This window comes from Saccoglossus kowalevskii, chromosome 13, assembly GCF_978046115.1.
Source record: "Saccoglossus kowalevskii chromosome 13, keSacKowa6.1, whole genome shotgun sequence".
Classification (NCBI taxonomy): domain Eukaryota; kingdom Metazoa; phylum Hemichordata; class Enteropneusta; family Harrimaniidae; genus Saccoglossus; species Saccoglossus kowalevskii.
The window spans coordinates 26,099,445-26,311,058 of record NC_140653.1 but is presented as its reverse complement, the minus strand read 5'-3'; the positions used below and the strand labels follow the sequence as shown (position 1 = coordinate 26,311,058).

The 211,614-nt window shown below is 34.2% G+C and overlaps 7 protein-coding genes across 8 annotated transcripts; 4 read left to right on the top strand and 3 right to left on the bottom strand.

The window, feature by feature from the left end:
- Positions 1 to 16,595: 16,595 nt before the first annotated feature.
- On the bottom strand, positions 16,596 to 28,196 carry LOC102810388 (mortality factor 4-like protein 1). 2 transcript variants are annotated; one of them, XM_085506773.1, is made up of 12 exons: positions 28,096 to 28,196; positions 26,945 to 26,991; positions 26,113 to 26,180; positions 25,818 to 25,904; positions 24,817 to 24,885; positions 23,533 to 23,699; positions 23,146 to 23,228; positions 22,709 to 22,810; positions 22,442 to 22,533; positions 21,812 to 21,914; positions 17,731 to 17,800; positions 16,596 to 16,823 (listed from the first exon to the last, which is right to left on the bottom strand). In XM_085506773.1, the coding sequence occupies exons 1-12, from the start codon at positions 28,157 to 28,159 to the stop codon at positions 16,654 to 16,656; spliced, it is 1,122 nt and encodes a 373-aa protein (XP_085362899.1). In that variant the 5' UTR covers positions 28,160 to 28,196; the 3' UTR covers positions 16,596 to 16,653. The 2 variants fall into 2 exon arrangements, with proteins under 2 accessions (XP_085362899.1, XP_085362900.1); XM_085506774.1 differs by lacking the exon at positions 24,817 to 24,885.
- Positions 28,197 to 28,388: 192 nt separating this feature from the next.
- Positions 28,389 to 39,959, top strand: LOC100375694 (alpha-methylacyl-CoA racemase-like). The gene is made up of 6 exons (XM_085506772.1): positions 28,389 to 28,448; positions 31,013 to 31,281; positions 35,152 to 35,295; positions 36,214 to 36,374; positions 37,175 to 37,367; positions 39,017 to 39,959. Exons 2-6 carry the CDS (start codon positions 31,035 to 31,037, stop codon positions 39,415 to 39,417), a joined length of 1,146 nt encoding a protein of 381 aa, XP_085362898.1. The 5' UTR covers positions 28,389 to 28,448; positions 31,013 to 31,034; the 3' UTR covers positions 39,418 to 39,959.
- Positions 39,960 to 44,251: 4,292 nt separating this feature from the next.
- On the bottom strand, positions 44,252 to 48,227 carry LOC146735111 (follistatin-related protein 4-like). The gene is made up of 3 exons (XM_085506771.1): positions 47,935 to 48,227; positions 46,706 to 47,011; positions 44,252 to 45,484 (listed from the first exon to the last, which is right to left on the bottom strand). The coding sequence occupies exons 1-3, from the start codon at positions 48,167 to 48,169 to the stop codon at positions 45,087 to 45,089; spliced, it is 939 nt and encodes a 312-aa protein (XP_085362897.1). The 5' UTR covers positions 48,170 to 48,227; the 3' UTR covers positions 44,252 to 45,086.
- An 8,683-nt stretch (positions 48,228 to 56,910) lies between these two features.
- LOC100375842 (death-associated protein kinase 1-like) lies at positions 56,911 to 145,329 on the top strand. Its single transcript, XM_085507144.1, has 23 exons — positions 56,911 to 57,198; positions 64,762 to 64,983; positions 82,300 to 82,438; positions 104,653 to 104,776; positions 104,958 to 105,006; positions 106,178 to 106,204; positions 106,420 to 106,572; positions 107,207 to 107,252; positions 107,631 to 107,720; positions 108,261 to 108,359; positions 128,661 to 128,801; positions 129,214 to 129,312; positions 132,040 to 132,138; positions 132,553 to 132,750; positions 134,315 to 134,512; positions 135,609 to 135,707; positions 135,934 to 136,032; positions 136,180 to 136,257; positions 136,392 to 136,707; positions 137,128 to 137,322; positions 137,556 to 137,815; positions 138,721 to 138,909; positions 139,680 to 145,329. Exons 1-23 carry the CDS (start codon positions 57,134 to 57,136, stop codon positions 140,901 to 140,903), a joined length of 4,209 nt encoding a protein of 1,402 aa, XP_085363270.1. The 5' UTR covers positions 56,911 to 57,133; the 3' UTR covers positions 140,904 to 145,329.
- Positions 145,330 to 147,723: 2,394 nt separating this feature from the next.
- On the top strand, positions 147,724 to 157,662 carry LOC100376136 (very-long-chain (3R)-3-hydroxyacyl-CoA dehydratase 3-like). Its single transcript, XM_006823332.3, has 11 exons — positions 147,724 to 147,826; positions 150,080 to 150,122; positions 151,025 to 151,098; positions 152,291 to 152,449; positions 152,666 to 152,747; positions 153,369 to 153,479; positions 154,345 to 154,472; positions 155,190 to 155,302; positions 156,095 to 156,201; positions 156,840 to 156,974; positions 157,338 to 157,662. The coding sequence occupies exons 1-11, from the start codon at positions 147,743 to 147,745 to the stop codon at positions 157,415 to 157,417; spliced, it is 1,116 nt and encodes a 371-aa protein (XP_006823395.1). The 5' UTR covers positions 147,724 to 147,742; the 3' UTR covers positions 157,418 to 157,662.
- A 3,118-nt stretch (positions 157,663 to 160,780) lies between these two features.
- On the top strand, positions 160,781 to 178,932 carry LOC144362808 (uncharacterized). The gene is made up of 4 exons (XM_078013860.2): positions 160,781 to 160,951; positions 172,175 to 173,038; positions 175,217 to 175,302; positions 177,145 to 178,932. The coding sequence occupies exons 2-4, from the start codon at positions 172,614 to 172,616 to the stop codon at positions 177,420 to 177,422; spliced, it is 789 nt and encodes a 262-aa protein (XP_077869986.1). The 5' UTR covers positions 160,781 to 160,951; positions 172,175 to 172,613; the 3' UTR covers positions 177,423 to 178,932.
- A 755-nt stretch (positions 178,933 to 179,687) lies between these two features.
- LOC102801884 (BLOC-1-related complex subunit 8-like) lies at positions 179,688 to 186,392 on the bottom strand. The gene is made up of 6 exons (XM_085507143.1): positions 186,269 to 186,392; positions 185,147 to 185,185; positions 183,863 to 183,975; positions 182,962 to 183,026; positions 181,179 to 181,286; positions 179,688 to 180,473 (listed from the first exon to the last, which is right to left on the bottom strand). The coding sequence occupies exons 1-6, from the start codon at positions 186,318 to 186,320 to the stop codon at positions 180,323 to 180,325; spliced, it is 528 nt and encodes a 175-aa protein (XP_085363269.1). The 5' UTR covers positions 186,321 to 186,392; the 3' UTR covers positions 179,688 to 180,322.
- Positions 186,393 to 211,614: the final 25,222 nt, after the last annotated feature.

Here is a 211,614-nt window from a genome sequence, read left to right as displayed (position 1 = left end):
TACAGCGCTTCCTGTGACGACACAACGGGAAATACATGGTTCAGTCACAGGGAGTTGAACAAACTTATGTATTTTAATAAATTATTAAATAATAAATTGTTATATAACTTTTATTTTACCCCCTTCCTGGTATCGATTTCAAGTAATCACTGATCCTTTTGTAGTACGTTTTCAGATGTAACAACTGCAGGGAAGTGGCCGTGCGTAGTGAGGTGATTGACCACAAAATTGAAGGCTGTCTGTGGCGTTGTGTCATCACAGGAAGCGCCGTCCCAGCACAGACCTGTGTCATATGACGCCAATCTCCTTCCCAGAGGCCTTTGCGCTCTACGCAATAGTAAGTAACGCGTATCGAACTGTGCGGAGTTCGATATGACGCCTTACTAGCCGATTTTGGCTAAAATAGCGCAAATGTCTCTGGGAAGGAGATTGGGTACAGTGGTGCGCGTCTTAGCAACGTGGAACATCTTGTGACGTAGCTCCGCCTCGAAGATATTGTGAAATAAACATTCCAAATTAGATCTCCACAAAATGACATCAATTTCTATTCAATGGCCGCCATTTTGATATGCCGGGCTTCGGCCTTGTTTTGATATTGATATTTAATTATCGTTCTAATGATGATACAAAGCATCCGACTTGAATTACATTTGATCTAAATTTCACACGTATTATTACAATGGTGAAATCACAGTCACTTGGGGGCTGAAAATCAATAAATACTAATTTTCAAAAAAAATCATCCGCTATACGTTTATTTATATACCTCCCGCCACGATAATCGTGGTGAGCTGTACATAAAGAGCGCCCGCACACAGATATATATAAAACACTCCGATAAACACTTTTCATTTTCCGATAACAAGAGTGTTTAAGTAATTTTATCAAGTAAATATGCATCTATAAAAAAGAATCCCAAGATTTGCATTTATTATATATAAATTATAGTATTCACTGGTTACATGAATGTCACCATTTTTTTTTCGTACTTATAATCACTATCTAGGAAGTGCAAGCAAGTTTTGATAAAAAAATCCTGAAGTTATATAGTATTTTCAACAACTGACAAGAAATTGAAGGTATTCTTGTTTTTCCACGATTGTTGGGGGGATTGAAGGCATTCCAGTAACCGACAATTGTCGAGAATTGAAGGCATTCCAGAATTCGACAATTGTCGAGAATTGAAGGCATTCCAGTAACCGACAATTGTCGAGAATTGAAGGCATTCCAGTAACCGACAATTGTCTAGAATTGAAGGCATTCCAGTAACCGACAATTGTCGAGAATTGAAGGCATTCCAGTAACCGACAATTGTCCAGAACTGAAGGCATTCCAGTAACCGACAAATGTCCAGAACTGAAGGCATTCCAGTAACCGACAATTGTCAAGTATTGAAGGCATTCCAGTAACAGACAATTGTCGAGAATTGAAGGCATTCCAGTAACCGACAATTGTCGAGAATTGAAGGCATTCCAGTAACCGACAAATGTCGAGTATTGAAGGCATTCCAGTATTCGACAATTGTCGGGAAATTGAAGGTTTTCTTATTTATTTTATACACTAGTAGCTTCATGGTTTTCGCTGTGAGTAGGGTTTTGTTGAAGTAACTGGTCCTTTCATTGGAGTTGCAAATCAACGAGTTTCTTTAAGAGCTGTTAACTTGTCCTTATGATGTGTGCAGTTCCTAAATAATAACTCATTCTTAGCCATGGAATAAAAAAATGTATATGTACCAGTATATATATATATATTTTAATTATTACTAATGTATTACATAACAAAAAATGAAAATGTGTTTCTATTCTAAATATTTAAAGTAAATTTAGTTCACTCCCAGCATCAATCTTGCAATGAAACAATTACATCATCATATTTTTCATGTAGGATGATCTGAGTTTCTTTACTCAGCATGTTCCTGCCATTTAAAGAAAACCCCCAATATATTGCTGCTTCCACTGGCTCTTCATCCTGGTAAGGTACCCTTTTTCGGCCCTGGAATAGGTAAAATGGCTTCCATGCTGTCCTCCATGAGCCTTTGTACCAGTGTATAATAAACTTGTCATCGTCTCGACTCAACACTTTACCAATTTGTGGTATTTCATCATATTCTGGACAGTAAACAGCAATCATGTCATTAACTGCAATGGAGTTGTAATTATCGACATGATCTGCCATCACTGGCATGCCACCAGTTACAGTTACCTTTGAAGATAATGAGAAAAATGTGTAAGTAAGTAAGATATGATGAATATATGATGTTTAACAAACAATATGTAATTATTTTTTTAAAGTTATACTAAGTACTGCAGTTGTCCAGGTAAGCACCCTTGCCGGGCAGCTGCCCCAATTTAGATACAAGAAATTGAGGTCATGTCCGGGCATATGCCCTAGTGGTCTTTTTATACACTTTTAATAGAAAAAATAACAAAAACCTATTTATTGTTTTAACAGTTGACCTCCTTGCAGTTTGTTGTGATTCTGATAAAAATTCTTGAAAAATAAATGTCAATTGCGTAAAACTAAGGCTGAACGAGAAATAGCTAATTTACATTCTGCCTTCAGGGGAGCGCGTTCTCCACCGTTTATGTCATTTATTTTTTATCAAAATCATAACAGTCAGCATGTTTACAAAAATGTATATTAAATTTAAAACGGTAGTTCTCTTTTTGTAATATGTCGTGTTTCTTTAGAAATGATCTTGCAGTATCAAGAGCCTTGAAGCAAGTGTCACACTCGCTTTAGCGTCATTGACAATGAAACCAATGTTGCAATACTGTAGTAACTCGTACATGGGAGAGTGGCATGTTGTTTTGGCTTTATAAAATATTCAGGGATGAGAATGAGAATTTTCAGCTGAAAGTAAAGTAGCCGGGGTCCAAGCTGACATTGATAACGACTTCCGAGTCTTTGTCCAAGACATTGGCTCTAGGCAACAGGGCAGCTCACTCAGAGCAAACCCAGCCAATCATGTTAATCGTTACATATTACTTCAAACACTTGGAAACCACTTCAGATTTTACGATTGCACTGAAAAGAGTCACGAACACGCCGCATTGGAGACACCGCGAGTTGTCTCCCTTCGACCGTACACTGATACAGACTTCTTGCAGCTGACACAATGACCCGACAGCATGTTTACTTCCAGTGAATAAAGACGATTTGTATTCTGACCCCCCTCCCCTAAAATTTTCTCCTCGAATTTAGATGTTTCAGAAAATCGACCCCTGGGGCTTAGAAATCCGCGGAAAATGTTCATCCCTGAATCTGTTGTATTACTAGTCTGAGATGAAATATAGTGCTATTAGTACTCAGAAACTGCACACAACTTACCGGTAACAATTTTGTGATCAGAAACAGTGGTGAGAAAATGGTTAACTACAAACAACATTACTGGTGCATAACTTTACCGGTGTATTGTTTGATTCATGCTCACCCGTTTTGTTCAGAATAAAAAAAAGTCAAATATAGTCATATAATTTCTCGCTTTGGTAAAATTTTGTCAATAGGCAATATTTTAATGACAGCCCTGAAGCGTGTGATGAATGATAGAAATCATTTATCACATTCATTCATTCAACTACATGCTACATTTTAAAATTTAGTAGTACCTCATTTAGAATAAGACCACAGGAAGCCTTCCATCGAAACTTGTCTTCATCTGGTACATCTCCTCTATGCCGTCTACAAACATCAACCTGTAGATCATGAAAATCAGAGAGAAAGACAAAAGTACATTATCGTAAAAATAAGAAATTTATAGGTGATGGATGATTGGTAAAACTATCAACTTTGTATTTGATGTATTGTCAATTTGTTTAAAATTTCCACACTGGTAAGAAAGTACATTTACAATGGTTAAAATAAATGTTGTGGCATTGCAAAACATGTCTTGTCATTGGCAAACCAAAAGTGTTTCTGAATTAGTAAACATACCTTGTCTTTTAATGTGATGGCATGTCTGAATTCACCTGTTGAATTGTGTTTCACAGCAAGCCATCTTTGCTGCTCAGTAGTCAAGCCAGCATATACTACACAGTTTCGGCTTTTGAATCTTTCGTCAGCCAGGTACTTGGCAGTTTTAGCTATCTCCTTGGTAGCTAACAAGCAGTGCTGACCACCAATTACATGATAGTTGTATCCATTCACCTACAAAAAAATCAAATGATATACTGTAAAATACTTTATTTTAGCTGGAATTAATTTTTGCTGGCTGAAAAGACTTTTTTGATGATTTGTATGGAGTTTATTTTCACTGATTTTTTTTATCAGAAAATAAAGTATATTTGCTGGATTTTATTTTCACTGAATCATTCCTTCAGTGAAAATAGCGAATTAGTTGCAAGCAAAAATTAAATATTTTACAGTAATTTGTTTTGATAGGAGTATAGCACACATCTTCTAATATAACACTTGTTATCACTGCAACTTTTTTATATAATATTTGGAAAATAACACTGAAAATACACATAACACATTGCATTGCGGCGTTGTTTGTAATGTGTGCCATGTTTGTTTAGGTTATCAGTTCTTATCGTACCAAGATTTTCGTTAGATCTCACAATATAATACGAGATAAATTCATATTACAATCAACTATCGCGATGCATCGCAAGACATAAAGACAGAAAGTGGCATAGATGACAGTAATTGTCAGTGAACTTTGAAAATGGCATTTACAGAGAAATTTAGCGAATCTGAGTACGATAATTACGAGTGGGAAGTTATTTTAGGAGAGCATTTTGACGTACATAATGGCAATTTCTAGATCGGCAACCCCTGAGCGATCTCGTGTTTTTCATTTCTTAAAATTAGGAATAAATAGAATTATACTGGCCTATTTTTATACAAAACTATGACGGAAACAAAATCAGTGAAACTCAAAATAGCAACAATACTGACACACAACAGACCATTGAAACAGTCACTGCACAATGCGTAGATCGCGCACTACGAAGTCGAATGTGACAAAAATAACACACCTCCAGTTTTTACCATTACCGGATTACGCTGATACGCTGAGAGATATCATGTACATGACACTAGCTATCCCATGTTTCAGCATCCCGGAACACGAAAACTAAACAGGTAACACACAAAGAGGTATGATCATTCAAAACGCAGCGATATGCTCTCTCTCAAAAAATATTGGAAACCTTCCGCAAAATCCGCAACAGCGAGAAATATCGTTTCAAAGTTGCTCATCATATATTCAAAAACTATTTGAGGTGAACACTAAGACATTCAGTTACTTGTAACTCACCTGATTCTTGATAGATTCTTAAAATTCTTACACAGCTGCAAAGGTCAAAATGTCCAGAAGCATCTCCCGCTTTTTTTTTAAAATGTCCGAATCCGTTTTACGAAAAAATACACAATTTCCGAAGAAGCGCGAATATGCAGAATATGCAGTGTTTGGTAAACTTCAACGGTGTCTATGCAAATGCTACAGAGCGTGGCACACATAGCATATACAATTAAGCCGATTAACACCTTAAACAATAGGCATTGCGAGTCTGTTGTGTTACTAGTTTTTTTTCATCAATATCCTTTATATTCTTGGCACCATGTTTACTGTATTTTTTTTATTTTTTTTTTTAGAAAAAAGGAAGCCAGAACCTTGAGGTTGTATGTTATCTGGCATCTCTTAATCCAGAAAGTTATGGAATATTAAAGGAAATTTTTGAAATGTATGAAGAGGGATCTCTAAAGAAACAAAAGCGTAAAAATGAAAATAAGTCAAATCCTGACATACCACCATATGTGTTTAGACCATTAAGATCATTGGACAATGAAACTGTGACATTATTACTAAAAGATGTAAAAGAAAAAAAATTATCAATTCAAGAATTAAAAGAAGAGTCACAATCATTGTACAAAATGTCACATGTGCAGAAGGCATTTGTACAATTAATGGATTTAAACTCATGGGATGAAGCTGTGGCAAAGTTCCCAACAGAAACAACGAGAGATGCCCTGGTTAGGTTTTCTACTGAAAAATTTCGCCCAACCATCCCAGACATCTTTGTAAACCATTGCCAAAGACTCCGTATTGAGAATCTGTCAGACAGCAGAGAGAAAACACCTGCCATTATTCATGGCAGAAATTCTGTCAAAGCGTTTATTGTAAATGGAAACTCAATGGAGATAGTTCCTGAAGAACTCACTAAAATTACAGGGCATGTTACTGGTTTTGACCTTGTAATTTTAGACACACCACAGGTGAGATGTTTTTTTTTTATTCAAAATAGTTGTACATTGCTCTTCTATATTAAAAGTCACATTAGTTCACAGGTCACAAGACGTGTTCTGATCGCAGTAAAACCTTTAAATGTAAGCAATAGCTAATAGTTGATATTTTACTGATTCAAATTAATAAATTTTGGTTGCATTAGGTTTTTTGTTAAAGTTTCTTGTGAAATGTTTGTAAGCCTAAAGTGTTTTGATGCATACCCAAAATGTGGCCATATCTGCAATAATAGAGCTTTCATGCAATTTAATATAAATGTTATTTTTTTTAATTGCAGAATTGGCAAGAGAAAGACATGCAATCCTTTTTAGTAACAGTTAAAAATGTCAATATAACCGCACGTCTGCCTAATTACTGTATGACCGTGTTATGCGAAATGGAAAATCTGCCCACTATAAAGCTACAGCTAACTGCAGCTGGATGTACCAAAGTTGACACAGCATTCTACTATGTGGAAGATGCAATATCAGGTAAGATTGTAGTTCTAAAAATCATTCATTACACAGTTGTGTATAGTTATGTAATTGAAAATTGAATATTTATCTAATTAGCACTTATTAACCTGACTTTTAGTGCATGTTATTATGGCAATTTGATACTCCGATGTGAAAAAATATGTGCACATACAAAGAGACAAAAAGATGCATTTTGACACATGCTTTTAAAAAAAAAGGAGGCCCCAGCTGTTAAGTATCTTCTGGCATTACTGGAATTGGCAGCGATAAATATGTACAAAAAAACGATGCGCAAAACTACGTGTGAAAATTACTGATCTTAAAATTAGACTAGGTGTGGGAGGTCTTATTCACTACATTTTGTTCTTATATAGTTTTCACTCCTGGTGGTGCTGTGAACACAATTTTTCATAACACCTACATCGTACACTGATTCTGTACGAAAATATCATTGTTGTGTAACTCTTGAGAAAAACAATACAGCCAATAAACTTTGACTTTGTGTTTATTTTTTCTCTCATAGATTCTGTTACACTGACAAACTCCGTCCATCCAGTGGTTGTAGGGTATTGGGCAAGTGATGGGAAGATTAAAAGAACTAGCCTTAACATCACAGATGAGTTACCAAGTAACAGGCACAACTTTTGGAAAACGGTAAAGCCTGTCTTGGATAAAGATGGAGATGGTGTCATTGTCAACAGCACCCAGAAGAATGTAGCACTATTTGAAAAAATGATTGAAGTGTTTACATACCCAAACCAATGGGTGCTTGATGCATGTTGTGGAACAGGTTAGTTAATGCACTACAGTTACACCTGTTTGATAAAAGATTTTTGTTCATTTGCAATAGTTGAGATATTATAATTTTATTATACATTTACAATGGTTAAAATAAATGTTGTGGCATTGCAAAACATGTCTTGTCATAAGTTGTTCTGAGTTGATCAAGTAGAGCTGAAAAATCAAAAATCAAACATTTCTGGCATTTCGGATCCATATCTCAGCTGTAATGGATTTTGTTCTAACTTCGTACATACATTGGACATTATGGGGCCATGATGCTTGTCATTTTGTTTTCCAGATGTGATTCAAAATGGTTGGAAGGTGGCCATTTAATAAATGCGGTTCTAGTGTCATATCTCTGGCATGCTTTGAGTCATTATTTTCAAATTTCATATATTCATTATGTCATAGATATGCAGATGCATTGGTTTGACTACGCAATTCAAAATGACCAACCGGTGGCCATTTTGTTTTTATTAATGCTGTTATAGAGCAATATCTCTCAACATGGACAAGTACTCGTTTGACGATCAGTTACAAGGTGACTGAATGTCGGTCAATTTAATGTTAAAAAAAATCATAATCAAGCATCAGCTTCATAGCTCTGACATGTTTATGTGTCATGAATGGCTGTTCATTTGTGTCATTTTAGCAACTCGGTTCATCCGGTGTACTTATATTCCTTTTTTCTTGCTAGGATCTGCCATTATTGCTGCAATGAAATGTGGAAGAAACTGCATAGGATTTGATATTGATGAAAAACAAGTTCAACATGCGCTGATAAAATGTGATTCTCTCATTATTAGTGATGCAGAGGATAGTGAAGCAGAAGATTTATAAAATTTAGTCATATTGACTCTGTCATAACATTTTGTCTTCTTGTTATTATACAAGAAACATGAACATTAATTAATTTTCCATGTAATTGTGATGACTTTTTATTTATTCTTCTACGTATAATACTTTATGTAATATTTTATTGCTTTATTCCAAAATTGTATACTCACATTGGCCATAAAAAGAAAAATTGTTGCATTGTTTGTGTCCATGCATGCATTTGTTTTAGCAAGATTCTCAGTGGAGAGATGTTGTATTAGTTATGCTATGTTTTTTATCATTTGAAGCTTTGTTTTTTAATAAAACATCTGACATCAAATAGTGTTTTGTGGTATCATTTTGGTTACTTAATCAAAGCCTGCTTTTGCTTTTCATAATTTTCATGTCCTTTTCCATACTTGACAATTGTTGATTTTTCAGGTTCCTCCCAATACTTACAATTGTCAATATTTATAATCAGTTTTTGTTGAGTTTCAAAGATGACCCTAAAGTCAAAATTTGTCAAGTGTTGTTGAGCACCTGAAAAATATCAATACTTGACAACTGTCTGCCTTTTAAGTCCTTTTTGATATTAGACAATTGTTGAATTTTTCTTAGATACAAGACGGATGCTGACCTTTCGGGTCAACTTTTCAGGGTTTTTTTATGTTCGGTAATTGCCAATTTTCCCTGTCATTTTTAATATTCAACAATTGTCAACCTTTCCGGCCCTTACTGATACTCGACAATTGTTGACTTTTTGGGTCCTTCCCAATACTCGACAATTGTCGACTTTTTGGGTCCTTCTCAATACTCGACAATTGTCGACTTCTTGGGTCCTTCCCAATACTCGACAATTGTCGACTTCTTGGGTCCTTCCCAATACTCGACGATTGTCGACTTTTTGGGTCCTTCCCAACACTTGACAATTGTCAATTTTTTTTTATTCTTCCCAATGCTCAACAATTGTCGACTTCTTGGGTCCTTCCCAATACTCGACAATTGTCGACTTCTTAGGTCCTTCCCAATACTCGACAATTGTCGACTTCTTGGGTCCTTCCCAATACTCGACAATTGTCGACTTCTTGGGTCCTTCCCAATACTCGACAATTGTCGACTTTGCAGGTCCTTCCCAATACTCGACAATTGTCGACATTTTAAATTTGACTAAGTAGCTGGTAATTAGGTGACTTTAGGTTCTTACTGATGCTTCGGAATTGTCTAATTTTTGGGTCCTTTCTGATACTCGTCTGTGCGAAGCTTTTCCACATGAAAAATCCACCACTTTGCTTTTTTAGATGCAGAATGTGATATTCAGCAAGAATGTTCTACTTACTTTAACATCTTTTTATGTTTTGTAGTTATTCGTATTAAAAGTGGGTGTAATGCCAAGATGATTGTATGGTTATTGCAAAAAAACGTTGTTTCATTTATATATAGGTTATTTAACTTTACATATTGGGAATTTTTCAATGTTATTCGGGTTCACATCTAATGTATCATATCTCAAGATGTTAACTATGAAAAAATGAGGAGAATAGTGAAACTATAGATTTTCAAATGTTCACATGTGATCAAAAATTAATATACAAATTACTGGTTTCAATATGCAATACATTCAATCGTATTTTTTTCCTAGCACATTTCAAAAAGTTTTAGCCGAAATGGGGTAATTTTATTTTTTTCTTTCAAAAAAGTAAAGAATTCCACAATGTCGGAAAAGGTAAAGTGTTTATCGTAGTGTTATATATACCATGAAACTGACATCTGATTTTTTTTATTTCACTGATACCTTTATTTGACCTTTGTGTTTTTATGTCTTCTTTGAAAATACTGTTACTACCCTTATATAAAATATTTTTAAATATTTAGAGCAGTAACAATTTTCATATACCACGAATATTTATTTTTGAGATATAGTTGTTGGAATGTGTTTGTTCTCGGATATTTCAGCTTAGTGGTCATGTACTTTAGTTTAGTAATTCGGACTTCCCAGATTGCGTCAAAACGGATAGTTTCGCTATTTTGACACGGAAATGTCTGGGCTAAATCATTTGCTGAGTGATGGCCGCTTTGGTATGTGTACTCACAGTCTCTATAGAGGGACTGTGGTGTACTCTGACTTGCAGCACATTGACCTAAAGGCGTCGAGCAAAGCAAAACAATGCCTTTGCGCAAAAATACGTTCGATGACTTCACTTTTTGATAACATAATCACGGTTTTCACCCTCGCTTATTATGACATCATCAGAAGCGAGTAATTCGAGCCCCCATCAGGGGTAAACAATGGTTGAGTCATTCAATCGTCGGCGACTGTTTACTACGATTTGAGTTAGTTTTGTATGCTCCACTTAAAGGGCGGTAGTCGTCGCGCCACGCATGGGCAAGATATATAGGTCTCTTATAAACAAAGATGACGACTTTGACTGTTGCGCAGATCAACGAGTGCAACTGAGACGTTACCAAGCTTTAATTAGGTGTTTTTTAGGTGATTGGATTGTGGAAAAATCAATGTTTATCTAACACAAATGTTGCACATGCGCAACGCGACGACTGTCGCCCTTTAAATTGCGTTTTGGGGTCGTCACTGTCGTCTCTGGAGCCTTGTTGATAACGATTTGGTCACAATTTCCGTAGCTATCTCCGTCATGGCGAAGAAGTAATTAGGATAACAATTGTTTTTTGTCCTTTGTTGCCATGTTTATTTATCCTTGACTTTTCTCTCACCAGAGTGAATCACATCGCGAATATTTGAGCGTTTATTTTAAGGATAGTGGGAATAGATGGAAACACCGATTCGATTGCTGGCAAGGGTAGCTGTATTTAGTCTTCATTTCGATGTAATGTGTATAGTCATGCGATTCTTAATTTGTATGTGTAAAATAATATCGCTTCTGTGGCCGGCGATGGCTGACAGATTGGTGTGGTTCTGACATTTAGCTTTCTTTTTTGTTGTTGTTGTTGCTATTTTGACGTTTTCTTGGTCGCATTTTGTATATACCAGTCAGACACTGACAGTAAGAAGTAACTGAAGTAAGTAAACGGGTCGGGGCATAGACAAGATAGGACCCTGAATCACAGGTAGAACCGGAAGTCGACTATTTGTAATTATAGTGTCTGCCTGATGATTTGTTTTAAAAAAATGCGTTTGGTTTGGCCTCAGACTAGTAATACAACTAGGTTTGGCTCAGTATAGCATGGATTAAAATATACGAAAAGAAATGTCAACAAACGCAGCTGACGCCCTCTATAAACCGTTCAAATATCTCAATACAAATAAATTCTCTGGAAGACCACGGGTTGAAATCCTTTGTGAGTTTGTAATCCTTTGTGCATTTTTAGCCTATCTGTAAATCGCTGGCTTCCAAAATAAAAAAAAAAATATTTGAAAAAAGCCGACGGTTTAGAGTGGTGTACAATATACAGCTTATACTATACAGAATAGCTACCGGTGAACTCGTGACAAGTATACATGTCCCAGTGAACTCAGCCATTGTTTATTTCACAAGAATAATACCGATTCTCGGTGTAACCAGGCAGGTTTATCTACAGTTATTGCAATACTTATAGCGTGTCCATATAACTGTGTACTGAATTCAGCTAACGGCGTCCATAGAGGGCAAAGACAGTAGAATATGCCTTGACAGCAGAATCCACAAAGATATAGTTAAGGTCCCTCATCGGCATGCTCCATCTCTTCTATGACGTCATATATGTGCTGACATGTGACTCCACCCACACAACATTGACGTGAATCTGATGATGCATACTCTTGTGACGCACAAGCCTTAATACCAATACTCTAATACCGAGCAAAAGCATTAACCAATTACATAACAATAGACACTTCCGCTGACATTTTTAATTGCCTGTGACATCATAGCCAAATTAGACGTACTGGGATGATAAATTCGCGTGTTGTATCGTATCGAACCAACGACAAACCCGAGAGATGAATTTCCGAATTACATATATGCCACATATATTTATGGTAACCTGTTGCCCAAATGCGTTCGCCTGGAGTTAATTTACCGACTCGAGCTTTCTAATGAGCTCGTTAACGGATTTGTTCTATATATGTACAGACCGGCATACTGTCACTTAATAGGTGAGAGCAAGTGCTGCCCTTATTGACAGAAAAGGAAAGTTTCTTTTCGGATACCATTTTGTTCGGCTTTTACTTCAACTAAAACAAGGTGGCCAAATTACAAATGTTTGCGACGACTGATATATCAGACTAAGAAAACACATAAACCATGATGACGATGATGATGATCTTTATTGTATGGCCCAATATGCTGTAATGTAAAATATGGTGTAAAGTCACTCAATGTTTTTGTAAATTTCATATCTTAGTTTTAAGGAATGATACAAATAAGCTGCCATGGATTGTAATATGTTACTATCGAACGTCTTCACCAATTCCACAAACTTATTATATGAATGCAATGTAAAATAGTATCTTGGAATGTATTTTTCCCTAATAACTTAATAAAAAATGAACAAATTACTAGTAATAGTAAATGGTGTTCGTCCTCCATTTCAGAATAATTGCATAAAGGACAGACTCGGTCACTTCTTTCAATGCCGCATAAACATATAAAATCAAAGAACCAAACTGTTTATATAACATACCAGGTCAAAGAAGATCTAAACAGTAGATCATGTACTGTGTTGGTAGACACTCGTGTTCTTGTGTTCATTAGTTTAATCACAGTCCCGCGATAGAAGGACTGTAGTCTCATCATATATCTATGATATCACAATTGAGTTTTGGGTTATGTCAAACTTTAGTTAGTAATAGCCTGGAATCCAGCCAGTCAAACTATCATTCCCAGTGCACTCAAAAATGACCTGGTAAATCGCTACGTAAATACGGTACAGTCTTCTGTGTTGTCACTGATTGACTGTCTCCAAAACTTCAGTACATCACGATAGACACTCGCATGCGCAGACTGATCCGTAATCAAGGCCTGCCCACAGAACTCCAGACCGATTTACTATTATTCGTATATGTTAAATAATGGAAGGCATCTATTCTTCCTTAGCAGCTGAGTTTAGACATCTTTTAATTTAAAACTGTTCGCTCTTGAACTTGACACAAATCCTCAACATTTTACCAGACATTTGGCATCTCATCTGGGGCCTTTCATTTACACAAGCGTCATTGAACATTTTAAAATAGTGACAACTGTTACCAGTCTATCAAATTTATTTTGCCGGATTTCGCCGTATAACCAGTGTTCTAACCCCCTGACGACACATTTCTACAATAGAATTTCTACCAACTCTTTCAAGTGATTTTAGAAATGTTTTTCGTTCATGGGGAAAAAGTACGCAAGCAATTTTTATTTTTAATATTTACCTATTTTAATATTTAGAACTTGAAGGCCTATACACTGTTTTCCGTGTGTTCAACGTTCGGTTAGCTGTTAAAGTTCAGGTCACTAAATGTGGACGTTCAAAGAAAAACAAAACTGTATTTTGCCAGTAACTTGAAGTTTTGTTAACTGTTAATTGAATATCTAGTAACAATTTAGACGTGGTTTTGGAAAAGTGAAAATGTAACCAGGTGTTTTCGTAACTCGAACAATTCAGAATCTCATTCACAGCCAACAGCAACTTTTTTCACTCGCCGTAGGTTATTTTGTAACATTGCCTGCAAAAATAGGGCCACGAGGGAGTGTACACTTCATCAGAACCTCAGAGGGCAACTTTTCAGAAGCGCAAAACTAAGTGCGCCCTCTATCACCGTAAGTTGTTAAATGAGTTACATTTGTTTCCATAAAAAATGTCCAAATTGACTTCAACATTTTCAATACGTTGTAAATGAGTAACAATAATATTGTTAAAACATATATATTATATTATTCCTTCCTCCATACTTCTATATTAAAATTGTGAAATGCCAGGAAATGGTCCAGCGACGTAATGTAAGGTCATCTAAGCAGCCTGTCATAAAGACGCTTAATTCTGACCCTATAAATTCAAAGATCTGATTGACTAATTCTGCTAATTAGATTTAAATACAAATCATTCCTACTTATCATGCGTATTATTTTCAGAGATTTATTCTTGACAGAATGAGTGATTTGTGTATGCATTTATTCACCGTTCAGTGTACTTTTAATTATATTAAAATAAAAAATAAATGTTATTTCATGGTAAGACTGTGGGCCTTGCATGTTGTGTATAACTGTGAATTGCCCAAGAAAAATCATTTAGTTAAAAATATGTTTTTTGGTAATAAATTGGCTGTTATTGATGTGATTTGTAATTGTATGGGAGTACAATAAGTGATCAGAAAATAGTTTCAACGTTTTGTGATGGTTTTTGAATCATGGTTAACAAAATGTTTTCCCAAATACCGGTAAATAAATGTTCAAACAAGCAGCCTATCAGCTGAAATAGCTCCGCTGTTAGCAATGCACATTTCAATTAAAGAACAGAAGATATTAGAAAATGAACAATGTATAGTATCAAAGCAATGGGACTTGCTGTTTTCAACAAGAAGTCAAAAATATCACTTTTTACCATTACAAAATATTCACTAAAATTAGAGAATTAAAGATATCATGAATTGAACAAACCTAAGAGAGGTCTACCAAAGGTACATACACACAAAGTATGAAAACATTCAGGCTTGTAGTTTTCAAGAACAAGTCAAAAAGTTAAACATTGACACGGAAAACGACGGACAATCACTCATATGATAAGACAAAGTCGACAGTGGAGCTAAAAAATCACTCTTTGACAGATTTGCTTACTTGATGGCTAAACAGAAATGCAATATTGACTTTTCTTTTGATATTTACGAGTTAAATTAATAATCACAGTAGTTTGTGATGAGAGAGAATCTGATTGTAAATATTTCTGCAAATTTGCTTATCAACAAAAATGTGCATCTTGTCAGCCGCACTCCAATCTCCTTGAATCCACTAGGAATGAGAGCAAGCAGCCACGGCCGTTCACTTGATGAAACTGGAGAAGGCATACTGATCATGAAAACTTAAAATAAATATATTGTAATTGACTAGTCACTGTAGGGCAATGTACGCTATTTGGACATGGTTACTGTAGTGTAGCAAGGTACGAGTCTGCTTACTAGCTGTGGTCACGAATATTAATAGCGTGTTGCAGGTTTAAATATTTGTAATGCGCAACTCTAAATGCAATACATAGACAAGGCATGTTGTTACTTTTCATTTTATATAGCGTACATCAAACTTTTTTTGTCTTGAAAGATGCATTTTGAAAGAACGGGTCATTCTGGCAGTTATATATACTGATACATTACTGTACAATGCCAGGTTCAATTGTAGATGTAGTAACTTTATGATCTAGGTTGGGGTGGAGAATATCGTCACATCTTGCCTTGGGATGATTGTATCGGCTCAGGTTCCATGTATGGGATTTAATTCTTTACGATTGCAAGGGACAGACTATGGTATATAATGGCCTCAGACACAAATCGCAGTTTGAACACATTTGAAGCCTTTTTTTTTTACTGGTGCGTAGGTGTCAACTCTACAGTTTAAGTAAGTTAGATGGACCAGATTAAACAAATCTTTCAGAGCAGATATTCAGTTTTGCACATATGAATCTCCACACTGGCGTATGGAGCTTCAGGAATTCTACGTGTACATAGCTTGTGTAATGCAGCAGTTCTGGAAAACGAGTGTCCACATAAGAAACAAATACAAAGTTTACGAAAACTCGTTGTTTATTTGGTAAATTGTGCTTTCTGCACAGATAAAACACAGAATTGTGTTTCTTAGTTTTATAGCAGAAATCTAGTAGCATCAGATAGTGAGGAAATATGTAACAAACACCGCTTGATGAAACGTCAGTCTTGGGTTTCAGGCTACCAAGCAAATAGGTATAAATAAATGTAAAATATGATGTCACAGTCCTTGAATACATTTTTGTTATTTGTATAGTATGCTAATATAAAATTCACTCTGCTTAAATCAACTGAAATGTGTTATTAAATAAAAGTGCTAACTTGTATGTATTTTGTTTTTTGTTCACTGTCAACATAATCTACGTAAGACTCGTAACTTTTTTTTACGCCAATAAAAATTACATCTCCACTGACTATAAACTAAATATCAGAGGCAGAAATTTGGTGATGAGTTTGTTCTTGATGTTATAGAACTAAACAGTCTTGGCAGATATTATCAGAGATACCATTTCTCATATCTACATGATCACATGATCACTCCAAGTTAGATTTGAAACCATTTTTCCCTGCATCATCGTCACAAGCGAGTCAGAAATACATTTTTACTGTATTTTCAAAGACAGGAAGAAATATGAAAAAAATAATATCATATTAATATTGGTAGTGCTTCAGACAGCTTTTCGGTGATACTCCGGCGGCGCAACTTCATACTCGCTAATACTGAATAAAGTAGAGGAGTTTTTCAGTAAATATTTTAAAAAGTCATGAATGTGAGTCAATAAGAGCTGTATACTCTTTTCATCCAGCGGTGTGTACGCCAACATACTGCCAAGTTTTACTGCAAATAAAAAGATACACATGTGTGATAATGAAGAAAGTTTTGTTTTTGTTAGGACCAGCTTTCGGGTGAGGTGCACTGATTATGATTACTATGACAACGCATCAGTTTCAATTATAAATTGTAACAAATACTGGAGAAAAATATTTTTAATTCCTGACAAAACAAATAAATATTCAATTAATATAAATTCATATGTATTTATGATTTGATATTTCAGGGCGGTGGTGGTGACTCCCTAAACCAATAAATTTAATTTTTTACAAGAATGTGTCTCACGTGAAATTAACGCTTTGAGAACTGCAATTATCCCACTGCAATTTTGTTGAAACATTTTTTATCTATTTTCTGGACCAAACAGACATAAAATCCTACTGGCTACAGATTTTTATAAAAATTTGGGAATAAACATTTATATATAAACAGTTCATGCAAGTTTTAATTTGTAAATGATGAAAAAAGTGGACTTTGGCACATAAATACTTAAAGCAGTTTAACAAACTACTCACACAAACAGGTTGAAAAATAGGCACAAATCCTTGTGTAAAAACCAAATTTTTTTTTACTTTCATTTTCAATCAATCTTGCTACCTGTAAACTTTTAAATTTGACCAAGAAATCTGTCTAAACTGAAACATCCAATGGAATGAAAAAATCTGTTTAAAATTTAGTGTCAAATACACTTTTTATACTTTTTCACTGAAGCCATTTAAAAAAAAAATGTTTAAATATGTTTGCAAATTGAATCTCCAACCAACTTTCTAATCAACATTTAAATTTTTTGCATGTAAATATTTAGTTTATTACTCCAGCATTCAAGTATTTGTATCGAAAAAAAATTTCTACAATAACACAAATTTGCAATACAGCATTAACTTAGGGACGAATATAACAAAATGATTGTTACCAAAAAGTCGTAATAAGTGTGGTGCTCCATACATCTGAGACATTGGTGCATCAGGATGGGACGCTAAGATCTGCAGAGACAATAACGAAACTAAGATTTAGTAATAGACAAGGGAAAACAAGGCAGTATATAAAAAGACCTTGAATGCATATCGATGTCGAGATATTGTTGACAACGAGAGAGCTACAAGATTATGTTTGTCCCTCCAGAAAGCCCCCCCCCCCAAGTCATTGCATCCACTGTTCCAATGAATTATGAAACCATGGTATTTGGATCAGCCCATGTTACGACAGGGGTGAATGAATCACTATTTGAGGGGAAAAAACTAAAATCCTGAGTGGCAAAATCAGCTTAGATTATACATTTGTGCATATTGTGACCAATTAATTGGCAAACTGCATTGATAACACTGAATGGATAACTGAACTATAATCCTAGATAGTATAAAACATGCTGACTAAATTTGTACAGCCGGATAGCTGTGCTGGACCAATGTCAGATCAGTAGGCCAGAGTTCAAATCCTATCTGGGGCTGAACACTAAAAAGGGAGAGACAGGGAAAAGACACAGGGTAAAAGAGAGACTTGGGGGAGAAAAAGAGAGGAGAGAAAGATACAAAAAAAGAGACATGGAAAGAGAACTGATCTATGGAGATCCACAAGGTTCAAAAACTGTAAATTTTCAATAACTAAGTTGCACCATTGTATTTTTGGCAAAATCAATATTTATACAAGTCATTGTCAATGACACGTCCCGTTCCGTTCATATTTGAGTGACATATACATTCAAAGCAGATCATGACCGAAATCTCAGACCACTTTCAGTGGTCTGATCTGAAATGCATCTGCATATGTACAACACATTGTATGTGTGTGGTCTTGATCGGTTCAGGCATGCCTGAGATATGGATGCTGAACTGTATTCAGTTAAAACCCGATTTGGAAAACAAAACAACGTGATTCAAGGTACCATAATGTACAATGTATGCATGAAGTGTGAACTAAATTCACCCATGATGAATATGTACAATTTTGACGAATGTTTGACCTTTGATGGATGTCATACACCCATCTTAAATCAGATCTTGACCCACCTAACATGCATATATGTGTGTACAACATGTATGATGTATGTATGACACTTGAACTTGATCAGTCCAGGCATGCCTGAGATCCGGTTCCGGAATTGTGAAAATATGTGATTTTGATGCATTTTCGGCCTTAAAATGGCCATCATTCAGCTATTGTTAAGCGGATCATGAAACAAATGCACATATCTATTTGTGACATGATGTACTATGTGTGTGTGAAGTTTGAACTTGATCAATCCAGACATGTCTCGGAAACGGAACCAGAACTGAATTCTTTAAAACAAAATGGCCGCCAGTCGGCCATTTCAAACTTGATCCGAAAAAAAAAAAAATGACGTGCATCAAGGTCCTATTATGTTTAATGTATGTACCAAATTTGAACAAAATCCGTCCATGCATAACTGAGATCTGGGTCCGGAATGGTGAAAATGTGCGATTTCAATGCATTTTCGGCCTTAAAGCGGCTGCCATTTGGCTATCGTTAATGAGATCATGAAACAAATGCACATACATATTTGTGACATGATGTACCTTGTGTGTGTGAAGTTTGAACTCGATCAATCCAGGCACGTCTCAGATACGGATCCAGAACTGAATTCTTTAAAACAAAATGACCGCCAGTCAACCATTTCAAACCCGATCCAAACAAAATCAAAGAAAGCTTAGAAAGAACTCCCGTGTGCTGAGAGTATTGAAGACACATTAAAAATTAATTCAAAATTACTTGTACATGAGATATTGATAGAAAAGCTGAAAACTAATTATGTACATCAGGTAACTAATATGAACAGAACAGAACAAAAAAATTATGAATTATTATGCTAATTAGAGAATTAATATGAACAAATTTTAACCCAAAATTAATCAGGCCTGTCTATTGTCCTAGAGCATTTATGTACCAAATTTTATTCAAATGTGATGATCAGTAATTGAGATATCAGTGTTAATTAATTATGTTAATTAGGAGATTAATAAGCATAATTATTTACCAAAAACTAATTGGGTTTCTGCATAGTTCTCTTTAAAAGTTTCATTAAAATCCAATTTGTGGTTCTTTATATATCAGTGGAACATTATGCAAATTAGGTAATTAATATCCAATTAAAACTAATTAGGTCTCTGCATAATCCTAGAAGATCTATGTAGCAAGTCTCATTGAAATATGATGATTACTACTTGATATATCAAAAGCTGAAAATTAATTAATTATGCAAATTAGATAATTAATATGTACTCATATTACCCTAAAAACTATCAGGTTTGTGCAGTGTCCTATGACATCTATGTACCAAGTGTCATTGAAATGTGATGATTACTACTTGAAATATCAAAAGCTGAAAATTAATTAATTATGCAAATTAGCTAATTAATATATACTGATATTAGCCTAAAACTATCAGGTCTGTGCAGTGTCCTATGATGTCTATGTACCAAATTTCATTGAAATGTGATGATTACTACTTGAAATATCAGAAGCTGAAATATAATTAATTATGCAAATTAGGTAATTAATATGTACTCGTATTACCTTAAAAACTATCAGGTCTGTGCAGTGTCCTATGACATCTATGTACCAAGTGTCATTGAAATGTGATGATTACTACTTGAAATATCAAATGCTGAAAATTAATTAATTATGCAAATTAGGTAATTAATATGTACTCATATTACCTTAAAAACTATCAGGTCTGTGCAGTGTCCTATGACATCTATGTACCAAGTTTCATTGAAATGTGATGATTACTACTTGAAATATCAAAAGCTGAAAATTAATTAATTATGCTAATTAGGTAATTAATATCTACTGATATTACCCAAAAAACTATCAGGTCTGTGCAGTGTCCTATGACATCTATGTACCAAATTTCATTGAAATGTGATGATTACTACTTGAAATATCAAAAGCTGAAATATAATTAATTATGCTAATTAGGTAATTAATATGTACTCGTATTACCCTAAAAACTATCAGGTCTGTGCAGTGTCCTATGACATCTATGTACCAAGTTTCATTGAAATGTGACAATTACTACTTGAAATATCAAAAGCTGAAAATTAATTAATTATGCTAATTAGGTAATTAATATCTACTGATATTACCCTAAAAACTTTCAGGTTTGTGCAGTGTCCTATGACATCTATGTACCAAGTTTTATTGAAATGTGATGATTAGTACTTGAGATATCAGTGGAAAAGCCGAAAATTGATTAATCATTATGCAAATCAGGTAATTAATATTGCACAGATTTTTACCCAAAACTAATCAAATCTGCGCATTAGTTTGGAGCATCTGTGTGCCAAGTTTCATCAAAATCCAATGAGTGGTTCTTTAGATATCAGTGGAACAGTCATGAAACAGCCAAAAATCAGCTAATTATCATGCAAATTAGGTAATTAATATGCATGGATTTTTACCAAAACCTAATCAAATCTGCGCATTGGCCCAGAGCATCTATGCACCAAGTTTCATCAAAAACTGTAGTATGGTTCTTGAGATATCAGTGGAACAGACGGACACACATACACACACACACACACACACATATACAGACACACTAACTGCAAAGACTCCCTTTTTGTGCTTCGCACACGGGAGTCAAAAATGACGTGCATCAAGGTCCTATTATGTTTAATGTATGTACCAAATTTGAACAAAATCCGTCCATGCATAACTGAGATCCGGGTCCGGAATGGTGAAAATGTGCGATTTTGATGCATTTTCGGCCTTAAAATGGCCGCTATTCGGCTATCGTTAATCGGATCATGAAAAAATGCATGTGCATATGTCCCATATAATGTGTGATGTATGAGTGAAATTTGAAATTAATCGGTCCATGCATGTTCGAGATACAGGTGATCACGGACGCACACAGGGCAAACCATAAGTCCCTGTTTTCGGACTAGGTCCGAACAGGGACTAATAAGGTAAAACCCTTCACATATCATGAATGCAACGGTACCCCTACATCTATTAGTATATTTATTTCTTACCTCTGCATACTGAGGTCTTTCAAATTTATACAATAATTGTGTTCCTAACATGACATTGAAGTACTCTTTGATTCCTTGGGACACTTCTATAATAGCACTCTCTCTGTGGGAAGATAAAGGGAAAGGTTTCAATCCCTGGAAATGCTATCATGGAATACTATTAGGAAGGTTCACGTCAAATTGAAAATTACATGTCATCTTTGTCATACTTTTGTTTTTATGGGGGTCACCAGATTTTTCGAAAAACAAGAGCAAGAAATGCCATAGAAATGGTAAAAATGAGATTATTTATTCACGCCTCAAAATTTTGCTCTGTGACATTGGATGGAAAAGTCATTTGTGTTTATTGATATGGTCTAATATTGTGAAAACATTTCAAAGAATTGACAAATAATTTCGCTCGTTTCCAGTGTGATACTAGTTTTCCATTATATGCAATGGGAAGTTTGTTTTCCCAAAATGCATTGCACATATATGCAGTTACATGATCAGTAGTGAACAATTTGAATTTGGCTCAAACAGCCGTATTGTCTCTTGTAAATATAAATGCAATCATTGCAAACATGCATTTATCGGACAAAGTAAATTGATGCGAGACAATGCAATGCAATAAAAGTACAATCATCTTACTTATTGGCTGGTGTCTGTCCTCGAGAGGTTTTGTACTTGAGGTAATCGTCTAATATCTGATCCACACTAGTTTTCGCAGGAAGGTGGACCAGCTTGTTATAAAAAAAAATTATGTATATTTAGTCAAAAATTAAATGATGCCAAAAATGAGCACAAGTTTAAGATTCTCGTGGCGTTAAATTTCAGCAGTGGTCATTTTTAATTCAGTTAATTAGATTAGATAGAGTATCAAAATAATCTTAAACATGACAGATGGGCAATACATACTTGTTTTTGTCTCGTAATAAGATCCCAGTCATCTACCAAGACAGGCTTCAATTCTGTGGGAATTTTAACTTTTATTTCAACTCGGTTCAAAAAAGATTCTTCCTACAAATGCAAATCACAACAGATAATCAAATCATTGTTATATATATACCGATATATATATTCCTGATGATATGCCCAGAGTAATTAAGAAAAAAATAATGATCTAATTAATTTCATTATTTTTAAGTGGAACTTGTTGAATTAAATCCATCTGAATTGCAATACATGTAAATTGTTTCTTTGACAATTTAAAATCCAGCGAATATTTGCAAATATAAAACATTTCAAAGAACAACATCTGGTCCCCTGAAACTGAAAAAAAATGTAAAAAAAAAAAAAAATCATGCAAGCATTGGAAATAAAAACAAAATAAAGGTATCCACAATTTTACTCACACTCTCAATGGAGGCATCCATTCGGGCACGCTTTCTCTTTGGGGGATCCGACGTTGTGGATGATGTATCGCTTGATGCACTAGCTATTAATGAAATGCATCAAAAAGTGTTCATTATTAAACAGGTAAGGCTAAACAAAATGATCATCACGTCCAAAATATAGTTAAAATGAAAGAAAAAACAGCAAACTAACAAAAGAAACATTATTTTTTGCATTTTGTACAATCGGTATATAATATAATAATATATATCAATTATCATTGATCATTTGTTGTAGCAACTGTACTTCACATGAACTGAGTAACACTTAAAGATGGTGAAAACTAAAACTAATCATTAAATAATATGTACTGCAGATTACAGTCATTTGGTGTCACTCCTATATACCTTTCTTTTGCTGTTGTGATGGCAGTGGTTGTTGTTGCTGTGGGGATAGCAGTGGTGGTGGTGGCGGTGGTGGTTGCTTATCAACAGTCGGTGTGGATGATCTTTCCCTTTCTTTTTCTTTCTCCGGCTTTTTGGTGAATCCACCAAGTTTAGGTCGCCTGCCTTTCCTGTGAGAATGGAAAATAACAAGGGTAAGTATCTATTATACTATTTCGTTTCCCATTGCCGGGTTTATGTAGAGATATTTTAAACAGGGTTTAAACTACACTCATATATTTCTTATACCGGTGAGTGAAAGAGCTTATTAGTAATTTACCTTTTCACCACCAGTTCCCTCTTATCAAAAATTCCCAAATTCCCAAAATAGTCCCATTTATAGTCTGCACTTTCCTTCAGCAGATTTGGACAAAAATAGCCAAAGTGTTTGATTAAAAACCAAAATTGACTCAAATGTTGTCTGTTGGCTCCAAAATTAAGGTTCATTTCCAGAAATATTGAAGAATAAAAGAAAAAAAATAGAGAAATATTCTGAAAAGTTTGGTGGTGAAAAGCTTAAACAAAAACTGCTTTCAAAAGTGACCATACAGCATACATGTATCAGTAATGGTATTTCAACAGAAAACCCCACCATCATAAAATGAAAATACAAGGAGTCTATCGCTATCTTATTTCACCATACAACCTTTTCACCACCAGTTTCCTAATTTCATCACAAATTCACAAAATAGTCCCCGTTTATAGTTGGCACTTTTCTTCAGAAGATTGGGACAAAAATAGACAAATGTTTTGAGTTGTTGGCTCCAAAATTAGGGTTCATTTCCAGAAATTTACTAGTAGAAGAATATGAGAAAACAGTGCAGAATAATTTGGGCAAGAAAGTCTGGTGGTGAAAAAGTTAAACCACATGGATACAACAGAATTTGCCAATGAGCATGATTCATTAAAAATGGCGTTCCTGTTTCAAAAGAAGTGTTGGTACATTTATACACAAGTCCTTTTCGAAAATATTCGGCCGGGGCTCATTATCTGAAGACTTTTGTGCGTTAATTATCACTAATATCCCAGTTGGTAAAAAGTGATCAAGCTGTGTTTCTGAATTTTAAAATGAGAATCAATCATGTCAGTTCATCAGCTGCTATTGTTGTAAGGATGTGGCTCACTAAAACTATTCAGTTAGTCCATTAAAGGCACACTGCCATAACATCAGTGATATACAAAATAATCCTATCAAGGCCCTGCCAGTCACCCCAGGGACAATCCCTATTGCTTATACTAGGTACCTACTTATCAGTCCTTTCATTGTTCTTGTTTAACTCCAGTTTAATCTTATCAGCCTGGGCCTTTAATTTGGAACTAGGATGAGATAACCATCACACAAAGTTTTATTATTTTTAGATAGAATATACTTAGTGAATAAAATATTGGAATATTAACAAGTGTGAATAAGTATTTTTATGTGTTACTGTAGAACACGTTGAAATAGCTACATGTCATTTTAGCAAATTTGACTCCATGCATGAATCACAATGTAATAGATTCTTAATTTAGCTAAAGTGCCAACAATCTCATTGTGCGTATTTAGTTCACCAATATTTTAAATTAGCCACATCTTGAGTTAGCAAAATTGTGGATTAGCTAAAATAACATGGTAGCTAAAAAGACATGTTTTACAATATGACACACAGTATAAAATGTTATCATTGTGCTCACTATTTTGGGTGAAGTAAACAATGGAGACAGTACATGATGGAATACACAGACATATCAATAAGTTTGAATATATAGCCAGCAATGCCTGGCCAGTGAGTGCAGCTGTGCAGTTTACTGATTTACTAAAAATAGAAGTGAAGTGACCTAAGAATATCTAAACACGTAAAATCACAAGCTTTGAGTTGTTATTTTAAACGTTGACTGGGATTCAAGATGGTGCCACAAACGATTTCACAGCAGCTCAAGATGACTCAAAACATCATTTAAATAAATTTTTAATTGGTTGTCAGAAAACAATTGGCTTATTATTGAGCTGTTTGACTTTGCATAATTTGCGAAAAAACAATCAAAATGACATCACCCATAGACCAGAAGTGCCCAATTTTCAAACCTTTGGGGTATACAGATTTCTTCCATACTTTTGCTGTTATTTAAAAAGGTTAATGTTACTCAACTGCTATCACTGCACTCACTATGATTAAGTTCAACAACTGAGGACCATTTTCATTTCAAACTCTAATATCGATGTGCGTAGAAAACAAGCACATGTTAAAACGTATTTTGATTTCACTTACGAGTGGTGTCCTTGAAGTTCTTTCTGTTTTTGTAAATTTGCCTCATTAAACTTGAGTACTCTGCTTTCTGGTACCCACTCATCCCAACTGTAAATCAAGATAAACATTACTTCATTGAATTGTCACAGCCGATAGTTGCTTTGTGATTTGATAATTCATTCAAATGCTTTCAAGAAGAGTAAATTTAACAAAAAGTTGACAACGGAATCTCAGAGAAAAATTCATTTGAGATTTGCAACTCATTGATAAAATGCATTATCGATTGACACAAAATTTAAACGACATTTCCACTCACTTTTTGTTCCAACCATTGTAATGTATCAGATATCTCACATGTTTTTCTTTTACTTGTGACCGCACACTCTGTAAAAACACACCAAATAAAGAGATCACAGTGAAATTCGCACGACAAAATAAAATAGACTTTTTGAATATGACAACAAAAATTGTGATGAAACAGTGCAGTGCTTGAACTGTAAATCCTACAAAATTGTGACCACCTAATTAATTTTCAGATTTTGGTCAATTATTGCTTTTGTTTTAGGTTTTCAAAAATTGTGTTTGTCACAGATTTTTTTTGACACTAATTTAGGTATCAATCAAATACAGTTACAGGATAGTACAGAGACAATGAAAGTAGAAGTACACACAAAAATTACTCAAGTTTCTAACTATTTTATTCAGTCAATAAGGAGTTTTATTGTAATTGTGTTTTATTGTAAGTATTAAATTGTACTTGACCTGCCCCAGTGAACTTTGACCTAATTGGTCTCAAAAATGCCTTTAACCAATCAGAATACCACATGGTATTACAAAGAGTTTCCAGCATGTCCTGAATATTCGTGATCGCAAAGAAAGTATTGTGGAAGTAAATATTGAGTATGAATTCCGATCCATTGGCATTCATTTTGCTGCATAATGTTCAAAGAAACTTTCAGTGCTTTTTAATATTAAAGGTAGAACAAGTTTTGAAAAGCTTTTAACAGCTAACAGAATGTTAACAGCTGAAATTGTCTAATCAAGCTATAAACTGTAGATTTGCCAAATGTACAGCTACTTATAGAAAATTAGGCAAATTTTTGTAGATCAGCTTCAGCCATGACTTTTTCTATTACATGTAAGTTTACCTTTGCTTCGTACAACAGAGGTCCATGAAAACAGAGAACACGTTCACCTGAAAAAAATTAAAAATATTAAGTTTAAACTACAATTACACGTATTCATGTATGAAAAATCACTAGTGAAGGTAAACCGGTATATACAGGAAGTTGTAATTAGTAATCATAGTACAAATGAACTTATTCAATAAAACTGAGCCTTTATTTCTTGCATCGCTGTACAATAATGTACGTCACTACTTTCTGTTTCCACAAACAAGTATTTTCGTGGTTACCTCATCCTGTTATTCTATTGGACAGAACAAGTTTGGGTGGCGCACAGGCAGAACTTGATCTGACAGCAGCTTTATTGTGTGCATAGATACAACAGATGTACCGGTATATGATTATTTATATATAGGAATATCAATTAAACAAATATCAGCCCTGTGTTTTGTATTGTTATCCTTTGTGTAGGTTAGGGTAGCGTCCCGAGAATTATATGTCCCTCCCGAGAAAACCTACGATGAGAGTTAGGACATTGGAAAGTCTATCCATAATTTATGTTTAAACACATCTCCAGACAGTGTTAAAATTTGCAAAATAACCACTATTTCAACATAAAAAACAGTTTTACAAGCTTCCCAAACAGTCACGCACACGGTATAAGTCACGATTTTTATGGATTTACATCAGTGTCGTATATTTCCAGCACATGTTCGAAACATAACAGTGATAAAAAGGTTTAGTTTCTGGGTATAAGCTACAAACAGATATTATTTTGAAAGCCAAGACGATGATTGCAATATTTTTGCACAGATCTGTCATTGGTGGGGGGAGACGCTCACGAACGAAGTCAATGCTTATTCTCCCGACACTAACTCAAAACTCTTGACATTGGATTCGTTACACGACTATGTTGCATACATGTCCATCGTTTTGATGGCATTAGAGAAGGAGTCACTGCTCAATAATCCGTTGCGAATGTATTTCCAATGCAACGCTAAGCTTGTAAACAGACGCCGCCATTGTCCCAAATCTGTTGTGAAACCGAAATGTAAGCTAATTTGAGATCACCTTGGAAAGGAAAAGTGGAACCATTGAGATAAGTAAATATGAATATCTCTAAAAGGAATCGTTAGGTCGAAAGTAGTACGTTTTTAACACTCTAGAATACAAACCTTCAGCAAACTTAGGAACCCGTGGCTCGCTCGTGGATTTTGGCTGTGCCTTGGGAGGCGCCATTTTTTACATATAGAGGAAAGAAAACTCGAACATCTAAACACTCAATTGACCCAGCCCGTCGCAAAAAGCGAAAACATGGAAATGGTTCCATCTTTTCGCTTTTTAAATTTAAAAATGATTGTATCTAATAAAATGTATTAAAAAATCGATGCGTTGATAATATCTGGGTTTGATTACTAACTGAGATATTTGTTTCATGTGACCTTTAGGGTCAAAGTTTATCGGAGACAGCTGGGTGGCGCTTGATTAAGTTGAATTGGTTTTGAGGCAGACGCTTTTTGTTCTTGAGGTAAATTTAATAATATTACGATTATTTGTCTCCGCGAAATTTACTGTTGTATGATTCAATTTTAGATGAACAAATTAAGGCATTAGAAAATAATGAAACAAATAAAGAATTAAATAGGGAAATTACTGTTGATGAGATAACTAAAGCAATTAAACAATTAAAAAAAAGAAATCTCCCGGTGATGACAGAATCACCAATGAAATGATTATATATGGGCAATCTGCCATAGTTAAACCAATTATGAAACTTTTTAATACCATTATAACACTTAAACAATTTCCAGATAGTTGGTGTACAAGTTGCATTAAATCATTGCACAAATCGGGTGATAAAAATATTCCGAATAATTATTGAGGGATATAGCCCTCTCAAGTTGTCTGGCTAAGCTGTTTACATCTGTACTCAATAATAGATTTCATAACTATGTTGAGTGCAATAAGATCTTAAACCCATGCCAGGCTGGTTTCAGACCAGGTTGTAGAACAACAAATAACTTACTTATTCTAAAAACAATTATAGATAAATACATCAATAATAATGAAACGCACAAGAAAATAAAAAAGTTGATTTTAAAAAAGCATTTGACAGTGTCTGGTGTAAAGGGATGTATTATAAATTATTAAGAAACAATATCAATGGCAATTTCTATCATGTAATCAAAAGCATGTATGAAGATGTAAACTACAGTATAAAATTAAAAGGAGGATTAACTAGACCTTTTAAGTCACTCAGGGGTGTAAAACAAGGATGTAACATCAGTCCCACCCTATTTAATCTTTTTTTAAATGATTTACCCCATATGTTAGATAAATCATGTAATCCAGTAAAGTTGGGAAAGAAAGAACTAAACTGTTTACTGTATGCAGATGATTTAGTGTTAGTATTTAGAAACTGAGGAGGGATTACAACAATGTTTTAATAAATTAAATGTATATTCCAATGAATGGAATTTAGACGTAAACACTGCCAAAACAAAAATAATGATATTTAATAAAAATGCCAGATTGTTATATAGTAATTACAATTTTTATTACAATAATGAAGAAATAGATATAGTTAGAAATTACAAATATCTAGGCCTGGAATTCGAATTTAAACCAAGTGGGAAGTTTGATTTAGCAAAGGTAAATTTGTACAAAAAAGCTGTTAAAGCATTCTTCTATATTAGAAAAATTATTACCACATCTACTAACATTAATGTGAACACATGGATCAATAATTTTGACCATGTCATTAGACCAATACTAACATATGGGTGTGAAATTTGGGGAATTGAAAAATATACTGACAAAACACCAGTGGAAAAATTAAATCCAAAATTATGTAAGTTATTATTACAGATAAATCATCATAAATCATCCACCAATCTAGCAGTAAGAGGAGAATTAGGTAGATACCCAATGTCAATATTTATTAAAAAAATGTTATTGAAATTTTGGTTAAGAACAAGCACAAAAAAAACAAATACTTTAGTCCATGAGGCAATGATGAGTACGTTGGAAAATCGAAGGTTAAAGTTGAAAACAGGATCTGTACAAGATGCAACACAAATTCAATTGAGGATGAATTCCATTATGTTATGAAATGCCCACAACATATTACAATTAGGAGCAAATTGTTTGACTCAATTAAAAATAAAACTGTTAATTTCCATTTGATGGATGAAGATTCAAAATTTAAATACATTATGGGCAACACTTCCACATTAATACAGCTTGGCATTTTTATAAAAGAAAGTATGATAATGTGATACAGTAATTATCAATTCCCTGATTCTTCCAAGCCCTTTTGTTAAACTGTTTTAGTATGCTTTGTTTATGTATTTAGGAATTGTTATCTAGTTATAGATTGGACTATGTTCTATTCAAAATGAATAATGTCAATAAAGTTAAAGTTATGACTTTCTAAGCAGCGGTATCAGTGTTTTCCTGATATATTCACTGATGATGACATTTTCAATCCACACCCAGCATTAACTGTTGACACTGGTGTTAACATCAGCGACAGAAGTATGCAACTCCAAATCCACAGATAATTGCAACCAGTAATTTGCGACCCAGAAAACCTAACCCACCCCAAGCCTGCACTTTGCAGGGATATATATATATACCGTATACTAGTAGATATATAGTACACAAAACTTGGAAATGTTCTAACTACATTACATTCCCTGCTTTTCGATGAGTTAAAAAAAAAACAGATGTATATAGATGGCAAATAATAAAACAACTGGCCATCAATTTTATTTTTATATTCCACAATTTGCCCAATGACCATTTCTGATTACAACCTTAAAACAGCCACTGCCCATGTTTTCTTCAGTTACAGGTATGGGGTGTGCGTAGGGGGAATTGCAAATGACTGGCGCACAACATCCCTTTTCTGATGATTTTCTTTTGATTATTCTCTAATTTTCACCAAATTACCAATGAAAGCGGAGTAGACGTGATGCAGTGTCATGTCACTTATTTCTTTTCATATTTCTCCTGTCATTATCATCATTCCATTCCTCACAGATAGGAACCAGTATTATGATGACTGATGGCTATACTTTTTTTTTGCAGATTATATTTTTTTTTTACAAATATGTCACTGGCTGGTATTAGAGTTTTAGAAATGGCCGGGTTGGCCCCGGCTCCAATGGCAGGCATGATGCTGTCTGATTTTGGTGCTAAAGTGATCAGAGTTGATAGAACAAAGCAATTAATGACAGTGGATCGACTAGCTAGAGGCAAACAGTCCATCGCCGTAGATATGAAGTCTGCAGATGGACTGGATATTGTTAAACGACTAAGCATGAAATCAGATGTTTTGATTGATTCTTATAGACCAGGTAACGTATATCTTGTATTAACACGGTCATCGTAACTGCACATGCGCTTTCAGGATGCTTATAAAACAATTGATGGATGGTTGAACAATGACCAGTTTTAAAAGTACTTAAGGTAGCGGGATAGTTTTTTGGCATCTCGGCAAAGGAAGCTATCGTAGTGTGGCTCCCCAACAGCAAGTACATTGCGGATAACTTTTTTTTCTCATGATGATAACAGTGATCAATCACTGTCAACAGACTGTAATATTTGTTTCAATTAATGACACTTTCTACGTTATTCGACCAATGAAAATGTGGTGTTCTAAAATATTGACAGACACTAAACAACCCCACGTGGTTTCTTGTTATGGCTATGACGGGGCTTTAAAGTGTCTTTTTGTCGTCTTTTTGTTGCTTTGACCGGACTTTTCCGGTCTGTTTATAATTCACACTTCCGCATTGAATATGTCGTCCTATCTTGGGAAACACCCTTTACCTTTGTGAGTACCGCCGTTGAGGAAACGAAAACTGATGTGAATAACGGTGGAGTCAATGAAAGTAAATCACTGAACATCAAACTTCAAGAGGTGTTAGCTGGGGAAGCTAACTCTGGAGAAGAAGATGACGAATTTGACTTTTTGGACAAAGACAGTTTGAAGGTGAAGATATCACAGACGCCCTTCAAGTATTTGTGAATGATGCTGACGAATCCGTCTTTGAGGGCTTTTAGTTTTACAGCCAAAAAAAAGTCAGCTTGGACTTTCTCAGTTGCGAGACGTGACCAAAAAAACGCAGCGAGTGATACATTTTGAAAACAAAAATACAAAATAATCGCAATCAAAGACACCAACCACGTGCGTTATAAATAAATAGAACACGCTGTGACAGCTAGAATTTACAGGCAAGCTTGTAAATGTCAAAAAACAAAGTGTAAAGTTTGGTCATAGTTATAGGTTTTGTGTCAATAAAATACTGGTTAGCGATGTTAAGCACTGCATATAATGCCTATAGTGCTTGCAATGTCGATATAAAGAACATAACAGTTGAATGTGCACATGCTCCAATTCTGATGACAGCCTCCCATTATTGAAACATGACATCCAATTTTTTTGACTTGACAATGTGTTTTTTTTATGCTAAAAGTGTACAGTAACTATACTACGGTACTACGTAACTACTTTTTGAAAACAAAAAAATCAAACATCAGTGAAGATGATGAGCAATTTACCAATTCTCTTCATCTCAAAATTTTGTTCCCTAACCTATAGTAAAAAAATTATGTGTAGATATAAAATGTGTAATTATGATTGTCATGAATTTGTTATTAATTCAGAATTATGTTTAGATTTGATGACAAAAGTTCAATTTTGCATTTCTTGTAGTTTTTTTAAATATACTGGGTGAAAACTAAACTAAAATTGATGACTTTGTCTAAACTTTTTGTTATATGTAACACATTTGAAATAAAACAAGTGATAACTTTTGCATCTCTACTTTTATTGTCTGTGAATGACCACCCAATTTATGTTTCATTGATTTTAGAAAATTATTACTGCAAGAAATGGCATTTAACTGTAAATGCAGAAAAAAAGTAAGATAATTAATTTCTCACGTTGGGAAAATTAAAAAATATCCTGTGTACACATTTGGTGAGGCCAATATGCAAGTAACTTTTGATTATGTTTATCTTGGCACAATATTTAAATATAATAAATTTAAAATTTAATAAGGCTATACACAAGCAGGCTAATCGGGAATGGCCTGCCATGTTTAGTTTACTTATGAAGCCAAGAAAATTATGTTTACCAATTGACATACAGCTTGAATCAATCAAATAAATATCTCTGTTTTATTGTATGGTTGTGAAATATCGGGTCATTTTGACTTTTCTCAGATAGAAATGTTTTACCTGAAATTTTGTAAATAAAATGAAACAAAAGTAGTGCAAATTGTATGATATATGGTGAAAACAGAATGCTGCAATTTTGGAGTAGTATTATTCATAGCAAATCATATAAACTAACTCATAGAATGTATGGAAGCTTTAAATGACAAAGGTATCAATAAAATCAAGGAAATCCTTGACAAGTCTGGTGTTCACTGTCTATTTCACAATACCTCTTATGCCTTGATCCAGCTCACCATATTCAATTATGTAAATTTAGATGTCGTAATCGTAGTTCACCTATTATGACGGGTCGTTATCAAAACGTTGCTACTCATATAATAGAATACTGTGAAATACTTTATTTTCGCTGGAATAAATTTTCATTGAAAAGGCTTTTTGGGAGTTTTGTATGGAATTTATTTTTGATGAGTTTAATGTGAAATATAGAAAAAAAAGTTTATTCGCTGGATTTTATTTTCACGGAATCATCCCTACAGCAAAAATAGCGAAAATAAATTCCAAGCGAAAATAAAGTATTCTACAGTATGTACATTATGCCCTGGCAACTATTTTGGGGGATGAATTTCTGTTTGACTGCACAGCTTTCCATACAAAAAGGAAACAATTATTATTGTTTTAGACCAAACACATTAAAAATGGAGCAATTATTCAATTCATCAAAACAACTTAAACTATTGAACCTTTCTAAATTTTGTTATGAAGCAGTTTTAATCACCGTAACGCCATAAGATACAGCGTGCCGTAAGTTTGCGGTATTTTACAGGGTATTTTCATCCTACCATATTGGGAAACGCGAATTCCAAATATAGAATGATTATGCAAGTAAATGTCCTCTAGTAATAAAAAACAAACATGGCTGCCCCCAGGGTTTGACCGGACCCGACACAAAGAAGTTTACTTAATCAGTTCTAAATGTTTTGGATTTTGGCATTCCCATGATGTATTCCTGGGAGGAAAAATGTATAATAATAATAGTATTACATTGTCTTGGTGCTGGTGCCATTCATTTATTTACCTAATCACACATGTTTTTGCATGTGTGTTGCTGTGATGTATTCTTTCAAATTTATTGTGTAATATGACAGAACCCCACACCCTCCCCGTGCCTTTCGTTGCGTATGGAAGATATTTTCACGAGTGATGCGGTGTATCCTGCAGCCGTACTTTCACGAGCAAAGCCCTTCAAGGTTTATATAACTCAAATTTCCGGGTGATCAACATACATTAAGTTCTCCCAATCATAGAATCATAGTATTTTATGTGATGTACACCTGGCATGCCAAAAATGTTGCTGAACGATTTGAACCGTATAAAAATAGCAGACGAAAATGTGTTTACAAAATAAAAATAGTTCGGTAGCCAATGGAAATACCATGTTCATTTGCATATAGACCGTGAAAATACCAAAAACATTATTGCATGGGTGATATGCAAATTAGTTTGACTCAAAATAAGTGACTGCCTAAAAGTACCATTACTGTTGTTCAAATTTCATTTCACTCGGCAAGTATATTCATGTACCCCAAGGGGAAAATATCGTACTTCTAAATATTGTTTATTTCGAAAAACGGTACTCCTGAAGGGACTACTTTGTTTGCTCTCAGACCTCATTTGCAATACCAATTTTGATTTCAGGGACGAATCAAAATAAACTGCAGTACATATGTAATAATGAATATTATATTATTTAGTTCTCTCATATTTCTTATTTCCATTGGCTACCAAACTATTTCGCTTCGCTTGTGAAAGTACGGCCGCAGGATACACCGCATCACTCGTGAAAATAACTTCCATACGCAATGAAAGCCACGGGGAGGGTGTGAGATTCTGTCATTGTATTATTATCATTATTACCCCTGGTATTATTGAGAACCAAAATGGATTGTAGTCATTTTTAAAAAGTTTTACAATTTACTTTCTCCTCAAAAGTTTCTCTATGCTGCATATTGGTTACAAAACAATATCATTTTTATTTTTTACAGGTGTGATGGAAAAAATGGGTTTAGGACCAAAACCTTTGATGACAGACAATAAGAGATTAATTTATGCAAGAATTACCGGGTTTGGTCAGTCTGGTCCCTACGTAAACATGGCCGGACATGACATCAATTATTTATCAATCTCTGGTAAGACTATATTTAATAAATATTAAATGAATGAAATATATATGTATTTATCAATCTTTGGTAAGACTATACAGCATGCACTGAGAATGTATAACTGCAAGCTCCTTGTATAGAAAATCACCACAGTGGAATTAGCATAATTCTATATTTACCAGCCAATCAACGTCATCAAACTGACCGCAAAGACAATTTTTCCAGACTTTTGTGGGGGGACCCACACACCTAGTAAATGCTGGCAAAGGATGCTGAGTGAAAATTGTCTGTTTTGAAGGTTAGCAGATGTTAGAACATTAGAGATGAGTAAAAAACAGTATTTAACAGGATAATTCCATGTCCTTTACAATAGTGATTCAATTAAAGAACTGACGAAAAAAATCCACAAGCAAATAGAGAGGTGGTTGTGGTGTAGGGGGTTCACAAATAAGCAGTTTTATGCTGAAATTTTACTGTATCATCTTTAGTTTTGTATTGAACATTTTTTCATTGGAATTTAACAAAATATTATTGAAATTCATATACATTGATGAACTCGGGACAAAACGTAATTCGTGACAGCTATGAATCCATACGGAATATACCCCATACAGTCATGAAAATATTAATTAAATTCACTGACTTAAGGACTCCCTACAACTCACTGAAAACTAAACTTGATGAAAACAACAAGGACTATATATGTTTATGTTCAATTACTGCCAAAAAAAAATCCAGAAATGATACATGTTGTGTAAGTGTTGCATTTTATTAAAACGTCGGAGGCAATTTAGTATTATATATGTATACAGGTATAGCTTGAACAACTGAGTTATGATACAAAGAATAAATGAACTAACCAGACCCAATGTAACAAATAAATGGTAAGCAGATCTTAGATATTATAAAATATTTAAATCGCTTGTGACCATGTGTCTTATACAGGAGCTTTATCCACGATGAAACGGTTTGGTGGAAAACCAACCCCGCCTATAAATGTACTGGCTGACTTTGCTGGTGGTGGATTGTTATGCACGATGGGAATTCTAATGGCTTTGATACAGAGGCAGCAGACAGGACGTGGTCAGGTGGTTGACGCAAGTATGGTGAGTCAGCATCATTATTGGCGTCTGTGTGAGTAAAGCACAAATGGGAGCTAGTGTTTTACTGATGTATGTCTGTCTGTCTGTCTCTTATTCCGCCGATATGTCAAGAATCACTTACTGGCTGGTTTTGAATAAAATTTGGTACATAGTTTTACATATATTCTTTACCCCCAAATTATGCTTAATAATTAATCAGTTTAAATGGTACATGCTTGTTTAGATGAATATCTGATAGTTTCCATTTAATCTGTGTATGTTAATTAGTTTAATTGAACTACTGTGCAATACTTTATTTTCGCTGGGAATTAATTTTCGCTTTTTTCGCTGAAAGAATGATCCATTGATTATACTATTTTACATACAACTTGTCAATAATCAGTGAAAATAAATTCCATACAAAACACCCAAAAAGTCTATTCAGCGAAAATTAATTTCGGCTAAAATAAAATATTTTACAGTAACATGTCAATTGCATATCATCCCCCCTATACAAGTACTCTTTTCGGATATAAATTCTGACCTTACCTGACCTTTTCAGTATAAAATTTATCAGAAATTTGTGAGACCTATGAGATTTGACTTGAATAAATGTGTAAGACTCAGTCAGAAACAGGATATTTTATTTGAACTTCTTTGAACATCTAATGTGAGTCTGCTTTTTAACAATGAGTGTAAAGTAGATAATATCCATTGTACTGAAAATGTGTTTTTGCAGTACTTGAATAATAATAATAAAGATGTGCTAATTAAGTCTCTCATTTCTTATTCCCAGTAAGTTCTTCTTAATTATATTTTGACAGACTGAAGGTGCTGCATACGTATCCAGTTGGTTATGGCGTTCCCATGATCTACAGTTAGCCTGGCCAACTAAAATTCCAGGTAGAAATCTACTAGACACCGGAGCGCCATTTTATGACACATACAAAACAAAGGATGGTAAATACATGGCGGTTGGATCAATAGAACCTCAGTTCTATGCCCTCCTGTTAAAAGGCAAGTCCTTGAAAAAACTTGATACACTTGTACTTTTTGCTCAGATGAAGTCTTTAAGCAGGAAAACATATATTTTAAATGGCGATGTTCATTGCGATGTACCATGTTTGTAGGGTGATAATTATGCTAATAAGTAGCATGAATTGGGAGCTGCCAACCTATAAGAAAGGCAGGATTTTATCTGACGTTTGCGTAAGCACACATCTACTTTTCTTGCTTGGAAGTGTTCCACACACAGGTTCCGCAACATCACTGCATATCATAGCTGTTTAACATAACAAAGGGACTTTCAACACTTTCTTTTACGCTTACGATGCACAAATTACATCATCTATTCAATGCGAAATGTGCTAAAAAATGATGTTTCATAGACCCAAAGATCATTGACACATTCATGAAATTTAGTTCATATAGTTTTAGGCATGAGGCACATATAAATTCCGATACTGGTTTATGAAGCAACAGTGAAAAAATTTAACTCATAAAATAAACGAACATTGAGAAACGACCAATCCTGCGTAAAATTCATATTTTTAGGAGGTTCAATGAAATGCCCATAACTTAATCTCCTGAGCAAATATTAACATGAAAAATACGTATTCTCCTATATCTCAGCTTTTTGAAAACATATACATTGCCATATCTGCATGCTTAATAGCGGGCTGGGAAAGTCCTAATCATAATTACACTATTACTCATTTTTTCCCCTCCTACCACCTTAACTAAACCATGCACAATGGCTGAAAATAAGTGCGGGAGACATAACTCTGAAACGTTTTGACCGATTTTCAAAAACATAGATGTATGACTAAAAGATGCATGTCAATTTCGTTTTGGGTATCTGCATGTCTCATTTTTGGCCTTGCATTGACCTATTTCATATAAAATTCACATATAAGTGAATACATTACATATGCTGATACCTGGTATAAACAATTCCACAATCAAAGTCTAGAGGGTCTCTCTTTGGGTTAAAATATGTCATTTTTAATCCAACAATATGGTAAAAATGATATTATCCTGTTCTTGGCAGTGTGTTGACCAATTCAATTCAAAATTCACATAATGGTAATGCACAATGAATTAGACACAATTACATATAACATTTATTAAGACTGTCTTTTTGAGTCAAAATATTTCATTTATAATTCAAAAAATGGATGAAAATTAGGTTTTTGCCTGTTCTTAGCAGTGCATTGATTAATTCCATTCAAACTTATTATACATGAACCAACGTTTGTACAGCGAGTAAAACACTTCATAGATTTTAGGCATTGATCAAGTGGTCTATTATGAGTAGATCGCCTCATAGATTCTAAGCATTAGTTAAGTGGCATATTGTGAATGGGAACCCCTCATAGACTAGGTATTTGTGGAATGGTGTACAGCAAGAGAATGTCTTGTACATTATGGGTATGGTGTGGTGTGCATCAAGTGGGAAGCTACCAGTATATAGATTCTCAATAGATTTGGATATAACCCCTAGAAAGTGAAATTGCATTACTTTAAGCAAAATAACTAGTATAAATAATAACAAAATAACATAATAATTAGTATCGTTATTGTTCCCACAGTTCAATCTGAACTCAGAGTCAGAGCTTTGTATGTTCTTGCGAACCAAATCTAAAAAGCCACTTGTTTTCTTCCAGGCCTTGGTCTCACAGAAGATCAGATGCCAGGCACACAGCTCGATATTAAAAAATGGCCTGCAATGAAAGATAAATTAACAGAAGTTTTTTCCGAGAAGACGCAATCTGAATGGTGCCAAGTATTTGATGGCACTGATGCGTGTGTCACTCCAGTCTTGTCTCTAGATGAAGCTACACAAAACCCACACAACACTGCAAGAGAAGCCTTCGTTCCGAGTCATAGTGGAAAACTTGAACCCAGGCCAGCGCCTTTGTTGTCAGATACACCAGCAGTTCACCAGTCAATGCCTGATCCAGTAATTGGTCAGCATACTGAAGAAGTTCTTCGAGATGCTGACTTTACTGAGAATGAAATCAAGAGATTTATTGAGAAAGATGTTGTGGAAGTGAGTGGGAAATAGTCAACTTCAAAGAAAAGAAGTCTGTGGAATTCACAACATAGTGACCTCAAAATGAATGGTTTTACCTTATTGTCTTTGAAACAAAAGACAAGTACCCTTAGTGAAAATATTTTAAACTTTCAACACGGATGCCTATAATACAGAATCAACTATATCTGAGCAGAAGTGAATCAATGCAGATCGATATAATAGCTTTGCAACCAGAAGACACCTTTACATCACTGTATAACAGTATAAGGATATATGTAGAATAGGTGTATAAATATTGCATTTATGAAAGTCCCCACAGTCATCACCTCCTGTTCGATGTGGGTTTCATATGCTGTATGTATGTTTACATAAAATTTACATGGCGACTATGACACTTATATTCAGGAACAGTTTACATTTTTGTCAGTATTTACCATCAAACAAACCATCTCCATGAATTAAATGACCACATAGAAGAGAATTCCAGCTGAATACTTGGTGGGGAAATCAAATAATTTTATAATATAAGCTACAAGGTCTAAAGAAATGGTAAACTAATTTTTCAAACTGTTTTTCACGTGTGCCTACTTTTACACTGAACACTTTAATAGTTAATTGTGCTTGTGTCAAGTGTCAATGCTCCTTTTGATGATGATTTTCACCTGAAAGGTCATAGTTGCACATATCCTTCTACCATGAGGTTTGTACACCAGTTGGAATGAAACTGCATATCTCATGATGATTTCCACTGCATTCGGACTATTGCTTCAAATTTTAAATCTGCCCGGGAACATGTTTCTAGGGAAACACATTGTTAGGAACACATTGTTAGGGTGCTGGTTCTGTGCCTGATTTATCACCATTTGCGGGCAAGATTGCTTCTGAATCTGAGGCATCCAAATCCATTGCTATTTAGTATGCTTAAATGAGGGTAAGAAGCTTAAGAAACAGCATTTTAAGGCGTCATCGTCCTAATTTATTCCATCATTGAGTCACCCATTATTACAGAGTTGTCAGCTATTTGTAGTTAGATACACAAGAGTTCTCCGGAATACTATTCCCACAGACCAACTCTCTCAAATGCCAAACTATCCTGGACATCTGTTTGGCTAGGATTCCCATGATCTCCATGCATCTGACAGTGTCAGTGCTAACAGACTTGTCCAATGAGGGATGGGGAGATCACTCAATAGAACTTTGAGTTGAAAACGATTTAGCTTCAGTAGCTGCTTCCCTCCTAACATCTGTTCATTGGCGGGACATTTTCACAACTGTATCCTACTCTGCAAAAGATGGAGGCAATCACTTCCTCTCAGTGACTTGCAGGGGAGAACTTGACCTGGTGGTTCCAGCACAGGCCTTTGACCTTCAGTGCAGTCACATCAAGGGAATAACGTAAAACAGGTTTGATTGCACCAAGTGGCATATTCTAAACAGGATTGCCATGGTGTTGTTGGGACTCTAACTAGAACCCAGATGATGATATCCTTAATTCTCTAATTTCGACGTTGATGTTGCATATTTTTGTCAAAATCAGTAAAACGTGATATTTCCTATTTCTGTTGAATATCACATGCTTGATTGCTTTATCATACATATAGGTACCTAAAGTAATATCAATGGGAGACCTCGATGTCTTTGATTAACCAATTGTGGTTGATCCAGGCATAGACCTATTAACACATTGCTTACTGACGTTGTTTATTCCTTTCTATTATATTTGGAAGCTATTGACAGGCAATGTGTTAATGTTTCTACTTGTGGGCGAACTTCAGTCATTACCTTATGGCAGTCCCGCAAAAGTCATCCTCATACGTGGAATACTTCATACCAGATCCCCTGGTCTTTAACTCCATACACATTAATTCATTATGTTCTTTTATGCCTCAGCTAGTCGATTTTCTGCACTATGTGGCCAATACATGACAGGTGAGAAAACGCCCTCGACAGTGAGCGACATCAAGATTGCAGTTAAGGCCCGTATTAAGGGTTTGTCGCACACTTGCAAACTGTAAGCAGCAGCATTTGTTGCTAATTAGCCAGCCAAGAAAGATGTTGTTTACTCCACTTGGCCAAACGATGCAGCTAGCTTCCTGCTTTATCTGTTTGTGACAAGCTCACTGCATTTCAGGTGAACACAAGCACTTTATGAACTAACCACTCCTTCAGGACAAAGAATCTGAGGTCCCGTGAACTAGCTGTCCCAAATTATATTCTTCGTATGGATTGTTGATTTCTCCAGACACTGAGACTGTGCTATGTCTGAACGTTTTACTATCAGAAACATACTCACGCCCACATGGTGATGTTCACCTGACACTCATTTCCAAAAGGGCCTTGATGGTGTTCCATGATGGAGTAACTGCTAGTCATGCCTGCCCATACTATCAGTGACGTGGCATCTACCTCTCCAGATTAACTATTTCAAATATGTGTTACTGTTATTGCACAGATGAAAAAAATGATCTCACATTCTAGGAATTAGTGTTGCCCTACCCACTGTCGAAGATGTGGTGCTTCCTGCATGGTTTTGCTGATAGTTATTCAACACTACATAACAACTAAAATGCTTTTTTTTTTTTTAACATAATGGTGATAATCAAGGGATGACTAATTAGACTAGCAGTGCTGGCTACCACTGTATTTACACTGAATAATATTACATTGTTCATTTAAAGATGTTAACCTTGCCAAGACACCACTGATTTGATTGAACGCCAATAAGCAGACCCTGGATATAGAGACTTTTGTATCTTTTCATGACGAACCCCCAAGACACATGACTTGCAGGTAATCAGGAAGTATGAATGATTTTTGCATTAACACTGGGAGGGGGAAGGAGACGTTGTTCAGTCCAAATAAATAAAACAAAAAAAAACTAGTCTGCTTCCTGTAATCCTACCTTGCGTAGATGTTGCATGCTGGCTCTGGATCTTTTCAGGGCAAAACTAGAAAGTGATCGCTGTAGGGTGCAATGTTACTTCCTTTTATGGCTACATGCTGGACATACTCTTCTTACAAAAAATGCTGTATATTCAACCTCCAGTTCTGAGTGTTGCTACTATACTTTGGTGCTATTGAGTGGGATTTATAAAATATATATTAACTTGGGAATAAACATGTATATATACTTACTGAATTAAATCTCAACATATATGAAAATTTTATTGTTTTATATTATTTATAGATTATTACCTCCACAACTAGAGAATGTGTTTTCGGTAGAAATGTTTTGTTGATTTGCCTGTTAGTAGGATAACTGGAAAAGTTATAGATGTTTTTTTAATTTTTCAGGAGAGTCGCCCTTGACAATAACGAACCCATTATAGATATGGGTTGGGTTACCAGCAATTCGATTTTTTATAAGTCAAACAATTACGGGCGAAGTTTCATGACATTTGCAGGAGAGAGTTATCTTTGACACAAAGACCAGCCCATTAAATGTGGAGAGATGTAGACCCAGTTACCATGGATACAGTAATATCTTTTTTTATTTATAACTCAGATGATAAATTGATCAATCCTAATTACATTTTCAGGAGGTGATATTCAACAATAGAATACATTTTGGTAGAGATATGGTTCTGGTTGCCATGAAATCAGCAAAACTTGTAGATGGATTATTTGGTAGAGATTCAGATACGGGTTATAAGGAAACAATTTCGAGAATATAATTGATAACTCGAGAAATCCTGGACGGATTTTCATGAAATTTGTGTTTGATTTCCGTATCATTGTTATGCAATTTATAAGAAAACCATTGCAACAGCTAGTGAGTACTGTAGGTAGATAGCAAAGAGAACATTTTGCATTGGTCGCCTTGTGAATTTTAGCAATAACGTCGAGGGAATGTTTGATCGCATGATCCAGGATTTCGTATAAATCCTTGATTGAAAGCGAACGCAGGCAAGATCGACTTCTGATCGAGCATAGCAAGTAATGTCAAGTTCACAGCAGTAAACAGACAACTGTAAATAACTTGTAGTGAATGCGCTCGTATAATAACTAGCATTATGCACTACTGTATTTACACTGAATAATATTACATTGTTCATTTAAAGATGCTAACCTTGCCAAGACACCACTGATTTGAATGAAGCAGACCCTAGATATAGAGACTGTTGCATCTTTTCATGACGAACCCCCAAGACACATGACTTGCAGGTAATCGGGAAGTATGAATGATTTTTGCATTAACACTGGGAGGGGGAAGGGGACGTTGTTCAGTCCAAATAAATAAAACCAAAAAAACTAGTCTGCTTCCTGTAATCCTACCTTGCGTAGATGTTGCATGCTGGCTCTGTATCTTTTCAGGGCAAAGCTAGAAAGTGATCGCTGTAGGGTGCAATGTTACTAACTAGCATTAGGCACTACAGGTTTACATTTAGGTTTACATGTCAAAGAAAAACGCGTTGATAAAAAGCGTGTTGTCACACAATTAAAAGTGAAATTAACTATGCAAATAATGCTTTCCCTGTCTTAGGTCATTCATTTTAGCCGTATTTGCAAGTTGGTGAATTTAATTTCCTATCATTAGTTTGCTACGATGTCGTATTCGCATAAGAGCTAGTGTAGCGATCTACGTGTTTCAACTGAATTTATGAATTTCAAAATTGTGAGAGACTACTAGTATGACAAACGTCTATTAGATTGTAGACGGAATGTACGATTCGGGGCTAGCAACGTCCCCTGAACACATGCCATCAGCTTCTGCACATAAGCCGTGTCTCGTGGGTGAATTCCAACCAGATCAAAAGTTACTGATTTTTGCAAAGGGCATTATGGATGGAGTTCATTATGTAAGAGTTACAATGAAGGTTCACGGTTGTATCAGAAGGAAAGACATTGTAAATTACTCAAGATATCCAAAGAAGAAATAATAAACTTTTATTGACAAGAAATAAATTGTAAGAAACTTTTAGGTAATTAGTTTAGTTTTCACAACATGTTTTTCACACCTAATTTATTTATTTTATTTTTCATTTACCCTGCAATCACTGTGTTGTAAACAAAAATCAAGAACAAATACAAATATTGTTCCATAATGTCAAGTTTCCAGAGAGATAACTGCTTCTTTCCTATCAGATATTAAATATATTAGTTTATTATGTTTTTTTCTACATTACATATTAAAAAAAATAGAATAGAATAAGTGACAAATTCTGATTTTAAAGATATAATTATAATAAAATACACATACATAATTGTCCAAACGTTTAATGTTCTTCCTTATGTTAGCTTATCAATTTGTAATAATACATGTATTCATATCTATCATGTAAAAATGTAACTGATGTTAAAATGCTAAATATCTGATTGGTTAAAATACTGTTAATTTTAAAGTTTATAGTTCAGAAAAAAAAAGATGTTCATTTTGAATGTGAGAAGTAACAAAATTTTCAGTGTGTAAAAAACACGGCAGTACATGACAACAAATACTTCCTAATTTGTTAGAAAAGCTGTAAAAAGAAAATACAAATTAATAGAAGCACTGGGTCTAGAAATGTTGTCCATGTCACAAGTACTAGAAAGTAAAATAATAAAACTCAATCGTGTCTGTAATTAAGGGCATGTCTATCAGTTCAACTGAACACATTTTATAAGGCCCAGTTTCTGATTAAACTACAGAAATTCATTGGTCTTAATATTATTGCTATTGTGATTTAAATGTTTAAAGAGAGGTAATGGCGTAAAATGTATTACCGGTAGTTCATTTGACTCAAAATTATCAAAAACGTTAAAAAAAGCACAGAAATTGGACATGCACTCATTTGCATGCATGCCATACTGGTTTCCGTATTAAATTTTTCAGAATCAAGTGTGTATCCATTTGTTGCAGTGCAGTTATATACACCCCTATCCTCGCGCTGCATACTCATAATAATAAGCGTCGATGTAACCATTTCTGGTTTCGCTTCTGTCGATATCCAAACACGCCCATCTCCAGTACCATTTACAAGTTCATGGGTTACACTTTTGTTACTCTCTTTATACCATATCACAGTAGGTACTGGATACCCTTGGGCCTCACATTTTATGTATGCAGTCTCACCTTCTTCCATACTCACTGACTGGTCAAGTTCCACCACTACTGCAGCTATAACATAACAAGATGGAATGAGTGTAAGTACCACATCAGAAGCATTGAGGTATATCAGCTCGAGATGTACAGAGCGAGGGGAGTTTGTAGTTTTCAGATCACTCAAGGAACATATATCATGGTGTATTTGAGCTGAAAGTAGCGCTTTACAGTGCACTAAACTAATATAAATCCAGGGTATATGAATAAGGAATATGTATCATTGATCTAAATCATTGATGAGCCAATTTTAGGGTATATTGAGTTAAGACAGGTAACTGTCCTCAGTCCACTCAAGGAATAAATCTTAGGGTATATTGAGTTAAGACAGGTAACTGTCCTCAGTCCACTCAAGGAATAAATCTTAGGGTATATCGAGTTAAGGCAGATAACTGTCCTCAGTCCACGCAAGGAATCCATCTTAATGTATATCGAGTTAAGACAGCTAACTGTCCTCAGTCCACTCAAGGATTCAATCTTAGGGTATATCGAGTTACAGCAGATAACTCCTCAGTCCACTCAAGGAATAAATTTTAGGGTATATCGAGTTAAGGCAGATAACTGTCCTCAGTCCACTCAAGGAATAAATCTTATGGTATATCGAGTTAAGGCAGATAACTGTCCTCAGTCCACTCAAGGATTCAATCTTAGGGTATATCGAGTTACAGCAGATAACTGTCCTCAGTCCACTCAAGGAATAAATCTTAGGGTATATCGAGTTAAGGCAGATAACTGTCCTCAGTCCACTCAAGGAATAAATCTTAGGGTATATCGAGTTAAGGCTGGTAACTGTCCTCAGTTCACTCAAGGAAATAATTAAAGGGCATACCGAGTTAAGGTAGGTAACAGTTATCTTTCCATTCAAGGACTCAATCCTAGGATATATCAACTTAAGACAGATAACATTCCTCAGTCCACCCGAAGAACAGGTAACATTCCTCAGTCCACCCGACTAACAGGTAACATTCCTCAGTCCACCCGAAGAACCAATCTTAGAGTATTATCGAGCTAGGACAGGTAACATTCATCTGTCTACTACATGAATAAATCTTAGGGTATATCGAGTTAAGTCAGATGATATTCAGTCCACCCGAAGAATCAATGATAAGGTACATATAGTTAAGGAAGATAACACTCCTCAGAATACAAGATGAAGATTGTAAGTTATATAGAATTAAGGCAAGTAACATCACTTAGTATATAACACTGCTCACACAACCCGAGGAATGTCTTACTCACCTCCGATATCCACAGATTGTTCCTCTCGTAATCTATTTCCATTTAATGTATGTTCCATATAACAAACGTAAGTCCCAGCATTTGAGACTGAATTGTTAATTATCTTTAAGGTATTGTTATAATTGACAATAATATCTACATCACCATCGGCATCCAAATCCATCAGACCACTGCCATTAATGTTAACACCATTCTTTTCCCATTCCACGGTTCGTCCATTGGTAGCACAGTAAATGACTATATTGTCTGGTTTCCCAACTTCAATAAGTGGATCCTTGGGTTCTGTAACCATTTTGATGTAAGGTGCTACAACAAAGGCAAATACTAGTATATCAATTTAGCTGCATAGTGTTCATATTGCTGGCAGATGGAATGTATGTTTACTTAAGGTAAACTAACTATCATTAAAAATATATCAAGCTCGGTGGAAGTTAGTCATTTAGGTGGGCTTTTCACATTGAGGGAGACACACACATACACAAGTTTAATACCCAGTCTATCTATGTTTCGTAAGCCAGCTTTTAGTTATTGCCACCTGATATGTTAGTAAAGCTATCAGCAAAGATAGTGAGTATTATTATAGTCTTTTAGTTGTAGTAAATATATAGACAAGGAGCTTTTGTTATCATAGATACAACTAAATTGCTTATAAGGACTCTTCTCCATATGTAAATGTATATATATATATACGTTACGTTAAATAGCAATGTCACCCTTGTTGACATATGTGAGTTGTCTTGTGTATTAAATGATTAATATATACAAAAGCTCTATTTAGAGCTAAATTCTTTTCAGTTGAATACTGGACCATGCAGGAAAAGGCAAGTGTTGTCAAGCTATATTTTTGAAATTGAATTAAAGAACAGTGCACACCGAGATGATATTGTGGATGTTGTGCTGCAGTCTGGTCCAAGATGGCGAATTTCTCAATCACTCATGATGTAGCTATTAGGCTGGGAGAATCGGTAGAGACAGCTGGTGAAATGCTTTGGTGAATGAATTATAGAATCCAATTTCAGGCTACGTAGAGTGATATCCACCATGAACCGGTGTAGAATATGAAATGTAGTCATTGTCATTATGATTTAGGAATTTCCATTATGTGTTGTTTAGGTGATTGCAATTAAATTTAGAAGCACATTTGAATTTGTAATGATTCTAAGAAAATTGCCAAATCGTCCATTCATTAAAAGCCTTTCAACAATCATTAACCTATTGACAATACTTACGTTGATATACAAATAATTGGGCAGATAATGATACCGGTAAACTATATTCCGAGTCTTGACACATGTACTCGGCAGTATCACGATTTAAATCCAAATTACTAATCTTTAAAACACTAATGGTCATAGCATCTGCTCTTGTTGTTGTTATATCAATGTAATCCAGAGTAGGTTGTAAAAGTATCAACCCTGTTTCGTCTCTTAGTTCTTTCCACCAGATGATATCCGTTTCAGCCATAATCGTACATTGAAATTCAACACTGCCTCCAATAACTATATAGGCTTCAGTGGGCACAATCAATATGTCTGAAAAAGTAAACAAATCAACGAAGAAGTTCAGCGTGGTCTATGCTGTATAAGTATACATCGATAATCATAGCCATATCGCCTTATCATCCAAACTAGCGTGATTGGGTCATGGCACTTGCCAAAACAGACTAGTTTAGCTTTATTATATCAAGAGCTTTAATGAATATTGAATTTACAATTCGAAAAAATAAGATACGCTTGATTGCTCTCGATTTTCAGTTGGACATTTTGTTCTCAGACAATGATCCTAAATTTTGTAATCCTTAAATGAGTGAAATATCATTGTTGCAACAGTAATACTAAAAAGTGTTATCAAAGTAAGAACGTATTGGTGGAACTTATTATGTTCAAATCTTCGCAAGTTAGAGTAAAACGCCGGGTGTTAGATAATGACTATAGTTTGTATAATCATTTCTCTAAGAATGTACAACTTGCAAAAAAACAGCCTTCTCGTAAGAGAAGGTGGGAGCAGAACCACCAATTTTTACTAATCCCTCTACAAAGTAGTTAATATGTTACTGTGGCAACGAGTATATTGAAGTATCTATCACATATGGTTAAGACGTTAACTAAAATAAATGGATTACCCTCGTGCAAAATATCTGGTTGTATTACATCAAAATTTCCATCACAGATGGTTAACCGAAAATATTCCACTGCTTCGAGAGACGTCGTCGGACTAAGAAAAACAATCTGAGAGACAACTAAATAAAATTCTGAGATATTGTGCTAAGTACAAAAAACCTGACAAAAACGTCTACTCTGTCCTCGCGCGAAATTTTCAAAACTACATTTTGGAAATGTGAGATCTGCTGACATTCGAATGAAAACAGGGAAAACCAGCCGTTCAATATGCAAAATATACCTACTTTAAGATAGAGATGCAGTTTATCTGACAGGTATTTTAATTAGTTAATAAGAAAACCAAGATGACCTCCTTTGTCCACAAAACTATATATTTTCAGAAAACTTATTGTATAAATTTTAAAATGTTGGTAGTATTTTTTTTATGGATACTGTAGTTTGAATTATGAACAAAAATGTGCTTTTTTGGTCAAAAGTGATTTAAAAAAAATTAGCTTATAAACCATGCTTCTGTTTCCTATCAGAATTGTCTGTACGATTGTTGTAACACTGTTCAACCAGAAACAATGCCCCGATGGCGTTTTGAAGACACATATATTGTCAATCATTTGTGAAAATTTCAAAACAAAAGGTCAAAGCGTCTAGGAGCTATTTTTTTTTAAAGTTCTGGGATGTGTACTAAAAAGAAGCTGAGATAATTGCTAATTTGCATAACCATTTACTCAGTAAGAAGTTTGCTAATGCTCATAATTAAAATGGCTGTAACAGTTCCAAATTTAAACGTATTATCGTTTTGTAAAAAGTTAAATATAGTGCATAATATAGAGATCTCGTCATTTCTTTTTTTCACCGTGTTTCTTTTTTATTATTTATGTGCAGCCTTGCTAAATCTTGCTAAGCATTCAAAAGATAGAATGTTTGCACTTGTTATCTATATTTTTAAATCGTCTTTGAGTATGTTCCACTATTCACAATTCTACAAAATTTCAACAGTCTATAGCCAAGATTGTTTGGATAATAAAAAGCAAAAAAAAAAAAAAATAATAATTTCACTCCAAAGTGCTACGAACCTGTATCTCTACCTTAACTTGGTGCTGTTGATCATCCAAACGATGAAGACGACATCGATGACGGCATTAATGACAATCGTATTTCGCAAAAATCGGGTATTCCTCAAAGGACAACTGCCACTGCTTGTATTCGATTGATCTTATAGCTATAGATGTATTATCGTTTATTGATGATTGGAGTGACTGACCACAACGCAATTCTATATGAACAATTTTCATTGACCAGTTTAGTTGTCATGATCATTTTTGACGGCCCTGAGAATGGCGGGATTGTTGTGTACATTACAATTACGTAACCAGAGTGTTATCAGATACAAGGCCAAAATGCCGAGATGCTGAATTGTTCGATTTACGCACATCGGGAAACATGCATTTTTTGTTTTCGTTAACATTCGAATTTATTAACTTGAATTTTAATTATCAGTTAACTGTTAAGTTCGAGTTACTAAATGTGGACGTTCAACAAAAGCAGAAATATATGTTGCCCGTAACTCGAAGTTCTGTAACTGTTATTCTCAGACAACTAATAATTATTCGTTTTCTGAGAGTTAAGTGAACATGGAGTTACAATTTGGGCGTGGTTCGCGAAAGTGGGTGTGGTTTCTATATATATTTTTGTAACACGATGTTTTCATAACTCGATGTCCGAAACTCGGACAATTCAGCATCTCGTTATAAACGGTACGCTGGGGTATTTAGTAGCGGATATAAGATCTTTCAGGATACGCTTGGTATTATCTAACACGTGTGTGTGTGCTTATTGCTTTGATGAATACAATAATAATCATCGCACATGTAACACACATATGTTAGTGTGTGTTTTTCATCGAACAGATACCGTGAGCTACTAAATCAACATGAATCAAAATTCTATTTGGTCATTGTTATGCCGCATCAACAACAATATTAAAGATATATATGTTTTCACCCATATTGACTCTTTTAAGAGCGATGGCGTCGCGCAGCGCGTGCTCGAAGTTCATGTAAATAAACAATGTATTTTACACGCGTTGCATACGTCGCTATGAGTCCCATATCGAACAGGACGCGACTCGACGACCACCGCCCTTTAAAGATAGTCACAGTTTTGCTCGTCGGCAAAACCCCTCAATAGTACCCCTTCTTAGGTACTTAGCATAATCAGCTAGAATATAACCGTTAAGTATTAACACAAACATGCGTACCAAATTGCTTTCCTTTTCACATTTCTAAACCTAATTTAAGCTCGGATGTTCAAAGAAATTAGCTACAAAGTTCATTCCCTTATAAACAGCATATACTTCTTAAAGGTCAATTTTAATGAAGTGCAGGCAGTTATGTACTTGAACGTCTGTAGTTGCCGCGACGGGCCGTGCGCAATAATATGGGTCCCATGCGATTATTCACTGACTATGAAATACGCTGTTTGTTTTAAATAACACTTAGTTCAAACTTCGGTTATGTATACAGCATGTACATTTCTGAAATAAAGTATAATCAAAACTAACAAGCTCCATTTCACGCGTAACTGTGTATACAAGTCTACTTGCCTGATGCGTGTGTCCGTTCTATTGATTCAGAAATAATAATAATAAGCAGCAGGAACACAATTTGCACGACTTGAATGCGATAACTGTGTGGTTTATAGACGAAGTCTCGGGGAAAGTCTGCGATCGAAGCCATTTTCAAATTGTAATGCATCATGGGACATAATTTGACTTCAAGGTGACTGACCGGTCACAGTATAGCAATGCAATAGGCAAACTATCGTGAAATTAAAGCGGGTGGGTCGTCTCCTGCACACGCGCGGAAATTGAGTCCCAAGCGACGATAACAACACACTCTAAAAACGCAAAGGCTCATGGGTAGACGCTTGTTTGTAAACAATGACACGCTATGGCCATCTGACGCATGCGCAGGCGACGACTCCCCCGCTTTAAAACTTCGTAGAGCATCCAGTGTCACAACTCCAATGTCAAATGCAATGCTGCAATTATCATTTTATCATGTCATATTTTAATTGTCAACTCATCAGGAATTATATATACAGTGTTCCTCAATAATGTGTGATCATTAAAATGATGTCTTCTTTGGTTTTATTTTGGCGGTGTCATATATTCCTACTGCTCGACAGAATATAAACACATCTGTGTTTGAGTGTAAATGTCCAAACTATACTGTCAAGTACAATTCTTTTCAAATCATTGTGCATATAATTATCAGAATTCAGGCCTGTGCTTTCATACAAGTATGTATTATCTTCTGTGTGAAACAGTTCTTACATTATTATAGGAATTCAGTTATATTTTACTGACACTACGTTATTATTTTGGGGCTTTCATCGAAGCGTGAATGTCAATTATGTTTGCTAATAGAATGTCACAACTTGTGAATTCAATACGATGAATATTGGGACCGATGGTTGTGTGTGTGTTGTAATTTAGGGTCTGATCATTACACATTCTGAGAAGGGAAAAGAAAGACTGAACGACTGTGCACTTACTTTTTTTCCCGTCACTTACCTTCGAGACAGATTATTGTTTACACGATGTTGCGTAATTTTTTATTTCTATCGATTTTTTTTTACAAATATATATTTTTCTTCAATTTACCCTTTTTACAATTTTTTGTGATTCCACCCAGAATAACTAATGGGCAATCTCTTATATTCGATAAACGTCCAGGCTAGAGCCATCTTTTTAGTCTGTACTATACTGTGTTCAAGTTATGGGATGTATATCTCTGTCACTTTAATTTCGAGTGAGATGTGTAATAATATTAACAAGCTAAGGTACAGATTAGAGAGAAACTGTTTTTTTTCCGCGATTATTTTGCGAACATTATACGTTTTACGTTGCTTTATTGTTGTTTCTCATGGACTAGTTCTTGCTCAGAAATATTGGGGGCAGTTCAGTCATAATCGGTTGATTCACACTTAATCGCATTTTCAAGTAGGTTCATCATAACGATCATCTTTGATAATTGTTATGCCGGTTATTGGGGAAAAAACGTCACAACTTTCTCAAAATGCCAACGACTTAAAACAAAATAATGCAGATGTAATGATTATTTAAAACATTTAAGAATACGATTACTTTTCAATTCGACTCTGATGTCTGTCAATGTTACAGTAATACATCCAATCTAAGTGTTAGTTTTTACTAGTCATTGTTGTCAGTATATTGCATGCATCTGCCTTGAATACGGTTTCCCGTGACAATTAAATGAACGCGTGAGATTTCAAAACGTTCGAGTTCTAGTACATATTTCACAGCAGATACATGATTATACTACGTATATACATATACAACTACACAGATTCGCTTGCAGCCATTCTACTGAATTATCAATGGCTGTGAAGTACATGCAGCACAAAAAATCAAAAACACCGACCCTTTGATATCTACAAGTTACAAGTATGACGTCAGAAGTTCAGCTTACGCGTCACTGTAAGTCCGCGTTTATTACACGCCTTTTAAAGTTGAATTTTTTGGGTCGGTAATGTGGTCTACTAAGGTGTGCATCTGCTTATACAGTGGCAAGGCACGATGTCGTAGTAGTGACTTCGTTCGTTTGTGGACTTATAGCATTACTTGTATAATTTGCATAATTATTAATACATGTAGTATATTATCTACTTTTATAGAATAATATAAATTGCATTAAAGTTTCCAAATAGAGCACCAATCCATCTAAGTAAAACTTTAATAGGGGACATTCAGACCGTTACTTTAGTGGAACAAATGATGAGTGCATATAACTGACGACTTGTTCTCATGGTCAGCTATGCAATGTTTAACAATTGTTTTATTTTAGCCAAATTATCACGTATATTTTACTGTACATGTAATTGTGTTGATTTTTGATTGATTTTTTCAATGTGCTATTAAATCCCACCTCAAACTCAATGGCAAAACCTGTCTGTATGGAATCACTTAAAGGGCGGTAGTCGTCGCGCAGCGCGTGTTAGATTTTTTTGTATAAATAAACAATATATTTTCCACGCGTTGTATACGTCGCTATGAGTTCCATAATATTGAACAGGACGCGGCACGACGACCACCGCCCTTTAAGAACACAAAGATAGAGTATGTACAGTAAGAACTGTTGTAGTCCGCATCTGTTAATACAGAGATTAATAAACATGGTGGCCAGGTGTGAATGCTGGGGAGGATACTGTTCTACATACAAGTGAGTCTCATCATTCACAGTTTAACCCAACATTTATTTATTTTTTTACTTTTTTTATTTATTTTTTGGAAGATAACTATATAAATACATGACATTGTACAGAAAACGAAAAGAATACCTATGTATAGGAAAAGGAAGAAAGAATTCAAATCTAGTAATCGTTCTAGTTAAAAGTATTGTTCAAACGCACCACATTTCTCTGCAAGCTCAGATTGATTTCATACATGCACTTTGATTTTCAACAGTATACACAGATTTAACAAAACAGCTTGAAACAATTCATGTTGATACTATTTCCCAACATTTTACAACGATAGATGTAGTATCGACTCATCTGGAGAAATGCATTAAATAATATATTGGCATGGTTTTCGACATCACCAAGGATACATTTCATTGCATTTAATGATACTTTGGTATGCGTTATAGTACGATATCACTGTAATGCGCATGACCAGAATTTTGAAATAAGAACGCAATCCCAGAAGAGATGAAAATAGTCCTTTATTGCTTCATTACAAAATGTACATACAGGATGATCATCAATCATATTCCATGACTAAAAAAGACGATCTGATGGCAAACATTTCATAATAAGCTTGTATTGAAAATATCTTAATTTGGAATCCATTGTTATTCCGTAAGGCAGCGAAAACACTATTTTCCACGGAATGCTGCAGTCAAGAATGTCATGCCAATAGTGTTTAATATGCAAAGAGATATCATTTGAACTATGCAAATTCAATAAATACGTGTAAATATCTCTGTTAATTTTATCACCTGTTAATCATGTTTTTTTGCGCATATTAGTATTTGGCATACAGACCCAAATCTTTTCATTAGTCGGCTTAGTTTTTTTCCAAGCAGATGGGGTGGCTGATACCAACTGATTATACTCGTGATGTGTACATAACTTACCAAACTTTACAATAAATTCATCATATTTCATAAATGTACAAGTCTCACCAAATAAATCATTGACAAAAATAATACCAGCATCTATAAATTGTTTCCATACAATTGGGTTCCTGTTGATGCGCACATTGGAATTGTTCCTAATTATTTCCTGCAAAATGTTATCTATTTTATCAATTGGAGTATAGTTATATTTCAACCATGGATAAATAATTTCTTTCAAAAAAGCGGAAGGTAAATTTGCGAAAAAGAGTAAAATACCACCAAATTGATCTAGTATGGCTTTGTAATATACACTACAGAAAGATTTTGTATTACAATAAAGTCTCGGCATCCAAGCTGCTTTTAATGCAGCATTGAATTCTCTTAAATTGGTTAGGTTGAGGTCACCTTTATCATATGGTTTGTAGACATTGTCTTTTTTAACCCAATTACGTTTACCTCCCTGTAAAAACTGGAAAACTATATTATCATATTTTTGAAAAAAGTCGCGTCCGGAAAGGGGAGAGACATAAACAAGTAAGTAAATTGCGAAATCGCCAAAGATCTGATAATAGTTATTTTATCATATACCATCAGACCCATGCTCATCCATGGCTGCAACAACTTTCTCACTTTTTCAATGCGATAATTAAAATTCAATGTAGTTATTTGTGAATAATCAACAGGAAGATGTATTCCAAGCACATCAAGAAAACCGTCAGCCCAGGTTACAGGGTGAGATGTTTCAACAGTAAAGTTTGTATTTTTTATAGACCCAACTCTCAAGACTTTGCATTTATCATAATGTGGTTTCAACCCAGAAATAATAGCAAAATTAGACAAAATATTTAGGAACGAGTTTAGTGATTCACAGGAAGGATACGTTGGGAAATTCGTATCATCCGCATATTGAGAGATCTTATTCTCTATGGGACCTGTATATAAACCTTTAATTTTGTCACAGCGTCTCACTCGATTGGCCAAAAGCTCAACACAAATGATAAACAAGTAAGGTGACATGAGGCAACCCTGTCTAACACCACGGGAGAGACCAAACTGCATTGAAATATTACCATTATTGATTATACGGCTACTAATATCCCGGTACATGAGTTTCACCCAGGTTACAAATGATTGACCAAAATTAAAATATTCTAAACTTTTTATAATTAAATCCCATCTCAACTTATCAAATGCTTTTTCAAAATCAGCTATAAAGACCAATCCCGGTTCATCATTTTGTTCATATAATATATTAAAAGTAAATAAATAAATAAATAAATAAATAAATAAATAATCATCTAGATTGGAAAAAACAAGAAGTAGTTCAACAATTGCTGTATGAGGGCGCTGATAGTATATACTAGTCCCTATCGTGAGCCATGGTCGTGAGCGGCCCTTGCATTTTTGTCTTCTTTGCATATGCGTATATTTCAACAAATATGGCAGTTGCAATAATTGATGTCAAAATTGGTTTCTATATTTCGGGATAAGTCAACAGTGTTAAATGAAAATATGGGCATTCTCGCTGAAAATAATGTGATATTTTAATATTTGAAAAAAAAAAGTTTACAATTTGACAGTAACAATCCAAAGACCACAACGGAAAAACACATGTTGTTATTTGTTATTAAATACTCTGTAAAGAGAATCTCAATATTTTAATATTTTATAGTATTTAATAATACACCACTTTGTAAAAGTATATACCTTGTTGTTGCACAATTGTGTTTTTTGTAAGAACAAAAATAAGCAAAACTGAAAAAAAATTATAAATGATTTTGTGAATCCCATCCAACAATTATCAAGATTTATAGCTACTTGTCTTGTTTTCATATACGTAAAATTACTAGCAACGTTTTATTATAAATTCCCGCCAAATACCGTATTCCCTGGTGGGCGTGTTCCCGTCTTGGGGTAGACCAACCCTGCTTCTCTATGTAGCGTGACATCAGAGCTCATTTGCATAATTACTTGTAACCTCGGGAGCTCCACTGAACATTGGTTATAGGCAGAGTAATAAGGGAGTTGATCGTAGGTTGTGAAAATCCGTCGATCTCCGCTGTTTCAGCAGCACATCGTAGATGATTTAGGTGAAATTTCGGTAGATGTATAGGTCAAGTCAGCGCCCGAGGTGTTCGGACGTTTAGGGTAGCGTTGTATTCGCGAATATGGCCACGTTGTTCAAAAATGAACCGCTGGAAAGATTCTATGATATCGGCGAGGAGATCGGCAGGTAAGCAGGAATTATTGTTAAAATCATAGTATTGACGACGCAGTGTTCGTCGATTGCTAGTATTGAGTGTTTCTTCTTTACGCAAAATTCATGTTGGACATTAAATAAAGGTTTATTTTGTAAATGCCGTGGACGTATGCGTAGAGACGGCACCAGTTGTGTAGTTTATTACGTCCACGGTCCAGTTTAGGCGTTTCAAGCAAAATCACGAATGGACACGAAAAACATGCACAGGAATAAAAAAAAAATAGCAATCGGACACGCTTTAGCAATTTTCGACCTCTTACCTAGTTAAACAACGTGTTGTGAACAAGTTTGACACACTGGGGTGAACACCAAACGTTCGTCTACAGGGGTAGCGTTAATGGTTAATGAGCGAAAACAACACGTTTTTTTGTAGATGTTTAGCATTGTCAGAAACTGTGTCAACGACCATTATTGTGCTCTGTGCGCGAAACACAATAGCGCTGCGACAGCTGATGTTATTCTTTTCTCTGTGACAATACTAGAATCATCCCGAGTCTCACAGTCACTCTGATTCACCGTTATGTGCCTGTCGGCCTGTGACGTAACAATGAAATAGTGCAAAGTGATTTGACCCAAAAACGTCCGCTTCAATACGGCTAGTCTAAGTTGTTCTGTTTTTAATGATTGTTCTATCCCATGTGACTTGTCTGCAAATAAAATACAGAACAGAACATGATCACTGTGATTGTCCCAGGGAGGAATGATCCACCCATGCATTTACCCCAACGAATACTTCTTCTTAACATTTTAAAAAACAAAATAAAAATGAGAAAATCCATTATAAATTGTATGCTTATTTACAAGAACGCAAACATAATGGAATACTGTACATTTTTGCTCCTATAAATTTTCCTGTTTTGATGATGTAAGGGTGTAACCAGTAATTAGGATAACGAAACTGTTGACTCCTCGTCTTGAAATGACCCTAGTGAAAAGTTCATTACAAAAGAATGACCTTAACTGACTTCTAGAAAATGGAATTCATGAAAATTCTCTTGTGAATTTAAAGCTGTTTTTAGGCATCTAACAAGAAGAAGAAGAGTATAAGATAAATTAAACATTAATGTTTTGGAAGTTGGATTTCCCAAAGCTTTCTTTCAAGAACCATCTTGAAAATTGGAAACTTTAATACATGTACATTCTTTAAAAGTACAGAGACAATCATTAAATCAACTTTGTAGTTGTAATGCTTCAAGGGATATCCAGGGTAGTGTTGAAGTATGCCTATATAATTACCTATGTATGATAGCATGGCGGTACCTCAATGATCATAGCTAGATATAACACATCACATGGATGGCAGAGCATTGAAATGACATGCATCTATTAATATCAATTTTTGTATGTGGCAAAACTATAATTGAAATGCTTATTGACTGATGGACGCTGAATTTTGCTTCATTATTTTGTTTATGCTCTATGCTCATTTTTTCAGGATGAATTTAAATATTCGCTTGAAATTTGTATTATATCAATTGTTATTTTGGTCTACAATATCCATATATGAAACTGGAACTGAAAAATGGTTGGATTAATAAATGATGTTCGTAATATATATGCAAAACAGGATATATTGCTTTTTTTTATATATAAATTGCATAAATATACTAAAGTCCAACAATTGGTTAAAAATTTTATTCTTGTCACATATACAATACATGTTGGAACTTGTATTTTCAATTGTTAAGAAACGAATGATACTGTAAAATGACTAATTTTCACTGGGTTTAAATTTCGTTGATTTACCATTTCAGGGATATTCAGTGGGTTTTAAATTCACGGTTTTATCATTTAGATAATTTTTTGTATGCTAAATTTTACATATTCACTGGGTTTTAATTTAGCGCATTTTCCAGTCAGCGAAATAAGCAAAATTAAAACCCAGTGAATAATTAACCCTTTTACAGTACATGTACTTGATACTCTGGCTTGTACATGTATTATTCACAAAAGCTCATGGTTATATAGTTGGAGGTAATACATAGTGCAAGGGTTTGCGTTAATAACGTGTCGCATGTTTGTGGTTTGAAAAATACCTACATGTACGGTTATAATTATTCACCGACAATGATCAGAATGGCGTTGTATATCACAATATAAGCATCGCCATTCTACACCAACGGCCAGCATGAAGCAAGTTATAACAGCATGGTGCAGGTCAACAAGTCATCCATACATGTACCCATAATACATCAATTTCCTTACGTATATATGTATACATGTCAACAGCTAGTGAATACTGCGATGGGATTTTTTTTTTTTTTTGAAATTAATCCCAATGACGACAAACAAAAGCTATATTTAGCCTGGAACATCTCGCAGGCAACACTGTACATTTTATTTGAATCATTGATCGATTGATCACTATGACGTACTAGTTCGAGTTATGATGTGTCACTAAACACGTATAGATATAATAACCTTCAAAATATGAAACATTTCAGTCTATTTTAATACGGGAGGCCGAATTATGTCCTGTTAGCGATACGATACCAATGATCAGCTGGTACCAGTGTGTATGGCTGGAGTCCTTGCCATAATTCAAATTACTCGCTCATGAACAGTATATAACAACATGTGGTTACCATCTGATACTTTTAAAATATTTTGTGTACACATTCCTATATGTCTTTGATGTATCGTCCGCTAAGTAGGGGTGTTTCCTGACAACATGTCTTGAATGTGACTAGAAATTAATTTAAATGATAATGGTCATTTTAAATAATTAAAAAAAATATTTAATTTTATACATAATGGCTGTTTATTTGACAATTATTCATTTCAGTCTTGCATCTAGTTTTAATATTTTTTTTTAATTCTGTCTTTTAGAACTGTCTTCTTGTTGGTTTTCATAATTTTTTTTTTTTTTACATTCCCGGCAGTTGAAATGTTTTTTTTTTTTATTAGCGGTACTTTTAATAAATGGCATCCATTTACAAATTTATCATAATATTATATCAATATACTATGTTGGCAAATTAAAAATGAACTCAAGCATTAACGAATTCCAGATTTTGTAATTAAATTTTCATTTTATGGTGTGTTGCATTTTTAGCTCCGCTGTCGACTTTGTTGAGCGGAGCTTATCATATGAGTGATTGTCCGTCATCCGTCGTCGTCGTCGTCGTCCGTGTCAATGTTTTACTTTTTCAACTTCTTCTTGAAAACTACAAGCCTGAATGCTTTGATACTTGGTGTATATGTACCTTGGGTAGACCTCTCTTAGGTTTGTTCATTTCATGTTGATATCTTCAATTCTCTAATTTTGGTGAATGATTTTTGTCATTTTTGGTAAAAAGTGATATTTTCGACTTCTTGTTAAAAACCGCAAGTGCAATTGCTTTGATATCACATATATAGTTACTACATGTGGACCTCTCTCAGATTTGTTTATTTTGTAATGATATCTTTAATTCTCTAATTTTGGTGAATATTTTTGTCATTTTTGGTAAAAAGTGATATTTTCGACTTTTTGTTAAAAACCGCAAGTGCAATTGCTTTGATATTACATATATAGGTACTACATGTGGACCTCTCTCAGATTTGTTCATTTTGTAATGATATCTTTAATTCTCTAATTTTGGTGAATATTTTTGTCATTTTTGGTAAAAAGTGATATTTTCGACTTCTTGTTAAAAACCGCAAGTGCAATTGCTTTGATATTACATATATAGGTACTACATGTGGACCTCTCTCAGAATTGTTCATTTTGTAATGATATCTTTAATTCTCTAATTTTGGTGAATATTTTTGTCATTTTTGGTAAAAAGTGATATTTTCCGACTTCTTGTTGAAAACCGCAAGTCCAATTGCTTTGATACTACATATATAGGTACTACATGTGGACCTCTCTCAGATTTGTTCATTTTGTGATGATATCTTGGATTCTATAATTTTGGTGAATATTTTTGTCATATTTGGTAAAAAGTGATATCTTCGACTTCTTGTTAAAAACCAAAAGTTCAATTGCTTTGATATTACATATATAGATACTACATGTAGACCTTTCTCAGATTTGTTCATTTCGTGATGATATCTTCAATTCTCTAATTTTGGTGAATATTTTAGTCATTTTTGGTAGAAAGTGATATTTTCGACTTCTTGTTAAAAACTGTAAGTCCGATTGCTTTGATACTATACATATTGTTCATTTTCTGATGATGTCTTCAGTTCTTTAATTGAAATGTGCATTTCTAACAGCGGAGCTATCTCAGCCGATAGGCTGCTTGTTTTTTATTTTTGGCCAACATTGAAGAAAAAGAAATTTCAGAATACATATACTCAAAACCTAAATCGTGTTTCCACATTCATCTTGTTAGAAGTTCAGTGATACTACAATCCAGGTCTTTTGAGAAATTGTAATCATGATGATGGTTTCATTTAAAAATGGTGGTTTTACCATGCTTGACCACTGAAATAATATAAATAGGGGTATTGATATATTTATTACTACTTCCATTGCAAAATACATATGCAAATTAGATCATTTTATGCAAATTAGCCACCATATTTGAGTATTTATCTGGGAGAGAGTGTAATCTTAAATTTTGCGTTTTGGGAATACATGTATAAGAATCTTGAATTTCAAAGCTTCTTTCTTATTTTGATAAAATATTAAATTTTGATTGGTTTTAAATGTTCACATTCTGTGTTCTTAGAGAATTATCACAATTTAGTTGTCCCTTTGAGAGTACCGTCATGGCATAGTACAAGTGCCACCCCTTCTTGTCATTTGTACTGTATATTATATTTATTACTTATTTTCATAATAAATAAGTCAAGTATTGTAATATGTAAGTAAACAAACATATATTAGGTAAATTGTTAGATTTGCATAAACAGCTGACCCAGTGTTACTGACTTCTATATTTGTAATAATATTTTTATTTTTTAAATATTTCATATTTTCATAATAAAAAAAAATCAACATTTTGTTTATATAATTCAAAATCAAAAAAAATAACAGCCACATTATCCCCCCCTCCCAATACAGACGACAAAAAAGTGACCTGTACAAATATTGCAACTGTCAGCCCGCTAATCTATTTTTAACATCCTTGCAGTTTATTCTATTCTTGTTATCTCGTCAGGGATCTGGGCAGTTATCAGATATCCATTGTGAAATGTAGTTAAAATAAACACAACTGACATTCCAAACATTTTTCTATAAATATTTTGTTGTCCCTCTAGATTATTTTCTATATTTTACACATGTGGCCATTTTATACCCGTCAGGAATGATTAAACCACAGTTCACTTAAAAAAAGTTATATTCCCATGGCTTCATTTAAACTTTTTATATTATGGATTTGGTGACCTTTTGTTTTTTCACCCATATGCCAATAATTTGCGATATTCGTGAGTCTTCAAATATCACGAAAAATAGTCATTATAAATTTTTAATAAGGAAAGCAGACTTGTTATCTTTTATTGACATCCTTGGGTTGGTTTTTACATTTTAAATTATTGAATTGTCGTCAATGTGAAACACTAATTGTTATGCACAATGGCTATGCACAAATGTGGCATTTTAAATTCGACAGAAATGAAGTTTACTGTATTTACTATATTAGTAGGCTTGTACATGTACTTGCGTAAGTTACAAAGGTGTTTCATGCTCAAAATAAGTAATGATTCAGCAAATGGGAAATTTTGGTTCTTGTATGCATTTATTAGAGATGCACAAACATGGATGCACAACTTTATTTCTGTCGATTTTTAAAATGCCACAATTGTGCAAAAATCACAAAATAGTCTTGTTTATAGTCTGCACTTTCCATCAGAAGATTGGGACAAAAATAGCCAATTTATTTTTAGTACAAACTGTAAATTGACTCAAATTTGTTTTTTTGGCTCCAAAATTAAGGTTCATTCCCAGAATTTATTGAAGAATATAAGAAAAAAAGTGTAGAACAATTTGGGCGAGAAAGTCTGGTGGTGAAAAGGTTAGAGTAGTTTGTCACAAAGCATGCAATTTTATTTTCAACCTGTGCACTGCTGTCATCAAAGTAAACAGTTATCATTGGTATATATACGTGATTGTCCTTCTTGGTCAACCATCCCCCCCCCCCCCCCCCCCCCCCCCGTCACGGATTTGTGAGAACGTTTGCTATAAATGACTCCATCTTGTTATAATCTGTCTTTGATTGGTACTGTACACTGTATGTTCATTTCAAACAAAAAAGATGTTCTTGATTTATTTGAAATCGAAAATTAAAAACAAATAGACAATACACAGTCTGTAGTGGTTGAAAGCATAGTTGTGGAAAGATAATTAGACCTATTCCCTTTGGAGCTCTGTAAATCATGCATAAACATGTGTTCTTTTTATAATTAATTAATTTATGCATTCCAGTGACTTTGTATTCCAGACAAAGCAGTGTGGAAGCAATCAACAACTGGAGTACAGTTACATTACCTAATTATGCAAATCAGCAGTTAATTAAAATCTAATCAAGCTAAGGAACCAACTTAATTTCTCTTAATTAATTTTATTGCAAGCTGTTGAGACAATCACAGTACTACCAGGCTGCTGCCCTGCGTAGTTGTGTCGCTGCCTGCATGCTGTATAGAAATGGTCTGTACTTCAAATCAACAAGTTGGGATGGGTGCTACATTAACAACCAGTGCATTTATCCATCCTGACAAGCGTTAAAATTGTGTGTTCACCCATTTTTTTGAGTTGTGTATTTGCATTTTCTCTATACAAACATGTACTAGTGAAAGTGAGCAACAGAATTGTGAATGTCTATATTCAAAATAATTCATATTTTAATGATTCAGCTTCAATGAATGTAATTTTTGGTTCATGTCCATTTCTATTGGAAATGTACTTCTAATAGATTAAATATATAGTATATGTATCCTGTGTATATTTCCACAGTGATTTTAATCTGCATTTTATGTAATCAATTTGTAAATTTCTTTTTGAGAATCGAATGCATACAAATTGCTTTTTTTTCGTTAATTTCGAGTACTGTCCAATTAATGAAATAATTGGCATTCTAATAACATGTAATAAGTGTGTGTGTGTAAATGTATGATGGTAGTTTTTGTGCTACGCATACGATTTCAGTTTAAGTGGGTTGGATTGCCAGTTGGTGTGGTGATAGGTGTTGGAACAAAACTCTGCATCATGCATTGGTATCAGAGTAGTCTTGTGTGATTAATAATAGTATAACCTTTTCACCACCAGTTCCCTCTTTTCATCACATATTCACAAAATAGTCCGGATTATAGTCTGCACTTTCCTTCAGAAGATTGGGACAAAAATAGCCAAATTTTTGGAGTAAAAACTGAAAATTGACTGTTTCTCCAAAATTAGGATTCATTTCCAGAAATATTGAAGAATATAAGTAAAAAGTGCAGTAAATTTTTGGGCGTATGACAGGACTGCTCGGGAAAGGCTCCTACGTCATTCTGGTCCCCACACCACCACCGTCATAGGTGTTAAATTTTGATGTTGAACTTGATTCTTTCATTCATTGATCATTTCAGTAACTTTATAACATTATTTTCAATATTATTTCGTTTCAGTGGCCAATTTGCTACAGTCAAACGAGTCACCAATAAAACCACTGCCATTGAATATGCCGGGAAATTCGTCAAAAAGAAGAAAATGGCATCGTCGAGACGTGGTGCTAAGAAGGAGGACATCGTACGCGAAGTTGAAATCCTCAGTGAAATGAAACATAGGAATGTCATATCGCTACACGAAGTATACGAAACTCCGACTGAAGTTGTTCTCATTTTGGAACTGTAAGTTGTTGGTTACTATTATGTAAAGTTTCAGTTCTGCTTAGAGAATATTTACGTAAGTACGTATGCCATTAATGGAGCATATATGGACATATGTACATGTACGTGTACGTGTCAGTCAAACTATTTCTGACTAAATTCCTTTAATGGCAATGGAACCTTGTTAGTAATTGTGTCAAGCTTCGGTTGTGGAAGTAATCTGATGTACGATTTTTGACAATTAGGCAAAACACTCCAAACACGCTCAAATAACATACAAGAACTCTAGTAACAAAACAAGTTAGTATCCCTTGTGATCTGAGAATTCTGCAACTCAACATGTTCCCTTGGTTGCATACTATTATCTCTTATCTACCAGAGTGTCTATCTACACTGATGGGTAATATGTTATTACATATTGGACACAGTGTTGATGAATACCTTTCTTCACACATACACTTGTAAACTTGCTTTGTAATCGCAAATCGTGCAGTTACCTTCAATCATAAATTAGCTCGAAAACAGTTGTATACTATTACTGTGAAGTATAAATCAAATTGGATTGCTCACCTATTTATATGTGACGCTTTCAAGTCTATACCGTGTTGGTTCAATGAATTCCAATTTGAGTTGCCATGACAATTGTCCTGTTAAGAATACTAGTGCAATAACAATCTCCTATTGTAGCATAACTCAATGCTTGTTTAATTAAACAACAATCTCTGAGTGTGATAGAACTTATTCGCTTCTGTTATTTATTGACACAAGAATTGTTGTTTGCCAGGTTTTCGTTTTTCTATGTCAGGGTGTCCTGTCTATTATTTGTGCTACGAATTTCATGCATAATGTGAAATTAAACAATTTTACTGTCACATGCTTGTGGGATACGATCTGATTGAAATAACACTTCAAATAATCACCAAATCATTGTGCATGATTGAACAAATAAATTAACCACTTGCAAATACATTTTGTCGGAAAACATCAAATTTCAGCAAAAAAGTTTACTAAAATTGATCTAAAATTAGCTTGGCATGATTCTGTAAACTTTTGTATGGGCTGTACTATAATGCATATGCTGAAGACGAGAGGGTACTTTATCAGTTTTTGGTCATAGATTTTTAAGTGCTTCATTAGAAAGACATGAGCAAAAATCTGTGTTTTTACTGTGCCAGACGGAACTCTATCAATCACACACCGTGTTTGAATTTTTGAGTTTGATAATCACACAAATTCATAAATGTAGCTATTGAATCAGAATTGCTTTGAAAATGAACTAAAAAGCTCTGGGAAATATTTGTTTTTCTAATCTTTGGTCTTCTTAGTTTTGATCTATAATTAACATCATTGCAATGAGAATTTATCAGAAACCATACAATCCGGTGTATCATCGTGGATTGGAGTCGTGACGGATTGTTGTTCACATTTGAATCTAACGATCACAGTGTATGCTTTGCTGGGCATATTTATCTACACTTTGTGATGTAAGAGTGGGGCAGAACATCAAACTTTATAATCATCAGAATAGTTTTATTTGCAACTTGATGGTAAACTATTATAGTTTACATATTTACTTTTAAATCATTTTTCTTATTCATTTGCTCGAAAAATAGTGAGATCTTTTTAAAAATAGAATTCAGGTATTACCTGTTACAAATGAGAATAACGTCCAAACGATAAAGACATTTTGAACCAAAACTGCGATACTTTGCCGTAATTTTATCTGTTTGATGTTAAGTTTCTTGCCTGATTAAAGTCCTTGAAAAACCACACCTCAACACCACAACCGTTATAAATATCTGTTGCTATTTTGGATTTTGTTTACTCATTTGTTTGTCTAAATCAAACGCTGTCATGGATATTTAATCACATGATGCTTAGTGACGTCAATTGAAAACAAACACTGTTGGTTGAAATTTTTTAAATTGAAAAATCTTGTTTCCCAACAGACTGGCTGGCATAAATCTCTGTCAGATGTAGATAGATTCAAAAACATTAGCAGCAATCTCTTGTGTCTGCTAACTTCAAACGGAGAAAACAAAATCTCGGAACTGTCTTCGAAATATCAAAATTGATGTACTTGCTGTAATTGTATTTTATTGACGTGGTCTAAATCTAAATAATGTAGTATTTATATAAGATTTGGCCTTCCAATTGCGTCTATATGCTATGCTCATTCTAGGTTGTAGTCTGTGTAGGATTTGAACATGTCATCTGTCTGGTACGACAATACTGACGATTTGAACATGTCATCTGTCTGGTACGACAATACTGACGATTTGAACATGTCATCTGTCTGGTACGACAATACTGACGGTCAGTTTACAATGCTGGTTATGTTGTTGAAGTGTTTGCTTTTGTTTTCTGTAAAAGATTTTAAAGACCATTGTGGACGTTCCAGGGATGGCATTTGTTTTCCACTGTGATATATTGTATGCTTATCAGTCTTAGTTCAAATGCATATTCACCTTAAAGTTATTTAAAATGGATCGATAATAAACCACATTTGGACAGTTCCCTTCAAAACGGTAAATTTAACTGCTTGCACGTTTATCATGCGGTTAACACACTGTGACTTTGTAGCTTTGATTAAATCTGTCGTATGATTTGATTTACAACTGGACCAGTAGATTATGTCAAATGAAAATCAGTGCTCTGTACATCATGTATGTATATATATATATATATATATATACATATATATCTAACTCGCATATTCCTGCTATTTTCAAGTGATTTTTCTTTTTTTTTCCTGGTGATTTTGATCGACTATATTAATTGATCATGAGTGTGCATGATATGTTGAATTGAGATTGGCTCTAGCATTATCTCAGTTCTTATTGGTTGATTTATATTTGATTGCGTCTACGAAGTAATTAGATCTATAAATAGATGTAGCTTAAGTAATAATTTGACGTAATTACTTTTGTCCATTGGTTTAATTCCATAATCTTTGAATTCAGTCAGAATCATTATTCACAAGTACTTTTATGATTAAAAAAAAGGGGACACTAAAAAATGTACAAATTTTGTACAATGCTATAAAAAAGTTAAATTTCACAGACGAGCATAAAAGCTCATTTTAATAATGTGGTTGCGTTAGTCAAATGACAAGACCTGCAAGTGATAAATCAGTGCCCTGTATACAATTCATACCTTGGGATGTAATTTGTTGTATTCAAACTTCTTTACAGCGTACCCACCCATATTAGTTTTAACCCAACTGTATTCGTGCAGCTGCTATTTTCCCAACCTTCTATCAAGCCTCAGTGCCCTGACCTCCTAACTGTGTTGAAGTTGCAGAAAAAGGCTAGTACAGCATGTGAAAAGAAACTCCTGAAATGAACTTACACTGAAATGAGCTTACACTTGCATGTATGTTCTGTTTCATGGTGGTATTGTTTGTGGTCTATGAAAGGGGTACATCTTTCTGTCACAAGTGTCCCAGTTTGTTGTTCTTTTTGAAGGAAAGATGAGGGGAAAAAATCTGAAATTAAAACTGAGTTTGTGTGTACCAAAGTCGCTACCCGCTGTTGCATTTCACTTTTAAATTTTAATTCTTGGTCTATACCGGGGTATTTCTAAAAACAACTTTATTGTACATTGGTGAGGGAGATAAATATTAATTTTGAGGGAAATCAGCGAAATTTTGAAGTAATTTAGTGCTTGATAACCACATGAAACAGTCTTGAAATTAGAATTTTTTGCCTTATATTTATAATGGTATCCACAATAAAAAGAAACAATTCATTCAAAAATATTGTTTATTATGACTCTTAAAGTGCATTTGATTATTGACACCATTGCTAGTTACAAATTTGAGTCAATTTTTGATTTTTACCTAAAAAATTTGGCTATTTTCGTCCCAATCTTCTGAAGGAAAGTGCAGACTATAAATATGACTATTTTGGGAATTTGTGATGAAAATAGGGAACTGGTAGTGAAAGGTTAAGGCTCTCACCATTATTGGCAACATTTTGTATTTTCCTCTCAACTGTTGGATGGCGGGTAATTTACTATTTATTTATCGTGTTTGAAAGCCAACTGTTAATGACATTTGACAAACCGGAATCAGCACGCCTTTAGATAAGCGCTGTTATTTGCACTCGACTGCAATGACGTAATCTGCGACAGGTATACCATCACTTAGCCAGTGAAGTGGGAGTATGTCAGTATGATGTTGCAAAAATAATAAAGTTGGTAAACGTGCTAATGCAAGCAAACCACCATTAGTTAATGCTCTTTTGAGTTGATCGAGCTCCATAATCAACATGCTCTTTTCTGATTGGCTGAAATATGCTAATTTGTTACTAATTTGCATATGGAATAAGTTTTCGTTATTTACTAATGGCAGACAGAGTGTTACACCCCTAAATGCCTGCATGTACTTTGTTGCCACTTTTGAGTGATTTGTTGCGAACAAACCCTTTGCAAAGTTATTTCAATTGTAAAACAAGGATAAATACATCTCTTGCTGTCAGTTTTTGTTTACTTGTATTGTTTGTCTATGAAATCAAACTACATTACACTGAAATAGTGTTGCTGATATGGTATGGTGAACATTACGATACTTGTGTTAAACGGCATCACTTTATGCATGTTCGAACAGTACATGTAAAAACAAATTACGTTATTGCAGTATTTTTATCACAATAATATGGTTTTTAATTTGAGACCGTAAAATGACGATTATACACTTGCGTATTGCAGTGATGTTAAATATCAATGTACGACTGAAAGTTCAAGGGTAATAATTGTGACGATGACTGAAAACAGACGACCACAATTGCAATTGGATGTCCATTGGTACACTTTAATTAGCATAAATTAGCATATTAATCGTAATGCATGTGATAGTTCTGGATAACTACAATTTCAACACTTGTAATCTCGATATGAAGGTTATCTGCTGATGTTACACGGGTAATACATGTCATGTACTAGCTGATGACATCACTTGTATCCACCATCTCTACTAACAAGTCAGAGTATAACCTCATAATATCTCATAACGGTGTCAATGCTTTTATTTAGGCTAGTCTTTGTGCGATTTTCAGAAAAAAATTACACGCAAGTGAGGATGATGCCCTGGAAATACTCTAAAACCATTATTTTCACCTTTTTTGATGTTTTGAGCAATTTCACTAGGTTGTAAGTTCACAAACTTGGCAGGAAAATAATGTGTTCTATCGTTATTTTACATGTAAATTCAAGTTAGTTTAGTTAAAAAATAACAAAATTAAATAACAGCAAGTGTGTTTACAGTAGACGATTCTTAGGGATAATATGAGCAAACAGACTTAAACAGTGCAAAGAGAAAATACTTTATTTGTACATGATACATGTATTCTCAAAAAAAAGCAACACTTTCTGCATATCGCTTGTTACTGTGGCCACCTGACATTTAAACAAAAAAAATTCTTTCATGTGTACAATTTAATCTCCAGAAAGTTTGCCTACCCAAGAATTCTGACAAAAAAAAAATTGTGAAAAAACAAACAAAACAATAAACCACAGAACAATAAAATACCATTCTCTTTTGTTAATGACCACCTTTATAGCATTTCCCTTTTAGCTAAGCTTCAAATGATAGGGAACAATAGAAGCATTGTTTAGTACGAGCTGAAAACATCCAGATGGAATGTGCTCTTTGTATTTTCATTGTTTTCCCACTTGCATTTATGTCACGGTAACAATACTTGCTCTGTAGTAGCCACCTGTTCATTAATTGACATGTTACCTATGTATACTAGAATTCATCTACTCTGGTCCACTCCACACATATTAAAAAAAAAATAATTTACTGGAATCAGGTCCCCTGAGAATAAATAAGTAAAAGACATAAAATTTCACAGTTTAATTTTAATAGATTTGATAGTGCATGGGGATATTCACGGTATTAGAAAGGTACCTCCAATCGAAGCACACATAATCCGAAAATTACATTCATTGTATCCGGAATTATTATAATATTACTTAAATTGTCCATGAACACATATGTTACTTACCTAAGCACATAGGCTACTAATAATAGACAAATTTGGTATATAATGTACAGCAAATGCTTCGACTAATTGTATATATTCACCGAGTTTTAATTTGAAGTAGCTATCTGGGAAATAAGCGAAAATAAAACCAAGTGAATATATGTGTACATATATTTTGTTATAGAGAATTTTTGGTTCAACTTTTTTTGTTTTTTTGAGATTGCCCTATGTTTATGGAAGGTTGGGCAATGTTTATTTGCTATCAAAATTATTTGCTAATGTTTCCCAAGGATCTACATAGAGTTTATTCTCACTATTTTTGCTGATAAGTGAAATCTGCTAAATTAAATATCACGTACATCATGTGAGTGTGATCAAATAAGAGAATACCGGTAGTGATATTAAATGCATGAATACAGTAATTTGGTATTTGGCACCTTTGTTGGTTTTATCCACCACTATACCTTACTCCTCAATAATAATTAAACTATACAAAACAGTCCTTGCAAGTCTCAGATTGATGTGGAAAAGGGTGCAGAGATGAGACAGATACAAATGTAAACATGTGGCTATAGACGTTATGTGCAGGTATTTTGGGTCTATCTTTGAAAACTGTGATTTTGTGTCGACATTAGTATGACTCATATTGGAAACATGCTCAAGTAGCCAACTGCTTTATCTACCCTGGCTTTTTTCGCATAGTTTCTCAGGGTGCGTGTCAGTCTTGACGTATTTAGTGTAAAATCTCAACAAGGGTTCCGGTGTTACTGTAGAATACTTTATTTTTGCTGAAGGGATGATTCTGTGAAAATAAAATCCAGCGAATATACTTTTTTTCCCCCCTATATTTCACATTAAACTCATCAAAAATCAGTGAAAATAAATTCCACACAAAACGCCAAAAAAGCCTTTTCAGCGAAAATTAATTCCAGCGAAAATAAAGTATTCCACAGTATTTTGCCATTACATGGCTGTCATTGCATGTATAATGTCGATACCTGCTTGCTGAAGACTGGGGTTCATTTGTTCTTCATCACTATATAGTAGTTATATACACAAATATGAATTGCAGAAATGTTTATAAAGTTTTGAATGATAGTTTTTCAATATTTTTTTTTCAACTTATTGTCACAAATTCTCATTACACCTTCCATTGTTTCTTGATCCATTCTCGCAGATCTTTGTAGACCCATGAATGATGTACTGTGTTTGCTAGTTCGCGAAATAACTTTTCACGCCCGCACCCAGAACCAATAGCCCACATTCCACACCATTAAATTGTTCAAGGTAGTACTGAGACTTAGAGCTATGCGAGGGCAGTGTAGGTTATCATCAAACATCTAAACTGACTTTATGTCTGTGTTGCTGGCGGTCCCCCTCTGCAGGAAATTGACCAGCTCCAAAAGGGTCAGTCTCGTATGACACGTGTATAAGATGGCAACTGATAATAGACAACCCAACCTACGAAACCAGTCATGCACGAAAAAGTATTATTTTCACCTCACCATTGTGCAACTGAAGATATACAGGCGTACCTGTGGGTTTGGAATGTTAAGACAGTACATAGCATGACAAGTCTGGTCATGTGCCGCTTTGCACCTTTGCACCATTGAAACAACAGTGCCCCGGTTAGGCCACACACAGAAGAGTTAAGCATTCGTCAACATGCAGTCAATACAGCTTTAGAAAACTCTTTCACGAGCTTTCCTTTTTTTCCTGAGTGGGTCACATTTGGAGTTAGCAGTATGCATACTAAGTACTGGAGTGTAGTTTTGGTTGTATTATTTTGGGCAGGTGTTCGTTTTTTTCTCCTCTTGTTCAAAATCACAAACGTGCACCTTGGCTGAAATGTTCCGGTTATCAATTTACAGTCCTGAGTTCAGATTAGATTACTGTAACTGTCCTTCACCTCAGACTACAATGCTTTTGGGAAAGTGTGATTGAAACATTTGCATATCTAATATATCTAGATTTGCTAGATTGATATTTTTGATTGATAATTTAAGATGAAAGAATTTTTCTATAGTGACACTGGATGTTGTTTTGATGATTTCAATTTTTCCTAATTTGTAGATCAATCTCATAAATATATTCTCCCACTTAAGAGCATAATTAAAAAAAAGTCAACAAACTTTAAAAGTATCATTTATAAAGCCAACAACATTTTAAAAAAAGTACCGGGTATCGTTAAAAGGAGTTTCATTTGTTCAACATCAACTGTTTTTTGTGGTTATGAAGCTGTTTTTGTATCAGTTTTGTCTAATTAAAGAGAGTCAATGTCCGCAACGGGTTTAATTTTCACATTTAACTACCGCTAGTTACGCATGTACAATTTATTTATGCATCCGCTGCAACTGGGAATTATGTGGTTTTCGTAAAATGCAATAAAGGACAAATCGGCATATTTAAAATTTTTTGAAAGAATCTTCCTCAGATATAAATTTATTAAACTGTCGTGAAATGTTTAAATGTATTCAGATTTTAAAAGTAATTACACTCTGCAAAATGTATAAAAAACACACCTAGTTCACGAATGTTGTCATTGTGAAAGCGAAGCTATCGCTCTTTTCAAAGTTGTTCGCAGGTAGGCGAGAACTACATCTGAATGTTGATTTATTGATTTCACAAACATTTAATGATCTCAGAGTCGTAAATAAAACAAGCAATTATTTTTAATGTTTTTAAGTGTGTCATTGTTTGGTTCGTAAAACTCGCCCGTGGCTTTTACCGCACAGTTTAGATTTGATTGTTCTCTCTCTCTAATTTTGCATACATTAATTGTATACATTAATTGTTGAATATGGAAATGAAAAATTATTCTAGATTTAACATGTTTATATCTAATGAGATAAGTTTTGATTCGTCAGTACAAACTAATCTGTTGATGACATATATACGTACTTGCTGTATTAAAAACGTATCTACGAGAAGAATTGCATTTAAACCAACAGTTGCATTTATTTTAATATTGATTATTTATAATACAACTTACCTTGACATAGTCACACCTCTGCCATTTACCCGAGTGCATGCGCTACTAAGAGATCAGATACGATAGTATGTTGATCGAAACCACAGCTCATTACCCGGTAATATCTTGTTTTTAGTGTTGATAAAATTCATACACATGCACTGTGTTGTTATTCGCGGGGCGGGGTGGCAGGTGGCTACATCACAGACCATTCTATGTTGTTGGACGCACACCACTGTAACATGTATATCTATTGGCTCTGTGCAAGATGTTGAATGTGAAAGTCGGTGAAAACACCGAAAGTCAAGAAAACTTTTAGAGACAATCCTGATTGATTTATGTTGCACTGTTCTGGAGAGTCTCAACAACTTAACACTCAAGATGCAGTTTTCTAGAGTCATTTTCACCAGTGATGGTTGTCACATGGTGAAAATGCCTGGATGGTTCGCTCCAGAAAATAAGTTAGATTACTAATAGTGTACATTAGATTAGATTATTGATGTTTGTATTACTGTGGCCATATGTGGTCAAGGCATTCCTCAAACTTTGAATTACAACATCTAGTTTTGAAATGAATGTTGTCGCCGTACACATAAAGTATGTGAAACATTGCCATCAATATCTGTTCCCAGGAAATAAATACAAAGCTTTTTGGTTATGTCTTTTTCAGTTGGCATTCACTCTTTTATATTTTGGATGGTGTTAAATTTCTTACACTTTGATGAAAGTTTCATGAAATTAGCGCCTGGTAGGTGATAACTCATAAAAATATCTCCATATAAGGAATTCTGCTAATTTCATCTAATTTTATAAGATGATTGTTCAGTTTAGTCTGGTTTCCAGTTTTTCACATGGTTCATTTTAGATAGCTCTTTACATTATTTTGCTCTAAGAATGGAATAAACAAATTGGTGAATCAATTTTGCATGTGTTGACTGACACACAATAGTCTACTAACACGATGACACATGTACATATACACTCCAGATAAACTGCTATACAATATGTATGTGGGATGACAAGTGTTGTTTAATCAAAGTGTACCTCCTGCTGGCAAGTGACACGACAGCTTTACATTTTTTTTGCCTTTGTACGTGTACGTTTTTCAGAAACGATAGATTGAACAGTTGTGTATATAAATACATGTCTCAATCCCCAAGTGCTTTTGATAAAATTGTCCTCATCAGATATGGTTCAAAGGTATTCGGCTACGTTTAATAAGTGTGCTATATATGAACCTACAGACTTTAGAAAGGATTAGTTTTTCCACTGTGGAATTTGGCTGATAACTTAGAAATCAGGGCGAGAACCTTTGATCATCATCAGAGCATTGTTCAACAAGTTCTTGTTTGCACTGGTCAAAAACATTGAAAACAAAATTTGCTTTTTTGTCAATTTTTTTTCTATAATTTTTTACCAAATGGATATTATGTCCTATTTGGAATAGGTCCTGATAGATATTTAAGAAAAAATATGAGAAAATATTATGGGTTTTATTTTCTGTATGATGACATAAAATTAAATTGGCATAATTTCAAAGGTATGTTGCGTCAATTTTTGGAAATCCCAAAATAGATCATAATTTTCTCTTTTTTTTTTTTCAAAATTGTTGATGAAGAAAACCATTGTAGATAACGGGAAATTATGTCCTTTCAGTGCAAACTAAAAAAATGATTATTCTGAATAAAGTGAATAGTTAACAGGTGGTTGTAGTTTACCTTTGAGTTTTACCTTTGACTTTTATAACCATTCACAAAAATAAACTCGCATAATTGTTTTCTCATTCATTTGCACTGGTTGCCGGGTTGAAATGTTAATCACCGGATTCCTATTGAGTATGATAGCCTCTGATAGCACTCATTTGTGTTTTTGGTCTCAAAAATTCTATCCACAATAATTGATATATGCACTATTGTGTAGAAAAAAAGATTGTTTGCTTGTGGTGTTTGTCTGCTTTGTAAACCAAATTCTTGACTGATCCAGTTTTCAGTGTTACTGGTATTAATTAAGAGAAACATTATCTGTAATTCCCAAATGGAAATTTTGAGAACATTCTGCTGATATGAAAAAGTTGTTATATTAATTAAAAAAATAAATTTTTGCTTGATACACAATATAATCTATTTGCTGAAAGTATGATAGAAGGCTCCAGACGCTACGAAATACTGCTCACTGTTTTCTGTGTGTGTTTGGTCCGATAAATCATGGCGACAGATTTAAAGTAGAAATGAGCGTTTTCATCCTCTGACATTCCCATCAAGGTAATTGGCGATAAATTAACACTAGAAGAGAAAGAAAGCCAAGTATAATTTATTTGAACATCAAATCTACGTTAAAAACTGTGTTTGAGGAGCTTGAACAGGTTTTGAGAGCTCTCAGATATATTTCAGCACTGCAATCAGTAATCTCTGTCATGCGATCATGGAACGAACTTTCAATATTTGTTTACCCGTGTTAAAAAGTGTTTATGTTTTCCAGTTGAAGGATTGTGAACTTTTCGACTAAAAGGCACCCTGAGAAAGTTTACTGAGGCACGAAGTATGCAAGGAACCCATGATATCAATTGTGTTAAAAACTAGTTTTAGAGGAGGTAAGACAGAGACAAAAGGGGCGGAGTAATTGAACTGCTTATTTATACCCCTTTACTGTGTGTGTTGTTACAGTTTGATGGTTATGATGAAAAGAAAACAATCGGAGGATTCAGCTGATACAGGTTCTTTGCACGTAACCAGAACGGTTTGAAAGCCTTCAATAACTCAGGAGGAACAATCTTTCGGCAGTCGTTCTATTCTTGCCGTTATTCTTTTTAAGAGTTTCACGGTCCTTTTTTGTCTCCGACTTCAGTCTTGTCCTCAGGTGCTGAAAATTATGTAAGAATAATGATAAAGGAATGTTGATTGGTGAGGGGGTCTTTTTTTGTTCGCTGATTTTTAGTAGCTTGTTTATCTGTTATAAAGGGCAATAATCGTGACCACCTGTACCTGGTGATCTGTAATAACTTCTTCAGTTTTAATATCATGCACGTTGTAAAATTTATACTATTAAATGAGAAATATACAATCATAGGTTTTTATGTGTATGGTGCTTGTTGATGATTTTGTTTTCTTTTGCTGTTACACCGAGGTTAAATTTGAACAGTATATGAAACTGCAGAAAAGGAAGATTACTGTGGCATTTTTCCAATTACATTTTAACAAGACCAGTAGGAAAATAGGAATTGTGTGCACATTTGATCCAAAAGGAACTAAGATATGATAAATATATTCATGAAAATATACAGTTCTGTATGGTGACATCATGTCAAGAACCCATTCACTATAAATCATAGTGAAAAAATGTAATACATCGAAAATAAAGTTCTCGTAATCCGTCATATTGTGGGCAGCTATTTTGATCGACCTGGACCTCCCAGTATCCTAGTTACCTTGGGCATGCATGTTCCCATTATTGTGACGGGATCTTGGTATCATGTCACGCTACTTGCATACCCCAAGTAATGTACCTCTGATATAGTATACAAAAATTATATAAAATAACATAATAACATTTGATCGGAAATTTTATAGTTATCATCATTGAAGCAGCTGTCGGGTACATTTAGTTTGTGTTGTGATAGGAAATAGGCAAATTTTTTTTTTTGTTTAACCATTTTGTATGTCTATAATGATGTATTTTTCTATTTTTTGATAATTTTGAACCAAAAAGACATAATTTCCTATTAGCTGCAGGGCTTGATCATAATGTTTGAAACATTATGACAAAAATTCAGTGGGTTTTATTTTTTGAAAGGTGTAAAAAATTCAAATTCAATGCATGTGAATATGGTAAAAATTTCCTCTCGCTACACTTTTGTGTGCGATTTCAAAAACTACAAACCTCTGAGGATTCAACTCTTATCTACACGATTCTGTTAAGGAGACTAGAATTTCTTCTACAAAGGTTTTTTGTCATTCCTAATAAACCTCTTTGTTCGTAATTATTTATTTTCTGCATTGCATCATTCCTTGGGGAATACGACATCCTACCCAGGCACCATGGGAACTGTTTTGAAGATTTCTAGACTGTATCAAACATGAATAACTAAGAAATGTCAAGGTTAGATTTGCGATATACCCCGAAGACATCAGATTTCATTCTGTCAGTTGTCATCTCTTCAAACAAAAAAAGTAAATTGTTATCACAGAGATCAAATTCCCCTGGCGTTGCTTTAAATTTTCAATCTGTCACTGCCACGTTAAACTGATTCTTTTCCTGCCAGGATTTATGCTTGATTTGTCGCAAGTTGTCCCTTGGTGACATCGTTCAATGGTTTTGACTTTAAATGGCAGCTATCATCTATATGGCTGATATGGGAATTAATAAAAATGTATTGTTTAATAAACTGAAAATTTAATTGTTCATGGCATGGTGACTGTGCAATCGACCGTTGAAAGTCAGATTCATGTGAAGATATGCCAGATGCTGTGGTTGCCTAGTAACAATATGCCAAATACATGTGCATGCATGTACATATCAAATAATTTTTGGCACCCTTCAATTATATTATATTATATTATATTTTTAATAATATTTTATATTCAAGCATAATATTTTTATGTGTTATGAAATACAGAGAACAAACATTTTTTTATATTGTGCAATAAAATAACATAAAAAAACATGAAAGAAAAATGTGCACGTTTCTTATTTAAAAAAAACTAAACAAAGACATTTTTGTGTGATTATTTTTATCAGAACAAAATGTTGGTACAATATTTTGAACATTTTTATATATTTATATAACTTCATTGTTAATTTTGGATCACATGGACATAATTTCTTATTGGCTTTAGTTCTTCATTAAAATTTTGGGAAAAAATATGAAATATTTTGAGAAAAGTGATGTAAGATGACTCCCCCACTCTTTGTCTCCACAGTCAACGTGTGTGTCACTTCTCATGAAATAAACATGCACAGATTTCCATATTTTATTGATCAGCATCTATAGTATATCTAGTCTAAAATTAAAAGGAGAAATTATGGAAAAAAACATGTACAAAGCTTGCTGCTAAATAAAAAACTGATATTCATAAATCATGCATAATAAAGTACAGTTTCTGCATCCTTTGCTTTACATAGTAAACTGTGAACCACAGAAAATTTTCGGTGGTGAAAAATTCGTCAGTGACGTAAATTTGTGAATACAAACATCCAAAAAATCCTTAAATTGTGAGCAGCAGCGAAAATTAAATGGTTAACTGTATGCCGAAACATAAGATGGTTGTTGTCTTCAAACGTAGGTCTGTGTTTTAAATTATTAGAGCCCAGAAAACCGAAACACAAAAGTGTCTACTTTTACTACAGATTACATTACTTATTTGCTGTGTACAGTATACATTTAACAAACCAGTTTTAAGCAAACCCATTCGGAGTACTTCAGTTAAAATGTTCTCAAGCATCGGTTTTAAAAGCATGTGAAATCTGAACCTGGAAGTGTTCTTAAAGTCCACTTACAAATGTATCTTGGTTTACCATAAAACACTCTCCCTGATTGGCTAAGAAAATACTGATACATGACATGTGACCAGGTATTATCCAATCAATATATCTTATAAAAAGAATTAGTCCACACATTCGTGTGCATATAACTGCCCTACCTTAAGCGCTAATAAGAAATATTGTGAGTTGATTACACCACTCTGTCGTATTCTGATTTTATATGCTAAGTACGTCTAAGGTTTGTACGTACTTAACCTCTCGTTTTCCTTGATTATAGGAATGTAACAGCTCGCATGAATCATTGAGAAAAGGGAGTTTCTGTAATCAAGTTAATTGATATACATGGCCATGGTAACTTTTAAAATCACCTACATGTAATCTAAATGAAATATATATACCATGATTTTCTTTTCTAGAATTTATGGCTGTGTGTGTAGTTTTTTAAAGTCCCTGTTTGTTAGCACTGGGACTGTTTAATTCCACTGTGTATATAAACAATGTGAGATTTCATAACAAAAAGAGTGTAAACCGCTTTGTGATTCATGAGTGACACATTCAGGAAAAAAAAATTGCGCAAATTCTGTTCAAATATTCACTACTACAAAATTTGACTTTTGCAAAATTGCTTTTTCACAAATGCTATTGCAAGTAGCTCGTTAATTTCTAAGTGATTTCAAATGTCAAAGACATTACAAAATGGGACGGGGACTATGTCACCAATTTCACCTATGTGTTTGGTTCATGGATATGCTTTGACCTTTACTGCATCAATTGATCATTAAAACATCAACAAATGTCTTGTTTTTACTCGAATCTTCTCAAACCTAATAAATGACATTTGTGGATAAAACATAATTGTTTTTTTTTTTAAATAGATACTTCAAAAATTTTTTTATTTCATGTTTTCAGATTGTTCAAACACTGATATGCAAATGAGCAGCATGCTTATAACTGAATAAATCAACACAAACTTTAATTTATTTCTTCAAATGTTATTTTAGTTTGAAATGAGCTACAAAGTAAATTTAGGGATAATAGGATTGGAAGTTTGTGACCCAATAATCTGAAATTGTGCAATTATGGTTAGTTTTTTCACGACATATGAACACGCGACTTCACTCGTATAATCTGACGTTACAGGGTCACTCAAGAGAAATCCATACATGTTCATTAACTCAACCAGCTCCATAGGAACAATCGACGCAATTGTCTGAACGTGGCCTCGTTTCTTTTAATATCCATGTCAACCCCCCCAAACACAATGGGTTAAAATATTTTTCATGTCCTTGATGTAGGCAAATAAATGCTGTGAACAGGTATTTGTTGTATTGCAATGAAAAGACTTGACAGGCTCATATACTGACATCCGAAATTTCAATTATGTCAGTGTGTTTACCCAAAAGATTTCTCTTTCTCGCTGCCACGTTTGTTTGACGGACGTTATATTTGTCCCACTGGTTCATTCTGGAAGCAAAATCGCTAAAATAAGTTTTTATTATATTAAAAAAAAATATCTATTTCTTGTTCAACAATAAGTTAATCCATGCTATGGCACTCAGTGAATTATATTTTTTTTGGCTTGATGTTCATCTATACCAGAAAAAAACATTTGCTGTAGTAAAAATAATCTGGATATTTAGGTTGAGCACTTGTTGATTAGAATTTAGTCAGGTGTATGTTAAAAAAAAAGAATTTGTAAAATAATTCATATTTGTGTGATTTATCTCTGTTTGTGACTTACACACGTATGCATTTATTTTCACTTGCCATATAATTCTATAGTGTTCTTTTTAAAATGTATTCTTTGAAAACTGATACTGTGTATGTGGGTACAGTCTTGTAAGCACCGGTTGTAATATTATAAGCAGGTATCTGGTTCTCCAAACCAATATGTGGATACTTTACCCTACGCTCCAAATAAAATTCAAAACCTAAATCCTGTAAAAAGCAGAACAACTACATATTTAGTACACACAATATTTGAAGTGCACATCGTGTTTATTATTAGAGTTGTTGGTTCGATTGGGGACATCTGAGATAAGATTGAGATGTGAAGTTAATTATTTAGGCTAGGAAAAATTCTGTCTCTCGATCAAATTGCCTATTAAGAAAACATTCGCCTTTGGACATTTTTTGCAGCTAACTACACAAAATTTCTGGGTCATCGCCAATGGCAACAAGTTAAGCGTAATCAACTGCGAATGCAACCCATTTCAATCTAATATTTAGTGCCTTATATTAACCTTGAGTGCCGATTAAAGTCAACTTCACAAAATAAAAATCCACAGAATTGTTTCCACATTTGTACCCAAATTTTGATCGAAACTTGTAGCCAGTAGGAAATTGTGTTTATTTCGTCCAAAATCTTATAAAAAAAAAAAAATATAAAAAAATGCTAAAAATAGGCAAAATGTTGCACCAAACTATGGGTGGGAAAAATTGTCGTACTCAAAAGTTTAAAGTTGAATCTACAATCTTACATGAAAGTCATATTAAAAAAAAACAACTTTTGCTTCATCGCCATGTTTTAAAATTCCAGTGATACGAGAAACAGATTTATTTATTTTCTTGTCCTTGATTACATGCTGTCTTGTTGATATACATGTATTAAAGTTGACTTGAAGTGACAATAATTTAAATGCTTATCAGCAAAAATAAAATTCACATTTTTCTATACTGCATTTTGTATTCTATAGTCAGGTTTGGCATTGTAAATATGCTGCATATGACAAAATATGGTTTTCAAAAATTAAGAATAAAGATTACACAGATGACAGCAATATTTAAAGTCCAAATATGACATATTTTAATGATCCAGCATACAGTAAATGCAATTTCCATTTTATGTGCACTCTTTCTAAGGTCTCCAATTATTTATATTTTACTTTTCTCTATTTGTAGAGTTTCAGGGGGAGAACTATTTGAATTCTTAGCAGAAAAAGACCATGTTTGCGAGGAGGAAGCTGCCAAATTTACAAGACAAATGCTGGAAGGCGTGAAACATCTACATGAAAAAAATATTGTACATCTTGATCTAAAGGTAAGATCATGTGATTCAAATTAAGCACTCTCATTGGCTGACGAGGATTAGCCAATCATAATAGAGCTACATTTGAATTGACTAATAGCATGTTTTGAAAGTTTGTTGTATGCAAATGTGATTTGTTTCCCATGGCAAGACATCTTGCATCTTCTCCAGCATGTCCATTATGTTGAAATGATCTGGGATGCGTTATAAATGCTAATAATAAAAACATACATGCAGAAATTAAGAAGAATAATTGAAATGCCTCGGGTGAAGGAATTTTAATTTCATGTAACATGAATAAAATACTGGTTAAAAAGAAATTTCAGTCCCCTGTGGTTGTACAAATACTTGTACTTTATTTTAAGAAGGGTAATTTACAACTTATAATTGAGCTGATATGTCATTGGCTTGATTGAATCCTATTAAGGAAAAGTAGGTCATGCCCTCTAATACCTTATTTTTCACAGTTTGTTATTTCTGTCCTCCAGTAATTTCCAAAGGGTTGAAGGTTGCTTGATGTGATTTCACAAACCTATTATGAATGTTGTGGTTTGTTGCACGCAAAGATATTTTTCAATAGCGTTTTCTAAAAATGGAAAATGTTTGATCTTCTGCCTTGTTTTTGAAAAAGAATTGTATTTATTTTACCCTAACCAAATAAACATTTTAATAAAGCAAATATTAAATTTTAGTTACTGGGTAAGTTTTCTGCACATAAAATTGGATGACAACATCCGGACTGTATTGATAATCCTTAAAATAACTGTCAACGTAAGACTTAATTGCCATTTTTCCACATAAGTACCAAACTCATTTTTTTATAATATGTACTTGCGAGAGGATATGTAGATGGATGTCACCTTATTCCCTCAGCAGTTTCATCTATATAACCAGATTACTTTTAATTGCCTCAGTCAGTTGCTCCCTAAAGAGAGAGTAACTCTTGACTTAGTTGTTGTGCATGGGTAGTTCTACTCTAAATTGTTAGAATCATTCACAGCAGTAGTAAAGTGTGAACATGGTAGAAGTAAAAAAAATTGATTATGTTAATTATTTTTTTTATTAATATCTACCAGAATAAAAGGACCTTAAGGAAATTTATTAGTTGGTTTAAAATTTGTTTACATGTAGTTGCGTATTGTGCCAACTTCTTTTTTTCTCAGCATACAAGTTTATTAGTTTTGTGTCATTACGAAAGTTATAACTACATCGTACACGAGCATTAGCTAGTATATTCCATTAGCATGAAGCAAACTGTGAGAATTCCTTTAAATGAGGTTGACTCAACACAGCTTTAAATAAGTTTTAATAATTTATTGTGCTGGCATAGTCAACTACCAATATTATAACTGTCCTATCAAATTGATTTTCTGTTCTGTCATCCGTATCAGTTGACCTTTTCACCACCAGTTCCCTCTTTTAATCACAAATTCACAAAATAGTCCCATTTATGGTCTGCACTTTCTTTCAGAAGATTGGAACAAAATTAGCCAAATTTGTTGCGTAAAAACTGAAAGATTGACTCAAATTTTCACTGTTGCCTCCAAAATTAGTGTTTATTTCCAGAAATATTAAAGAACACATGTATAAGAAAAAAGTGCAGAAAAATTGGAGGGACAGGGTTAACCTTTGGTCAGCCATTTTTATTTCCTTGTTGTCATATGATAGGTGCATTGTTAGAAAATGATGACTGACAACCCCCATGAATTGTTTTTTGAGACCCCTGTGCATACATGTACATGTTCAGAGCAGGTTGATTACCATATAAGATCCTCGTTTGGTGTTTAATAAAAAATAAACATAATATATGTACCTACACATACATGTAGCATTCATGGCCAATTAAATTGTAAAAATGAGAGTCCAACAGAATATATCAAACAAAACACAAATTTGCCCATAAGATGCAGTTCTTAAAATTAGTCAAGCTTTTGTGAGAATATTATGCGATTAATGTGGCAGGAGTTGACCTTGACTTTCACTGGGTTAAAAACATTATTGGTAGAATCATTCGGTGAACCTGGATTGCACTTAAAAGAAACAAATTTGCTGTATTTTTATAATAAAATAGTGCATTCCGAAAATAGCAGGTGCTTACATCAACAACAGAGACTTGTCAACAGTAAAAAATAACTCTTAACGATTTAGTATACCAATATTGTTTGGTTTTCGTGTGATTTGATTTAAGATGCACTTCTAATAGAGCAAATGCAGTAAATCGAGTCCTGATAGCATTATGAATTCTTCAATTAATGCCGGGAAAATTCTTGCTCAAATTTGTGAACCATAACATAAAATGTTGTGGTTGTATGTTATACCATGTAGACATAATCGGTTTCAGATTTAAGAATTAAGATTTGAAAATAGTCGCTTTACATATCTACATGTGTATGGCATATTCAGCAGCTTTGTACAAAAGGTGCGACACAGACGCGTGATTCCCGTTTCACCTTTACTAACCGAGACAGGAATTCCATGTAATTTAGACCAGACTGTAGGAACTCGATTTAATCTTGGTTAATTTAATTGTGTGTATAGTGCAGCAGTATACATGTATTGATTAACTAATGTACGCCGTGATATGGAGTTTGTAGGGGCATTTAAGGTTATCAATGGTTAGAACCCTACCCAGTAGATAATGGTTTTCTAGCCTTGAACTACGGAGTCATCTTGTGTCACCTTATATGAAATAAATAAATATGCATGATGTTTTCATAATATTTTTTTTTCAATAAATTTGATTTATAAGTCTTGTAGGCAATGGGAATTTATCCAACATTTAATGAATAATACAAGAAAATTTGTATTCCACGTACAAATGTATTGTATGATAGAAAAAATGGAACATTCATACTATTAAATAATAAAGTCATAGTGAGGCATTTAGATAAATTTGAGAATATAATAAGAAACAATAGTGGATGAAGAAGGCCTGAAAACTGATGCAAATGATTAGGGAAGCTGTGCTATTAAAATCTTTTCAAAATTACACTGATTTGGAGAGTGATAATTTGTTTTATTTAGTCTTGATTTGAGCAAATGATAAACAAGTTGCGTAATCACTCTACTTAGGTAGTAAGGTACATGTATATGTGTATGTGGCTGTGAGGGCTGAGGATGTTGCAATAGAAGCAAAACAATCGTTGCATCATGTTGTGTATAATATGGGTCCCATGTGACTTACATGATTCGTATTTGAATGTATACTTATAATATAATGCTTTTCAAAATATTTGTATCAAAATTCTGGACGCACGATTTACCTGATGAAAATTTGTAATAATGTTATAGTATCTATAGAACGTGAGAACTGAATTCAGTATTCAGCTGAGGTTTATGTGGGATTAAAGATGTATTCGATTTAGGACTATATTTAGAACTGGATTCATGCAAATATATATATGCTTACTGGTATTAGTCGTGTATTTGAAAACTGAAAGTAGTGAGATAGTTTTGGGATGACTTTTCAATGTTTTTTTCAAAAATTGGAGAAATGACACTTTGGCATTAACTTTATGTAGTGTCATATTTATTTTGCTGAAAAGAATGTTTTTTCTGGTGAAAAAATGCATGTTTTTCTCTTCCTTAAACAAAAGCATCAGATTTGATTTGATCTTTTGATCTTTGACATTGTCAAAACAATTTCATTCCAAGATTAACGAAAAGCGAGAAAAATCGATTTATAAAATCATGCCCCAAAATATTCGTTGTAAAAAAAAAGATTACACATATCCCGGTAGTGTTCAAAGATATGCATGTACAGTGAGCCTTGCATTATACGGTCATACAAGTTCATGTAAAATGAATTTGTTTTTAAACATGTTATTGTCAAAAAAATATATTGACTATTTTTTTCGGCAGTGTGCAGCATGACAACCTTCGTTCGTTACTTAAAGCAGTGCTATGTAAACGTGGACATCTATATTCTGGTTTTATTCACAAGCAAACTACTTGTACATTTTTGAAGAGAAGTTTTATAATGGTCAGGAAATTAGAGAAATCAATTACCAGAAACATTGTGATAAACTTGTACGACTTGGTACATTACAAGGAAATGAGAATTGATGATTTAATGACGTGGTAAACTCGGTTATAGAGTCTCGATAAATCTTAGTCAGTGCAGTTCTACCGTGTTTCCTCTAGAAAGCAATGTGCTTTTACAAGTATGTAAACGATGATTGCAAGTTCTTTTAAGCTTTTGCACTTCTGTTTTGTGCTCATGTTAATGGTTTGACATTAAGGGAAGTCCTATATGCTGGGGACAAGTAAAATTGTCGTTCCAATCACTGAATATCAACTCCCTTGTCTTAACATACTATAGTAAATAAATAGACAACATGCATTTCGGCAAGTGAATTTAAAATGTCGAGCTGTGATGTATTTGACTATACCAACTTGAGTTTTCTAACAGACATATTGTTTTTGAATTACATTGGCATATTAGTTGGCCGAGAAAGTTTATGTTTGTAACGATACACACACACGGACAAGACAAAATGTGATTTTGTGACATCTCGGTTTATCTGCACAGGTTTCCACACATGTATATGAGGGACAACAACTTTTTCTGTTCCGGAGGAGGGGGTCACCGTAAATGAATTCCACAGGGTAATGATTTTACTATTGGTTTCCGAAGGGTTGGGTTATATATAAGTATAAATATATCTATATATATATATATAAATTAAAAATTTGGATAATGTCTTTAGCTTATTGGGGCTTCAATCTGGGATGTACAAATGTATGTTGTAATGTATCATAAACACAGATATCATTATTTATACAAAATTAATCAGAAACCTTGTATTCAGTTGTAAAAATATAAGATGAAAGATATGGATTATTAATAGTTTTGATATTTATTTTTAATCATATTCTAATTATGATTATATATTTCTAATTACTGCCTAGGGCCCATACAGATATATCTGTTACTTAGTAATATCGCATTAAGTCGTCGTTGCCCGGAGCATTTGAGAAATTCAAACATGGATTGTGTCACATGACTGGTTTATTTTTTTTTCATTACGAGTTGAGAAGCAATGGGGCAATGTATATTTTGGGTTACTGTGTAATTGTGTGTTTTTTAAAAAATTTATTTGTTTACTTAGGGATGCTGTACACGTTTTTGGTATTGATTTTCTAAACTGATATTTTCATATAAAATATTTACTGAACCACACAAAGCTATATATTGATGGAAAGTCTATTTCACACTGATATGAAATAGACAAGATAGTATTTGTTTTATATGCATAATTTTGTACCTGAGGTGATGACTTCATTCATATTTTATATTACCAGACATCCATGAAGCATATGTTGTCAAAATTCGATCTATGTAAATCGCAAAATTTTTGTCGCTAGAAATGTTTGTTTGTGTTTTGTGACAATTTAAGGGTGTTGTATTGATTAAATTTTACGAACGTTGACAGCCAAGTGTACACCCAGTGGTGTATGAGACTGCGTCATTGTGATTACCGGTGAACGGTGAATAGTCGTGTACATGTGACTCATGGCTATTCATGTAATTGCATCGTGACGTATTAAACGTTCAATTCAATATCATCCATTTCAACTTTTCTGTTTATTATATCGTCATTGTATGTATATATTATATTTGTTAGTCATGTAATAAATTGGCTTGTTGCCGTACTAAATGGATTCAAAAACACTCTTTACATTCATTGAATACTTGATATGTACGTGCACAGAATGTAAAGATAAACTATTATATATTTAAAAACTGTATATATAAGATATCGCACCATCTGTATCTGTCATAACTATGACTCATTCTACTACTATTGTGATCTTGTTGGGTTTTTAACCTTTTTAACATCAAAATTTCCCCACCAAAATTTTGGTTCTACATTTTGTACATTTTTATGAATTTATCTATTTTTTTTAATAAATATCAGACCAAATTGACATAATTTCTCATTGGCTACTTGTTTTGATCAATATTTTTGAAAATCTATCTCAAAAAATTTAATATGTGGGTTTATTTAGTGAAAGGTGGCAATCTCGTTGATAATCTCTCATACTGTCCGTATTTTGGCGCATTTTTCTACAATTTGATTGAAATTTGTAATCAATATGGAGTCTTGTCAGCTCGGTCAATGAATATTTTAAACAGAAATAAAATGGTAGAAAATATAAAAAAAAAATCCTCTATAGTTTTAGCGGGAAAATATTTTGAAGGTAATGATCAGTGCTTTTTTTGAAGACTTTATTGAAAAAAATAATAAAAGACCTACATATTGGATGAGAAGTTGTCATATTTGGTACAAGCTGCAGGGCATTCTGACTTGATACCCACCAGAATAGTTAAATGTCTGTCAATCTAAATTCATTTTTAAAAATATTGTCCTCATAATTTGGTGCCCTCAGAAGTATATTCCCGGTGGAAGGGTGGTCAGAAATTTGAAAAAAAATGTAAAAAAAAAATAATTGAGACAAATGAAAGGCATTTTTTAACCCTCTGTGTCAAAGTCAAAGTTTTTATCACCGTTCACAAAATAAACCCACATAATATTTGTTTTCATCAATTGTGATCAAGATCAACAGGAAATAATGTTTATTTGGTCCAAAATTAACAAAAAAATACATAAGGATGTGTGAATTGTTTGTCGGTGAAAAATATGATATTGTATAATTCTTTATTTTTGCTGAAAATCTTCATATGGAATTCATTCTTACTCAGTTTTGATATGTTCAATGTAAATTATAGGGAAAAAAAGGTAACTTTGGTGGATTTTTTTTTTTTTATTCGTCCCTTCAGTGAAAATAAAGTATTTTACAGTACTCAGACAGGTTGGTTGTAATAGTGTAATATCTGTCATTTGATTTATTCATAGTAATTATTTTTCATCCCGAAACATCAAAAACAATACTTTGGAGAAAAACCCTTTGTCCCTATTCGTTTTGACTTGAGTCGCAATTTGGATTTTATAATCTAGAAATTTATACAGTCTTGGGAGCAAAGACTGTCGTGATATTATCAACATTTGTCAAGTTTAGTTACGAATGACAATGTTAAATTTTGAGTGATTCATCAAGGTTTGAAATGTTCACACATAAGGGTCGGTCAGTCAGGTCATGAGGAAAATGGAAAAATAGGCTCACAAATGAACCATCCAAACAATTAACAGTTACACGGAAGCAGGGCTGGAGATGATCAGGTTTACTGACATAATATAAAATTTCAGACACAGTCAGAAATAAAAGGGATTATCGACTAATGTTACGAATAAAGAGGTGTACAACTAATAGAGTTCATACAAGGTCGGTACAAATGAAACCATGAAGAAGGTCAAACCCAGAGTGCTTTCTGGGTTACATTGCGAAGATCTGTATTTTAAGAGCAGAATGAATTCATTGTTAGGGGCCGTGGATAAATGAAACATGCGCATAGCCAACATAGTCTTTTTGTTTAGCAATCAAAATCTCCGTCCTTTCGTAAACGAAAGTTGTGCACAATGATTAAAACCATTTTCTTGAGTGATAATATTTACATTAAAAAATATTAGACACAAATAAAAAGATGACATGACGTAATTACCTCGTCTAGACTAATGGAAGACAGACAGGAAAGCACAAGGTTAGGTTGATCTGCTTGTAAGGTGGCCATTTTTAGCTATGCTGCCATCAAAGATGACAGACGTAGCTGTCGATAGAAGTGACTGTCTGTCGTCGTCTCCTGTCAACTTTTCCTTTTAAAGAATTCCAAACCACTAACTCTATTGCTTCTATTTGGTATATATATTTACCTTGCATGGACCTCTATTGCATTTGAGATTTAGTGAGAATATTTTGAAATGTCCCATCATGCATCACTGCTTTAGCATCTTGGCATTTATATGATGTACTCTATTTCCTCGTCTTGTGAACCTTTCAGAAGTGATTGATGACCATCATTGTTATCTGCATTTTTCTCTGCTGAAGTCTAATCCTGTGACAAGAAGGAAGTAAAGTTGTCGTAATTTGCATTTCTTACAAATAACATCGATCAAAACTTGATTAGTTAAGACATGAGAATTGTATATAATCTTAACAACTCTTAAAATTGTAATGTAAAACCTGATCGCATAATTATACATCAACAGAAAATGGCACGTAGTGAGTAAATGAAATATCGAATGGTGTTAAAGATTAATGTACATCTCACTAGATGAGTGGTCGCAAAATTAAACTTTGAGTTTTGATCCAACTTTTAACAAGTCTTCTGTTTATTATCTTCTGTAATCAAATGAAATCCTGTGCACCAGAAATCCATCACAGAGTGCGGATGCAGGGTACGTTTTAGAAAAATATGAATAACCTCATTTTCTTGTCTGTTGGTGTATGGGGTGTATGGAGTATGTACATTATATAGGACAGAACAAAAAATTGAAACGAGGTGTTTTCGTGTCTGGTTTCATTGTTCATTGCAGAACTATGAAGAACTACTTTTAAATTGTCAATTTCTGTGAGCTCAAAGCAATTGCCTTCAAGGGATGTTGAAAAAAATATTTTCATTTAACCTAGTACAATAGGTGTACATATTGTGGATCTTTTGTTGTAAGTTCAGTAGTTCAATTTGAGTGTTGACAACTGAATTTACAATGAATTTACAGAGATAATGACGTTGTTTAATAGAAATCACAATCACTGTAATAGACCTTTTTGAGTCTGCCATTCTTGACACCTTCAACTGAGTTTTACAGTTGTCAGTTTCAGTGTATGTTAAGGAAGTAATAATAGAATCATAGCAATTAAACTGATTATTTCATGAACACATTCTCGTGATTTCATTACCGGTAATATTAAATATATGAGCGTGAACAATTAAGTCCTGAACAACTTGTTTCTCCACTCTTGGGGATTTTTTTTTAATTTGTAAATTTAACTGAACGTCTGTCGGCTTTCGTCACATTTCTAAAAATAAAATGAATTTTTGCAAAAGTTGTGTCCTATTGTGCCAAAACTAACAAAGAACTTGAAAAAAAAAATACCTAAAAGTTCATATGGCAAAAAAAAAATGGCACCCAGTTGGTTAAAGGTAGATTATGGTCGAGAATATGTAATTTTCAGTGTTGTTTGATAATTAGTCCCCGTTCAAACCAAAAACAATCAAACTTCACACATACATCATACATGATATTATACATATGCACGCTCATTTGTTTCACGATCCGATTCAAGATGGCCGAATGGCGGCCATTTTTGTGCTAAAAATCATCAAAATCATGCATTTTTTGGCTGTTTACAGATGGATTTGTTAGAAATTGGTATATACGTTAGACATTATAGAACCTTGATGCACATCATTTTGTTTTTCAGATAAGATTAAAAAAGGCCCACTGGTGGCCATTTTTTTTAATGAATGTGGTTCTAGGGCCATATCTCTGACTTGCTTAAACTGATTATGATCAAATTTCAAATATTCATTATAAATCATGTCATAGATATACAGATATATTGGTTTGACGATCCTATTCAAAATGGCCGAATGGTGGCCATTTTTGTGCTAAAAAATCATCAAATATCAAGCATTTCTGACATTTATTGATGGATTTTGTTCACACTTGGTACATACCTTAGACATTATGGGTTCCTGATGCACGTCATTTTATTTTTTAGATCGGATTTAAAATGGCCGACTGGTGGCCATTTTTTATTAATGAATGCAGCTCTAGTGCCATATCTCTGACATGCTTTGACTGATTATGTTAAAATTTTATATATTCATTAAACATGTATTCAAAATGGCTGATTTTGTTTTAATTAATGCTGTTCCAGAGAAATATCTCTCAATACTTGTTTGGCGATCAGATACAAATGTCAATCATTTAAATGTTAAACAATTATCATAATCATATTCCTGACATGTTTATGTTCCAGCTATATTACTATAAACAAAACTATATATCTTAAATTTGATAACTAACGGGGACTGTGCCATGCATGGCTTGTTTATATTGATAGGTACTTTAAACTGATTTATCGTGAACTGAAATCACTCTTCTTGTAGCTCACATCCGAATATTCGATGAAACAATGACATATGTGCACTGGTAATTTTTGTATGTAAATTAGCAATCACTGTAAACGCGCATATTTACTAGGGGGGTGGGGGTTGGGTGGGTTAATTTTTGATTTACCTGTAACAAATATTGGTGTGTCCCTCACAAACTCACCATTTTAAGTTCATAGTTCGATTTGGTCTACATTATGTAGTATCAAACAACAATTTAAAAAAATATACATGTTTCACGCCACAGACTTTATTCCAAATTCAGATGCTGACAGATCCAATTACAGCAGTGAGTTTAATACTTGCTTCTGTTTCACCTTGTAAGCCCTATGCAGTTTCGTTACTCCAGCTAGCATGGAGACCAGGTTTTTTTTTTGGATGCCATACTGAAAAAAAAAAAAAAAATTCTCTCTGGTGAAAATAATGCGTTTTCACTTTAGATGCTTTGGGCATAATCAGATTAACTCAATTCAAGCAAGTTCAATGTCAGGGAAATTTGTTTCTGGTGAATTAAAAGAATTTACATGTACAATAGAGCCAACTGTGTGCACACAGTTTTATCCACACTTTCCAATTGTGATGGAAAATGTAGCAGTGCAAAGTGAGAAAGCATTCTTTGCTGGAATACTCTGTTCTGATAACAAAGTAGTCATTCACTTGTCACACCTTGAAACTATAAATGCATGTCCATCTGTATTGAGTATCGACAGCTGTCATGCCTAATTATAAATCTACTGTAAACAGATGTTGTTTGTAATTTACACTTATTTAATTGTTTTTTTTTGTTACCCTATTAAACAGCTATGTTCATAGGTATAGCTGTCCTTGCATTGTCATTGCCACTGTACAATGCATGTTGGTGTTAAGTTGTACGTGCCATTATGTTGCATTGGTACGAATGAGTCATTATTTACTTTGGTCCACATCCATATTCCATCACATTCAACAGATATAAGGTGTATACATGTAGTACCAATTATTTGATATGTATAGGGGTTTTGATCGATAATGGTATGATAATTCGATGATTGACAATATTCATAATTGGTTTGACTAATCGCTGTTGAGGTCGGTTTGATCTGGTATTCGATATGGTCAGCTATTATTTATTGCTGCCCGTTTCAACCTCATGGATGTTCCATAGTTTGAATGGTCATTGCTTGAGGCCAGTTTGATCTGGTATTCGATATGGTTATCTGTACTTTATCGCTATCGATTTTAGTCTAATTGTACATTTCATAGTTTGACTGGTCACTGCTGAGGTCAGTTTGATCTGGTATTCGATATGGTCATCTGTACTCTATTGTAAACCATTTCATACTCTGAGCCTAATTAATATACTAAATACTAATTACAGTTGAACATGGTTCCATGGGAATTAAATCTTACTGTTCTTTATGAATCTAATAATCGATCGCAGCAAATCTCGTAATCCTCGTTAAAACGATTGTCTTATTCATATCTGCAATTCTAAAATTGATTTGTGTGTTCCTTAACTTGACGCTTTGACGCTTTCATCCTATTTCAACATATTTCTCGACATATCTGGGATATCACGCATTGCCTCAAGGGAAAGGTCTGTACCATATTTCATGAGCATGCTCTTTAAATAAAAACATGCATCTCAGTATGAAACTTACACTGCTATACAGGCATGCATATCTAATAATGTGTTTTTGAATCTTGATTGGAACTTTAAAATGTGTGTACACAAAACATGCAAGTTTATGCCAAGAGTAAACTAATTTTCACACGGTGACGTTCCCATACACTTGTATGGTGCTTGGAATGTCTTGTTTTGTTGTCTGTTTCACCAAATGCGAGTCCTGTAACCCAAGCATGTAATTACATCGAGTCTGTTTTTCACGTTTATGAAAGCTTGCATATGGGGGCGTGATTGTGACCTTCACTTGAACCAGCTTTCGGAATGTTGGGTATTGAGATGTATGATGAAGGGTCAGTCAGGCTTGAAATTATAAACTTGAAATAAGTTCATCAAAGCAGGTAAAAAAAAAAAGTTGGATGTCTTCATTTTTAGCTACGCTGTCGACTTTGTCGAGCGGAGCTTATCATATGAGTGATTGTCCGTCGTCTGTCGTCCAGCATCCGTCGTCTGTGTCAATGTTTTACTTTTTCGACTTCTTCTTGAAAACTACGAGCCTGAATGCTTTGATACTTGGTGTATATGTACCTTGGGTACATGATCATATCCTCAATTCTCTAATTTTGGTGAATATTTTTGTCATTTTTGGTAAAAAGTGATATTTTCGACTTCTTTTTAAAAACCACAAGTCCAATTGCTTTGATATTACATATATAGGTACTACATGTGGATCTCTCTCAGATTTGTTCATTTTGAACAAGTTCTCATGTTAAAATGCCTGCGTGCCTCCTGCAAACCCACCTAAAATTTGTGAATCAGAATTCAACAACCTTTCAAAAGGCTAAAATGTACATTTATCAAAAGATACTGCATTAACTGTGTCGACTAATTTCATGATTTCTCATCCTTGTTTCTACAGCTGGGGAGGATTTACTTTGAATTGTAGCCAATTTTAGAATTTATTTATCAATGCCTTTTAGCTAAATGAATTTTGCCCAGTAGCCATTCTGCTCATGTACGACTGACTCGTTAACTTCAGTGGTTTCCTCGATTGGCAGTCACTTGGCAACGCATGCAAGATTAATGGTCTGTTATTTTGTATTGCAGTTGAACTGATGAAGAAAAGTCCTTCAGTATTTATAGCTTGATTTTATCAGTTTATGCTGGATTCAGTGTTATTGAAGTAGTTGGTGAATTTATCACACTAGCTCTGTGGTTTTTAGTATGTTACCATTAAGTTGACTGGTCTGACATGTATATTACCAGCAAGTTAACTAGTCTGACATGTACATTACCAGCAACTTGACTGGTCTGACATGTATATTACCAGCAAGTTGACTAGTCTGACATGTATATTACCAGCAAGTTGACTAGTCTGACATGTATATTACCAGCAAGTTGACTAGTCTGACATGTATATTACCAGCAAGTTGACTGGTCTGACATGTAGTACATTACCAGCAAGTTGACTGGTCTGACATGTAGTACATTACCAGCAAGTTGACTGGTCTGACATGTAGTACATTACCAGCAAGTTGACTGGTCTGACATGTACATTACCAGCAAGTTGACTGGTCTGACATGTATATTACCAGCAAGTTGACTGGTCTGACATGTATATTACCAGCAAGTTGACTGGTCTGACATGTATATTACCAGCAAGTTGACTAGTCTGACATGTATATTACCAGCAAGTTGACTCGTCTGACATGTATATTACCAGCAAGTTGACTAGTCTGACATGTATATTACCAGCAAGTTGACTGGTCTGACATGTAGTACATTACCAGCAAGTTGACTGGTCTGACATGTAGTACATTACCAGCAAGTTGACTGGTCTGACATGTAGTACATTACCAGCAAGTTGACTGGTCTGACATGTAGTACATTACCAGCAAGTTGACTGGTCTGACATGTACATTACCAGCAAGTTGACTGGTCTGACATGTACATTACCAGCAAGTTGACTGGTCTGACATGTATATTACCAGCAAGTTGACTGGTCTGACATGTATATTACCAGCAAGTTGACTGGTCTGACATGAAGTACATTACTAGCAAGTTGACTGGTCTGACTTGTAGTACATTATCCGCAAGTTGACTGGTCTGACATGTAGTACATTATCATCAAGTTGACTGGTCTGATATGTAGTACATTTTCAGCAAGTTGACTGGTCTGACATGTAGTACATCACCAGCAAGTTGACTGGTCTGACATGTAGTACATCACCAGCAAGTTGACTGGTCTGACATGTATATTACCAGCAAGTTGACTGGTCTGACATGTATATTACCAGCAAGTTGACTGGTCTGACATGTAGTACATTACCAGCAAGTTGACTGGTCTGACATGTAGTACATTACCAGCAAGTTGACTGGTCTGACATGTACATTACCAGCAAGTTGACTGGTCTGACATGTATATTACCAGCAAGTTGACTGGTCTGACATGAAGTACATTACTAGCAAGTTGACTGGTCTGACTTGTAGTACATTATCCACAAGTTGACTGGTCTGACATGTAGTACATTATCATCAAGTTGACTGGTCTGATATGTAGTACATTTTCAGCAAGTTGACTGGTCTGACATGTAGTACATCACCAGCAAGTTGACTGGTCTGACATGTAGTACAATATCAGCAAGTTGACTGGTCTGACATGTAGTACATTATCAGCAAGTTGACTGGTCTGACATGTAGTACATTACCAGCAAGTTGACTGGTCTGACATGAAGTACATTACCAGCAAGTTGTCTGGTCTGACATATAGTACATTACCAGCAAGTTGACTGGTCTGACATGTATATTACCAGCAAGTTGACTAGTCTGACATGTATATTACCAGCAAGTTGACTAGTCTGACATGTACATTACCAGAAAGTTGACTAGTCTGACATGTACATTACCAGCAAGTTGACTGGTCTGACATGTACATTACCAGCATGTTGACTGGTCTGACATGTACTTTACCAGCATGTTGACTGGTCTGACATGTAGTATATTACCAGCATGTTGACTGGTCTGACATGTAGTATATTACCAGCAAGTTGACTAGTCTGACATGTACATTACCAGCAAGTTGACTGGTCTGACATGTACATTACCAGCAAGTTGACTGGTCTGACATGTACATTACCAGCTAGTTGACTGGTCTGACATGTAGTACATTACCAGCATGTTGACTGGTCTGACATGTAGTACATTATCAGCAAGTTGACTGGTCTGACATGTAGTACATTACCAGCAAGTTGACTGGTCTGACATGAAGTACATTACCAGCAAGTTGTCTGGTCTGACATATAGTACATTACCAGCAAGTTGACTGGTCTGACATGTATATTACCAGCAAGTTGACTAGTCTGACATGTATATTACCAGCAAGTTGACTGGTCTGACATGTAGTACATCACCAGCAAGTTGACTAGTCTGACATGTACATTACCAGCAAGTTGACTGGTCTGACATGTAGTACATCACCAGCAAGTTGACTGGTCTGACATGTAGTATATTATCAGCAAGTTGACTGGTCTGACATGAAGTACATTACCAGCAAGTTGACTGGTCTGGCAGTAAAAATTCTGATTAAAACTTCTTCAATCACTTATCTGGCCTTTGCCTCACCATCATACCTTGGCAAAATTCGTACTATAAACCTGTATTCACTGTTGACGAAATCAAAAACAACAGCACTTGCTTAAGCTAGGTTATGCTATGACGTGATCTAAGCAACAAAATAAATTGTATGTATGGTCAGCTATCTGTGTAGGCTTTCAGCAGGTGGTATGTTAATGTTTTAACTGCATATATGAGTACTGTAAATGTATTAATTATTCACTGGGTTTTAATTTCGCTATTTTCGCTGATAAGTAAAATCCACTAAATTAAATCTACGTGAATATGTAAAATAACAATAAAACTCCTTGACAAATTTGTCATATTAAAACACAGTGAATATGCTTAAAACTTCAAAATAGTGACAATAAATGGTTTTACGGTAATTACATTGGACTCTCAACATTGTGTGTTGTTCAATATTTTGTAGCTTTGTAATTCCTCTCTAAAGGAGTGTCTTGAGATATTCAAACTACTCTGTCATGCTCGGATAGCCATGTCTGGTAGTCCCCTCACCGCTTGGTAGAGGAATGTGAAGTCATTTATGAAAACATGTAGAACCTAATCTAACAGCAACAACCACTTTGTTTTGGATAGCATAGGATTAGTAAAGGTCAAATCGTTCGGTTCGGCTTGAATTTCAGCTAACAATTTGTTGCATCAATAGAGACGTACAAATTCAGCGGGAAAGGCAGCGTCAGCATGTAATGTTATACATGTATGGCGCATAAAGTAAATGCAGAGGTTAAGATAATACCACTGTTACCATGGCACCAGAATGTAACACTTTGAAAATAAATTTATATTATGAGCCTATTAAAACTGTGATCTTAAATGGGTTGTTATATATATGTGTATATATATATGTGTATATATATATATATATATATATATATATATATATATATATATATATATATATATATATATATATATATATGTATATATGTATATGTATGTATGTATGTATGTATGTATGTATATATGTATGTATGTACACAACAGTGGGATGGTGGAAATAATTGATAGCAAACCATCTGTTGAATAGTAAAACTGGGATCTTAAATGGGTTGTTATATACCCAGTATGTACACAACAGTGGGTGGGTGGGTGAGTATAGATAATTGATAGCAAACCACCTGTTGAATAGTAAAACTGGGATCTTAAATGGGTTGTGATATATACCCAGTATGTACACAACAGTGGGTGGGTGGAGATAATTGATAGCAAACCACCTGTTGAATAGTAAAACTGGGATCTTAAATGGGTTGTGATATATACCCAGTATGTACACAACAGTGGGTGGGTGGAGATAATTGATAGCAAACCACCTGTTGAATAGTAAAACTGGGATCTTAAATGGGTTGTGATATATACCCAGTATGTACACAACAGTGGGTGGGTGGAGATAATTGATAGCAAACCACCTGTTGAATAGTAAAACTGGGATCTTAAATGGGTTGTGATATATACCCAGTATGTACACAACAGTGGGTGGGTGGAGATAATTGATAGCAAACCACCTGTTGAATAGTAAAACTGGGATCTTAAATGGGTTGTGATATATACCCAGTATGTACACAACAGTGGGTGGGTGGAGATAATTGATAGCAAACCACCTGTTGAATAGTAAAACTGGGATCTTAAATGGGTTGTGATATATACCCACTATGTACGAAACAATGGGAGTGGAGCTAACTACTTGAACTATTTGTGAGTTAAGAGCAAATTAAAGATTATCTGTCATTTTTTTTTTCAATTTATAGTTTTATTATATATTCTGTTGTGTAATATTCAAATTCAACCTGTATTCCCTCAATCCTGAAGAGCACATAATACGGGACACCGAATTCTTATCTACTTATAACACTTATTCAGACTATCAGACATAGGAGCATGGAGGGCTACATTAGAAGTGTACCGATCATCGGTGATGACAACACTTGCGCTAATAGGGAATAGCTCGTCAATTTGTTGTTGACAAAGGAAGTCAGTAATGTGTTTTGTGTTGTTTGTCTAGAAAAGTTGTATATACTGTTCTTTTTTCATTGCAACCATGCACATCATGTCAAAGGTCGGGGATGGGTGTGTGATGACAGTTTATTTCATTCATGGATTGCTACTGTTGTTAAATAAATAAACTCCCTTGAAAAGAGTAGCCCTCGCTATTTCATACTTTTCTTTCCTCAAGACAATTGAATGGTAAAACAAATTTTTTTTCTATCACTGGTTTCTAAATGGATGACCATAGTTTGCCAGATTTTTGTTTTAGAATCTGTGTTAATGAAGTGTTAATGAAGTTTTGCATGACTAGAATTCTGTACTTTTAGGACATGAACTGTACAATCAGTGCTTCTTGATGTAACATGGCTGGTTTTTACTTTCATCCTGGCATTGTAAATTGTTTTATCAATGAGACTCCCTAGTCAACTTTGGAGTGAGGTTAGCCACCGTCCCTCATTGAGGGATGGTGGGTTAGCATATGTTCATTTTCAGCTTGCCACCCTAGCCTTGTTAACATATATAAATAAAGTTGTCACCTGATCAGTTACTGTAAAATGACTAATTTTCACTGGGTTTAAATTTCGCTGATTTAGCATTTCAGGCATATTCAGTGGGTTTTAAATTCATGGTTTTATCATTTAGATAATGTATTCTATGCTAAATTTTACATATTCACTGGGTTTTAATTTAGCACATTTTCCAGTCAAAATAAGCAAAATTAAAACCCAGTGAATAATTAATCTATTTATAAAAGTATAACTCGTCACCCTAGTCCTCCACCTATTCAAAAGTAAAGCGGACAAGAATCTTATCCACTATGTTTGGATTTTTAGAAAACAAGGAATTACAAATAAATCAACAATCACCACTTCATATACAAATTAGCCACAGTGTTTTTTTTCAGGATCATCGAATTACCTCCACTAAATCAGTTACAAGTAGACTCCCTAGCCTTGTCAATTTGATCTTTCTTTTTAGTGTAAAAATACTTCTGCTTATCATAAAGGACAGGAAATAAAATACTGTAATTAAACTTTATTAAGTTGTTTTGAAGTACATGCGTTTTTGTTTCAGTTATATACTCCTGTGGCTTATGAAGGCCAGAAAATATAATACCATTATAAAACTGTATTACCTAAGTAGAGTTTAAACACATTTGTTTGTTTATAGAACTGTATACTTGTGTACTTTGTAATGATGGATGATTTATTTGTTTGGGGTTGTAAACTGCAAGTTTATTGCTCGTTTATAGAACAATGCAAGGTCTGTTTATCATAACAACTGTAAAATATTGATTGGTCAAGTGATTTGGGGCGTAACAGGTGTTGTATTCTCAGATTGTTTTGGTTTGAAAATACTATTCCATTCCTCATTCTGAAGTTTAAATCTGCCATCCTAAGGGGTCACAGAGTGAACGTAATTGAAAACTCTGGGCCTAGGAGCTAGATCACTTGTGCTTCAGGCATATTGGTTAACAGTTCAGTAGTAGGTCATTAACATCATCCATTCATTACTGCATGTCATGCAGTATCAAGAAACCTGCCCCTTTATTACCTTTTCCAAATCATCACCAATCCAGTAAGATTATCCGTTGATTCATCCCTCTTGTGAATTTATTAAAAAAAAATACCCTATGGTATTTCACTTTTAGATTACCATGGTGATAGCATTACCATAAATAATGCACACAAAAAACTTCACAGATTTTAATTCACCATGATGAGTACATATGCCTATTTTGTTGTGTATTCTTTGAATGTAGCTTGACCTGTTCACAACCCTGTGAATATGAAATGGCAGTGAGCCTCATCGGAAATGATTGAAATTGAATGTTACAGTACATTTTGAAGTTTGCAATTCTGAGCTTAATCCGGTGTTTTACTAGAAACATCTGGACTGGTAATTGTACATGTCAAAAAGAAGGATTGCTATTCTATTTTGGATTTCATATGAAATAATAAACTCACTGCCCACCATTCATAGAATTAAACCAATTTTGTATATTTTTACTTGTAGGTGGAGTCTTTTTTTTTTCCTCCCAATTTTTGACTCCCATGTGCAAAGCACAAGATGGGAGTCTTTGCAGTTAGTGTGTCTGTATGTGTGTGTGTGTGTGTGTGTATGTGTGTATGTGTGTCAGACTTTTCCACTGCTATCTCAAGAACCATACATCGGTTTTTGATGAAACTTGGTGCATAGATGCTCTGGGCCAATGCGCAGATTTGATTAGGTTTTGGTAAAAATCCATGCTCGTTAATTACCTAATTTGCATGATAATTAGCTAATTTTTAGCTGTTCTATGACTGTTCCACTGATATCTAAAGAACCACTCATTGGATTTTGATGAAACTTGATACATAGATCCTCTGAACTAATGCTAGGTTTTGATTAGTTTTTGGTAATAATCCGTGGATACTAATTACCTAATTTGCATAATGATTAGTCAATTTTCGGTTTTTCCACTGATATCTCAAGTACTAATCATCACATTTCAATGAAACTTGGTACATAGATGTCATATGACACTGCACAGACCTGATAGTTTTTATGGTAATATCAGTACATATAATTACCTAATTTGCATAATTAATTAATTTTCAGCTTTTGATATAAGTAGTGAGCATTACATTTCAATGAAACTTGGTACTTACATACTCGAGGACTATGCAGACACCTGATTAATTTCAGGGTAAATAATTGTGCATATTAATTACCTAATTTGCATAATTAACCAATTTCCAACTTTCACACTGATATCTCAGGTATTAATCATCACATATCAATGAATGTTTATACATGGATGCTGTAGGACAATAGACAGACCTGGATAATTGTGGGTTAAAATCTGTACATATTAATTACCCAATTTGCATAATTAACCAATTTTAAGCTTTTACACTGATATCTAAAGTACTAATTTCCATTTTAATGAAACTTAGTACAAAGATGCTCTAGGACAATGTACAAACCTAATTAGTTTGGGGTAAAACTCTGTTCATATTATTTCCCTAATTAGCATAATAATTCATAATTTTTTGGTTCTAATCACATTTCAAATTAAACTTGGTACATAGAGTTTTTGTTACATTGCGCAGACCTCATTAGTTTTACAATCAAATCTGTTCATGTTAATTTTCTGATTTGCATAATTAGTTTTCAGCTAAGTAATTTCAAATTATATTTAATGTGTCTCCAATACTCTCAGCACATGGGAGTTCTTTCTAAGCTTTCTTGGATTTTTATTTGATTTTGAAAGCACTTCCACAATAGAAGCACGTATAAATCAAAAGTTGATAAAAGCATATTGTTTTGCTTCTCAAATAGTGTATCATTCTCTCCACCATTGTTTCCACTGTGTCACTGATCCACGTGAGGAGGGGAGCGAATGGAATATTTCTTGAGGGCAAAAACAACTCGCATGGTACATTATGTAACTCACAATGAGTTTTCGGCGGTCATTTTACGTCTATGATTTATTTGAGGGGACTCCTTGGGACCTAATTCCATGCAAGTCACAGTAATTCTTTGCTTAAATAATCAGTGATGTTGTTGCTACTAAAACATTTCAAGATTACTATGGAGTCATAAGATGTTCAAAGTACACTGCATCGTTGCACGTTTGTCACAGAAACGCTAGAAAATATTCGTCAGTTTTAAATTAACAACGCTGTTATGTGGGCTACAAAATATGGTTAACATTTGACATCCACATAAATGTTATACATATATTATGGGCATCATTGGCATGCAATATGTTGAATATATGCTCCCGCTTAGCCAACGACTGTTCTGGGGTAAAGTTCATACACTCAATCATAAACTGATGGGTTCAAAGGTCACATGTATATTATCTTTATTACATGATCCCCGTTGATAAGAGAACAATTGCCAATTGTTAAAATCAAATTTTGTGTTTCCTGTTTGTGGATGATTTACAATTGGCCTTGCAAGTTAAACGATGATAAATTCACAAAGACTGAATTTTACAATAGTGAATTATGTTTATTAGTTAATTTATTACTTTTAAAAATTTACTGGGCCTCATAATGTGTGCATTTGCTTCTATAAGGGTTAATGCGGTGCTTTGAGTTTCTGTGAATTGCACCCCTATATGTGATTGTTATTCAAAGTCCTTGTACTTAAATGCTGTTAATATCTCATCATTAAACATATAAAATACCAGAGTCACCAAAACAAATTTTCAACACTCACGCATATCAAGAAAAACAAAAAAGGGAGGCATCACCTCTTGGGGGTATCTTCAATATATTAATTGCCTTCCACATGTATTGTAATTTACATCAAAACAATAAACAAAGGATTTTTTTCTGCTATTGTTTTGTCCCTGTAATAATTAATATGCACACAGCTGGACCTAGAGCAGAAATCAATTAAAATAGGAAGGTTTTAATCTTCCAGACAGATGGAGATGTATAAAATTAACCTCGTTATGGCATTGTGCATTTGTTAGACAACTGTAAGTAACCATGGATACTGTGGTTACTTGGTGACTATTCTTTAAATATAGATACATGTATCTGTAGTTCCTAATTTATGTTTTGATATCTAATATTAATAAATGAGTTTTTGAATGAATAAACATTACCACGTTGAGTCTTGGATAATATTAATATTTGACGTGTACTGATACATATACATGCTGTTTATACACTGTTATGAAATCCATTGGCGACGAAGCATTAATTTTAAGTACTGCACTTCACTTTAAGTGGCTGCTTCACTCAGTCGGTGAGATTCATGGCTACTCAAGAATAAATTAAATCTGTTTATTGAAATTGAATGCATAAAGTATACAATGTATACAGTGCAACATGTGTATGTTAGAATATCAAGAGCGCCACCAATGGCCAGTTTTAAAAATTCAATTGTTTTTACAACTCTGGCGCCTCCAGTCAATATACATGTACAAATATTGTTAGTGTTTTTATGTTTCTAAAGTTTTTTTTTTTTTTTTTTTTTTTTTTTAAGCCTGAAAATGTGATGCTGTTAAATAGAAACTCGCAAAACATCAAGTTGATTGATTTCGGTTTATCTCGTCGCATAGTTGAAGGCACTGAAATCCGCGATATGATAGGAACGCCAGAGTTTGTGGGTGAGTTTTTTGTTTCCTCCTCTTTATAATAATTCATTGTTTATAACATAATATGTAAATTTTGTTCTACATTTTAATATATAAATATTTATATACTTACATGTATGTATATATTGGCTCTGACTTTTTAGAACATTGCCCAATTTTTTCAATTTCAATGTTTTTTTTTGTTTTTTTGCAGCCCCTGAAGTTGTGAATTATGAAGCACTTGGGCTATACACTGACATGTGGTAGGTTGTTATTTTATTTTCCATGTAATGTTGAGGTACTTACTGGCAGGTACACTGGGCAAAAATAAAAATAAAACATACATTTTTACACAAAGTTTTAATGTATACTAAAGTCTGACTCTGGAGGCACTTCTGGGATTTATAGTCTAAGTGATCGCAGTCAAGTCATTTTATTGTGAAGAGAACTTTAAATCTCAGAAGACTTCTACCGTAAAATCTGTATTAGAAGCCGCATCCCTAATAGAAGTCGCATCCATACTATTTGAATAATTGAGAACTAAAAATTCATCATTTCTCATATGTGTAGATGCTCTAATAGAAGCCGCATCCCCTCTGTTGCATTGTACCATTTTAATAGAAGCCGCGGCTTCTAATACAGATTTTACAGTAGTAAGAAGGATATATCCGTTTTAAAACCTACCGCTTCAATTGAAATGAAGGCAGGTGGGCTGTATATACAGAATCTATGCATATGAATATTCATTATGTAACACAAAAAAATCATAGGAAAGCCCAATAGTTCAAAAGCCAATGATAGACATCAAGATCCAGATTGCTCAATGGGCAGTGTCTGTCAAATCAACTGTTATGAGGTCTGAACCCAACTTTTGTGATTTCTTCTTAGCACAATAATTCTCGGTCAGGATTGCATCTTTCAATGTCACATGATTTGTATGAAAGTCCAAAAACAGATTATGAGAATAACGGCGTATAAAAGTCATTTATTGTATAAAAGTCATTTATGATATAAAAGTCCTCAGACAATTTATGCGACTTGATAAAAATGAGTCAGATTCAAAAACAGGACACTTATTCCTGCAAATATGGGTCCTTCTGATTGGTCAAAAAGGACTAGCTTGGTTTTAATGATAGATTCGGTCTGTTTCTCAGTGTATACTGTTTTGCTAGGACTAGGATCACAATTGTGAAAGTGTGGTAATATTTGCTGCAGATTACACTATGCACGAAACAATTTATGTAAGAATCTCAAGAAACAAGTTTGCATAAATTTACTTGCAAAAATGAAAAAAAAAAAACTCAATGTTCTTATATTCAGGGTAAAACGAATTTGTTGTGATGATTTAAAACATGCCTTATTCTTGTTCATGCTTTTGACCACATTCTGATTTTAATCCACATTTAATAAATTTTTCCTTCTTGAACTTTTCAGGGCTGTTGGCGTTATTACATACATTCTGTAAGTGTATAACTATATATTTCATATATTATTTTTTCCACTAAAATTTGGTGTAATATTTTGCACATTTTTAAATATTTTTCTATAATTTCTTATATTTTTTACCTGATCGACATAATTTCTTTTTGGCCACAGATTTTGAATACAGTTTTAGAAAAAAATACAGAATTGAATTTATTTTGAGAAAGGTGACAACAAAGTTTTTTTTTTTTCAGACTAAGTGGTGCTTCCCCATTTCTTGGTGACAATCAGCAAGAAACTTATGAAAACATAGTTGCAGTAGATTACGAGTTCGATGACCAATATTTTTCAAAAACAAGTGAATTTGCCAAAGATTTTATTGAGAAATTATTTGTTAAAGATGCAAGGTAAGTGAAAAATAAACCTTTAATTAGTTCATGGTCAAGCTGCAAATGTAGCATTTCAGTTTGGGCAATTAAGTAAATGACTTTAATGCATGTTTAATGTTTGCAATATACAAGTTTAGTAAGCTTTAAAGGCGCTGATTTTAAGGTAAAGCGCCCTCATTGGTGACACTGCTTATGAACATCTGTTTTAGATTTTTACCTACCCATCCACTGCTGTTTGTGAGTAATTTTCTGCTCACTGTGAGATGTGTAATGTGAGATGTCTGCCACAAAATTATGTTACAGGCTTCTCATTACATTTTTTTTTTAAATTTTTTTGTGTGTCAGGCGACATTTCTGGGCATTGAAGTCACTGTTGTCTTTCCTGACATTTTATCTTAAGTGCTAATTGCAAGTGCGAAAACCTAATACTATGTTTGGAAGGCAGGGCACACTTCACTAGTAATTGCACTGCAGAGTGATTAGTCAGCTCTGAGAATTGAACCCAGTATCTCCCTGATGCAAGGCGAGCCTGCTAACCACTGTACCATTGTCCATGTTGCGTATTAAAATAAAGAAATCCTGAGCTGTCCATTGTACACACATACAATGACAGTTGATTATTACTAATTGGAATCCTTATTTTCATTTACAGAAAACGAGCAACTGTTACTGAATGTTTGAATCATCCTTGGATAAAGGTATTTATTTACATTTTTCTAGGTGATAGGGTTAACCCTATCACTTCTGTATGCTTCCATAAAAATATAGTCCTACATTAAAGTCTTTTTTCTGTATGTTAAAAGTTGTATGATAATATACGATATAAATTCAATTCAAACGTTATCTGTTGCAAATTTGTTGACATTGCCACTCATTCACTCATTCACTCTTCACGTCTGACGAGCATTGAAATCCCGTCATGCATTTGAATTTTGAGATTTTAATTTTAATCCTAGACTTTTTGACAAATGAGCTGATTTAGAAAATAATGTTATTCTGGGAAATCAAAAAATAATGTGTTGATGATGATGATGATGATGATAATAATAATTGTCTTTGTTTTTTCTTCTGTCCAGCCCTGTACAGAACGAGAACAAGCCAGTCGCAGGATATCAATGGTCAACATAATGAATTTACGCTCATTTAATGCAAGGAAGAAATGGAAGGTAAAAATAAATTTCAAAAATCTAGAATTTGTTTTTAAGGATGGTCACACACATGAAACTGGCCACCTGTAGAATAGTTCTTGTAGCCTCGTACTCATGATTGGTAGACCCAAGTTCAAATCCTTCCTGGGGTAGAATACTAAAAAGACGTCATCATTGCCTCAAATTTGTTAAAGGTGTTTACACCATCTAAGTCGAAACGTCAGCTGAATATAATTGAAATGCACTAAGGCGTGTGATCGTGTGAGTGTGATGGAATGTATATCCAAAGTTATTGAAATAGAGCCCTCTATAGTTCTATGTTATACTAGATTACTCGATTTTGCTTTAAAACTAATTATCTGAAAAATATTTAAGTCTAAGCGTTACATGATAATTTTGTTCTTCTTTATAATAGTGTTGGAATCAATTAATAGTTTGCCAATTTATTTATGCAAAATACATGGAGAAAATTATCTACAAACTTATTTTTTGTGTGTGGAAGTTCACTTGAATTGTTTTTTGTTTTTTTAAATAGTATCTCTATTTCTTCTTCACCAGCAATCACTGCGTATTGTTTCGTTATGCAATAGACTTTCTAAGAATTACCGTCTACGAAATAGTATGAATGGGAGTACAACTCAAACACTTGACCTAGAGGTAGGTTCTGATTCTCTGATTCAGTGTGTTGTTCTCACTATATAGTTCCTCTCATTCACTGTAATCCCTTTCATTATCATATATGCAAAGTAGGCTTGTGATCACAAACGCTACATGCGTGCACACTTTCAGGGCAAGTTTGCACGCCTGTTTGGGATCGGTAGTTTTCCAAGCTGCAAACAAACAAACGCAGTAGGTTTTCAAATATAACTGTCAATATACATGTGTATAGTGAGAGATGCAATTTAAGATTAAATGTTACAGAAAAGTTAAAATCTTTCTAATACCACATACTGTAAAATAGGTTCATTATGAAGGCAACGCATACCGTATTTGCTCTAATTAGACAGGCATCTCCAATAGGAGCTCACATACACTAAATGTGTGCATTTTAACATATGCTGGTTCATAAAAATGTGAGTTATTTTAACCATAAATACTTCTGACATTCTTGTAATAGAGCAAATATGGCACACTGTAATTGGATGAATAGTTAGAACCAGAAATTTGAATACATAATTTGAGGGTCTTCCAGAAGACTTTTCTGTGTAAATCAGTGTCTGTAACACCCTCGCCCCCTCCAATGAGGCACGTTACTTTTTTCACCTTTGCAAGATTTATCGACTTTTCCATCACAATACAATGCAGTGTTTTGTGTATTGTGGATGACTTTCGAAACTAAAAGTTTTACCGTGGATGAACTCACTAATTTAATACGCATGAAAACGCCCAAACTTTGTGACACAAAAAATTAAATAAAAACAATTCCACTTTGAAGTATATTTGTTTTAAAGCTTTTTATAGTGTCAATATGCGTGAAATATAAAGAAAGTGATATGAGAAATGAAATCAATTTTTATCATTCTGCAAGCTTGACAGATTTGTGAAATTGTTGATGTTGTTTTGTTTTATTTTACTGTCAAATTCTGTGATTGGTGTCTTTGATTTCCTTGATGTCACTCGCGTGGTGTAAAGGATTCTGGGTGGATATTTTGCGTTGTTTTTATGGCAGTGAAGATGTATAGAATGACCCAAGCCAATTAAAAATACCGTACCTCAGACACAAATTGTTCTTTAGACCTCGTTGAGAGTGAGCGAGCGAGCGAGCAAGAGAGAGTCGCAAAACTTGTTTATCCCACTCAGATAGTGTTTCGTTCTTTCCCAACATCGCCTTCAGTGTTCCAAAAAACATTATTTGAGGAGCAAAAACAAGTCATGTGACCTCTTTTTCTCAACAGGACTCTGTCAACCATTTTTTGTCCAAGTCTGTTGACTCCATTAGGAACTCTCAAATATTAATGCCTGGAAAGTACATGCATTATTCATTTATTTATTTAGATTGAACTTTTTTTTTCTCCGAAATTATTAAGGTCGAAAAAAAAAGAAGCTTTTTAACGTTTATTAAATAATTCTTTATTTGGATCAATAAAACATCTTTTCAATCAAAAAATGAAATTTCTCCGTTCTACAATGTGTGGTTTTACCACATTACCATGTATGAATGAGATGCAGGTCTCACACGATGATGATAAGAGGCAAAACCTATATTTTAGATAGCCAAGCAGGAAACCATAGTTAACAGTTTCTGAAAATTTTATATATTAAGCACGCATCTTTTCATTGTGAGTAAAAGCTGTCATCTCTACTAAATGGCTTGTTTTTGACTTCCAACGTTCAATTAATGCCATCCAGTGGCCAGGATGTGCTTCTGTCTAATCAACTGTTCAACTGATAAGAATTAAACAGCTGATTAAAATGTGGAGAAATTTATTATTCGTGTAATGTTGCATTGCTTCAATAAACCTTGTCAGCATTTGTTATCACTATCAGTATTGAATACCAGTTTATATTCAGGCTTTTTGTATGAATACCTGGGTATTTGCATATTAATTAGCTAATTTGCATTTTCATGATATTTATACAAATTTGTTATCAAATCTTATCTTGTTAATTTCCATGTATTCTGTACACATTTTATGCAAATTTTCTAAAAAGAAATTTAACATTTTATTGCGGAGAAAATAAATGTATAATTGACAAATATAGCCAAAATTTCACATAATTAATAATGTTACTGCTCAGCATTCAATTTTACTTTTAAACAAAAGAATTTGATCTTAAATTCCATTTTCATTTGATCATGCATGTACCATATAACATCTTAGAGTGATCCACCATGTCACTGCATTTGTACCACTGACTGTGATTGGTTAGCTCACTAGGCAAACTGTAAATGCATTTGTAACGCTGAATGTGATTGGTTAGCTTCCTAGGCAAACTGCAACTGCATTTGTAACGCTGATTGTGATTAGTAAGCTCACTAGGCATACTGCATTTGTAACGCTGATTGTGATTGGTTAGCTCACTCGGCAAACTGCAACTGCATTTGTAACGCTGATTGTGATTGGTTATGCTCACTAGACAAACTGCAACTGCATTTGTAACGCTGATTGTGATTGGTCAGTTTCAACACCCTGCCTGCAGCTTTTAATACACATATTCTCAGCTTTAACAGTTTTCACCATATCCCTCTTATATGCTTGCCTGCATGCTGTCAGTGCTATCGGTCTTAAACATATATTAATCCGAAAAAGGTAATGTTTCCCTTTTCTTTTCATTTTTTTTCTTGCATGCTACATCCAGGGTGTTGAAGATGATAGAGGCATGTCTAGTTCAGTCTCCAGCTCCTAAAAGCCTCACATGTACTCTGTGTGTCACAGGCAACCCTAATAACTGTATCTTGCCAGTGACTTGACCGACTTCTGTACTGCAAGTCTGGGTGGTATTCTCATCGGGCTGTAATCATATGTATAGGGATGCTTGGCGTGCTTCTAACTTTTAACCATTGTAATCATTGCGGGTTTGGCTAATACCATTGCAATCATGTGTTTCACATACTTTAATCACAGCTTAATTAATTATCATTATTTTTGAATACACAGTATTTTCTAGTTTACAGTCGCATGTCTCATTTTGAAAGATTTTCAAGGCTTGTTGTACAGTAAGATTAAAAAAAAATAATGTAATTTAAACAAAATCACATAATGTTAGGATTAATATAAATGTTACCTACAGCAATTAACAGATTATGTTATACTCATAAATTCATCACTATGTGGCAGGTGTCTGTCTGTCTGTCTGCATTAGTGTTATAACTGGGCAGGTTATTATGCTACTAGAAATAAAAACTTCACGATACGTTGCTTCTTTGGAATTAAATTTCCTATGTAAGCTGCTGATGGCTATAATAAAAATTATTGTAGCGCTCCAAACAAAGCAGTTCATGCATTATAGCAACGTAATTGACATAATGGACATTTAGCTTCGCTATTAAATGTGGTAATGTATAAATCAACAAGACGAGGAAATAGTGTTGGCATTTGTCATCACTCCTAGAAACCAGTTGTTATCGTTTTTTGACTCGTTTCCTGTTTCGGCAATACCTGTTTCAACTTCCCAGGCAGTGGTCTTCCCAGAGTTAGCTGTTTTCAAAAACCATCCATAGATTTTGAAAATTATCAAGAAATTCATTGTACACCAGTCGACTTACATGCACTTCCATTAAATATTCATCATGCACGTCTAATGAAAACGTCAACAAGAACTCTAGTTTTGCTGCCAAATAATTTTTCCATTATCAAATATAAAGATACAGACAAGTGGAATGGACACCAAGATACAACTTGCCAAACACCATGACATTTTCAGCTGTTGACAGATATTAAATGCATGATTTTGCTATAATTGCTGTACATTTTCCAATATTAAAGTGTGATTGTGCAAGTTGAGCGAAGCTTTTGTCGATAGGTCTACTATTCAAATTCAATAGCAAGCAATGAGAGTCTGGGTCAATCACCACACGGTGTCAATCTCTAGTACATGCGTGAACTGGAAACATTTCTAAACTAAATCTTTAAAAATCAGCAAAATCAAAACAAAATTTTCTCACAATTGTTGTACATGTAGCTAAGAAACTAAATTTTGACAAATTCCAGTTTAATACTTATTAATTCTGGCGAATATGCTAGTACAAGTTTACATATTACTTTGTTTGTCTATCAAGAATTTGAATGATTACTTACGTAGCAATATAATGACAAAACAATATAAAAAAAAAAAATTAAAAATATTCAAATTATAGACTATATGTGTGTGTTTGTGACAATTTCCAATACAACAACAAGTGCTAAAAAGAATATGTTCTAGGATATGTGAATCATATTGTATTAATACTTAGATGAAGAATCTATATTTTAATAGAATGAAATAACTGGGGCAAAACGTCCACAAAACAGGATCTTTATGGCTATAAACACACTTTTGGGTCAAGAATTTCCTTAAACCAAATGATTCATTATGCTTGTCTGTCTCAAATTGCAAGAAAAAAAATAAAATTTTGAATTATGCACCTCAATTGTACGTTTTGCCCATTTTCAAATCCAAAATATTGGCCAAAGTTGGATTTAAAGCCGGTAAATTGCAAAATCATTGTTTCCATGGAAACATTTTTATTTGCTCTATGTAGTTTATTTGATGGAACTTTTCGCTCAACACAATATCACGACCGTGAATTTGTAATGCTTCTAAAACGTACAAATTTGTTGTTTCCACCCTTAATTTAATGTAATAAAGATCTAGATATACATTTGGTAGCGTAATCACATTATTTCCAATTAGCCAGAATATCTGAAATTTACTCAATTATAACCACTATTGAGAGTAATGTAATTATATTTTATATGATAAAAAAAATGTAATTTTCTAATGCATGTGTGTACAAAAAAAAAGTATATTGATTAATGTTTTTTTTGTGTGAGGGATTATCAACTTATCAGATTTGTTGATTTCGGAATAGAGTGTTGTTTTCCCTTTCTGAAAATTTAACTATGATATTGATTAAAATCAAAAGCTCTGAAATTCCCAAAAGTATGCTTTACTTAGATATGAGTGTACTTAGTGCTAACAAAATAACTATCATAGATTATTTTGTTTCATACAAATTTTGATATAATTATGGTAGTTATTTCTGTAATTCTTACCGTGATTATTGAGTAAAAGGGGCATGAGCAGCATTTCTGCGATTTGTTGACTTGATTACTACTACAGAATAAAAGATGGTGGTTGTCACACAGCGCTTTTGATTTCCTGTATTTTACAAATACTGTATGGTTGCATGGGACCCACATCGAGCACAGCATGTTGTGATGACCACTGTCCTTTGAAAAAAAGCAATAAATTCAATGATAATGTGACCCCCCCCCCCCCGTCTAAGTCATGTATATGTTTTGCCACTAGAGGGTGCTATTTTTTTTGGAAAGATGTATTACAGATAATGTTACTCGTGGAAAGGAGCATGAGAATGTTCATACTTTGGTAGTATTCATATAAAACGGAGAATACTGTATTCAAAAGCAGGTGCTTTTTTAGAAATATTATTTTTATTGGTTTCATGCAAACTCGGCCAGCAGGTGCTTTTTACAGATGAAATTAGTTGAGCTGATAATCAAACTAGCCTGTATGTCTGCAGTGCTAATAATAATTGAAAAATCTGGATGTATTTACAGAGCTGATATTAAAACTATTTATTTTTGTAGTCTGTGTTTAGGCAAAAAAAAAAGGGTTTTGCTTTTCGTCCTAAAGGGAAAATTAAAAAATGTTGTAGTTTTAGTTTATATAAATAAAAATCTATCAAAGTTCAATTTGGACTAACCAAACATTCTATGAAACAGAAAAACAAATTTTTCCAATTTTACTGATATGTGGTACACTTTAATGAGCGCAATTGCAAAAAAATGAAAAATATGAGTGACTGAAAGCAAAACTTTTTTTGTTTGACCTTAGTGAATATTTTGCAGTCGCAATTGAAAATATCATTACAAATTTGTACATACCAGTAAAATTTTGGCGACATTTAGAATTTAAAAAAACACACAAACAAAAGATGGCTTTTAAAGTGTTTTTGCCAATTTGTAATTATTTAATCAAGATAATACAGAGGTAAAAATAACTTTGTAATGTCAATTAAGTAAACACATACTGTATGTGTATATTTAGGTTTATTTGAATTTTTCGGCAAAAATATAATACTGGTAATTTCTAGCTGTCTCGGTGCCGTGTATTTGCATTTCATGAACATCAAACATTGTACACTATATGCATTCTTGTCGTTCTATACAAAGATCATTTTAGTTTGGTATTACCTTGATTTGAAATTACAAAATTATTGGCAAAACCATAGTTAATTTGCGATTCGATTTTATTAGTACATGTATCTGAACGATAAATCGGTATAAAAACCTGGCAAAGACCTGGCAGGGTAAGTCAATATCTCATAGTTAATTTATGAAGATTTGTTAACTGCTTTGCAAAATGAGTATATGTACGTATGTAGATTTGATTCAATTCGATGGAGTTCACTTAAAGGACAGTGGTCATCACAAGGTGTTGTGTTTGATATGTGTGGGTTCCATGTGACTCGTACAATTTGTGTCAAGTACACAACATTGTGTGTCATGATCACTGGCCTTTAAAAACTGACAAGCAGTCACTTTATGACAGGTCCCAGGTATACTGGAAAATTTTGTAGATTATTCAATTATATGACTAATGTGTTCCTTGATATTATTTACAGCTTAGATGAGCTTTATATATTATGTTTTTTTTTTGGAAAGAAGTTTTATGTATATATTTGTTGTAATAAATTATAATTGCATGCATAAAAATGTACTGAAGAACTATTGAACAAATTAAATTCTTTATCTTCCAATCACATGTCTTGATTTGTATCACATGACTTCAGTTAACCAATCATGTAACTTTTAATGAATTCCTTCCCAAGCAATCACCTATCTTTATTTTGATCACATGTCTTATAGTTAACCAATCACAAGTTCATATAATAAATTCTCTAATCATTCTCTCAAACCTGTGATTGCTTTATTATTGTGATGTTGTTTGGGATGCTGCAAATTGTTTTATTTTAAAAAATCATTTATAGTGAATTAATTTGAAAGAAAGTCGTACTTGATTTGTCAGTACTGATTTACACAATTCTCATTATTTGACGAGATTGGTGATTTAATTGTACAAAATGTACTCAATCTATTATGAAGAAACTTAAGTATTTGAAAATGAATTGGCATAATAATCATTGATTATGTAAGAATTGTTATCTTGTCATCTGTGTAAAACTCCTGCCTCTTGGCGACCCATGTATTTTGCCAGTAAACTGATGTTTGGAGTGTAGCAGACAAAATGTGACGTATACATTACAAGATTAATTTTGACAAGTATGCAATTAACAGCAATAGAATTTGAAACTGACAACAAAAAACTATTATTATAGTTCCCCTTTGAAATCATTCTGGATCTAAATCGTGTACAAGTATCAAATAATTCAAACTTGGTATGTTGAAAATGATTACGAAAAATGTTGTTATAGAGCTTACCTATCTGATCTGCGTAGACCGATAACATTCAGTCTTTACCCATACATATTGCTTCAAAGTGACATTATTGACTCCACAATACCTTTTGCTTTGATTGATAATAATTTGCTGCAATTTTATAAAACCTATATTTCTGAGATAATTATCAATATTCTCTGTATAAAAGTAGGTTTAAATATCAATAAAAACAAGTAGTTAACAAAATTAATACTGATCACTACGAAGAGTTGTGTTCATTGCAGTGTGGTCTGATTGTAAGCGTGTTTAAGTATTCACCTCAGGTTGTAATTCACACAAGAGCTTTAAGACATTGTTTCAACTTTGCAAATATTGACCTACTTGCAATCAAATAGGTGATTTTTTTTATAACCTAGGATACTATTTATTTGCTATTAAAATTTTTTTTTCATATTATTTATTAAGATGTCACCTAAACTGTGGGTGCTATATCTGCTATTAGCATGCAGATGTCTGTGAACATGATGTTGTACTTTCTAGGGCTTAATTATTTGCAGGCATGTGTGCCTGGGCTGATCACATTCAAACTTCACACACACACATCTTGGGATACATATGCACGTCCATTTGTTTTACGATCTGATTCAAGTTGGCCAAATGGCGGCCATTTCAATGTTAAATTCATCAAAATCAAGCATTTGTGCCATTCAAGACCCAGATCTCTGTTACACATAGCCAGCTATTGTGCATATATAACAGGACCATGATTTTGGAAAAACTGTTCTATAGCCAAGTCACTGACATGCATTGATTGAACGTAATCAAACTTGTAAATAAATGTAATTTGAATCATTTTCTGATTCAAAATGACTAACTCATTTCAGTTTTGTTCACTATTTACCTAATGATATGACTTGTTTTTGCTTATTTCGCTTATAGTTGAATGCACTAAAGTAAACCAGATTAATATGCAAAGTTAATGTATTTATTCTCGCAACAAATCAGTGAGTTCTGATCATGTAGCTACCCCAAAATAAGTTCATATACATGCAATAGTAAACTAAATTATTATAAACAATTCTTTACTTTATTTTCCCATTTTATCTGTAATTTATTTATTTTGTCATTTTAATTGAAATTCTTTTAAGAATACAAATTTAATAAAAATTATTATTCTATCTTGAATTTTTAATAATTAGTCTGGTATAATTTTGTTTTATTAGCGGTGTAAATACAACAGACATCAACAAGTCATAGAAAATTACGTCTACATCCAGAGCGTCAGACAGTTCAATTATTTGTTCAATTTCACCCGAATGCACATCGAGTGCCATCTCAGTAGCCGTGCATGATAAGCTTACAGCCGCAATGTTTTGACAAAATAAAAATCAACATGAGGTATATACAGTTTTTCAACCTGTGTAACTATAGCGACATGCTGACTGAATGCCATGACCCCAACTGATGCTGTGTTTTCCCTGAAATTGTCTTCAAGATGGATGTGGCTATTACAAAAAAATTTACAACAGCTTAAAAACACTCTAAATTGTTAATAATTTGATGAACAGGTTCCCATGGAAACAATGAGGTGTCTGACTGAGGTTTGTAATTTAAAAACTAGTTTGGTTATCCTATGTTTTTTCATCAGACTTTCTGATAGTCAGTCGCAGGAAATAATTTTCCTGTAATTCCGTTGTGTTAGGTGCATCATTCCTTCAATTTCTACCACTCTTGCAGAATGTGGTATTGCTTCACAATGGTGATGAAAAGGTTGATATGCAAATTATGAAATTAATATGCACAGAAAACCCAGAAAACTGTTTTGTGGAAGCTGACAAAACCTTATTAGTTTACACATACTGATTATGACTTCTTCGTGGAAGGTGAAGAAAGCTGACAACAGCAAGGACAGGGTTGATGATATGCAAATTACCTAATTAATATGCACAGACAGAACATAAAACTGTTTTGTGGAAGGTTACAAGATCACAATGGGGGTGAAAATGTAAATGTGTATTGACCAGGGAATTCTTTGAGTGCCGTAATTCTTCCCGCCAAAATGTTTCGAATAATTTATTTGTTACTTTGGAACCAAATGAACATATTTTTGAATTCAATATTGGTATCAACATTTCTGTACAAAAACATTCGTTTAAGGTCAAAAAGCTGAATGATCTAGAGTAAGAGAAAACAGATGGTATATTTTGCAGCATTGTTTGCTTAATGGTTTTTAGGATTAAGATTAAATTGTAAAAATGGTGTCACATTCATTGATCATTGATATCATTGATGAAATCTTTCGCTATGGTTTCATAAAATTTTGTCCTGGAATTCGATATTAAAGGGCACTGGTTGTGTTTTATTTGAGAATGAAAGTCATGACAATGGTAAAAGAGCCTGTAATCTCTTGTAGGTGTGCTACCATTATGCACACTGCTTCTGTCACACTTTCCTTTCTGGGAATTTCCTGTCATCTAAATCATTGAGTTAACAATGTTACAAAACATGTCTGTTGGTTTTCAGAAAGTGTATACCTTACCCCAGATACATGTGCAGTACAAAAACAGGTTTATTTCCAAAAACAATTAATTATGAAGATTTCCCTTGTCGCACTACTGTGATAAAGATCCATCAATGGAGCATATTTCTGGAGCCTAGATTTGACTTGAAGATTACTTTCAGTTTCAAATATATATCTGTTATATGATGACTTTATGCATTTGAATATTATCAAAAGCAGACAAATCACTTTATTCAGTTGCTAAGGAATGAATTTATTTTTAATATGTTGCGTATCGTCAAAAGGCCTTTATGAAATGCAAGATCATGACAACTGGGATGCGACTCAACATTTTATCAGTCTGTCGTCATAGCAACAGCTGCTGTTTTATAAATGCCTCTCCTCTATAACAAGCGCATCAGATATCCTTGTGCGTGCGTGTGTGTGTGTGTGTGTGTGTGTGTGTGTGTGTGTGTAAGGGCTACAATGCTGGCTGTGAAAGATGCAGGGTCGATTTCATTGTGTCTAATTTGAATTGCAAATGAGGAGTCCAGCTGGTGTGTTTGCTATCAGCATCACTATTTAGCGTCTACATCAGTCTACATCGTTGCCTGATGCTGGTAATTTGCTGCGTTTCTCTCCTGTGCTCATTGCATGCTGTTACTGTGTTATATTGGACTAACATTTCAAGGTGAGATCATGTACGTGCTTTTGTAAATTTCAGGGGTGTATCCATCGGAACCCCCAAATAAGAATACACTGACTTGTGGTTACATGAGGCTAACATGTAAACAGTTTTTGTTTAGGGTATGTGCTCGACACACAAGCTAATTTATGTTTTTGTGTACTCCAGATCGGTGAGACATTGACAAAGTTTCTAACATCTGTGCTGGTTGTTTATTGCTGCCGATAGTAAATATTCATAGCTGTGTCCATGTTTCTTTGTAATTAAATAGTTCCACATTTCTGAAATGCCTTTTGACGTTGATATGCATTCTCAATGGGATTCTACTTGTATGTTTCACTGTGAGATATAGAAATCCATTAAAATTTGTGTTTATTATCATTGCAAAAATTAAAATCCTGTTCTGGTGTAGTCTTATTTTTTTTTAGTTTTACTTCTACTTACATTAGTTTTTAATGTAGACTGATGATCAGACAATAGCATTAGTAAAATAATCATTACCAAGTTTTTCCAGTACTGGAGTGAACTTTCTTGAATGTCGACATTCAGAAAAATGATTTTCCAACAGTTTGTTGATTTTCTCGTTAATTTCATTACAAATACAAGATATATGGAAATTGAATTCTCGAAGTGATTTTCTAAATTCCAGATATGTCGGGGTTGAATTCTCTAGTATTCCATTCACGTAGTCAGTTGTAACTTGTATCATAGAAGCCAATCAAGTTGAGCGACATATATACAGTTATTTCAGATATCATTGATGTTGAACTGCCTGGAAGGGTCGACCAAATTGACATTCTGGCCACGCTATTTTTCTTTTTTTCTCATTAAGTTTTAATATACGGATTTAATTGTTAGAATCCCCTTAGGTGAGTAGAAATATGGTCAAATTGTTTGGTTTCGTTTTATGCGCATTAATCACTAAATATGCAGTTGCCGACTTTCGGCACAATTGAAAATCAGCTTCCATTGCCTTCCATAATACAAGTCTATTTATTTCAGTCAAAACTTGTAGGTGTGGGAAGTTAAAGTTGTTGGCACAAAATTGATTTATGTGTATAGTTTAGTTTGGCATTAAACATGTTCCAGTGAGGTTTGACAGGTTGTGTATTCTATAACCATAGAAACGAATAAATTATTTAATCTGTTCAGGTCTGATCTCATAATTCTTTTATAAATATTAACAATAGTTGATGCACTATATCTGTCATTGCAACAAAACAAAATGCAGAAAGATTGGACTCCCCTGTTTTGCTGTTTTGTTCTTCTAATAAACACTAAATTAATGAATATCATACAGAAAGTTCAATGATTTTAACTTGACTCATTGGAGAAGTAAATCGACAACATGCATAATTTTTCGTTACCGGTATTATCTGTTTTGCATTCAACTGTTTTTGAGTAAAAATAAACAAAATGGAGTTATTTATTTACTCCCACAATCCTATGCACTATGCCAGTGGCAAGCATGAACGCTAGTTTGATCTGGATATGAAGTGTACTGGCTTTGACACCTTGGAATATTCATCCCTGATTTCCAGTCATCTAAGAGTTAATACTCAGTAATGTCTCTTTTCTCTTTTTTTTGTACTAGTTGATCTGTACAAGACTAAAAAATGCCAATTCTCTGTGCATATGAGTTTCATATTTCGTGCATGCGTGGCGCGACGATTATCGCTTTTTAACTTTTAGCAGAAGTTGAAAAATTTGAATATCACAATTTTGATACATTTTTCACAATTTTATACATTTTTAGCTCCGCTGTTGACTTTTCCGAGCGGAGCTTATCATCGGCGTCCGGCATCTGTCAGCATCCGTGTCAACTTTTTACTTTTCAGTCTTCTTCTTAAAAATTAGAAACCTTCTTGCTTTGATACTTGTACCTTGGGCAGACCTCTTTCAGGATTGTTCATTTCGTGATGAGATCTTTAATTCTCTAATTTTGGTGAATATTTTTGTCATTTTTGGTAAAAAGTGATATTTTCGACTTCTTGTTAAAAACCACAAGTCCAATTGCTTTGATATTACATATATAGGTACTACATTTGGACCACTCTCAAATTTGTTCATTTCATGATGATATCTTCAATTCTCTAATTTTGATGAATATTTCTGTCATTTTTGGTAAAAAGTGATATTTTCGACTTCTTGTTGAAAACCACAAGTCCAATTGCTTTGATGTTACATATATAGGTACTACATGTGGACCTCTCTCAGATTTGTTCATTTCATGATGATATCTTTAATTTTCTAATTTTGGTGAATATTTTTGTCATTTTTGGTGAAAAGTGTTATTTTCGACTTCTTGTTAAAAACCGCAAGTCCAATTGCTTTGATATTACATATATAGGTACTACATGTGGACCATTCTCAAATTTGTTCATTTCATGATGATATCTTTAATTTTCTAATTTTGGTGAATATTTTTGGTAAAAAGTGATATTTTCTTCTTGTTAAAAACCACAATCAATTATGGTGAAAAATGATATTTTTGAATTCTTCTTGAAAACAGCAAGTCCCATTGCATTGATACTATGCATATTGTTCATTTTCTAATGATATCTTCTGTTCTTTAATTGAAATGTGCATTGCTAACAGCGGAGCTATCTCAGCCGAGAGGCTGCTTGTCTAATGATATCTTCAGTTCTTGAAATGTACATTGCTAACAGCATAGCTATCTCAGCGAGAGGCTGCTTGTTTTTTTTTTTTTGTAATTTTGAAACTTTTGTTGTTTTTTATTTATTTGTGTTTGTTTTTTCTGATCTGTTTCTTTACCATACAGCACCCACCGATGGTGCAGTTGTGTAATAAAGATATTATTATTATTAATTTTTGCCCAAATAGAGAACATTTTCCATTACATATTGGACTTGATCAAAATTGTTATAAAATATGAAAAAAATATTATGTGCATTTTGTAATGTCGGCATACAAAGGAATAATGCAACACTCCTGTAGCTGACTGATTTGTCTTGGTACTCATGTATTCAGAAATATTTTCACAATGAACAGTCTAAAAATAAATATTTGGATTGTTAGATTGTTTGATGTAAATATTTATGCAGATTTATGTATGGTATGAAAAGTGTTAAATCTAATATAAGCCCACTTTTATTTTATAGAAACATGTGGAATATGTTGGTCAATATTGACGATTTGTTGGATATATTTGCATTTTACCAAAACAAAGAGAATTTTGATTTAAATCGTCAATATTAAAATGTTCGCAAAGTGTCGGGGAACTGCATGCGAATTGGGTTAAATACATAAATTAGCACACTGTAACGAGGTTAGTTAAAATAACATGGTGGTTGAACAGCAGGTTTAGTACATATGGTGTTTAAAACAGATGTCAAGTATTATATGGGTCATAACACGCCATGGATTATAAATTAATCAGACAGCTTTGATGTATTGATTCTGCTTCAAGTCTGTCATCAGTAAATTGGACTTGTGGGGGGAAATGTAGGAAATTTGCATATCCATGGTCACATGCCCCTCCCCAAATATAATGTTGATCAAAGGATGTATTGATTGATTTCTACCACATTTTCTATCAAATTCTTCATTTAGCCCAACCCCACACCCCCAACCCAGATGACACTCTTAGTTTGATAGTATATAATTTTGTTTTTGAAACTGAAGAAAGAGAAATTAGTCAATTTTCATCCTTCAGTGCAAAAAAATCTAATTCCTAAAATTGTGATCTACCGGGGTAGTAATGTTTTCTCATATTTTTTTTCACTATTTAAAAGTTCACTGTTCAAATTAAAACTGCACTTTTTTTCACCCTGTGCAGTTGTACTCAAGTAACCTGATTTCTCTACCAACTTGAGGTTAAGAAATACATCCTGGGCTACAAATCATTGTAATCAATGTATAAAACTACTTTTAAATTACCGGCGGTAATAGCTAGATGATTCCCCCGTTCACTGCGGATCTCGTAATGAACAGAAATGATGGGACAGTGAATTGGAGGTAAATTTTCACAGATCTTGCGAGTCGGGAAAATTGCCTTTGTCAGTGTATAAAATTTGACTTTCTTTATAATAATTTTTTTTTCTTGTCATGTTAACAAATCGAATTTAGGGATATAATTAATTTGCATTACTTGATCAGTTGATCTTAAAATTTTAAGAGTTGTTTATTTTTTCCAGATTTAATTTTAAAAGTGGGCAGGGGGAGGGGGGGTGTAGGGATATTCTTAAAATATGCTTTTACACTCTATGACCTCGAAGAGATCTGCCTACACAGTCTAGAATGTAGGATGTTAATTTAACATGTCCCCCACAATGCAGTGTTTCCCAAAAGTACCTTTTATTGTTGACTAGACCGGTCTCTTGAAAATATTTACTGTTTTATACATCAATAATAATGTAATCTGAGGACAAAAAACGTTTTGAGTAAAAGGCATTCAGCTATTGTCAAAATATTCAAAAAAATTATTATTAGTTTCATTTACAGCTGTTGTATTCTATTCTATAAAATTCCATAAATTTAGAAAATATTTAATTTCTATTCATTATTATGGATACAGCCTGTTACATGTCACTCCGTGTGAATTACAACATTACATGAATCAATTATTGTCCATACCATGTTTTGTTGAATGGAGGCAGAGAAAAAAATGAAATTGTACAACAATTGCTTACATAAAATACCGGCCTTATTTTAAAACTATAAATACAAGACCTTGTGATGTTGGTTTCAATAATACCAAAATGAACACACGTAGAATCACGTCTATTGAGAAGGCGCTTTTAATAAGGGAGAATTGGAGATGGGTATGGATACACTGAAAACTGTTACATTTTGTTGTTAGAAATTGTTGCGGTTTATTAATTTTAAGGAATCAATTTATATATATATATATATATATATATATATATACACGACTGCTAAACTAAAGCAGACATTAATATCATACACATTATTACAGTTTCCAAAGCGGTAAATTAACTGTTATTATCTACTGTTAAACCAACCTGGTCCTGTCAAAACCCTGATGATATTAATATGAAGACATTTCACAAAGTGTTTGCGTGGTTCTCAGTTCCCAATCAAAATGTTGAAAAAAACCTTTGATAAAACTTGTAAACAATATCTGCTTGATCAAAAGTACACTTTAAATGAAAATGGCTGCCGAGATCTCATTGACAGTGAGAGAGTCTTGTGTTGGTATGACAATGGACATAATGACAGCATGACGGCAATAGTACACTGATTGGGGGGGGGGGGGGGGTTAGAAACTAAGTCTTCTTGCTCTCAAGAAGAACTCTGTGGCCATTTGTGGACAAGGTTTGCTATCTTCAGAATTAAAATTCATTGTGTTTTGTTATATTTCCTGAAAAATGTGTTTCAATTTGATTTTAGTGTCTTTGAATAATAACTCTTTGAATACCATAGGCTTTTCCTCCAAAATTTTGAAACAACTTAATGCATATTTTTGTAATTTTTTTTTCTATAATTTTTGTTAATTGTATTACTCGTACTCATACTTTATGCAGATCTTGAAAAATTGACAAAAAAATTAAAAAAAATTAAGCAGGTTTATTTTTTTTCAACAGGTGACAGAAGTTTCTAAAAACTAATATCTGTCCATAAGCTGTATTATATTTAAAGGAAACTTTTTATGGGGGAGGAAGGAGATGGTGAAAGTAGATAATTAGAATTATTAAGTTGAACTGTGGCAGCTGCAAATAGTTTCAATGACATTGTCAGCTTAATAGGAAATTTTACAAGGCAGCCATAACAGTTTATGCGAATAAACTATGCAAATAATTGTAATTCACCTGAGGAGTCTTGATGCTGTAAACAAGTTAGACAGCTTTTAATATGCAAATGAGCTGCCTTGAGGTCAAAAGTTCGTCTGTCCCATGAAGTAGAGACAATGGCAGCACTGATGAGCAGCAGAATTTCTGAAGAGGTATGATATAAAAAAACACTTAATATTTCTAACATTTTCAATTTTGACAGGTTTAATCAACCTATTCCGCTCAATAGGTTTTAAATCTATGGTGGGTTTTGTAGTATAAAAATGTTGTGAATTCTCTTCTTGGAGTGCATCCATGTTTTAACGGACGGCTTTAGTTATCATATTATTGTTCCCCTACATGGTTACGGCATGATTCTACAAGCCTGGATGCTTTTGTTAAAAAAAAAAACGAGTATTTCTGACATGTGTTCAAAAGCCGGGACAATGATACCTTGATGTCAGACATTGTACATTAAACCCAGCCTATGCTGTTATTGACACAAGCTGTTGAAAACTTGTTTATACGTATATAATTTTTAAATATGCCCTCTCTCTCCCCCTCTTTACTTCAAAAATGTTTATTACAACAACTGCATAGTCCTTGTTTTAACAGATTTGTTCTTTATCTTCTCAAAACAGACATCCTGTTAAATTTCACTACTCAGTGTTGTTATTACATGTACATTTCATACATGGCTTCCTCCCCCCCTATTGTTTGTTTTATTTATAGAGTGGGAGACTGAGTCTTGTTGAATTGATTTTGTTTTGCCAAGGTCTTGCCCTCCTGTTATAATTTATCACTTTAATGGATGTACCTACCCAGTAACCTTCTTGTTTATAAATTGTTTACAACTGTCAGTGCAATTGTGTGTTAATTCTTGTAACTGCTGACAGATATGGTACATACTCATAACCCCCCCCCCCCCCCCCCTCCAAAGTTAAATTATAATTGGTATAGTAAAAATGATAAATCACCTTGAAAGTTGAATACCAATCTTTGCGACCATTTTCCCTCATTGATTCTTGGGAATAGGTAGACTACATGTATGCTCATATAAAAAAAATAATAATAAAATTTGTGAATGTTCAGATTTATGATTTTTAAACTGACAGAAAAACAATTGTATTACGGTCGATTAGTTTCTCCCTGGCATTTTTGCAATTCAGCCATCTTCCCCAAAACAAGGTTCATTTCATACTGTAGAACACCGAATGGGTTACCCCTGGAGTTAAAGACTCAAATCAAAATGATGTGCTTTATTCAAGTAACTAAAAATTAAATTAACTACTTGTGAGATGACGGCTCTTAGTTAATTTTGTTGTGTAGATCTGTAATGATACTTAATTTTTTGTCTATTTTCTTATTCACTGCTGGATGATACTTGAATTTCCTGAGTATGCGCATACACGTTATATGGCAAAAATATTAAGGAGGGTCTGTAAACTTTAGATAAAATTTAGTAGGAAACAGTGTCAACATCATGTAAAATAATGTAGATGATATGGAAATAATGCAACATAAGTGCTTTAGTTAGATTATTCATTTAAAATAAATGTGTCTGAAAGATTATTTGCTTAATTAAACAAGAAAAACAGATTAATATATGTTACATAATAAAACGAGACAGACTCCAGACAGAAGAAATAAACTGTGTTGCTATGGGCAACTTTGAAAGTCATTATGAATTGCAAAAAAAAAAAAATCCTTCTATATTTGTACATAGGAGCTTATTAAATCACATAGGCTGCATGGGTATTGAGGATTCAACACCAGATTGATGTAAATTTATTATTGAAGCTTATTATCTTAAAATAATCATGATTAAATGTGTGCCTCACTGAACCAAGAATTGGAACACTTCCACTTCTCGTTATTCTTGTTATATTTTTGAGTATATCAAACATGTCGTTAACCATTTAGCACATGTTGGATTTAATCATCGGAATATCAAGGCCATATTGGAATATCAAAGTTATATCATGCATAGATATGTGAATGTACTAGTTGGAAGTTGCTAAGGCAATGATCCATTGGTGAGCAAAGAATTATTTAAAAATTCTCCATAAACTTAAATATTTAGAATTTCAAAACAACAGTCATGCAGTGGTGTCGAAAAAATGTTGAAGGACTTTCTCTCAACTTAGAAATAAAGATGTTAACATTCTTTTAGCTTTCACAACTGTGTGCGCTTTCAATGTACATGTACATGTAAAGTCAGAAGCACCATGGGAGTTCCACAATATTGTATGGCTAAGAAATGAGAGCTTGTGATCATTTTTATCAATCCCCCACAATGCACCAATTTATTCTTTTGACCGATGAAGTGAACTTTTCATAACTTTTTCAAAACTTGATCGATACATAGGGAAATTATGTTTATTTGATCCAAAATTATCAAAAATGTTGCTAGAATTTAGCTTTTTAAGCTATATATGTAGTGATTCAGTAAGTTTGGAACACCTTGAAGACTTGTCAAATTTTTAACATAAAATAAAAGAATGGAATAATCAAGTAAAAAATAATAATTTGTAAAGCTTTTGAATTATTCATGTGTCTGGAAATCAGACAATATTTGTGCCATGAAAAGTATTTGTTATTACCTGTTTGCAAAGAGAAGCACAAAATATGTTACTGTTCGGAGCTTCAAGTTTAGTATCTGGACAGATAATTAGTTTGTGATGAAAATGATTTATTTTGGCAAGCTTGTGTGTATTTTTGGAATAATTATTCAGTCATTTAAAAAAAAAATGGTTGAAATTAAAAATCCTCGCAAATTGATCACAGAATCACCATACAGTGTACACATATCGTTTGCATGAAATAGAACAACCGTGCATTAACAAAATTAGCATACAAGTTGTATGCAATGATATATTTGTATTCAGTGTTGTTTTAGCGATAGTTCCAGTTTTAAACAACAGTTTCACTTTTCGAACTGTGAAAATAAACATACGATAAATGCAGGTGACATCTGCTTACAATCTTGATTACGACCAGAGTAGCATACAGCTGGGATTGATCATGGAGCTAAAAAAGACCATGGATTGATACTATACTCTAGCAGTAATCGCTTGTTTCTGATAACAACAACCTTAGAGAAAATATCGTGGGATTATATGGTTTATATATTCAGGTTTTTCAAGAATGCCTACTGTTTTTTTTTTTAATGAGGCTGTGTTTATGTACATTCTACTAAATTATTTCCATCTATAACAGGAAAACTATAAAGTGTAAATGTGTAATGCCTTCTCATTAAAATTGCTACAGTCTATTTATATTGCTTTAACCAGGGTTCACTGGACTGCCTAGCTGCGAGGTAGCTTTATAAAATAGACTCTCACAATTGTCTTATTCCCTATGTGCCCCACCTAATTGCAACTTTCGCTACAAATTAAGTTTAGTTTGCGGCTCTTTATTATGGCGTGTGTTAATCCTTTGCATAGCAAAGTGACTATTGGTGTCGCCATTTACAAAATAAGTTTGGAATATTTTTTTCACAAATATTTTCTCCAAACTAGAATAAAATTATTTATGAATTTACAAAAAAATATGTAAAAAATGCTTTGAGCCTTGAACACTTTGAATGCCATAATTTTTTCCTGTCAAAGTTTTGATGCTACATATTGTCTATTTTATTTATTTTTCTATATTTTTTTTTTGATAATTTTGAACCAAATGGATCAATTATCATATTGACTATAGATGTTAATCAATATTTATTTTGTGAAAGGTGACGACAGTTGATGTTGGTGCTAAAAGCCGCAAAAGCTTAGAACATTATGGTATGGTATCTTTGTCTTACAAGTAAACAATTAGAACATTGCAAACATTTTCCCCCTAATCCCCAAGTTACTAGTATCCATCTGGCTTTTATCTGGGTCTCAGATGTGATAAGGTTCAAGTTTGTATAAATTTACATATCATTATTAGTATAAATTGTTTTTCTTAATTCAGAAATCCAGTACGGATCTAATTGATGAAGAGGAATCTTTCGTACTCATGGCGGTGTTTCATGCAATAGAAGACGGTAATTTTGTTGGTATCAAGGAGCTGGTGGAATCACTAACTAGTTTTGATCCTGACCAAAAAAATAAGGTATTAAATATTCACTTTAATAATAGTTATAACACAGTGACCCCCATATTTTTTTCTAGTTGACATTTTGGTGCAAGTTTTTGCCAATTTTTATGAATTTTTCTGTAATTTTTGTTAATTTTGAACCACAAATAGACTTAATTTCTCTTTAGTTGCAGGTTTTGATGAACATTTTAAAAAAATTGTGCTTGTTTATTTTGTTGAAGTTGACAAAAAATTGACTTCAACGTTGAGTCCAGTAATGTCCTTTTCAATAACGTCCACTGTGTTCTGTATTAGTTAGACATACTTTTGATTGACAAGAACAGGATAGTATCACTTTCAAACACTCACAAAATGTGAAAGTTTGCTTCTCGTCAGGTCTTCATAATACATCTCATAAATACTTGTCTATAAACTTATGTACTTGCAGCATGGTGAGACGGCGATTCATTTGGCTGCTGGTAACGGCCATCTTGAAATACTGCAATACTTGAAAGAAAGAGGTGCTACCATGAGCTTTAAAGACAAAGTGAGTACTTTAAGTCATCTCCCTCAACACTGTATTACGGTACCCCCCCCCTTCCAAGTGATATATTATGAGACCCCCTAATTTCTACAATTTTTTTAATAAATGCACGAAATGATAAAAAAAGCCACTTAATAATTTAATAAAACTATTAAAGTAGATAATTTGATCGAGATCTTGGAATTTAGAATTCATCTCGTGATGTATAATAATTCAAAAATATATTAAAAATGCATTCACAAGTATGTAAGATTACAATACGATATCTTTGTCAATTAAATGTGATATTATTCTCTTCCACTTTCTCCAATTCCTAATTAACTTTGTGTGTGTTAGTGTTTAAGTAACCCTGAGGGTGTTTTTACAGAGTGGATATCTCTTTAGTATTGGGTGTAACATTGAAGTGAAAATCAATATATTCAGATGTTTTTGTTTACGAGTGAAATTCCAGTTTACGCTTTGTAAATTTTTAAGTCAAATTTAAACTAACAAATAAAAAGCTACGGGGGGTTATGGTTGGAGGGGGGTGTAATATTAATTATCTATCTGCTGTCTGTCTTCATCATTTTCGATGACTCCTTCTTTCAAACCGTGAGCCGTGCAATCATATTTACCATGAAAATGACTTGTACAAATTCGTGTCTAGCTTTCTGATATCGATAATGCACTGAATTCAATGAAAAATAATCTTTGTTTGGTGAGATATATTGATTCCTAGATACTTGATATGCATTATGCTTTGTGGAAATTTATAAAATTTATTAAATTTTTGATGATGCATCTAGTGTTTCCTGTTAAAATTGACTATGAATCAAATTGTCTTCACAAAATCCCCAAGTTAACTGAGCCATTATGTGCTCTGTTACGTTGCATTGCATTTCCAATTGAAGTGCATGTAAACCAAAAATTAATTTATTGTATGATGAATTATTAAATCCTATTTTAACAAAAGCTCACCTCTGTCATTTTTTTTAATGTGCTGCTGATAGAGAAAATATAGTACAATGTACCTGCCGACAGAGTACAATTCTTAATGTTGTATAGTTTGATTTCACCATATCTCTGAAGTGTTCTTTTTAAACTTGGTTGCTATCACCTGATAAATATTACTGTTCAGTGTATTAAGATATCAGCATTTGTAATACGTGTACAATGAGTTGAACGTTTTTAGCTTCATCCTTTGGGAAATTGCGATTAATTATTTAGAAATTATTCGGAATGTCTTAACGCAGATAACTTTTCATAGCAGTGCCCATAATTGGGTTTAATTTTATCTTTATTTGAAAAGTATGAACCCAGATAATGATTTTGAGTTGTGTGTGTGTTTTAATTTGGTATACCGATGATTATCTGCATGGACACAGACTACGATTCTGAATATGCGTGAACTTCAGAAATGCTGACGTTTGTTTGGAGTAAAATGAACTGGAATACCGGCAGTAAGAATGTGTATTAACTTGTGTATGCCCAAATTTGTCTGCACTTTGTTCTTATATTCTTCAATATTTCTGGGAATGGATCCTAATTTTGAAGCCAACAGACAAAATTTGAGTCAATTTTTACTCAAAAAATTTGGCTATTTTTGTCCCAATTTTCTGAAGGAAAGAGCAGACTATAAACTATTTCTTATGAAAAGCAGGAACTGGTGATGAAAAGGTTAAGAAAACGAATGATATCGTGTTAGAAATAGCTGAAGTTAAACAAAGTCATTTGCATCTGGTTACGATAGACAACATTTTGGTATAAATAAAATTTTGCATATTTTATTCTTTACTTTTTAAGTTCTTCGTAAATTATTGAATAATTAGGCATATTTTCTCATTGGCTGTAGGACATTATCAAAACTTTTGAAAAAAATATGTAGTGGAAAAAATTATGCGTGTTTGTTTTTTTGATTTCTGACATCACTTGAATCACTGTCGTTTGATATGGTTTACCATACAACATATACGTGTGTAAATTTTTATATTACTTATCTAACAAAATTTTTTCACTTGACCTGATCACAAATTTAATAGTTGACTCAAGAATTAATATTTCATGTTTTGGTGTTCATACATAGCTCTGATGAACTGTGTTTATGAGGTAATTTTGCAGTGGGTCAGTAGGGGTGGGGGTCATTCCACTTAAACCAATAGTTGTTGGCATAGTGCCCACTGTATAGCTATGACTCATTGTTATTTGTGTGTACTCACAAAGTCTACAAAGGTTTTTCTAGTAAATTACATGACTATACATTTATTGCATAAAACGAATTTTATGTTCACAATGGTGCAATAATATGTATAAGAAAAAAAATCGTCCGGGATCTAGTGATTTTATCTGGGCGTTATGAGACAAGGGTGTGCTTGGATATTCATGTGACGTCAATTTCAAGTTATGCTTGCATGTAGTCTCGTTTATTTTCTGGCCTCTTTTCAATAAAATAAAACATTATGGGAGTGTATAAATGGCAAAAGCCAGGTTACTGCAAAAGTGTATGTACAATAAGTCTAAGTGCTCCAAGTGCTCATCAAAGTTATTGACCAATACGATGCCACCTCAGATTATATGCACTCTTGTATAAGTTTACTTCTGTAAAGCAGGAGTAAGTGAATTTGTTATCACTCTACTCAAAAATGCAAAATACATGCAACACTCATTCCTCTGCATTTAGTAGTGTGTTTTTCATGAGATTTTGTGATCGTCTGCAAGTTTTCTTGATGCATTAATTTCTGTATTTTTTTAAAGCATGGTGACAACGCTGTGTATTGGGCAGCGAGGCAAGGACATTCAAAAGCTATTAAATATTTACATGAAAGTTGTGTTCCAACTAACGAACAAAACAGGGTAAGTTTGTATGCCAGTTCAGTGTATGAAACAAAATATATTGAAAAGATTGTGTGCATATAAATTTTATTGGTGTATTTTCGGAATTTAGTTAGTCAAAAAAGTTATTAAAACTTCCCAAAAAGTAAGGATATTTTTTCAATTTAGTTAGTTGATAAAGTTATTGAAACTGTCAAATGAATGTCTTTAATAACTTATACTGGTAACTTGTAAATCTTTGAATAGCATAGTGCATTCCAGCTTTCAAGGAATTCCTAAAAGTTCATCTTTTCAAAAAAAGTAATTACGCTTGTTGATTGCATTTAAGGATAAAAAGAACTACAATTAATGTAGTTTGTTGCTGTGCAGGGCAGAGTTTGTCTTTCTGTTGAATTTTATATATAAATTTCTCTCTTCCAATTTGCCTTCTTCCAGTCTGGCGAGACCCCGCTCCACATCGCCGGTCGATACGGTCAAGCTGATGCTGTGGAGATGCTATGTAGTCTAGGTGTTGACACTGACGTACAAGACAAAGACGGCGAAACTACGCTGCATTGTGCTGCATGGCACGGCTATACCAGCATAGTACAGTCTTTATGCAATGCCTCATGCAAACCAAACATACAAAACAAGGTACCATATAGTATGCAATCTACATGTATTTATTTGCTTATCAACACTGTTCAGTAACCCATATTTAAAAGTGCATGCACATAATAATAAATTAAAGTAAAAGATCTGTTGATAAGGTTGGCATAGATGGGTTCAGTACAAATTTGGGATTCTTTGGGAGTATATATGCTTCTGACAGAGTAAATATGGTACCGTAAATTCTGTATCGTCCAAATATGGAAGCCAATTTGCATAACCTTCCACAATGCATCACACATCATTTACATACTTGATCCCATTGTAATCAATCACTGCAGCTGTTAACAACCAATTCATAATCTGATAATATTTACATTATTGATTATTATTCTGCTAAAAGTATTAATTTTATCAATAAATTGAAGTAAAATTATGATTTAGGAGCTAAGTAAAATACTTACCAATATGTACACTTCTGTGTCTGAAGAGTGCCAAGAATGATCATCCATCATGCATGTATGTTATTTTTTTTTCCCGCCAAAATTTTGGGTAACATTTTGCACATAATTATGTATTTATCTTGACTTTCTTGGTAAATTCTGAACCGCATGTACGTAGTTTTGTACTGGCTACCAGACTTTATCAACTTTTTCGAAAATATGGAAAAAAAATTTATGCAAGTTTATTTTGTGTTTATGGAAAATGGTATTATTAAAATCATCAAAGCACCAGTCTTTGCACTGATGATGCTGTGTAACATAACAAATTTATTTTTGCTTCGTAAATATCCCAAAATTTCAGCCAAAAAAAGCTGAATGTTTTTTTCAGAGTTCAGTAGAAAAATAAATGTTCAATTGAAATTGGTATATTTTCTGAATTTAGATTGAAAAGTTGCTGAAGCTTGCCATGAAAATTACAAATCTTACTTAAATAAACTCTTCAATTTCATACAATTTCAAATGCATGTTCATGTTGAAAACTGTTGAAAAATAATTATTACCATATCTGTTCTGTTAGAAGCACATCTATATACTGGGTTATTATATTGACATTATAGACATACACCTGTCATTTTCACCTATTATACAAGGTTCTTATTCACAAATGGAAGAAATTGTTATCTTTATCATCTGCAATGGGCTACATGTGTGTGTGCTTGATAAAGTTTCAACCATATTTTTCATTCACTCGTTAAGTTTGTGTTTGCATCTAACATGCATGTTGAATGATAATTTGTTTTGATACTGCTCTTAACTGGCTTGCATCATGCTCTTCATCATCACTTCACCCTTTTGACGCCAACTGAAACTTGCTTTAAAATTAGTTTACTTTTTTCGTTCAATTTTTGAAACCTGATGGAAATTTTGAACTAATTAAAAACAAATCTTATATTGAAAACTTTTAATTATTTTGGTTGGAAGAAAATAGGAATTGTGATCAAAAAGTTTTGTAAAGGACTATTATCATTTGGTGGATGAACACAAAATTACCAATGGCGACAAACAAGTTAAAGTGATTCGCCCAATGTTTCTCAAGCTATATAATATTGCATGTAAAGCAATGTGGAAACTGAAACCAATTTGGTGTGCTGTGTCTTTTTCTTCAGGACGGTGAAACACCATTGTTGTGTGCGGCCGTGCGAGGCCATTTAGAAATAGTTCATCTTCTAACGGAAGCCGGGGCCTTGCTCGATGAAACTGATAAGCATGGGCAGTGTGCATTGCATTTATCTGTGCGGCGTGCTCACCATCATGTAGTACAATATTTGTGTGATGCTAGGTGTAACTTGGATATCCAAGATAAGGTAACCACCCCTTAAACTTTTAATGGAGTAACCTTTTGTGTGTGTATGCAGTGTTAACATATGGTTGGGTCCATTTGGTGGAAGGGGTGTTTGTTTTGTGATTATGCATTAATCGGCACTTCATAAATATGTTTTTTTTTTATTTATTTATTTTTGAAGCATAGTTTTCAATCCCCGAACTACTGTAAAACACCATGAGATAATTTATTGTAAATTTTATCTGAGTCTTAAAATCATGAAATTTTTTCACAGTAAATTTCACAAAAATTAATTGGATACAACTTGTTACTTTCGACTCTGGGATCTGCAGACAATTTGTCAACTTATTCTCTGACAGACTTTTGAAAATTCAAAGAAAACATGTGGCGCTAACTGTACAAGTTTTTGATTTTTGTGCAGTCTTGTATTTTATTTTTCCATTGCGACCACTTTCCAATTGAAAATGGCTGCCGAATAGAACCTAATACTATGAGAATACTGCAAAGTCCATGTTTTTTATTTTTGTCTGCTCTTTTTCATTCAAATTGTTTGATGGAATATCTTTTGCTCAGATTTCGTATTCATAATTATTTTAAATATTCTGTATATCATTCTTAAATGCCCTCAAATTGTTAACATTTCAACCTGCAGAAATTAAACCATTTCATGGAATGGTGCCATGAAGTTAATAACATAAATAATGCATTTCATTTTGATTCTAAAAGCATTTATTTTTAGACAATAATTTCTTTTGCTCAAGACGTGTTATTAATTATTTTTTTCAATATTTTAGACCAAAACTGAAATGCATTCAGGCTATTCATTCTCTGAATAAATTAATGATTAAAAAACATGAAATGAATCGATTAAGAATCAATTTTAATAATACATGTATCTATCTAAAATAAATTATTTGCTGTCTGACCATTTTTACGTCTAAAATGACTGCTATTTTGAATCACATTCGTGAAGTTTTTACTTTAGAAAGGATTGCTGACATAGAATTTTTTAGGCTATTTCAAAATATATTGTTCTGAATCATATAAATGTCAAATTATGAAACCGAGGGTCGTTCTTCCTTTAATAAATGATGACCGCCCTCTATGTTCCCTTTCAGTATGGTGAGACTGCCTTTCATACTGCATGTCGAGATGGTAACATACAAATCATACAGATGTTGTACCAAGGTGGTTGTAATGTGGATTTATCAAATAAGGTAATTTTTAGAAATATGATTGTAATAAGCTTTAAATTGAAGTTTTAAATTTTTGGCAGATACAAATTTTGAGTATTTTCCGACTAGGCAATGAAGATTATGTACTACATTCTGATGAAATGGATGATATATTTAATAATTTTTTTACCACATAATAAATAATTAACTTTATTAATTGTCCAGTTCCTGCATACTGTATAACTATGCTTTATGTGGTAATTTCCAGCATGGTGTCACACCGTTGATGTTAGCAGCAAGACATGGCCATTTGGAGGCCGTCCGATATCTGTGCTTTGTGGGAGCTAATATAGAAGCCAAGAACGAGGTAATTAAAGGAAATTAAAGGCTATGTAATTTGTGGTACATTTTTCTATCAGCATTAATTCAGAATTACCAATTTCAATGTTGTTCATTGTTTCAATCCTATTACATGTTTCACTTGTGAAGTAATGACGTTTTTCTATGTTAATAGGATGGTTTAACAGCTGAGCAAGTCACGGTTATCGAACAACAAGAAGAAATTTCACAACTTTTGTCGAAGCTACGAACTGTAAGTATAAACACCTGTGGTTTAAAGCAAGGGTTTGGTAAAGTTTTGCCATGGTTACAAAATAGTGGTGTTTAACAAACTACACTTCCTGTTTTGTTTTTTTTAATCATGAATATTTGTCTGAAACTTTACAGGAGAAATCAAGAGATTTGTACGTACAACAGCTTGCGGCTACCCCATCGTATATAAATCGAGTCAAGCTTATGCTACTTGGACATTCGGGAACTGGTAAAACCACGCTGATAGACACATTAAAGTGCGGGTATTTCAGGGGATTGTTTCGACTCTCCAAGAGCAACCTTTCCATGATTGGACGATCATCACCCAAAAAATACATCAATAAAGGAGGTCAGCGACCGGCCAGTGAGCAAAGAAGAGTTAGTTCTAATAATAACTCGGTGGATTACATAAGTACTAAAGGAATCGATGTACAGGTGCTAAATATACCAGGTGAGAATCAGTTGTTAACTATAGAGGGCAGTGTCCTACCAATAGAAGACACTGTAACATTACTGGTGATATTGTTATTTATTTTAACAATCTTTCTGTATTCTACAATAATCTTATTTTTCCCAGTTGAGTCAAAGTATAGATACAAAATAGAATTTGATAAGTTGAACAAACCTGCCAACAAACAAGCTGGTCTTTGATTGGTCTGACTCTCTTTTTCAAATGAATAAAAAAAATCTAGAGTTCATTGCCTGTACTGTATTTTAAGGGAAAAGTATCTGTGGCAAAAATGCTCAATGTCATCATTGTCCTGTCCCTGTTATCAAACTTTCTCTTCAGTGCACTTTGGTATGTTTTACACGCTCTTTATTACATGGGTTCGCCATTTATTTTTTTCATATTCTCATTTATTACATGCAGGTTCGGGAGAGCTCAGTGTGTGGGAGTTTGGTGGACGTGAACAATACCACACAGCGTACACTCATTTCGTCGGGGATCCCAGTGCCATCTACGGCATTGCAATTAATCTGGAGGACCCGTACGAGGTCAAGTACAACCAGGTGTGCTATTGGATGAACTTGCTGAAGTCTAGACTGCCATTAACAGAACCAATCGGTAAGTTACAAAATACGAAAGAAAATAAGTGCCTCGTCAATTTTGTTTAATCAAACAATTTATACATGTTGTATATTAGTTTGCGTGGCACCATTTCGAACATTATGCAAAGACTGTACGCTTCAAGTCTACGTTGAGAAGACAATGAGGGTTAGCGATGTCTTAAACATTGCCGAATTTTTCCATTTTAGCACATCAATCAAATATGACATTTATTCTTTTGACATTTTCAGGATATTGCGGTAAATTCTTGTCTCAAATGAAAGTGATCATTATTGGGACACATGCCGATGTTGTCAATTGCCCGCGAACTGCGACAGGGGAATACGTGAGTGGAGAGGGAAACGTCGTTTTGTATCAGGTTAAGAAGATCTACGGTAAACAGTTTGATATCTGCGAAATGATGTTTGTTGTGGACGCTCACGCTTCATCATCAAGAGAGATGAAACTGTTGCGCACATACCTCGCCAACGTAAAGAATGCCATTATCAAGGTGAGTGTGGTACATTCATTTTAGACATGCTGGCACTTGGCTTTTGGAATGATATTGAATGATATTTTCAATTATTGCTGATGACATCTCCCTCCCACATTTCCCTCCAAGCTTTAAAATGATAAATATGTTTAATTCTCTACAGATTTGACTTACTTAATATTGATTCTCAAAATGTTTTGCTTAATTTGTTGTGTTTTTCTATAATTTCGTCATTCATTTTACAAATGGATATGATTCCATATTGGCTTCCGTCTTGATCACAAAATTGTAAGAAAATATGGAAAAAATGATATATTTTCTTTTTTAGCTTCTTTTTGTCGAGCGGAGCTTATCATATGAGTGATTGCCCGTCGTCTGCGCCAACTTTTTACTTTTTTGACTTCTTGGAAACCACAAGTCTGAATGCTTTGATACCTGGTGTATATGTACCTTGGGTAGACCTCTCTTAGATTTGTTCATTTCATGATGATATTTTTGACTTCTGTCTGATTGCTTTGATATTACATATATAGGTCCTACATGTGGACCTATATCAGATTTGTTCATTTTGTGATGATATCTTCAATTATCTAATTTTAATGATTATTTTTGTCATTTTTGGTAAAAAATGATATTTTTGAATTTTTGTTGAAAATCGCAATTGCTTTGATACTATTCATATTGTTCATTTTCTAATGATATCTTCAGTTCTTTAATTGAAATGTGCATTGCTAACAGCGGAGCTATCTCAGCCGATAGGCTGCTTGTTTTTATAAAAAGTTACCTTAGCTACCATTTGTGTTTGATGGGATTAAAAAGCACCAATTTAGTCATGTTTTGATGATTCATTATAAAATAAATGCATTTGTTTTGATTTATTTGCAATTTTATAACAGAATTCTTGCATGCTATCTGATTCGCAGGCAGAAGGATGCATAACCTCACTGTTTGACATTGTCTTGAGTATGCTGCCAACATGGAGAAAGACGTTTTCATCATTTCCGGTGATGTCATGGCAACAGTTTGTAGAATGTGTTCATAAACAGATTAACCCATTGGCTGGAGAAGGTCATATCAATGAAATCCTACATCAGTTGCAATGTATGGGAGAGGTAAGTCTCACCATTGTAGATTCTGGAATTTTAATTCTATTTCTATTTTGCTTGCATTTACAATTCGTGACCTGATGAATAATAACGGGTGGTGGTCTACGCGATGTGTTTGATATGGGTTCCGCAGGTTGTATTCAATAGGGTGTAAAATGCATTGTTTGAATGTGGGCTGCATGGCAACCACCGCTTCATGATAATGTATTATCTAATTTAGTAAATCACTGTGCCAGTTACTGTACATATGTAACTATGGTAACAGACCAGTATATATTTTGTGAAAATTTGATAAATCGGTATTCTTGCACAATATTTGGACTTGTTTTAAAACATTCTTTGCTTTATAGGCTGATTATGTAAATTTTCTCATTAACAAAAGAAAAAAATGATTTAATAATCCACTGTTTGTACATCTGTGTGATTAGAAACGCAAGAAAGTATATGCATTAAATATCAAAATCAATTAAAATTAAATTTTAGTGTAATCAATGTTTTTTTAATTTCTATTTTGGGGGTTTTGCTCTTGTACGGGTTTGATTATTCAAGACTCAGGAGGAGGGAGAAGAAAAATTCTACAGGAAAACTAATAAAACAAATTGGGTTCATTATCTTGAAGATAACAAGTCACAAATATAAAAATAAAAATATTCAGTTTTTCTACGATCTCCCATTTAAGAGTTTGATATTTGTCAACACTTGTCTGTAATATACAAGTATTTTCGTGGGGATTTTTCGAAATATGCATATTGATAATGTTATCCATTTCATCCAAGGTGCAATGTTTCGATGGCGAAGTCCTCAGGGAAGTGATCGTCATAGACGTCAAGTGGCTGTGTTTCAGCGTAATTGCTCGGCTACTATCCTACGAACACATCGACCAAACAACGGGCAACTATAGTTTACAGTATATGCATCAGTTATTTCAGAATTCCGAGGATTTGGATGATTTGATCCAACTCTTAGAAGCACTGGATATATGCGTGCAGGGAATTGGTTCCACATGCGAATTCCCGAGCCTCATCCGGACCGAACCCAGCTCTCCTACTCTGTGGGAAGAATCCACTGAGAATGGCAACTATGACGTATACGGTGGAATTCGCATGGAACTCGCTGACTGCAACGGTGCTTTCCCTGCGGGACTTTTTCCCCGGGTACAGTTGTGCTTGCGTCGTAACTTTCAACAAGAGAGCGACACACTTGATAATGAGTTAACATTGTGGCAATATGGTGCTAAGTGCATAGGTGGCAATATGGAAGGATTAGTTATATTCGCCGATAATAATGAATCAATATACATTTGCGTACGAGGGCCGAATGAATCGAAACAGGCATGTTTCATCTTCATGGAAGACCTAAGTCATCTCGTAGATCAGGTTATCGCCGAGTCGTACCCTGGTCTTCTAACAACAAAGTACATTTTGAGTGCAGCACAACTGAAAGTGCTGAGTGATAAAAAACCCATCGACAATCTTATGATTACTGCTTTTGGGCCGCAAGAGATTTTCGGTGCATTACTGGATCATAAATCAGAAATTAACAATAGAAACGACGACTCTGTGGAGTCATTTACAGATTTGTTGTGTTTTACAAGTCAGACGCTTGGTTCGAGTATTACATTTGGTGCCGATTTGCACCTCAGTCATTTACATCCCCATACACGCCGCCAACTCAGTATGCTGTTAGACCCTCCTGATCCAATGGGCCGTGATTGGTGCCTTTTAGCGTTGTCTCTCGGCCTTGGAGAACAGCTCCCCAACTTAGATCCAACAACTTGCGTTAGTGACGGAGAAAGCCCCACTGATAGGATTTTGCAAGAGTGGAGTTGCCGTGCTGACAGTACCATTGGAATCCTTATTAGCAAACTTTCTGAATTAGGCCGCCAGGATGCTGTACAAGTCGTCATCAAGAGTGCTCCTTTGTTTAAATTTATGCCAAAGCAGCACGGAATGGATGATACACCGATGAGTAATTCAGCAAGTTCACTGGCATCCAGATAATAAATTTGACATTAAGAGTTATTCATTGTTGTCATTTAATGTTTTGACGCAGTCCAAAAATGGGGACTTGCGTTTTGACCTCCAGGTGTGTGTCTCCACCTGTAACTTTGACATGCCTGGTCCATTCACATTTAAAATACATAACATATCTTGGGCGACGTATGCTCATGTTTCAAAATGGCCAAATGGAGGCCATTTTTGTGCTATAAATTAATTAAAATCAAGCGACGTATGCACATGTTTCAAGATGGCCAAATGGAGGCCATTTTTGTGCTATAAATTCATTAAAATAAAGCGTTGCTGCTATTCCAGAATGGATCTTGGTTATGTATGAACCGATTTTGTTATGGGACCATATCATTTCTTTTTTAAGATCAAATTCAAAATGGCTGACTGCTGGCCATTTTGTTTTAACAAATTTGGTTCAGAGCTATAGCTCCGACATTCTCTGACCAAACATTTTAAAACATTAGATATACTGGTACATCATACATAATGTCACACATATGCACATGTATTCATTTGACAATTCAACTCAAGATGTAGATTTTAATGTAGTTCATCAAAATCAAGCATTTCTGCCATTCTGGAACCAGATTTTGATCATGTATGGATGTTTCGTTCAAACTTGGTAAAAACATTGGTCACTATGGGACGTCAATGCTCACCAAAATCCAGCATTTCTGCAATTCTGGGAGCCATATCTCTGACGTTCTTCGACTGCGCTCATATTCAAGCTTTATTTATTTCTTAAGTTCTGCCAATTTAGTCCAAAACCTGAAAAAACCTGAAAATATATGCAATTTCATTAAGGGTTTAACTTGGTATTAACGTCGCAAATAAATCAGTTGTGATGATTTCTCGTGCATTTGATATTTTGTTTTGATGATGTCAGCAACTTGTTTGTTCAAGACGCATGATTGATTCCATAACTGATTCAATAATATCATGCAACACAGAAACTCGCAAGAAGTTTACTGACCTTTTAGTGGCCATTTTGATTTATCCATCTGTGAGTGATTTCAGACTCTTATACGCTGTAGCTGCATTCTGTTGAAATGGCAGCAAGTGAGCGTATTAGCATATATAATTATAAAGTTTTTTAGTACCTTTTTATTAAATACAAATAAACATATCTTGGAATAGTAAGACAAATCATGATTTATATTATTAAAGTGGCCAACAAACATAGTAATTTCATTTTTTTTTTCAAATAACAGATTGGAATTTTAAAAACCCTAAATATAGATAAAAATGTATGATAGAATGAAAATATATTTTTTACAAATTTTGATAAACTTGTGTTAATTTGAAAGATTTGTTTTGGGGTTTGTTTTCACCAACTGTGAATTTATTTTGTTCTCCTAACTGAAACTTTCTCTGTTTTTTACCTGATAAGTTGTATGAAAGGCAGCTGGTCCTGTGCTGAAGTGTCACCACATTTTTGAAAAAAGGGCTACTATTTGTTATAAAAAAATGCTGCAAAGTTCTATTTTGCTTTTTCTCGATTCAATGTTGCGCCGAACAGTTTTATTGAATTGTAAATATGATGGACAAGGGAACGCCAACCATCTTTATCACTGAAAACTTTAATACAGCAGACCAGGATGAAGAAAGTTCCAGTTGAACAAAAATATATTAATAGTGAATTCAGTTTTATTACTCCCACCATGAGTGTCTTCCACAGACAAATAGTGTCTGAATTAATATTTTGTAAAAAGAAAGTACTTTTGAGTTATAGTATTTGTTTTTGATAAAAATTGACTTTTAGCATTTTGTCTATGGTGGAGAGATAATCAAAGAGAAGGTCATTGACGTGTTGGAAAGAAAACAACTTTAATTTTGTCTCAGAGTTCTGGATTCAATTAAGGAGAAATGAACCAAATACATTGATGTGAACATACTATCAGGATTTAATGTCTTGGAAATGTGCAGCAGTGCCAAGTTTAATTTGGTGAGAAATGCCTAAATACATGTATTAATCAAATATATTATGTGGTTGCATGTGATTGTTCAGACAGTTGCATTTTGTTTGAAACTCGTATGTATATATATATATATATCAGGTGATAACCGGTATGAAGTCTTATTTAGCCTACCTGAAATACACTTCAGTTTTAAACATTTATTAATATTTCAAAATTAATGCGAGAAATCAATACTCAAGGTTCACGTTTAAAAATGTACTTCGATTTTCACAGACTAAACAGTTGAAATGTATGAACAGTTGGGTTGAGATTAATATAATCTTATATTGCTGTTGAGAGGGGTTGTTAGATGGATGTGCCATGATTGCCACTTCAGAATTATTATAATCAAAATCAAAGTTGTTTCATACATTATTTTCACCATTCATGATAAAGTGGACTCAATTACTGATAATTTGTGATTTTGTCTGGAAAATCATGCGCAACCACAGACATATTCCGAAATTATGAAAAGATGATATAAAAGTCTGATTTTTAATATACTGTAAAGTTCTTTATTTTCAATTGGAATTTACTTTCGCTATTTTCACTAAATTGTTGCAAATAAAATCCCTTTTTCCCCATATATTTTACATTAAACTAAACTAAAATAAACTCTGTACAAAACAGCCAAAATGTCTGTTCAGTGAAAATTAATTCTGGCTAAAATTAAGAATTATGTTTTTTCCCCAAATAGCAATCTAAATCATAAGTTTTCAAAATAGCTTTACAAAATAAGATATTCAAAATGTTCTTTATTTGTTTTTTAATATGTAAAAGTTCAAACAGCTATGAGTGGAATCGTGGATGTATGTGCCACGTGGTACGGAAAATTGTACATTTTTTTACAAAAACTGCACATTAAATTTTGTACAGAAAAGATTACGATGTTTTTTTCTACAAAAGTTTTTAAATATTTGTAATATTTTATATTATGTGTATATATGAGCGAATAGTGCAAATGTTCGTTACTTTTATTACCTGTGTATTTTATGTTTATTTTCCTTTTACATGTTAGTTCATGTTTAATTATCTTCATAAATTATCTGTAAACAGAAGACTGGAACTTTCAACATTTTTCTCTCATTAAAATTATAAGATTTTCATCGATATCGCACTACCCATCATGCAATTATCTCATCAACATTACCCATCATGCAATTATCTCATCAACATTACCCATCATGCAATTAAGCTATTTGACAGTAGGCAACCATTTTTGATATCTCAAAAATAAAACATTTACTTACTTCAAATTGAGTTACTCCAAATTCCCATTATGCTCACCTATGTATGAGCCTACCGGTATATTTGAACTACCAGGGATTGTGAGCCCTATCAAAAGTGAATCTGTACTGACCATCCTTAAAAGAAAATTATTAATTATAGTGCATACATATCATGTTTAATTGCAGCGAATGACTAATTTTACAGTACAATATCTAAAATATATTATTCATTTTTTTTATTGTCACATTTTCCTTATTTGAAATTGCCATGAAAATCATAAATTAATAAATAACAAAATGGCACCTTTCCAACTTTCGCTTGAGAAAGAAGACAAACGAATTTTGTGTCCAATGTTTCAAGTTCATACAAAACATAATGTGCATTTCACTATTTTGAATAATAGACCTACATACTGTTTTCAGTTTAGAGTGTTAAATAATGAATTTGAAATCCATACACTATGGATATTTGACAAACTGTATTTCATTTGCTTTACTACATCAACAAATATTTATCCTAGATTCCAGCCGAATTTAGGATTGTTGCAGAGCGCCCTCAGTGGTGGTGTGTAAAAAATCGATTGTTTATAAGGTATGCATTTAACATGGCTACTGGATATACTCTGCATCAACGCTATAGGGTATATGCTATGTAACATCAAACTAATTTTATTGAACAAAACAAAATTGGCCATAACATTCAATACGAAAATTACAATTAAATTTAAACACAATTTTTGTGTATAAAATTCAGTTCTTATTTTAGCCTCTACAGATATTAAGTGTATTATCAATTTTTATTTTATGCATCTATTTTAATCTGTATATGTTGTGTTATCCATTCATATTTATATATATATATATAATTATTTATATTCTTTGTTTTATTTTAAATGCAGTTTTTATTCCAAAATGGTGCTTCATATGTACTCAGGGGTGTGCTCAAAGGTCACTGGTGATCAACCAATCGGTTTTCTTGAATGTTTTTTGAGGAAAAAAAACTTGGCTTATTTCTGATTTGTACTTGTTGCAGTGCCAAAATCTTGCAAGTTAAATATATATATTACTCAGCCAATGAGATTGCTTTCTACAAATCATGTGTTCATACATTGCTATTTGTACTGCTTATTTATTTGGATTTGTCGATTACATTTTTCTGAATATTGCAACATTTCCCATGTTGAATTCTTGGTAACTTATGTGAGGTAATAAAACCAAATATTTATTAAACTTCATTGTTGTCTTTGACTACTTTAAAGCATGTGTTGATAATTAATTAGTTCTCGTTTAGATGAAGTCTGAAAACAGAGACTTGTGGATTGACTGTTGTTTTGTATCCAGCTGTAGCTCGCACATGGTTGGATCGACGAAGTTCAAATTTCGAACATATCTGATATTTGTACATGCGTTTGTTTTTTGATCCAATTCAAGATGGCCGAATGGCAGCCATTTTAAGGCTAAAAAAGCATCAAAATCACACTATTCACCATTCCACAACTTAGTTGTGTGTTGGTTTTAAACATGGTACATATAAAAAATTATTGCACTAAAATTATTTAATATACTGGTATCCCCATACTATGTAGTAAAAATGTTGACATCAGGGCCAACTGTCTCAAGATATTGGTGACTTTACAAAATCAAATTAATTTAAATATTTCTGGTAGTTTCAGATGTTAGTTAAAATGTGTTTGTGATATAAAGACGCATATGTAAAGCGTCTTGAAATGTCGGGGATTGTAGAACAGACATGGGTTCAATTAACTTTATTGTAATTTTGTTGCTAATGCATCCCCCCAAACCGTGAATACCTATATTTCCTAATCTCAACTTGTATTAATTAATGGGTTGCCAAATCCCTCAAAAAGCCACCTTTTGGAACAAATGTTCAAGGAAAATTTACCTTATTTAAACATAGCTTCGATTCCAAGACATTTCAAGAAACTGACCCCGCGACTCTTAAAAAAAAAAGATTCCTTGCCCATTTTAAAACATAATTTACAAACGCTATGGGTGCCTTGCATATCAGTTGGTAAATTTCTACTAACCCCCTCCAAAAAAAATACTGTAAAATACTTTATTTTAGCTGGATTTTCGCTGAAAAACTTTATTTGGTGTTTTGTATGGAATATATTTTAACTGATTTTTGACAAGTTAAATGTAATATATAGGAAAAAAGATACATTCGCTGGTTTTTATTTTCCCTGAATCATTCTTTCAGTGACAATAGCAAAAATTATTTCGAAGCGAAAATAAAGTATTTTACGTAACTAAAATCGTTGTTCATGTGTGGCTTACCGATTACGCAAAATAGCCAGGGCGCTCTACAATGTCTTGAATACGCACCAATAAACCAACTACGATCATTTCTTAAATTATCTAATAAAAACAGAAGGAAAAAATAACCAAGGCTGAACCAAGTGTGCTACGTAAAATGGGTGACATGAATGAGATAAATCTCAAATCTGTGCAACAGGTTGAAATTAATGAGGGTCAAGAACCAATGAGTGGATTGCAACTATGATACTGGTAACTAAAGGTTCTGGGATAATTCAAAAACCTGATTAGTTTTGGGATTGAATTCCATGCATATTTATTACTTAATTTGCATAGAAATAGTAGTTTTGGGAACTGCCCGTCTGACCAAGATCATTTCTCGAAAGTGCCTGGATCTATTTTGTTAAAAAAAAATACAAAGGTTTTGTTCCAATTACTGTTTTTATGGTGAAAATGTTTCCCAAACTCAAAACTTCAACTTGATTGGTTATACATGAAAATATCAAATGTAATCATAAGAATTATTGGAACATTCTGAATATTATTTAGTTTTTTATGAAATAATGGTTTAACATGAATTATTCAAATGTCCGCGAACGACCTTCCAGTACGTGAATAGTTGGGTGTCACACTTGAATTTGATATTGTTGTACTTGACTGGTCCGTTTAGAGGTTTACTAAAGCAGAGGAAACCTAATGAATCCGCCGGCGAGGGCGCAATAACTACCGCTGACCATGTTGGCTGGAGTAAAAGTTTCCACGCATATACCGAGTGATATATTTCCGAGCATAATCGATACAACTGATTTCATAACCGTTTCCCCACAATGTTATATTAATTAATTGGACTAATATAAAACAATATGTGCTAATTTTTTTAAGCCACAGATCCTGGCCACAGATAGTGAGACTGATTTTAGAAACTACAAGTATTATTGATTTGCTTTGTATTTATTAAAGTTATTAATCATAGAAGCAGAAATGAGGCCGGGAAGTATTATTTATCTTCAATGCTGTCATTTTAGTTCGCAATTTAACAGTATTGGAACGCTGTATTTATTGCTAGAATGAATAGTATGTGTTACGACAGTCATGGTTCGTGGTGGCTCCCTCTATGACAATCTTCATAATTTTTTTCGTTTAAAATAAAAATATTTACTCAGAACAAAAATGGTATAACGCACAACACACATCAGATCGTAGTTGAACGCAGATGCCTCGATTAATGTTGTCTTTTACAGACGAGTATTTTTATATTGTGTTTCAAACTAATTTTATACGTCTTTCATTTTTTAGGGCGCTTTTTCCTTTTCAGTCGTCTGCTGTTTTCATCTCTCCATTTGCCTGCGTGGTGGCGTTAATCAACATGGCTGCTAATCCTCGGCCGAATGTTCTCTGGGCTCAGGATAATGAGAAAATATTTCTCAAAGTTGATCTAAAAGAAGTAAAGGTAAGTTCAAACATTGGACAGATGATCATTCTTTCATTCCATTGTCTAAGTGCATCGTAAAATCGATCGCCGAATAAGGCATACCGAGTCTCGTGGTCGATGGCCGAGTGTTTATACCTGGAGTACACGATACCCTTTGTGTTGCAGGATTGAATATATCAGCTGGTACTATTTAGGTTCTAGAATATTCCATGGCACAAATCGTGATTTTGTGTGAACTACAATAACGCCACTCAATGGGATGTCGTGTGTGGTAATGCTCGGAACCTCGTGGTCGAAGATACTATACCGAGTACCTGACCTTTGAAGCGACCTTTGTTCATTTGTACCAACAGAAAGAGACGAGTCTGTGTCTCGTCTTCGAAACTAGTCCCTGTTACGGCTGTGTAGTGTTTTACATACTGCATTTTGAAGCAACTTTCTGTGTGTTTATCCGACAAAGTAGGCGAAATTGGTGAATTCCAATTATTTGAAATTTGAAGGGGCAAATAAAGACAATTTTCCACATTTCAGTGACTGTTCATTATAATGGCTGGTGTTAATTTGAGCTATCAGGCTCATGTTTTCTAGAAAGTCCATGATTGGTAGAGTATTTTGGCTACATTGTAATGATTTCACCATGGTGGTTAATGTGATATTTTGTTAATACATGTATGATGCATAGTACAGTCTCTCATTCAGTTTTCAGAAGCTGTCACCACAAAATATTTACTTTTACACTTACCATTTGGTTATGAAATGGTTTCCATAGCAACCATGGTTATGATACATGGTGTGTGAATAATTCCTGTGAAATCAATTTGCTCTTCGAATAATGTTCCCCAAATTATAATTAATAAATCTAATGAGTGGCAATGCTCGTTATGGTGTACGAAACCATGCTGGTTCTCTGTGGGGGATTTTGAGGGAGGTACAATGGTTCTCCCGAACACCATTGTATATATATATATATAGTGAGAGAGAGAGAGGATATCTAATGAGGGACTCGTGGTATCAGATTTATTAAACAAGTTTAGTAATTTTCATATGTCCCAAGCTATCATGGGTTACAAATTAGGATATTCTATGTATCTCAATAGAAAGTATTTGCTTAAACCAAAACGCTGCTCCTTGAACAGTTTCACTGTCAGTTTATAATAATAATAATAATTCATTCATGTGGGCATCAATATACTTCTGATCATAGCAATTTACATTAACACATTTTTGCATAATTTTGTGGTAATTATATCATCGGTATCACAATTTGACAAGATAGATTGGCAAGAGGAACCGTTAGAGAAATGAATTTCATTCATTGCCAAGAAGGGGTTGGGATAATTCATGAATTACTGACAGATGCAATGTACTTCTTTTTGTGCATGCATAACCTACCTAGCAAGGAATGAGGTGGGCGAGGCAAAATATAAAAGCTCAACAGAATAATGACAAAACGACCCCGAAAAATAGACAGCGTCATATTTATAACAGTGTGGGAGGGTGCAGTAAAAGACAGCTAGAAGAACTATCTAAGATAGCTGAGAAACATGACTAATATGTACCAGTTGAAAATGAGTAAATATTACCATTACGTAGTTATTCACCCCAAAAATATAAAACATTCCGATTTAGGCTAAGATAATTTGCATGTTCGTTTTTCTTGCTTGGGCAGAATGGTGTGCAAATTACGAGTTTGCTAAAAGATGATGGCACTTTTATTCAACGCTATTTTTTATGCTGCGAGATGGAAACACGGATGGACGGTGTACTGCAACATTCAAATCAGTCCTTTTAATTTGTCCACTGTGCGCCATTGCACAAACGATAAATACACAAACAATTATGAAATCAGCAATTATTAGCTGTGATTTCCACATTTTATACATTAAAGTGCATGTATCTGAAATTATTGGTATATTGTAAAAACATTCCAATTTACTATATTTCAAACAGTTATTACCAGTATCAAAATATATTTTGTAGTCAACAAATGAGCGTTTTTTTGGCTTCCCAGATGTAAGTCAGTGACATCAGATTGCCGATAAAGTGTGTAATATTTTGGTTGTGATATCAAAAATTAGAATATCACATGACTTTATCAAATTGATTTTGCATGATTCATGTGATAAATATTATATATCCGACAATGCAATACAGGGATTTCATAATTATAACCAAAAATCATGCCTTCATCCCTTGGAACAACATGATTACCTTCATCAGTTTAATTCTGTGTTCATTGGTTCGTTTTTATTTTCTCTTTTTTTTTATTAGGAACCTCTGATTGATGTGACTGAAAATGATATCAAGTTTAAAGGTAAGAATATAGATTGTATTTTTGAAATTGAAATTTACACCAAGTACAGTACCAGGGTTAAAGTACTTGAGAGTTCACTGCACTGTGCTTGTTGTTTTTCAGCCTTTTCAAAAAAGCAGCATGCAATGTGCACGAAGTGCATGTGAAAAATTACAATATGAATAAATAAATATATTCCAAAATATGTATTCTCTGTATCAATTGCTAGTTATTCATACAGTAAAGTTGTGCAAGTTGATGGAATTTCCCAGTGGTTTGCATTTTGATGAAACCACAGTCCTTTTACAAGTGGTTTGACTGCAATGAAACATGAAAGACTGGAGCATATAATCTCAGAAGAACATATTTCCTAAACAATATTTGGTGCATGTGACACTGATCATTGGTGGGGGTATTTTCAAAGCTAGCATGAACACTTTCAATTCCTTGATGCCAGATTTATTTAATTTATTGGTACTGTATTTCCTCTATTAGAAGTGAATCTTTAATAGAAGTGCGCGTATACTAAAATTTGTATTTGTTATATACTGAATCATTAAAATACACTTATTTTAATCGTAAATATACCTTTCATTTACCCAAATCACATTCATGTAGTATTCATGAAATATAATAATATACGGACTGGGTGTGCCATATCAGCCGACACTTTCTCCAATAGAAGCACATATGCTTATGTAAAAACCCTGTAACAAGGTAGTATTTAAAACTCCTAACAAAGCAAACATTTAAACACACCACCATCGTTAATATAAATTCATACGTTTCTAAATAATATTTCTCAATGAGTTCTCCTCAGGTGAATGTTATTTACAGTACAAAAAAGTAGGGTAGATATTCTTTTATATATTCTGTATAACTCACTATGACATAATGTCTACATGTACTTGTATTTGTTTCAGGTGTTGGTGTCGGTGCTGGTGGGCAACAACTCTATGAATTCACATTGAATTTTTATGACATCATTATTCCCAAGGTATATATACATTATTTGAAATCATACTGTATTTGCCCATGTAAACTGATATACAGTATGTACAGCTGTTTTGTCTGACAACATTAATGAAAATGAACATCGTACCTTAGTACATTGTGCCGAGTGTGTGTTACGAAAGTCAAACACAAAGTTAGGGTGCTAGAGCATACATATTCTGTAATCTTCGGCTACACTTCAAACATTGGAATGTAAGTACATGGCAGCAAGATGTGCATCCTGCCACCGATTGGCTGATTATACATTATCAAACGAGATGGATGACATATGATTCTATTTGGTTGTCTGACTATGCTCCAAGCACATCATTTACTCCCAGTTATCGTTGTAATGAATACTTACCAGCAGTCTTCTATTTAGTCTTGAAATTATCACAGATGCTCAACAATCGTCTATCGCTCTCAAATACAAAATGTACTTAACTAAACCGAAGCCCGTTTGCACGATAACTTTATCTGATCTCATTTAATCTGTTCAGATAAATCTGATCGTAAATCTGATCTGACATTTTACAAGTCAGATATTTTCTGACGTCACATGATGTCTGATCAGACACGATCTGATCGTCTTATGATGTTCAAACTGCAAAATCTTTTTTTGGTAGAAAAGAAGACTTTAATCCCAGGGATATAACCATGGAAACTCATTAATTATATTCTTAACATTATTAACACATCGACTGATGAAAGACTTCACAGATTGTCGATAATCTGTGTATAATAGATTGTGTATAAAAAAGCTGCTGCATACGATGTGTTAATATTAAAAACTATCCTATCGTTATTGTAATACAACAAATAATTGTCAGTTTAGATATTAGTCTTACATGAATTTAACCCTTTGAGCACGAAAGTCAAGATCAAGATCCTCAGCCAATAAGGAAGTATATGTTCACTTGGTCCAAAATTATTGAAAAAAAATTATAGAAAATTGCATAAAAATATAAAAATGTTGCACATAAATTTTAGCAAGAAATGCTTTGTTGTTCAACGTGTTTAAGTGACACAGTGCATTTCAATGTATCTTTCACACATTGTATTTGTTGCATGGGACCCACATATCTAACCCAACGTGATGGGACGGCTATAACGCTTAAATACAATGTAGAAACAAAGACAAAATTATACATTTTATAAATCTAACAATTGATTATTTTATTTTTTAAATGCATCAGAAAAGTGAATATAGAGTGAACGCAAGGTCTGTTGAGTTTAAAGTCATCAAGGATGGTGCATACTTTTGGCCGAGGTTAACAGAACAAGAGAAGAGGCCAACATGGTTGAAGATTGATTTTGACAGATGGAGAGATGAAGACGAATCTGAGGAAGATGATGTGAGTTACAATCCAACAGTTTTCACATTTGTGGATTACTCGGCTAATTCACAAAGGTCTTCACCTCATATAACATACTTGCGTACCCACATGTCATAAATCCTTGATATTACCGGTATGTATGAAATGCTGCAGAATATGAAATGCCAAAATGTCTGTCAAAGTTGATAACTTTTCCTAAGGTATTGAGTCACTGTTGTTTTTTCGCAACTCTAGTTGAAGCCGCCATTCCCGCTATCGGATCCTAATATTGCGATAAAAGAACTGGAAGAAAAATTAAAGAATGACAGTGATCTTGGTAAGATGTGTCAGACAACAGTTCTATTTTATGTGGAAATTGCAAGGAAAATTGCTAAGGGAACACATACAGGGCATATTTTACTACAAAAATCTTATTCAATGTTGGGTAGACATCATAATGGCAATTTCAGCATTAACTAGGACTTAGTTGAAAACAACCAAACCAAGATTTCTGTAAATTACAGAGAATATCAGTGACTGATTGTGTTCACAATTTGCACACACAGAGCATGAAACACAATATTATTACAGTGACATTATACTGTGACTGTTAATTTGCGTCTATCCTAAATGATAATCAAAAGAGATTTACACCTAATAGCCCTTAGAGACGAATGGTCACCAAGATCAGTCGCCAACTTTGCCCCTCCAATAGTATTCCATTCCCTCCTGTCGTCACATTCACAGTTCCAATTACCATGGTTATGTAGACCATTGGAACAATAGACATGATGATATAGGGGAAGGCAATGTAACATTATTTGATGAGTAAAAACAAGTTGTACAATTCCCTCGCTCTCAACTAGGCGGCCAATAACCTCTGAGGTTTATGTCGCTTGCTAGATTTAATTCATGCAAAATTGATTGGATAACCTGTATTTTTTTCTCTTCTCAACAGCTTGGAAGGAGGTCAAAAAAATCTACTTGTTTATTTATAATTTGTTCCAGTTTATCGGATTCTTTATTGTGGGTTTTATACTGGTAGATGGCTTCTCTGATCAGACAACAGGTGTGAGCTGTTTGTTTGTTTGGTATTATTAACTCCCAAATGCACAAACTTAAAAAGCAGTGTTATTTTTTGCTGACAATCAATATATTAAGCTGTCTCCAAAAAATAGACTCCATAACATTTTCTATGCGATTTGTCTGCACTTTGAAATTGGATGTGGTGCGTTAATTGGTCACATTTTTCATGAGTTAATTATTTATTCATGTTACTGTAAACAAAACTCATCACCAATCAAGTCTGACAAATTGGAAAGTTCTTGTCTGCATAAAATTAAATCTTTCGATTAATTCTCTGTACTACATTTCACTTAGGGTATACCACACAATAAGTGGAAATTGTCAGCGAGAAAAGTTCATTTTCGTTTTATAAATGTCTATTTCGAGAAATAAATGCTTCACCACTTGGAGAAAGTTTGTTGAAAAGCGGGTGACTTTAGTGCACCTCGTTTGACTTTGTGTCATAATACCTACATTGGTCTCAAGATATCACATCATTTCAAGAGAGTCTGCATCATTTTCTCAAAACTTGTCTCTAACAACCTTGGCAAAGGTGTGACGATAAGTTCTCATTTCTGTCCACAGTAACACCAACCAAAGTGGAGAGTCGTTCAGCATACATGTTCTATGACGTGGTCTATGACGTGGTCATTTCGGTTCAATTTGAATACATTAATGCAGGATTTTAGGGGTTGACCAGATACACACAAGTTGCATAAACATATACGGCAGCAGTCATGGGGAGATATACTGATAATCTTTCTGGGACTTTGTTACGATAAAGGAGTACATTTGTCGGGAGTCGCCAGTTCAGAGTGTGCATTTCTGCTGCAATTATGTCAAAATTATAATCTGCATCTTTTTTTCAGATACCTTTGCCAATTTATTTGATAGAGCCGGTGGTATTTTGGCAATATGCCAAATTGTAGCAGTTTTAGAAATTGTACATCCAGCTGTTGGTCTGGTTAAAACTGGAATTAGTGCTCCGCTTATGCAGGTCAGTATGAGCTGTGTGCTTCTCAACAATCTTCACCTTTACCTATGTATTCAAAATCCTCTCGATATTTTATGGTAATCAATGTTAAATAATATCTTTTGGGTCAAAACAGAATATCTCATAGCCAGTGAAAGTTGTTGGTGGTTTATTTACGGTAGGTCGTTTTAGGGTTGGTCATTTTAAACTCTGGTGTAAAATTTAGTGGGGAATCAAACCATTCCAATTACATCCAAAAATGGTCTGGTGAATTGTATCTAAGTAGTCCAGTCATGTAAAAAATGTAAGTGACACCAAAAATAATGGAAAGCGTGAATATATATTTTTTTGTTTTTTACTGTTTTAGGTAGTACTAAGGTTCCTTCATACAGCACTTTTTTATTTATTTAATCACCAACAGTGCACTTGCATCCACTACTTACAGAATAGATTTCACTAGTCTAAGCGGTATCTTGTCTAAGAGATGATAGAAAAAAACATGCACATTTTGTTGGCTTTTTTTAACAAATGTAGTTTCATTTACCGGTATGTAATTTTTTCTATTGAAATTCGTATTCAAAATTTTGTCTGTGTAATTTTATCTTTTCCAAATCTATTCACCAGTCCAGAGTTTCTCAATGTCAACCCCTCACAGATCTGATAAATGTTCACAATGGTAAGGGGTAACACATTCTTTGTTTGTTAAGCACACATTATATTATTTTTCTCTTTCACCTACAGATATATGGTCGTAATTTTCTAATATTTTTTGTGATTATTCCTGAGTCCAATTTACATGGGCAGCCTGCAGTGTATTATTTAATGGTTGTGTGGACCTTTATTGAACTGATAAGGTGATGTTAATGACATGTTCATGAATTTTGTTATTAAAACTCGTGATTTTAAAGGCATGTACATATTGACAATTGGTAATCTCATGAATATGCATGAGCTCAAGAAAAAACTCATGAACATTAATCAGTATGTGACTGTTGAGCAGATGAAAGGAGGGGATGTGACATTCGATTTTTCAGGATTTCTACATTGACAGTAGTGTATTGCATGTGGGAGAGGTAGAGAAACTGACAATCTAGTCTGTTCACCCTCTAAAAATTACCATCCACCAACATCATTTTGAACATGTCTTGACCAATTTTCTTCAAAGATGGTATAAAGGCAATGCATAATGCTATACATATGCTTTTTTTTGTTTCATTGATATTTGATTGTTTTTTGTTCGCATTTCTCTGGCGTCCCTTGACTAATATCATTCAAATTTAGTATTGTCATCACTCATCATGGGTTTGATTTTCAGTGTCCTTAGCAATTTTTCTGACGTTCTTTGACCTATTACATTTTTGGGGTTACAATAGCATTTAAGGAACTGGCATACAGTTTGTTTAACTTTTAAATTATTTCCCTCCACTCTGACACACCTAAAAATAGTACATCATGGTTTCATGTGCATGCAAAGTTTATTTGTTTCAATGAAATTTCTTTGACTTCATTCCTTCTTCATTTTATGCATTCAAATGCAGGCATGATCTATGTCACTGACAATGATTTGTTTAGTTGTCGCAGCAATCTGTGAAATAAAAGCCCTGTTTTGGCCTGAAATCATGACTTAATGCTTGAATTCACTGTAGGTATCCATTTTACGCACTGTCATCCATTGGGAAAGAAAAGGAAATGTTGACATGGTTACGGTACACCATATGGATACCATTATATCCACTAGGATTCCTGCTAGAAGGTGAGAGTCCTTTGCCGTGATTGGTCAGTACTGTGTCATGTGATGTTATTTGCCTGGATGTTCAACTATTTTGCATTTCAAAATGGCCAACAGATTACAGTGGTCTGTAAGTCACAATATCTTTGCTCCCACAGAAACAAAGATTGTGTTTTGGTGAGGATCACAGAGAATATTTTTTTCAAACTATTCTGGACTGTAATTTAGATACAGTAGTGCTCAACATTTTTCGGTTTACTGTCAATCTTTTTTTTTGAAAAAAATGGTAAAGTAATATACATAAAATGCCATTTTAGCAGCAGTTTCAGTGAAAACACATTTCCTCAATAAAATCTACTAAATAATTGTCAATTTTTTAATACTTCTAGATATCAAAAAGTACCTTGTAAGACACTATACATCTTTTATTTACCATATGTCACTGAACAAAATTTTGAGGTATTGAGATATGTGTTCCATGGTAAAATAGCCTAAAACAGACAAAACATACCATTTTCTCTGAACAGAGTATGATGACCCCATATTTTTATTTTCCCATTTCCTTCATCCCTGTGACATGAAATATCAAATATGTAAAAATGAAGAAAATCAGACTAATAATATAGTAAATGCTATCATCTTTTTGTCTGCTCCATTTACAGCTCTTGTGTTGTATCAAGCCATACCTATGTATGAAAACTCTGGAAAGTGGTCACCATCTTTACCTAATGGGTATAATTTCTCATGGAATTTCCCTCTGTGGCTGTGGTGTGATATCGGTTTACGAATTTTCATTGGTAAGTGAAAGGTGTTTCAATGTCAAATTTGTCTAGTGCATTTTATCAATAAAAATGTACCAATTTAATGTTTTATATTGCACAGTATTGTGGGTTATGTTGATTACATTTTTTACACTCTTTAATTCTTTGAATGCCGTAATTTTTCATACCAAAATTTTGGTGCCATTTTTTTTATAATTTTTTTGTTAATTATGAATCATTCGAAACCTAAATAAAATGTCATAGATTGTTCAAAACAGAATTTGCATGAAAACAAAAGATTTTTCAGAATGATGATTTAAGGGCGCTCCATCCTTGTCTGCACTTCATTTCAAATACAGCTGCAAACAATTTTTCATTGAATTTTCTTTCCACACACAGGTGCACCCATACTGTTGAGACACATGCACAAGATGAGAATGAAAAAGCTGGGCGGAGGAAGTAAGAAAAAGGTGTCATGAGTGCTGGCTTATTTCAAGAGAAATTAACAAACAGCAGCCCTGCCAACCAATCAGGGACACTGTTACATTTTTCCAATCATGTGCAATTTCATTAGGAATAGTTCAATCATTTTTTTCCCACTTTTCAAGGTCTTGAGGTACATTACTACATTGTACCTTCTTTTTGTCATGATATCCATTTATTTTAACATTAGTAGAGAAAATCAATACTAAAAATTAAAATGTAGATTTTGACTAAGAATAGCCACCGAGAGTGGCAGTAGCAAAAGTTGCTTTTACCCCTCAAATAGCATCCATTCTCTCCCTTTAGAGGAATAGTGGACATGATATCGTGAGAGAAATGAAAAATATTTGAGGGGCAGCAAGAATTCATGCATTCTCCCCCAATCTCACTCTCAATAATATTTCAGCAATAAGTAATTTGATATTCACTTGAATTCTTTTCGTTCATTTATTTTAGTGTAACTTGTCCTTAAATGAGGAAAACCCAGCGAAAGTAATCTATTCTTCAATATTACTTGAAGAACTCATTTGGTCATTTATCAAAACCTGTAATCAGAAATTTGAGGAGTTTAAAGATTATGTTTTCCTGGAGTAAGGCAGAAGAGGTTTATGTTCAGTGCACGCTAGTTGTGGTGCATGCACATTTCGTTTTGGCCTTCATATAAGATCTGCAATTCAAAATTTTAAAAATGTGCTTCACCAGAACTCTTTTTTTTTGTCCAAAAATATGCAGCTTTCATGAAATATTCATATCTCCAAGGGTTTGATGTGCATAGATGTTGCCTAGATACGATGAACCAGTTTACAAGGCAGCCTTTTTTCATCATAGAAACGACCTTGTGCTTCAAAATGGCCATTTAGTAAATAACCGAGTATAGTAAACATTAAAACTTGTGTCAAAAGTTCATTGCAGCTCTTCTTCAGTCTGCCATATTTTCTCTAATAAAAAATCTAAACTAATAATTCAATTATAAAAATATGACATGACCATATGTAAACATTTGTTCTTTGCATAGTGTTATGTTTTTTTTTTTTTTCACTACTACTGGTAGTTCAAACTGTATTCTACATGCCTTGTATACGCTGGATCCATATCAAATATGATATGATCATTGCCATTTAAGGATGTAGTAGAGGTTTTTTTACTTTGAAAATATCAAATTTACTTTTTTTCCACACTATAAAGTATGCATTCAACTAGAAAAAACAATTGTAGCGATGGTTTAAGAGAGTAATACATTTTGAGTAAATCTGAGATGCATTGTGTTTTATGTTTTTTGTGATTTTTCACTTACAAGAAAACATCAATATTTGGGATTAAGTCCAGAGAGTTAATCTCGACTCCCAGCTGCTCCACGACAATGATTTTTGGCATAGGTATTCACTGATAGCTTCTAATGAAATCTGACAAAGATAGTTTGCCTACCAATTTGACTTTAGAAAATAAGACGCAACTCATTTTTAATTATAATAATTCATTTTATATACCGGTAATTGTTTTTTGCCGTGGTGAATTTATGTGCTATGTTGCACAACATAATTATGAATCTAATCAAATTGTTATTTATGTGAAAATGTTGACATTTTATTTTTCTTCTTTGTTTACATGTATGCGTCGTTGATCTCAACTTAAATAAATGGATTTTCAACATATTATTCATGGTTTTGATTTTTTACAAAGCTTCCCCCTCAAGCTGCATACATGATCAGGAATTGTTGTTCAAAGCTGTTACACTTCATGTGTCCAAGCTAAAAGAAAATGTAAACAGAAATCACGCTTTATATTATAAAAATAATCATATTCTGGTTATTGCAGAATTTAAAAAAAGTTTAAGAAAAATTAAATTTTAATGGAAATTTAAAAAAAATTGCACAAGTGCATCAATTATTAAAAATAAACTGACCAGAAATATTTGTTTTCCCCTCAGTTCATATTGGTTATTCATCTCTTGTCGAATTTTCATTTTTGCCAACCAATGGAAGTACCGATCATTTCATAAATATTCTTACTAACCACCTGTTGAATCTAAGAATATAACTCTAAATATAATCTTTGATAATTATACATTTATGCATGCCTGCATTTGCTGTAGTCGTAAATAACTGAGTATCGATGTAATCTCTGATATATGCTGTCCTTTGTTGAACTTTAACCTTAACCAGGTCATCGTCAGGTGATTATTTAATACAGTTTGAGTATATCTACTCGTAGTTTATCCTCAGTAAAACTCTTTGATGAAATTGACGCCACAAAAACATAGACCCACAAGTAGGCACTGACAGTTGATTGTGAATAAAACCTACAGTTATCCTATGTGGTAGTGATTCCATAACCAAGCATTGCTCGCAGTCGTAAAAGTCCTTCGGCAAAGTACTTTTTATTTGTATGCAAGGACCTCAATGCAAACAAAATATAGCGTAATGTGCTTCTTTTTTTGGCCACTGCAATTACAAAACTTTAATTAACAGAGTGATTTCCAATTAAACGAGTTAATGTTGTTGCTGCACAATAGTGCTTCAATGTTGATAATTACTCTATTAACTTGTAATTAACATCTACAGTATTCTTTTGTCTTCTTTTCAAAAACGCCTTCTGTAATTAGATAGCTTGTTGCAGGCAATATACTCCCTGGGAGACGATCAGGTATCATGTCAATTTCACCTGCAGAAAAGCATGGAATTTTTTGTTGGAAAATTTACCAACAACGATTGGCAGTTTTATTCGATATATAATTTGGCTCTTAAAAATAATTGATAGACAGAAGAGGGAGGTGACGGGAGTGGAGGGGTGGTAGTCAAACTGAAAGCGAGTTAAACCGACCGGTAGGTATATTTTGTTTACATTTCACATGCTGGGGTATGGTGATGCAATCTTGCATGAAGTCAGGTATGACCCCCTTGCAGCATTCATAAGCTAAAAAGCAGTTAAAAAACAATTTTCCATTACAACAACTCTTAAGCAGTTTGAAAACTAATATAGTTGTTCAAAATCTCCGTATTTGAAATTCTACATTATGTAATTGGATTTTGATTATTTTTGTTGGATCTTTGCCAGCAACTCGTGATTATTACGCGATGCTAATAGACTGAGTGACACTGGCCAAGTCAGTAGGGGGATACCCATGAACTGGTGACGCTTAGAGCCGTGTGATAACAGAAGAGGTTAACCCCATACAAAGTCTGTTTTGCAAAACAAAGAGCATTCTTTATATTGTGTTGACACAGAGGTGACACTTAACATACCAATGCTTAGCTATACCAAACATACACCCCTCGACAAGTGGTACATTCCTACTGCCCCTTTTCACTCTTTCAAAAGCCCTGTATGTCTGCATTCACACGGTCTTCTTCGTTGAATAGGGAATTTAATATCTGCTTGAGGTGCTCACAGCTGCCACGACGGCCGCCGCCGCCTGCGTTCCTTAACCTGCGACTTTAATATCTAGATTGTGCCAGCACTCCTTCACACTCCTGATAAACTTTCTGGGGGAAACAAATATCAGAGTGAGACTTAAGTGTGAAGTTTGCAAGGTAATGGATTACTCAGTTTGTGGTTTACTACTAACTATGTTTGTCAAAATAATGGGACATCACACAGTTGAATAGCTCCACAAATTTATTGATTGCCTTACTCAGTAAGTATCTGTAAAAGTCAAGTACAAGATCTATATGTACTTGTATGTTACTCTTGTGGTGTACTTAGACATGCTCTGCTATTTGGACAATCACGCCTTCAATATATAATGTAAACTGCTTGTAGTAGTTTTGGGTATCTGTAAAGTTTCCCACTTGGATAGCATTCATAACAATTAGGCCACACATTAATCGCCTCACGATGAGTTAAAATTTCAACTGGATTCACAAAATCCAAGGAGCGATCGTAATTGTTGAGTCAACTCCGTGGCCTATTCATTCTAAGTGGCCATGAGTTTTCATTCTTTCGGCCTCTACTCTAAAGAATGAGTTCTTTTGACATCTGCAAGAAATAGCATGGCTATATCGGAGTCAATACAAAGTAGAATAGCGTGAAGGTGCGTAACATAAAAGTATGTAAATAGGTTAATGTAATTTCATTCATACTCCAGAACGAGCATTCACTGCCATGCAAGTATGTGGTAACTGGAATGTGCAAGGCGCACGTTTCAATTGCCCTTTGACACATGGCGATCAGAGATAGAAGTTTACATTTATTAAAGTTCATATGTTTTCGTTTTGATAAAATTGAAAATGGATATAATTCAGGACATTGTTGTTACATGGGGGTGAAAATAGACTTTCTAGATTTTCCAAAGTTTTTGAATTTTCTATCAATTTGGTTAAAAATACCAATCATATCTGAGGGACCTGAGAAGGGTTGTAAATTTCATGAACTTAAATCGCATGTATATAATCTTCCAAGTACAAATATCAAAGTATAACATATATAAAACCAAACCAATATCTGTCTTGATGTCGTATCCAATAGTTGAATGCTTGTTGTGAAGAAATCAAAGACAAGATGTATAGTAAAAGCAAATAAAATAAGTAAAGAAGACATGACAGTACCATCTATCCATGTATAGTAAAAGTACACATATCAATAACGAGTGGATTTATCTTAACAATACAGATACTTTTATTAATAATCATTATGCTTCCACTAAGTAGAACAGAAACAGGCTATACAGGCTTCGCAACTGTATAGAACTAACAATTTCTGAACGTAGCTATTTCCTGCCAGCTAGGCGGTTGCACAAGCTGCAAGAGGTCCAACTAATAGAAGGGGTATGGTAATGTTGAGCGTATTAGGTGGCCCAGTCGTTGTGCAACCTTGAATTTGAATGATACATTTACAGGGATTGCGTTAGCATTTTCGTGTGGCAAGTCTCAATAAGAAAATGAAGAGAAATTAACAATATATTCTGTATATCTATACAAATGGAACCTCTTTTTATAATAATATGAGGGTGGGTCTCTCTATAATATTGGGGGTTGAGAAGAGGAATATGGGGTTAGACACATATACATGTATACATTACATATATGATGTATCAATCTGATTAAAATAACATCCTAGTTAGAGCTAGTTAGGATTATCAAAACTTAAGATAAAGATGCAGTTTACCTGACAGGTATTTTAATTAGTTAATTAGGAAACCAAGAAGACTTCCCTTGTCCACAAAACTATATATTTTCGGAAAGCTTATTGTATGAATTTAAAAATTTTGTTAGTATTTTTTTTATTATGGACACTAGTTTGAAATATGCACAAAAATATGCTTTTTTGGTCAAAAGTGATTTAAAAAAAATAGCTTCTAAACCATGCTTGTTTCCTGTCAAAATTGGTTTATGGGTACATCTGTTTACTATGACGAAAGTTCCGTCTTGAAAAGTGTCTACCAGTTGTAAATTTTGCAGGTCAGCAGCTCAAATTTTATTACTTCAAGTTTATGCATAAATTAACACCCAGGCTAGTTGTCTGTACGATTGCTGTAACACTGTTCAACCAAAAACAATGCCCCGACGGCGTTTTGAAGATAAACACATTGTCAATCATTTGTGAAAATTTCAAAACAAAAGGTCAAAGCGTCTAGGAGCTATTTTTTTTAAAGTTCCGGGATATGCACTAAAAAGAAGCCGAGATAATTGCTAATTTGCATAACAATTCATTCAGTAAGAAGTTTGCTAATGCTCATAATTAAAATGGCTGTAACAGTTCCAAATTTAAACATATTATCATTTTGTTAAAAGTTAAATATAGTGCATAATATGGAGATCCCGATATTTCTTTTTTTCACCATGTTTCTTTTTTATTTATGTACAGCCTTGCTAAATCTTGCTAAGCATTCAAAAGAGAGAATGTTTGCACCTGTTATCTATATTTTAAAATCGTTTTTTGAGTATGTTCCACTATTCACAATTCTACAAAATTTTAACAGTATATAGCGTTTGGATAATAAAAAGCAAAAAAAAAAAAAATTCACTCCCACGAACCTGCATCTCTACCTTAAAAAGATACCAGCAAATAAATTTTAATAAAATAAAATAAAACATATGAAAATAAACTAGATGATATTTGAAAAAAAGCCCTAATTATAAGGAACTTATTTTAATGAAATTGGAGATATCAAATGCAATATTATAGAAATTTTAATATTAGCAAATGAAATATTACAGAATACAAAATATGATTTCAAAATGGTTGCAGTTTATGAAAGAAGGTGGTCAAATTAATCTGTTAATTTAGCAATTTCGACTTTAACCCTAATCCTGTCAACTGCATTTACATTACTTGTAAGAGTTAAGGCAATCCTATCTCATGTACTTCTGGTAAGAGGAAATATTGGTAGTGAATTATTTGGTCTTCAAATTAACTCAACAGTTTACTTTTAAAAAAAATTGAAATTCTTTTCTCTTGAGACTGGTCCTTATTTTAAACATTTCTATATTATATCTATATTATGACTTTCCTTGCTTTGGAATGTAGTAAATATACGAAATAGTTAAACATCATAAAGTATTTTGTAAATTACAAATGTCATATGTATAGGAAACATTAAATATTTTAAGTAACTTATTTAAACTTTAAATTGCTAGCTGATCTGTTAGACCTTTCACATAACTTACCAAGATGTGATGAACTAAAAACCAATGTCCAGTCAAATAAATTGTGCAGCTATAGTTGCCCTCTATAGGATGTTCTGTGAGTAATTTGCTCAGTTATCAAAAGATGAATGAGAATTCATATTTGATTCGGTCCGATCTTAGGTGTTTTTTTTTAGAAAACAGAAAATAAGTACCCAAATGGTGCCATATTTGGTTATCTTTGCATACTTCCATAGTTGTTATGCAGAGCCATGTTTGATACCATGCAATGTACATGTAAACATGTATTAAAATTACATTGTTTACATGAACTTCAAAAACGACAGTGTTTTAGCATTTATCAGTGAAATAAGCAAAAATTAACCTCAACGATTCAACAAAAATAACAATTTTATAGCTGTATCAATTTAAAGAAATAAACCCCTTTTAAATATGGCCAACCTGAAAGTAAATACCGACACTATAATAAATAATAGGAGGTTATTTTGAGGATACCTCAAAGTATGCATGAAGACAGTACAGCTGGAATATCGACCGACGCGCAGAGGATGTTGATGCACAACGTACTGTCTGACAGTGTAAATTTTTTCCTTCCAAGGATACATCATTGAAATGCCAAAATCCTAAATTTTAGTCCAGTCAAACTCTGGTGGCAGCCATGTTTGTTTTTATTAATAGATCATTCCATATTTGGAATTCACATTTCCTAATATGGTAGGATGAAAATACCCCGTAAAATACCGCAAAATTACGGCACACTGTAACTTATGGCACTACGGTGACAGATGTATAATAATAAAGATTCATCTTACGTAGGAAAAAATGAACTTCCTGTAGGTGCACAAGAGCGGCCATTGATTGATGACATGTAACTGGAACACACATACTCTTTCAAATATTTGACAGTTTTTGTTCTTTTATTATATCTAATAACAATTTGAATGCTAAAATGTTGACATTATTATTTTTCTGTTATTTTGAACCTAAAACCTAAAAAGGTCTTCGTCAAAATAATTGTGTTAAACACTGATGTGAGTTCATATGAGGAAAAAGAAAAAAACATCGACAACCGACATTGTAGTATATAACAATGTAACAAGCACCAAAATCATCTTTTGTTACCTTAAATAAACCTACGTAAAATCAACAAAAAAATTATTAAAATTTTGGTGAAAAAAATTGCAGCGTTTGATGACATATATATATATATATATTTTAATAAATATATATTTGTTAAAATGATTGATTGCAGTGACCTAAAAATGAGTTTAAATTTGAGCTACTTGCAAATATGCTGTTTGTATATGAGGGACCATATTGAATGCTCAAAGTTATAGTTAATTTTGTGATCATCTTGCACCAGATTATGCAGATATTTACCTTTCAGCTTATAAAATTGATACAGATCATGTTGTTCCACATTTCTGATTGGCCGATTGGTACACACATGCAATTGTATAGTTGTTTTGAGAATATTGGACCAATCCGTTTAGAGGATTATGTCTACAAAATCCGGAATAGTATGAACTTAAGGATAATATAAAATACCATAATAGATTAACATAACAAATGAAAACTTAAACCACACATAGTAGCTTAACCCAAATCATTGGAGCCTGTCCTGCAAACAATGAAATCAACAGGGAATAAATCTACCTAATAAATTTCAGCTTTTAAGGAGGGAAGGAGGGATGTTGAATGAATGACATTGTGAATGACCGGACATTCCAATCCATTCTCTTCATGCAGATGCTACGTATATGCAACTATCAAATCTTTGTCCATGAACATGCCGTACAGAGAAACGTACGTCGCATGAAATATCGTTTTATTTGTGTTCACTGAACAAATGCATCTGGCAGCAAGCGTGTATTTCATGGCCATGCGGCACAGGTTGTATTTGCCTTTTATAAACCCTTCGGGAGACAGTTTTTTTCCCGCTAAAATGTGTAACCAACATTTTTTCTTTTTTTTTATGTATTTTCCTGAAATTTTGGACCAAATGAACGCAAGTTCCTATTGGCTAGAGTACCCGATCAAAATTTTGTAAAAAATATGAGAAAAATTTATTTTGTGAAATATTGTCTCGACTCTGCTGCTCAAAGTGTTAAATGTTTTTATTAAAAATGCTCACACATTGCAAAGGTGATAAAGTTTGTTTTGTAGTGAATGAAATAAACATGGCTTACCGTATTTGTTAAAAAGTAAGTGCACCAATGTAAATGATATGTTGATACTGTAAACTGTTTAATTTTTCACTGCAAAAACTTTCACAATTTCAGGACTTAACGGCCTTTGTAAAGACCAAATTTTGAAACGTCACTGACAATTCTTGTCGCATGAAGACCCCAGAAAATATTGTCACTGTTACAAAATTTCATTATTTCATTATTTGCAAAAAATCGTTCGTCTCTCTCAAAATAAAACGGGTAAATTCACAGCGTATTATGGATCAGTGAGAATTTGGTACTGTAAAACCATATAGCATATTCGCAGGGTGTTAAGTTTACGAATTTGCCAGGGAAACGAAGTGTTATATTCAAATTGTTATTTTAATAAATTCATGTGGATTTACTTTAGTGGAACTCGCTTATCAGCAAAAAGAGCAAAACTAAAAGCCAGTGAATAATTGATTTCTTTATATAGTTTTTAACTCCCATGTGCTTTTAACAGCAAATCTAAATAAAAACCAAAATAATCTATACAGGCCAACTATACACACAGATTAACGATATATACAAGTTTTATAGCGATCAGCTGAATATTATTGGAGTTATCATGCCCACAAGAAAGTTAACGACGACACCGACAACAAACATTTTGCCACTACGATGACTTTCCCTTCACCTTATTATGGTCAAGCCAATTAATATAATTTACATATAACAGAGTAATATGGAAGTTGCTGTCTGTGTTGGTACATTTTAATTAGCAACTTAAGTCCATTAATGTGAGTAATTTGGTGATTTTTGCAATTTTATAGGGAAATGTTAAATTTGTTGCAAAGGTTGCCTCTCGTATGCTAATTATTTAACAAGTCATTGTCAATGACACGTCCCCGTTCCGTTCATATTTGAGTGACATATACATTCAAAGCAGATCATGACCGAAATGCACCTGCATATGTACAACACATTGTGCTAAATCTGAACAAAATCCATCCATGCATGACTGAGATCGGGTTCTGGAATTGTGAAAATACGTGATTTTGATGCATTTTCGGCCTTAAAATGGCCATCATTCCGCTATTGTTAAGCAGATCATGAAACAAATGCACATATCTATTTGTGACATGATGTACCATGTGTGTGTGAAGTTTGAACTTGATCAATCCAGACATGTCTTGGATACGAATCCAGAACTGAATTCTTTAACAAAATGGCCGCCAGTCGGCCATTTCGAACTTGATCCGAAAAAAAAAAAAGACGTGCATCAAGGTCCTATTATGTTTAATGTATGTACCAAATTTGAACAAAATCCATCAATGCATAACTGAGATACGGGTCCGGAATGGTGAAAATGTGTGATTTCAATGCATTTTCGGCCTTAAAGCGGCCCCCATTTGGCTATCGTTAATGAGATCATGAAACAAATGCACATACATATTTGTGACATGATGTACCTTGTGTGTGTGAAGTTTGAACTTGATCAATCCAGACATGTCTCGGATACGGATCCAGAACTGATTTCTTTAAAACAAAATGGCCGCCAGTCGGCTATTTCGAACTTGATCCGAAAAAAAAAATGACGTGCATCAAGGTCCTATTATGTTTAATGTATGTACCAAATTTGAATGAAATCCGTCCATGCATAACTGAGATCCGGGTCCGGAATGGTGAAAATGTGCGATTTCAATGCATTTTCGGCCTTAAAGCGGGCGCCATTTGGCTATCGTTAATGAGATCATGAAACAAATGCACATACATATTTGTGACATGATGTACCTTGTGTGTGTGAAGTTTGAACTCGATCAATCCAAGCATGTCTCAGATACGGATCCAGAACTGAATTCTTTAAAACAAAATGACCGCCAGTCGGCCATTTCGAACCCGATCCCAAAAAAAAAATGACGTGCATCAAGGTCCTATTATGTTTAATGTATGTACCAAATTTGAACAAAATCCGTCCATGCATAACTGAGATCCGGGTCCGGAATGGTGAAAATGTGCGATTTTGATGCATTTTCGGCCTTAAAATGGCCGCTATTCGGCTATCGTTAATCGGATCATGAAAAAAATGCATGTGCATATGTCCCATATAATGTGTGATGTATGAGTGAAGTTTGAACTTAATCGGTCCATGCATGTTCGAGATACAGGTGATCACGGACGCACGGATGCACGGACGGACGGACGGACGGACGCACACAGGGCAAAACATAAGTCCCCGTTTTCGGACTGCGTCCGAACGGGGACTAATGAACAAGCCATGCATGGCACAGTCCCCGTTAGTTATTGAATTTACGATATATTGTTTTGTTTATAGTAATATAGCTGGAACAAAAACATGTCAGAAATATGATTATGATGATTGAGAGATATTGCTCTGGAACAGCATTAATTAAGACAAAATCAGCCATTTTGAATACATGTACAATGAATATATAAAATTTGAACATAATCAGTTGAAGCACGTGCATCAGGAACCCATAATGTGTGAACAAAATCCATCTATAAATGCCAGAAATGCTTGATATTTGATGATTTTTTAGCACAAAAATGGCCACCATTCGACCATTTTGAATAGGATCGTCAAACCAATATATCTGTATATCTATGACATGATTTATAATGAATATTTGAAATTTGAACATAATCAGTCAAAGCAAGTCAGAGATATAGCACTAGAACCACATTCATTAAAACAAAATGGCCACCAATCTTATCTGAAAAACAAAATGATGTGCATCAAGGTCCTATAATGTCTAACGAAGTTTGATTGATTGGTCCAGACATTTCAAATAGCACCTACGCACGGACACACAGAGATCAAAACACAAGTCCGAACGGGGACTAAAAACACATTACATATGGTCTTGTAGATATTAACAATACTTCCCGTCATGGTCAAGTTGAAGGTCAAAAAACCAATATATTGAATGGGTTAAAAAAACTATTGACATGGAGTTTGTGTCTTTCAATAACCCTCCATCTGACAAGCAGTAAAAATATATGTTGCTGTTTTGATTTTTTTTAAGAGAGCTTTCTTTCTTTGTGACAATTGACTGATTTGAATGGCATTATTGTCAGGAAAGTCTGGTTATTTTATGGTTGTACACCTGATGGTATAAAAACACCAACCGTCCATTCATGCATGCAGACTAAACAGAACTGTCGAGTTGAAAAACACAACATATTGTTGATTCCTCTGAACCTTCTCCAATCATCCAAGAGATTAGCTATGAATAATAGATAAGATAACAATTGATTTATGTTAATGAACCAACAATGTTCGGTGGTGGATGCTTCATAACGATTGTCGGTTGTCGGGTTAACGTCGAGTTTCACAGACTTGGTGGGTATACACGTACAGCGGGGTTCTTCACCTGGTGAGAGTATACTACAAAACTTTTAGTTAATAATTTAGAATTTAGTTGCAAGTTGAGAGGTGTATTGAAAAATACTCTCAGTTTCAGATAATAAATCCTGATTGTTTCAGTATATTTCAAAATACCTCAATTTAATATTGGACACTTACTTTTTACAACTTTTCGCTAAATTCGAGCAATTTAAAATATTATTTCGTGCACCAGTGTACTGGGGCAACGTTAATTGTTCAAAGCATAACAGTTGTCGCACCACGTCGCAGTTGCAACTTATAGAGACATATACAACACATGCAAAATACATTGTTTGTTTACCCAAAATTTGAACGTGGGCTTTGCAATGATTGTAGCGATTTAACTACCGGTAAACTTGAAGTGAGATTTAGGCTTATATAAAATTATTCATATTAATTTTAACTCATCCATTCAATTTCAATTATATCAATGTATTTTGTTTTCGCAAGCATGTGACATTATCAAGTTGGATGAGCGAATGTTAACTGTGAAACAGTTTTTTTTAGCACTGGCAATCTTCAGATGAGTGCAATAAGGTAAAAAATAATCGTGTTTTGTTCTTTAGACATGTCATCCCAACTGCCAAATCGCACAGCGAATACTATAAAAGCGTACACCTATCACCTTTGACTTTAAGCTAAGACTGAACTTTGCATTGATGTATCAACAAACGTACTTTCGTAGCACTGCTCCTAAGTCGTGGCTGGTATTCTATTGTAACGCAAATCACCATGAAGTGTTCCCCATGATAACAATACCTTTATTGTGCGTTTTGTGGTTTTTTGCATCGATAGTTCTGTATTGTTTTGTAAAAGAAACGTTGCCCCCGATACACTTTGCTTTTACTGTATTGTAATATTGCTCAGTCTATTAAACAAATCTCATCCTTTTTTCAGAAAAAGGGGTACGTCGTATTCAGCTGTTTAAATATTACACTTTATCTCCAATCTGTTGTTTAAAACTACTAGTTTAGCGTTGTGTTTTTAATTGATTTACCTGTAGATTCAAAATACTGATCTTGACAGCTATGAGGAGAGAACGTTCACCCATGTCTCATTCATGTCGTAAACCATTTATATTACAATTGTTCACCCCATGTATGTCATCACAGACTAAAAGAAACAAACACCATCCCACTTCACGAGAACTTAAAATGTCTAATGTTGTCTTTGTTGGAATAAGGCAGTGGTGTTATTTATTTTTAAGTAGATTGACTCTTGTACATGAAGTGAAACCAGGTGCGGAACATACATGTTAGATACGATTATTAAAAGCAGAAGCTAGAACACAAGTGAAATTACATTACATTTACCGAATTTTCTATATTGACTAGTGAAAATCAATCAATCAAGTATTCGCAATAAGGATTATTGCATGTATAATTACTCAATCGTATTATCATGCAAAACAGATGTAATCTATATTGTCATGTATTTCAATATCGATGGACATGCACTACCCAGTCTTTTTAATACATGCTAGTGAAGACAACTTTCAATAGCACTGAAAGCAGATATCTAATGAAAGTTCCACTAAAATCAAACACTGTGCGAGTGTAAGGGATCTCCCCTCTTGTAGAAATGATAGGAGCAACGTAGAAAACGATGATTGATTTATGATATCATATGCTGCTCACTAAAAAAAAAAAGACATTACCATAATATCATATACCATTGCGCATGTAACGGTTCAAAGTTCACATTATAACAGGATATTATTTCAGGGGCATTCTAGGGGAATACCAGCAAAAAAAACTAACTGGTACAGACAGTAACTTTCAAGAATGTGGTACATATATTAGTGGGTTAATCATTGGTAAGGGGAGGGAGGGGGAGCTATAAATTAGTGAAGTACATATATAGTTACAATATTACTATGAACATAAGGTCACATGCTTTACAGGGCGTGTTAAACCTGGGATAATACTGATATGTTTATATCATAATTCTCTAATAATGATTAATTTCAAGGCAATAACACAGAATTTACCGTCCTTGGCAACGGTTGTTGCAGTGATACAACCAACTCGAGGATTTGTTTTGTAAGAACTGACAAAGTGAAAATATGTTGCCATGCTAAAATATACAAGTAGGTCATCAGGTCGAACTGTTTTGTAAACAGCTGTTTTGGCGAGTGCGAAACTGAGCGCATATGTTTTTCCACCCATTGAGTTGTTTTATCAACAAGATAGGTATAGCACACATTTTTAATATTCTTCCTGAATACATGGATTCATTTCGCGTGAATTAAGCCTTTTTTTCTACTCAAATTTGTATAAATTTATTTTCTGTCATTTTTTACTGAATTCATTCTTAATTTAGGACCAGACAGACACAATGTAACATTGCTCATAGTTTTGGATCAAAATGTTTGAAATTTTCAAAACATTTCATGTGGAAAAGATCAGATTATAGATGAAACTATATTGTGGATGGTACCTGAAGTTGACGTTGGCGCTCAAAGGGTTAGGTACAAAAATACGTGTACTCCTAAAAAATTACTTTCCAAAACCAAGGTTTGTTTTCAATAACAGAGATAGAAGTGATTGAAATATAGTCGACAATTTGTTCTACATTCCATATTTAATATAAATCTTAATTTCTCTACAGGACAATAGTTGCTATAGAGGGCTTGATGACCTGAATTGACCTGAAAATCACATCGGTTGACGAGACAAAGCTGATTGAATTCTCCCCAATCAAATGAAACGGGATTAAGCACGCATGGTCTGACAAACCATCTGACAAGTCCTACATCAACCATCAACTTGTATTTATCACAGAAAAACAAGTTCGAAAATACGGATTTTGGCTATACGAAGTGAATACGTTAAATCTGTTTGTATTGTAACAGTAACACGTAGGCTAATATTTTTTACAGTTTTGTACAAAGAAAGGAATCCACAGGTCACAGTTAATCATAAACGTTGGCTTGTTACAACGGTTTGAAATTAAATTGCAGCGGGATTCAGAAATTCTGGAGATTGTGGGGAGTTCAGAGGAGTTGAATAGCTCCGTAACTGCGGGGAGCTATTCCGATAGTGTGTTCATGCCTGCAGCCAAACCCTCCAACATGTTTGATCTCTCTGGCGGGACGAGTCGGACAACGAAAGGCAACATGCAGAAGCTGAGCGGTTTGAGTGTTTCTCGGCTCACGCTCCTGGGAAAAGATTTCGGAATTGAGAAAAGCCTAGCAGCACTGGGAATTTTAAGTTTGCTGGCGATGATCGTCGCGGTGTTAGCCATACTTCTAATTTTTCAACTTCAGGGAAAGGAACAGAATATTATACTAGTCTCCGAGGAACACACATATTACAATGCTGTAGTGACAGAACAAGTGTATAATAACTTGCTCGATTCGGGAATAGTAATTGCAACGTTTTGTGCTACATTAAACTTTTGTTGCGTTGTAGTCTGTTCTATACAGAGCTACTTTGCTGCTAAAATGTTGAAATTAACACAAGGAGAAGAAAGGTAAGCCTTTAATAATTTAATTTCTTGAATTTTTGTCACAAAATAAGCCTTCATTATTTGAATTTATTAAATTTTTTCACAATTTGAATTATGGAAATTATACCAACAAAAATATAGAAAAATCTGTTAAAATGTGCAAAATATCACACCAAATTTTTGTCTGGAAAAATATGTCATTATGGTTAATACTAATTATTGAATTGGAACAGGCAATACATATTTCTGATATTTTTGACTTGAGGCAGAAAACAAATTAGCTTGTTGTCATGATAACAATGACTTTGGCATTTTCCCATAACATTTGAATAAAAAAAAGTGATCAAAATATTTTTTTTTTCATTGGAAATTTTAAAGTTATGCAGAAAGAATGGTGTGAATGTTGCATCCTAAAATTAGCAGGCATCAATAAAATAATGGTGATTACACATGATATTCTACACCATTGGAGGTTTTAGTCATGGTTAACTAAACACACATCAGGCACAACTATAGTTAACCATGAACAATCAGGCACAACTATGGTTAACCATGAACAACCAGGCACAACTATGGTTAACCATGAACAATCAGGCACAACTATGGTTAACCATTAACAATCAGGCACAACTATGGTTAACCATTAACAATCAGGCACAACTGTGATTAACCATGAACAATCAGGCACAGCTATGGTTAACCATTAACAATCAGGCACAACTATGGTTAACCATGAACAATCAGGCACAGCTACGGTTAACCATGAACAATCAGGCACAACTATGGTTAACCATGAACAATCAGGCACAGCTATGGTTAACCATGAACAATCAGGCACAACTATGGTTAACCATGAACAATCAGGCACAACTATGGTTAACCATTAACAATCAGGCACAACTGTGATTAACCATGAACAATCAGGCACAGCTATGGTTAACCATGAACAATCAGGCACAACTATGGTTAACCATGAACAATCAGGCACAACTATGGTTAACCATTAACAATCAGGCACAACTGTGATTAACCATGAACAATCAGGCACAACTATGGTTAACCATGAACAATCAGGCACAGCTATGGTTAACCATGAACAACCAGGCACAACTATGGTTAACCATGAACAATCAGGCACAGCTATGGTTAACCATGAACAACCAGGCACAACTATGGTTAACCATGAACAATCAGGCACAACTATGGTTAACCATGAACAATCAGGCACAACTATGGTTAACCATGAACAATCAGGCACAACTATGGTTAACCATGAACAATCAGGCACAGCTATGGTTAACCATGAACAATCAGGCACCACTATGGTTAACCATGAACAATCAGGCACCACTATGGTTAACCATGAACAATCAGACACAACTATGGTTAACCATGAACAATCAGGCACAACTATGGTTAACCATGAACAATCAGGCACAGCTATGGTTAAACATGAACAATCAGGCACAACTATGGTTAACCATTAACAATCAGGCACAACTGTGATTAACCGAGAAACACCAGGCTCAATTATATTGACATCATAGTTCATACCTTCATATTACAAGTCAACTCAGTTGTGTTAGAAAATCTGCAAGTTGTACATTTCTGGCCCCCTGCCAGTACATAAATTGCCAGACTTCAATTTCCTAAACAGAGATTTAACACAGTCACTTGAATTGTTAAATTGCTCTCTGTATTTCAACAAGGGTAATTGGGTGCTTGAGGGAAAAATAACGAAAACAAATATCCAATATGTTGACTATTTTAGTAGATGAATGAAGTGACTGAATCAATGCTTCTTACGTTTCACAAGAAAACATTAGTGCTGTCCCATTCTTGACCCAAATACAATAGTGATCTGTTTTAGGGTTAACATCAGAATTACTGATTTAAGACAACATATGTAAAAACAACGTCTATGTTGATGTTTAGAAAAAAAAAGTTATATTATGTATGATATAGACATTTATGCTGGTACAAGCACGTGTACACATTATTTTTCACGCTAAAACTTTTGGTAAAATAATAATATGGGTAATTTTGTTTCCACCAAGCCAATGCTTATACAAGGACTTGTATAATAGTGATATGAATTTATTACATTTTTTAAATATCGATGGATTTTTAATTGGAGGTTTAATTGCATGTTCAAAAACAATTCTGATGTACAACATCTTTGCATTTAATTTGTTCTTGTAGGGCTTACAAGTTTTTGAAAAAATCTGCGAGTATACGATTTCTAGCAATTGGTTCATTCTTCGCCGGGATTCCAGTATTTCTCATAGGTGAGTTTGAAGACTATAACGTGTATGCGGTTTATAATGGCACTAAACAATGGCTCCTTTCAAGTCTAGCTGGTGTAAACAGCTCCAATTAAGTTCGGGTCAAATCATTTTTAGGTCACAATCTAGCTCCAAATTGGATATATGTGACTATGAATATTTTATTGATCAATACCACAGATACGACTATAAATTGCATTATGTACGAAGATTTCAGACATGAAGTCAAACTAGTCAAACTGGAAACACCTCACCGATAAACAATTGTATTACTGTAATACTTCTAATTGTTTGCCCCCCTCTATTAATTGAACCATCTCATTTTTGTTAACCTTTTCACCACTTCTTTTCATCACAAATTCGCAGATCAGTCTTGTTTATAGTCTGCACATTCCTTCCGAAGATTGGGAGAAAAATAGACAATTATTTTGAGTAAATACTGAAAATTGACTGAAATTGTGTCCGTTGGCTCCAAAATTAGGGTTAATTTCCAGAATTTTTGAAAAATACAAGAAAAAGTGCAGACAAATTTGGCCAGGAAAGTCTTGTGGAAAAAGGTTAATAATTTTCCTCTAGCCATCGACCACCTGGCAAGAAATGATCACATTGAACCACAAGGGCAAGAAATAAAACATAAATTCACAATTTTTATTCTGACAACATTTTTATTCTAATAATTCAGCCGCCTCCAAAAATAAAAATTTTGTTATGGTCCAATGAAAAAAAAAAAGAATTATATTTTGCAACCAAGTTGCCAGACATAGATTGCAATTGTTAACTTTTGGCACCAGCATCAAAATCATTGTGTACAATCTGTTCCTCCCCACATGAAATGTTGTAAAAAATTGACACATTTTTTAGTCAAAAACTAAATGCAATATGTGAAACTGTTCGTATGATCCAAAATGACGATAAAATTGTGAAAATTTTACAAAATGTGAAAATATTTGAATTAAATTTTGGGTAGGAAAAATTGTTTTCATTCAAAGGGTTAAATACACTGACTGGTGGCAGAGCTTTGACTGGAGTCTACACTAATGGTCAATCACTTGTTGTATTCGAGTGGAAAATTACACCATGAATACATTACTTGTCTATGGAATGCCTTTTATTGGTAATGAATCTTCACTTACTGTTTTTTTTTTATGCTGAATCTGCAATTAACTGTAAAACATGCATTTTCACTGGCATTTAATTTTACTTTTTTGATGTTTGAGCAATTTCACCAGGTTTTAAGTGCACAAGTTGTGTTGAGAAACATTTAAGTTTACGATAAGGTTACGAACCAGTTGAGCAAGGCTAACCAAGTCGTGACCTCGATCTGGTTCGTAACCAGTCTTTTGATCGGTTGTTGACAAATGCTGAACAGGCCACGCCTCCAACTGTGCCGTGCGTTCGGTTCGAGTAAATTTGTGTAGTTTTTTTTTATTTATTCTGCAGATATCGGTAAAATGTAGGTAGGGCTTTGGCGAAATTTGAAGAAGCAACTAATATTCTTCAACCTGGTATTTTTTTTATATTTTATTTTTTATTCTTTTCATCTGTTTTTTCGAGTTTAAAAAATGTGAGCTGGCTGAGCCTTCATCCCTTGTCTATTTCTTACACTAGATACCTGTAGCTGATTAGAGATTATTTTCATTTGGTCCAAAATAAACAAGAAAAGTACATAAATACGTGCAAAATGTTAGTCCATAGTTTTGGCGGGAAAAATTATAGCGCTCAAAATATCAAGTCATTTAGGGATTTACAGTATTGGACCACCTAGGTTGATTTTTATTCAAACTTGTCAGGAGCAGCTAGCTATTAGCTAATTTCAGTAAATGTATTTTTTCTTTTTCTTTTCAGCTCTTGGTATTTATTTATTCCTGGAATTCAGAGTGATTCCGGCATCTATTTCAACAGCGTTCATGGGAATTGGTCTCCTATTCATATTTTATAGTTTCACATGGAGCTGTTACATCTGGAAAAATGAACAGTCGTTAATCGCGAAAGGTCTTGGTCCATACGAGAGGCACTCGGACCAAAGCGTTCATAGCATAGACTTAAAATCACCATATTTGCATATCAATCATGTTTCGCCACCAGCTAGTCCAGCGATGAGTAATTTATCGACACTTGTGTGATTTATATATCAATATATATATATAGACCATATTTTATTTAACTACATAAATATGGCCATTGTGGAGCAGTATTACTGAAAAAATTGATATCAACGCAGCATCACCAACAACATCGAGAATGTTAAGGGAAATTATTTCTCAGTATGAATCATATTGATACTTCAAGAGTCATTGATTAAATCTGAAAATTGTGGATAGCTATTCTTGTTTCACAATTTGAAAGACACTTCTTCGGAGTGTACAATCGATATATACATGAATTGTTTTTGTTTTTTCTACCTCTCAACGTTTAAATTCAAAGGCTAATGTCAGTATGAACAACATGACTGCTTTCTCTTGTATTTATATAATCATATTTTTAATTATATTTTAAACCTTTTTATGTAGAAAAACAAAATTGTAAATATTCTTTAATCTGATTTCATTTCTCTTATTTTTTTTTTAATTTCGATGACATTTAAATTTGATTGTTGCATTTCCTCACAATTGAGGCTGTATAAAATCAGATGCCAAAATATACTCCCTACCAGTTTTCCCTGCAAAATTCATACAAAGAAGAATCCCTACAATATTTTTTGATCTAAATTCCATCTTGAGGTTCTGAATAATAATCCCCTGTCAATCACTTTAATATATACTTAATGTGTGGAATGTCCAGTTGAATTGTTTCCAGCTGATTTTGAAGACTTTTCCACAAGTTTTACATGAAACCAGGTTTTGTTTTGTTTGTTTGTTTGTTTTTTTTTGGGGGGGGGGGGAGGTAGAAGGGCACAGGTTTTTAAACTATTTTAGGGTTTCCGGATCCATAATGAACCTCAAAGTATACATGTATATATAGTCATGATAAGAACTGATAAAAGTATAGCTTCGTCACATTTGGCCATTACAAATACGTCTTTAGGTATGAAAAATTATATTCGGCGCTTTTTCACAAGATTGGAATGTTGCTAGGACAGATACAAATGTTATAATCACAATACAGTACTTTCAGTCGTGACTACAACCGATATACTAGTACAACCAATTACACAAGTGGTATTATGATTTTAATACTCCATAGTAGCCAGGTTTTTAGACATTGTTTCACTTTGTGTGAATGGTCCATCACATATGCAAATTGATAGCTAATAAGTAATACCAATTCTGCATGCAACTTTTTTCAGTTTTCGCTGTAACATACGATGTATCTAGGCCCCTTTTTATAATACTTGCCATGAATTTTTATAAACAACATAATCTTTCAAAACTGAGATAAATGTTGTTTAGTGATGAAAATATCACCGTTGTTTTTTTGGTCATGGAGATTTCATGAAATGTATCCACTGTCAATGTTTACAACTTACAAAGACTTCTGGAAATGTAATGGTTTACAGTTGATTTTCATTTAATAAAAAAAATTTAATGAGCAAGTTTTATTTTTTTTCATTTTATGGTCTCTGAAAAAATGTTGTTAAATGATTTTATATTTTTTTAATTCTGATTAAATATGCTAATTTTAGATCAGATAGAAGATGTGGTAGAAGATGAATGTTGTTAACATTTAATTATCTTCGTGTGAATTGTCGTTAAAACACAATGGCTGACACAATGAGAATGCCACAAGCGTTGGTGAGCAAAATGTGCTCTTTTTGAGTGTGCAGTCAACCATAGGAGACGAACCCACAATCCCTCTGATAATGGGAGAACACAGTAACCATTGTACTGCTGCTGAAAAAAGATAAACGCAGGATCTACCCAGCATTTTGAATCCATTGGGTGTACCGGTACTCAGCTCTCAAGGTGACGAGAAAAGAAAAAATTGACAACTATTTCACAGTGAAGTTTGTGTTGACCATTCAACACTTTTTCAAGATGGCTGCAATCCCCAAGGTTCAGCGGGATATAATGATTTTATTGTTTTTGAGAGTAAAATTCATGTATATACTGTACGTGTAAGTGGCAAATAATAAAACTATTACAGCGTATGGATGCCCAGGCTCAAATGCTCAAAAATATACACTATTCTGCGACAATGAAGAATTTCCAGAAAATTGCGGTGGTCATTATTGATAAAATGATCATAAAATACAAGAAATTTAACTTTGTTTTCATGCACACTGATTGAGCAGGATAAATAAGTAATTGTAACCATACTTAGATTTCAAACAAGAAAATCTGAAAATGCGGCAAATACTGAAACTGAATCTTAATGGGCACATTGCTATAGCAACCAGGGAAGCAACATCTGTATAATATGGTTATAACAAATCTTCTCAAAAAAAATCATATCATAACATAGCAATTTTTTATTATAATTTTTTTCAAAATATAATACAGTTCTTTTTTTTTTGTTATCTTCTTGTCAAGCCACTCTTATGTAATTATATTTACCTAACATTGTGGCATTCAGTACATGGGCAAGTCTTGCTATAATATAATTGCCTAGCACAACAAACTCCTTATACATCCATGTGAAGATATCCTATGGTTGTTATCTTCATGGCTGATCATCCATCAAGTGCACATGGTTTATTCACCAGCATTTACACACAAATCCTACTCATTTTTGGAACAGTCTGTATACAGTTACTGAATTCCATTATCCTATTTTTGATCATCCATCAAGTGCACATGGTTTATTCACCAGCATTTACACACAAATCCTACTCATTTTTGGAACAGTCTGTATACAGTTACTGAATTCCATTATCCTATTTTTTTTTTGCTGTTCACTAAATGCAACATTGCATTTCAATACCATCTTACATCATAGTTGTACATTACATGACATGACATGACATTAACGTTGAATAACAGTGAAATCGGTGATGATGCATACCGGTAGTATACAAAGCAATTCTTACTGATCCCACCAGCAATTTGCAAACTTGAACATAAATATGAAAACACAACATCTGGAATTAACTTCTCTGACCACCTGCCTCATTCCTTTCTTCATTGATGTTTGATTTTTCCAAAACTGGTGTCTCTTCTCTACCAACGGTCTTCGCTGTTTGGTCGGTATTCGTAGAACTGATTGGTTGATTACCTGTGCTGGAAATACTTGGTGTCCTAGAAATAACACAAGATGTGATTAAAAGAACAGGAAGAGAAAACAAATCACATATACAGTATCTGGCAATCCCACTCTTTATTTTAGACTTTCTGTCCATTCTACTCGTAGTATTATTGCTGGGCAGAAAAAACAAAATCAAATTGAGTTGTATAAAAACAATAGCAACTAACTATCAACTACATGAGGGCAGTATTCAATTTCCATTTCTTGTCTCTAAGGGTAAACTGTAACAAATACTGTTTATAAAAACAAAAGAACCTCGCATTGGATTCAAGCAAAATGTTGAGGGAGGTATTTTCTGTTTTTTAAGTAGCAATATGTGAGTGGAATAGACTAATCATGGTGATTTCAAATCAGAAGCAGATATTTTGCAAATTCATTTACAATTACAGTGTGTTATGAGGGCAGTATACAGTCTTGTGAGGGCGCTGTACAATTCTCCTGCAAACACTGGGTGAACTAAGAGACGGCGTACAGGTATAAACATTTCTTGAATGTTCTTTCTCGAGCAGGAGGGTCGTCACCTGCGCACGTGCGGGAATTGAGTCCCAAACGACAATAAAAAGACATGCTAAAAATGCAAAGACTCATTGGTAGAAGCTTGTTTGTAAACAATGACACACTAGGGCCATCTGACGCATGCGCAGGTGACGACTCCCTCGCTTTAAACAAACCAGTTTGAAAACTGTAATGTTACGTACCTTCTGGGCTTGACTTTATCAAGCTCTTGCTTTAAATACATTGTTTTCTTGAGGTGTTCATCAATGGCTGTGAAATGTGATCCACTATTCTGCATTTTTTTCACCGCTCTGCCGAATAATAATTTACACTAGTACACTCAGCATGACAGATTTTCAAAACAACAATTATATAAAATCACAGTACTGAGTTCACGAAAACTGTACATAATTTTAAACATGGCAGGTATATATACATCAATATTTTGAAGATTTAGAAATATACATTTGATCCTAAAATTGCACTTTTAGATCATTATCAAAGATTTATTGTGGTCTTGGAGCTATCACTAAATATTTGTTTCCTGAATTTGTACAAGTTGTGGGAAATATGGAGTAAAATTTCCAATTTGCATTGACTTTCAGCGTGTCTAAATGCTGGTGATTGTTTTAATATTATTTACTAACATTTTTCTTTATCCTTTTTCCCAGATTTTTGTCACCTGCAATAATTCGGTTAACGCATAATTCATATGCAGTTCCAATAAAGGAATGATCTCAGATTCAATGTAAAACAAATTTATAATAATGAGTCACAGAATGAATAATTTGACTTTCAGATATACTTAGTAGTACACAGATGATCATCTAATCAAATGTGAAGAGAATTGTTGTTGTCAAACCATACTTGAGTACAGAAAATTTCTCATACTCTTATACTAGGAAAACAAATCTGTTTCCCTAATCATTGAAATTTTAAAACAAGACGATGGTGTGTTTCATTTTTTATTTTGACATATGGTTTCAGAGAAGTTGTGGAAGCAAATGACATTCAAATTTTATTCGAGATGAAAGGCATTTTGCTAATTTCACTCATTAACAATAAGACAGAATTTGACGCTAAATTTTGTTTTTATACCTAAAAAAATGTTCCAGGTGCACGTTTTTTGGCAGGCATCCAGAAACGAGAGTCAGTGAATTTGTTTTTCCTGGTCTTAGGTGTAGTGAAGATCAGATGAGAAATATAATATTCAAGTTGTATCGGAAACTAGAATTTCAAACATATACAGTATACTGATGTCTCTAACTACTGTTTAATACATGTATGATGTAGTCACAACACAACAACACAGACATTAAAATTTGAAACAATACATAATCACAATATTGTCTATTTCATGACGTGATATTATTAACAGTATTTTTTTTCGGTTCTAAACTTTAAATTACCTATTTCAAAAACTGTGAGTCTACACTATTCTGTAACATTCAAAATTTAACAGAATTTCCATTTAAAGTGACAACAGCTCTATAAACTACTTATCTTTTTTTTTTCAATTTTTTATTTTTATAAAACAATTTCTGTATCATTAGTGCCAATTTGTGCAACTACCGGTAGTATACCGAATGTTGTACATTAAATCACAGAGGGCGCAGTCTATTGAAATCCAGTTTTGTCAAGCGAACCACAGGGATAACGGTACAAGATACTGAGAACCATGGGTGAAATGTCAATTAAGTCGCCATCCTGAGAGGATAAGTCTGATGATTTTATGTGTCATCTCCATCATAGTGCGCATAATGCATCATAATTTTCTTCGATCTCTGTCACCCCTTAGTTTTCACATCACATTTTATGTGAAATTAGTCTTGTGTAGGGTCACTTTGTCCAAGCAATTGAGCTTAAAACAATATTTCTGTCATCTTTATGCATACTTTATAAATATACTAGAGTTATGATGTATTTCTACAGATATTTAAAAATTTCATAATATATTATAAATTTATAATGCATGACATCACCTACTTTGTAGCATACTCTGCATCGTAACACATTCCCTGGACTTCCTGTTGTATGTTTTTCATCTCAACCTATGAAAACAAAATGGAAAAGTGAATAGGTCTACAACATGGAATTGCTATTTTGAGGGAGGGGGGGGGGGCACAATATTGTAGGGACTTTGCTGGTTATATTATTTTTCTTCAGTAAACTTGATTGGTGAGTGCATAACCATGGCAACAACGTGACTGAGGAGAGCTGCAGCAAGTATATATGCTAATGAGTTGAAGGCGAAAGCAATCAAATTTTGTTTCAAATTTACAATTTCGTCAAAGTCAAGTCAATATGTACCCTCCAGTTAGTGGGTCTTGAAGATAAAGTCAAAGATCATTTTTTTCATTAAAAAAATTCCTATAAATAAAAAACATTATTTTCTAATTGCTGTTATCCCAAAGGTTGACCCTTGTGACATTTTTGGGACTACTTTATTTCATGTCATAGATACTTTGGTAATGGTGTTAAATGTCACCTAATAACCTGAGAGTAAAAAGTAGTGCCATTGGTGTAGGTCAAAATGATGGAATGAACAATAAGTCAATCATGAAAGCTTTCTAGTTTTGTATGTTCCTACATAGCAAAGCATTCAGTTTGGTTATTTTTGAGATGGAGTCTAATTGTGGACACACTGCAAATAAACAGCAAACAATCAAACATATGCTGGAGAGAAAAAATTCACATTCTACTCTTCAAATTTTATTTGGTCCATCCCTATAACTCAAACCCCTCCAATTTTAATTGTTCCATCCCTGCAGAAATGCAAGTATCATTGCTTTGATTCACCTCAGAGTTTAAAATGGCCAGTCAATGTCATTGTGGTTGATGTTGTAACCTAGACAAAGTACAATTACTGAGAATATTGACCACTCACTCGTTTATCTGACAACACTGGAAGAGTCTTTCTGACATGTTCTTGAAGACGATACAGCGCTAGGGACGGTTCATTGGCTACTATGTGTAAGTTTTCAGAGAATCTCACGGTAACTACAATGATAGAAGACATACTATGAACATAAAATACACATGAAAACATGTATTTTGAAATACTCGTACAAGGGTCAATTATTAACTGGGTTTTAATTTTGCTTATTTCACTGACTGGAAAATGCGCTAAATTAAAACCCAGTGAATATGTAAAATTTAGCATAGAACAGATTATCTAAATGATAAAACCGTGAATTTAAAACCCACTGAATATGCCTGAAATGGTAAATCAACGAAATTTAAACCTAGTGAAAATTAGTCATTTTACAGTACTCTTGCAAGGACATAGATATTTTACTTTCTCTGATCTCACTGACTGTGAATGATACATACTTTGTATATCGTTTGTAAAAGATTCCCTGATTCGATAATACTAGTAATATTGGCAGAGATGCACAGAATACTGTCCAATGGAGCGATGTGTAATATACAAGCTGGAACTACAAAGTAAGCAGGCACCTTTAATGCTAGGTTAATTAAAACATGGCTTTTGAAATTGTGAAAGACACACTGCTGGGAATACAGACAATGACAACGAACACTTCTAATTTATATCATTACCGAATATAGAATCTCATAATTTTTTTAAAAAGTGGATGTGTTGTCTGTAGAAGATGTGAATCGTTTAGCAGTGAACTCAACTCACTCAGGAGTATTTACATTATCACTACCCAAGGCATGTAGCCAATGGCAGCTTTGCTTTTGTCAATTACTGGAGTAAATACTATGTTTATGTTCATACTATTTTATATGCAGTGAGGTTAAAAAATAAATATATTGTAATCTGATTTCTATCTGCTTGACACTTGTACATTCAGTGGATGACAGATTGCATCCATTTTAATCTTGTATCAAGCTTGTTTTCTCAGTTTTAAAAACGTATTGTGATGTGATGTAAGATAAAGATACACACACATAGGGCCTGGGGATTTCTTACGCTTGTTGGTGATTTGTTGTCTCAACTCAAAATCTCATCCCAGACCCTTGAGGGTGTGGGATTCTATTATTCCTGTGAAAATTTGAGTGAAACGTTTTTCATATAATTTTCTAGAATTTTCTTGTTAACTTTGATCCTCGTGGATTGAACAAAGTGCTCTCAAACAGACGATTCTTCTAAAAAGCCCAGCTTCTCTTTGTAAATATTAGGTGAAATATTTAATGCGTTACCTACGTTTTTTAACCTTGTAGTCTAAATCAACATCCATATCAGCTGAAAAAAAAAAGAAATTTAAGGAGAATTAATAAAACTTTAGAATCTAGTTGTATAATTTTCAAAAGTGTTTGTCATTACAGGCGTGCTTTAGATTTTGATGATTCAGTATACAACATGGACAATTTTGGGTTGATATGCAAATCTATTAGGGATGTGCAGTGCTTCTACAGAACATGGTACAGTGTGTTAAACAAATGTTCACAATGTACACAGACAATTACAACAATTCTAACAGCATTCCTTCGTTGTGGTTTTTCTATGATTTGTTGTGAATTCCCATGAGTCTTTGCAAATTTATGTCAATGGCACAATGGCTGGTAGCTGCGGTTTCGTAGCTCTCTATTGCGACTGTCAACTGATTACTGCCTTTTAAATTTTATTTGGACGTCTTTTCTGTTTGTTTTGTGTTGACAGTTGAATATTGACTGCGGGCCAGCCAGATACCGATGACCAGAAACGGCCCTCAGGGGGCTATGATTCCACAGCTAAATGGCTGGCTGGAGTGTAACCAGTGGAATTTTTTTTTTTCACGTATCTATCAAGAAAATCAAACACACGGATTGCCTCACCCCTAGACTTCATGTCCATCAGCCCAATATTGTCTGATTGATGGGGTCGGGCGACATTGACTGAAGAATAAACGTTTGGGGAGAGTTTCCATTTATTGCCCGGGAACTCGTACAATAATAAAAATAGTTTATTACGCAACTGTAATCTGCTGTGGATACAGTAAGGTAAAAATAGTGTAAAATAAAACAAATAAAAATAACTACAAAAATAGTAAAAAATAGTGTAAAATAAAGCAACTAAAAATAACTACAAATTTAAAAGTTCTAATGTTACAGTATTATTCGAAAAGCCTTTTTGACATTGGTTTCGATTTTAGAAACAGTGGGCATATGCTAATACGACGACTACTTTCAGAAGCAGTGCGTCGTAGTTCATGCGAGTCAACACATCTGCCATCATCGAAAAGCAGAGCAAGACCCTTTCTTTTTACCTTCAAATGGCCTCAGTCTAAATAGTTATTATTATAAAACACAACGAAGCTATCTAACGGCTATGTGAAACAACACTCACCTTTTTTGGATAATTCTATTTCCGCTAGAATGTGACTTCCAATGTCAACCATATCTATACCTACTTCGTCCTTATCAAGGCCGACACTAAAATATTAATAAACAGCTGATTCACATACTTCCGGGTTAAATACAAACCTTAGTTATTAGGTTACCGCTGGTGGCGCTCGTCAGCACTAAGAAGAAATGTTTCGAAGTCAGTTGGGGGATTGGCACCTCGGGGGGGGGGGGAGGGCTACTTCCATAGAAGTGCAATACGGGTATGTGCCGCCCGACTGGGGTATCATTTCACGTTATTTTGTTTAGAAGTGGGTAGCCATTTATCAATGGTTTGGTTTAGAAATGTGTAGCATTTATTTACTTTTTCACAGATCCTTATATTCAAAGCCAAATACTGGAAAGGCTGAATAAAATGCATGGCCCTGATGCGCTCACTGGTTACGAAAGTTGTGAGCTGGGTGTTTTTTTTTTCGCTGAAAACACTTATGTTTAGAAGTGGGTATATAAATAGAAAAAAAAAATGGTTTAGAAGTGAGTATGGTTTTCGAGAGGTGGGCTTCACACCTTTACCCACTTAATGTGGAAGTAGCCCCCCCCCCCCCGGGGGATTGGCACAAGAGGACGCTTTCGGAGTCAGTCGTCCGTAGCAAAAACGTCTCTTTTATGAAATCATTTCAGCGATTTTTTACAGAATAATCCGCAACGTAACAGAGAAACATTACATTACGGTTTTAGTAACCGTGATTACATATAAATATACAGGCCCTAAAATTGTGCCTATTGCAAAACTAGTTTAGCGCCTATGGAAGGCCGAGGGTTGCAATATTTATTAAAGGGTGGTGGTCATCGCGCCCCGCATGCGCGAGATATGGGTCTCGTATAAACAAAATGGCGACTTTGACTGTTGCGAGATCAAGCGAGTACAAACTGAGACGTTCCCAAGATTTAATTAAGTATTTTTTTTAGGTGATTGCAAGGTATCAAAAGAGTCACCGTCGGTAATTAATGCAAGTCGAGCCCAGGTCAAAACTCATACTTGTGATTTTTATTAGAAGAGCGCATTGAATTATGGGAAAATCAATGTTTATCAACACAAATGTCGCACATGCGCGGCGCGACGACCACCGCCCTTTATCAACTATAGACAAACCGCGCGAACTTGAATACTTTAGTTAAATTAAGGATTACACGGGGCACATGGTCACATTGAGTCTACTATTTGGTCAATTGAGTCTAGTATTGGTCACACTGAGTCTAGTATTGGTCACACTAAGTCTAGTATTGGTCACACTGAGTCTACTATTGGTCACACTGAGTCTAGTATTGGTCACACTGAGTCTAGTATTGGTCACACTAAGTCTAGTATTGGTCACACTAAGTCTAATATTGGTCACACTGAGTCTAGTATTGGTCACACTGAGTCTAGTACTGGTCACACTGAGTCTAGTATTGGTCACACTGAGTCTAGTATTGGTCGCATTTGGCCCAGTATTTATCACATTGAGTCTACTATTGGTCACATTGAGTCTAGTATTAGTAACATTGAGTCTAGTATTGGTCACACTGAGTCTAGTATTGGTCACACTGAGTCTAGTATTGGTCACACTGAGTCTAGTATTGGTCGCATTTGGCCCAGTATTTGTCACATTGAGTCTACTATTGGTCACATTGAGTCTAGTAATGGTCACATTGAGTCTACTATTGGTCACATTGAGTCTAGTATTGGTCACATTGAGTCTACTATTGGTCACATTGAGTCTAGTATTTGTCACATTGAGTCTACTATTGGTCACATTGAGTCTAGTATTTGTCACATTGAGTCTACTATTGGTCACACTGAGTCTAGTATTGGTCACACTAAGTCTAGTATTGGTCACACTGAGTCTAGTATTGGTCACACTGAGTCTAGTATTGGTCACACTGAGTCTAGTATTGGTCACACTGAGTCTAGTATTGGTCACACTGAGTCTAGTATTGGTCGCATTTGGCCCAGTATTTGTCACATTGAGTCTACTATTGGTCACATTGAGTCTAGTAATGGTCACATTGAGTCTACTATTGGTCACATTGAGTCTAGTATTGGTCACATTGAGTCTACTATTGGTCACATTGAGTCTAGTATTTGTCACATTGAGTCTACTATTGGTCACATTGAGTCTAGTATTTGTCACATTGAGTCTACTATTGGTCACATTGAGTCTAGTATTGGTCACACTGAGTCTAGTATTGGTCACACTAAGTCTAGTATTGGTCACACTAAGTCTAGTATTGGTCACACTGAGTCTAGTATTGGTCACACTGAGTCTAGTATTGGTCACACTGAGTCTAGTATTGGTCACACTGAGTCTAGTATTGGTCACACTGAGTCTAGTATTGGTTGCATTTGGCCCAGTATTTGTCACATTGAGTCTACTATTGGTCACATTGAGTCTAGTAATGGTAACATTGAGTCTAGTATTGGTCACACTGAGTCTAGTATTGGTCACACTGAGTCTAGTATTGGTCACACTGAGTCTACTATTGGTCACATTGAGTCTACTATTGGTCACATTGAGTCTACTATTGGTCACATTGAGTCTACTATTGGTCACATTAAGTCTACTATTGGTCACATTAAGTCTAGTATTGGTCACATTGAGTCTACTATTGGTCACATTGAGTCTAGTATTGGTCACATTGAGTCTACTATTGGTCACATTGAGTCTAGTATTGGTCACACTGAGTCTACTATTGGTCACATTGAGTCTAGTATTTGTCACATTGAGTTTACTATTGGTCACATTGAGTCTAGTATTTGTCACATTGAGTCTACTATTGGCCACATTGAGTCTACTATTGGTCACACTGAGTCTAGTATTGGTCACATTGAGTCTACTATTGGTCACATTAAGTCTAGTATTAGTCACATTGAGTCTACTATTGGCCACATTGAGTCTACTATTGGTCACACTGAGTCTAGTATTGGTCACATTGAGTCTACTATTGGTCACGATGAGTCTAGTATTAGTCACATTGAGTCTACTATTGGCCACATTGAGTCTACTATTGGTCACACTGAGTCTAGTATTGGTCACATTGAGTCTACTATTGGTCACATTGAGTCTACTATTGGCCACACTGTGTCAACTATTGGCCACATTGAGTCTACTATTGGTCACACTGAGTCTAGTATTGGTCACATTGAGTCTACTATTGGTCACACTGAGTCTAGTATTAGTCATATTGAGTCTACTATTGGCCACATTGAGTCTACTATTGGTCACACTGAGTCCAGTATTTGTCACATTGAGTCTACTATTGGTCACATTGAGTCTAGTATTGGTCACATTGAGTCTACTATTGGTCACATTAAGTCTAGTATTTGTCACATTGAGTCTAGTATTGGTCACATTGAGTCTACTATTGGTCACATTGAGTCTACTATTGGTCACATTGAGTCTAGTATTGGTCAGATTGAGTCTACTATTGGTCACATTGAGTCTAGTATTGGTCACATTGAGTCTACTATTGGTCACAATGAGTATAGTATTGGACACATTGAGTCTACTATTGGTCACATTGAGTCTAGTATTTGTCACATTGAGTCTGGCATTTGTCACATTGAGTCTACTAGGGTCACATTGAGTCTAGTATTTTTCACATTGAGTCTACTATTGGTCACATTGAGTCTAGTATTTGTCACATTGAGTCTACTATTGGTCACACTGAGTCTAGTATTTGTCACATTGAGTCTAGTATTTGTCACATTGAGTCTACTATTGGTCACATTGAGTCTACTATTGGTCACATTGAGTCTAGTATTTGTCACATTGAGTCTACTATTGGTCACATTGAGTCTAGTATTTGTCACATTGAGTCTACTATTGGTCACATTGAGTGTAGTATTTGTCACATTGAGTTTAGTATTTGTCACATTGAGTCTACTATTTGTCACATTGAGTCTACTATTGGTCACATGGAGTCTAGTATTTGTCACATTGAGTCTACTATTGGTCACATTGAGTCTACTATTGGTCACATTGAGTCTAGTATTTGTCACATTGAGTCTACTATTGGTCACATTGAGTCTAATACTGGTCACATTGAGTCAGGTATTGGTCACATTTAGTCTACCATTGGTCACATTGAGTCTAGTATTGGTCACATTGAGTCTACTATTGGTCACATTGAGTCTACTATTGGTCACACTGAGTCTAGTATTGGTCACACTGAGTCTAGTGTTGGTCGCATTTGGCTCAGTATTTGTCACATTGAGTCTACTATTAGTCACATTGAGTCTAGTATTGGTCACATTGAGTCTACTATTGGTCACATTGAGTCTACTATTGGTCACATTGAGTCTACTAATGGTCACACTGAGTCTAGTATTGGTCGCATTTGGCCCAGTATTTGTCACATTGAGTCTACTATTGGTCACATTGAGTCTAGTATTGGTCACATTGAGTCTAGTATTGATCACACTGAGTCTAGTATTGGTCACATTGAGTCTAGTATTGGTCACACTGAGTATAGTATTGGTCACACTGAGTCTAGTATTGGTCACACTGAGTCTAGTATTGGTCGCATTTGGCCCAGTATTTGTCACATTGAGTCTAGTATTGGTCACATTGAGTCTAGTATTGATCACACTGAGTCTAGTATTGGTCACATTGAGTCTAGTATTGGTCACACTGAGTCTAGTATTGGTCACACTGAGTCTAGTATTGGTCACACTGAGTCTAGTATTGGTCGCATTTGGCCCAGTATTTGTCACATTGAGTCTACTATTGGTCACATTGAGTCTAGTATTGGTCACATTGAGTCTAGTATTGATCACACTGAGTCTAGTATTGGTCACACTGAGTCTAGTATTGGTCACACTGAGTCTAGTATTGGTCACACTGAGTCTAGTATTGGTCACACTGAGTCTAGTATTGGTCGCATTTGGCCCAGTATTTGTCACATTGAGTCTACTATTGGTCACATTGAGTCTAGTATTGGTCACATTGAGTCTAGTATTGGTCACACTGAGTCTAGTATTGGTCACACTGAGTCTAGTATTGGTCGCATTTGGCCCAGTATTTGTCCCATTGAGTCTACTATTGGTCACATTGAGTCTAGTATTGGTCACATTGACTCTACTATTAGTCACATTGAGTCTAGTATTGGTCACATTGAGTCTAGTATTGGTCACACTGAGTCTACTATTGGTCACATTGAGTCTAGTATTGGTCACATTGAGTCTACTATTGGCCACATTGAGTCTAGTATTGGTCACACTGAGTCTAGTATTGGTCGCATTTGGCCCAGTATTTATCACATTGAGTCTACTATTGGTCACATTGAGTCTAGTATTGGTCACATTGAGTCTAGTATTGATCACACTGAGTCTAGTATTGGTCACATTGAGTCTAGTATTGGTCACATTGAGTCTACTATTGGTCACATTGAGTCTACTATTGGTCACACTGAGTCTAGTATTGGTCACACTGAGTCTAGTGTTGGTCGCATTTGGCTCAGTATTTGTCACATTGAGTCTACTATTAGTCACATTGAGTCTAGTATTGGTCACATTGAGTCTACTATTGGTCACATTGAGTCTACTATTGGTCACATTGAGTCTACTAATGGTCACACTGAGTCTAGTATTGGTCGCATTTGGCCCAGTATTTGTCACATTGAGTCTACTATTGGTCACATTGAGTCTAGTATTGGTCACATTGAGTCTAGTATTGATCACACTGAGTCTAGTATTGGTCACATTGAGTCTAGTATTGGTCACACTGAGTATAGTATTGGTCACACTGAGTCTAGTATTGGTCACACTGAGTCTAGTATTGGTCGCATTTGGCCCAGTATTTGTCACATTGAGTCTAGTATTGGTCACATTGAGTCTAGTATTGATCACACTGAGTCTAGTATTGGTCACATTGAGTCTAGTATTGGTCACACTGAGTTTAGTATTGGTCACACTGAGTCTAGTATTGGTCACACTGAGTCTAGTATTGGTCGCATTTGGCCCAGTATTTGTCACATTGAGTCTACTATTGGTCACATTGAGTCTAGTATTGGTCACATTGAGTCTAGTATTGGTCACACTGAGTCTAGTATTGGTCACACTGAGTCTAGTATTGGTCGCATTTGGCCCAGTATTTGTCCCATTGAGTCTACTATTGGTCACATTGAGTCTAGTATTGGTCACATTGACTCTACTATTGGTCACATTGAGTCTAGTATTGGTCACACTGAGTCTACTATTGGTCACATTGAGTCTAGTATTGGTCACATTGAGTCTACTATTGGTCACATTGAGTCTACTATTGGTCACACTGAGTCTAGTATTGGTCACACTGAGTCTAGTGTTGGTCGCATTTGGCCGAGTATTTGTCACATTGAGTCTACTATTAGTCACATTGAGTCTAGTATTGGTCACATTGAGTCTAGTATTGATCACACTGAGTCTAGTATTGGTCACATTGAGTCTAGTATTGGTCACACTGAGTCTAGTATTGGTCACACTGAGTCTAGTATTGGTCACACTGAGTCTAGTATTGGTCGCATTTGGCCCAGTATTTGTCACATTGAGTCTACTATTGGTCACATTGAGTCTAGTATTGGTCACATTGAGTCTAGTATTGGTCACACTGAGTCTAGTATTGGTCACACTGAGTCTAGTATTGGTCGCATTTGGCCCAGTATTTGTCCCATTGAGTCTACTATTGGTCACATTGAGTCTAGTATTGGTCACATTGACTCTACTATTGGTCACATTGAGTCTAGTATTGGTCACACTGAGTCTACTATTGGTCACATTGAGTCTAGTATTGGTCACATTGAGTCTACTATTGGTCACATTGAGTCTACTATTGGTCACACTGAGTCTAGTATTGGTCACACTGAGTCTAGTGTTGGTCGCATTTGGCCCAGTATTTGTCACATTGAGTCTACTATTGGTCACATTGAGTCTAGTATTGGTCACATTGAGTCTAGTATTGATCACACTGAGTCTAGTATTGGTCACATTGAGTCTAGTATTGGTCACACTGAGTCTAGTATTGGTCACACTGAGTCTAGTATTGGTCACACTGAGTCTAGTATTGGTCGAATTTGGCCCAGTATTTGTCACATTGAGTCTACTATTGGTCACATTGAGTCTAGTATTGGTCACATTGAGTCTAGTATTGGTCACACTGAGTCTAGTATTGGTCACACTGAGTCTAGTATTGGTCGCATTTGGCCCAGTATTTGTCCCATTGAGTCTACTATTGGTCACATTGAGTCTAGTATTGGTCACATTGACTCTACTATTAGTCACATTGAGTCTAGTATTGGTCACATTGAGTTTAGTATTGGTCACACTGAGTCTACTATTGGTCACATTGAGTCTAGTATTGGTCACATTGAGTCTACTATTGGCCACATTGAGTCTAGTATTGGTCGCATTTGGCCCAGTATTTGTCACATTGAGTCTACTATTGGCCACATTAAGTCTAGTATTGGTCAAATTTGGCTCAGTATTCGACACATTTGATTTCTATATTAAACGTTTTTGTTTTTCTCGATATATCACATATATTAATCTGAAATAGTATATCTGAATATATCAACTGTAGAAGACGAACATGTCGTACAAATTAAAAAAATAAGGTGCGATAGTAATGAAACCTTGTGTAGACCTTTTCGTAATATTGCCCATTTTCATTAATAATTGTTTTACCCCAATATGCAATCTAAGAGCGAGTCATTTCAACTTTTCAATTGTTAACACTATTTACCACAAATTGGATACTTGGATCTACATTATTAGACTCGCTGTCACCGTAGACGACAGAGCGGAGCTGTTCATATAGATGAGTGTCCGTCGTCGTCTGTCCGTCGTCAGTCACCAATTTTCCACTTCTTGAAAACTACCAGCTCAATTGCTTTGATACTTGGTATGTAGCTACCTTGGGCGGACCTTTGTCAGATTTGTTCATTTCTTTTGTTCAGTGATGGTAGGGTCTGAAAATAATCGATTCTTTCAAGCATAAATTGCAGCGTTTGCTAGAACTATTATATGGGTTACCGTGAGCCATAATTATCTTATGGTCAATGTTATTGAGTGACCAAACATGCTTTTGTCGCATTTCTAGAGGCCAGACTACGGAATGATGTGGTTTCTATATGATGCAACGTATGTTTCGCTGTCTTTTCGCGTCAAACTGTAAACGCTTCCCTGTAAACACTTTCGTCTATCAGGGGTTGTTATGGGCGGATGATTTGTCAGGTTGAATATACGGGAAGTGGTTGTAACGGGGAATGGGTAACTCGCAAGGCAGTGAGTGGTACACTTAGATCGCTCGACATTTATACGCACCATTCAGTCATAAAGACACCAGTAATATAGTATAGCCGGATATTTATTACAACTACAATCGTCACCATACGCCCCCGGTCCTCTTCTAACTTAATACGATAGAACCTCCCATTTTTATAAATGACAGTGTTAATCGTTCAACCAATAGTCGAAATACTGTGCATGTGTTGTCATGACGGCATGTGGACTCCGCCAGTGAGGGCGTCGCCCCATAGCATCGTCATGACAACATCAATGCAACTTGGTGACACTGTCCTGTCCAACAAAAGATGAAAATGACCCCATTTTCGGACCGTGGCAACGTATGGTAAGAATATACAAACAGTAGGAAGTGCATAAAATTAAATATATGCAATAGGAATTGTACAAAATCAGATACAGACAACAAGAAATATATAAAAAAATTAAATACAGATAGAAGAAAATATAAAAACAAAATTGATGATTAAATAAATAAGATGATTATAATGTGGAGGTAATGGAAGAGTCTGGACCGCGAGTCTTTCAGATGAGTCGGGGCCGCGAGTCTTTCAGATGAGTTGGGACCGCGAGTCTTTCAGATGAGTCTGGACCGCGAATGTATTTAATGTGCCTGAACCGCGAGGAAAATCATGATCAATTAGTCAAAATAAAATTTAAATAATACACGAAAATAACAATGCATAATATACATAATTTATATATATATATATATATATATATATATATATGTGTGTGTGTGTGGTAATTTAAAAAAAATACTTGAAAAGGTAATATGAAATTAAAAATAGATTGCAGGAACCATACTGTACATGGATTAGAAAAACATTATATTCACATTAAGTAATAGTATATATATTTTTTTGGACTCCGCCAGTGAGGGCGTCGCCCCATAGCATCGTCATGACAACATCAATGCAACTTGGTGACACGATGCTGTTACGGACGTTGCATCTATATGGTGGGTTAAACCATATGACAGCCGATGTTGTTTACACTTCTCCGTTGGGGGAGGGGGTGTCTGGTGGATACCGGTACGTATGATAATATTTTGTTTATTCTGTCGAGGACTTGTTTACTTATTTTTTTCCTATTTTCGATTTAGATGGATTAATTAGTTTACAATCACACCATAAAATATAGCAAGGACATCCAAATTGGCTTATACAGCCTGAGCGATGATGGTTTGTCAACGAGGTTAATCAAAGTTAATTTTTAATCTTTCATTAAAATAAGGCACTGCAGATTTTTTAAATTGCCGACAATAAATCGATTTCTCTACAATTCAATAGTAATCTCGGGCTATTCTTTAGATTTTTTGGAACATATATGATAATCCTCTTTCCTCAATAACTAGAAATTCTGCCCGAGTGAAAGCACATCTGGAAAATATTAACTAATACTGAAATAATAATATGTTTCAACACATAGTACGGAAATGTATCTAGACCAGTGGCCTTTTTATTCTTATCTTCTAAAACTAATCTAATCTCATGAAATCTTAAGTACATATTGCATTTATATTCATAAATTAATGTGGGCACAACATGATTCTAGTACCATTTCCTAATCAAATTGACCTACGTCACCTTTCCTTGCGAATAAATCAACAAAATACCGCTGCAAAGCATAAGAAAACTTTCCCTTTATCATAGGCTACATGTTGGTCCTCATTATACACCTCTAATGGGATTGTTGTATGCTTTTTCTTTTCACCTTTACTCCAAAGTCCAATACATATTTTAAAGTGCTCTCAAAACCATCTAAAAGGTTATGGTTCGGATCAACACTCCTTTTATTAAGAATTCATAATGGATGTCTGTTATTACAGTTTCACAACATTATCAATTAATTAATATGTTAGCACTTATAGCAATATGCAGATATATACATAGATATATGTATCAATTTAATATGTACAGATATTAGTAAGCGATTGTATATAAATGTTACTCTATTTATAACAATGCAGGATTTCACAAATTGAACAAATAACAATAAAGGTTTTCTGAAATATATCAAATAAAGAAATTTACAAAAGGTTATCAGGTAATAAGAGAGTCGGACAACATATTAGATTTAACATGTTGGTTATTCAAGATGGTGAAAAGTTAAAGTGGAGTTTAATAGTAGAGGATTTAATTGTCAGATTTTGTTAAGAAAAAAAGTGTCAATGCGAGATTTTCTCTCATCTCTGCTCCAAGTAATCTGTTATGATTATGATGACGCCAAGTGTTGACAAGTTTTAAACGTTTTCTAATGCTGGATGGAAAAGTTATAGTAAGTCCGATGGTTTTCTAACCTGTTTACCTCCGAGGCTCGTCATGCACAGTACACAGGGTGCAGTTATAATCTCCACAAACAACGACCAATTTATTATTGATCCCATTTAAAAACTTTTAAGATGCTAATCATTCTTTCCCAGCAATAGGAGCATAAATATTGACAAGGTGTATTAAGTATCCTTCAACGTCTAAGTGAACATACAGTAGGTGACCGGAGACAACATCCTCGACGCTTTTATTGGGTTTGCCAAGAATGGCCACGCCAGCCGACTGAGAATCCTTGTGAGGAAGAAGATGGACGACCTCCACACAACTCGCCTTTGTGCCTCGTTATTCTGAACAGTGCGAGTTTCTTGTATGAAGTAAAAATCACTAACATGGTTCAGTTTGAAATAGTAAAACAACTGGTAACGTGTCACGAGTCTCAGCACCCTCAAACATTCCATGTAACAAGAGAAATATTCGCCATGATTAGGAACAAAATAAATGCAAATAACACAATATTGTTTAATCATAATACTAGTATTCAGACCATAGTCCAGTAATGTTCATTTATATTTAATACATTGTATCTGTAACAGGTGATGGTAAAATACCATTTTTTAAATCAGGACAAAGAGGAGTAGCGAGGAATATTATTTTCCTTCAACTCATCAATAAACAGCAGTTTTCTTACCATAGTGACAGTCCATCGAGAGAGTAGACAGGTCAGAAGCCTCTGGTGTCACAGACTCAACATCCTCGCTCTGGCCCGTAGTTTGGGGAGGTTCGGGGGGTTCGGTCGAATCCCCTAAATCTTGGAAGTGAATAGATTTATTATCGTAGATTAGAACATAATAAAACAAACAGTATTAATTAAAATAATTATCATCATATAAATCACTTGACTCATTGAGGTAACTATCAGATTCAGCAGCTGATGTTAAATATTAAAACAACATTGAAACAATAATGTAATGGTAGTCACTCTCTGAATGATGTGGTGGTCCTGAATAGGGCCGTTTGTCTTGTGTGAGTGTTCGCTCAGTTAGTAAAGTGTCACGGTGGGGATCGAACGGGATTGACACAACACGACACTGTACTTTCCTAGTTTGGTTCATTAGTTTTGTATTCTTAAATGATGGCATATATAATGTTTTGTTGCAAGTGTATCAGCCAAATGTAGTCAACTTATTGTATTAGTACGTGTAGCCTGTGTTATTGGACAATAGTGTATAGCTACGGATTCAACAGATCATTAAAAAAATGACGAGTTGTATAGGTCGAAGAGCTCCTTGCAGCCAACAATTTACCCACAGTGTTGCTTCAGCACTGAAACTATGCGACGAATCATATTTTTCAAACATATATTTTTACACGTTTTTTGTTTTGATGTCTTAGAAAATTAACTATATTTTTAGTGGGTTCATAAAAAGGAGATGTAGTCATTGAAGTCTATTGAGACCGCTGCTAAACTGCCACTATATGTATATTATTTTACCGCCCTCTAAAACAGATTTACAATGAACCAAAACATTTACATACTGTAAGAAACATATATGGTATGCCATTGGTTAGTGCATTTAATTTGTTTGATGCAATCATTGTGCCAGCTATTTCTTATAGTAGCGATATTGGGGTACAAAAATTCGGAAATCGAGAGGGTACAGACAACATTTTGCAGATATCTACTTAGCGTTAATAGTTGTACTAACAATGTAGCGATGTTGGATGAACGTGGAAGGCTGCCATTATGCTGTGGTTATTTTAAGCGTTGTATCTCATATTGGTTAAAATTAGTTGAAGTAAAAAATAGCTGGAACCCCAAAACATGTTATATAATGCTTAAACGATTAGACAAAACCGGCAGACTTACTTGGGATACCCACATAAAAATCGCCTGTTCAAATATGGTTTCGGCATTGTCTGGTTTGAAAAACAAGTTGGAGATACTGCAAATTTCTTAGAGATATTTACTCAAAGAATAAAAACAATTTGTCAGCAAGAATGCCATGCCTCAATTTCACAATCATCCAGGCTGTGTACCTTAGGAAAAATCTAAGTAGTATTATAACCTGGGAGATTTATTGGCAAGCAATTATAGACTAAAATATTTATGACGAGTTTTCGCTGTTTTGGCCATAAACATAATGTTGAATTAGGCAGACACACAAAAATATAGTTAGATCAATAAATTTTTAGTTTTTGCAGTGATATGCTTGAATTTAGCATGGTAGAAAATGAAATTCACTTTGTTTTTATATGTCCACTTTAAATGATCTAAGGGCTGATCTTTTGTCAAATAATGCAATATGCAATTTTGCAAATACTGATAGTCTGGGCTTACTTCGTCGCTACACACACTGCCACACCATTTATCAACTAGTTCTGTATCTTTTAAAAGTTTTCGAGCTTAACTTAGTACAATATGTTTATATGGATGTTGTATTGTTTTTAAAACGTGCTATGCACTTTTCTACTCATTACATTTTCTACGATGGGCTGAGGCCCTGTACAGAAATAAAATTACATAATACAAAATTGACTAATACTAAAATGAATAATTGTAGACAGATTTCGACATGAAATCGTGTCACTTTTATGTGCGCTAACATCTGCGAAGAGCAAAAAAACTCGTGAGTAGCATTCTACCTTAAAATGCTTAGACAATAATGCTAAGATATGTATAGTCTCGTCTTTTTTGTGTACAGCATTTTGCCGTAGTGGGTCTTGGGTGTGGGTGCGTTTGTCTGTGGGTGGGGAATGGCTTAGGACCCCTTCTCTAAAATCATATGGTAAAATAGTTCAAATATGTTATGTGAAATAACTTACCAACGTAACACAAAGTAAACCAATTGAATTTAAAACCGAGAATATAAAAATGTCTGTAACAGAGCTCAAAGACACTTTTTTAATATTATAAAATTCACACGTTTCACGTCAAATATATTATTTTTGTTTTCGAATCCCCTATTCAAAAGTGCTGGCTACGGGCCTGGTCGCTATCACCATGAAAGGCTAGCTGGAAAAGAATATTAGTGTAAAAGACATCAAACGACATTTTAAATACTTACTCTATCAACTGACTCGCATTTCACGCCATACATTGGTGTCAAACCAGCAAACTTGTTGACACGTGTACTCGCCATGGAAGCCGCCATCTTGGGAAGGTTTTGCGACGAGTAAACAGAAATAGAAAACCATGGTAGATTTATACTAAGTAAACAAATAAAACCAGTAGAACGACAAAGTATTTACAAAAACGATAATGTGAAATTGCAGTAACTTACTACTAATTTAAAGGCAAAAATATGATTTTCCAGGAGCTCCAAAAAGGCGTGTCACCATCCTGATAGATAGAAAGAAAGAATATTTTTTTTATTTGAAACGTACCAAAGAAACCTTAGGCTTGAATCCAATAACAACAACAACAACAACAACAACAACAAAACTCACGACAACAAAACTTACAGTCTATAATTATATAAATTTTGCAAAAATGCTAAAAATGAAAGAATCGTTGATAGAAACAATATTAAATAATTCATTCATACCAAACCCTGCAACCATGAAGATAAATGTACAGGGCTGCAAGGGATCATTACAGCAGCGGTGCTTGTCCATTGCATCGCAATGTTGTTGTAAGCGTTACAGTATAGATCAATGAAAAACTCACACGGGGGGGGGGGGTTCTTTCACTTCTTGATGGGGTAGACAAGACAATAGTACTGGGAATGACATACACACACAAAGATATCAAGTTAAAGCTCCTGGCCTCAATACCTCTCAAAATAATTACAAGAAATAAAGCACAGAATAATACAATGAATAAATTCACTAAAATAGGGGTTTGCCTAACGAAGTGTTCCAGGATGTGGACATTGATGACAGTCAATGGCTTCTGCAACATAACAACGAAGAAATACAGGAGTCGTGCTTGCAGAGGAACGCTGTTTTTCTGGAGGGCACCGCTGATAGCTGGAGATCGCAAAGCAGTTCATACTCGTCTCACAGAATGATAATTGAAACCTGTATCACTTGTCTCACAATATCGCAGCAGAAACACACAGAGTACTCAATTGAAATGGTTCTTCACAACTGTCCTTAATCTAGCCTATGTATAGAGAATAAATGGCCCAATTTTAGGTACAACATCTGGGTTTCCACAGGAGCCAATCAGACTGTGTTCTTGCGGCTGTCTCACGATGACATGCAGGCACTCACGTAGGCAAGTCAGTAGATCGTAAACATCCTTTGTTATGTAAATCACAAGAATACCTGGTAGATTCCAATTATCCTTTCAAAGTTGTAAACAAGTTGCCAATTACCTTTATGTAAGTTATCACACGGCAATGCACATCGTTTCTTCTCATGATTCCATGCACATTTCTATTTGCAGGGTTTGAGGTAATTTAAAAAAAAACCCATAGAATAAAGGATGCTGACATACATATTTGACCTTGATGAGAAAAAAAAAATCTATGCAACAAAGAAAATGATGGCACTGCAAAATGTAGCTTTTTATTCGTCTTACGCTAGCAACTGTTTTTACATTGTACAGTTACTTTTCGCCTATTTACACCATCTTGACGCTAGAGGGCGCGAATTTTAAGAAAGGTGGTTCATACGTTTTGGAATGGTTTTTTCAATTATAAACTGTAATGTTGCGGGAAAAAACATTGTAAGCTGCTTAGAAGATAACTTTATTTAAACTTGATAGAAAACAGGTAATACGAACTGTTTAAAAATATGAATATCAAAAAGTATATTAATAATATTCACAACAAGCAATGTTAACACGGGGAAAGCAGGCGCATATAAATACCTCGCAGTAAGGAACATAACAATGAGCTAGAATAAAAATACATTGAAGAAATATAAAAGTAGCTTAGATACATTGCTTACATTATTCCATATACTAGTAACTAATTTTGTGGCATAAGGTGGTATTTTGAACTCCTTGTAATCTCGATTTTGTTTGATATCTGACTATTAAAAATAACATGGACGAATAACTATGAGGTATGGCAACAACAAATATCTTGACCCTGTTTTGAAGGCTTTTATTTACAGAATATTTAGATAGCAAGGTGTCGTATCTGATATTATTTTACGAAGGCCCTCTCTCATTCACCTTGGATTCACCTTCATGAACCTGAAGGTCACAGCACTCCGGGCTTTTTGATAGAATTGAGTTACGCCCAGTTTGCGGCATGTCAAATTTGATGTGAAAGTCCAGAATTGATTTTCGGGGGTGTAATTAAGATATGTTTCAAATTTGTCATTTGTCAAGTTTAACTCTCAGAGTACTGTTAGTCAAATCATCCTGGGTAAGTTTGTATAGCATACCCCTGCATGGTATGCCAATAGTCTGATTATAGCGAGTCCATCACATACTAGTATACAACACAGTCTAATGACTTAGGGAAAGTGTATTCGTCACGGTATGGATAGACTTTGTTTTAATGTTGAGTTCATGTACCTTTTAAGGTTTACGACTATATGTGAGCACTAGAATGGTGTAAAAACAAAACAAGTGTTTAATTGATCTGACAATAACTGCGCATGGATACAATAACCTGGCATGGAAAGCCCCATGATTGGTACATAGTTACTGGTTGGACGTATTGTATTTGACCTAAGCATGCAGTTCTTTCAAACATGCTGTTGGATAAGACGAAGACGTGACGGGGGCCTTGGCCTGTAGTACTTACACGCGGCCAGGCGCCCCGCCCCCCCCCCCTTCAGCCCGAATTTCTGGATCCGCCAGTGGTACTGGTGATTATATCATTCATTCATTATATTGGTCGGTCAGTCAGTCAGTCTGAGTCAGATCATGGCCAGATATTCCAACGTGTGCAACCTACCCTAGTTATTGGACGCAGTATTGAATTTCAATATTGGCTTACCATGTAATAATAATAATAATAATTATCTTTATTGCGTTCGTATCCCTATTAAAATGCAATACAGATGTGAATAAAGTCAAACAAACAATGTATCGTGTATACGATCAGGTGACATTCAATATTCATCCCATATTGGGCCGCGTGCGCGTAGGGGTGCACGTACACAAATGACCTACATTCACATTTACCTACCATAAATTCATGGGGGCTTACATTGCGATGAAATACAGAATAAAAATAAAGCTGGGTAATCCACGTTAGTCGATTCTATTTCCTAAGTTTATTGATATACTTGATTCGGGTGTGACTTCCTCCCAGAACGCTCGGAATGATACTCTATTATACACGTAGAGACTGTCCCCTATCGGCACATCAACCTACGTTGATGACGTCATCCAAATCTTACTGTCACGTTACGTGGAGATGAACTATTTCCGGACAATTAATGTACACCGGATCTTGCAAAGATATCTAAGTACTATCTCGGCATGATTCCTTTCCCCGGGGTGTCTCTGTTGATTAATTAATAGGGATAGTTTCAAATAGTCTTATGGGCCGATCGTTCCCTGTAAGGATTCACCCGAAACTGCGCGAATTTTGACCAATGAAAATTCAAGTTCAAAGCTGTCCCGATGTTTGTTTTCAGGTGGTTCATTTACGGCAGCTAGGGAGGTTACAAATTGCGCTTTTCAGTTAAGAATACGTCTATTGCGTGTAAAAAAAGGATAATCTCAGACAACTTATAAATTTATTAGTTGTCTGAGATGTAATGTACATATTTGAGAAAATGAGCTTCCTTTTGAACTCGTATACTTAATGCAAGAGTAAGAAATTGTTTTCTGATGAACATTTTTTTTACAAGCAGATCACGGGACGGTCCATTCAGGTGTTTTCCCTCTGTAAATTGCTAGCAAGGCCGCCCTAACATAATTAATTACGTTAGACACGCGTCTCTGAACTCGCGGTGAAAATGACCTACATAAGGGATGCGCCATTCTTCCCAACGGGTACTTGCCAGTGTCGAAGTTGCATCGTGGAATACGTGATGTATTGCGTGCAGGTATGAATAACCGTACCATGCATGGCGAAGAACAGAATTCAACACCACCACCCCACCCCACCCCATGGCCTCTACCCGTCTTAACAAAAAAAGGACATTGACGCCTGCTTAATGATGGTCGTTCCTCGAACGAACCGCCCACGCAACTTCCAAAATAACTGGCAGTGATTGAACGTCCCTAATTGTGCGTGGCGTTGATTGATCTACGCCGGGGGCATCGTCACTATGTAAAGTCACGATTCTGAACTTGTACGTTATTTGTCTGCACTTTTCAACTAATCTTTAAACGTGTTTTTTTTATTAGGTTTCATACTCCACTACTCGACACATGAATATAAACATTAAAAATGAAGTCTATTATACACGCAGGGCCAAAAAGGCACGTATCAAAATTAAAAAAACATGAAGATGTTGTTTGCGTAGTTTTTAATATCAAATTATGCACGCTATCTTTTGTTAACAAATCTTCTAAAACGAGACCGATTTGACTGCACTGATACACACGATATTGGTAAAGTTGACATATATGTAGTTGAGTACTTCCTTGAAATGTATCAGCCCGTTATTTCACGGGATTTCACTGAAATTCCACTCACAATTCGAAGGATTGGTTATTCATTCCTTGCCTAAAATTGTTTTCAAAATAGTTCCTAATAGTGACGTGAAACCATTACCACTGCCGTCGTAGGGGATTTCAATGACGTCATCCCCATTATGCATGTGACCATGAATGCCATGGTACACAAGGTGAAGTTTACTTGTTGTTATCCGCATTCGTCCCTCTGGGGGCAAATTAAAATATTTCAACGTGACTAATGACGTCATTCAGGTTCACGATCATTGATTTTGATAGATAACGTGTCCCTCTGAGTACGTTAGCGGAAATGAGTGGCTAGTTTGGGATCAAGGTATGATAAACCACAGTCTCAGAAGTGTTGTGGGTAAAGTCAACGTTCAATAAAGAAAGCTTTAGATAATTCACTAGCTAATCTGGCATGCATTTGACAAGAAATAAGAATCTAGAGAAAGGTAAAGGGCATTTTCGTAAGCTGTGATCAATTGTTTTTATTTTCGTAATAATGTAATTTAAATAAATAAAAAAACGTATATTCGTAGACATGGGCAAGGTGTAAAATGTAATCAGCTATTTTATTCGTCCGTAATGTGTACAAAGATCTTTTTTGTAAACGTATTTTCCATTTTTCCACATTAAATGTCGTAATTCGTACGAAATTTTCAATATATTATGAAAATTTAAAATGTAATTAGAAATTTGTTTTATCTGTGAATTGCAAAAAACTATTTTGTACTGTAAATGAAACTTTCATTTTATTTCCTGTAAAAACGTAAAATGCTATGGTTACGGACAAAAGGCAAAAACAAGTAGACGCTATTCTAGTGTCGTTGAATTTAAATGTTGTATTATGTTCGTGTGTGACACACTGGCTGGAATCAGAAAACTGTATTCTCGTTCTATGTTTGTTGAACACGTTTCATGACAATTACTGATACTCTGTGAATGTATAATTGCATATATCTATACAAGGTATAATGCGAGGAACCAAACTTTCTTAAGCTTAAGGTTGATTATGACACAGTTTTATTTTTTTATTTGTTTGCGCAGTTTTATTTCACGAAACACTACAAAAACGAAAATTTCTTGCATGTTTTTGGAATGCCAAAGAACGAAGGTGGTTTCGAAGTGAACGCACCATTCTCCAAGCATCCACTGAATGTTCAACCACGCCACACACGCCAGTAGTCAGTCGAGACTTGAAGAACGTGGACGCACGGGAGTCATCAAGCGAGAACGCGTTCTATCGCCAATGTATAAGTCAGGTATTAGCAAATGACAAACAGTAAGAAGACAAACTCTTGAAACTGCCTTTAATATGGTGGCATATAGGTTACAAGTTTTAGTTTATAGGATGGTTGTCGCGCAGTACGTGTTCTAATTTCATGGAAACAAACAATGTATTTTACACGCGTTGTGTACGTCGCTTTCAGTCTCATATCGAACAGGACGCATCGCAGCGACCACCACCTTTTAGAATGAACACAGCGAATACAAGGACAATAAAACTAAAAAAAATATATTACATTTTTTTAGAATATTTAGATAGCAGGGTGTCTTAGTTGATATTAGTTTACGAATAGAAGGCCCTCCCTCATTCACCTTGGATTCACCTTCATGAGCCTGAAGGTTACAGCACTCCGGGTTTTTTGATAGAATTGAGTCACGTCCAGTTTGCGGCATGTCAAATTTGATGTGATAGTCCAGAATTAATTTTGGAGGTGTAATTAAGATATCTTTCAAATTTGTCATTAGTCAAGTTCAACTCTCAGAGTATTGTTAGTCAAATAATCCTGGGTAAGTTTGTATAGCATACCCCTGCATGGTATTCCGATAGTCTGGCTATAGCGAGCCCATCACATACTAGTATACAACACAGTCTAATGACTTAGGAAAAGTGCATTCGTATAAGACAGACTTTGTTTATTTGTCGAGTTCATGTTCATTTTTTGACCAAAAAATATACCCTAAAAAACATGCTTTACGGTTATTTCGGTAAATTGGTCACATAGATATATGACAGAAATCCAAGAAACATGTATAATATATAATCGAGGAAGACAAATATTTGCAAATGTAAGCAATTATTTATTGCAAAATTAACCTAATTTGTTGTTAATATAGATAAATTAGTTATGTACATCCACCATTTTAAATCAACATTCAAATTGTGTTGTTACAGTAGTTTATTTCGGATATTTTGAAGTACACTTTATTTAAAGCAATTTATAAAAAAAAAATGCATTTTGATGTAATTATGTGAAAACAAACTACACAGCTTTCTACCGGAAACACAAACCAATACACACACACACAATTTGCTTACAAATAGAAGAATACTTTTGACTAAAAGTTTCTCGTTTCTTCTTTCAGGTATAGCTGTGCTAACGCTGCACAGTAGGAATGAATTAGTTGTATATCCCTTCGACTTGATAGTATTGTTAGATTATTTTATCATGTGCACTTCTATTAAGGTACGGGGGATTGTGTACTGTCGATAATAACAAAACGCTTTCCGCCAGCTTCATTACAAAAATAGATTATCCGATTGAAATGAAAGTATGAATACAAGTCAATAAATTAAGTTTGTAACAACCAAGTCGATGTATGAAAAAATAAATTACCTACTCCCAAATATATTCTGTAAAAATAATGACGTCTGTACCGCGACAGGAACTCCAATTAATGAAGTTTGGTCGTATTTCATCGTAAGGGAGTTGAAACAAATTAAAAAAATTACAAAAATATGTGCTGTTCATGTTTCAGGTGATAAAACTACTAAGAAGTTGGTGTGAAATTGGTGTGCATAGTTTTAGTGTAATAATTGACAGGAAAATGTATCCGCTCACCAGGCAAAACACAACCTTTTTAAAAATGTGTTACGTGCATGAACGCGTTAATCTAAATAATTACCCATTCTGTGTGTGTTTATACGGGAGAATGCGTACTTTCTTCTAGTGCTAAACGCCCTTCGGAAAAAATTCAGCGTTAAAATGGCCACCAGTCGGCCATCTGCAACCAAAGTGCATTATTAAGTGCAAAGTGTATATTCCCATAAGGCTTTGTATGTGTAAAGTTGGAATGTAATTAGTAAATGCATGTCAGAGATATCTATCTATGAAAGCATCCTCTAAAACAAAATGGCTGCCAGTCGGCACTGTGAAACTATTTTCACTGGAATTTCATTTCACTATTTTGATGTTTTGGGTAATTTCACCGGGTTTTAAATTCACGAACGAATGAGTTCTATAGTTATTTTACATGTATACGTGAATTTAAATAAAATAAATTAAATAAAAACCAATGAATAATTAACGCGTTTACAGTGTGTACGTTCATACACATATACCCAGGCAACATTGAATGGTCGGATAGCATTGCTACTGTTAATCTGTCTTTTGTTTACTATAATTTTCTTTTTGATTGCAGTTTAGGTTTAATCATTATAGAGTGTGTCTTACTAGTAACTAGTTGTCCATTTAAACGTTGTATAGTTGTATGCAGCTGATTGCAATTGTCGAGCGTGAACGTTTTTTACTGTTCTAAACGTATGGTTACAGGCAATATTGAACAGTATTATTTTGATCTTCAAAAAAAAAACAATCTCGCAGATTGAATATGGAGCAAACATATTTTTCAGATGTCAATTTTCAAGCAAAAAAACGAATATGTACACAGAATAGATAATCAGGATTTCTTCCTGTCCACTGTTCTTTGCAAATGCAATGGAGACTGACTGTGCTAGTTGTATCTGTGTTGCGAGACTGAGCGTGTATCTACACGTCCAATCAATGACGTCATAATTGTTCCCGCTCACATTTTGTATATTTTTGTGTATTTTTATACTTTCTTAGTTATATTTTTACCACATGAATGAAAAAGATCATGAAAATCTGTGGAAAAAATAAGATTAAAGGTTTATTTTGTGTGGCAGATTCAAATTAGGTTGGATGTTAAATGTACATTTCATTTTTCAGGTTAAATAAAAACTTGAAGCAATTAGACCTCTAGGACTTTAAATTTCAGTGAAAAAAAGAAGACAAGTCCCGATTTCAAACAAAATACTGACAATAGAGAGTACCCCCACGGTGCCACTTGGAATAACTCCATATATCTAGTTTATTTAATGCTTGATTCCTTTTTTCACTTTTTGGTTGTTGATGTAAGCTCATCTATTTCACTATTTCGATGTTTTAAATGTGTTCACGGGGTTTCAAATTCACGAATTGTCAAATTCTATTTTTATTTTACATGTTCACGTGGATTTATTTTAGCGGATTTCACCGTGAATTATCAGCGAAAATAGAGAAATTAAAACCCAGTGAATAATACATGCATTTACAGTACAATATACATTGAATAATTGTATAATCCATCCATAACGTTAACGAAAATATTTCGTAGCATGTTGGTACACACACGGTCTAGTTAACTCGAAGTGTATTATAGTCTATTATGAAATACTACTTGGCGTAAGTACTTTGTAATAATGTGAGCAATGAAGTCGAAAATCGAGCACAAAACATTGTAGTAGTAACCTCATCATTAAATAGATTATTCTCCAATTTACATACAAAATCGCCAGGGTCCAAATAAAAGACTAATTAATGTTACCACGACAGTGCCACCAGGCTCTATCTAGGATGGAATAGATCATTTTAATTAATAGTCAATAATTGATCAAATCTTCGCAGGTTATACTCGCGTACCCGTAAAATTGTCTAAGGCTCTCAGTCAACCAGCGAGGTTATTTCAAGGTCAAACGACGCATAATATGCGAGAAAACTACCACGAACAGCATTGGTCTAACAAAGCCCGTTATGTATATACGACAACACAACAACATGCTATTATTGATATTAGACAAATAAAATGAAGCTATATACGGACGTAGGTCATAGCTGCATCTATGCAATGTATGGTATTATTCCAGGTATCAATAATCGAGTGTTTGTAACGTATATTGGAATTTTGCCAGCAACGCTGACATGTCATAATCACAGATCCATAACAATCACGTAACACAGAGATCTCTTCTGCAGACGTTTCTACCTATGGATACATTGCAGGAAAGCTATTCGTACATCAAGTAAATTTTAGGTATTTGACCTATTTTAGGCATGATTCTGTATGGATTAAAGTCAATAGCTATATGCCACATACCACTTCGGGTATTCCACTTACTTCAGGCATTCAACTTATTGTAGCCTTTTAGGCATTACAGTCTCGTTAAGTCTATTCTATGCATTCCGACCACTTCAGGAAATGAACTCACGTTATGCATACAACCACTAGATACTTTAGACGTTTAGACATAAATGGGCTAAAAGGATTAAATAGCGATTGTCGTATCCAACACGTTAAAAACATACACGCGGCGACTACCGCCCTTTAAATTTCCTGCATTCATTGAAGCATCTAACTCCGTAATTACTAGTAACTCATGCCCGCGTCGGGCATTAAACTCAATGTAATTGCACAAAGCTTACGTAATAAACAAACTTTGTCAAAATTTGAGAACATTGTCTAGCGACTGCATACAACATTTTTTGAAATTTACTAGGTATGAATACGTACACAATGGATTACTTGAATTACTAATGTATACATATTCAACAACCGGGCAGTTTATCTGAATATAGCCCAGTAGAGTGCCGGTGTTTGTTCAACAAAGGACCAAAACCACTCAGACACATGGATGTGACATCGAAGGCTGCCATTACACTATGGGATATACATTACTTAAATACCGTTCGAGTGATTATCTCTTTCAACACTGGGTTTAACATGTGAAAACATGTAATTATATTGAACTGTGATATTTAAAGAAACACGCAAGGCTGTTTCTTTGGGTGAGAGGAATCCAGGCTAATTATGGATGCGTGATTCGATTGCAATTCTTTACTATTACCCGAAAGTGGGTATACCACCGGGTATTGCGTTTACCTGACTTTGGCGGTGTTTATTGCTATAATAGTATAACAACTTCAGTTTAAATGTGATTCTTAGATATGGAAATAACTTCAAAGCACCAAAAACAAATGTAATAGAGCACCCGGAAGGTTTTACCTGTAATCGTGATAAAATAAAAATAGGTACTGGAACTTGAATACAATGATTATTAATAAATTGAAATTAATTTGGCGTTGCGAGTTTATTCCAGTAGTTTATTGTTAGCGGTAACGTTGATATATATAAAATTGCCTCAATCGACAAAATTCAAAAAAATATAGACCCCAATTAGTGTGCCTGAGTGCGTTTTGAAGGCAGACAAAACTTTCACGAGCGAGCAACAGCAAACGGCAATCATTTTGTTTGCGTAATTCTGAAAGAGAAATTCTCATGTATATTCTTTCTTGAAGCAAAATATAGATGGTAATTTTTCATTACGCTTAAAGCCCGCAACGCATAAAATGATTAATTCAGTTGACAGCGTGATTTGTACCTCTTCGTTGTGTTATACACGTTTGGGGTTTACTCTAATACAAGTTCAATTTAAATCTGTTTGTTTTTAGATTAAGTTAAATAATCAATATGCATGGTTTTCAGCTAATCGGATTGTTAGGACTGTTCTCAGGCACTTCATATACAAATTCCTATTAAAATGTTACAATTGATTGTTGATATGTAGATAGAAAATTGGGTAATTATTATGCATATTAAATAATTATTATGCATAGATTTCAACCCAAATTTAATAAAGTCTGTGTATTGTTCCAGGGCACTTCTGTACCAAGTTTCATTAATGTGATGATTAATTCTTAAAATAGTATTTGGGATATTGATTTGAAAATCTGAAAACTGTTTATTATGCAAATTAGGATTATTATGCGCAATGTCACAGACCATCTTTGTACTAAGTTTCATTGAAACCCATTGATTTAAAATTGTTCATAATAAATCAGTGGAACATTCATGGAAGAGCTAAACATCGGTGAATCATCATACCAATTAGATAATTAATATGCATGAATTTAAACCAAAAACTAATCAAATTGCGCATTAGCCCAGAGCATCTATGTACTAAGTTTCATCGGAATCCAGTAAGTGGTTCTTGAGATATCAGTGAAACAGACACACACACACACACACACACACACACACACACACACACACACATACAGACACACTAACTGCAAAGACTCCTATTGTGTGCTTCCAACACAGTAGTAAAAATGTGTACTACATTTTTTTAAAAACAGTTTTGTTATAGTCCAATACTTGAT

Excerpts from the sequence above, each read along its gene's own strand:
- LOC102810388 (XM_085506773.1), bottom strand. The coding sequence starts at position 28,159 with ATGGCGCCTCCCAAGGCACAGCCAAAATCCACGAGCGAGCCACGGGTT. Across the intron at positions 26,992-28,095 it reads GGTTCCTAAGTTTGCTGAAG|GTGAACGTGTTCTCTGTTTT; the intron begins GTTTGTATTCTA and ends AATTTTTTTCAG. Across the intron at positions 23,700-24,816 it reads AACAATGAAAGGACTGATAA|GAAAGGCAGGCGACCTAAAC; the intron begins GTAGGTACCTAG and ends CCATTCTCACAG.
- LOC100375694 (XM_085506772.1), top strand. The coding sequence starts at position 31,035 with ATGTCACTGGCTGGTATTAGAGTTTTAGAAATGGCCGGGTTGGCCCCG. Across the intron at positions 35,296-36,213 it reads CAATTATTTATCAATCTCTG|GAGCTTTATCCACGATGAAA; the intron begins GTAAGACTATAT and ends TGTCTTATACAG. Across the intron at positions 37,368-39,016 it reads CTATGCCCTCCTGTTAAAAG|GCCTTGGTCTCACAGAAGAT; the intron begins GCAAGTCCTTGA and ends GTTTTCTTCCAG.
- LOC146735111 (XM_085506771.1), bottom strand. The coding sequence starts at position 48,169 with ATGGCTGAAACGGATATCATCTGGTGGAAAGAACTAAGAGACGAAACA. Across the intron at positions 47,012-47,934 it reads CCAATTATTTGTATATCAAC|CACCTTACATCAAAATGGTT; the intron begins GTAAGTATTGTC and ends CCTTTGTTGTAG. Across the intron at positions 45,485-46,705 it reads ACAATCTGTGGATATCGGAG|CTGCAGTAGTGGTGGAACTT; the intron begins GTGAGTAAGACA and ends GTTATGTTATAG.
- LOC100375842 (XM_085507144.1), top strand. The coding sequence starts at position 57,134 with ATGGCCACGTTGTTCAAAAATGAACCGCTGGAAAGATTCTATGATATC. Across the intron at positions 107,253-107,630 it reads TGAATCATCCTTGGATAAAG|CCCTGTACAGAACGAGAACA; the intron begins GTATTTATTTAC and ends TCTTCTGTCCAG. Across the intron at positions 108,360-128,660 it reads CTCAAACACTTGACCTAGAG|AAATCCAGTACGGATCTAAT; the intron begins GTAGGTTCTGAT and ends TTCTTAATTCAG.
- LOC100376136 (XM_006823332.3), top strand. The coding sequence starts at position 147,743 with ATGGCTGCTAATCCTCGGCCGAATGTTCTCTGGGCTCAGGATAATGAG. Across the intron at positions 151,099-152,290 it reads ATGACATCATTATTCCCAAG|AAAAGTGAATATAGAGTGAA; the intron begins GTATATATACAT and ends TAAATGCATCAG. Across the intron at positions 152,450-152,665 it reads ACGAATCTGAGGAAGATGAT|TTGAAGCCGCCATTCCCGCT; the intron begins GTGAGTTACAAT and ends TCGCAACTCTAG.
- LOC144362808 (XM_078013860.2), top strand. The coding sequence starts at position 172,614 with ATGCCTGCAGCCAAACCCTCCAACATGTTTGATCTCTCTGGCGGGACG. Across the intron at positions 173,039-175,216 it reads TTAACACAAGGAGAAGAAAG|GGCTTACAAGTTTTTGAAAA; the intron begins GTAAGCCTTTAA and ends TTGTTCTTGTAG. Across the intron at positions 175,303-177,144 it reads GATTCCAGTATTTCTCATAG|CTCTTGGTATTTATTTATTC; the intron begins GTGAGTTTGAAG and ends TTTTCTTTTCAG.
- LOC102801884 (XM_085507143.1), bottom strand. The coding sequence starts at position 186,320 with ATGGTTGACATTGGAAGTCACATTCTAGCGGAAATAGAATTATCCAAA. Across the intron at positions 183,976-185,146 it reads AGACTACAAGGTTAAAAAAC|TTACCGTGAGATTCTCTGAA; the intron begins GTAGGTAACGCA and ends CTATCATTGTAG. Across the intron at positions 181,287-182,961 it reads GATGCAGAGTATGCTACAAA|AGCGGTGAAAAAAATGCAGA; the intron begins GTAGGTGATGTC and ends ATTATTCGGCAG.